Source organism: Cetorhinus maximus, chromosome 2 (assembly GCF_964194155.1).
Source record: "Cetorhinus maximus chromosome 2, sCetMax3.hap1.1, whole genome shotgun sequence".
Lineage (NCBI taxonomy): Eukaryota > Metazoa > Chordata > Chondrichthyes > Lamniformes > Cetorhinidae > Cetorhinus > Cetorhinus maximus.
Window position 1 is genome coordinate 83,531,091 of NC_135880.1, and position 236,937 is coordinate 83,768,027.

The window sequence follows — 236,937 nt, forward strand, 5'->3', positions numbered from 1 at the left end:
CTCCGCCCAAGTCTCCAACTGATCTATATCCCGTTGTATCCTTTGACAATCCTCTTCACTACCTGCAACTCCTCCAACCTTAGTGTCGTCTGCAAACTTACTAATTAGCCCAGTTACATTTTCCTCCAAATCATTTATATACACTACAAACAGCAAAGGTCCCAGCACTGATCCCTGCAGAACTCCACTAGTCACAGCTCTCCATTCAGAAAAGCACCTTTCCACTGCTACCCTCTGTCTTCTATGACCAAGCCAATTCTGTATCCATCTTGCCAGCTCACCTCTGATCCCATGTGACTTTACCTTCTGTACCAGTCTGCCATGGGGGACCTTGTCAAAGGCCTTACTTGAATCCATGTATATAACATCCACTACCCTTCCATCGTCGATCATATTTGTCACTTCCTCAAAAAACTCAATCAAGCTAGTGAGACATGACCTCCCCTTCACAAAACCATGCTGCCTCTCACTAATATGCCCATTTGCTTCCAAATAGTAGTAAATCCTGTCACGAAGAATCTTCTCCAATAATTTCCCTACCACTGACGTAAGGCTCCTGGCCTGTAATTTCCTGGATTATCCCTGCTACCCTTCTTAAACAATGGAACAACATTGGCCATTCTCCAGTCCTCTGGGACCTCACCCGAGGATATCAGTTACCTTCTGGATGCAGGTTCCTACATCCGCTTGATTAATCCTGCAGATGTTACTGATGATGCCTGGAAGAACGTGGACCTGTGGGAGTTGAGGGCCATGGTTACCTTCATCTCCAAGTTCTCATGGAGGAAGTAGCATAGTTGGCTGAAGGCTACCTTTTAGAGTGACGACATCGTACAGTCAGCTCCTCAACCATCTCACTGAATGTCAGTTAAGGCTAATAAGCTCTCTGGTTTGAGTACCTGCAACTGAGATGGAGCTGTGCCTCTGGGTCTCATGTTTCTGGTTCTCTTTCCCCTGTTCTGCCACCTCTATTAGAAGATAAGGCAAGCTTGAACCAGTGAGAGAGCCATATTTAACGTTTAAACTCTCCAAAATTGTTTTTGAGATATATGTCTGCAGTGACAATGATGAATATGGCTTCAATGCTGCTGAAGCAATGGTAAGAACAGCTGCCAGTTTGCCTGAAAATCAGGACACATTTTGAGAAAATCCTTTAAACCAGCCATTTTTCAGGTTTGGGATAGTTTTGTGGATGGAGATAAGTTCAGAACTGACATATGTAGAAGCAAGAAGATTTAGCGATAAGTGAGTTATACACAGAGCTCACTTATGCCCAGAAGTCCCTGACCTTTAGGTTGTGTTTTTCATTCATGCCCAGAATAAAATTGTTTTTGGATGCAAATACACAGGAAGTTCAAGCCACGTTACTAATTAGATTCGAAAGATTGCAAGATTTAACCTCCACTATATTTGTCCTGTCTGAAACCATGGAGGTTTCTAACCTCCTACATTACATTCATTTGCCATGCTCCTGCTGTATGGAAAGAATGCAGAATAAAGATGTGAATTTCCTACAGTTTTTGTATCTTTTTTATTCTTCGAATAATATACCACATTCTTAATACACCACATTCCTTCCTGAGTGCTTTGAAATGTTTTCTTTGTTTACAAATGGCAGTGTGCTATAATCCCAAATACTGTAGCAGAGGTTAAAATCAATTGCAACAATGAAGGAAACTTTGCAAGAAATATATTCTTTATATACACTCTTTTTCTATAGTTATGCTTGAATCCTGCCTATCAGTGTGACAGATGTTTAGAAAATAATCTGCTTCTTGAGTTATAGTTTAAATCAATATTTTCAGAAAGTTTTGCATGTTTTGTGTCTCTCTGAGCTCAGCTGTGGCTTTGGTCTTCCTGAGCTCAGCAGTGACATATTATGGCACCCACTACATATCAATTTGGTGTGTGTAATCAGCATTGGCAGGGAAAGCTTTTATTGTCAGGTTAATATCCCTATAATATATTTAATGGCGGAAGATGTAAATTTTTGATGGGATGTATTATTGCACAGTTGACAATGGCAACTTCTGGTATCTGAGGTGGTAAAGCCCTGGGTATTATTCCGAGAAGTCTGTGGAACTCTGTCTCTGGAAGCATTCACTTTCAGGGTATTTGTACAAGTGGAACTCTGAGTGGTTCTTTTTCAGTTATTATGTTTTAAACTGGGTGTGGTTAGATGCCTGGTTGAGTTGCAACTTGTTTCTGTATTGGTGCACTTATTTCCAAATCAGCCTCACCTAAAAGTCCAGCAGCTGTATTTTCTGTAGATTTGGAATAATACATTTGCATTGTGTCACTAAAAACATAGAAAAATATATCAAGATGCTTTGCAGAGGGAAAAAAGTATCTGACATTGAGCCATCGTGAATGTTTAGAAAAATGAAAGAAAATGGATTTTAAGAAGACTTTTAAAGATGAAGAAAGAAGTGAAAAGAGGGATTGGAGATGGGAATTCTAGACTGTGCCTGAGGCAGCTGAAGGTTTTGTCATATCAGAGTCCAGGAGGGCGAGGTTGCACAAGGTGCAAAACACCAGGGCCCGTGCTCGAGGAGGGTCAGGTCTCATTGGCCGAGTAGCCTGTCAAATGGAATGGTCTATGTGCCAAATTGGCAGCTTTGGACACTGCAGTCCCGATTGACAGGCTACTCAACCAATAATTCTGAAGAACAACAATCATTGTCTGAGCAGAAGGAGCCAGATTCCCCAGTCCCTACTTTCATGCTTATCTCATGGACTGTTCTGTTTGGGCATTTTCCATGTTGGCATTTGTTGGTGTGGCTAGTTTTGATTTAAAATGAGAAAATATCTATCAAGGCAAAGTGTAATTTTTCTGTTAACAAACCCACTTGTGTGGATAGAAATATCACATTATTGCAGCAAGTGAATTAGTTGGTGCTAATTTACTGGTAGGTTTTGCCATTTTTAATCTTGAAAGTAAAACCAGAAATCATGCGCCAATAGGATATGTCACTGTTGGTTCAAAATATTCTCACTTGTACATGGGATTGTTGTTTGTGGTTCTTGTGAGGTTCAAGTCTTTTGGGTGTTGCCGTCTAGATATTGCATAGGGCCAAAGAAGCAGAACTGGTTGCATAAGATGAAAGACTAAGTTGTGAGTAGCTGTCCAACAAACCCATGAGCAGAATTTTACGACAGCGGGATTTTACGTTCCTGCTGTCGTCAATGGCATTTATAATGGCCCACTGCATTTTACGGCCCTGTCCCCACTGAAACGGGGCCGTAAAATTCTGCCCATGATTGTAAAATGTATCATACTGAAACCTGAGTTTTTGATGGGCTTTATAAACAGAGGCATAACAGCACAAAAGCCAAGAAGTTTTGCTAAACCTCTATGAAATATTTTGACCCCACTGTGACTAAATTCTGGGCACCTGAAGGATGTAAGGGGGAAGGTTAAAGACCCGGAGGGGGTGGGGGGTGGTGGTGGGATAAGGGGCATAGAGACAGGAGAAGCACCAGGGCCCATGATTTCTCTCCCTGGCCCTGGTCATCATTGGTGGGATGAAAGAAGAGCTTCACCCTGGACTTGAATTGGAGTTCTGAGGAATGCATGACTAGAGCAGATAGCAAAGATATGGGATGAGGTCATGTCATGGAAAGATTTGAAGGTGAGGAAGATGATTTTAAATTTAAAGTTTTGGGGACAGCAAACTGGTGAACATTAGCAAGAATAGTATGATGAATGAGCAACATAGGATAAAAGTGCTTGAATTTTGGCTAATCTGGTGTTCATGGATAATGGAAGGCTGGCAAGAAGAATGCCAGAAAAATTTAGGATAGAATTTGTTTAGGATACAGTGCCACTGATTGTGTTACGAGACTTTCCTCAAATCAATTTTATAGCATGAAAGAAGACAATTTGATTTATTGTATGTGTTTTTACGGTCTTCGTCGAGACATTTTAAGAAGAAATTCAAACTTTTAGTGAACAGCTGAAAGAATTACACATCAAGATTTCACATTTTAAAACTTTTACTGTAACAAACGACTAAAAGCACTATTGACTAAATGCTACTTTCTTTATTGTGGGCAACTTGTACTTTAAACAGCAGAGAGGAATATTCCCTTTTTATACTTGTCACCCTCACACTATCCATGGAATTACAGTTCTTTTAATAAATAGTTTACAGTTGCTTCCAGCTCCCAATATCCTCTTTGCTAAATAGTAACTTGAAGTGACTGTCTTCAGGTACTTCCCTCAGTTTTTGGAGAGTTTCTTAAATCTATCACCAGCTGTAAAGTTTGTTCCGATGATTCTTCTACTCCCTGGTCATACCAGAACAAATCTCCTGGAATCAATAATAGGCTGCAGGATGCATCTCTTCAACTAGAGACTGTCCACCTCCTTCATCCAGCTGTGGTAGCTCGCAAAATTAAACAGCCTGAGCTCTCTGCTGACCACACATAACTGCTGTCTGTCTGTGATACTCATTGACTTAAGGGAAGCCTGTAACCTGGGGCAGAATCGTCTGTGCCCGCTAGCGTCGGGCATGTTTGGTAGCGTTAGCAGACAGTATGGCAAGAAGCCCAAAAATTGTTTTCACAACTTTGTGAAACCAGTTTGCGATCATCTGCTCAGCGCATCAGTGGTGGGCTGTGTTCCCTGCCATCGGGCATTGGGAACCTCATTATAATACATTAGCACATCATTTTCAGGCCAGCCCGCTGGACTCAGCCCCCACCCCCCGGCTGGATCGTCCGCCCACGTTGGTAGCAAAACACGCCAGTGCAGAACATGTCTTGACAGCTGTAACATGTAGAAGTCGGAACCTACCTCCAGGGCCTTGCTCACATCATGGACACCTGAGGAGCAGAAGAGGCTGAAACCCACAGCAACGGGATCCTGGAGGAACGTTCATGGCATGCTGGGTCAATTCTCATGGAAATGGCTCTGCTGCAAAGCAGCTCACAGAAGTTGGAAAGCCACCATTGATGCTCACAACGGATGATGGTCTAGGAGATGGGAGAGGAAGGTCTAGGATCAACTGGGAAAGGAAGGTGTCGGAGGGAATGAGGATGGGAGGGGGGAAATGAATGGTGTCGGGGGATGAGGTTGGGAGGGGTGGAATAAAGGTGTCGGAGGGTGAGGTTGGGATGGGGGAAATGAAGGTATTGGGGTGAGGTTGAGGGGGGTGAGGATATGGTGTCGGGGGGTGAGTTTGGGAGAGGAGGAATCCCAGTTTGGGTTCCACAAGCGTCACTCAGCTCCTGACCTCATTACAGCCTTGGTTCAAACATGGACAAAAGAGCCGAATTCCCAAGGTGAGGTGAGAGTGACTGCCCTTGACATCAAGGCCGCATATGACTGAGTGTGGCATCCAAGAGCCCTAGTAAAACTGGAGTGAATGGGAATCAGGGGGAAAATCCTCCGCTGATTGGAGTCATACCTAGCACAAAGGAAGATGGCTGTGGTTGTTGGGGGTCAGTCGTCTCAGCTCCAGGACATCACTGCAGGAGTTTCTCAGGGTAGTGTCCTCGGCTCAACCATCTTCAGCTGCTTCATCAATGACCTTCCTTCCATCATAAGGTCAGGAGTGAGGATGTTCACTGATTATTGCACAATGTTCAGCATCATTCACGACTGATCAGATACTGAGACAGTTCATGTCTAAATGCAGCAGGACCTGGACAATATCCAGGCTTGGGCTGACAAGTGGCAAGTAACATTCGTGCCACACAAGTGTCAGCCAATCTCCATCTCCAACAAGAGAGAATCCAACCATAACCTGTTGACATTCAATGGCATTTCCATCACTGAACCCCTCACTATGAATATCCTTGGGGTCATCATCCAAAAACTGAGCTGGACTAGCCATATAAATACTGTGGCTACAAGAGCATGTCAGAGGCTAGGAATCATGCGATGAGTAACTCACCTCTCGACTGCCCAAAACCTGTCCACCATCTACAAGGCACAAGTCAGGAGTATGATGGAATACTTTCCACTTGCCTAGATGAGTGTAGCTCCCACAACACTCAAGAAGCTTGACACTGTCCAGAACAAAGCAGTCCGCTTGATTGGCACCACACCAACAAACATTCACACCCTCCACCACCGATGCACAGTAGCAGCAGTGTGTATCACCTACAAGATGCACTGCAGAAATTCACCAAGGCTCCTTCGACAGCACCTACCAAACCCAGGACCACTACCATCTGGAAGGGCAAGGGCAGCAGATACATGAGAACACCACTACCTGGAAGTTCCCCTGCAAGTCACTCACATCCTGACTTGGAAATATATCGCCATTTCTTCCTAACAGCACTGTGGGTGTACCTACATCACATGGACTGCAGCAGTTCAAGAAGGCAGCTCACCACCACCTTCTTAAGGGCAACTAGGGATGGGCAATACATGCTGGCCCAGCCAGCGAAGCGCACGTCCTGTGAATGAAAAAAAAATCAAGGTGTCGGAGGGTCAGGTTGGGAGGGGGGCAATCACGGTGTCCGGGGGGAGTACAGGGGGAGGAGGGGGAAACGGGGGAGAAGATGGCAACTGGAAAGGTAGGTGTAAGGGGGGTGTAAGGTGTAAGGGAAGGGGTTCGGAGGGGGTAAGGAGTGCGGAGAGGAGAAGGAGTCCATGGGGAGGATGAAGTGCAGAGAGGGGAGGGAGTCAGGGGGCAGGAAGGTGTGTGGCGAGGGGATGGAGTCCAGAAGGAGTGAGGAGAGGGGACGGAGTCCAGGGGAGGAAGAAGTAAGGGTGAAGGATGGAGTTGTAAAGGGGAAAGGAATAAAGCTGGAGGAAGAAGTGAAGGTGCCTGTGGGAGTCAGGAAGGGGGAGGGACTAAGTTGGGGGGGGAGAGCCTGAGGGGTTTGGAGGCCTAACGGGGTGGGGGGGGGGGAATAGGGGAAGAGGTTCCGAGGAGGGGAAGGGGTTCCAAGGTGGGTAGGAGTCCAGAGGGGAGATGGGATTCTAAGGGGGGTGATGGGGGTCCAGAGAGGAGACGGGGTTCCGGTGGGGGATGGGGTCCGGAGGGGGGCATTTCCTGGTGAACGTGCAATGGAGGGGTCTGATGGGTCCATGATTGCCTCCTGGGGAGCGAACTGAGGGTGGGCGTGGTACGAGGGAGTGGTGAAAATGACCAAGGGCAGAGTAAAGTGGTAGGGTGAGAGGGTCAGGGTTTGATGGTAGCGATAGAAGGGACGGCAAGGGTGGTTGGAGGGAACTCGAAGGTAGACACGGACCCTGGGTGTGGAAAGGAGGAGGTTGGGGAGGTGGATGGGGGTGGAATTTTTGGGAAGGAAGGGAACATGCTCGTTAACCTGGACACTCTCAGAGGAAAAGGGTTGAGGCTGGTAGGTCATGGAGGGGAGGTGGAAGGTGATGCCGGGGGGTCAACAGTGATGGAGGAAAGGAAATGGGTGACTGAGGGAGTGGAAAAGATGGGGGAGCGAACGAAAAACCAAATCCAGACTATGCTGTCCAAATCGAAAGTGAAATGAGAGTCGTGGTGGGCGGGAACAGGTACTGCATGGGAGTGTGATCAATGGGTGGGCGGAGATGCAGGTCAGCTCAGATGGACAACTGATAGTGAACCCCAGCAGGCAGCACTGAAAATATTTAGGACATTGAGGTGAGTGTGGTACATGAAGGATCCGCATGCATGGGAGAGTGATGGCAAGAGGCTCTGAAAGGCCCGCCACACATACTTCTCCCTCCAGAATCACCCATTGACCAGCTGCTCCCTCTGCGGTGACAGAGGATGAGGTTGAGGGGCTCACAGGCAAAGGGGACTCAGAGGGAGAGGACAGCCTCTGAGATTCCTGAGTGGATGACCCAGGGGTTTCCAGCTGCTGCTCCTCCTCCCTTTGGATGCCTGGGGGCCTCGGCCTGACTCCTTGAGGGGAGGGAGCACCTGGAGGGGCATTGAGGTGTCCCATTTCCCTCTCATGCCACCATTACAGGAACTAACCCATGCTCCCGTAATGGAGTGCAGATCTGCACACATCTCCGCGTTCTGCTGGACCAGGTTATCCATGGCATCTGCCATCCTCCCCATGGATACCTCCATACATGCACATATAGGCACCATCTCATCAAAGAACAGGCGGATGCACTCCTCTGACTTGTGTGCCACTCTGTTAAGGGCTTCTAACAGCTCATGCCTTCTGCTAACTCTCCAGGATGATTTGAAAGGCCACATCCTGAGGCTCATCATCTGACTCGGACCTCACAGATGCCTCTCCCCCAGCAGTCCTCCGAGTGCTGGGGAGGTCGCATGAACCTGCCTCCTGCTGTGGACATGTGTCCGTGCGGTGACCACCAGACTGTGAACCCGAGCCTGCTCTAAATTTAAGTGCCACTGAGGTGTGTGTCACTGCGCTGGTGGAGGTTGTGGGTAAGCACTGTGACAGGTCTTCCAGGCTGCTTATTCCAGCTCTTCAATGGGGAGGAGGTGTCCTCTTGGCTGGAGGTGAGGACGTGGATGGAGATGAGGGACTGACTGGCTGAGGGTGTTAGTCACTTGGCAGAGCTCCCTGTGAACCAAAGCAGAGATAATTAGTGCATGGCAGCAGAGTCAAAAGCAGGAGAGAGAGCACTCACAGTTACTTTGAGAGAGGGATGATGTGGTGCAGGATCCTCATGAGGATGTTCGCCCCCGACCTCACCATCATTGCAGGCACGGTCAGCATCCTCACCGGTGAGTGCAATGGCACACTCCTCAAAGTGAATGAGAGGCCTAATGTGGGCCACTCCACCCCAGTCTGGGACCTCTCCCTGCTGTTATGAGCCAGCTTCTCCTGCATGAAAACAAATGGAGAGAGTGTGAGCAGGACACATGACACTGCATGGAATGTTTGTGTGGTGAGCGGAGATATGGACAGGATGATGACGCGAGCTCCAGATGATATGAGCCTGATGGAGATATGAGAGTGTGTGTGAGAGTTAGTGATGTTGTCCCTTGAGGTGTGAGATCCCTGTGGATGTGTGATGGGTTTGTGAGTGTGTGAGTTGAGAGTGATGAGAAGAGTGACTTACCCTGGTGGAACGGATGAGGTTATTCACCCTGTAGTGGCACAGGGTGTCTGTCCTCTTTTGCAGGGCATTAGCGCTGACCACCACTGCCACTGCCTCCCTTACAGCGTTGGTAATGCTGCTGCCCCTCCTTCGGCCAGAGCGGGGGTTAGAGAACATCATGGCAGGCCTCTACAGCATCCAAAAAGTGCTCAAAGGACATATCGCTAAATTTGGGGTCTCCAGTCTTTTTGCCTTTTGCGGCCATGTCTTCCGTGCAGCAGTCATGGGCTTGAAGTACTGAGAGTTGTGCACGTGGCTGTACTTTAAATATGGCACCCGGTGTGATGAAACGACAAGGTGATGGCGTGCTGGGTGAATGAGAGCCTGCTCGTCATGGAAACGGCATGTTTCCCAGGAATGCATAATTAACGTGGCAGGTTTGGGACAATATAATGTAAAAAGCTGCCATTGCTGCCAGCAACTAAAACATCATTTTACCCACCTGCTACCGCACTTAGTGAAAATCTGGGATGATTCTGCCCGATCTCAAAAATGGCTTCTTCTACCTGCTTCCCCATGCAACGGGAAACATGTTAAAGTTGTACCTAGGTATAAATGTACCTAGCTCTTTGATCCCAATTCCCTTTAATTTCACTCCTCATGCTCCATCCATGTCAACGCAATGCCACCTCATGCCCCTGTACCCACCCCCATAACCTCCATACTCTCTATTTCACCCTATTTCCCTGACCCACCCCATGCCCCCATACACTTCATGCCAACCTATGCCCATGTACACACCCCATGCCCCCATACCTTTTAAGCCAACCTATGCTCCTGTATCCATAGCAAGCAATTTTTCAACACTCAATTTTTTTTTCTCAAAAATTTAAAGGGGAGGTGTTTTAAATGCCTTGACAGCTGGACAGCTCCCTTTGACAGGTCCTGTTGACAGTTTTGACAGTTAATTTTGAGAGGAATGTTGACAGGTCCAATGAGCTTGACAGTATTGAATTTATGCATTTTTTTACACACTTTTCTGCCTTACTTTTAACAATTCCAAAGTGCACCTGACCTCCACCAAATGTGCCCCGTGAACCATATCCAAAGGGGTACCTTATCTCTCCAAAGGGGCACACTGGCCATCCAAATGAATCCACAAAGTTCAGACTTGCTTTTACCTAGTCTAATTTACACACTTCGATTTCACACCCCTGGCCTACCAAAATCTCACTTCATTGGAGGATTTAAATGGCCAGCTGTCTCCATAAACTACGCATTTGTGAACCCCGGCCCAACTCCATTCCCAACCCTGCAAAAATAGGAAGTGTCGTGTTCGGTGGCAGAACTTCCGATTTCCTTGCTTGTCTGCCATTTTCACCATGTTGGAGAGGTAATCCAGGCCTCAGAGTCTACTCATTGCAAAGTCAGGGACTGCTGCCATTGTCCGCAAGCGCAAATGTCTTCCACATTCTTCTCAGTAACACAAACTAAGCCTGCATTTGATCCCTAACAATCAAACCACCCAGGTTTACTGTCAGAATAGCTCACATGACCCCCTTCATTTACCCTAAATGTAAAGCTACAGCCTCCAAATATAATAATCTTATAAAGTTCACAATTGTGACAATGTGCCAGATAGCTTTGCCACAAACTATTTATTTTGTTCTCTTTTTGATTCAATATTCACTTGCCCTTTAAACACCATTATGGATTTAATGCCTGTCACTGTTTCTCACAGTGCATTTCATATCTTCAACTTTGAGTTAAATGATCTCCTAGCCTTTCCCTTCATATTTTGCTAAAATTCTTAAATGAATGTCTTTTAGTTACTGACTTACCAACCAGCAGAAATAATTTCTCTTCTTTATCTTATCAAATCCTTCAGAACTTGGAACACATTTAAAATTTGTCTTCACCTCTGTTCTGGTGAAAACAATCCCAGTTTGTAATGATTCCTCATCCTGTTATCATCTTAGTAGAGCTCTTCTATATCTCAGTGGTCTTGACATCCTTTTTAAATTACAGCGCTCAAAATTTGCTGAAGTATTCTAACAGTGGCTTAGGAACTAGATGTTTTTAAGTCGTTATTTATAAAACCTAGGATCTCAGTGTGTGTGTGTTTTAACGACTTGTGTGCCTAAAATGAGCCGTGAAGTCTTGCAAATCTCTTTAATAATGACATCATCTCATTAACACTCGAAATATCAGTATTCTGTGGGTATTTTAGTTATGGTAAATATGGAGTTTTGCACTAAGAGGGAAAGGGGTAACAGGAGAGCATAACATAAACAATCACTTCAGTCTACTATGCATTGTTAGTTTATTGGTTGTCCCAAATTATCTCTTCTTTTTTATTGATTTTGTGTTTCTATTGCCACGACTGTTTGGTTTTCCTCGATTTCAAACAGATATCTTCTCTGCAGATAAAAGTAAAAATACTGCGGATGCTGGAAATCTCTGCAGATCCGGCTATTTTTCCAAATAATTATTTGTTTGACCTAAATCAGTATGTGCAAAACTATTCACATTTTCCATGATTTAATACCTGTACCTTGTGCAAAGTAAGCAAAGAGCCCAAACCTTCAGAAAGGAGACAGTTCCAACTATTTAACTGTGGACTCAGTTCAGAGAGAGACGAAACGAGGAACGACTCCTATCCAATGCCGTCTGCTGATTGGCCAGAGGAATCCCCGCCTCTATAACATAATTGGTTCGTCGCTAGTTAAATTCCAAGTTACCAGCGCTGATTGGTTGGTTTAGTTATCACTGAGATCTCGCTGTTGAATTTCCGCTGTCAAAACTTCTCGAATGACAGGAGTTTTTGTGGTTTGCTGTAAATGGGTGTTTGCAGTAGAGGGGTTGGTGGTCGCTGAAGAGACGCCTGGTGCCTGAGCGGGGAGCGGGGGTAAGTTTACTCTTTCCTCGGCTCTGACACTGTGTGAGTCCAATGTAAATTTCTGAATTACAGGTTAACAAATACAGGACTTAAGTGTATCATTCCGTCTGTCTATCCCTGTGGTTAATATACTGTTAATGCAAGCTGCTGGTTGCTTTGAGTGGAGCGGCTGCTGGATGGTGAGCTCGGAGCCCGGACTCCGGGGCACGGGCGAGGAGTCACTGGGGCCTCGGCGAGTTAGCAGCGAATCCTGCATTTCAGTGTTAAAGGAACACAGATAACAGGTATTGGACCGCAAACTTTTGCTGCTTTTACAATCAGGATGTGGAACAATCTGCAATCTAATTATTGATTTCCAGCCCCTCCAAAGAAAACATTGACAACTTTGTAATGCAGTATCTGCTGCCAGAAGTGACATGTTTAAACTTATACATTTAAAGCCGTTCGATTTCGCCATAAACATCAAACCAGACACCTTTAGGAACTATCTGTGGCTAATTATGAGTTACATTGATCTCGTCTAACAGGCTATTCACAAATTTTGGACAAAAATGATTTGGAAGCCAATCTAGTTCCGAAATTCAAGCCGGGGAACAGTTCCTTGTAATCATCGGGTCTGGAAACCCCCAAAAGTCAATATTCCCCCTGTGCGATATTGAGTACCTGTATTTACACGGAGGAAATAGCCAATTAATGAGAAAAACGCCTTGTTACATAGTTAACCGCTGTTAGATTCTATAGTCAATCAACACAATTACCGAACCATGAAATGGCTACAGTACAGAAGGACGCTGCTCGGCCCATCGTGTCTCTGCCGGCTTTCTATAAGAGCTTCTCAGCTGGACCCATTCCTTTTTCCCAGCCCTGCAAATGTTTTTCTCTTCAGATAAGAATCCAATTCCCTTTTAAAAACTACAGCTGAATTTGCCTCCACCACATTCTCAGGCAGTGCATTCCAAGTCCTAACCGCTCGTTATGTAAAATAACTTATTCCTCAAGTCACCATTGATTCTTTTACCAATCACCCGCCACCCTGCCACCTCACCACCCTGCCACCTCACCACCCTGCCACCTCACCACCCTGCCACCCTATCGCCTCAAGGGCAATTGGAAATGGGAAATAAATACTGGCTTGGCCAGCAATGTTCACATACCCTGAAAGAATAAAAAGAAATGGCTCCCTCCGTAGCCACCTGCCACTCTACCATTTCACCCACTTGCCACCTTCTGCCTACCTGCTTACCTCACCCACCCTGCCCATTCACATTCATCCATTCACACGTTCATGACCATTCATCCATCACCCATTCACGAACATTGCACTATACATTTAAACTTATCGTATGGCAGCTAGTGCCATAAAAGGGCATTCTCATGCTCATTCTCTATGCTCATTCTCTTCCCTGCTCTCTACGAGGATTCCTGCGCTGAGGGAATTCTTTTGCATTGTCGATTGGAAGTTGCAACATATCCAGGTGAGTGTGAGGTTTTCTTTCTGATCAGTGTTGGACACAGGGGTCCTGACTCTGATCGGAGGTTTCGGGCCAATTATCTAAATCTCTGGCTAGACTTCCTGATTTTCTGTCATGTTTGTTTGAAACTCACATACCCTAGTCATGCCACATCATGTTGGCGTGAAACTTTGATAATCCTGGCATTTTGCTCTTACTTCCTGAAGAGGTTGTAATTGGAAACAAAGTAAAACTATTGATTGTTTGTATCAGTAGATTAGACCAGTTTTCCTAAATAAACTAAGTGCTTTGCATGAATGGGTAATATTTGTTGAACAAAGAAATGGTTTTAGACTATTAAGTGATATTTCTGATTCATGTCATCACAGTGCCTAGAAAGATGCGCAATACTAGTTTATTGTAGACAACAACTTTGAATTTTGCCTTAATTGGATGTTCAAAAATCTGTTCCTTCATATTTATTAGTTGTTGTCGATCCTAACTTTTGTTTTGGTATTGCTGAAACTTCTCCATAGTACTGATACTTCCTTGGACAGGACTTCATTGTCACTGACATTGTAGGTAATGCTCAAATTCATTGTCATTTTCTTGGCAGTTTTTGTCAGTGGTAGCTTGCCATTACCTTCAGGGCAGGGCGAGGAGTCAGGTCAAGTCTGCTTTAGCCAGAAAGGGAACCGAATGTGTGCTGTTGAAGTTATTCTGAACTACCAGCCATCTAGCCAACTGAGCTAACCAACCCCACAGTGCACAGATTACAGAGGCAGATAAAGAGATCTAGCTGATTGCTCCATATTTTATTCTAGACTGATGGAGAATTTAATGTGGGTTTTTAATCTGTGACGAGTGTGTTTTAAACCTAGGCATAGACTTTTTCATCCACCTGTAAAAATTTCCAGTGATAGAGGTAGATGTGATGATGCTTCCAATAATAAAGTAATAGAAGAAGTACAGATTCCAAGTAAGCGACAGTACCTAACTTTTGGGAGTACCTTTGTGTTGTCAGACTGCTTGCTGACTTCATCAGGAAGACTAAAGCTATCTGTTTAGGCTCCTGACAAAACTTCCACTATCTCAAACCCTGTCCTTCGGCCACTTTCTTAAATAGAGCATGCAAAACGTTGACATTCTGTTTGACCCCGAGTCATTCAAATCTCACATCCTACCCCTTAGCCAAGATTGCTTTCTTCTTCCTCTACAATATTGGCTGCCTCTAGTGTCCTCCTCAGTCTTCCTGCACCCCCCCCCCACTACAATATTGTAACCCTTATCTACAGTTTTGACATCTCTAGACTCAGTTTTCAACTGAGTCCAATGTTCTCCTTGCCAGCCTCTTTCTTCCATAATCTCCAACTTGTTTTAAACTGAGTTCTGCCTACCCTGACCCACAGTAAGATCCGATGACCTATCACTCTTGTTCTAGCTGACCTCCATTGGCCCCTAGTCCCACAACATACTTACTTTAAAATTCTCATCTTCTTCTTCAAATCTCTCCATGTTTTGCCCACTATATGTCTCTACAAGCTTCTCCTTTGTATTCCCAAATCCCCAACAACTCCAATCCTTTGTCCGGGCTTTTGTGCATTACTGTAACCCTTGATCTTTGCTTTATTGGTGATAGAGCCTTCAACCACTCTGCCTCTACTCCCTGAAATTTCCTCCATTAAATCCTCCACCTCTCCACTTCCCTTTCAATTTAACAAGATTTTAAAAGTTGCAATTTTTTCAATAAGTTTGGAGTCATCTCCGCTAATTATGCGCCATGGCATGTTGCTCATTCTTTTCTTGCTTTTATCCATTTTATTTATTTTATTCCTCTTGCTCTGTTAAGTGTCTTGTAAATTTTTCTATGTTAAAGGCAGGTCAACCAGAAAGGGGAGAAACTGTGGAGAGTGAAAATTTGAAATAGATATAGAAAATACTGGAAACACTCAGCACATCAGTCTGCATCTGTGGATAGGATAGGCAAGTTAACGTTTCAGATGAGGTCCTAATTTTTTTTTATACTCATGGGATGTGAGAATCACTGGTAAGGTCAGCATTTATTGCCATCCCTAATTGCCCAGTAGTAGTAATTGCAAGTAGTAGCTGTTGTTCTTGATGGCTTCTATTCCTGCATCTGCCTCCCTTTGGCTACCTGAAGTCATGCTGCGGTGTGTATGTCCCTCTTAGTTACATGGATTTTAATACCAATTTCAAGCATCTGGCCTGAAAATTTTATGGCTTGCACACAAATACAAAGTAGGTATATTTCTTTTCAAGTTGCTATTGACAGAAACATGTGCACAGCAAAATATAAAATTATCTTGAAGCCTTCACTCATTGATTTTCATTATATAACTAGTGCTTTCATAGTTTCATCATAGAAAACCCTTAATCCTATAATATAGAGATTTTCTATGCCTTTACTCTCATAGACGTTTACAGCACAGAAGGAGGCCATTTGGCCCATCATGTCCGCGCTGGTTAACAAAGATCTGATAACGCTAAACCCATTTTCCAGCGTTTGTCCCATATCCCTGGAGGCTATGGCAACGCAAGTGAATATCTAAATACTTCTTAAATGTTACGAGAGTTTCTGACTCAACCACCCTTTCAGGTAATGATTTCCAGACTCCCACCTCCACCTGGGTGAAAAAATTTCTCCTCAACTTCTCTCTTAGCCTTCTATCACTCACCTTAAATCTATGCCCCCTGGTTATTGACCCCTCTAATAATGTAAAAAAGTGCCTTCCTATGCACCCTATCTATGTCCCTCATAATCTTATACACCTCTATCAGGCCCCCTCTCAACCTTCGTTGCTCCAAGGAAAACAACCCCAGCCTATCCAATCTTTCCTCATAGCTCAGACCCTCCAGCCTGGGCAGCATCCTGGTAAATTTCCTCTGCACCCTCTCCAGTGCAATCACATCCTTCCTATAATGTGGTGACCAGAACTGCACGCAGTACTCCAGTTGTGGCCTAACCAGTGTTTTATACAGTTCCAGCATAACCTCCCTGCTCTTGTATTCTGTGGCTTGGCTAATAAAGGAAGCATTCCATATGCCTTCTTAACCACCTTATCTACCTGCCCTGCTACCCTCAGGGATCGGTGGATATGCTACCAAGGTCCCTCTGATCTTCAGTGCTTTCCAGGGTCCTACCATTCATAGCGTAATCCCTTACCTTGTTAGACCTCCCCAAGTGCATTACCCCACACTTTTCCAGGTTGAATTCCATTTGCCACTGCTCTGCTCACCTGACCAGTCCATTGATATCTCCTGCAGTTTACGGCTATCCTCCTCACTATTTACCATCGTACCAATTTTCATGTCATTCGTGAGCTTCTTGATCATACCCCCTACATTTAAGTCCAAATCATTTATCTACACCACAAACAGCAAGGACTCCAGCACCGAGCCCTGTGGAACCCCACTGGAAACAAACTTCCAGTCACAGAAACATCCCTCTACCATCACTCTCTGCCTCCTGCCTCTCAGCCAATCTTAGATCCAATGTGCCACTTTGCCTTGGATCCCATGGGTTCTTACTTTCTTGAACAGGTTGCCATGAGGGACCTTATCAAAAGCCTTGCTAAATTCCATGCAGAATACATCAAATGCATTACCCTGATCAACACTCCTGGTTACCTCCTTCAAAACTTTGATCAAATTTGTCAAACATGATCTTCCCTTAACAAATCCATGCTGACTATCCCTGATTAATCCGTGTCTCTCCAAGTGCAGATATATTCTGTTGCTCAAGAGTTCTTTCTAGTAACTTCCCCACCATTGAGATTAGGCTGACTGGCCTTTAATTTCCTGGTCTATCCCTCCTTTTTTAAATAATGGGACAACGTTAGCAGTCCTCCAGCCTTCTGGCACCTCACCTGTGGCCAGAGAAATTTGAACATTACTGCCAGGGCCCCTGATATCTCTTCCCTTGCCTTCCTCAACAGCCTGGGATACATCTCATCCGGGCCTGTAGATTTATCCACTTTTAAGGCCGCTAAACCCACCAGTACCTCTTCTCTCTCTACATTAATTTCCTCTAATATTTCACAGTCCTCCACCCTGATGTTGATACCTACATTGTCCTTTTACATTGTGAAGACCAATGCAAAATATTAATTGAGGACTGTACCCACGTCTTCCAGGTCCATACATAAATTACCTCTATGGTCCCTAATTGGCCCTACTCTTTCCCTAGTTATTCTCTTGCTCTTTATATATTTAGAAAACCCCTTTGGGTTTTCCTTTATTCTACCCATCAATGATTTCTCATGCACTCTCTTGGCTTTCCTAATTTCCTTCAAGTTACCCCCTGCGCTTTTTATACTCCTCTGAGGACACTGCCGTATTGGGCCCTCGGTATCTGCCATAAGCTTCTTTTTTTTTCTTAATCCTAACTTTATGCCCCTTGACACCCAGGGTTCTCCAGACTTGGTCCCACCCTTTGTCTTTACGGGAACATATTTGCCCTCTACTCTATTTCCTCCTTGAATGCCTCCCGCTGCTCTGACACAGTTTTATCTGCAAGTAGCTGCTCCCAGTCCACTTGGGCCAAATCATATCTCCTCTTAGTAAAATTAGCCTTTCCCCAGTTTAGAACTTTTATTCCCGGCCCAACCTTATCCTTTTCCATAACTATATCTTAAATATAACTGAGCTATGGTCACTGCCTCCAAAATGCTCCCCTACTGATATGCCTTCCACCTGCCCGGGCTCATTTCTGAATATTAGATCCAGAACAGCCACTTCCCTTGTTGGGCTTTCTACATACTGGCTAAAAAAGTTCTCCTGGATGCGACGTAAGGATTTTGTTCCCTCCCTACCTTGCACATTAAAACTATCCCAGTTAATATTTGGGTAGTTAAAATCCCCTACTATTACTGCCTTATTATTCTTACACTTCTCTGAAATTTGATTACTTACTTGATCCTCTAACTCTCCCTGACTGTTTAGAGGCCTATAGTACACACCCAACAGTGTGTTTGCTCCATTTCTGTTTTTAATTCTACCCATACGGCCTCATTTGATGATCCTTCCAGGATACCATCCCTCCTCACTGCTATAATTGATTCCTTGATCAATATTGTGAACCCTCGTCTTCTTGTATCCCCCTCTCTATCTTGTCTGAATATCCTATAACCAGGAATGTTGAGCTGCCAATCCTGCCCTTTTAGCCAAGTCTTGGTCATAGCTATGACATCATACTCCCACGTGCCTATCTGTGCCCTCAGCTCGTCTGTCTTATTCCTCAGGCTCCTTGCATTAAAATATATTCCATTTAGCCTTGCTGAACTCCCTTCTTTCTTATCTAGCCTATGTTTCCTCTGCCTTCCAGACTCACTTACTAGCGTTTTAACTTCTAATTCCATCTCAGCTTCTCTCCCCTCTGAACTACTTTTCAGGATCCCACCCCCTGCCAATTTAGTTTAAATCCACCCCAACTGCATTAGCAAACCTCCCTGCGAGGATGTTTGTCCTGTTCCTGTTCAGATGTAACCTGTCCAATTTGTACAGGCCCCACCTCCCCCAGAAATGGTCCCAATGCCCCAGGAATTTAAAGCCCTCCCTCCTGCACCATCTCTCCAGCCATGCATTCATCTGCTCTATCCTTCTATACTCATGACTGCGTGGCACCGCGACTAATCCAGAGATTACTAACTTTTGAAGTCCTGCATTTCAATTTCCTACCTAACTCCCTAAAGTCGGCTTGCAGGACCTCATTTCTCTTTCTTCCTATGTCATCGGCCCCAACATGGACCACGACCTCTAGCTGGTCTCCCTCCCCCTTCAGAATACCCTGCAGCCGTTCCATAACATCCTTGACCCTGGCAGCCGGGAGGCAACATACCATCCTAGAGTCATGTCTACGTCTGCAAAAGTGCCTGTCTACTCCCCTCACTAATGAATCCCCTACCACTATTGCCCTTCTGCACTTCTTCCTCTCCCGCTGAGCAGCTGGACCACCCGCCTTGGCTCTGGTTGGCTTCCACAGAGGAACCGTCACTCTCATTAATCATCAAAAATTAAGAAATAATTGTGGGGGAAACATTTTATCAACACCTACTAACAGATATATTAAAAGCCTAAAAGTACCACCGCACCGTTTTCCAAGGCCGAAAAATGGTTTGCGAGCGAGGTGCACTCGGGGGATTCCCTCACTACCTGCCTGGTCCTCTTCTTTGTTACAGACATAAACAACTACTGTCAGTGAAATTGATTTAATTTCTATTTGAACTGTTAATATATGTGACTAATTTTTAACAAATGTCAAAAGCAAAATGGGAAGCAAGAAAGGTGGATGATTACATAAAATAGCATGCTGTGCTTCATTTGGTACAGCTCTAATATCAAAGATCCTCTCCCGTTTCTCTGATAGAATATACCATGTACAACAAAATGCTAATTGTAGCAAACTATCACAACTATTATAGAATTAGTAGTTTCAAAATGATAGAATTGGATTTAATTAATAGGCGGGGGGCTGTAAAATTCCCCGGATGGCTTTTCCACCATCCTTCAGCCTGCCTGTGACCTGTCTGAAATTTTAAGGCGGTCCATCCAGCCTCACCTCAGCTGAGGCCCTGAAGTGGCCAGTGGACCGCTCCCTGCCTGGTCACAATTTTTTCACCAGTAGGAGGAATTCTGGGATGGGGAGAAGCCCAGCAGATCTCCCTTATCAGGCTCTGGGTGGGAAAGTGGGCAGGTGCGGGGTGGGGTGGGGAGAAGGGGTGGGGTGGGGAGTGCTTCCATCACTGGCCACTTTCCACATTGGGCATCCTCCCCCTCCCCACCATGGTCTGCCGCCAGGTTGCTCCCTTCCCACCGGGTCTTGCGATCATGATCCCCTCCACTGCTCTATGCCTTCAGTCCCTGGGCCACTTCTGCTGTCCCATCGCACCTACCTGGCCCTGTGGGGTCTGGCACCTAGAATCTGGGGAATGTCTACAGTCCCAGCAGTGACCAATGCTGCTAGTGGTGCCACTGAGTCTAGAGAGTTGCTGGACAACCAGATTCCTCCTGAGTGAGAGGCGGAAGCCTCCCCTCCAAAATGGCTGCGGGGCAGCTGACCTCCCTCCTGACTCTTCGGGTGACGGGGCAGGAAACCCCACCATCCTGTCTTTTATAAAATTCTTATCTTTTATATATGATACAAGTTTTACCAGGTCATTTTCAGATTCTGATATTTCAAATGTGATGCTATAGTACATTTGTCCTCTTGTGGTAATTTAAACCAGCAGCAGCCAAAATTAAACAAGTGTATTTAATATTTGCCAAATTTCCTGTAATTATTTTAAATTTCATCTTTGATCATATTTTTCGTTTAGTTTTTCAAAATGTTAGTGCCACTATCTGTTGTTAGTACAAGCAACTAGAGGGAGATTGATAGATTTGAGAGGTTTCAATCAAAAATAGGAATGGTGATTTCACAACCTGGGGTTCGGAGATGTGGAAAACAAGTACATAGAATTACATAAAATATAGCATGGAGAACGGTCATTAGGTCCCAGTAGGCTATGCTGGTGTTTATATGTCTTCCTGCTGTAACTATTTCTTCACATCCTGGGCCCATACCCCTCTACTCCATTCTCCCTCAATTATGTGTCCTACATCCCATGAATGAATAAAGAAAAATTCTCTTAACTGTTAGGGTTGAACCGAGATGAATAAATTCTGTAGAGCAGTTTATTAACTTAGACTGCAGATAAGAAAGCTGGAGAATCTGACAATAAAATTAACATATACTAAGCAAGATTTAAAGCAAAAGCACTCCCCCGCCACCACCCGAGGAAGTTTTGATAGGTGGTATTGACTCCCATTAAAACAGTTAAGACATGCATTGATTTACACCTTGTAAATATTTAGTTGATGTTTATGTATAGGATTGAGCATTATAAAGATAGATACAAATATGCCAGGATAATATGCTTTATGGAACATCTCCTGATCTATAGGGAGTGAGGAAAGGAAGGTACCCATGATTAAATAATCTTGGATATAAAGGATTTTGCTTCATTTAGCTTTGAGGAAGGTTGGAATGGTAGAAACTCTCCAAAACCTTTCCTCAGAAAATTAATAACATGAATAGCTTTTTTCCATTCCAAGCTTTTTTTAAAAAAATGTCCTATTTCTATTGAGCCAATCTCCTATGACTTTGCACAAAGAAAATCAAGAGCAAATATAGAACAGTGGAGGCAGGGTTGGAGGGCAGAGATAATGGGACCAAGATAGGCAGATGTAAATCAGTTCCCATTTTAAAGTAGTATATTTTATCTTTAATTTCCTTTACAAATTTCTATATTTACTTTATAATTATACCCTCTCACCAGTTCCCATTATAAGTATGCACGTAGGAATTTATAAAGGGGAACATTGGTAGGAAGTGAATGTAATGAATAATTTTTGAAAAATATATGAACACCCTATGACATTTTTTCGAAAAAGAAATTCTCAGTTTCAATTAACATAATTTTAATTTACTTATTGAATTGCATTTTATATCTTTTAATGCCTACTTTAAATTTTTACTTTAAAGATTTCAGCCTGTCTCAGAAACTCTTGGCATTTTTATGTCAGACAAACTGCTGAAGGTTATTATCACTTCTATGCTTTCTGGGCATGTGCATTTTACAAAATTTCCCCAAATACATATCAACATTAGCTAAAGCAACAGTACAAGCATTGAAGATGTTGTGGTTTTCCAAAAGACCATTAAAGAAAGTAGAGTTTGAGTCATCAAAGCTTTTAATTCAGCCAAGTTTAATATTTATTTAAATTAATTTAATGCGCCATGTATAAACAGCAGCACAGTGAACAGAAACACCTGTAATTGTGGTTTGTTTGATGATGAGAAAAGGAAAAAAATAGTATTTTTGGAGGATTTACTGCTGTTTATTGCCGTTGAAAATGCAGTTCAAAAAAACTCGTTTAAAATGTTGTTTGGAGCTTACGCAATTTATTAAAACCTAGAAAATGTAAAAATGAACATATGAGAATTAATGAGGTAATTTTTGTTTATTTATAGAAATGTTTGTTTATAAGAGACTGCATGGGCCAAAATTCCCAATTCCACAAACTCAGCTTGGGAGAAAGTACCCCGGACTGTCAGATTTTCGTTCTGGGGGATTAGGAATGGAGTTGGCTTGCTGCATCTGCAGTAGGATGTAGAGGTAGCCATAGGGGCTGTGGAGTGCTGAGGCAGGCTGTTTAAAAGGCCCACCCTGGTGCTCTGGGACACAGCTGTAAAGAAAACAATAAAACAGCCTCTAGTCTCACCCCTCATACCCCCTCATCCCCCACAACTCCCTATGCCCCATCTATGCCAACTCATGCTACCTCATGTCCTCCATCCATCCCATGGCCCCTCATATCCTCCATGCCAACCTATGCCCTTCTAATCACCCCATATAGCCCCTATGCCCACTTAGTGCCAATGATGCCCACTCATCCCTATGGCCCTTTACAGTTCCTATGCCAACTTAGTACCAACTTATTTATTTATGAATTAATATATGACCCTTGTTAGACCTCAGCTGTTCTATGTACCATATTTAGGAAGGATGTGAACACATTGGACAGAGTGCAGAAGAGGTTTACAAAAGTGGTCCCAGGGATGAAAAACTTCAGCTATGAGGATAGATTGGAGAAGCTGGGACTGTTTTCCTTGGAGAAGGGAAGGCTGAGAGGAGACTTAATAGAAGTTTTCAAAATCATGAGGGGGCTGGACAGAGTAGATAAGGAGAAGTTCTCACTCATAAAAGGATCAAGAACGATAGGGCACAGATTTAAAGTGATTTTCAAAAGGAGCAAATGTGACATGATAAAAAACTTTTTCACAAAACTAGTGGTTTGGATCTGGAATACACTGCTTGGAAGTGTGGTGGAGGCAGGTTCAATCGAGGCATTCAAGAGGGTATTAGATGTTTATTTGAATAGAAACAAGCTGCAGGGGTACGAGGAAAAGGCAGGACAATGGCACTAGGTCATAAAGCTCATTTGGAGAGCCATTGCAGACACGATGGGCCGATTGACCTTCTTCTGTGTCATTAAGATTGTGTGATTTTATGTCAATACTTACCCCCACCCCCCAACACCCACTGCTGTTTTCCCTTCATGCTAATTTATATAGTATCCACCATGGGCAGACTTCAGAACCCATGCAGAAATAAAATAAAGTTCAAAATGTCTAAATATGACTACACTTTTTAAAAAAAACTCTCATTGATAAAAACCCATTCAATACTTTTAAATTCCTTCAATTACTTAAATCCCTTATGAAAACAAACATTTCAATCAGTACTTAATCCTTTATAAAAACAAGCATTTGTATTCATAGCCCTAGATTAAAACTTTATAACTACTTAGAGCTGTCACTCAAACTGTGAACATACAGGCCTCCCACTGTGATAATGATAGGTTATGGAATCAGTCATGCAGCACTAATCCTATAATGATAACTCCCAGGCCTATGTCAACAGACTAAATAAAATTACAAGCAGCCACAGCAGGCTGAATTTTAAATAAGTATTAAAGGGCTTGTGGATTTAAATACCTGACAGTTCCAATGAGGCTTTTTATGCACATTTGTGCCTAATTTTAACAATCCTAAAGTGCACTTCACCTCTCCCAAAGGACACTTTACATCTCTCTCAAAGGGCACATTACCTCTCCGAAAGGAGTTCTGGGACCTATCTAAAAGGATCCCTTACTTCTCCAAAAGGGTACCCTATCTCTCCAAATGACTCCAGCAACTTTAGGCCTTTTGCTCAAATATCTCAAGCTTGGGAGCTGCGTTTTGCACATCCCACTAATGAAAATTGTATTTTTACATGTGCAGCTGCCTCCATGAACCATGGATGTGCAAACTACGACCCAGCCTCGTTTCCTCCCACCCCACCCCGGCGAAAATAGTGAGTGCCGGATATTGGGGAGGGACTTCCAGAGGTGGGGCTCTGGTGCTATTTTGACTAAGTTGAAGTCCACTTCCGTCCCCATGAATATATAAGTCAGCAACCTTGCTAATATTACTAACGGTTTTCACATCCGCACTTACATTTGTCTTCCACACCAGGAATGCGTATCAGGAAAATGACACACTTCCAAAGAATAGTTTTCAATCCATAGCTTTTACACAAGAATAGGCTGACAATAGGGAAATTGGTGGGGCAGCTATCATAAAAGAGACCTTTGATATATTGGGGCCTCCTGCTGAAGGATGGGAACATGGTAGGAGGTTTGATGGTTTGAAATGGGCAATTTGAATTCTTTTCTCTCATGACCTGTTTACCTACAAGGCTGTGATGTCTTATTACTCCAATACTACTAGATCTGACATCTGCAAAATGTCAAAACGATCTCACTTCAGGTTTGAAGAATGAATGGCCAGATCATGCATCATGTATGCTCTGTTCATTGGTACTTGGCATAGATCAGCTTAGCCAGCAATCCCTAAAGCAAATGGCTTCTAAAATTAATTTTGTAGTGTCAAGAGGATCAATAATATTGCTCCCAGCCACACAAAAGTTCATCCTCCAATGCATTATGACTCTTCATAGCCCCCCCTTAGTGATCACCTCCACACCCACCAACAATATCCCTCCCCAAAATGTACCTTGGACCATCTGTCAATGGAATTTAAATGAGGCCCGATCATAAGGGCAGGTGTAGGTCATTCAGTCCCTCAGACCTGTTTTGCTATTCAATTAAATCATGGCTGATCTGTATCTGAAGTCCAGATACCTTCCTTGGTCTGATAACTCTTTATACCTGCGCCACACAAAAAATCTATCAATCTCAGTTTTGAAATTTGCAACTCAGCAGTGTGTTGGGAAGACAGTTCCCAATTTCCACTACCCTTTGTGGAAAGAAATGTTTCCTGACATCATTTCTGAACTGCCTAGCCCTAGCTTTAAAGTTAGGTTTCTTTGTTCTGGACTCTCTGAGCAGAGGAAATAGTTTTGTTCTATCTTTTGTTTTTATTATTCATGGGATTTGGGTGTCATTGGCAAGGACAGCATTTGGTGCCCATCCCAAATTCCACTTGAACTGAGTTGGTTAGACCATAAGATGTAGGAGCAGAAGTAGGCCATTCGGCCCCTCGAGTCTGCTCTGCCATTCAATGAGATCATGGCTGATCTGATAATCCTCAACTCCACTTTCCTGCCTTTTCCCCATAACCCTTGATTCCCTTACTGATTAAATATCTGTCTATCTCAGTCTTGAATATACTTAATGACCCAGCTTCTACAGCCCCCTGCGGTAAAGAATTCCACAGATTAACTACCCCCTGAGAGAAGAAATTCCTCCTCATCTTTGTCATAATGGGTGCCCCCTTACTCTGAGATTATGCCCTCTGGTCCTAGACCCTCCCACAAAGGGAAACAATCTCTCAGTGTCTACCTTGTCGAGCACACTAAGAATCTTATGGGCAAAATTTTCCCCCCGTCAGGGGGAAGTGCGGGAGTGGGCGTGTGCAGGCAGCCCTCCTATCAGCGCCCCCAATTGGGGGCGCGCCATCATTTTTCGTGGGTGGGCTAATTAAAGCCCGCCCAGCGTGACGTCCACCCGGAAGCGCGAAGGAGCGCTCCGATCTCTCTGAGACTGAGTGCTGCCTCAGGGAGATCATTAACCATCCATGTCACTTCATGTGACAATGTCACATGAGTTGGGACATGCACATAACTTTAAGTAAAAGTTAATCTTAATTTTTTATTTCAGTCATGAAACCTCATCCCGCCCGTGGATGGGGTTTCATGCTTTTTCAGATGGCCGCCAGCGCTCCTGACCTGCCCACCAGCCTTAAGGTTGAACGGGCAGGTCCACTAATTGCTTTAATTGTTTTTTGAATGGCCTCAATAGGCCGTTGACAGGTTGGTGGGTGCACAGCTGATTCGGCTGCACCCCCGCCAACCTGAAAATGGAGATGATGCGGGGCGACGTCGGGAGTTCCGCCTGACGTCATCCCGCATCGGCGAGCAGGTCCTGCCCCCGCTCGCCGACGGGAAAATTCTTGCCTACATGTTTCAATAAGGTCGCCTCTCATTCTTCTAAACTCCAATGAGTACAGGCCCAACCGACTCAACCTCTCCTCACAAGAAAATCCCTCCATCCCCAGGATCAACCTAGTGAACCTTCTCTGGACTGCCTCCAATTCCAGTATATCTCCCCTTAGATAAAGGGACCAAAATTGTTCACAGTATTCTCGGTGTGGTCTAACTAGTGACTTCTATAGTTTTAGCAAGACTTCCCTATTTTTATAATCCATTCCCTTTGAAATAAAGGCCAACATTCCATTTGCCTTCCCTATTACCTACTGAACTTGTATGCTAGCTTTTTGGGATTCATGCACGAGGACCCCCAAATCCCTATGTGCTGCCTTTCTTCAGCCTTTCTCCATTTAAATAATATTCAGCTCCTCTATTCCTCCTGCCAAAGTGCATAACCTCACATTTTCCTACGTTATATTCTATCTGCCACATTTTTGCCTACTCACTTAACCTGTCTATATCCCTCTGTATACTCTTTGTGTCATCCTCACCACTTGTCTTCCCACCTATTTTTGTGTCGTCTGCAAATTTGTTGATAGTACATTCATTTCCCTCATCCAATCATTAATATATATTGTAAATAATTGTGGCCCCAGCACTGATCCCTGTGGCACTCCACTAGTTACAGGTTGCCATCCTGAAAATGCCCCCCGTATCCCAACTCCTTGTCATCTACTAGTTAGCCAATGCTCTATCCACGCTAATATACTACCCCCAACACCATGGGCTCTTATCTTATTAAGTAGCCTTATGTGGTACCTTATCAAGCACCTTTTGGAAATCCAAATATATTACATCTACTGGTTCCCCTTTATCTATCCTGCTTGTTACCTCCTCAAAGAATTCTAATAAATTTGCCGGGCATGATTTCCCCTTCATGAAGCCATGCTGACTCTGCTTGATTAGATTATGTATTTTTAAATGCTCTGCTATTACATCCTTTATAATCGACTCCAACATTTTCCCAATGACAGATGTTAAGCTAATTGGCTTATAGTTACCTGTTTTTTGTCTCCCTCCCTTTTTGAGTAAGGGCGTTACATTGTAGTTTTCCAATCCTCTGGTACTTCTCCAGAATCCAAGGAGTCTTGGAAGATTACTACCAGTGCATCCACTATCTCTGCAGCTATTTCCTTTAATATCCTCAGGTGCAACTCATCAGGTCCAGGTGACTTATCGGCCTTTAGCCCCATTAGCTTCCCTAGTACTTTTTCTCTAGTGATAGTTATTGTATTTATTTTCTCCCCCCCTTTTTGCCCTGTGAGTATTTAGTATTTTTGGAACACTATTAGTGTCTTCCACCGTGAAGACTCAAGCAAAGTATTTATTCAACTCATTTGCCATTTTCTGGTTCCCTATTATTTTCCCAGTCTCATTCTCTAAGAGGCCCATTTTGACTTTGGCCTCTCTCTTCCTTTTTCGATATCTAAAGATCTTACTGCCCGTTTTTATATTACTTGCTAGTTTACCCTCAAAAGTTTATTTTCTCCCTCTTCATTTTTAAGTTTCAAGTCCATATGACTCTTCTTCGGAGCTGAAGAAGAGTCATATAGAAACGTTAACTCTGTTTCTCTCCCCGCAGATGCTGCTAAACCTGCTGAGTGTTTCCAGCATTTTCTGTTTTTTGTTTCAGATTTCCAGCATCTGCAGTGTTTTGTTTTGACATAATTACTGAATTGTCTTGCGTTAAGTTTCTAATAAAAATGCAAAAAAAGCCCATGTGATTTTCTACAGTAGCAGAGTATGCTAACGTGGAGTTATAAAAACCTTTAGTTTCCAATGTTGGAAGTTACATTGTCTATGAATGAGGCTTTTGTAGTATGTGTTTGGATGAGCCTTTCCTCTGTTTTGATTCATCTTGAACACCCTTTGATCCTACATACTCCCTGTTAGTATTAATAGCATGGATACACAGTAGGATTATAGTGAGAGTTGTAATGTGACTTTTATGGTTGTGCAATCCACTTAAATTGTTGATCGTGATATGGCCATGTGCCACCATTACAAACCTCCTCAAGCTCTTGGTCTTTGAAATGAATGTCCAAATGGGGTTCTGTTCATTGTGTGATAGATATAAAACATGTAGATTCTCAATCAGTGCATTGAATTACAGTTTAGTGTTTCCTTTTGAGATGTGAAAATTTAGTTAAAAAAATTGGATGTAAAAGCGAATTTGTGTGCAAAAATCAAAATGTATGCCCCCAGAAATTTGAACTGAAATCTCTCTGCAATTTTGTCGTTGGCTGTATTGATTTGGTTTTCTACAATGTAGTCTGTTATTTATCATTCCGGATAAAGTGGTCCATAGGGCTTTTGTGTAAATTGGTAGGATATTAAATTAAACTGTGTTATTGGTACTTTATTTATTCAGGAGCGTTAATTATATATTGATTGATGAAAGTAACTGATATTTGATGTTCTGTTTTGTGGGGGGCGGGTGGTGAAGGGCAGGTGTTTTTACCTATCTGCTCAATGTTGATTGTCTCCAAGTAAAACTGCACAAGTCAGCAGTGTGACAAAAGAAAGTGTGGCTGGAATCTTGTGCTTTCGCTGATGGCGAGCTTGAAGGACGCAGTTACTTAAGCGAGATGGTGGCGTACTGGAACCCCGCTGCCTTCCTGCCTCTGCCAGAATTAAGGTCTGGGCGGGAATGCCCATGGTTGATTGTTCTGCCCACCGCCAATTGAGACACTTAAGTGGCTAATTTTTGACAGTTTAAGGGCCTCATCCTGCTGCTGCTGGTATTAAACCCAGCTACAGGTGGGCATGTCAATGTGCAGTGTGCATGACAGATAAAACTGCGCCAGCTTGTCACCTCCAGGGATGGTGATGAAGGGGCCCTTTATCAAAGGCACTTAGTGCCTGATCAAGTGGCTGGACATCGGGAACAGGGTGGCTCACTGAGAGCCATGACCCCCTGCCCTTGTCGTCAATCCTCCCCCTGCCCCTCCCTCCACCTGCGAACCTCCTCCATCCTCTATATTACTTACCTGTGGCCTGGGTCAGTCCATGATTGTGGGACTCTGGCGCCTGTCCTTCCAGCAGCAGCCAGTGCCTCTCCAAAGGCAGCAGCCATTGCCTGTGGTGTTGCTGAGCACAAGAGCTGCCAACCTCTGATTGGCTGGCAATTCTCTGTAGGTGAGACTGCTGTCCCTAGGGCCTTGATTCCAGGGTAAGGCCCACCACTGGCCTTACCACTGCCTGATTGGCGTGTGGTTTGGCAGGCCTTTCAGAAAAGAGGCAGTGTGGTTCTCTCACTGGTTGGCCAGGCAGAGATCAGACCTTCATTTCCTCAACAAGATTCCGCCCTGTACCTCTCATAGGGAGTATGCATATAGACGAGGTTTATGTGCTGCAAGAGTTGGTTGTGCCGTTCCTGTGCTTTTGGTGCTATCGGTGCTGTTTCAGTAATAAAATAAGTTTGTATCATACATGTGCATTTTCTGTGCAGGTCATGCTGGATTCCATTTTGGACAAGTCATTAGCATGGGCACTGGGATCATGCGGCTGAAGTATGCAGAGTAGGCAAATCGCGATGTCAGTCAGCATATAGCACTGATTTGACACCAGTGATGCCATTTTTCACTTGAACACACCAGCTAACAGACTCTTAAACCATGCACAGGCCTGATCAAGGGACCGGACATTGGGAACAGGGAGGCTTGCTGAGAGCCATCATCCCCTGCCCTTGTTGTCAATCCCCGCTGCCCCACCCCTGGGATTATCAACTATTTTAAGATTAGTTGCTGATTAATTATATTGGCTACTGCTGAGTTAGTAGAAGTGTTTGGCGGTTTGTACTGTTACTTAAAGTTACTGAGGTCTACAAAGTGGCATGTGGTGAAGGAGTTGATGCTGATTTCAAAAATTCTGCTCAAGCCATTTTCTCCCAGACATGGGTGCAGTAGGTTACCTCTCCGTTGACCTGCATCATGACAAGGAATCTGAGTAGAGATGAGGCAGAGGAGGACAAGCTTCTGGAAGAGAGAGGAGGAGGAGGACTGAGACAAAGGCTCTCAGTAGGAGACTATATCCACTCAGGGTTTCAGGGAGCATTTCTCCTACTCAATTTAAGTGATAAACAGTGTGTTTTTATTGAAATCTGCTACTTTAGCTTCAACAGCCTAATGGATGTCTGGGCTTACAGCCAAGAATGCATAATGAAACAGCTGAGCCCTGGGGGAAACATTGCTTGATTGACAGCTCTGGCTCTATGATCTCTTCTGTCAATCACACAATATTTATTTACACAAGGTAAAGGTGTTTCAGGTGCTTACAGTTTCTGCTGTTGATACTTTAAAGGGTCTGAACTGTTGATACTTTTACTGTCTTGTAGTAAAAGGAGTTTTTTTAAAGAAAGTGGAAAGTAATAAATGAATGACTTTTTTGAAAAATAGCTTTTTTATACATCCTATTGTCACTATGTTTCATTGGTTCTATACAGTGTATAGTGGGTCAATGGGCATGGAGGTGCCATAGCTTGTCATGGCGGATATAAGAGGAAATATGGGGTGGGTGGGAGCAAGTTTGGCATGGGAGTACGAACTTACCTTTCAAAAGGTTTCCTCATCCAGACTGTGACATCTCTGAGGTGCTATGAAACACAACTCTTTGAAAAGCTGGCCCGACTCCTTGAAAATTGCGGAGGACAAGGGCATGCCTATCTCTGCAATGGAGCTGCCAGGTCAGGAGTGCAGGGTGCGGGCTCACAACCTGAACCAGCCCGCATCCTTAAAAGGCACTCCTGAAAATTGGAAACCCTAGGAATGGGGTTGGGAATCCTGGAATTGGGTTCTGGCTGCCATTTTCACCCCTTCATGGAGTCTCCCCAACTCCATGAAAACCCAGGCCTTTATTACCACTCAGAGCAGTCAATCAAACTGTGAATTTACAGAACCCACACCACGATAATGATAGGTTTTGGAACTAGACATGCAGCGCTAATGCTATAATAACAACCCTCATGTTTATACCAACAAACATAGAGAAATTTCAAGCAACCATAGCAGGCTGCTTTTTTTAAATACTAAAGGGCTTGGGGATTTAAACTGTTTGACAGCTTGACAGTTCCAATGAGTTTATCCACTTTTCCTCACATTCATGTCTAATTTTAACAATTCCAAAGGTCACTTTACCTCTCCCAAAGGGTACATGACCTCCCCCAAAGGGCATCTGACCTATCCCAAAGGGGTACCTGGATCTATCCAAAAGGGTCCCTTACCTCTCCAAAAGGGTAGCCTACCTCTCCAAATGGCTCCAGCAGCTTAAGACCTTTTGCTCAAATGTCTAAAACACAGGAGTTGTGTTTTGCACATCCCACTAATGAAAACTGCACCTGTCTGAAGCCATTTGTACTTTACATGTGCAGCTGCCACCGTGAACCACGGATGTGCAAACTGCGAGCCTCCTCCTGTTCCTCACTCTCCCCAGAAAAAATAGTGGGTATCAAGTTCAGGGGTGTGGGACTTCCAGAGTCAGGGTTCTGGCACCATTTTGGCTAAGTCAGAGACCCCTTCTGTCCCTGTGAACATTTGGCCCTGGGAGTCAAATTGCCTCTGCCCTTTTTTGTTACACCATCAGACTCTATACCCACAACCTATCCACAGCCCCTTTGTAACTGATATTTTAAATGTGAAACCTGCTGAAAATAAAACTGGGAATTCAGTCTCCAAACTGTTTCAGTGTTTTTGGGAAAGAGGCAAAGGAGATCACAAATTTTCACAGGTTGATGGGAGACAAGTCACCTGCTGATGTAAGGTGGGAAATTTTACAAACAACAACAACTTGTATTTATATAGCACTTTTAGCATAATAAATGTTCCAAGGTGCTTTTCAGGGGCATTATGAAATAAAACATGACAGCAAGCCACACAAAGAGATATTAAGGCAAATGACCAAAAGCTTGGTCAAAGAGGTAGTTTGTTTTAAGGGGTGTCTTAAAGGAAGAAATCAAGGTGGAGAGGTTCAGGGAAGGAATTCCAGAGCTTACACCTTGGAATCTGAAGGCACGACCACCAATGTTGGAGCGATTAAAATCAGATATGTTCAAATTGCACATATTCAGAATTCATAGCTGATTGTAATATCTCTGCTGTTTTGGTAAATTTGGTTTAGTCTCAAATAGGTACTCTGGTCCAATTGGTGCTCGTGTAAATTGGCGATTTAAATAGCTACATTAATTGAATGTACCAAAAAAGCAGGGATATTGCAATAAACTGAGATTGCAAATGCTGATGCTAAAGCAAGAGATGAGAAGTCAAGGAATGCAACTTATTAACCTATTGTTTTAAGTGCTTATCAATGCTGAGCATTCTTTCAGGCATTAGTGGAGCCCAGCACAAATTGAACACTATAAGGGATGCCATAATTGGCACATTTTATACAAATTGATTTTGGAAACCATAGTTTGATTTTTTCATCCATGTGATCATTACAACCAGTAGTCAGGAGTAGATTTACTATAATGTCATGGTATTTTTCTCTACTTAAATAATATTTAATCCTACCATTATTTTGCAGCCATGCTACTATAGAAAGTTAGGACAACCAGCATTTTCTTAATTTTGGTTTGCTTTGAATGGATTGAATTTTTATTTTTAGGATTCTCTACCAGGAATTTAAAGTAGCTGCCCTAACAATCAAAAATTTAGCTTTTATTCATTCAGCTTTCCCCCCAGTTCTTTCACCCATGTGACCAATTTTCATTTATGGCACTAGAAATGGCATTTGACAGATTTTAATCACTCGATTACATCATAGCAAATCATGATCTAAAGTTTATACACACATATACTTGCTTGATAAGTGATAGTGATGAGCAGCAGGAATTCTGGCTGACTTTGTTTCACACATCCCCTCCCCTAGCTCAAGACGTAAGAGAAATTAATTAACTCATCCAACATGGGGACTGAATCCTGGGACCTTCTACATAGGATCAGGCATAGACCATTCAGCTCCTTGTGTCTATTCTACCATTTAATTAGATCATGCCTGATCTATACTGCAACTCTGTTTACCCACTTCAGATCCAGATCCCTTGGTACACTTGTCTAATATATAAAAAAAGTTCACTCTTAGTCTTGAAGATTTCAACTGACCCAGCTTTCTGCGGAAGCAAGTTCCAGGTTTCCACTTTTTTAGTGTAAATTAAATGCTTCCTGATTTCACTCTTAAATGGCCTAGCTCTCATTTTAAGATTACAACCCATTGATTTGGATCCTCCTAACAGAGGAAATTGTTCTCTGGTCCATAATGCAATTTTCCTCACTTGGCTATTTGTAACATACTTACATTTGTTAATGACCACAACAATTCAACAGTACAAAAGCTTAAAACCAAAATAGTGAGAGTCAATTTTTCCAAAAAGTATTTCCCCTCAAAATTCACATTGAGATTCTGCAATGTAAATCCTTCAATAAGTTAGTTGTTTCTTGTAACAAATTGACTTTTACACTAATACTGCATCTAAAATTTTTGAACAGAACCTTGTGCACTTTTAGTAACATTACTGACTGAACTAACCGTTTTTGTAATGTGGTCTGGTTTCTCAGTAAGAGTGCAGTTGTTGCGGGGGATTTTTTTTACATTTCCTGTACTGCCACTTACTTCCTTTTTATGTATCGGTTGGACTCTTAAAACAACTTTTAAAGCAGTGTTCAATGGAAATTCATTTTGTTTCCTGCCACTACCGGTTTGTTTCCTTAGTAGTGCAGGTTATGATGAACCATTTTAGGAATAAATTGAATTACTTTTTATACTGAACTGCCTCATTTTGAAAAAGGAATCAGTAAAATTGGGTGATACTTGTAAATTTAACTGTTTTTTTTGGCTTTCTCTCAAGCAGCCAATATTTGTTTGTCAATGTAGTGGTTTTGACATTCACTAAATCTAAAATGACTCCTCTGGGCAAATCACAGAGGTGTGCTGTATTTGGCCCCTTGTTGCAGCTGGCATCGGTATGTGTGGCAGAGCTGCCACAGCAGCTGTAAGTGTGAAACCAACAGGGACTGCTGCAGTTACACATGATTCTGCGCTAAACAGGCAGTCAAAAAGGAAGTGGGTTGCTGTGAAAAGTTTTTGAAAACTTTCAGTTCACATCGTAAATCAGAATTGTTCTTCAGCTGTATATATGTAATCCCTATCTATCTATTCCCCCTGTTCCTCTTCCTCTCTTTCTTTCTTATCACACACATACTTTCTTTGACTGATTTTAATACTACTCAATCATATACCCTAAGCTTTGGAGCTGTAAACTGACTTCAATTTTCTAAGTTATGTCTCATTTTGTGACCAGTGCTGCTATAGCACAATATCTCAAAGGAAACGGAAGGTTAAATTCTGCAGCCTTTATTACAAGCATTACGTGATGCAGCAGATGCAAAATTTATACAGTAAAGGGCTTAGCAGTACAACTAAAATGCTAAATACAGGCAGTTTTTTAAGGCTGCATTTACACGGCATATATATTTAGTTTTGGAAGGACTATCTTACAAGTAGCTGAGGGAGAGGGCACCCCATGTCTGGCTTGCAACCCTGAGTTATCCTGCCAGTTGCGCCTTGTATTGCATTTTGCATTAACAAGCTATTTGCAAACTGCCTACATGCATATGCAGAGCAACGCTTGCTAATTTTTCAATTTGAGGCAAAGCAGGCTGCAGTCTCAGCCCCTTGCTAATATATAAATGGACCATATGAGCACTTATAACATGCTGAGATTACTCTTCTTTGGAATTGGAACAGTCATATTGCACTCAAAATGTTAACTCTGTTTCTCTCTCCAAAGATACTGCCAGACCTGCTGAGTTTTTCCAGCAGTTTCTGTTTTTATTTCAGATCTCCAGCATTCGCAGTATTTTGTTTTCCTCACTGTTATATTTGATACAGTTTATAATAGAGAAATGAAGATATCTAGCTTCTGTTCCTTTACTTATAATTCAGATGTGACACTTATGAACATTTGAATTCCATAACTTAATTGCTAGTGGAGGATTAAGTCATAAGGGAATATTTTAAACTGAGTTGGCATGAACTATACTAGAAGAGGCAACTTGTAGTTCAATTCCAGTCAGGAAAAGAAGGAAAATATGGAGTATGCTTTTAAACAGTTACATGGTTATTACACACCCATAGGAGGCCTTGTGAAATCTGACCTCTGGTAGGAAAGGGAAGGTGTGTTGAAACACCATAGGGTTGCAAAATTCAGGATAAATTTCACAAATGCCTTGGGCAGGATTTTCCCTGTGGGCTTCAGTACCCCGCTGGCAGGATCACATGGGGGTCGGAAGCTTGCACTGTGTGCGGAACAGTCACTCACCTGTGGTTTTCCCCGAATTGGCCAATTAATGACCTGAAGGCTGGCATGCATCCTTGATAGGAGGCGCTCCAACTTGAAAGCACAGAAGAATGCCCTTACAGGTTAATGAGGGAGGGGGCACCCAAAAATAGAGGCACCTTCTCTCCAATTTTTTAAAATCAAATGGCCTTTGCAGCTGGGCCACCACTGTGCAGGTGGGAGAATCGCACCCCCCCACCCACCCCACACAGGGTGGGAGAACCCCCGTCCCTACAGAGGGCGGCCTTGCAGCTACGGCTGAACCCAGGCTGCGAAGGGCTGTAAGCCTTCCTGAAACACTGACCCCTGATCTGAGACCTGGAGGCCCCTGACAATAGGCTTTTAATTAGCTTAATAAGCTGCTTCTTGTGGTGGGTAGCCAGATGCACCCCCATCTCGGTGCCAGAAAAATGGCCTGGAGACAGGATGAGGCCAGAGAAAACATTAGCCGGCAGTGTGAAATTCTGCCTCCTCACGCTTCTGTATCTGCCCCTTTGGGGCCCTAAATACTTCAGTTCCTTATTGCTTCAGTTTATTTGGAACAAAACTGCTGGCCTCGAGCACCAAAAGCTTCCAGTTTTGTTTGAAGTCTAGGGCTCATATGCTACTTATGTTTACATATAATAGCTGGGGCACTGGAAAATATCAGATAAGTGTGGCAAAAAGTTACAATGATTTTCTTTTGTTTCTTGCGGAAGAATTGCAGGCTTTTGTGGCTATGTGTTGGTGCTCTTCAGTGCTAAATAAAATTACATACCAAACCATTCTCCCTCCCCAACTAATGGAGCTACTCATTTTCTATTTTCACTAGTTAGTTATGGCATTCTCTTCTTTTCTCCTAGTTTATGGGAGCCCCTGGCTCTAACTTTCCTTTTTTTCTTTGCCAGTGCTCATAGACCTGCAGTATTGACATCATTTGCTGTTTTTACTTCAGATTTTGAGCATTACAGTTTCCCCTGTCCCATCCCATATTATTCTTACCTCCTTCTAGAATTTCTCTCCACCTGTGAGTTATTTCATGGGTCTCTTGCATAGAACCATAACTGTTAGACTGCATTCAAAAATTTGAAACTTATTGGTAAAATTTAGCATTCAGGTTTCAGTGGAGCAAAGCATATCTGAACAACTACATGTCTGAAGTTAAAGATTACTTTTAAATAGAGTAGTGTGGAATGTGAAACAGTGACTGCAGTGAAGGTTTCTTCAGTGAGTGTCTTACACCAGAGCTCATATTTTAACTCCCAATGATAATGAGTGTACAGGGGCTAAAATTGAAGTGGTGTCATATGCACTGGATCCACACTGCAAATGTGCCATGTGCCATTTTAACTGACATGCTTCAGACAAGCATGGACCTATTTGACATTCAAACTTGTGTCACCAGAAGCAGGCTGATCATATGACTTGCCAGATGGCCTCATTATGAATGCTTGGCTGAGCTCCAAGCATGACTAATGGACTCAGCCCAGTGGGGGTCGTTTATATAGCTGCAAAAGGGGCTGCTACTTTGTTTGATTTACAGTTTTATGTGTTTATAATAACTTTATATTCTTTGTAGTGGGGTTTCAATGCCTATGTGTTTATTTGGACAAGATTCAGAGGTGTTAAGTGAATTAAAGGTTTCTTCAATGGGAGTTTCACTGGCTTTATTTGACAGTTTTATGAGAATGTGAGAGCGGCATCTTTTTTCAAAGAGCATGTTGAATGATTGTTTTTTTTAAAATTTCATGAATATTTTGAAGACCTGCCAGTGATGCCCACATCCCGTGAAAGAATAAAAAAAGTTTCCAACGCCAGAATTAGGTCCCTCCATGATTCACGACTCCTCTGAAATGCCCACCCCCCGCAATGGAATCAGCAAGGTCGGGAGTGCAGTGTGCTGGCTTGCTATCTGTACCTTTATCTTACACTGGCAAAAATTGCTGGAGATGGGAAAGAAAGAGAGGATCCTGAATTGGCTCCTGTGCACCATTTTTAAAGCTCTTCAGCCTCGGTTCTGACATGGACAGAGGCATGAAAATCTGTTTGAAGAACCTAATCATTTTTTATGTCACTTTTCCGTTTCTACATTCAGATTGTATGGTTAAAATGCTGAACTGTTGCTTTTCTAAAATTCACTACAGTGTAAAATTGCTGTTCACATGCATTATTTTTAGAAACCAGCAGGTGCAGCAAAGGAGGCTGCTAGACCACAATGAAATGATTAATTTCATTCATGGAAATGTCCCGAACACTTTTTCAGGTTCACCAGTTCAGCTCAAACAATGTAGAATAATTACAACATTTTTTATTAATAAAGTTGATTCTATGTTAGTTATGTCAAAGAACAAAAAACACAGAATTCCAAAATGATATTTAAAATGTCACATTCTTTCTGCTGAGGCATTGTCAATCCCCTGGGAGATAAAGTAACTGCTAGCATGTGGTGAGAGATTTTCTGTTAATTGTTGTCTGGTGCATAGGATTCAAATGGTTGGATAGCAAAGAATTCTGCAAATATTCAGTACAGGAACAGGACAAACCTATTCAATGTTTGACCCAGGTGGCCTACAGTCACTGTAAACTTCTGTATAAATAAAAATATAACAGATGACAACCTGCATGGCCATATTCCTTGAAAAGGAAATGTGATCAAAAATCAAAGATAAAGCAGTGAATTTTAAGGGTAGGTTTTCCTGTCACTTCTTCTATCACGCTGGTGGCAAATGTTGTGAGCACACCCACCCGCCTGATGAATGTGGTTCAAGGCATATTCAAATTTCTTGACTGGGCCACATTACCATACTGTCAGTGAGCATTTAGGTCGGAAATCTCCCTCCAATTTGGAGCACAGACAGTTCAAGTATTTTAAAAGGAGAGAGACAGATCTGGAGGAGAAGCACAGAGGGACAGAACGATAGATTCATAGGGCAGAATTATCCATACCTGCTGGCATCGTGCATGCTCAGTGGCGTCAGCAGCCTACATGACGAGAAAGCCAAAAATCAGTTTCACAACGTTGTAAAACCAGTTTGTGATTGTCCGCTCAGCCTGTAATTGGTGGGCTGCATTTCCTGCCATCAGACGTTGGGAACCTCATTGTAATACAGCAGCATATAATTATAAGGCCAGCCTGCCAGACTCATCCCCCCCACACTGGACCGTCCGCTCACACTGACATGTTTCACAACTGCACATAAGTGACATGCCCCTGGTGAGCTGCACTTTGCTCGGGACTTCAGGGTTTGTTTGCCTATCTTGCTTCGGGCAACACTCGCAGTCGTCAGCGCCAGGCTTCGCAGACAGCACTTTTAGGGGGGAATCACGGGCAGGTCTCTACCTACCTGATCAACCATATGTGGGTGGCCTTTCAATGGCTGCAGGACTAGGGTTTGCTTGGGGAAGGGGAAGAAGAGGCCTCAGGCAAGGGAAAAGGCTGCAGGATGAGGGCTGTACTGGGGAAGGAGGGTAATCCCAGGGTTTGTGTGGGAGCACATGTTGATCTGTGCAAGTGGCCTCAAGATGGTGAGGGCAGAGGAGGTAGTCTCCAGAGCAGATGAGGCCAGATGGAGATGTGAGCGTGTGTGTGAGAGAGAGAGTGATGATGCCCTTGAGCTGGTAGTGAGTGAGATGCCACTGAATGCATGATGGGCTTGAGTTTTTGAGTTTAGAGTGATGAGGTGATTGCCTGGCAGCACAGGTGAGATCATTCATCCTCCACCCGCATTGGATGACCAACCTCTTCTGTGCAGCATTGGCACTGATCATCACTGTCACTGATCACCGCTGTCATCGCCTACCAAGCCGGAGTGATAATGTTGCTAAAGGCAAAATACTGCAGATGCTGGAAATCTGAAACAAAAACAAAAAATGCTGGAAAAACTCAGCAGGTCTGACAGCATCTGGGGAAAGACAGAGTTAACGTTTCGAGTCCGTATGACTCCTCTTCAGCCGTGTGTATGGTAATGTTGCTATCCCTCCTGCAGCTAGAGCGGGGGTAGAGGACATTGTGGTGGGCCTCCATGCCATCCAAAAGGCGTTCGAGGGACGTGTCACTAAACTTGAGGACTGCAGTCTTCTTGCCTTTCAGGGCCATGTCTTATTTGCTGCAGTCCTAGGCTGGAAGCACAGAGGTGTGCATGCGGCTATACTTTAAACGTGGCACCTGGCATGATGAAGTGGCGAGGTGCCAGCATGGCGGGCAAATCGGAGCCCACCCTCCATGGAAACGGTATGTTTCCCAGGAATGCATAATTAATTCGGCGGCTTTGGGCCGATATGGCGTGAGAAGCCACCATTGCGGCTGACAGGTAAAACGTCGTTTTGCCTGCTCGCTACCGCACTTAGTGCAATTCTGGGACCATTCCGACCACAGAATGGCACAGAAGGAGGCCATTCAACCCATTGGGTCTCTGCCGGATCTATGTAAAAGCTAAATATCTAGTCTCACTCCCCTGACATTTTCCTCATAGTCTCGCAATTTTTTTCTCCAGATGCTTAGCAAACTACCTTTTGAAAGCCATAATTGAATCTGCCCCCACCACATTTTCAGGCAGTGCATTGCAGGTCATAACCACCCATTGTTTAATAAAGTTCTTCCTCATGTTGCCTCTGGTTCTTTTGCCAGTTACCTTAGCTCAGTGTCCTCTGGTTCGCAACCCTTCTACCAATGGGAAAAGTCCTAATCTACTTTGTCCAGACTCCTCATGATTTTGAATACCTCTATCAAATCTCCTCTCAATCTTTTCTTCTCTAAGAAAAACAGCTCTAGCTTTGCCAATCTATTCAGGTAACTGAAGTCTCTCAACCCTAGAACTATTCTCTAATCCTTTCTCAATTTTTTCAATGCCTTTGCACCCTTCCTAAAATGCGCTGCCCAGAATTGTATACAGTACTCCAACTGAGGCCGAAATAATGTTTTCTAGAGGTTCACCATAATTTCCTTGGTTTTGTACTCTATACTGCTCATTTTAAAGCCCACGGTCCCGTATGTCTCATGAACAACTTTCTTAACCTGCCCTGCCATCTTCAAGAATTTGTGTATGTATACCCTCAGGATCCTCTGCTCCTACACGCACTTTATCCTTTAGTTTATATTGTCTTTCCTTGTACTTCCTACCAAAATGTACCACTTCACACTTCTTTACATTAAATTTCATCTGCCACACACCTGCCTGTTCCACCAGTTTGTCCATGTCTTGTTGAAGTCTATCATGATTCTCTTCACAGTTCACAGTACTCTCAAATTTTGTGTTAATTGTAGAGTTGGAAATTAAGTCTAGGTTATTGATATAGTTCAAGGAAAGCAGAAGTCATAATACTGACCACTGGGAACCCTGCTACTTAACAGTTGTTTTTTGTACTGGAGGAAGTTGTCATCTTGCCAACTTCATATCCAAGTTGCTACTGTCCTTTTTATTTTTGGGCTTCAACTTTGCTGACAAGACTGTTATGTGGGAAAAGTGGATCCATTAATGCTCCTCCTGATCTTTTTTAATATGTTCATTTGTGGGATGTGGGTGTCGCTGGCTAGGCCAGCATTTATTGCCCAAACCTAATTGCTCTTGAGAAGGTGATGGTGAACTGCCTTCTTGAACTGCTGCAGTCCATGTGGGTAGGTACACCCACAGTGCAGTTAGGCAGGGAGTTCCAGGATTTTGACCCAGTGACAGTGAAGGAAGGGTGATAACAGTTCTAAGTTGGGATGGTGAACTTGGAGGTGAATTTCCAGGTGTTCCATGTGTCTGCTGCACATGGTAGTGGTCATGGGTTTGGAAGGTGCTGTCTAAGGAGGCTTGGTGAGTTCCTGCAGTGCATCTTGTAGATGGTGCACGTTGCTGCTACTGTGCGTCAGTGGTGGAGGGAGTAAATGGTTGTGGATGGGGTGCCAATCAAAAGGGCTGCTTTGTTCTGGGTAGTGTCAAGCTTCTTGAGTGTTGTGGGAGCTGCACTCATCCAGGCAAGTGGAGTGTATTCCATCACACTCCTGACTTGTGCCTTGTAGATGGTGGACAGGCTTTGGGGAGTCAGGAGCTGAGTTATTCACCACAGGATTCCAAGCCTCTGACCTGCTCTTGTAGCCGCAGTATTTATATGGCTAGTCCAGTTCAGTTTCTGGTCAATGGTTACACCCAGGATGTCGATAATGGGGGATTCGGCGATGATAATGCCATTGCACGTCAAGGGGCGATGGTTAGATTCTCTCTTGTTGGAGATGGTCATTGCCTGGCACTTGTGTGGCGCAAATGTTACTTGCCACTTATCAGCCCAAGCTTGTCCAGGTCTTGTTGCATTTGGACTGCTTCAGTATCCAAGGAGTCGTGAATGGTGCTGAATATTGTGCAATCATCAGCGAATATCCCGACTTCTGATCTTATGGGGAAGGAAGGTTATTGATGAAGCAGCTGAAGATGGCTGGGCTGAGGGCACTACCCTAAGGAACTCCTACAGTGATATCCTGGAACAGATATGATTGACCTCCAACAACCACAGCCATCTTCCCTTGTGTTCGGTATGACTCCAACCAGCAGAGAGTTTTCCAATGGTGTCTTGATGTCAAGGGCAGTCACTCTCACCTCACCTCAAATTTGAAAATTTGCTTTTAAACTTTTTCCAAGTGACATGCTCAAAATGTGATTTTTTTGTTGTATTTAAACATTCTTAATTTCTAAATATAATTGCACTAATACTTAGAAATTGAATCCTGCTGTACCCACTACGGGGTGCAAAATCGGATTAACAAGCCTCATTTTGATGGTGCTGTCTTTCACACCATTTTGGGTAGGACAATATTGAGGTGTCCCTGGCACCTACCTAAAAAAAAGCAGCTTATGAATGAATATTAACATGAATATGTTAATAGGAATTTAACCCATATTTCAGGCCCTATCCTGGAAATTGGTCAGCAATGAGTGGAGAATGTGGCAGACAGTTTTTGGAGTTCTTCAATGGCCTAGTTGGTGGCTCTTAAAGGGACCAATGGGGAACATCAGTAAAAGGGTGAGCTTAATTTGTAAACCTTCTGCATGTGGAGCCCAGATAAAGAGATGTGCACCTACTGGCTCCACAGCACTACAGTGGACTGCTGCTAGCCAATCTTTAGTTTCTTCTATATGAGTTTTAAGTTCTGTACTCCATACCTAAGATGGTTCTCTAGTGCAGGCAACCAATTTTGTCACTTTCATTTTACTCATTAATCAGAACTTTTTGAGGCCAAATATTTGAAGTTGCAGAAATTGGTAAAATTAAGAGTTTCATAGCCCAGTAATGCAATTTATAGCTTAGATAAATTATATTTAATCATTGAACTGAGAGGCTACAGTGAGGAGCCTTGGGGATATGAGGTACAACGGATCATTTAAATGCTTGAATAAAGTAATTGATGAAGTGCAGCCCAGATTTTCAGAGAGAGCCTCTCTATTGTGGCAAAAATAGGGGAAATGGCTGAAAATTCTAAGTCCCGCCCCCAAAAGTGACATTTTCTATTTTCATGGGGGCAGGAATGGAGTTGGGTCGGGGTTCACACATGCATGTTTTACGGAGGCATCTGGCCATTGCAATCATCAGCTGCCTGCATTGCGTGTGCAGATTAGACTAGGTAAAACCGGTCTGAACTTGGTGGATTTATTTGGATAGCCAGGGTACCTCTTTGGATATGGTTCCAGGACACCTTTGGGAGAAGTAAGGCGTCCTTTGGGATGGGGAAGGCACCTGTTGGGATGGGCAAGGCACCCTTTAGAATTGCTAAAAATAAACATGATTGTGCGTAAGATGTGCATAAAATCATTGGAACTGCCAAAGCTATTAAGGAACTGCCAAGCTGTCAAAAAACTGTAAAAACTCATTGGAACTGTCAAAGTGGTGAATGGATTAAACTCTGCTAGGCTTTAAATTTAAATAAAAAAGTCTGGTTCTGTCTGTTGACATAAGCCTGAGGGATATCAATATAGGATTTGTGATGCAATAACTGATTTTTACAAACTAATATTATTGCATTGGAGTGTCTATTAAGTGAGCAGTTTGATTGACAGCTCCAAGTGGTTATAAAATAGAAATGCTTGTTTTCATAAGAGATTAGTTGAAGGAATTTCTATGCATTGAATGGATTTTTATCAATGAGAGATTTTTTGTTTACAATAGTGACATCATCAATAGACACAACTTTATTTTATGTCAGCATGGCTCCTGACCTTTGCCCATGGTGTCTGCTAAGTGAGTTGGCATGTAAGGGGTGAAGGGCAAAGGGTGTTGGGTGGGAGGCATGAGTTGGCACTAAGTTGGCATCAGGACTATAAAGGGTCATGGGGATGGATCTATCGGGGGTATGAGGGCCATGGTGGTGGGTAGAGGGGCATGGTTGGTATAGGGGTATGAAGGGCCATGGGGGGTGGGTGGGGCTGGAGGCGGCATAGGTTGGCATAGATGGTGCATGGGAAATGTATGAAGGGGTGAGGTGGGTGAGGGCTGGAGGGCTTTTTTTTTGTTTTAATCATTTTAAAATTAAATTCAACAAAGTGCCAGAGCACAGAGGCAGGCCTTACGTGTGGCTCGCCTCTGCACCTGGCAGCTTCCGCACCTTTTCTAGGGATGGTGGGCCCAATTTCTAATCCAGCCTGCTCCTCTGAAATGGAAAAGTGGAACTGCGAGCCACCATCTTTAAAGGTCGGACTTGCGGAGCCGGGAATTCTCCCATCTCTGTGCACCTGATCCAAGAGTGAAAATCTGGGCCTGCATCTCATTCCCAGGACGAGTAAATGTATTGCAATAAATACCTCTCCGTTGAGTTGATTTTTTAATTCAATTCTGGATAGACAAGTGCTGTAGCTAGGACCGGGGATCCTCTTTTTGGCTCTATTTGAAACCTTGATTTTTATATTACAAATTACCAGGCTTATAGCTACCACTAGATGGGGATAGGAACTTATGCTGTTTCTCGTTCACACATCTAAAACGACTTTACAAAGCTAAAACAAAAATACCTGGAAAAACTCAGCAGGTCTGACAGCATCTGCGGAGAGGAACACAGTTAATATTTCGAGTCCGTATGACTCTTCAACAGAACTAAGGACAAATAGAAAAGAGGTGAAATATAAGCTGGTTTAAGGGGGGGGTGGGACAGGTAGAGCTGGATAGAGGGTCATTGATAGGTGGAGATTGCCAAAAAAATGTCATAGGACAAAGAGCTGTTGAAGGTGGTGATATTAGCTAAGAAATGTGCTAATGGTGACATTAAGGGTGAAAACAGGATGAGCAAGGAGACAGTTACTGAGGAAGGAAATATAGCTGTGAAAACGAGTTTTAGTAAACACCTTGTCAAACACCAGGAGAGAAATGGAAAGCAATGAAGGTGAACAGGGCAAAAGAGAGAGGTGGAAATCCTTTTGGATTGGCTATGTTTGAGTTTTGACCGGTTATAGCCATTCTGTTCAGTAAGTGCTTTACAAGTCTGATTACAATAATAGTGTGTTTGTCGCAAGGACCGTTTTCCCCCAACTTTCTTCCATTTTGACTCTTCATGGGGTGTGGTTTCATTGGATAGTGGGTCAGCAGGTTATTCAGTTGAGGTGGCATCACAGCTGAGGCTGATTCTGTCCTTGCCTGATTTTCACATGTACCCTGTTCAACAAGATTGTTTGGATAGAAATCCTGAATGAGAACCTAGCGTAGACATGTTCTAGCTCTCCAGCTGTTGTCCTAGCTGAAATCAACTAACTCAGCGCAGCACAGGGATTAAGCCTGGGAATTCAAGCGATGGATTTTCCCTGTGCTCCTGAACCCTGCCACCAGCCTCAAATATGGGTTGTCAGAAGCCTGCGCTGTGTCAGAAACAGTCGCACATTGTGATTTTCCCAGGGGCAGCCAATTAATGGCCAAAGGGTAGGTTCAGCATCCAATTAAAGATGACGGGCCGTCTCTTCAAGCTGGAGGCCCAATCATAGGCCTTCCAGCTTGAAAGGAGTAGCAGACTGCAATGGATGGTAAGAGAGAGGGCGCTATAAAATGGAGGCACCCTCTTAACAACTTTTTTAAATGAGGAAACGGCTCTTGCAGCCAGCCCACCACTGTCAGCAGATGTGTTTGTGTGTGAGCATGTGTGTTTGTGTGTGTGCATGTATGTTTGTGTGTGTGTGTGTGTTTGTGTGTATGCATGTGTTTGTGTGGCCCCTCTACAGTGGGGGCCTGTGTTGCTCATGCACCAAGGCAGGCAGGGAGGTCTTATAGGCCTGCCTCAAGTGCTGGCCGCCTGCTCTGCTGTTGGGATACCACCTTCAGACATTTAAACTGTACCCACCGCCAGTGGGGACCTGGAGGCCTTAAAGTGGCCGTTAATAAGCTGGACCGGCTACCCACCGCATGCGAACCCCTGCTACGTCCCCATCCTGCCTCTGTGAAAATGGCCCAGGGGAGGGATGGAGCTATTTTTAGTGCCCACTTCCCTCCGATCCCGGCCCTAGGGCAGCCTCAAAATCAAGCCCCTTGGGCTGGATTTTCCTGTCCCGATGTGGGGCCAACCCTACGGGGCTGCCAGAAGAGTGTGTTCACTAAGGGTGTCTAATTCTACACAGTATGGAGTGATTCATATATTTTGAAAAGGAACTAAAGTTTTACAGGATAACTGAGTAGCTTACAGCACTAGTGTCCTGGTAGGATCATAATGTATATTGCTGGGTGAGAAGAAGGTGATATTGAATTGGTAGTCCATTTTATACATCTCCCTACATCTTTTATTTTCCTGTTAACGTTGCAACCACACAATAGCTGAAAGAATTGCCCCTAAATGCAATTTTGTAATGCCTTTTCAAGCAACAGCCTGACATAGTCATACTCACCGAATCATAGCTTACGGCCAATGTCCCAGACACCACCATCATAATCCCTGGGTATGTCCTGTCCCACAAGTAGGACAGACCCAGCAGAGGTGATATACGGTTGGGAGGGAGTTCCCTGGGAGTGTTCAACATTGACTCTGGACCCCATGACGCCTCAAGGCATCAGGTCAAACATGGGCAATAAAACCACCTGCTGACCTCAGCTAATGGATCTGTACTCCTCCATGTCACAAACCACTTGGAAAAAGCACTGAGGGTGGCAAGGGCACACACCATTCTGTGTGGGTGACTTCAATGCCCATCACCAAGCGGGCTTGGCAGCACCAGTACTGACCGAGCTGGTTGAGTCCTGAAGGACATATCTGCCTGACTGGGCCTGAGGTAGATGAGAAAACCAAGAGGGAAAATCTTACTTGACATTGTCCTTACAAATCTAGCTATTTCAGAAGCATTTTTCTGCCAATGTAGTGGTAGGAACGATAGCCCTTATGGAGACAAAGTCCCATCTTCACATTAAGGATATCCTCCATCGTGTCGTGTGGCACTGCCACCATGCTAAATAGGATAGATTCAAAATAGATCTAGCAGATCCAGCAGCTCAAAACTGGACATCCATGAGGCGCTGTGGGCCATCAGCAGCAGCAAAATTGTGTTCAGCCACAAATTGTAACCTCATGGCCCAGCATATCCCTTACTCTACCATTACCATCAAGCTGGGATCAGCCCTGGATCAATGAAGAGTGCAAGAAAGCATGCCAGGAACAACAGGAGATGGTACATAAAAATGAGGTACAAATCTAGTGAAGCTACAGTTCAGGACTACACACGTGCCAAACCGTGTAAGCAGCATGTGAAAGACAGCCAGGCGATCCCACAGTTAATGGAGCAGATCAAAGCTCTTCAATCCTGCCACATTCAGTCATGATTGGTGATGAACATTTAAACAGCTAACCAGTGGACGAGGCTCCACAAATATTCCCATCCTCAATGATGGGGGAGCCCAGCACATCATTGCAAAAGATAAGACTGATGTACTTGCAACCATCTTCAACCAGAAGTGCCGAGCAGATGATACGTCTCGGTCTCGTCCTCACGTCAGCCCACTTGATCAACACTTCATTTGTCAGCTTGAACATTCACTGCCTCTACCACCGATGTACAGTGGCAGCGGTGTATACCACCTACAAGGTGCACTGCAGCAACTGGCCAAGCCTCTTTTGACAACACTTTTCGAACCTGCGAGCTCTACCACTGAAAAGGACCAGGGCAACGGACATGTGGGAACACCACCACCTACAAGTTTCCCATCAAGCCACACACCATCCTAACTTGAAACAATACTGCCATTCCTTCACTGTTGCTGGGTCAGAATCATAAAACTCCCTTCCTAACAGCACTGTGGGCGTACCTACACCACATGATCAACTATGATTCAAGAAGGCGGCTCACCACCACCTACTCAAGTGCAATTCAGGATGGGATACAAATGCTGGCCTAGCCAGCGAAACTCACATCTCATGAAGACTTAAAAGGAAAGCCAGACTCCAGGCTCCACCCTCCACCCTGCCTTTTGTTTTGTTTTACTGTACCATTTTAAAATTCACTTTATTTGACTCTGTTTATGAAAATTAATTTATACTTGACTAAATATAGGATGTTCAGAGGGGAAGTGTAAAAAGAAAAAAAAGGAAAACAAAAAGAGAGTAGGAGAAGAGACTGGCAGCTAACATAAAATGTAATCTATAAGTGTTCTTTGGCATAGAAATCATAGAAGGGTGATAAAAGGAGGAGTGGGGGCAATCATGGAGCAATAAGGCATTGAGGCAGGGACATTGCAGAGGCACTACATGGGTATTTTGTACCTGTCTTTATCAAAGAAGAAGATGCTGTCAAAGCCATAGTGAACAAGGAGATCATTGAGACACTAGCTGGGCTAAAAGTTGTTCAGGTGGATGTATTAGAAAGGCTGGATGTAAGGTCTTGGGTTTCCCCCAGAGGGCAGGTCGAGGTCTTATTAGGTGGAGATGCCACCACCTCTTCATCAGGGGAGGGGACACACCCAACCTCTTCAGGTTGGGAAAGACTGGATGTACTTTAATTTGTTAAATTACCAGGACCAGATTAGATGCAACCTGAGGATAATTGCTTGGACATGGGCTATAATCTTCCAATCCGCCTTAGATATAGGGGTGATATAAGTTGACTCGAGAATTGCAAATGTTACAACCTTGTTGAAAACTGTGTTTAAGGAAAAGCTCAGCAACTATCGGCCAGTCTGTTTAACCTCGGCGTTGGGAAATCTTTTAGAATTGATAATCCAGGACAAAATCAACAGTCACTTGGGCAAATTTGGATTAATTAAAGAAAGCCAGAACATATTTGTCAAAGTCAAGTCATGTTTAACTGATGTGTTCTAATTTTTTGATGAGGTAACAGAGAGGGTAGATGAGGGTAGGGCAGTTAATATGATGTACATGGACTTCTAAAAGACATTTGTTAAAGTGCTACGCAACAAGCTTGTGAATGAAGTGAAAGCTTATGGAATAAGAGGGACAGTGGTATCATGGATACAGAGTTGGCTGATTGACAGGGAACAGAGAATAGTCATGAACAGTTGTTTTTCTGACTGGAGAAAGGTATGTAGTGGGATTCCACAGGGACTGATATTAGAACCACCGCTTTTCTTTATCTATATTAATGACCTTGACTTTGTGGAGAAAAGGTGAGGAAGTGGGACTAACTGGATTGCCCTTGCAGAGAGCCAGCATAGACATGATAAGCTGAATGGCCTCCTTCTGTGCTGTAACCATTTTATGATTCTATAATATTTCCTCTTCATTTTGGATATTAGCTATGCTGTGATTCGCAGGATATGCAAAGTCCAAATATTCCCTGTTACAATATTTTCATCAACAAGCTATCAATTTCAGGTGCATCCCCCATAGCTGCTAGAGATTCAGAGTATCAAAACTGAAAATAGGGGAATTGTTATTTAATCAGTAATACCTTTTTGAAGATTTTTAAAAGATATAGATAACACGCCCACAATTAACACCTTTTTCAGATCAAGTACAGAGGTTTATTGAGATGAGTTATATTTGTTCAGTGTACATACTTGGTTTTCTATTAAATGTTTTATTTTTAGTTACCCATTTATTTGCGAAATTAACTTCTGTTTGGAAAGATATGATAGTGATGTAAAGTGATATCTTTAATATTAATATTAATATTAAGCCAATTTGAATTATAATTCAGACATTGGTCTGCATTCATTGACCTTTCCCTGGTATTCATTGTAAATCTGTCATACGATCCATCACAGCATCAAGGAAAGGAAGATAGTCATCTACTACTGCATGCCTTGCCTGAAAGTGATTTTTTGTTATAATATGCAAAAGCTAGGCAAATTCTTCAAAATGACTGATCACATTTTGATTTCTACATTTTATGGGCCGCACATGTTGCAATTCCTAAAACATGAAATAATTGAATGATTATTCTCTAAGGGCTCAATGAAGTACATATCTGAAGCAGCTATAACAGAGCTTAATTTCCCTCTCAAAAATTTGAGGGTTGAAATCAGAAAATTATCTGAAGGATGCTAAGAATAAAAATATTCAGAATGAATAAACATAATTTGCTTCTTCGATGTTCACTACTGTAATACAGTAAACCTCTCCTGCTTTCTAATTGTAATTTGAATAAGTCCTTTTATTCTCTCTTACTTTGCTTGGTAGATTCTAATTCTAAACATTTATCACATTGTTATGTTCATAGAAACAGACATGTAAGAGGTAACTTATATTTAAACATTTAAATTTGTAATTAAGAATTGTACATGAATCCGAACTGTACAATAATGAACAAAACATTTATAAATAATGTCAAACTTCCGCTTAGAGTAGGTAAGAATGTCAGGAAGAGTCTTGCCAATTACTAGAAGCAAGCTTGTTAAATGTAGAGAGATGGTAACTTTAAAATGGTGCCAATCTATTACATACACTATGCAGGTAACAGTTACACAGATTGTTTTGTCTTGTGAAGCTATGATGTTGATTAGTCTAAAAATTCTGAAAAAACAGCAGGTTCAAGGGGGAGAAATAGAACATTGTTGCACCCATTTTTTGGTTCAGGATGCAATTTCTAGTTTGCTATTTCCACTGCCTGATCTCCCCTGGAAGTGCACAAGCTGCCTAATTGGAAGCGAGCAATTTCCAACCCCGTAGGATGAAACAAGCATTTCATACCTGGTGTATGTGAATCAGGTTGGTAAGAGTGTAGAACCCCAATGCAAAGTTGGTCATCAAGTTGATGGAGCTTATGGTATGCATTTGGCAGCCTAACTAATGTTATTTGAGGGACTACCTGCAAATAGGTAAGGGAGCTTTTTTTAATAGCTTCCTTTCTTTGGAGCCAGGAAGAGAGAGAATTCCCCCTACCTGCCCCCCTTTTCAACTTTGCTTCCCCTCCCTTCCAGCACTTGCAAGCTGGCTTAGCATTGGAACCATCTGAACCCCTAAGGCCCCAACTGATGAGCTGGGCCATTCATGATGCCCAAATATATAAGATAAAAGCAAAATACTGCAGATGCTGGAAATCTGAAACAAAAACAAAAGTAGCTGGAAAAACTCAGCAGGTCTGACAGCATTTGCGGAGAGGAATACATGCTTAATTCAATGAGGCCCAAATTTGGTTTGGGTGTATATTTTAATTGCTTCACCAATTTTGTGATATCCAGATTTTCAAATTTCATGGTCATCAGTTTTTAGTAATCCAACAAAAACTTCTATTTATATCACACGTTTAACAACAATCTCATGAACAGGCCTAATGCCATCACTTTTAGCCCTGAAAAATGCCCAGTCTACCTCAGATTACCCTGGAAGGGCAAGGTATCTCAAAAATTTGATCATCAGGTGAAGCTAGCTGTTTCATGCTGCTACTATGTAGTAGCAACACGAGTGGTACTCACCACTAACAGGATGCTGCCATCAAGCCAAAAAGATGTTCTACCTATCACACAAATGAGTAATGTGGTAAATGAATTTCAGTGACAGTGTATGTAGGCCAAATGTCCCAGAGACTGGCGGATAGTATTAAACATCATGTCCCAGCTGTTGTTCACAATGGGCAAGGGACAGACCGTACCCAACCAGCCTGTGCTTGCAAAACTCAAAACACAGCGTTCAATATGAGATGTGATGGACAACATTTGCTAAATAATCCTCAGTGTCCTAAGAGTTACACTGACAACCAATTTAAGATTCAGTTGGGCTCGCAGTGTGGCGCATTTGCATGTACTGGAAGCTTCGTATATTAATACACAGGGCTCTGTTCTTTGCAGACAGAAAGAACATGTACACACATTGCACCTGTTTCAGCTAAACAAAATAAGCGACAGCCATTCGCTGATTCATTCTTCAGGGCAATGCCTTGACCAATCAGGGTCAAGCTGCCTGGTTTAAGTTTCAAACAATGCTTGGCAGTTAACTGTCAGTCACCATCATTGGTCCATTCTCCATGGCAACTCTTCTACCAATCAGAGTCCACTTGCCAGCCAATCAGCACTCTCTTCTTGTACAATATAAATTGTTGTTTTCCCCTTTTATATTGATATTCTTGCGAAGTGTCCTGATGAGTGCAAGATTGAAAAACTCTGCCGTAATTAAGTTATTACTGGGTAATATTGACATTGGTTTTGTGTTAAGTGGAGATTTTTCTCTCTCTACATATGCACCCTATCAATGATTTTATTTTGCATTTTTTGATCTTGTAGAATATAAATCTGGAAATTACTGATTATGCAAGTGCTTAACATATGAAGTATCAAATTCCCTTTTCCACTATTTTTAACAGAGGACATAAATTATTTAGTGGGTCACTCTTAGTCATTTATAGACTATTGTGTTTTATTTAAATTGGACCCAAGATATTGACTACAATTGTGTATTTATTCTGAGAAAATCAGTTATTATTGGACATAGTAACGAAGTATTTGATTTCATAGACAAAGTAAAAGCTACATGGTCAGTGGATTATTGACTGAATAAATTCAAGCGAAAGCATGAATTATAATTCAAATGCGCATGGTGTAAATGTACTGTCATTTAACATGCCCTTCACATTTGTGTAGATGGAATACTTATTTTTTGAAGGAGAACTGGACATTCATTGTTTTTTAAAGGATGTATATGAAATAGAGGTAAGCTATATTATTAATACCTTTTCTAAATCACCACATGTTAATCAGCTTAAAAGCAGAGGATGTAATTTTCTCTCCCTTAAACAGAATATTTCATTCCTTTTTAAACTTATGGTTAACATTCAAAAAAATTAGACAATAATGAACTGCAGTAATAAACTGGGTCAGAAATAGTTGTAAATAACTGCAGGACAAGTCCTACAGAATTGTCTGCAAAGAATACACAAAGAGAGACACTCAAAATCTCCCAGTGTTAAACTACAGAGTATGGTTTTCTATTTTTCAAGCAAAAACTACCACTTTCATTTTGGAGAATAATTGGGGATAAAGGTCTGATTGTGCTTCTGAAGTGGAAGGCAGCTCTGATGTTCAGAACAGGATATGCAGGCTGGCGTGCGTGGGGAGGGTGTTGGGGTGGTATCACAATATCATTTGAGTTTAGGCTGACCATGGTAAAGCAAAAGGAACAATCAAATGTGAAAATACTTAACTTGGGGAGGGATAAGTTGTCACTTGAAAGGAGAATTGGCCCAATGGGAGACCTTCAAGGAGGATATAGTTCAGGCAGACTAGAGATATTCCCACAAGGGGGGAAGGCAGAGCATTCAAAGCAAGAGCTCCCTAGATGAGGAGGGTGGAACTGTTGATCCAATAAACAATTATAACATTGCTAAGGGATGATGTAGCTGAGGAGTGAAAGACAGAATGTATTTGCTTAGAGTTAAGGAACAATGAAGGAATTATTATATCAGTTGGGGTATATGTCTTCAATTGGTTGGAAGAAGATAGAGGAGTAAATTTGCAAGGGGGAAAAATGTGGAAGGGCCACAGAGTAGTGATAATAAGGTGCTTCAATTATAATAATGCAGACCGGGGTAGTAACATTGTAAAGGGCAAAAGTGAAAAGGATAGCATGTACAGACTGATGAAATGAGCAGATGAAAGGCAAATGCAATTTATTACAGAGAAATCTGAAGTGGTGCATTTTGGCAAGCAGGTATGAGGAAACACGATGCAAACAAAATGGTACAATTTTAAACCAAGTGTAGGAATTTACATCACTGCTGGTGGTCTCTCACATTCTACCCACTATAAACATGCGGTCATCCACAACTGCTCCCCATGTCCTTACTTGCACCAAAGCCTGTTCACCTATCACCCCTGTGCTCACTGACTTACATTGACTCCTGGGCCAGAATTTTTCCCTTGTAGGGCGGGCTCGGCAGGAATGGGCAAGGGCTGATGGGAAGCCGACCGCCACCCGCGATCAGCTCTGCTCCGTGATCGGCTCCGCTCCGCGATTTCACGTGGGCAGGCCAATTAAGGCCCATCCTGCGTGGATTGCAAGCGGCAGCGCTGAGCACTACCTGTGCGGGCAGGGGGGGAGGATGGAGAAATGGGTCTGGCATGCAGTTCACGCATGCGCACGAATGATTGCTTCAATTCCCCCTGAATCACGGAGCTGCCTCAGGACGATTGAAGCACTTTCAAAAAAAATTAATAACGACAATAAAAATTTAATGAAACATGTCCCCTCATGTGGGTGTGTCACATGAGATGGGACATGTTTTTAAATACAAAATAAAATTTTTATGTAATTTGCATTAGCTTTAGGAAACCTCATCCCGCTTGTGGATGAGGTTTCTTAAAAAATGTAAAGGCTGCTTGGCCTTTTTGCTTGCCCGCCAACCATAATGTTGGACAGGCAGCGTAAATTTCAAGTTAATTTCCTTCTTAATGGTCTTAATAGGCCTTTCAATTATTGGCGGGTGCACAGCCAACTCCAGTGCACGCCTGCCGAATGAAATATTGCGCAAGCACGTGATCATTTTGGGACGCACGCCCGACGTCATCGCACGTCATATTACGTTCGGGCATGGCGGGCATGTACCCGCACTCCGAAGGTAAAATTCTGGCCCTGGTCAAGGAACGCCTTGATTTTAAAATTCTCATCCTTGTTTTAAAATTCTCTCATGGCCCTGCCATTCCCTAAGCTCCTCCAGTTCCACAATCCTTTGAGATATCAACGCTGATCTAGTTCTGGTTTCTTGCACATGCCCGATTTCAATTGCTCCACCTTTGGATGGCCATGTCTTCAGCTGCCTAGGTCCTAAGCTCTGGAATTCCCTCCCCAAACTGCTGTGACTCTCCCTTTCTTTTCTCCTTTAAGTTGCTGCTTAAAACCTACCTCTTTACGCTTTTGGCCATCTGTCCTAATATCGCCATATGTACTTCACTTGTCTAATTCTGCATTATTACACTCTTGTGAAGCACCTAGGGATATGTTTCTACATTAAACTCACCATATAACTATAAATTGTTGTTGTTGGGGTATAAGTACACAAATCTTTGAAGATGGCAGAGCAAATTGCAAAGGCACATTGGATCTTTGGCATAGTAAACAGAGGCATTGAATAAAACAGCAAGGAAGTTATACTAAACCTTTATAAGTTACTGATTAGGCCCCAGCTGAAGTATTGTATTCAATTCTTGGAACCACACTTTAGGTAGAACGTCAAGGCCTTTAAGATGGTGCAGAAGAGATTTACGAGAATCGTACCAGGGATGAGGAACTTCAGTTTTGTGGAGAGACTGGAGAAACTGGGGTTGTTCTTCCCAGAGCAGAGAAGGTTAAGGGAAGATTGAGTAGAAGTATTCAAATTGTGAAGGGTTTTGATAGAGTTAATAAGGGGAAACTGTTTCCAGTTCGTAGATTCAATAACCAGAGGACATTGATTTAGGATAATTGCCAAAAGAACCAGAGGAAAAATGAAGAGTTTTTTAAACATAGTGAGTTGTTATGATCTGGAGCACTCTGCCTGTAAGGCTGTTGGAAGTAGGTCTAATAATAACTTTCGAAAGCAAATTGGATAAATAATTGTAGGGGAAAATTTTTGTAGTCTATGGGGAAAGGGGAGGGAAATGGAATTCCTGTAATTGGATTGCTCTTTCCAAGAGCCAACTCAGGCACAATGTGCCAAATGGTGTTGTTCTGTATTGTATCATTCTATGATTTTCATCTGTGAACCCTGTGAGTTTTCTTGTGTGCTCACAGGCAATTACATCAATTTGAAGTGTTTGGACTCTTTTGCCACTATCATCTTGTACACTGTTACCCACTGGATAATTAGTTTGTTTATTCTTGTGGCTACAGCAACAGGCAGCAGATGACATCTGCCACTAGCCGTGATAAGAGAGAAACTTTACAATAGTAAACACAGAATGTCACATTTTATGCAGAAATCTTTGAAGGTGGATTTGAATTTGGCTTTCATTTTTAAAGGTTTCCCACAGGCATCATTGTTAAGGACAACTGCACAATTCTGAGAGAATGGCAATTGTAGAATGTGCCCAGTATTGCTGGTGGAAGTTTGCAACTATTTATTTATTTCTTCTTATTAAGTGTAATTTATAAATTATTTGCAGTATGACAACAAAAAATTATTAACAGCTCAATTGTAAGCGATTTTCCATGATCCGTCTAACCTTACGGTTGGCGGACGGACTGATTGGTCAAGTGGCCTTTACATTTTTGATGAAACCTCATCCAAAGGCAGGATGAAATCTCCGTTAGGAAATAAAATAGGAAAAAATATCTGGGGATAGCATTTTTGAGATGTGCTTTCAGGTGCTTGATTGGGCTGCATGGACATTTTTTTGCAGCTTTTTTGTGCTTGCTTTTATTATTTGGAGGTCTATAGCTCCCTGAGGCAGCTGACTGCCTTCAGGGAGCTCAACTGAAGCGCTCACCAGCACCCGCGGTGACGTCGTTGCCCGCTCTCTTCCTGCCCCCACCACGGCAGCGCTGAGCTTTTCAGTACGCATTTCACGCTGGCTGGCCATTAATTGGCCATTCCCTGACCGCTCCCGGGCCTGCTGATTGTGCGCGCCTGATGAGGGAAAAATTTAGGCCATAGGCTTGTGCCTTATCTGGTCAGTCTAGCTGTGTATGTATATTGCAAAAGTTAGCAGGAAGCACAAGCTTTTTCTAACAATGAATGTGTAAAATGCTTCACCACTACCACCAGCATAACCACAACGACAACAACTTATATTTTTATATAGCATCTTTTAATGTATTAAAACATCTTACGGCATTTTACATTGTCAAACAACATGTGACATTGAGCTACATAAAGAAATATTAGATCAGCTAATCAAAAGCCCTGGTAAAATTCCAAAAGTTTGATAAAAGAGATAGATTTTAAGGAGCATCTTATGGGGGAAAGAAAGGTAAAGAGTCAGAGAGATGTAGAGAAGTTATCTCAGAGCTTAGGGCCTAGGCGATGAAAGGCTTTGGCTACCGTAGGTGTAGCAATTAAAATCAGGGATGCACAGAAGGCTAGAATTAGAGGAGCGCAGGTATCTTTAAGGGCTGGGGGCTGGAGGAGATTACAGAGATAAGGAGGGGCAAAGCCTTGGAGGGACTTGAAAACAAGGATGAGAATTTTAAAATCAAGATATTGCTTGATTAGGAGCCAATGTAGGTCACCAAGCACCAGGGTGATAGGGAAATGGATGTTGGTGCGAGTTAAGGCAGTATTTTTGACGACCTCAGGTTTATGAAGGGTGGAAGGCAGTACAAGGTTACAACCTTGTCCTTTCAATAACACAGTGGGAAATTCCACCTCATTCAACAAGATATGTACATGAACCTCCAAATCAAACTGTGCCACCAGGACTTTGTGATATTTTGAAACTTCACTGAGAACCATCCCCTCCAGAGTTATTCATTCTCCACCCTCAGGTACCTGTAATAATATCTTAGTCTTGTATATTGTGCTCATCTTCACATTGATATAATCCACAGATAATGTGAAGGTAACATTGGAGAAAGATCCAGGTACACATGAGTGCTATCTATGTCACCACATAAAGGAGGTGGAATGGAAGATTATCTGTGATCAAAACCTTAATTGCAGTAAACATGGGGATCAACTCAAATACGCACACTGAATGCACCCCATTCTACATAAGCTTCACTGACTCTGCCCTCCATGTCAAATGAATACTGAAGTGAATGTGGCCAAAGTGGCATGCTTACACATCACCTAGCTGTACCCAAATTTAAACATTTTTGAAAAACCATCTGGGATTTCACAAAGGCCATCACTAACATTGATCATTCCCCAGTGTGTTAGGCCTGTCCCAAGGGTTGCAAGAGCCTTCAAAAGATGCACACTATAGTGCAAATATTGAAAATTGTATTTAATAAGGAAAGAGAATTGAAAGTAATCGTGAACAAAACATATTGGGCTGTGCCTTTTATTGGAAGGCATCTGAGGTAGGAGTTCACAGCTGCAAAAAAATCAATGAGTCATTCATTCACGTAGTAATTGCGGGCACATGGTGACATATGGATATTCTTCTCTGTGTTTTCTTTTGTTTCTAAATTGAATTAATTTGGAGGCAACAACCTGTTGAGATGTATTCTTTATGAATGTGCCCACTCAACCAATGGTGATTGCCTGAAATATTGGGAAAGCACCCAAAAAACAATTGGTGCTGCTGGCTAAGGTTTAACAAAATTTAGCTTGGAGCATTGAAGGTTTTGCTTTATTGATATTCAGTTTCCAATTAAAAGTCAGACTACATGCAGATCAGGTTATTTGAGAATGTGCTATATGGAGTTACAGTACTCTTTCTGAATTTTACTGCAAATTAGATTTGTGTCAAGGGGCATATTTAATGTAAACAACATTTGTTCTAACCTTTATATCTAGAATCAGAGTTCTGTCACTGTTAATTAACTCTTGGAGCCATTGCAATACTATGCTATGGAAGACATTTTACAATGTGCCATGCAGACTTATATTAGAGCTATTGGACATAATCCATTCTGAGCTTAATTGTGATCTATGTTTTATTAAACTATTTTTGCACAAAAGGCTAGTCTGATTGCAGATATATAATCATAGGGGCCATAAAATTCAACTCCATAGGCCCTCAGAATGGTGGGTGTAGTGCTTCTGGCCACTTCTGGCATGGTCCGCATGGCACCCCATGCTGGTAAGGGTGCTAGCATGGGCCTGGTGTGTATCCATCATAAACTTTGACAGTGGGAAGATCATAATATGAAACAGCCTCTCAGGCTGGGAAGACACATGTTTAGCACACTTTAGACCACTCAGTGGACACCGTGTCTAATTCATTTGCAATTGAACATGTATTCAGCTGCATGAGGAAGCCCCCATTAGTGATGTTTAAAGGACAACTGTCCAACTTGCAGGTGAAGTGCTTTTGACTTACTTTTACCTGTGTAAAGTTTGTGAAAGTACTGTGGTGTGTTCTTGGAGGAGGTTGATGACTTGTCTGGCTTTGGAATGGAATACTGCTACATCCTGACAGGGAGGTCAGAGGAGTTTTGTGACCTGTACACGAACAGGTTGCTACAGTTCTAGGTGCTGTAGTTGCTGTCCTTCTTGGTCTACAGTATGACAAGGGAATGGAGCTGAGGCTGCAAGGAGGGAAAGCTCTGTGTAGAGGGAGGAGGGATCTCCAAGGAAGGCCCTATCCCCCAAAGGTTTTCAGGGAATACTTCTGCTATTGCCACCTCAGCCAGTGGTAATGCCTGAGGCACCTTTGATTCACCAAGAAGGTCAGAGGGCTGTGCATTCTCCTTCAACACAACCTGTAGCTTCACAGCAGGTGTGAATAGCATTGCCGGTTGCTGTCAAGGTCAGCATCACTCAAAACTTCTACAACAGGAGAGGGGCCTCCTTCATCACCTTCTTTCTAATCAAAAGGAAGCAGGATGAGTGGGCACATGACTTTGACAGGTTAGCGGGATTCCCAAAAGTATAAGGAGTCATGACCTGCATGCACGTAGCTCTGCGGGCACCAAATGTAAGCAGGGAAAGGCTGCCATGGCATCAGTGCAGTTGTAATGCGACCATGCCCAGACTAACATGTCAGTAAATACCCGCTGAATGCTTGCTCCTTGGCAGTGACAAGAAGCTGTCTGGCAGGCCTGTGAATGCACCAAAAATCTTAGTTTGCATGGTCATCAGTGTTTTTCTGTAGGCTTCCCCATCAATTTCCTCACCATGACCCTAACAGCAGAACTTGTCTGCAACCTCACCCTCCCTAGGTGCTGGCAAGCAAATAGCCCTATCCCTTGGCTTGGCTGCTGCCCATTCATGCCCAGTGATATGCAGATCCAGACTCTATACTACGCACTCAAAGGTGTGCACTGTGCCAGTATCTGAGCTGGGGCTGAGAGTGTCAGATCAAATGACGGTGTCTCAGCAGTGCTGTGGTGATACTCTTGTCCTTTCTTCTGAGGCTGTTGCGGCTGGCCAGTTGGCAGTTCTTTGGTAACTGAAAAAAGAAATGCAGAAGAGGAGGGTTGTGTTTAGAGAAGGAGGAAGAGATGGAAAGCAAGAGGTCCATGGCCACACCATCAGCAGCTTATGATTCATGCCAGAAAGAAGGATAAGGCTGAGGTGGGATTTTACAAGGGCCATATGGCATCCTCAATGTTCTTGACGGTGCTGGATGTAATGACCTCTGCACAGCCAGTCCCATGATGCTGAGCACAAGCCCCTTCTAACAGGCGTAGTGTGCTTGTCCCCATCTGGTTCTGCTCTGCTCTCTTTGATTATTTGTATCCATTCATGGGATTTGAGCATTGCTGGTAGCTGGAGGTAATTGGAGCCTGTGAGATTTGTGTGAGGCTGGCATCGTGTGTGTGCGTGCGTGCGTGCGTGCGTAACTGAATGTTAGGCTTCACTCCTGATTGTAAGAAATTGTTGATGGATGAGTAATGGAGATGTGGTGCACTGAGCAGTGGAAAGAATGGTTGTGTGGTGGGTAGGAAATATCGTTTGAAGATGCATTCATGGAGTTTGATCACTTATGTGAGGTCATTGAACATCTTGTGGTACTGCTGCAAGATCCTCAGGGAGCTTCCATTGTTTCTAGTTTTTAATCATTTAGAGAGTACACTATTTTATCCTTTATAAGTTCAAACTGGATAACCTCACATTGAAATCCATTTGCCACAGTATTACCCCAATCATTTAATTTATCAATATCTCTTTGTAATGTTACACACCCATCTACACTGCTTACAATACTGCCTATCAGCAAATTTGGATATGTGACTTTCTATCCCAGCATCTTAGACATTAATAAATATGGTGGATTGTTGAGGCCCCAACGTAGATACTTGCAGGACACCACTAGTCAGATTCTGCTAGTTACAGTATCCACTCATTACCTTTTTATTTGCTCAGGCAATTTCCTACAAAGGTCCATAATTTGGCTTCAATTGCATGAGCTTCAACTTTAGCTAACAATCTCTTTTATGAGGGACTTTATTGAATGCCTTTTGAAAGTCCACATAAATAGCATTCATAGACACTCCCTATCCAGTACTTTAGTTACCTCTTCAAAAAATTTGATCAGGGTCGTCAGGCTTGACCTACCATCTACAAAATCATGCCAGTACCCTCTGATCATAAAATTATCATGGTGTTCAGTCACCCTCTCCTTGATTATAGACTCTCTTAATTTCCCAAAAACAGACGTTAGTCCAATTCCCTGCTTTCCCTCTCACTTTTTTGAAATGACGGAGCGGCATGCACAATTTTCCAATCTAAAGGAAAGGTTCCTGAATTGAGAGAACTTTGGAAGATTATCGTTAGGGTATCTGTAATGTCTTTTCGAATTCTCTTCCCCAGAGAGCAGTGGAGAATGCATAATGAGTCTTGGTTTGAAAGGAGATTGCTTTCAGCGGGCACCCCCATCCCCAATGTTGGGTACGTCTATCAGGCACCGAGTGCCTTCAAACCAGGGATGTCCCCAGAAGTTCGCAAGCAAACCTGACCGGGTTCCTTTTCAGTCTCCCACGTGGTGATGCCCCTAATTAAATGCCAGTGGCAGTGGGATGAGGCCATAAAGTGGGTAGGGCCTCAATTAGTGTCCGGGTGGTAAGGCCTCCATGAGCCTTTTTGACCCGACTTAATTGGGTGGAGGTGGGAAGGGGACAGTGTTCCCGCCCACCACCCTCTCTTGCTGCACGTCTAATGCTTTGTAATTTCCTCCCCACCTCTCCACCTCTTCACCTCCCTCTCTACCTCTATGTTTTATGCTTTGGAATTCCTCTCTAACCCTCTCCACCTCTTCGCCTCCTTCTCTTCCTTTAAGACCACCCTGCAGACGATCCTTCGGCAATCTTTTGTCACTTCTATTATCTCCTCGGATTTTTGTCGGATTGTACTTCTGTGTACTATCTTGAGTTATCGTCCTATGCTAGAAATTTTTAGGGAAAGCAGGGTAGCAATTCCTTTTAAATATCAATTAAATTTTTTAAAAATGTGGAAGTGGGATATTTTCCAGAAGATTCTCAGCTTACAGTGAACATGCTTTTATTGTTAAACTTGAAAAATGCGTTTTGAATGATTTCTACCATCTGGCTTTTAATTGTTTCTTGGTGATCTTTTATTACATTTTCACATTTTCTCCTTTTTTGGCTATGCACTTCTCCATAGCCACTGTTTATACCACTCTGACAAATGCAACAGAGACTTTTGCTCCAATGATAATTCCTGTATTTCCACATGAGAAGTGATTTAAATTTCTCTAACCAAGATGAGAGAGTTGAGGGACTTGGGGACTCTCGCTTCTAATTGGGAGTTCAGCAATTAGTTGCTTAAATTACCTCAGGGACATATTTTATCCATTGCCGTTCAGTTTTGTGTTTTTTATTTTGGGGGAGCTATATTTTAAGGAAAGATGCTTGACTGTGGTGACAAGACTGTACTGGGATAACGCAAGTGCTGTTTGCCATAATTATGCTCCAATTCCAGTTATTAAAATTGTATTCTTTATGCTATTTGTGTTTTTGATTTTCTGGTGGCAACTGTGAGTTGTGTGCATTATTATCACATAAATTATCCTTTTTTAATACAAGTGAGATCCACGGACATTTTATTTTAAAAGATTTTGGAACTAAGTAGATCTTAGCAGCTAAGAGTCTGATTGGGCTTGCTTGTGAATTCCTGTCAAGATTTTGAGGGGTCGAGGTCCTGGGGTTGACCAAGCTCACTTAAAACTACTCAATGTGTTTGTGTATTGTAAATTTTGAATGTAATGTTGTCCCTGTTGATCATGTGACTAATGTCATGTGGTTAGCATTGACTTATCATAAAGCAAGCTGAAGTGGTGCATTCATATCTTAATTCATATATTAATCTTACCAGGCTATTCAGTAACTTATAGGAATTAATAATTAAACCAGTCTGCAGTACCACTTTTAAATAAAAAATAATTACGTTAACAATGCTGGAACATCTGCCAACCCATATGCTATCCTATTTTTGCTGCTTGGATAGTGAATGTAGAGAGTGTTAATGTATTTAGAAGTTTCCAATAACTGATCGCCTTGGAAGTTTTCTTGGCAGGAGCATCAATTTATTATTTTCCAAATAATTATAAAACATGACATCACCACACTTTTCCATATTTGACAAGAGGCATAAAGTCAGGAAATTCAATTTTCCAATAGTTATTTCCACTGTTTGTGCAATTATAATTTACAGGATATAGTGCACATGATTGCTGGTAGCAGGATGCAGCTTTTGTGATACAAAGTTGATCTTATTTATTGAGAAAGCAAATATTAAGAGCTATAAATGTATTTATTAGACTATATATCATGGCAACAAGTAAAGAATTTTTGTTTTTGTGCTGTGAATAGGATGACTGGCCAAAGGTTTGAAACTGTAAGAGATCAAAATAGATACAGAATTTTTTTTGGAAATGTAAAACAGACGTCTGAGTTTTGAGAAGGAAAAGGCAATGGACAGGACTTTCCGTGCCCACTGGCATGTTCGGTGGCGTGAGCAGATAATATGGCGACAAAGCCAAAAATCAGTTTCACGATGTCATAAAACTAGTTTGCAATCGTCCGCTTTGCCCATCAATGGCGGGCCACATTTCCCACCGCCGGGCGTCAGGAACCTCATTGTAATACATCTGCATAACATTATAAAGACAGCCTGCCGGAATCGTCCCCCATGTCAAATTTACTGCACACACTGGCTAGAAAACACGCCGGTGCAGAACATGTCTTGACAAGTGTGACATGCAGAAGTCGGGACTTACTGCCAGGGCCTCGCTCACATCATGGATGTCTGATGGGCAGAAGATGCCGGGGCCTGACAGCAATGGGACCCTGGAGGAATGTCCATGGCATGCTGGATGGAAGCAGTTCACGGAAGGTGGAAAGCCTCCATTGAGGGTCTGCTCACAGTGGATGAAGGTCGAGGGGATGGAGAGGAAAGTCTAGCTGTGTTTGGGAGAGGAAGATGTACCGGGAGGTGGGAGAGGAAGGCCTAGGAAGAGGTTTGGGAGGGGGGGAACGAAGGTGTTGGGATTGAGGCGGGGGGGGGGGGGGGGGGGGGGCGGGGGGGTTGATGGGGGGGTGAGGTTGGGGAGAGGGGAACAAAGGTGTTGGGGGAGGAGGTTGGGAGGGGGGAAACAAAGGTGTTGGAGGGGAGGGGAGGAGGTTGGGAGGGGGGAAACAAAGGTGTTGGAGGGGAAGGAGAGGGTAACGGGGAGAAGATGGCAACTGGGGAGGTAGGTGTAAGGGGGGTGAACGTGTAAGAGAAGGAGTTCGGAGGGGGGAAGGAGAGCATAGAGGGGAAGGATTCCGGGAAATTAAGGAAGGAGTCTAGTGGGGAGGAAGTAGTTCCAAGGGGGGAAGGTGTCCGGAGAGGGGGATTTCTAGGTGAACGTGCAAGGGAGGGCTCTGATGAGTCGATGACTGCCTCCTGCGGAATGAACTGAGGATGGGTGTAGTACGAGGGAATGATGAGAATAACCAAGGACAGAGTGACGCGATGAGGTGGGAGGGTCAGAGTTCAACGGTGTCGGTAGAAGGGACAACGAGGGTGGTTGGTGGGGATTTGGAGGCAGGCACGGACCCTGGGGGTGGGAAGGAGGGCTTTGGGGAGGCTAATGTGGATGGGGGTGGGATTTTCAAGTGATGGGGGTAAGGAAATGGGTGACTGGGGGAGGGTAAATGATGGGGGAGCAAAAGAAAAACTGTAGCCCTACCATGCTGGCTAAATCAAAAGTGAAATGAGAGTCGTGGTGGGCGAGATCAGGTGCTCCATGGGAGGGTGATCAGTGGGTGGGCAGAGATGCAGCTCAGCTCAGATGGACAACTGAAAGCGAACCCCAGCAGGCAGCATTGAAAATGCTCAGGACATTGAGATGAGTGTGATGGAGGAAGGATCTGCGTCTGTGGGAGAGGCTTGCACAAGGCTCTGAAAGACGCTGAGAGAAACACACAGGCACAGACACAGAGACACCCACACCACACCACACACCCCTCCCGAATCACTCGTGGCCTGGCTGTGTGCAGCTGAACCTCTAGTGGGGGGAGGACCCACGCAGCCTGTCAATGAAGCTGAAAGACACCATTACACATTATTCAGTGAAAGTGAATATATTTCCAGATTGTAAAATAACAAAATGTGTTCACTGGTGCAATCAACTGTCATCAAAATTTCTTAACTTTTGAACGTCTTAAACTTCTAGGTGCTGCCCTGACATTCACAGCGGGGGTGGAGACAGCCTGTGCAATGTTTGGCCCTGTTGACTCTGATGGCTTTGGTGTGGGTCCTCTAGAGAGCCGAGGCCTTGGGGGCCCCGGTTTCCTTTGGCTGTCCTCCTGTGGGCCAGCTGTTCCCTCTGCGGTGATTGAGGGGGTCACAGGCAAAGGGGACTCTGAGGGAGAGGACAGCCTCTGAGATTCCTGGGTGGATGGCCCAGGGGTGTCCAGCTGACAGTCCTCCTCCGTTCGGGTGCCCGAGGGCTCTGGCCTGACTCTTTGAGGGGAAAGAGCACCTGGAGGGACATCGAGGTGCCCCCTTTCCCTCTCGTGTCAGCACTCACCCATGGCTACCTCAATGGAGTGCAGATCTGTGCACATCTCTGCATTCTGCTGGGCCAGGGTCTCCATGGCATCTGCTATCCTCTCCATGGAGACCTCCATACATGCACATATGGGCACCACTTCATCAGAGAGCAGGAGGACGCACTCCTCCAACTTGTGTGTCACTCTATTGAGGGCTCCCAACAGCTCTGCGTGATGTTCCCCCGCCTTCTGCTGATTCTCCAGGGAAAGTTGGAAGACCAAATGCAGAGGCTCATCCTCTGACTCGGTCCTGAAAGATGCCTCTTCCCCAGCAGTCCTGCGACTGCTGGGGAGCTTGGCCAAACCTGCCTCCTCTTGCAGCAGACATGTGTCCGTGCGGCAACCACCAGATTGTGAACCCGAGCCTGCTCTAGATCTAGGTCCCACTGAGATGTGTGTCTCTGCGTTGGTGAAGGGTGTGGGTAAGCGCTGTGACGGGTCTTACAGGCTGCAAATTTCTAGTTCTTCAATGGAGTAGGTGTCCTCTTGACTGGAGGTGAAGATGGATGGAATTGAGGAACTGGCTGGCTGAGGGTGTTGGCGCTTGGCAGAGCTCCCTGTGGACCAATGTAGAGATAATTAGTGCATGGCAGCAGAGTCAAAAGCAGGAGAGAGAGCACTCAGTTGCATTGAGAGGGATGATGTGGTGCAGGATCCTCAAGGGTGTTTGCCACTGGCCTCACTGTCACCGCGGGCACGGTCCACATCCACGATGGTACACACCTCAAAATGAGTGAGGGGCCTAACGTGGGCCACTCTACCCCTGGTCTGGGACCTCTCCCTGCTGCTGTGAGCCAGGTTCTCCTGCATAAAAACAGATGGAGAGAGTGTGAACAGGACACATGACACTGCGCGGAATGCTTGTGTGGTGAGCTGAGCCATGGATGGGATGAGGCCACGAGCTACAGAGGATATGAGCCTGCTTCTAATGCATTCACATCCTTCTTTAAATAAGGAGACCTGTATTGTACACAATACTCCAGATGTGGTCTCACCAATGCCCTGTATAACTGAAGCATAACCTCCCTACTTTTATAATTAATTCTCCTCACAATAAATTAGAACAGTCTATTAGCTTTCCTAATTACCTGCTGTACCTTTTGTGACTCATGCATTAGGATACCCATATCCCTCTGAATCTCAGAGCTCTGCAATCTCTCACCATTTAGATAATAAGGTTTTTTTTTATTCTTCCTGTCAAAATGAACAATTTCACATTTGCCCACATTATACTTCTTTTGCCAGGTCTTTGCCCATTCATTTAACCTATCTATGTCACTTTGTAGCCTCCTTACTTTCCTACCTATCTTTTGTGTCATCAGCAAATTTAGCCTTCATCCAACTCATTTATATAAATTGTAAAAAGTTGAGGCCCCAACACTGATCCCTGTGGCACACCACTCGTCACATCCTGCCAACCAGAAAATGAGCCATTTATGCCAACTCTCTGCTTCCTATTAGCTAGCCAATCTTCTATCCGTGCCAAAATATTACCCCTTATACTATGAACTTTTATTTTCTGCAATAACCTTTATATGGCACCTTAGCAAATGCCTTCTGGAAATCTAAGTACAGTACATCCACTGGTTCCCCTTTATCCACAGCACATGTGACTCCTTCAAAGAACTCCAATAAATTAATTAAACATGATTTCCCTTTTACAAAACAATGTTGATTCTGCCTGATTGCGTTGAATTTTTCTAAGTGCTCTGCTGTAACATCTTTAATAATAGCTTCTAACATTTTCGCTATGACAGATGTTAGGCTAACTGGACTGTAGTTTCCTGCTTTCTCTCTCCCTCTCTTTTTGAACAAAGGAGTTACATTTGCTATTTTCCAACCCAATGGAGCCTTCCCCGAATCTAGGGAATTCTGCAAAATTAAAACCAATGCATCAACGACCTCACTAGCCACTTCTTTCAAGACCTTGGGGTGAAGTCCATCTGGACCTGGGGATTTGTCGGCCCACAGCCCCAACAATTTGCTCAATACCACTTCCCTGGTGATTGTAAATTTTCCAACTTCCTCCCTCCCTTCCATTATTTCCGGGACATTACTTGTGCCCTCTGTAGTGAAGACCGAAGCAAAATACCTGTTTAATTCATCTGCCATCCCCCTATTTTCCATTATTAATTCCGCAGATGCACTTTCTATAGGACCAACGCTCACTTTGTTAACTCTTTTCTTATTTAAATATCATGGCGGGCTTCCACCGCGTCCAAAAGGCACTTGAGGGACACATCATTAAACCAGGGCGGGAGGGTGGGATTGCAGTCTACTTGTCTTTTGGGGCTATGTCTTCTATGCAGCAGCCCTGGGCTGGAAGCACTGAGAGGTGGGCACAAGGCTGCACTTTAAATATGGCGCCCCTGGGTGAGGAAGCGGCAAGGTGATGGTGTGGCGGGTGAATGAGCCTGTCCGCCATGGAAACGGCGTGTTTCCCAGGAATGCATAATTAATGCAGCGGGATTGGAATGATATAGCATGAGAAGCCGCCATTGCGGTTGGCGTGTAAAACGTTTTTCCCATCTGCTACCACACTTAGTGCAAATCTGGGACGATTCCACCCTGTGGCTGGAATTTTACAGCCCCGTTGCAGCTCCCTCCTTCTGCCTCTGCAACATCATCTACTTTCACCGCTAGCTTAGCACCTCAAACTCTTATATTTGCATTTGTTTACTTCTATATTTGACTGTTCCAATGCTTGCCTTGTTGTCCTCTATCATCCATAAACACCCAGAAATCCAAAACTCTTCTCACATTGTGACCTTTTGTTCATCACTTCTTTTTTCATTGACTTACACCAGCTCCTTGTTCTATAGGAACAGGAGAAGGCCATTCAGCCCATCGAGCCTGCTCTGCCATTCAATATGATCATGGCTGATCAAGCACTTCAATGCCTTTTACCCATAATATCCCCATAACACTTTACGTCATTGTTAATCAGAAATCTATCAATCTCTACCTTAAACATACTCAATGACTGAGATTCCATGGCCTTCTGGGGTAGAGAATTCTGAAGATTCAAAACTCTGAGTAAAGAAATTTCTCCTCATCTCGGTCCTAAGTGGCTTCCCCCTTATCTTGAAATTGTCTCCCCTGATCCTAGACTCCCCAACCAGGGGAAACATCATACCTGCATCTAATCTGTCTATTTCGTTGAGTATTTTGTAGGTTTCAATGAGATCACCTCTTATTCTTCGAAACTCTAGAAAATAGAAGCCCAGTTTCCCCAATCTCTTTTCCTAAGACAATCCCGCCATCCCCAGAACTAGTCTGGTGAACCTTCGTTGCACTCCCTCTATGGCAATAATATCCTTTCTGAGGTAAGGGGACCAAAACTGCACACAGTACTCCAGGTGCGGCCTAACCAAGCTTGAAGCAAGACTTCACCACTCCTGTACTCAAATCCACTTGTGATAAAGGCTAACATTCCATTAGCCTTCCTAATTGCTGGACCTGCGTGTTAGCTTTCAGTGACTTATGAATAAGGACACCCAGGTTCCTTTGTACATCTACACTTTCTAATCTCTTACCATTTAGAAAATACTCTGCACATCTGGTCTTTCTACCAAAGTGGATAAGCTCACATTTTTCCACATTATATTCCATCTGCCATGTTCTTGCCCACTCACTAAGTCTGTCCGAATCCTACTGTAGCCGCTTTACAACTTCCTCACAACACACATTCCCACCTAGCTTTGTATCATCTGTGAACTTGGAAATATTACATTTGGTCCCCACATCCAAATCATTGATATATATTGTGAACAGCTGGGGCCCAAGTATTGCAGTACCCTACTAGTCACAGCCTGCCAACGCGACAATGACCCGTTTATTCCTACTCTCTGTTTTATGCCTGTTAGCCAACCCTTAATCCATGCCAGTATATTACCTCCTATCCCATGTGCTTTTATTTTGCTAATAAACCTCCTGTGGGCACTTTATCAAAAGCCTTCTGAAAATCCAAGTATACTACATCCATTGACTCTCCTTTAACAATTTTGTTAGTAACATTCTCAAAAAAACTCAAGTTTGTCAAACATGATTTCCCATTCGCAAATCAATGCTGACTATGCTCAATCAGATCATGATTATCCAAATATCCATTTATCATATCCTTTATAATAGATTCTTGCATTTTTCCTACTGCTGATGTAAGGCTAACAGGTCTGTAGTTCCCTGTTTTCACTCTTCCTCCCTTCTTAAATAGTGGGGTGACATTTGCTACCTTCTAATCATCAGGAACCATTCCAGAATCTATAGATTTTCAAAATTGATCACTAATGCATCCACTATCCGTATAGCAACCTCTTTCAACAGATGCAGAATATTAGGTCCTGGGGACTTATCAACTTTCAGTCCCATTAATTTCCCCAATCCAACCTTCTTACTTATACTAATTTCCTTCAACTCTTCATTCTTCCTGATCCCTTGGATCTCTAAATCGGGGAGATTTCCTGTAATTCCAACACATCAGGTTTGAAATCCCCGTCCACATTTTTAAATCTCTCAGAACCCAAACCTTTGACCAAGCTTCTCATTGTCCCTCCTAACTTCTCCTTTGGTTTAGCATCTGTTTTACATCCACCTTCTGTGAAGCACCTTGAGGTGTATTTTATGTTGAAGGCAGGTCAATGTCCTTGCACCCAGGATGATCTTATAATGATGGTTGGAACCAGATCCGGGGATTTTATCTCTTATTCATTCATGGGATGTGGGCATCACTGGCAAGGCCAGCATTTCTTGTCCATCCCTTTGTACCCTTGAGAATTGATTTTGGGTATCCTTGAATGCCACTGAGTAGATTACTAAGCTATTTCAGAAGACAGTTAAGAGTCAGCTACATTGCTTTGCGTCTGGAGTCACATATAGGCCAGAATGGGTAAGGTCAGCAGATTTGCTTCCCTAAAGGACGTTTGTGAACCAGATGTGTTATAAACAACAATTCAGTAGTTTAAGGGACAAGATCACTGAAATAGCTTTTTATTCTAGGTTTATGTAATCTAATGAATTTAAGTTAAAGTCTTGCCTCTGGAGTATTATTCTGAGTCCCTGAATTCCTAGTCCAGTAACATAATCACTATGCTTTGAACCCTGTAACTATGCAAGTCATGCACCAAGTATGCTAAGTAAACCAGTGATATATTTACATAAACTCTAATATTTCAGTTAAGAATCTTGATTTTTTAACAATTCAATATCAACACATAATTCCCTTTGTAATTTTTTGAGTACATTTGAAAAATGCAAGGATCTGAATGACCAGTGTCCAGCCTTTGGCAGTATTTACAGTACCCCCTTTCTCCATAGAAGATATTGGAGCTCCTTACTTTCACTAGTCTAAAGTCTATCAGATCTTGACTAATTGCAGTAGTTGTTGTAGTTTTTATGAAACTAAGGTTTTAAAAATTTGTATTAGGAAATTTTTTTTAGCCTGCTCTTATGATGCATGTACTGACTTGCTTGTGGGTTTTGAAAACATGAGTTACAGCTGGGATCCTAGCCTGTGCAAATCCATGGAGATTCTTACATCTGTGTATGAAGCATTTATCTAATTAAAATACAATAAGATTATGGTTATATTTTGATGTAGCACAACTTGAACTGGTTTTGTGTTACTGGGTTTTACTTGTCCCTCTTTTTTTGTTCATAATTTTAAGATGATCCCAATGTAACAGTGTTTATTGTTTCAGATTCAGCTCTAATTTGGAACGAGGGTGTATTCAGAACGTGAAATCAGTGAGCTGTTGTTAGTATTATACAAAATCAATCAGTTTTAGAGGGATGGGTGGGTGTGTGGCACTGTATCCGGCTCCTTTTGGCTTTGGTAGTAGAGTGGGGGGAAAATTTTCCTGTTTGTGTTGGCGGGAAGTGGCCTTCTCAGTGAACATATATGATGTATAGTGACCTGTAAAGGTGGGCTTACAGTAGGATGAGTAGAGAACTCATTGGCAGATTTCTCAAACAGCATGTCAAGGCAAGGGAGCTCGTTTGATTGCTCAATTTCAAAGGTGAATTTGCTGACTATGTGTGTAGATGCATTGGGATTTCTAATGTTTCACGCGCTACAAGATTGGTCTTATCGGTAATCTTGTGAATAGGGCCTAAGCCATTTGCTCACTGGGCAAGTTTGATGCTGAAATAGGATGCAACAAACCCATCCTGCGTGATAATGGCTACCCTGATCCGATCTTTGCTCACTGTATATCATGCAAACTCGTGAATGGGCCTAAGGCTGCTACTTTCAGTCCTGAAAAGTGCCCAATCTACTTCAGACTACACAAGGGTAAGGTGCCTCAAAAACTTGAGCAACAGGTGAACCATTTCACGCTGTTCCTATGTAGTAGCAACACAAGAGGTATTCTCCGCTAACAGGATGCTACTGTCAAGCTAAATAGATGTTCTGCCTATCACACAAACAAATATTGTGGTAAGTGAATTTCAGTGCCAGCATGATGCCAGGTATGTAGGCCGTATGTTCCAATGACTGGTGGATCATATCGAACCGCATGTCCCTTCAGCTGTTTGCAACAGCCAAAGTACAAACCGTACCCAACCCTCGTGCTTGCAAAACTCAAAACATAGTGCCCAACATTAGGTGTGATTCTGCAATTTGACAACACTTGCTAAACAATCCTGATTGTGCTGAGAATTACATTGAAAACCAATTTAATGTTATCAGGCAGGCTCGCAGTGTGGCTCACTTACACATGCTTGAAGCTACAAATGTTCACACACAGGGCCCTGTCCTTTGTAGACAGAATAAGCATGTTCACACATTGCGCCTTTTTCAACTAAACAAAAGCTTGGGGGACAGCAATTCCCTGGTTCATTCCCCATGGCAGTGCCTTGACGAACCAGAGTCAATCTGCCTGGTTTGAATTTGAACATAAGTTTGGCAGTTAACTGTTCCCTGGTGCATTCACCATGGCAGCACCTCTACCAATCAGAGTCAACTGGCCAACCAATCAGCACCCTCGTCTCATGCAGTTTAAATTGTTTTTCCCTTTGCTATTGGTATTCTTGAGAACTGTCCTGATGAGTACAAGACAAAAAGCTTTAACAGTGTGTCTCTTTTTTCAGCAATACTCAAGTTCTCTACTACCAAACGACTACTTCCAAGTATTGTTGCTGATTGATTAATACAAAAAGGTGATAATGAGAATCTAGTTTAGGCTAACTGTGTGAGATTTCAGGATTTTCCAAACTACAGAATAAACTCAGGAGGAGGTCAAATGGGAAACAAATATGAGAATTTAAATTATTAATGGTAGCTGCAGGTGATTCTGGACAAAGCATAATTTGTTTTTAGAGGAACATTCTAGCTTCTATTAACAGCCATTAGCTTACGTCACTGGGCATTTAGCAGCCATGACACCCAGAGCCCTAGCAATGTGTTTAAACATCACTAAAGTCACAACTTGTTTTTTTCCTTTAAAAAATCTAATTAACTTTTAAACTTTCCTTTAAAAAGCATATAGGAGTTAAACTGGCTCATCCCGAAAATGGGCATGGGATCGTGGCATGTGATTAACCCACACTCATTCATTGGGTTGCAGGCAGAACATTGAATTAGTGCTAAGATAAAAGCAAAAAACTGCGGATGCTGGAAATCCAAAACAATAACAAAAATACCTGGAAAAAGCAGGTCTGGCAGCATCTGCAGAGAGGAGCACAGTTAATGTTTTGAGTCCGAATGACCCTTCAACAGAACTAAGTAAAAATAGAAGAGAGATGAAATATAAGCTGGTTTAAGGGGTGGGGGGGGGAGGGCGGGACAAGTAGAGCTGGATAGAGGGGCCAGTGATAGGTGGAGATAACCAAAAGTTGTCACAGACAAAAGGACAAAGAGGTGTTGAATTAGTGCTGCCTGCTGTTTTAATTGCTGTTGATTGGCTGCATGCATCAGCAGGGACCATTCCATTTTAAAAGTGATTCTAGGCTGTGATACTTTGTGGAGTGCCTGAACAGGTGTGAGAGACAGTACCAAAGTTTTCTGACAATGTACTGGCAGTCTTGGTGCAAGTGGCACAAAGAAGGGGTGGGTGGTGGCAGGAGGCCCTCAATACATATGCTCAGGAGGCAGTGGGAAGAAGCAGTTGAAGGCATTGGTTGGAGTGTGGAGTTTGAAAATAGCAGTGCTGGTATGAAATCAGCATTTCACACTGATTGAAGTCATGAGCTGCATGCTCTGTTCTGGCCATTAGGTGCACACATGCTAACCCCTTTACCAAGAGTGCGTCTGGTGCACTGCCCATCGTAGATGTGCACGCTCATCTTGGATGCCATTTTCAAATGTAGCACCTAGAAAATGGCACTACGCAGCCCAGTTTAGCCCCCGATGTGTTTAATGTTTACTTTTCACTCTGTTGTGGCAAAGTAAGTGAATTGAATGGAGCTGATTCCTTCAGCCAACTTGAAACTGTGAATAGTTGTCATGGGTTGATAGCCTTGGATGTACAGTGGAGCTCCCTATTGATTTTTCTCTCTGCCTATTAATTAGGTGTCCCCCCATAATCTTGGTGTTATATCCCATAACCTTGGTCTCATAGCTGATCTTCCATTTGGCAGATACCCAGTGATTCAGCCTCTGTTTGTATACACATGGGTTTAAAATATATTGAGAGAAATTTCTATTCAACCTGGATTTTCAAATGGTTGAACAAGTCAAGAGATGAATAAAGAAGGCTTAAGACACTTAAAATGGGATGAACTTCCTTATTTCTACTTCATTTACCTCAGCATGGGTACAAAACAAGGAAATTGTTAACTTCGCTAAAACTACAAAAAGGAGGAATTTTATTCTGTGTTATTGGTGTGTATTATAAAGGCTCAACAGTTACACAAAGAATTTCTTGTCACCAAGTTGCTTTCACATTATAAGCTGTTGAGCTGACAATCATAGGGCTGAATTTATGTGTCCTGGCACATAAAATGGGGTGGACTTCCATCACATCACCTGCCCACTCAACCCGAGCTCATCCCCATAATACAGGGCAGGCGCCAAAATCGGCAGCTCACCCGCCATATTAAAATGACCAATTAAGGGTCAATTAGACTTGTTATCAAGCCAATTGACCCTAATAATTTGCTACCCACGCCATAATATGTTTGGCGTGGGCAGCAGGGCAGGAGTGGGAAGCCCGTTTTTTAACCTGAAATGGTTGAAGGGTGGAGGAGGGGTGGGGTTGCTCTTCGGGGGCTGGCCTTTGGCGATCATGCAGCAGACATGCCTTAGACTGAACCTCCATTTTATCTCAACCTTCTCCCTCTCCTAAACCCATCCTCACCACCCCCCTCTCCACCACTGCCCCTGTCCCTAACAATCCCAAACCCTTCTGGCCCAAGACTCTGGACTTACCTTCTCCTGGGATCCTAGGCCTTGGGCTCCCATCCTCACCTGCAGTCCCGGCAGTAGCCACTGACACTTTCCTGGTACTGCTGGGACTGATGGAGCTACTGGTCATTTGGCTTGGCTGGCAGCTTCAGAGGGCGGAAGTCCCACTCAGCCCTGGTTAATGAACCCCACAGCCCTTTACAGCTGCAGGGCTGCTCAGCATGGAGGCAGCCACAGATGTGGTTTCCGGGGGTGGTGGAGTTCCATCTGCCACCCCACTCTCCCACCCCACCCCATTATTTAGCCAATTGGATCATAAAATGGTTACAGCACAGAAGGAGGCCATTCAATCTGTCTTGTCCGTGCCAGCTCTCTGCAAGAGCAATGCACTTAGTGCCACTCCCATGCTTTTTCCATTAGATGCACAACAATAAAGCTTCCCTTTGAAATCATGTTTTTAAATAAGCACAATAATGATGTAAAACCTCTGCTCTGAGCAGGTATCATAGAATTGCTCATGCCAGCTGATTTTAATGAACAGATTGCCATGGGCTTGAGGTGTGCATTTTCATGATATGTGCCCTTGATGTCTACTAGGAGCACAGGGTGGAGTTTCTTTTGATTTTTATATGTCTTGACTTGGTATATTTTAAAAGAAGGTCTAAAAGAATGGGTGGAATTTTAAGCTCCACCACTGGTGGGTTTAAGGTGGGGGCATGAAAAATCCAGCGGGTGGCCTTCCCACCACACGTTCACCTTCCGCAGCCTGTTAGAAATCTTATGGTGGGTGGGGGAGGTGTCAGGTGGCCCACCTGCTTTTGGGCCCATTGAGGCCTTTAAGTGGCCATTTAAGGGCCCTCACCCCACCCCCGCCATATTTTACCCTCGGCAGGGGCGGGGGTGGGGTGGGGGGGGTGGGGGGCGGGGGAGGTGCCCACGCCATGTGGGAGTTCTGGCAGTTTTAGCTGCTCAGCCTGATTTCGAGCAAGGAGGCACCTCCTTTGTGGGTACCCTGGGCCCATTGGAAGCCCCCCACACAAGATCACCACCCCCCCACCAACCCTTCCCCCTGGCCTCTTTGGACCCAACCTCCCTAATCACACCCACCCCTCGCCAAGACCTCCGACCCCAGACTTGCCTGTTAGTCTGGGCTGCTCAGCATCGGGGACTGCTTGTAGTCCCAGCAGTAGCCGCCAGTCCTGGCTGGCACTGCTGGGACTACAAAACTGCTGTGCAATCCGATTGGCTGGCAGTTTTCTAAGGTGGAACTCCACCTCGAGAAAGGGCAGAAGTCTTGCCTTAAAGCAATTTGCACTGCTGTCGGTGTTAAATTGCTGCCGGACACTGTCAGAATCATGTGTGGGACATTGGCGCCCTGTGAAATCCAGTTCAATATTCTAATATAGCCCAAAAAAGGTGGGGCAGAAATTTCCCCCCATTGGGGGGTATTGTGTGAGGGCGGGCACGAACCCGATTGGCGCCCCCGATCGGGGTCGCGCCGCCATTTTACGTGGGTGGGCCAATTAAAGCCCGCCCAGCGTGACGCGCGCTTGGAAGTGCATGCGCGCGAAAGAGCGCAAATGTCTCCCTGAGGCACGGAGATCAGTTTAAGGTTTTAAAATTTAAATAAAGAAAAAAAACTTTAAAACATGTCTCCTTATGTCACAGTGTCACATGAGCTGGGACATGTTGATGAATTTTTTCAAAATTTTTTATTTAATTAATAAATCCTTCATGAAACCTCATCCCGCCTGTGGATGAGATTTCATGAAAAATGCGATGGCTGCCTGGGCTCTTCGCCTGCCCGAGCTAACAAAAACACGGGCAGCACTTTCCTGTCAGCGGCCGGGGCCTGCTCGCCGACACGTAAAATGATGCGCGGTGACATTGGGCGTGCGTCCCCATGTCACCGTGCGTCATTCTGGTCCTCAGTTCAGCGGGTGCACAGCGGAGTCGGCTGTGCACCTGCCAAACTGTCAAAGGCCTATTAAAAACTAATTAAAGTACTTCACTGAGCTGCCCATTCGGCCCTTGTTTTGCTCCCCTGCAGCATGTTATAGCTGCAGGGTGGGCTGGCATGGAGCAGGTCAGATCCATGCTGACTTTGCTTCCAGGTGGCAAGCTGGCTGTCCCCTGTAATATTCAGTCGGTGAGCCCATTTATAATGCTTCTTTAAATTGCAGCAGTTTGACATCACCAAATTTCTTTGAAAATGTATTAAAGTGATTTAGCACAAGCCATTAAAAATAAATTTAAGATCAATATTCATGACTTGGATGAAGGTACCACATTTGCTGATGATATAAAAATAGGTTGGGAAGCAAGTTGTGAGGAGGATACAAAGAGTCTGCAAGGCGATATAGATAGGTTAAGTGAGTGGGCAACAATTTGGTAAATGGAGTATAATGTGGGAAAATATGTGATTGCTCACTTCGGCAGGAAGATGCTGAGAGGGTGTTTCCCCTCATGGGGGAATAACTAGATGGCACAGCTTAAAAATAAGGGTCTCCCATTTAAGATGGAGATGAGGGGAATTTTTTTCTCTCAGAGGGTTTTAGTCTTTGGATTTCTCTTCCACTTAGAGCAAGCAGTGGTGGCTGAGCCATTGAATATATTCAAGGCTGAGTTTGACAGATTTTCATCAGTAAGGGAGCCAAGGTTTCTCAGGGGCAGGAAAGTGGGGTTAAGGCCACAATCAGATCAGCTATGATCTTATTGAATGGTAGAGCTCAAGGAGCCTAATGGCCCACTCCTGGGCCTATTTCTTATGTTATTACCTTCCTATGAAACAATTGCTTAGACTCATTAAATGTAGTTACTAATTTAACTATTCTTTGTTCAGTCGCTCTAATGATTGTGTAGGCATGGTCTTCTGTTTAAATTTATAATGATGGCCTGATAATCGCTTGGAGATGTGTTCCATTAGTGATAGTTATACATACTGACAGCAGCATTCTTAGAAGACCCTGCGCTAAGGTTTTCTATTTACTGAGCTTTATGAAAAGCAGATGGCAAAACTCCTCAGGGGAAATCTAAGAAGTGAAACACAATATTGTGCAATTGCCTTTTGTGAATAGAAACCCAGTATGAAATGTAATTTGAATAGTTTAATGAGGCTGAGTGCTCTCAGACAGTCAAAACAGTTGTAAACCCTGGTACAAACAGACTAGGCAGTTTCTAGTGAAATCAGTTTGAAATTTTAACGCCATTACCTGTTTCGAGATCTTGGTTTGAGGAAATTGCTTGGTTACCCTCGGAGATTAGAGAGAATTTTCATCAATTAAGAGTAATTAAATGGGATACAATTCATCGTATGGTAAGTGGTATAGGGCGGAATCGTCCTGATTTGCACTGTGTGATGGCAGGCGGGTAAAACGACGTTGGCGATGGCGGGTTTTCACGCCGTATTGCCCCAAACCCGCCGCATTAATTATGCACTCCCGGGAAACAGCCGTTTACATGGCGGGTGGGCTCCCATTCTCCTGCCACGCCATCACCTCGCTGCTTCATCACGTTGGGTGCCACATTTAAAGCCCAGCCATGTGCACACTTCTCAGTGCTTACGGCTCATGACGACTGCAGGAAAGCTGCTGCCAAAAGGCAAAAGCACTGCAGCCCCCAGGTTTAATGATGTGTCACTGGAATGCCATTTGGATGCTGTGGAGGCCTGCCATGATGCCCTCTACTCCCACGCTGGTTACAGGACGGGCAGCGTCATCACCAATCCAGCATGGCAGGTGGTGGCAGCGGTCGTCAGTGCCAATGCTGCACAGAAGAGATTGGCCATCCAATGCAGATAGAGGACAAATGATCTCATCTGTTCAGCCAGGGTATTGCAGCCATCTCATCACTCTAAACTCACACACTCAAGCCCATCACACATTCACTGGCATCTCACTCACTGCCAGCTCAAGGAACATCACCACCCATTCTCACACAAATACCCTCATATGTCCACCTGGCCTCATATCCCCTAGCAACTGCCTCCTCAGCCCTCACCATCTTGAGGCCACTTGCATAGATCAACATGTGCCCTCACGCACACCCTGGGATACCCACCTTCCCCAGTACAGCCCTCGCCCTGCAGCCACTTCCTTTGCCTGAGGCCACTTCTCCCCCTTCCCCAAGCAAGACCCTGCCCCGCAGCCATTGAAAAACCACACACCTATGGCTGATCTGGTAGGTAGAGACCTACCTGTGAGCCCCCTTAAAAGCGATGTGATGCTGTCTGTGAAGCCTGGCGTTGATGACTGCGAGTGCTGACAAAAGCAAGGTAGGCAAACAAACTTTGAAGTCCTGAGTGAAGTGCAGCCCGCCTGGTGCACGTTGCTTATGTGCTGTTGTGAAACACTTCGGCGTGCTTTCCTGCCGGTGCGGGCGGATGAACCAGCGGCGGGGATGAGTCTGGTGGGCTGGCCTAATACTGATGTGCTGATGTATTACAATGTGGTTCCCAACGTCTGATGGCGGGAAACGCGGCCTGCCATAGGCGGGCTGAGCGGACAATCGCAAACTGGTTTCATACCATCGTGAGACCGATCGCGCCGCATTGTCCGTTCACGCCACTGAACATGCCCAACGCTGGTTGGCATGGAAAATCCCGACCATTGTCTGTGGAAAGAGTGGTTTGGTGGTCTGATGCTATTTCTTGTTCCATACTTTGGCTTAGAATTTGGGCATGTTGAATCCCTGGGCCTGAATGGCGAGGCCCAAGGAGAACACAGTAATGAATTTGGGCCTTATTACCACCGAGCCAGCAAGCTGTAGACACAAAGAGGCAGGTTGCCAATGAAATGGCATTGAAGATTGATCTGTTGCACCACCAATAGCTTTGTGAGGAGAGAGAAAGTGGTGACGGGGAAGTGACGCAATCAGGTTGGGAAGGAAGCGGTGGCCAGTGGGAAATTATCATTGGTTGAGGGGGCGGGGTGGGTAGCCATGGCAATCAGGCACGGTGGGCAAAGCAATCTTGCAGCGGGCATCTCAAACAGATGTTGCATATGCACATTGATTTTTCTGACTTTTACTAGTAGAGTGATGGCACACTTTCAAATACAAAACAAAAAAGGCTATTGTTGCTGATGCAAAATGCCAGTTGCATTTGCCAAATCGATCACATCACAAAAACATTTCATCCAGTGAATTTAAGTTCTGTATAAATTCAAACATTTCTTTCTTTGCTTTTGCCTGTCCCTTTTGATCTCACTTTCCTATTTTGATTTATGGCAGTGAGCTTTAAACAAGTAGGAGCTGAAAACCCATAGGGTCAATATCCCAGGATAAGTGATGGGATTTGTCATCTAGTGACCTCACCTGAGGATGTGGTGTCAGGTGGAGGTCAACTATTTATCATATTACAAACAAGTGCCCGTGCCACTGGGACTGAATCTTGGGTGCCCTGTATAGCAACAAGGTCAGGTTTGGTGCTAGGAGGCTACCCTTTGTGCGGCTGTGCACTGGCACAAATGTTCTTTCTTTCTACCCAGTATCTCAGTAAGTTGTTCAGTCCAATAGTGGATGTTCTTCAGAGGTCCGACCTAGGCCTGGAACCCCAAGTGGGATCCATTCTCTCCATGAACAAGGCTACACTGCCTTCTTGCTCTCTGTATACAAAGTGTTTGCAGTGTACTTTATTTTTGTTAAAAGCCACAAAAGGCTACAAAAATTATTTTCCCCAGAAAGCAGTGGAGGCTGGATTATTGAATTTATTCAAGGTTGAGTGAGACAGATTTTTGATAAGTGTTTTGATCCCAACCGATGTTAATACTGGGCAAGTCAGATCCCAGAGTGAAACCTGGTTAGGTAGATCCTAACTGTACTTTTTTTTAAGAAACCGTGGAGATTAGTTACTGAGTACATTCGCAAGAATCTGCCAGTATACTGTTAACACAACAAATAAAAGGTTCATTAAACAAGAAAAAAAAGAACTATATTACACTGGACAAAAAGATTGGAAAAATTTCAATACAAATATCAGAGAATTGTTCAAATGCTCTCTTCCTTTTATTCCAGCAATCCTTACAGACTCAAAACCTCAGTGAAGATCTGCCATTGTCTCAACACCAAGATTTCTTGATTGGGTGAGCTCAGTTTCAAACAGTTTTCTTCTGACGGAGTTCTGAGCATTAACTAGACGCTTTTCTTCAGCTGGTGCCTCTCCCTGAGGCACAGCAAAACGTTAATCTAAACTCACTGGGCAGGATTTTACACCCTGCGGGTGGGCGCGTGCCCAACCTGATTGGGCGTAAAATAGCGTGCAATGACATCAGGCGAGTGTCCCAATGTCATCGCGCACTCGTGCGATATTTCGGTCAGTGGGCGCACGCAAGAGTCGGTAGCGCGACCACTGACAATTAAGGGGCCTATTAAGGCTGTGAATCCATTAATTAAAAGTGATTTTTCACTGCCTGTCCAACCTTATGGTTGGCGGGCAGGCGAATTGGCAAGGTGGCCTTTTGATTTTTTAGGAGACCTCACCCACAGGCGGGATCAGGTTTTCACAATTAAATAAAAAATAAATATAAATTTTTGAGCAGAATTTTTATTCAGTTTATGTTATTGTGAGTGAGCCCCATGTCGGGACATTTTTTTTCAGATTTTATAAATCTTTATTTTTGATTTTAAAAGTGTTCAGCCCCCTGAGGCAGCTCCCTATCTTTAGGGAGCTTTCAGTGCGCGACCCCCCCACACATGCGCAGACTTTGGCACTTGCACTCCTCTCACCCCCACCCTGGCAGCACTGAGGTTCTCAGTGTGCCTTTCACGCTGGCTGCCTGTTAATTGGGCAACCAGCATGAAATTGTGGTTGGGGGCCAATTGCAGGTGGTGGATTGTTTCCCAGCCGTTCCTGGGCCCGCCTGCTGCGCCTGCCCGATGACTTGAAAATCCTGCGCACTATTACTTCAATTTAAGAACAAACACATGAGTTCCCTAAACTCAATTTCTCAGAAGGCTTGCAAGATTTCCTATTAGAGAGATTAGACCTTCTGCCTGCACTCTCTGGTATAGACACAGTAACTGACCACCTTTCTGTGTTTCCCTGTCTCTGTGTGTCTCTTACACTGTGAATTGGCATCAGCACTGTTTTTTCTACTTTGTTTTCTTTTAAACTTTATTAACCTACTAATCCCACCTCTTTACTTCAAGAGTTGTAAAACCTCATTAAAAATGCATATGTACAAACAGTGCCCCAGATTTCCCAGCACCCAGCTCACAAAAACTTCCAAATGAAACTAAAACCAGGCTTCACTTTTCTTAACATCCAAATATAAAATATAAATTAAACTTAAAGCTATACATTGTTCCTCACATTAGACAAGGGAGACAAGGGTTATAGGGGGCAGACAATAAAGTGGAGTTGAGACCACAACGAGATCAGCCATGATCTTATTGAATGGCTGAAGGGCGGAAAGGCCTGCTCTTGCTCCTAAGTCCTATTTCTTCTCTTGGCTGTTGGGCATCACAATGTGGGACCATGAAACTTCCAAGTCAGAATGTATCCTCCTTGGCACAACACCCTGACACAGTTTGTCAGCTAAAGAAGGCCCTGGAAAAACAGGAGGAACAGGGGAAGATCTGATATATTTGCCGCAAATCTTGGGCCTTTCACCACGCCCCATGCAGTCTTTTGTCGGGAGTCTGTTGGGAGGCCTGCAGAAATTTTGGGCTATAGTTTGTGGATATGTGCAAGAATATTTTTATTTGAACTCTTGGTGCAAAATTCAGATCTTTAATTGGATGCCATAAGTGACCTTAGAGGTTCCAACTAATATTCATGGCACATGTGCATACTTCTGGTGCAATTTGTGTCAGACACCACACTAGTGAAAGCATCTGCCGAAAGTGTGCAGGGCAGGTAGAATAAAGTACCTGAAAATGAGATGCCAACCTGGTGAAGGTAATACAAAGGAGACCATGCATGCTTAACAGTGAAAGCAACATGACACAGAACCAAACGATCCCACAACCAATGGATCTGTTCAAAGCCCTGCAGCCCTGCCACATCTACTTGTGAATGTTGGTGAACAACTGAACAACTAATGGGAGGATGTTCTATGAGCATTCCCAATCTTCATTGATGGCAGGGCCTAGCCTGTGAGAGGATGAGACAAAAGGTTTTCAACCATCTTCAGCCGGAGGCATCAAGTGGATGGTCCATCTCAGCCTCCTCCTGAGATGCCCACTATTACAGGTGTCAGTCTTCGGTCAACTTGACCATGTACTATCAAGAAATGGCTGAAGGCAGTGGATACAACAAAGTCTATAGGCACTGACAACATCCTGGCTATAGTGCTGAAGACTTGTGCTCAGAAACTAACTGTGCCTCTGGCCAAGCTGTTCCAGTGCAGCTCCAAAACCAGCATCTACTCAATAATATGGAACATTGTCCAGATGTTCCCAATTCACATATAGCAAAATAAACCCAATCCAGTCAATTACCACCTCATCAGTCTATTCCCAATCATCAGAAAAGTGACTGGCAGTGCTATCAAGCATCACTTTCTCACCAATAACCTGCTCATCAATGGTTAGTTTGGATTACACCAGGACCACTCGGCTCCAGACCTCATTGCAACTTTGGTTCAAACATAGAGAAAGGACCTGAATTCTCCTTTGTATGCTGAGAGTGGCTGGTCTTGACATTAAGGCAACATTTGACTGAGTGTGGCATCAAGGAACCTTTGTAAAATTGAAGTCAATGGGAATCGGAAGAAAACTCTCCCATTAGTTGGAGCCATACCTACCACAAATGAAAATGTTGTGGCTGTTAGAGGCCAATTGTCTCAGCCCCAGGATATCACTGCTGGAGTTCCTCAGGTCAGTTTCCTTGGACCAACCATCTTGAGCTGCTTTATCAATTACCTTCCCTCCACCATAAATCTAGAAGTGGGATGTTGGCTGATGATTGCACAATGCTTAATCCCATTAGCAACTACTCAAATAACAAACCAGTCTTTGCCTGCATGCTGCAAGACCTAGACAAGATTCAGGCTTGAGCTAATAAGTGGAAAATCACATGCATGCCACACAAGTGCTAGGTAATGACCATTGCCAACAAAGAAAGCTGAATGACCTTCCTTGACATTCAGTGGCATTACTGTCACTGAACCCTCCACCATTAGCATTCTGGAGGTCATCATTGACCAGAAATTTAACTGGACCAGCCACACAAATATTGTGATTACAAGAGCACTGGGTATTCAATGTGATGAAATATTATCGACTTGCCTGGATGAGTCCAGCTCCAATAACATCCAAGGGACACAACACTATCCAGGACGAAGCAGGCAGCTTGATTAGGATCCCATCCACCATGATAAACATTTATTCCCTCCACCAGCACACCATTTTACCATTTTTTTATTCATTCATGGGATTTGGGCATCGCTGGCTAGGCCAGCATTTATTGCCCATCCCTATCTGCCCTTGAGAAGGTGGTGGTGAGATGCCTCCTTGAACTGCTGCAGTCCATGTGGTGTAGGTACACCCACAGTGCTGTTAGGGAGGGAGTTCCAGGATTTTGTCCTAGAGATGGTGAAGGAACAGCGATATATTTCCAAGTCAAGGTGGGAACTTCCAGGTGGTAGTGCTCCCATGTATCTGCTGCCCTTTTCCTTCTGGATGGAAATGACTATGGGTTTGGAAGGTGCTGTAGAAGGAGCCTTGGTGAGTTCCTTGGTGTGCACCATTTACAAGATGCACTGCAACAACTTACAAAGCTTCTTCATCAAAAGCACCTTCCAAACCCACAACCTCTGCCATCTAGAAGGACAAGGGCAGGAGATCCATTGGTACACTATCGCTTTCAAGTTCCCCTCTAAGTCTCACACCATCCTGACTTGAAAATATATCCTCGTTCGTTCACTGTCGCAGAGTTAAAATCCTGGAACTCCCTACTTTCAGCACACAGACTGTAGTGGTTGAATATGATGGCTAAGTGCCAGCTTCTCCTAGGGGTGGGCAGTAATTGCCAGCAATGCCCACACCCCATGAATGCATAAGAAAAAAAGTTAATGCAATCTTGATTTGATGCCAGCACTGCTATTTTAGAGCTCAGTGCTCCAGCTAATACCCTTTCATAATCAAACAGAACTGAACATGCATTCAGCAGCAGGAAGAATGCCTACCTTTGCTATGTAAAGGGATCTTCAACTGCTTTCAGGTTGGTTGCTGATAGATGTTGCTGTGATTGTATATGTTCTTAAAATAGCTAAAATCTACACTCATAGATGTGGCAGGTGTTGAAGGATGTGGTCCTGACTTCAAGGCTTTTGTGCAAACTGGTTGCACTCAGACATTAGTAAGCATTCCCTTTGGAATGCAGAAGAGCAGAGGTGACACAGAGCATAACAAACTGCTGGAAGGGGAGGAGGAGGGGGTGAAAGGGCACTTAGTAGGCAAACATATCTGGCCAGTGTGTTCAAGGAGTAATTCTATCTGGACCTCGGTGAGGAAGTATGTCAGACTCACTAATGATGGCTTCACTGAAATCCACCACCTACAACAGCACCTCAGAGCAGAATGAGGATCACATTGCCTGTGAAAGTAACCATTGCTGAAATATTTGCAACATCTCACAGGTTGCTATCCATCATTGTGTTAGGGAGGTTGCTGATGCTCTCTTTTCAAAGTGAACTGGGCACATTTAATTCACTCTTGCAAGACAGCAGCAGGTGGAGTGACAGATGGGGTGCTCTTACACAGCCTTTTGCCCACTATTGGTGCAGACCACTCATATCCAGTGTCTTACCATGTGCATGTTCTGCCTCTACTCTATCCTCTAAATTACATGCAGTGCCAGTATCTGAGCTGGTGACTGTGAATGTGAAATTGAGTGAATGTGTTTCTTCGACAGTAGTATCTTGTTGCTTTTCCACTTGCTGTGCCATCATTGCTTGGTCAGGTTGCAGTTCTTAGGATATATCTGAAAGGAGAAAGACACAAAGATAGGGTTGCGTTGAGGGGGAAAGGTAAGTGGTGCATGCTTACGCCATCTGCAGCTTGTAAATCAGAAGAGATTGTGGTATAAGAGGGAAGTGGGATGTGAGAAGTGGATTTGGTATGAGTATACCATTAAGTTCTATTATTTCAGTCCTACTGTCCACGACTTCAGCAATGGCTGCTCCAATAATGGCCAGAACCATCTCCTCCGTAGGGTATAAAGACATTTAGCTGCACCTGTCCCCGCCGTTTAGTATCTGCTGCCTGTGGTTATTGCCATCTTGTCCTGGAAGAGAGAGGGAAGTGTTTCAGTGAGTCTGGCGCAATGTATTTGGGTGATGTGGCTGTCATGGTTGAATAGCTGGCAGTCTGTGTAAGCTGTGAGATTTGGGTGTGCAGCTTGTAACAGTGCTCAGTGTTTGAGGGTAAGTTGAAGTTATGATTGTGAGGTATGAGTCCAGATTGATAGAGTTTGTTGGTAAGTTGAGTGATCGGGGTGTGCTGCATTGAGCAGTGCCAGAGGCTAGTGGTGTAGTTGGTGAGACATGGCATTTGAAGTTGGTGGGATGTGGCATTCATTGATCTTGTCCACTTGTGTGAGACCATTGAACCTTGTGTGACATTGCATCCAGTACCTCGGACCTTGACTCCTATTATTGACCACAATGGCTACCTGATCCTTCTGAGGGTTTGGCTGGAGGGCTTCCTGGCCCCTGATGCATAAAACACATCTCTTGTCCTTTTTGCCTTCTCAAACCAAGCTCTTTAGTGCATTGTTGGAATATTTTGGAGCCCACTCTCTCCCATGTGGTGCCATTATTGAGTATTTTCTTGGTCAAATGAGTTCCACAATGACTTTCACCACCTGCTCAGCCACAATGCCACCTCCCCCTTATAAGGTACTAACTGACTTTAAGTATTGCAGTGAAGCTTTAAGTGGTGCTCACCTTACACAATTTTGGGCATTTTTCTGTGATGTATAGCCATTCAACAGCATGGTTAATGATGGCTGCATGTTGCAGTTGTGTTCATTAGCAAGCAATATGAATTTGACCTACTGCCTTCATCAAAAATATCAGGCGTAGGTTAATCCTGCATCACGATCTTTATGCCTGCTTTCAACACTATTAAATTTAGCCCACTTGAATCTCTTATCCTTCAGCGAGACGGAATGGGCCAGTTTAGTCTGCAGGCCTCTACAATTTCTGCAATGCTTTGTTTGAATGTACCAATATTTTTGAATCTTAATTTATTTATTATTAAGAGACCTCTGGTAGGGTCCTGGACAAAAACCAATTTAGAATTTGAGTAACATAAGGAACTACAACTTTTGCTCACATTTTCTGATTGGGATATGGAGGATTTCCTGTTAGAAACGCTACTTGATCTCCTCCCTAAAACTTATGGGATGTTAACTTCCTCTTGAAATTATTTACCATGAAGAAGTATAAAAATACACCACCCACTTTGTAGGATTCAAGTACTGAAGAAATAGTGAATTCACTCTGCTGTGTCCCTCCATAATCAAGATAACATGTTGTGTTGCACAGAACTCTAGAGTTATACTTTATCAGCAGCTCAACTTAAAGAAGCGTAAGTATGATTTAATTTAGTTATTTATTCTCACCACCATACCCGTTGTTAGGATTGATACCTTCACACTTTTATCTGATTAATTTTTTTAGGTACCATCAACCAGAATATAAGGGTGGACTCATCCCAGATTTGCACTGTGAGGTATTGGGCAGGAAAAAGGTTGTTTTACCCACTGTCCACAATGGCAGCTTTTCACGCTGTATTGTCCCATTCCTGGTGTGTCCCTCCTCATTAATTATGCATTCACAGGGAATGCGCCAGTTCGCTGGCAGATTGGCTCAGATTTTCCAGCCACACCATGACCTCAGCGCTTCTTCGCTCCATATTTAAAATGCGCACTAGAGCGCATGACTACTTCATGTCTTCAGACCAGGACTGCTCCAGACAGCCCCAAAAACCAGGAAGGTGGCAGCCCCCAAATTTAGTGACCCCTCTCTGGGGTGCCTGCTGAATGCAGCGGAAGGCTGCTATAATGCCGTCTACCCCCGCCTGGCCACAGGACATCACAGAGTCACCAATAAGGCCTGGGAGGAGATGGCAGCAGTGGTCAGTGCCACCAGAACACAGAGGAGGCCAACCATTCAGTGCAGGAAGAGGATGATTGCTGTCATCTGTTCCGCCAGGGTAAGTCAACCATCTCATCACTCTCAACTCACACACTCTCAAACCCATCACACTTCCACAGGGATCTCACACCTCAAGGGACAACACCACTAACTCTCACACACACCCTCACATCTCCATCAGGCTTATATCCTCTGCAGCTCACGTCCTCATCTTGTCCATGGCTCCACTCACCACACAAACATTCCACGCAATGCTAGGCATCCTGCTCGCACTCTCTCCATCTGTTTTCATGCAGGAGAAGCTGACTCACAACAGCAGGGAGAGGTCCCAGACTGGGGGCGGAGTGGCCCACCTTAGGCCCCTCACTCACTTTGAGGAGTGTGTCATCGCGCTGGCTGGTGAGGATGCTGACTGTGCCTGCGGCGATGAGGTCAGCAGCGAACACCCTGGTGAGGATCCTGCATCACATCATCCCTCTCTCAATGCAACTGTGAGCACTCTCTCTCTTGCTTTTGACTCTGCTGCCATGCACTAATTATCTCTACTTTGGTTCACAGGGAGCTCTGCCAAGTGACCGACACCCTCAGCCAGACAGTCCCTCAGCCCCATCCAGGACCTCACCTCCAGCCAAGAGGACACCTCCTCCATTGAAGAGCTGGAAGTAACCAGCCTGGAAGACCTATCACAGCGCTTACCCACACCCTGCACCAGCACAGAGACACACACCTTGGTGGGACTTAGATGTAGAGCAGGCTTGAATTCACAATCTGGTGGTTACAAGTGATTCTGGAAGGAGAAGTGTGTGTGTGGCAGGGCCTTTGGAGCCTCGTGCAAGCCTCTCCCACTCACGCGGAGCCTTCCTTCATCACACTCCTCTCACTGTTCCAAGCATTTTCAGTGCTGCCTGCTGGGGTTCTCTTTCAGTCGTCCATCTGAGCTGACCTGCGTCTCCACCCACCCAATGATCACACTCCCATGCAGCACCTGTGACCGTCCAACACGAGGCTCCTCTCACTTTCGATTTCGACAGTCATGGTAGTTGTTAAGTTTCTTCTCAGCTCCCCCGTACTTTACCCTTTCCCAGTCACTCATGTCCTTTCCCCCATCACCGTTGACCCCCCTGGCATCACCTTCCACCTCCCCACCGTCACCTACCAAGAAGAACCGTTTTCTTCCCAGGATGTCCAGGTGAACGTGTATGCCCCCTACCTTCCTGAGAATCCCATCCCCATCCACATTGACCTCCCTGATCTTCTCCTTCCCACTCCTAGGGTCTGTGTCTGCCTCCAAGTCCTCACCAACCACCCTCACCGTGCCTTCTATCGCTACCATTGCACCCTCACCCTCCCACCCTACCGCCTCACTCTGCCCCCTGTCATACTCACCATCCCGTCCTACCATGCCCACCCTCAGTTCACTCCCCAGGAAGCAGTCATTGACTCCACAAACCCCTCCCTTACACGTTCACCTCGACATCCTCAAACTCTTACACCCCCCTCCACCCTTACTCCCTCCTCCCCCCGGACTCCCTCCCACCCATGGACTCCTTCCCCCCCTCCAAACTCCCTCCTCCTGGACTCTTCCCCCTTTTGAACTCCTTCACTCCTCCAAAGTCTTTCCTCGCCCAGAAGCCCTTCCTCCCTCCTAACTCCTTTCTGCCTCCGAGCTCCTTCCCTCACACCTTCCTCCCACTCCTTACATCTACCTCCCCACTTGCTGCATTCGCCCCGTTGCACCCTCCTCCCCCCATACTCCCTCCCCTGCCCTCCCAACCTCAGCCCCCCAAATACCTTTGTTCCCCCCTCCCAACCTCACCCTCTGCACTCCTCTACCCTGTACACCTTCCTCTCCCACTCGCAGCTGGACCTTCCCCTCCCCCCACCCCCCACACTTCAATGATCATCCATAGCAGCCCATGTGATATCCTGAAGCAGACCCCAGACATCAACAGAGACCTCCCACCCTCTGTGAGCTGATTCACAGCAGAACCACGTACATGAGAATCCACGCAGTGTGAATCGCACGCTGCAGTGCTCAGCGCTGCCTGTGGGGGGGTGAGGAGGGGAGGGCGAGCATGGAACTTCGTGCATGTGCACGGGTGTGTGCAGTAAAAGCTCTCTGAGGCACAGAGCTGCCTCAGGGAGCTGAAGCTTTTTGAAAATAAAAAATAAAGAATTTAAAATTGTTAATAACATGACCAGGAACATGTTACAAATTAGCTTGTTTTTAAAAAAATCACTGATCGAAACCTCATCCTGCCCGTAGATAAGGTTTCGCAAAAAATCCAAGGGCCGCTTGGCCTTTTCACCTGCCCGTCAACTGTAAGGTTGAATGGGCAGTGAAAATTTTCATTTTATTAGATCTTTAATGGCCTATATGGGCCTGTTAATTGTCGGCAGGCGCTCTGCTGACTCCCGCGTGTGCCCGACTGAAATATCACGCCAGTGCGTGATGTCGTCAGGGTCATCACGCATCGTTTCACGCTCATTCAGGTCAGGCGGGCGCCTGGCCAACGAGCGCAATATTCTGCTCCTCATTTCACGACGGCGTAAAACCGATTTTTGGCCTTCTCGCCATGTTGTCCGTTCACGCCCGGCAAGACACCCAACGCCAACAGGGGTGGAAAATTCCAGCCTAAGCGTGATGCATAGAAAAGTTTATAATTATCTGGATAGGAATTTGTCATATTGTTGATCTGAGAGCTGTTGAGATTGGCAAGAACAAAGCCAATTACTCAAGGATATGAGTTCTGACATTTGTATTCTTTGAATTGAACAGGTTTGCCTTTTTCAATTTTAGAAACATAGATGCACTATTCACATGCTTAAGAAGGAATTTATTGCTCAACAGTTTTAGCTAATCCAATTTAAATTATAATTCCAATGAGTTTGGGTAAAAAATGCAAGTTATTGTTCTTTGTTTTGAAACTAAAACAATAAAAGAAAACATTTGATGAGATTGATGTTTAACAGGTACTGATTAGCATCAGAAAATGTATTTGTAAGATTTCCAAGTTTTAACTTTTTTTATTATTATTACTGAATCCTCAAATAAAGGACTGAATGTCTTCTGTATCACTGTTGGTGAGGCTGGCAAGTCTAGCCAATTGCTGTTGATACTGCCAGTTCAAGTACAAGGAGCACGATGCTGATAAGGTTTAATTCTGCTCCTGCAGCCCCAACCATCCAGTACCTTGCTGGAGTTAGTAATACGTGTGACTATCCAGCTGAGATCTCAAACTATCACACTTAATTGGAGCCCCCTGGCACTTGACACAACGAATAAATGTTCTGTAACATCAAGCTCCTCCAATACCATTATCATATTTGTTCAACGCTTCATTTTCAACTACAATTTTTCTTACAAATTCTTTCTTAAAACTGCATGTGCTTACATCAGTATTCTAAAATGTACTGTTTAGACACAATTATCAATGACAATTATCAGTGCTTGTACTTTAAAAAAGTATCATTGCTCATGATTACAGTTTGTTGTAGTAAGGAGATTATTTTGTACAGCATTCAGCATGTCTTTCTTCAGAGGAAGACACATTTTGCTTATATTTTATGCCCCATGACAAGGGATACATCTGTACTTGTCGATAAATCCAAACCTATCTGGTTCATGTTATTTTCAGTTCAGTTTTCTTTTCTTGATATTTTGCAAGCAAGAGCTTTTGATCCAAAGTGATTGGAATTCGCAAATTCTTAAATCCTTACTACAGACTGTATGTAAATTATCGAAGTTAAAAACAAAGAATTTTCGTCTTTTGTTATCTTTTAAGAAACACGCAGTCAACCTCACCAGAGCTTGCTCTATTGTAAGAATATGTTTGAGATGGGGGAGGGGCAGGAATGTGTCAGAAGGACCATGTGCACTAAAACATAATGACATAACTGAGTAATCCCCTCTCATATTCATATGTGACACCTTTGTTATTGTTTTTCTTACTGCCACTTCGCCTCCAAACAAGCATTATTTTGCCACCGAGAACCCTAGCTTAAGGCTTTACAGGTAAGTCATTCACTGAGTGCAGTTTGCCCCATTTGAACCATCCTTATATTTGCAAACAAATTATGTTTACTGATGTTCGAGCTTCTCCAGACTTTGGTAGTTTTCAGCACTAGCTGTGCTTATTATCATTACATAAATGTTCAGGAATTCTGGAATACAATTTTATTAAACTGCACTGATTTCTGACTTTCAGGATTAAATTTCTAATGACTGCATTTCTAACCAATTAGTACAGACAATAAAATAGCTGTTTTAAGTAAGTAATAAAAGGAAATGATGTGGTCAGATTTTGGTGGATTAAAAAAAACTGTAGTACTTCAAATAAACTGACTAACTGACTAGTTCTGGTAGCTATCATAGAAGAAGTATTTTGCTTTTCATTCTCTTTATTCATGTTTATATTGGCACAAAATAAAAACACTATTATTTGTGATCTACTTTGAGTTTAAGAGCAAAGCAAGATCTTTTCCTAACTAATTCCATGTAATAGTATAAAAAATGCCTGTGTAATGGATCTGCAATATACTTTGCTTATAACTTATAGCCACAGAAATGTACTTTATTTTTTGACATTTTATATTGCTTATTTAGTTCAGTAATTAGTATAGCAAATGTGTGTCATTGCCATCTAGTGGTAAAACATGTGGTAACCTGATTGTAGGTGACTGTTATGGTCTTCTAAAAATATTATCCAATATATCTATTCTGAAATGTAATTTTCAGATTTTTGTTCAATTTTTGCCTTTCAGCCTTTGTCTACCTTACCATCACACGTAGATCAACATTTATATGTGATCTTCAGTCACTCTGCAGCATTGTCTTCAACACACCTGTGTAATTCAGACAGTAAGAATTTTTTCTTAATTTACTGATTTTATATGTGTGTGGCTGTGTGTGCGCGTGTGCGTGCGTGTGTAAAAATCAGAACTAATGCCGAAGTCCTTGTCTATTTCTTAATTGTGATTGTTGGGGGCATTGATTACGTGATGGGAATGCTGAGTCTTGTGCACTGGCACCTCAGTACAATTTCTCAAATTTTTTGCACTCTCAGAAATTAAAGTACCAAATTAATAAAATACCTACCCTGTAGGTAATTAGCTTTGCTGTGTTTTGCTATGTCGCCTAATATGTACACGAAAAACAACTTTGAATCTACTGTCTGTTTTGAACTTCTGTCAGTATTCCCTGCTCTCTGGACGGAGTCACTTGTGTTGAGGTATGATTCTATGGATGCTGGTGACCCTCCAACACCTGGGACAAGTGAGTCTGGACAGTGAGTGTCAGCTGGGTATTTAACCATGTGGAAGGGATCCCATGTGAGCCTGATCCTGCTCTCACCACATGTGTATTTCCAGCTGCTATTGTTGGATACCAGGCCTAGATCTTCTGGTTATTTTCCCCTCCTTAAATTGGAGACCATGAGGCTAATTTAGCATCACCAATTGCTTGAGAGCTAAACCAACACAGACCATAGGTCAAATGTAGGACTTCCCTAGTAGGACTTCATCATATTTCTGATGTATTTGCCTACTGAGCCATTGATGGAGCTACTGGTGGAAATTTTGAGCAACTAAAAGGTGCATGCATTAATCTATTTAATCCTGAGAAGTAATGAAGTTAATTCTCTGCAGTTACATTCCACTATAAAGGCAACTTACTAAGATTGCCCTTGATGTTCTTTTAAATAATACCAGCTTGAGCTTAATATGGAATAAACATTGTATACTAACCTTAAAAAATTAATTAATACATAATGACTGAGCTCTAGTCAGCATGGGCAGGGACAAGTCACATCTTTTTCACTGGACTGTTTGCTAAATCCTTTTTCTGATTTTGAAGATACCTCATGTAAGCAACTGCTGTTGATTAGTTTCCTAGAAGCCATTTTGTTCACAACAATTTTCCTATACAAATCACAGAGAGGAAATCTCCTCAGCATGTGCCTCTGGTTCTCAAAATAATATCTGGCTTGCCTCAAGTACATGGGCCGGGATTTTTCGTGCCCACTGGGTTCAGTAGCGTGAGCAGACAATATGGCGAGAAGGCCAAAAATTGGTTTCACGACATTGTATTTTTCGCTATCGGACATCAGGAACCTCATTGTAATACATAAGCATATCATTATAAGGCCGGACTCATCACCTCCCCCCCCGACCCCCCGCTGGATTGTCCGCCCATGTTGGCGGGAAAATACGCCAACGTGTTTCACAACAGCATATATAAGGTGTGCGCTTGGCGAGCTGCACTTCACCCGGGACTTCAAGGTTAGTTTGCCCACCTTGCTTCGGTCAGCACTCAGTCATCAGCGCCAGGCTTCACAGACAGCACCACATTACTTTTAGGGGGGGCTATATCTGCATTGGATGGCCAGCCTCTTCTGTGCAGCATTAGCACTGCAATTGCTGCCATCGCCTATCAAGCCTGAGTGGTAATGTTACTGCCCCTCCTGCTGCCAGAACAGGGGTAGAAGACATCACAGTGGGCCTCCACGGCATCCGAAAGGCGTTTAAGGGCTGCAGCCTTCTTGCCTTTCGTGGCCATGTCTTTTTTGTTGCAGTCCTGGGCTGGAAGCACTGAGTGCGGCTGTACTTTAAACGTGGCGCCTGGCATGATAAAGTGGCAAGGTGATGGTGTGGCAGGTGAATTGGAGCCTGCCGTAGAAATGGCGTGTATCCTGGGAATGCATAATTAATGTGGCAGGTTTGGGATGATATGGCGTGAAAAGCCGCTATTGCGGTAGGCGAGTAAAACATTGTTTTTCCTGCCCGCTACCGCACTTAGTGCAAATCTGGGACGATTCCGCCCATAGTCTCACTTTTGGGTCTCACGTCTGCTCAATGTTCTTTCCATCCCCCACTGTCCCTGAATGAAACATGATGATTTTACCTCTACTCTCATAGCATAGAGACAAAGGGGATCGAGCCACAGTGTTACGCCAAACAGGCTGTATGGAAGGGGGACAAGCAAGAAACATCAGGCAGCCTTACAGCAAAAAATGCAGAATGTGACTTTCTAGAGTGAGGAAAGAGAACTGGAGGTGCAAATGTAACAAATAATATTGGGCATGGACTGAGAAAGAGGGGAGATTAGTGAAGGATCAATTGTCTTTTATTTCTTTCAGTTAATTACAACTCAAAGTTCAAATGCTGCACTCAGCTATTGTGTCAACTAATGATGTATTCTCCCTACAGGCCAGTTATATTGTACAGTTTGAATAAACATGAAGTATTTTGATTTCACAAAGAAGCAAACTGTGGTGTAACTCAAGTGTAAATTTATCTAAAGCTCATTAAGCAGGGTCCATGGAGGTAGTGTCATGTATGTGGAGCCTCACACCTGCTGCAATTTAACTTCACCTCTATAAAACCTAGTTTAACACTCCTCAGGTGACAGCTTTTTAAAATTAATTTGTAATGCTTTTCATCTTGTCAATGAACCAGTGGTCTTGTGAGGCATAGGAGTTGGCACTGGCCAGTGATTCTACCACTGGCGGGATTGGTGGCTCGTGACACCTGGGCAGACCTGCAGGCACACCCTGGCAGCCTCCCTGCAGGCTGGGGGTTCGGGTGGGGTGCTCTTGTGCTCAATGAAGGGCCCTGTCGGAGGCCAGGACTGCCCGCAGGTAGACCTACATGCCCTCCACACTGAAACCCCTTCTCCCCCTCAGAGGGGCTTGCCTGACTGGCCCCATTGAGGCCTCCCCACTTACCTCTCCTTAAGGCCTTCACGGATGCTCCTCATACTGGGCCTACTGCAGTCCCAAAAGTGGTTACCACTCCCTGTGGTGCTGCTGGCACTGAACAGCTTCCAGCCATCTGAATGTAGACCTTTGCCTCCAAAAGCCAGGTAACTCCGACAGCACATACAGGCAAGTGCCTACTTGGGATTTAACCCCATCGAGGCTCGCGGAAATGGCCGTGATGAGGTTGGCACTGACTCTGTCCGGTGGACGGGGCCACCACCGTGGTCATTAAACTTAGTACAATGATTAATATTTCAGGTATTGGAGCTTTTATTAGTTCTGGTGAAGGGTCTCTACCCAAAACATTCATCTGTCTTTTCTCTTTTCAGACATTGATGGACCTGTTACGCAATTAGTCATTCTATTAATACTAGCACACAATGCTGCTACATAGTAGAGCACATGAAACTTGCACTAGCTCAAATACTGAGTTAAAAGATTAAAAAGCTCACTGAGCTTCTGATTAAATTGAAGCGCTTTACAATCTGAAATCTAGGGCAGAATTTTCTTGTTGGCGTGTGGGGGCGGGCCCTGTATGTCCGCGCATGAAATGACGCACGGTGACTTCGGGTGAGCGTCCCGACGTCACCACGCGCCATCTCGATATTTCGCTGGGTGGACACGCGATGATGTCCGATGCACACCCACCATTAATTAACAGGCCACTCAAGGCCCTTGACTCACCAATTGACGCTGATTTTTTGGCACCCGTGCAATCTTCGGGTCGTCGCACGAGTGCAACAGGCAGGCGGATAGGACACGTTTGTATAAACCTCATCCACAGGCGGGATAAGAGGGCTCAGTGGGGTCGCGAGTGTGCAGTCAAGTATTTATTTTTGAAAGTTTTTGAAACTTGTCTGTGTGATCTGCAATATTTCAAAAGGCATACCAGCTGCTTGGTCTGGACTCTTAACCTTCAGGTCAGCACTCTGCTGCGAGGAATCTTTTCTGGGCCTGCAGGTTTCAGGAAGCCTTCCCTTAGCCTGGGAATGGGAGCTGATCTGTCCACTGGAGGCAGGCCCTCTGAGGAGGAAGGGAGGGCTAGAAGGAGGAGGAGGCCAGGAGTGCACATTCAGCCTCCAGGGGAGCCACCTTTGGGAGCACAGGTGCAGGCACAAGGGGCGCTGGGCCAGGAGGTAGTCCAAGGTGGAATGGGCTGCAGAAGACGCCACTATCCTGCTGCCAGGGTATACAGGCAGTGAAGCAGCTACCTCAATATGTCTGAGCTGCAGTGCCAAAGGAGGCTCCACCTCTCAAGGGAGACAGTCAACTATATCTGTCAGATGATAGGGCCTGAGATCTCCGCTAACTGTGTGGGTGGACACCCCATACCAGTGGCTCTGAAGGACACAGCTGCCCTCAACTTCTTTGCCTCTGGCTCCTTCCAGGGGTCAGTAGGTGATCTTTGCAGTGTCTCCCAATCAGCTGTCCACACTTGTGTCAAGCAGGTTACAGGTGCTCTGTTCAGGTGTGCATTGACCTTCATCCACTACCGTTGGGACTAGGCAAGCCAGACACAGCGAGCCAGAGGCTTCACGGCCATTGCTGGCTTCCCCCGCGTCCAGGGTGCTATAGACTGCACACATGTGGCCATCAAGGCGCCAGCAGGCGAGCCCGGTGCCTTCATCAACAGGAAGGGCTTCCACTCCATGGACGTACAGATATTGTTTGATCATAGGATGCCAATTCTACAAGTACCCAGGTACCCAGGCAACTCCCAAGACGCCTACATCCTCAGACACTTCCAGGTGCTGGGGCTCTTCAGGGCTCCGGTTCAGCTGGATGGATGGCTGCTGGGTGACAAGGGCTATCCCCTCAGAAGGTGGCTCATGACGCCTCTCCACCATTCAAGAACAGAAGCTGAGAGGCGATACAATAGGAGAGAACCATCGGTCTTCTCAAGATACGCATCTGATGTTTGGACTGCTCAGGGGGCACACTCCAGTATCCCCCAGATCGCGTCTTGGTGATAGTGGTTGCATGCTGCACTCTCCACATTCTTGCGCTGGAAAGGGGGGACGCTGTGGCTGATGAAGATGTTGATGCAGTGGCTGCAGCTGCACACGATAAGTCCAGCAGTGAGTCCGAGGATGAGCAGGCACAGGGAAATGCTGAGGGGGTAGACGCTGACCCAGGCAAACTGCAGGGAGGCAGGGGCACACGGGGGACTTTAATCCAATGAACCTTCAGCTAGCACACCACAGATGGACCACCAGGGCAAGCCTGGGCTGTAAGCTCGATACTCGACATCTAAGTGCCAAATCTGCCAGGTTAGGAACAGTAACTAAGAGCCTTGTTAATAAAGCTGAATGTCAACAAAGCACTCATTACAGTTTTGGAAACTATCCACACGCAGAAGAAAAGAGGCAGCCTTAGCCATGGTGACATATCTGAATTTAATATGTCAAGCAAACCAACTTATTCCAAAAAAAAATACAATGCTGTTACAAATCAAACAAATCATAAGGACCTCATCTCAGGCCAACACAAAAGCACCAGTGATAAACCCATGGTGTGCCTAAGGTGCCTTATGTTTACGTTTCCAGGTGCTACGTCTTGGTGCTGACCCCTCGCTGGGAGTGGCATCTGAGCCAGCCTGCTGACTCTGCTGTCCTGTTGGCCTCGATGACCTTGGCGGCCGTCCTCTGGTGCGTGGAACCTGTGCTGGTCCTCGGAGGGAGCTGCCTGTTCCACAGCTGGCATCTCCCCAGTCGTCACAGCCTCGCTGGATGGTACGGTCACTGGGAGAGGGGCGGGGGAGCTGCCGCCCTCATCCGGATCGTCCTGAGAGGTGCCCTCAGAGACGACAGGCAGCTGCTGTGCCGACGTGAGGTCGCTTTGGGCCTCCCTGCTCACCGTGGATGGATCGGCATTGAGCTGGGAAACTTGATGCCCAGACCATCTCCCACACTGGCAATGACCAGCTGAGGTCAATGCCGATGTGAGGGCTTGCTGGTCAAAGCGCAACCCCAGGAAGCCCTGATGGGTCTCCTGGAGGAGCATCTCCACGAGAGTCGCCACTCTCTCCATGGAGGACGCATGGCGCTCGGACATGTGGTTTATTGCTTCGGCGATCGTCCACGTAGACTCCTCCACCACGGAAACCAAGCCAAGCATAGCCTCATGTATCCCCTCAGATGCTCCCACACACCCGGCCGCATTTCCTGCGTCACAGACAACTCCAGAGGCACATCATCAGGCACCGACTGAGCATGTGCCTGGTCCCCTGCAGTCCTCTGACTGCTGGTGCCATGGGCACTCTCTGTCTCTGCCAGCTCCTCCAGTGACTGTGAAGTGCCCTCACTGCTGTGCTTCGGGACACTAGCTCTGCTGATGTTGAAAGGAAGAACAAGGACAGTGGATCAGTTAACGTGGAGACAATGACAAAATGCATCCTTGTGCCCCGGATCATTATGCGCTCATCCTTCCATAAGCAATGGTTAAGCCATGTCGCAAAATGAAATCAATTAACATTCAGCACTGCTGTGGCTGTTGGGAAAACAATGCTGACCTCACTGTTGGGCATAAATACCTGGCCGTGGCACCCCAGCCTCACCTGCACAAGTGGACCTGGGCGCATGGCGCCTCTCCAAATCCAGGGCTCCCTGCTCGAAGCGGCTAAGAATGGCTAACTGCGCCTGGCTGCTGCCAGTCCTCGCATGCTCTGCCATGTTATGAGCACTCTTCACCTGAAAATGAGAGAAGAGCATTAATTAGTGCAAATTGCACATGGACTCTCTTCACGCATGGCCCACCCCAACCAGAGTGGGACATATCAGGGCTCTAGTGCCTCCTCACCCCACTGCTGCCAAACACTCATACAAAGATGCTAGGCCTGCTCCCTAGCCCGCCTCGGACACATGCTGCCTACGTCACATTAGGCACCACACGGTATATCCTTCCATAGCAAGGAGGCGCAAGCACATGCAGCGTAGAGGGCAGCAGATGGTTCGTTGCCACGTCACCTTGAAGTTCCCCTCCCACCATCTCATCACCCTGACTTGGACATGTCCTGGAGTTCCAGCACTGCGCCTAGGTGCAGCTCCTCCAGGTTGCCCCCAAACCAGTCATGTGCGACTCAGTGTAACAGATGCTGCAGGGGCAAAACACATCTCTTCCTCATCCTCTCAGGCTGACTTCATCATGGACAATATCCGCTGGCCCAGCCAGCGAATGGCAAATGCCGTCAATGATTCAATGCAATCACTACACTCAGACTTGGGGAGGGGGGAGGTGTCAGCGGGGGGGTAAGCCGACTTGCTGGGTTAAGTGACCAATGCCAACATTGTCCTCACCCTTCCTGAGCACAACAAGTTGTTGAAGCGCTTGCGACACTGGATCCAGGTGCGCCGCACCACGTCGCGGGAACTCACCACCTCCGCCACCTCCTCCCAGGCACATTTCGTCATGTGGGGGGGGCCTCCTCCTCCCATCCTGGGGAACCAGCACCTCCCGCCGTGCTGCCACCTCCTCGAGGAGGGCAGCGAGGCAGTCATCGGAAAAACAAAGGGCACACTGGAACCCGCCCCCACCTTACCCTCCGGCCTGGCCTGTCCCACTGCCCTACCCTCCCACTGCTCGCCAGAAGCCCTCTTGGGAGCCCTTCCACTTGCCATTGTGAGCAGCCTTGCAAAGGCTGCCAGTGCTTCATATAAACAGGCCGCCGGGTTGCCATTGGACCCGGCGGACAGTGCACTCCCGCCGCCGCCCGCCCACTCCCGCTGTCCTCGGGAATCGCGCATTGCGCTAAGTGGGTCTTAATTGGCCTGCCCGCATAAAATGGCGGCGTGGACCTGATCGCGGGCGGCAGTTGGCTCTGCTCCCACCCCTTCAACCAGAAAATTCAGCCCCTAGAATAGCAGTAAAACTAGTTTTTGGTCCCATTTCAGAACTTGGGCACACAGTCTAGGTTGACACTCCAGCGTGGTACTGAGTTCGAGTTGCATCATCAGCTGAGATTTAAATCCACTCTTTATCTTCCTGGTTGTTTAGATGGGCATTAAAGATTTTACAGCACTATTTAAAGAAATGGAGTCCACCCCATGTTCTGTCCAAAACTTTCCCTCAGCCATCTTATTGAGCTTTATAGGATTGTGTTGTGCGTAAAATGACTTCTGCTTTCATTTAAATAAGTAATTACACATACAGTGAATTATGTTGAGATGCAGAGATGAGGTGAGAATTTAGATAATTTTGCTCCACTAATCTAGCTAGAGCACAAATACTGCATGGATTACAAAATGTGCTTTTGCTATTTTAGAATAACTGATCTTTCAGGGTAATCATGAAGGTTGCGCATAAATTATTTGGTAAAGCTTTTATAATGTAATGCAGTACTGATTCCTCCTCCTTCAGGTACCATGTCCTAAGAGGGTATTGGCATGCATGGACTTCCATTGGATTGATCCATGATGATGCTTGGCAAATAATGCAGTGGTTTGCTGTTGTCTTCTGCATTGTGGCTAATCAGGAAACTCTCCTGCTCTTACCGCCTGCCATCTTGGAGGGATTTACAAGCTGATAACTTGTTTGGTCATGTTGTAAATGCATCTTCCGTAGCCATCAAGTTTTGAAGTGGGACTTGAACTCAGAGCTTTAGGCCCAGCAACAGGGATGCTACCACTGAGCCACATGACCTGCAGTGCTGATTAAATAATCCAAATGTATTATCTCCTGTGAACCAAATTCATTCTGATTTGTTAGAGTATTTTTCCCCATCAAATAATGGCATTGTTTTGCTTGCAATTTAAATTAACTGTTAAAATGGCTGATGAGTGGTGTTTTGAGCTATTTGTTTAGCAGTTAGACTTTCTGAACAAGCAACATTCATCCACATTGCACTTAGCCTTTTGTTAACTGTCTTTTAAAGGTTAATGAGAGAAAAATGTGCATGATGGTATGAGTGGCTAGGTTGTGGCTATGCTTTTTCTAATGTATTTTGTTTTCTATGGTTCTGTGGCATATTGATGGTTCTGATCAACAGTGTATATTGTTACTAGTACTGCAAATGCTATCAGCCCCAATAGCATTCCAGCAACAGCACTGAAGACTTATTGTGCTCCAGAACTAGCCATGCCCCGAGCTAAGTTGCTTCACTGCAGCTACAACAATGACATCTACCCGACAATGTGGAAAATTTTCCAGGTATATGCTGTCCACAAAAAACAGGACAAATCTAACCCGACCAATTACCGTCTACTCTGGATCATGAGCAAAATGATTAAAGGGGCCATCAACAGTGCTATCAAGCGGCACTTAGACAGCAATAACCTTTACACTGAAGTTCAGTTTGGGCTCTGCCAGGGCCACTCAGTTCCTGACCTCGTTATAGCCTTGCGAATAAGAGAGCTGAATTCAAGAAGTGAGGTCAGAGTGATTGCCCTTGACATCAAGGCTGCATTTGACCAAGTGTGGCATCAAGGAGCACTAGCAAAACTGATGTCAATGGGAATCAAGGGAAAAATTTCCACTGGTTGGAGTCATACCTAGCACAAAGTAAGATGGTTGTAGTTGTTGGAGGGCAATCATTTCAACCCCAGGATATCGTTGCAGGAGTTCCCCAGAGTAATGTCCTAGGCCCAACCATCTTCAGCTGCTTCATCAATGACCACCCCTCCATCATAAAGTCAGAAGTGTGGATGTTCGCTGATGATTGTTCACTGATGTTTGCACAATGTTCAGCACCATTCATGGCTCCTCGGATACTGAAGCAATCCGTGTTCATATGTAGCAAGACCTGGACAACATTCAGCTTGGGATGATAATGGCAAGTAGCATTTGCGCCACACAAGTGCTAGCCAATGATCATCTCTAACAAGAGAGAATCTAACCATCTCCCCTTGACAGCCAATGGCAGTACCATAGCTGAATCACCGACTATCAACATCCTGGGGGTTACCATTTACCAGGAACTGAACTGGACCAGCCATACAAATACTGTGGCTGCAAGAATAGGTCAGAGGCTGTGAATTCTGTGCTGATTAACTCATCTGCTGATTCCCCAAAGTCTGTCCACAAGGCACAAGCCAGGAATGTGATGGAATGCTCTCCATTTGCCTGGATGAGTGCAGCCCCCACAACACTCAAGAAGCTCGACACCATCTGGGACAAAGCAGCCCGCTTGACTGACACTCCATGCACCACCTTAAATATTGACTCTCTCAACCCCCAACACACAGTGGCAGCAGTGTCTACCATATACAAGATGCACTGCAGCAACTCACCAAGCACCTTCCAAACCTGTGACCTCTACCACCTAGAAGGACGAGGGCAACAGATGCATGGGAACTCCACGACCTGCAAGTTCATCTCCAAGCCACATACCAATCTGAGTTGGAACTATATCACCGCTCCTTTTCTGTCGCTAAGTCAAAATCCTGTCACTCCCTCCCTATCAGCACTGTGGGTGTACCTAGACCACATGGACTGCAGCAGTTCAAGAAGGTGGCTCACCACCACCTTCTCAAGGGCAATTAGAGATGGGAAACAAATGCTGGCCTAGTCAACAATGCCCACATCCTGTGAAATAATAAATAAAAGTCATGTTGACAGTTATGGATGTTCTAGTCCACTATAATTCTCATTGTGGTTATTTCAGGTAGTGAAGTGACACACGAAAATAACCATTTATGGGGTGACTGTGACTGAGAACTGAACAATCCTTACCACAATATCGTGCACAACCTAATATGTTATGTTCGGCCCAATGGGGTAATCAAGAGGTGTGGAGGCTGTGGCTACTGTTGTTGTGAACTAACACTTCTGAGATAAGTTGAAAGTCTCTATTTCTTTAGAATGATATAATCACAATTACATTGCTCCATTTTGGGTCATTCAAAAGCTGTAATGCAATGAAGTAAAAAAATTGCAACCTATTGGTTATCACTTAGAAACATTTGGGGTAATTTTTCCCCAACTGGAGATAGTTTATTCTTTATTTAAAATAGCTGAATTTTGAATGATTCAAATTCATTTTTAATCAAGAATTTCTTCCCATGCTGTTTGATTTAAATCGCTCAACTCAAACTATTTGATAATTTATGATATTTTTCAAGCAAAATAGACTGGGACAGAAATTGGTAGGGTAGTAAATTCATGAGTTTAGAATAAATCAGTGGATAGAGTAGACAATGTGGGGGACTTCAATTTAAGCTGAGTAATAAGGCTCATAGAGGCATGTAAGAACATCTGGTCTGTTTGTAAAAGTAGCGAATAACCATAAGTTTTTGATCCTCTTGTTATGATGGTGAGTGCAGAGGACTATTTTGATAAATTTTGGTTTCACATTGGTAGAGTGTGGTTGCTAGAAAAATATATGTTTAGTGTGAGGCTTTTTTCTGTTGTACATGTCATGTGTGCTCTTCTGGAAGGTAGGTCCTTAGCTCATTGTCTGTTGATGCTTCATCCTCAGCTGTTTTCTTGGCAGTGGTAATTTGCCATTGCCTTCCCCTGTCAGGGGCAGGGCAAGGAACAGGTCCCAAGTCTACCTCAGCCAGGCTCCTCAGGAGTCAAACCTGCACGGTTGGTGTTACTCTGAACCACATGCTAACCATTCAGCTGACTGAGTTAACAAGCGACCACCCCCTCAACACCCACCCCCGCCACCTACATAGGAAAAGAGAAACAATTGTTACAATTTCTCAACATGTTCTTCTATGCTCAGGTAAAGAACTGAAATATTCTTTTAAAACCAATTAGTTTTGACAGAATGAAAAATGCTTTTAAAAAGAAAAGAAAGACTTGCATTTATTGTGCCTTTCACAACCTCGTGATACCCCAAAGCATCTAACAGCCAATAAAGAACTTTTTGAAGTGTAGTCACTGCTGCTATGCAGGGAATGTGGCATCCAATTTGTGCAGGGTTAGCTTCCACAAATAGCAATATGATAATGAAGATGATTTGTTTTTGTGATGTTCATTGAAGGAGCAAGATAATTCTCCCTCACCCATATTAATCCTATAACCAACATAACTAAAAGAGACTATCTGGTGACTATCTCCATGTTGTTTGTGAGATCTTGCTGTTTGCAGATTGGCTACCAGGTTTCCTTACATTACAGCAGTCCTTAGACATTAAAAGTGCTTCATTTTCTGTCATGCACTTGGGAAATCCTGAGGTTGTGAAAAGTGCCATATAAATGCAAATTATCTCTTTATTTATATAGTATTGGTATACTAGTCTAAGTCAGTGAAATCATAAAAATATAGAATGGTTGCAGCACAGAAGGAGGCCACTTGGCCCATTGACTCTGCAAGAGCAATTCAGCTAGTCCCACTCCCTGCCCTTTCACTGTAACCCTGCAGATTTTTTATCTTCTGATGTTTATTAATTTCCTTTTGAAAATTACAATTGAATCTGCCTCTACCACCCTTGGCTGTATCCAAACCATCTCCTTTTTCCAGTTTTACCTGCCAATCTTTCATTCCAATTTACCCATTGAAATTAGCCATCCTCTAATTAATATTTTTGCTCCAGAATGCTCATTGCCTTTTTCCATTGCTAGTCTATGATTAATTTTGATACAATGATCACTGTTCCCTAAAAATTCCCCTATTGATACTTGATCCCTCCTCGTTCCCAAGAATCAGATCCTGAAATGTCTCTTTCCTCCTTGGGTTAGAAATGCACTGATCAAAAAAATTCTCTTGAACACACTTTAGAAACTATTCTCTCTTTCTGCCCTGTACATTATTGGTATTCTAGTTTATATTAGGATAACAAAAGTCTCTTATTATAACTACTCTATAGTTCTTTCACCTCTCTGTAATTTCCCTGAAAATGTGCTCCTCTATAACATTCCCACTGGTTGGGAAACTATGGGAAAACACCCAGGAGTGTAATGGCATCTCAATTACTTCTTGACTCTAACCCAATAGATTCTGTCCTTGACTGTTAAAGGACTTCCTCACTCTCCAACAGTGTGATATTCTACTTAATCAGTATTGCCAACCTTTTCCCATTCTTTCCTTCCCTATCATTCCTGAATACCTTGTATCCAGGGACATTTAGTATTCATTTCTGCCTGTTTTTGAGCCAGGTGTCCATTATCACCACATCATACTCCCATGTAACTGCTGCTAAAGCATGGAGGTTGAGTCCATCAAAGCGGAGATCGAGCAAGAGTTTGAGGCCATCAGAGGCAGGAGAGAATGTGCGAGTTCGGGGCCATCAAAGTGGCAAGACAGAGCGGCGGTTCGTGGCCATCAGAACAGTGAGGGAGAGCGGGAGTGCAGGGCCATCAAAAAAGTGAGTGTGAGCCAGAATACAGGGCCATCAAAACAGTGAGAGAGCGCGGGAGTATGGGGCCATCAAAATAGTGAGGGAGAGCAGGAGTAGAGGGCCATCAAAACAGTGAGAGAGAGTGGGAGTATGGGGCCATCAAAATAGTGAGGGAGAGCAGGAGTAGAGGGCCATCAAAACAGTGAGAGAGAGCGGGAGTATGGGGCCATCAAAATAGTGAGGGAGAGCAGGAGTAGAGGGCCATCAAAACAGTGAGAGAGCGCGGAAGTACGGGGCCATCAAAATAGTGAGGGAGAGCAGGAGTAGAGGGCCATCAAAACAGTGAGAGAGCACGGGAGTACGGGGCCATCAAAATAGTGAGGGAGAGCGGGAGTAGAGGGCCATCAAAACAGTGAGAGAGAGCGGGAGTATGGGGCCATCAAAAAATGCGAGGGAGTACAGAGCCATCAAAACAGCAAGAGAGCATGGTAGTACAGGGCCATCAAAATAGTGAGGGAGAGCGGGAGTAGAGGGCCATCAAAACAGTGAGAGAGAGCGGGAGTATGGGGCCATCAAAAAATGCAAGGGAGTACAGAGCCATCAAAACAGCGAGAGAGCATGGTAGTACAGGGCCATCAAAACAGTGAGGGAGAGCGGGAATACAGGACCATCCAAACAGTGAGGGAGAGCGGGAGTACAGGGCCATCAAAGCGATGAGTGAGAGTGGGGGTTTGGGGCCATCAAAATGATGAGGGAGTTTTGCGCCATCAAAACAGTGAGGAAGAGTGAGAGTACAGGGCCATCTATTACAATCTGTGGTTTCAGAACCATGTACGGAAACAAAAATCGAGGTGTGACATCACACGGAAGTTGTATGTTGATTGGCAGGTGAATATTTCTGCTTACGGACTGAGTCCAAACAACTGGCAGCTTAAGAATGATAAAAAATATTAAGTTGTAATAATAAGTAACAAGTGAGTAGCTTGTGAGTCATCTTATGTTTTTAAGCATGGGTACTAGTAAAGTGTGTTAAGTAGTAGTAGGATTTACGAGTAATAGTATGGTTTAATATCAGTAGCAAACTTAACTAATAAATAGAGAAATGACAGTGATGATATGACCTTTAGAGTGCACATCCTGTGCTATGTGGTGACTCCAGGATGCTTCTTTTGTCCTAGATAACCATTTGTGCAGTTAGTGTCATCAGTTGCAGCAGCTTAGGCTTCGGGTTTCAGCAGCTGGCATCACTCTGGTGCACCTGCATGGTTAAGAGATTCTTGGATAGCACATTTATAGATGTTGTCAGGCCGCAGCTTAAGAGTATGTAGGGAGAGGAGGAATGGATGACCACCAGGCAGTCAAAAATGAACAGGCAGGTAGATCTGTTGTGTACATCCCACTCTCCCACTAGTATTCAGCTCTGAATACTGATGAGAGTGATGGTTCATCTGGGAGTGCAGCCAGAGCTAAGTGCATGGCACAATGGGTGACTTAGCTGTGCAGGAGGGCTACAAGAAAGACTGGAAGAGCAATAGTGATAGGTGGTTCAATAGTTTTGGAAATAGATAGGTGTTCCTGTGGCTGCAGATGTGAATCCAGGATGGTCTGTTGCCTCCCTGGTGCCGGGGTCAAGGATGTCACTGAGCGGCTGCAGAGCACTCTGAGGGGGATATTGGGGGGTTGGGGGAAGGCGAACAGCCAACTGGCTTGGTTCACATTGGTATGAACGATGTAGGCAGAAAGAGGAATGTGGTCCTTCAGTAAGCATTTAGGAAGCTAGGTAGGAAATTAGCAAACAGGATGTCAAAAGTATTAATCTCTGGATTATTCCCAATACCACGTGCAAGTGAGAATCGAAATAGGGGGGTGAAGCAGAAGAATACAGGAAGGAAGGCTTTAGACTTTTGGGACAATGAGATGGTCCCTGTACAGGCTGGATGGGTTGCATCTAATGAATGGACATTGTTCTAGTGCTATTGGGGAGGGTTTAAACTAACTTTGTAGGGGTGCGGGAACCAGGAGATAATACTAGAGAGGAATACCAAGGTGCACAGAATACTGGAAGAGATAGATAGCACAGGAATAAGGAATAGTAAGTTATTAAGTAGGACATTGGTAGTGAAAAGGGCAGAGAGGAGCAGGAATTCCTAGTGTGTTCAGGAAAATTTTCTTCAGCAACATGTTTCTAGATCAATGAGGAAGGAGCCACTGCTAGACCTGGTTTTGGGAATGAAGTTGGCCAAGTGGATAAAGTGTCAGTAGGAGAACATTTAGGGAACAGCGATCATTGTATCATAAGGTTTAGGCTGACTATAGAAAAGGACAAAGAACAATCCAGAGTAAGAATAATTAACTGGGGGAGAACCAACTTCAATGGGGCAAGAATGGATCCTGGCGGAATAAACTGGAGTCAAAAGTTGGGAGGAAAAATGGTAGCTGATTAATAGGCTACCTTCAAAGAAGGGGTAGTTCGGGCACAGTCAAGGTGTATTCCCTTGAAAGAGAAAGGTAGGGCAAACAATCCAGAGCACCCTGGATGACAATTGAGAACCAGGTTGAATACAGAAGACTCAGAGTGGAGGTGAAAAAGCAAATAAGAAAAGCAAAGAGGGAGCATGAAAAGAGACAGGCAGGCTACATGAGAGGGACTCCCAAAACCTTTGATAGGCATATAAATAGTAAAAGAGTCGGTAAAAGGAAGATTAGGGCTGATTTGGGATTAAAAAGTGGATTTACACATGGGGACAGGGGGCATAGCTAAGGTATTAAATGGATGCCTTGCATCCCTCTTTACCAAGGAAGAAGATGTTACCCAGGCCATGGTGAAAGAGGAGGTCACTCAGACACCAGAAGGGTTTAACACCACTAAAGAGGAGGTATTGGAAAGGCTGCCTGTATTTAAAAATGATAAGGCACAAAGACCAGATGAGGTGCATCCAAGGACAATGAAGGAATTGAAAGTAGGAATTGCGGAGGCATCGACCATAATTTTTCATGTTTCCTTAGGCTCAGGTGAGCCAGAGGACTGGAGATTTACAAAAAAGGATGTAAAGATAAGCTTAGCAACTACAGGCCAGTCAGTTTAACATCGCCGGTGGAGAAGAAGTTCAGAGAAGGTTTACCAGGCTAATACCTGGAATGGGTGGGTTGTCTTATGAGGAAAGGTTGGATAGGCTAGGCTTGTATCCACTGGAGTTTAGAAGAGTAAGAGGCGACTTTATTGAAGCATATAAGATCCTGAGGGGTCTTGACAGGGTGGATGTGAAGAGGATGTTTCCTAGAATCTAGAACTAAGGGTCACTTTTTAAAAACATGGGGTCACCCATTTAAAATGGAGATGAGGTGAAATTTTTTCTGAGTGTTGTGAGTCTTTGGAACTCCATCCTTGAAAAGGAGGTGGAAGCAGATTGTTTGAATATTTTTAAGCTGGAGGTGGATAGATTCTTGGTAAGCAAGGGGGTGATAGGTTATCGGGGGGTAGGTGGGATGTAGATTTGAGGTTGCTTCCAGATCAGCCATGATCTTGTTGAATGGTGGAGCAGACTCGAGGGGCCGAATGGCTCCATGTTTATATGCATTTTTGTATAAACTTCTAGAAACAATAATCCAAGGCAAAATTAATAGCCATATGGACAAAAGTAGGTTAATTAAGGAAAGTCAACATGGTTTCTTCAAGGAAAATTGTGTTTAATTAGCTTGCTGGAATTTTTTTGATGAGGTAACAAGACTAGTTAATGAGGGCAATGCTGTTGATGTGGTGTACATGGACTTGGAGGTATTCAAAATTATGAGGGGTCTGGACAAAGAAGATAGGGAGAAACTGTTCCCACTCGTGAAAGGATTGAGAACAGGAGGGCACAGAGTTAAAACAGTTGGCAAAAGGATCAAAAGCAATATGAGAAAAGACTTTTTCACGCAGTGAGTGGTTAAGGTCTGGAATGCACTGCCTGAGAGTCTGGTGGTCTGTGTCTAACTAAGGGAGTTAAGAGTAGTATCAAATTGAAAGAAAATGTATACATTGTTGCAAAGATTAGTGGTAGGCCTGAAGATAGTGAAAATTTTACAAACCAGTAAAGGCTGACTGAAGAAACAATAAGAGGGAGTAGAGAGATTGAGAGTAAACTAGCAAAAAATGTGAAAAAACAGTCAGTTTGGGTTCCGCCAGGGTCACTCAGCTCCTGACCTCATTACAGCCTTGGTTCAAGCATGGACAGAAGAGCTGACCTCCAGAGGTGAGGTGAGAGTGACTGCCCTTGACATCAAGGCAGCATTTGACCGAGTGTGGCACCAAGGAGCCCTAGCAATACTGGAGTCGATAGGAATCAGGGGGAAAACTCTCCGCTGGTTGGAGTCATACTTAGCATAAAGGAAGATGGGTGTGGTTGTTGGAGGTCAATCACCTCAGTTCCAGGACATCACTGCAGGAGTTCCTCCGGGTAGTGTCCTAGGCCCAACCATGTTCATCAATGACCTTCCTTCCATCATAAGGTCAGAAGTGGGGATGTTCACTGATGATTGCACAACGTTCAGCATCATTCATGACTCCTCAGATACCAAAGTGGTCCATGTCCAAATGCAACAAGACCTGGACAATATCCAGGCTAGGGCTGACAAGTGGCAAGTAACAGTCATGTCACACAAGTGCCAGGCAATGATCATCTCCAACAAGAGACAATCTAACCATCACCCTTTGACATTCAATGGCATTATCATTGCTGAGTCCCCCACTATCAACATGGGGGTTACCATTGACCAGAAACTGAACTGGACTAGCCATATAAATACTGTGGCTATAAGAGCAGGTCAGAGGCTAGGAATCCTGCAATGAGTAACTTAGCTCCTGACTCCCCAGAGCCTGTCCACCATCTACAAGGCACAAGTCAGGAGTGTGATAGAATACTCTCCACTTGCCTGGATGAGTGCAGCTTCAACACCACTCGAGAACTTGTCACCATCCAGGCCAAAGCAGCCCGCTTGATTGGCACCCCTTTCACAAACATTCTCTCCCTCCATCACTGATGCACAGTGGCAGCAGTGTGTACCATCTACAAGATTCACTTCAGGAACTCACCAAGGCTCCTCAGACAGCACCTTCCAAACCCAGGACCACTACCATCTAGAAGGACAAGGGCAGCAGATACATGGGAACACCACCACCTGGAAGTTCCCCTCTAAACCACTCACCATCCTGACTTGGAAATATATCAGCGTTCCTTCACTGTTGCTGGGTCAGAATCCTGGAACTCCCTTCCTAACAGCACTGTGGGTGTACCTACACCACATGGGCTGCAGCAGTTCAAGAAGGCAGCTCACCACCACCTTCTCATGGGCAATTAGGGATGGGCAATAAATGCTGGCCCAGCCTGCGATGCCCACATCCTATGAATGAATAAAAAAAGACAGTAAGAACCTCTAGAAGTGTATAAATAGAAAGTGCAGTAAATGTTAGACCGTTAGAGGATGAGGCTGGACAATTCATTGTGGGAAACAAGGAAATGCTAGAGACTTTGTACAAACATTGCATATTAGTCTCCATGATGGAGCACGCTAAAAACACCCCAATAATAAGTGATGGAAGGTGGCTTTGACAGTGCTACCAGACAGCACATGCTCAGCAACAACCTGCTCATCAGTGTTCAGTTTAAGTTCCGTCAGGTTCGCTCAGCTGCTGGCCTGATGACAGTCTTCATCCACACACGGACAAAAGTGCCGAATTCCAGAGGTGAGGTGAGAGTGACTGCCCCTGGCCTCCAGGCAACATTTGACCGAGTGTGGCATCAAGGAGCCCTAGCAAAGCTGGAGTCAATGGGAATTGGGGGAAAAACTCTACATTGTTTGGAGTCATACCTGGTAGAAAGGAAGTTGGCTGTAGGTTGTTGGAAGCCAATCATCTTAGCCCCAGGACATCACTGCAGGAGTTCCTCAGGGTAGTGTAGGTTCAACCATCTTCAGCTGCTTCATCAATGTCCTCTCTCCATCAAAGGTCAAAAGTAGGCTGCTTGCTGATGATTGCAGTTTTTAACACCATTCGCAACTCCTCAGATACTGGAGCGGTCCATACCCCTCCACATGCAACAAGACCTAGACAACATTCAGGTTTGGGCTTATAAGTGGAAAGTGACAGTTGCGTCACACAAGTGTCAGGCAATGACAATCTCTAACAAGAGAGAATCTAACCATTTTCCCCTGAACATTCAATGGCATTACTATTGCTGAATCCCCCACTATCAACATCCGGGGGATTTACCATTGACCAGAAACTCAGCTGGACCAGGCTTATAAATATTGTGGCTACAAGAGCAGGTCAGAAGCTGGGAGTCCTTTGGAAATTAACTTATTTCCTGATTCCCCAAATTCTGTCCACCATCTACAAGACACAAGTCAGGAGTGTGATGGAATACTCTGCACTTGGCTGGCTGAGTGCAACTCCAACAACACTCAAGCAGATCAACACCATCCAAGACAAAGCAGGCTGCCTGATTGGCACCCCATCCAATACCTTAAACATTCAATTCCTCCGCCACCGATGCACAGTGCCAGAAGTGTGTTACGTCTACAAGATTCAGTGCAACAATTGCCATGGCTCCTTCTCTACAGCATCTTCCAAAATTGCGACACTGTGTGTAAGTGTATAATAATTTTTAAGGCAATCTAAAATTTTACCAGTATATTTTTTCTGTGATACTTGTCTCATTAGCACTCTCCTGCTTTAATAAGTTTGTAATGAAGACCCACTTTTTGTCATCTAGAAAATAATCCGATTCCACCTTCTTACCCCCTCATTCAGAGAATGTTTTTCTTTTGACATTTTAAAGCATTCATAACATTTATTAGAAGGCTTGCTAACCATAAAGATGTATCTCAGGAAGCTGTCATGATTCACTGTACCAGTGTTTTTTAAAGTTTACCAGAATTAATACACTTTTCATTTTTAACAGAATCCAGAAACTAAATACTATAAAACAAAAGCTGGTATTTATGTTTCTGTATTGGTTTTAATAGGCCTCAAAATAACTGATATATTACACATACCTGTATACACTTTACAATATTCAGCTTGGAATTACTGACATTCTAGAAGTTAATGCACAATCGAGAATGTAGCGAGTCAAAATCTAAATGCTTAGTTTATGTCTTACAATATTTCTTGGAAAACATTCAGTAAAAGCTGCTAAGAGGTCACATTTCTGTATGTCACTTCAGATTTACTACTTTAATGGGGTAAAGGTATTAAAATACTCGTTGGGTAGGATGCTTGCCCTTCTAATCAACTAATAGAATTTCATTCAGGTTTGTTTTGACACCATGGTCTTAGCTCTTGAAAGGCTTACTAGTCGAGTTCAGCTGGGTAGAAACTTTTGCCGTGAGAAATGCATTTGTGGCAGCCAACGTTGGTAGAGATTTATGATGTTTAGGAACCTGTAGTTATTTACTTCAGAGCAGCCAAATCTATTGCCAAATAACTCTTCTAAAGCATTTTATGTTTCATAAACTGTACCCTACAGAAATGCTCTTTCAAAAGGCCAAACATTGATTAAAAAGAATTGTTTTGTAAGTTGCTTTTAAGAAGTGCTTTGATGTTAGTACATAAATTCTAGGCAGCAACTGACAAACAGGCAGTGTGGAGGATGCGTTGTTCATAAAGTATAATTTACTGTAAATTGAGGATTGGCGAATGCTTTCCCATAAGTTAGTCTACAGGGTTCTGTCTATGCCTGTTTACTTGAATATGAAAATAATTATACTAATGTTTTAATTAACAGTTTTTCCTGCTTTGAGATGCATGTCAGACGATTTGCAAGGGGGGAGATGAAAGTTCTTAGGCAACTTTCTAATCCTATTTAATTAAACTAAAGTTTCACCACTAATTTTCTTGGATCTATTTGGCAACATTCCCAAAGGTAGCTTTACATTTTTGAAATCTTTAAAACAACAAAATCTAACAATGTAATCTAACACTGTGGAACATTGTTGTTTTTGCTGTTGGAATCAGTAACCAATTTTAGTACAAAAGCAAAATAACTGCCAATGCTGGAGAGCTGAAAGAAAAACGGAAAATGCTTTAAATATTCAGCAGGCCTGGTAGCATTGTGAAGAGAGAAACAGATTTTCAAGGAGTCATGGTGACTGCAGGCACTTTCCAAAATGGTGAGTGGGAATAAAATCTAGAAGCCCTGGTCCCATTTCCGACAGATCTTATTTTTACCAGGGCAGGAGGGATGGTGGGGTGAGTGGGGGAATGGGGATGAGATATGACTCTCACATGTGGGAATCCCAAACTCAACAGAGATACTTGAACTCAGCGCTGAGTTCAAATAGACCCCATTTTTGCTGGAGCAAGGGCCTTATCCCAGAGTGTGGGAGTTATGAATCTTCAGAGAAGTTGTAAATGTTCTTTTAAGACAAATAAGGTCTGTAGAACAGTCAAGCTATCAAGTTATTTAAATTGCCAGCCATTTTAAAATTAAAAACGAAAACTACCTGCCTATGTCTGTGAGAGTTGAAAAAACTCAAGTAGTCAAGTTATTTAAATGTGAGAGTTGTAGCAATTTCAATAGCTGTTTGTTGACACAAACCTAAGTGCTATCATTATAGCATTAGGAATGCTTGGCTGATTTCCTCATTTCCTCAACCTATACTTATCACAAGGGGTGTTGTAAATTCAGTTAGATTGACAGCTCAGGGGTTATTCAAAAATTAGGTTTCTTTGAAGTGGGATTATCAAAACAAATGCTTGTTTTTATAAGGGATTAATTACTTGAGGGGATTTAAATGTATTGAAGGGCTTTCATGAATGGGGCCTTTTTTATATATTCAAGTTTGTAATAGATGTTTCAAACTTTATTTCATTTCACTGCAACATGGCTCCTGAGAACTGCTTCTGGTGAATACAGGGTGAGTTGACATGAAGGGTGTAAGGGCAAAGGGTGGTGGGTGGGAGGGACATGAGTTGGCATGAGTTGTCATGGATGAAATGGAAAGTGGGTGGGGGAGAGGGATGAGGGCTAGAGGGCCTAATGTTTAAGCAAACAACTGGGACAAAGTCCCAGGGAACTGAGGCAGGACTTTTAAACAGCACGGCTCGGCATTTGGCAGCCACAGTGCCCACCTCCAACCTGCATCTGAGGATGGCAGGCCTGCCTCCATCTTGCACCCTTTCTCCCAGAATGAAGATTCTGCCATTTGGAGCACTTTTTCCCCAGAAGGATGCAGAGAGCTGGGAAATTTCTAGACTCCCGCTACCTGACTCGGGAGCAAAAATCCAGGCCCATGTTTCAGGTTGGTGACCTTTCATCAGAATTGCTATTTTAGTATCCATTGTATTGAGAATTGAGACCAAAGGGAGTATAGGGATTATGAAAATGGATGGACATCAGACCTGCCAACCCACATGGGTTACTGGTAGGCTTTCAGGCAGACATCATAAGATTAAGAAATATTGCCATTTTGACATCTACATCATTTTCCAGCCTTGATTCTTGTACAAATGCCAGGTAGGAAGCATGTATCTAATGGGCATCTAGGAGTGCTAAGGAATCCGCTGCAGGCAGAAATTCATTTATAGGTCAATATTAAAGGAACAGGTTTAAAGCAATTTCTGCACTGATTTTCATAATTATTTTCTTGCCTCCATCGATATTTTCATGTGCTTTTGTGTTAATTGCTCTGTTGCTTTTTTTCTTCCAACTCCACTAATTGCTTCCCAAATGGAAATGCCAATCTCAGTTTTTTGAAGGACGAAAAGAAGGCTCAACAGGGTTCGTGCCTTCCTGTTGGCTCCTCCTATCCATATCTACAGACAGACCTGCACATATTTCATTTTGACAAATGATTAGTTAGTGTAGAGGCTCTTATTTCAAAAAGGAAGTGAAGGCAGCAGACCTAAAAGAAATGACACAACACCGGTGCTTCTCTGTCTGCTTTCAGCTGGACATAAAAGATCCTGTGGTACTAGTGAAGAAGAGATGAGGAATTATCCCACTATCTCGGCCAATATTCATTCCTCATCAGACATCACTAAGACAGGTTATCTGTTTATTTGCCTCGTTGCTGTTTGTGGGACCTTACAATACGTAAATTGCCGTGTTTCTCTATATTATAACAGTGACTACACTTCAATATCCATGGAGTGCATTGGAATATCCAAAGTTGTGAAAAGCCCCATATAAATGCAAGTGAGTAATGCTGTTAGTGGTGTTGTATGAAAGAAGATATGCCAACATGATCAAGAGCTGCATAACCTGATTGACCCTGGCTGCAAAGAAACCCACAATCGTATGTACATGCATTGTCACCATTACCTGACAATGACAATGGGAACTGTTTTCTGAGTCCACGGAGGGCCAAATACATGACTGTATCATCTGCTGTCAGGGCACTTGCATCTATTATTCTGTGAAAGCTGACATAGGTAGATAGACGGTACTGGTTAGTTTAGTCCTTCTTCCACCTGCTTCCAGGCATTCTGCAGCATTGATTGATGGAGATGGTGCTGTGGGTTGGCGGACAGAGTCACTTTCCTCACAGCAATACCTCCACTTTAGCAACCAAATTATAGAGGCATTTTTAACCCCACCACTCCCGCTCCCACCACCTACGCACCCCCCCACCCCACCAAATCATCCCCCTGAGGATCTGTTGGAAAGGGGAAGGGAATTAAATGTTTAAGCATCTAAAACCTCACTGCTACTTTCTGTGAAAATGCCTACTTCCGTTTTAACTGGGGAGGGTTGTAGGGTGGGCAAGTGACCTGCTGTTAAGAGGTGGATAATGTAATTTAAATATCTTAATGATGCTGCTTGCCTCTGATTTTAATAGTCTTATAGATTTAAGGCAGAATGGTTCCAGATTTGCACTAAGTGCAATTGCGGGCAGGAAAAAGGATGTTTTACCTGTCAGCCTCAATGGCAGCTTTTCACGCCATACCCTCCCAATCCCACCTCATTAATCATGCAACCCCATGAAACACACCATTTCTCATTTGCCAACCACACCGTCACCTCGCCGCTTCATCACGCTGGGCACCACATTTAAAGTATAGCCACGTGTACACCTTTTAGTGCTTCCAGCCCAGGACTGCTGCAAAGAAGAGATGGTCCCGAAAGGCAAGTTGACTACAGCCCCCTGGTTTAATGACGCGTCTCTTGAGCACCTTTTGGATGCCATGGAGGCTCACCATGATGTCCTCTACCTTGCTCTGGCCATAGTGGGGTCAGCAACATTCCCACTCTGGCTTGGTAGGCAATGGCAGTGGCGATCAGTGCCAATTCTACACAGAAGAGGTTGGCCATCCAATGAAGATAGGTTATGGTTGGCGGGCAGGCCAAAAGGCCAAGTGGCCTTTGTACTTTTTAGAAAACCTCATCCATGGGTGGGATGAGGTTTCCAACAGCTATTAAAAATTAAATAAAAATTAAAATATTTAATTATTAACATGTCCCTGCTCATGTGACAGAGTTAGAGTCACATGAGGGAACATGTTTTATAACATTTTAGAAATCTTTATTTTTAATGTTCTAAACTCTTCATCTCCCTGAGGCAGCTCTGTGCCTCAGGGAACTTTTCCAGCATGCACCCATGCACATGTGCAAACTTGTGCGCTCACTCTCCTCCCTCCCAACACAGGCAGCGCTGAGCGCTTTTGCACGTATTTCATGCTGGGCTGGCATTAACTGGAACAGCAGCATGAAATCGTGGCCTGGCTCCGATTGTGGGCGCCCCCAACAGCCCCCGCCCGCCCCATGAGGGAAAAAATCCTCTCCAGGTTTCCTGAAGCAATACCTTTGAGAAATATTACTGCAAAGAAAATAGCCTTGACAAGGTGGATGACGAAAGGATGCTTCCTCTTATGGGTGACTCCAGAACAAGGAGACCCTCTTTTTAAAATTAGGGGTTGCCCTTTTAGGACAGAGATGAGGAGAATTTTTTTCTCTGAGGGCTGTGCAACTTTGGAATTCTCTGCCTCAGAAGGTGATGGAGGTGGGGTCATTGAATATTTTTACGGCAGAGTTAGATAGATTCTTATTAGGCAAGGGAATCAAAGGTTATCGGGGTTAGATGGGAATGTGGAAATCGAAACGCAAGATCAGCCATGATCTTATTGAATGGTGGAGCAGGCTCGAGGGCCGAATGGCCTACTCCTCCTCTTCATATTTCTTATGTTCTTATGTTGTTTCACCGATACCTGGAGTTGATTACAGAAAGCATTTTAGAAATATGGCATCCACTTTTGTTGTCCTGGCAAGGCTACTGATCTGTGAGTGTCCTGTGCACACCTACAATGTAATGAGCTCACTTTGTGTCACTTTGAGGCTGACTCAACACATAATGCCTGGTGCGCTAGGATCCAACAAAGGGTCTGCTGGAAACTTGCACCATAGTAATGGTGCATCTACAAGCGCTAGACATAACCATTTTCATGAAATTCATGCATATGTTTCACAGGGCAGAATTTTCTGGGAGTGTTTGCAGAGCACCTTGCAGAAACAGTGAGAATTCAATTTTTCTTAGCTCTGTCCTTCCCTTTAAAATCCATGACGATGACCGATTTGCTGGGTCTCATTGCTTCGATCACTGCTGCCGGTTAGACTGAACTTGAATGGTGCTAGTGACCTGGTGTGCATTACTGTGCCAGGATTGATTTTTCTTAAACAGAGATGTGTTTTCATTGAGATTTGCTAATTTATTTAGTTGAAGTAAGAATAATGACCTTCCGTCCATACTACCTGGCTGGAATGGTTCCTAGAATTTAATGCTTGTATCAATTCACAATTCCAGACCCATAACAGTGTCAATCGCTAATTTAAACATAAATTACCAACCCAAACATGTGCTTCTTTCAAAATGTATATTTAAAACTCCATTCAGTTCCACATCAATGGGCTAATGCACCAGTAAATATTTTATTGAGGGAATAGTTTTAACTCATTCAATGGGAGTTGCCATGAATATAAACATAGATATATCCTTGAAATAAATAATGAAATTGTTACTTCTCACAGATCTTACACTGAGTATTTAATATATTTCCCCTCCAATAGACAGCATATGCTTTGAATTGAAGTAGTCTGCTAACATCTGAGAACACTTAAAACTTAGAAGCCTTTAATTATCTCAGGTGCCTGCAGTCACATTTACTGCTCATATTACATCCAGAAATAACATCAGAAAACAAAATAAATAGCCTGAGTGACATATTTGTCGTCCATTCTCAAACAGGATTCATCGGCTAAGTGTGCGCTTATATAAACCAGAATAAACAGATGAATAATGTGACATTATTCAAATGATCAAAATCAGAATTGACAGCTTCCAAATCCCCAGTATCCTTGCTCTGATGTATTTTAATGAGCCTGCCAGTAAATTTTGGTTTAAATTCGCCACTAGAGGATTGGGGCACAAAATGGTCGAACTTAATAGGGTTTGGGGTCCAATGTGCCATTCCAGTAGATTCCGGGCCATGGTTACAGAAGTGGTGTCGTAAATAAGAACAAAAATACCTGGAAAAACTCAGCAGGTCTGGCAGCATCTGCGGAGGGGAACACAGTTAACGTTTCGAGTCCGAATGACCCTTCAACAGAACTAAGTAAAAATAGAAGAGAGGTGAAATATAAGCTGGTTTGGGGGGGGAACAAGTGTAAATGTTCTTTCACAGAGGAAGGAAATAAACATTTCTCTGACATTAATGGATTGGCATGGCACTGTTTAATATGAATAACAAGTGAACTGGAAACACCTTTGTTAATATAGCAAACGTTCTGATTCATGACTGATATCAAACAGCACATTTTCAACCAAAAAAAGTGTTGAAATTTTATTGCACCAGCATTATGAAGCATTTTGAAGCTCATTGTTTTATTTGGTACAAACACTTGAGATATGCGGGATAATTTTAACATCATAACCTGCTTGGCAGGAAACTGAGTCCTCAATGGAAAGTAAAAGCCAGGCAGGGTACAACACGGGTGGCAAATCCAATTGTGCCGCTTTCCCACTGAGTTTGTTGGATTAAAATCACCCCATAGTTATAAAATGGGAGGAAGTAAACCTGTTTTAGTACCTAGACTGTTAGCCATTCTGTTAATTATCAACAAATAAAACAGATTGGAATTCAGTGTTAGATCCTACCGGCTGTGGGTAGGAATGCTGTTAAGCTTCCAAATAGCTTTGGAATGGTAATAATAGGTGTGGTGTAAATTAGCTTTAAAAGAATGCCATCTATTTGCCCTGCTCTTGCTGATTGTTAGTGCTTGGAATTTTGTACTGCAATAATGAAACTGCTAAAATAAGACAATGCTTGTTGTGTTCTCTGACTGGCCTCTTGTCTGTAGTTGTTGATCTTATCACGTGTTGAAGAGATGAGTGCTAACACGTTGATTTGGCTCCACCCTTATGAGTTAGAGAGGGAGGATCGCTTAAGAATTATGAAGTAAAAGTTGGCATAACTAACTGAAAGAGCATTGCTTTTTGAACACTTCTTGAAGAAGGCAGTTCAAAAAAGGGCAGGAAGTTCCTGATTTTAGTTTTCATGTGCTTTTTGTTCCTTTTGAATGTGCGCCACTTTATATAGAAGATCTAAAGGCTAATGGTTTAAAACACCTTGCGTGTGACAACTTTTCACTTAATCTGATTTTTACAATGGAGTCATCAGCTGATGAGTTAAAAGAAGGTATGTTTTCTCTTTTACATAGGCTCTGCAGCTGGTACTTAAGCCTTGAATTTAAAAAAAAAAGATTTTCTCTGTTGAAAAACTATATTTGTGGATAAAGCACCCTTCAACAGGAGTTGTTTCAGCATTTTTAATGTCTTTCGTCAGCTGGTAAATTGATATATACCCACTGGCAGAGCAAAGACTGCACTGGACTTAACCTTGGAAACATTTAGATGTGATGACAGTGTTCCAAGCAAAGCTTCTTTCTTTCAGTGAGATTTCCATAGTTATTGAAATATTCATGTCTAGAACTAGTGCTTAAAAAAATAGAAATAGTCAAAAACCATTGAAACAAGAAGTTCCTTAGAATCTGACTATACACTTAATGGAAGTGGTGCAAGCTTTTTAAAAAGCCAATCTGTCTTGCTTAGAAACAATTGTAATACAGCAAGATAATACATTTGTGTGGCAATGTTAAACATTTTTGTTAATAATCAGTCAGAAAGCACCTTTTGTTAGTCTTTGGTGTTCTTGTAGCTTATAAAGAAAGCAGCAGGATGTACAGTATTGCTGCATCTCTGCAAGGCTCTTGACTTTTGAGTTGAGAAGTGGCAGAATTGTGACTTAGGATTTCTAAGTGAAATGACATTGTTATAAATAAATATAGATTAATTTATTGCTCTTTGCTGGATAAGTAACTAACACTTTTTTCATGTATTGAAGTGAGTGGTGTTAGATAACATGTTACTGGGTGCTGTACTTTTATAATGTACCTCAGTGTCAGTGCCAAAGACTGATATGAAGCTACCAATCTGGTGGTGCAATAAACCAGCCTTCAATTCCTAGGGCTGAATCTTACTTATGTCGGGTGGTTGTTTTAAAGTTATAATTTTCCCTAAGTGTTGACATTTTTTATTAGCTAATGTTTTAGAAGTACAAATTCCATTTTTAAACAGTTAGCCTAAATACTAACTTTTTCATGTGTAAGGCTGAAGTATATGACTTGAGAATTACAGTCACACCATTTGCCCCACAACCATTAAACACTCTGAAAAGAATTAATTGGCTGGAAGCAAGATTTCTACCCCTCACCCAGGAGAAAATCCTGCTTCAGCGAGCTGCCAGCCATCCGACTGGTCAGCATCGCTACAGTCCCAGCAGTGTTACCGGGAGTGGTGGCCATTGCTGAGACTGGTAGGACTGCTTGTAGTCCAAGTGCCGGAGCCCACAAGATCAGGGAGGTGCAGGATCTTGCAGCGGGTGTGAGAGCGGAGATCGGAGTGTGTGAAGGGAGCTGTGGGTGGGGGGTCATGATGGCAAGGCCAGGGGAGTTGGGGGGAACCCAATCTGGAAAGGAGGCAAGTGATGGAGGCATCCCCTCTTTACCATCTGAGACCCGAGCAGGATAACCTGCTGGGCTTCCCCCCAGTCCCTGAACTCCTTTTGTTGGCTGAAAAATTGCAGTTGTGCGAGGAGCGGTCCTTTAGTGTCCAATAATTGGCCACTTAAGGGCCTCAACTGTGGAAAGGGCAGATGGGCCGCCCTAGTTTTCTCCCATCTCCCATAAATTGTGGACAATCAGGGGTGGGCAGGAGGGGTTTGGGAAGGCCACCTTGGGAATTTTATGGGAGCCCCCTGCCTGCAAACCTGTCGTTTGGGGACCGTAAAATTCTGCCCAGTGTGACATTCTCAGTGCATGATATTTCCTTTTCTTTAGCTTTCAACTAACTATAAATAGAGTTGCTGGCTGGCAAAGCTCTTTTTCGTCAGTGTAAATTTCTTGTGATTTTTAAGTTTCCCAAATTTAGTTATGTAACCATCTCCTGTCCTCCAACTAATCACAGATCATTCTTTGATCTCACTGCCTCCTTTTCCATGGCTCCTCCATATAAGCTGTTCATCTCTAACAGTCCCTGGTCTTGAAAAAAGAGCAATGACTGGAAATGTTAACCCTAGCTTCCTCTCTCCCCTGTTGCTGCCCAAACTGCCTTCATTGCTGCTTTGGACCTACCAATTGAAGTGGCAGGCCTAGCTCCATCCTGCCCTGCCTCCTTGGAACAAAAATATGATGGTGTTGTCAGGTAGCCGAGTTGTACTATTAGTAATAGAGTTGAACTGCAGACACTTCTAAAGTGGAAACATTACGTTTATTTACCATATACTCAGCAGCAAATACATATGTGCTTTCAACTCCAACTCTATCTCTACACTGTTTGCTGAGGTAGCCCACGCTACTCTCCTACTGGTTATTACGGATCATGTGATCTTTCCTAACAAGTATTATTCTTAAAGGTACATTACACACTAAATAAAACTATAATTACTACAGTGGGCAGGAGCTTTTTTTTTAAGGAGATAGGTCTGCCAGGTCAGGAAGTTTCCCGACTTAACCTCCCTGCCTCCTCCATGGAAACCTGAAGCCAACAGATGTGCTGAGAGCATTTATTTTTTCATTTTGTTCTTCCCCTTGGGTGTCCTGTCCTGTATTTGTTCCTTTAACACAATGAACAATGGGAAGAATTCTCCCCCCATTGTGGGGGGAAGTTCAGGAGCGGACGTGTGCAGGCGCGCCTCCAATGGGCACCCCCGATTGGGGGCACGCTGCCATTTTAAGTGGGCGGGCCAATTAAGGCCCACCCAGCGTGACGCCCGCCAGGAAGTGTATTTGCACTCCTTGTGCGGGCGGGGGGTGGGTTCCCTAAGTCAAGAGTGCGCTCTTTTGCATTCATCTCCCTGAGGCCAAGTGCTGCCTCAGGGAGATCGGCGCCAAATTCAAAAATGTGAAATATAGACAAATAAAAGTTCCCTGACATGTCCCCTCATGTGACATTGTCACATGAGTTGGGACATGTCCATCACTTTTAATCCAACCTTTATGAAATTTTTAAAAACCTGCATGAAACCTCATCCCGCCAGTGGATGAGGTTTCATACTTTTCTGAAGCCGGCCAGGGCTCCCGGCCTGCCCGCCAACCTTAAAGTTGGATGGGCAGGTTCTTTAACTACTTCAATTAGTTTTTAAATGGCCTCAATTGGCTGTTGACAGGTCAGTGGGCATACAGCTGATTCAGCTGTGCCCCCATCGACCTGAAAATTTAAATGACACGGGGTGACGTCAGGAGTTCTGCCCGACGTCATCCCGCGTCATTTTATGCGTTGGCGAGTGGGCCCTGCCCCCTGCTCGCCGAGCTCAATATTCTGCCCAGTGTATTTTTTTTTAAGTATAAGGCTCTGAAGATCATCGGAGTACAATCCCAGTGTTTATGCCCTACCAAAACAGTAACTTTAATGAAATTGCACCTTTCTTCAAGGGTGTAGGCTAATTCTTTTGCTGCATGTTCAGTTACAATTCATGGGCTGATTCTTACTCTGTACTCTCAATGGGCTGAGACAGCCAAAATAATTATTTGCAGTGAGAGAGAGAAAGAAGAATTTGATCCCAGCATTCTGGTCTGTAGTTAAAGTTGGTGTTCTGAAAGGATGAGATCAAATACTTATAAGTCTTGAATCCATCAAACTGCTGATGAACCCTGGTCCCAGGCGTGAAACAATGTGTGACCCATTGTGTTCAAAACAATAAAGAACCTCTATGATCATATAAAGCTGAATTAGCAATGGGTTAGCAGATAGAGATGCTGAACATGTACATCAAAATACGCAACAATGAACTTCAGAAATTAAACGCTAACACCAGCTTGATGTATCGATGGAAGGCTGTATGTGATTTTGAAAAAATTCATTCATGGGATGTGGGCATTGCTGGCTAGGCCAGCATTCATTGCCCACCCCAATTGCCCTTGAGAAGGACACTACACTAAGGAATTTAGCGAAAACAGATTTGGAATGGGAATTCTATTTAGCATCTTTACTCCAAACTTCAGATCTGGCCTTAAACAAGCTACTCCAAACATCTTTCAGCTGATATTTTTAACTGACCCACAGAACAGTAAGTCATAAGAATTTATGGCAAATCACATTTCTGCTTTCAGTGAAACTGGAAGGAAGAACCTTTTTTGTGAGAAGTAACAGCTGCATGTGCAAAGATGTGTTATGATCATTTCCTTTATTGCATTGGTTCAAATTTTTTTTTGAAAAATAAGTGGTTATGAAAACGTAGTTATTAAATGAACTGTATAACAATTTTTCTTTTTTGCCAATTGTATTAGTTAAATGTCACATTTTATTTGCTTATGCAAACTGCAGTATATTGTGATCATTTAAAAATTAAAAATATATCGTAAAAATATATTCATACGTTCGTAAAAGACCAATTTCTAAAACAACTTTGCTTTGTTAATTTTGTGTGTAAATAAAGATCATTTTTCTAAAGACATTTCTATTAAAATTTCAGTTCACTCATTCATCTCCCAGAGAATCTTTTCCTTTCCTGACACTCTTCTACAAAAATCCTGATAATACCAGACTAGTCAACATGGGCAGGGTTCAGACAGATGGGCCTTGATTTTCACTGAGTCGAGGTGACTCAGGAGTCCTTTAAAAGTAGTGGGTGGGTCTCAATTCCAGGATTCCTGACCCCATATCCTAGCTGTCTGATTTTGAGGAGTGCCTTTAAAGGATGCAGTCTGGTTTCCTATCGAAAACCTGCATCCGGCACTCCCGAGATGTGGTTCACAGCCCCTCACAGGAGCCATGAACACTAGTCTGGATGAGGGGACCGTTTAAAAGGTAAGTTCAATAGGTCTCCCTCATGCCCCTTATACCAAGCTCTGCACTTCCACCCACCTCCTGCCTAAAAAAGTCCCATGTAATACATAATGAAGCTTGGCTGAGAGCCCAGACATCCATTAAGCTTATTGAAACATCTGTGCCTCAGAGAAAACATTGTTTGATTGACAGCTCAGGCTCTCTGATCTTTGCTGTTCTGATGTTCAACCATTCTGATGAAAGTTCATCTCGACCTGAAACGTTAAATCTGTTTCTTTCCACAGATGCTACCTGACCTGCTGGGTATTTCCAACATTTTTAATTTTTCTTTCAGATTTCCAGCACCTGCAATATTTTGCTTTCATATTAGGGCTTGCCACATGCTTTAGGTCACAGCTGCATCATTGGTTTTCCACAAGTCAGCCAGAGAAAATGAACCCTAAACATCATGGCCCATATTTCCCTTTCTCAATAGTGGTGAACACTGAGAAGTTCACCACCATCGAAGAACATTCTGGTACCACAATCTCTGGGAACCTGACTTACCCTGAAATGTGGAACTTGTGGTGCACCTACATGGACTCCAGAAGAGTTCACAGTGATGGTCCCGCTGTTGTTAGTGTTAAAGTGACAGGGGCCATTAGTTTGAAAACTTTGCCTGTTGTGCTCAACTTGCATGGATTTTAAGTTAGGGCTGATAATCATAGGCACAAATCAAGGAATCAGCCCTCTCTTACCTGCATCTGGCTCCTGACCTCTCAGGGCTTCAGGACATATTGGTCTTCCTCCCTGGGGACCCCACCCACCGTCAGTTGGCAGGCAAGCGCACACTGATTTGCCTTTCGTTCAAAAATCACGCCTGGCCCCAGGCTCTACACAATGCAAGGCCAGGACTCATAAATGGTTCAAACCCCAAAACAAAAATTCAGTTCCATGAGTTCTTGAGTCCTTGTTGAGGAGTGCAACCTACTACATATCACGATATATCACTATTACCCATCTTTGGTGAGTTGGGGAGTCTGGGGATGGTTGTGATGAGTTTGGGGTTTTGTTTGCTGGATACAATTCTGTGATGTATGGCTATATCTTCTTTTGCTTGATTGGTTTTTGGGACAGCTCTTGCAACTTTAACACTTGTTTCTAGATTTAGTGAGGAGGACATTGCAGGATCAATATAGCTGGATGTGTCTTTGTCATCTCCTGATCCAATGCCTAGGTCAGAGCTGAGTGCTCCCTTGTATTTTACTCTTGCTCTTCTTTACACCAATTTGATACAACTGCTAGTCTTGCTAGGCCATTTCAGAGGGCAGTTAAAAGTCAACCACGTTGGACCCAGAGTCACACGTTGGGCAGACTGAAGTATCCTTCATTAATGAAAATTAGTGAACAAATTGGGTTTTTAAAACAACCCCGTAGCTTCATGGTCACTTTTTTTTTTATTGACACCAATTTGTTATTTAACTGAAATTAAATTCTCAAACTGTCATGCTGGGATTTGGCATTCAGTTAACTAGTCCAGCAGCAAAGCCATTGCACTACTGTACTTTCTCTGTGAGCTGAGTCATGTTTCAGTAGCTAAATGACCTCCAGGAGCATTTTCTTCATTAAGTACTTGCATAAAAACGATGCTGCACCATGTGCTGAGATGAGGCAGTTATGTGAAATGGGTTATAACCATATGAGATTTTATTTATTGAGAATTCTTGTATAAGACCAAGGCTCCTATTGGAGGAAACCAGGGAGGCAAAAAAACTGCACCACGTGTAATTGTTGAGTTTATAATTCTATTACCGAATTTAAGATTGACAAAGCAAAGCATTGTTATAGTCCAAGAAATAAATATCATACATTCTCAATTAAACTGTTTGATTAGTCATGTTTTATTCCTTTGGAAGTGTATGATACATTTCTTGCACCATTACCTATTTTTATATCATTTGATTAAAACTGCAGATAAACACAATTAGACTTAGTGTTCAGTTGTATTAGAAAGCAGGATTCAATACAAAACAAAAAACACCAATAAAGGAAGAAAACACACACAAATGACTTGACTTTAGTTTCAATTTTGTAAGGCTCCATCGGAGACTCAGAACCTCAGAGGGACAAGTACAAGTTAATTTAAAGAGTGCTGCATTTCCTGACAAAGACAAGAGGCAGGATTTTGGCTGCAGCATGAGTCTAAGTAAAGTTTAAACAAGTGAGCAAACAGGCCCCTCGTTGGATTTGGTGACTTTGCACCATTCACTCATCTGCAGTGCTATTTACTTTTGAAATACACATACATTGTGTGGATGGCCTGGTCATACGGAGCAGACATCTTAAGGGTGCATGCCAAAAACTTCTGGTAACACCATGACCTGTACTGTACACTGATGATTTACAAGGACTCTTAATTTCTTTATAATTTATTAGCTAAATCTGTTGCCATCCAAGTTTTGCGCCACTCTGAGCACTCATTTGGTGTTTTGCCACTAAATTGGTGGATTTTTTTTTTTCATTTGCTTTTGTTTTGAGTTTATTGAGCCTCTGGCAGCCTGATCCTGTGCTCACCTGCGGTCATCCTACCCCTGACCAACCGCTGCTTTGAACTATCATCTCCCCGCACTGCTACTCTCACCACCTGTCAAGTTCCCCAGGATGTTTAATAAAAACCACAGGCTATCCGTATTTGGAGGCTAAGGACTGGAGTTTGGCTACTGAAGCAGGAAACTTGATTCAGGAAATTTCCCTGCTTGGCAGACCTGCCTCAGTTTAAAGCGCTCAGTCATACACAAATTTCGCTCCAGGGGGGCAGATGTGGGACAGGGTCGGGGGCCTGTGGTCCCGGAAGCATATCCTAGGTGGTTACAGGGGTAGGTGAATGTTATGGCAGGCTGGTTAGATGGCCCACCTTGGTTTTCTAGGACTTTGTCCCAGTTGCAATAAAAGCATTTAGGCTCTCGATTCCTCACCCCTTACACCTTCCCATACTCTCCATGCCAAATCAATGCCAACTCATAACCCCCACCCACTCCAATGGCTCCTCATATATCCACAATGCCAATTCATGCCCTCCACCCATTGCTCCTCATACCCTCCATGCCAACTTAATGCCAGATCACCCAGTATCCTCTATGGGCAGACCTTAGGAACTATGTGGAGATGAAATAAAATAAACTTCTAAAAATCTGAGAGAGCTCTTACTTTTCACACTTGATAGTGAAAAATCCATTCATGAAGCCCATTCAGACCTTTCAAATCTCAAGTGATTAATGGGCAGGATTTTTCAGTTGGCGTGCAGGAGTGAGCCCGACATGCCGACGTGTAAGGTGACGCACGATGATGTCGGGCATGCGCCCCGAGGTCATCACACAGTTCCGCGATATTTCAGTTGGCGGACGCGTGCCAGAGTTGGCTGCATGCTCGCCGATATGTAGATGGCCTGTTAAGGCCATGAAGAAACTAATTCAAGTACTTGTTAACGCTGCCCATCCATCCTTAAGGTTGGCAGGCAGGCGAAAAGGCCAAGCGGCCTTTGCGTTTTTTAGGAAACCTCATCCACGAGTGGGATGAGGTTTCCTAAAGCTTTTGTTCAATAATTACATTTTTTTCATAAATATAAAAACATGGCACAACTCATGTGACACAGTTACATGGGGGGACATGTTTAAATAAATTTATAAACGTTTTATTTTATAATTTCAGAAGCCCTTCAATCTCCCTGAAGCAGCTCCGTGCCTCGGAGATTGAAACGCTCTTTCGCGTGCATGTGCACGAAAGAGCGCTGGCCCTGACTCTCCCTCCTCCCCCGCCCACACAGATCACGCTGAGCGCTACCGGTCGCGTCTTACACTGGGCGGGCCTTAATTGGCCAGCCCACGTAAAATGACAGCGTGGAGCCGATCGTGGGCAGCAATCGGCTCCGTGCCCGCCCCCACACACTCCTGCTGAGCCCACCTGCTACATGAAAAATTCTGCCCAATCTCTTATAAAAACAAACAAACTTCTATTCATATCCCACATTGCAAACTGTTAATCCCTTTAATACTTTTTTAGCTGTCAATCAAACTGTGAACTCAGAGCCCCCTGCTGAGATAATTGTAACTTTTCAAAGTGAGCCAAGCTTGCACAATGACAAAATAATAGCCTTTAGGGAAATGTCAACAAATACTGCACAAACAAATCCTACACCAGCTGGCCTGTCAATCAGTGCAATCCAGCAGAGGTTTTTTTTTTATCAATCACTGACCGCTGCAGCCAGTTTTTTCTACAATTTAAAGAGCAGTAGATTTCAAAACAAACTTAAGATCATGACAGTTGAACAGACCATATCCACCCTTCGAGAGCATTTACGTCTACTATATGGGCTGAATTTTTAGCTCATCGGGTGGGCGCATGCCCAACCTGACCGAACATAAAATGACGAGCAATGACGTTGGGCGAGCGTCCCGAAGTCATCGCGCACTCACGCAATATTTTAGTCAGTGGGCTCACGCCGGAGTTGGCAGTGTGCCCGCCGACAATTAAAAGGCCTATTAAGGCCATTAAAAAGGTAATTAAAAGAAACATTTCACTGCCCATCCAACTTTACGTCTGGTGGGCAGGTGAAAGGGCCAAGTGGCCTTTGCAATTTTTTGGAAACCTCATCCATGATGATGTTGCCAACAGCTAATAAAATAAGATTTAAAAAAATGTAATTAATAACATGAGTCACATGAGGGGACATGTTTTATAATGTTTTTAACGTCTTTATTTTTTATTTTGAAAAATGTTCAGAGCTGCCTCAGAGATTTTCAAGCGTGCACCTGTGCGCATGCGCTAAGTTGATGCACATCCCCCTCCCCCGCCACACAGGCAGCGCTGAGCGCTGCCACTCACGTTTCACGCTGGGCGGGCCTTAATTGTCCCACCAGCATGAATTCGTGGTGCAGCCCCGATCGCGGGTGGGGGTCAACGATCGGCTTCCTGACCGCCCCCGCTCACCCCTGCTGAGCCCGCCCAACAAGGGCAGAATTCTGCCCTTTGAATTCATGACTCCCACACTGTGGTTAAGGCCTTCACTGCAGTGAAAATGGGGTTTGTTTGAACTCAGCACTTGGGTGTGAATCATACCCCACCCTCTTTCCTAACCAGCAAAAATGGGATCTCTCAGAAATGGGTGCGGGACTTCCACATCCAGGCCCCGCCAATCATTTTAAAGACTCACGGACTCTTCCCAACTCCACAAAAATCTGGCTGTAAGGTTCTAAAAGCTCCAGTTGCCTATAGATTTGCTCTTGCTGCATGACTGCAGGTTGTTTCTCTTTCACCTGCCCCCCCACCTCACCCGCTTTCTCCCCAACCTCCGATGAGGCAGCACAATCACTTCAGGAAGAGGGAAGGGGAAAAATATTGTCAATAGACACCTGGGGGAGGACCTTCCTCTCATCGGGCGGTCATGGCAGGCAAGCCCGGGAGTGGCCCCGGCCGTGATTTCATGCCAATTAACGGTCAGGCAGCATGAACCGTGCACTGAAATGCTCAGTGCCGCGTGGGTGGTGGTGTGAGGAGGGTGAGCGAGGAAGTCAGTGCATGCATGGGGGTGCACTCTCAGAAATGTCCCTGAAGGCTCAGAGCTGCCTAAGGGAACTGAAGATTTTCCACATTAAAAATAAAGTTTGAAAATAATAAGAAAACCATGTCCCCTTATGTGACTCTGTCACATGGGCCAGAATTTTCGGGTCGGTGTGCGGGGACGGGGCCCGCTCGCCAACGTGTAAAATGACGCGTGGTAACGTCGGGCGTGTGTCCCGATGTCACTGCGTGTCATTCAGATTTTCAGTTCAGCAGGCACGCACCTGAATCGGCTGCACACCCACTGAACTGTCAAAGGCCTATTAAGGCCATTTAAATATCAATTAAAACACTTAACGGAGCTGCTTGTCCAACCTTAAGGTTGACGGGCAGGCGAAGAGCCCAGGCAGCCTTCGCATTTATCATGAAACCTCATCCACAGGCGGGATGAGGTTTCATGAAGTGTTTATAAATTGAATGAAAGTTTTAATTAAAGTTCATTGACATGTCCCAGCTCATGTGACACTGTCACATAGGGGACTTGTCTTAAATTTTTTTTTCTTTATTAAAATTTTTAAAAATCAAACTAATCTCCCTGCACAGGGAGTGCTTAGTGCTTCTGGGTGGGCGGGACTCCTGTCCAACTCCCCCGACAAGGAGAAAATTCTCTGCATGAGCAGGGACATGTTGCAAAGGGTTCAGAAAACTTTTGTTTTATTTTTAATTAACATCGGAAACCTCATCCCGCCCGTGGATGAGGTTTCCTCAAAAATCGAAAAGCCGCTTGGCCTCTTGACCCGGCCACCAACCATAAGGTTGGACGGACAGGGGAAAAATTTATTTAATTCATTAATTAAAGGGCTTAATAGCCACCTTAATTGTTGGCGGGCATGCTGCCGACTCATGGGCGTGCCCGCTGACCGAGATACCGTGCGAGTCCGCAATGACGTTGGGACGCTCGCCCGATGTCATCGTGCGCTGTTTCACGTTCGTGCGTGTCCGGCACGCACCCGCACCCGCACACAGAGGTGGAAATTCAGCCCCTGAATCAAAGGAAAAAGAGAGAAAAAGGCCAACAAAAGAAAAAAACTGAGGGAAAGAAAGCAGCAGCAGCAGTGGACAAAGAGATAATGGAGTAAAACATTTATTAGAAACAGAGAATTGCTGCAGCATAAGAAAGAGAAACTGCAACAGATCCAGATAGGAAAAGGAACAGCAGCAGGGAAAAAAAAGAGGAAGGAAGGGAAATAATAAAGAAACCAAGGAGAGAAAACTAGAAAAGTGGAACTGAAAGAACCAAGGAGTTGAGAAAGAGGCTGCGGTTGGTGACATGCCTTGGCTAGCAGTTTAAGTATAGAGTGTCAGACCCCAATGTTGTTCCCCACTAGATCACTCTACCATAGGACTTAATGACTGCATAAAAACCAAGCCAGTGCCCCTTATGTGAAATATATTGGAGAAGAATACAAAGAAATTGGCAAGCATCTCTCTGAAGTAAACATCTCAGCTAGAAAGTGACTGTTTCAACTCAAAAGTGACTCTTTTCCTATTACTCTGCATTGCTAAACAAGAGAAGTCTTGACTTGGAGAACAGAAGGAGGCCAGCTTGGAAGTTTAGGATCCGCCCAGCTCCTGTCCAGCCAGCACAACTGCAGCAACCTAAATAGTGTTAAACTGCTACGGGAGCACCCCACCCACACTCCCCCACTCCCACCCCAGCTTTGCTTCCTGCAAAGCAGCCAGTAAGATTTAAAAAGAAAATGTGTTTCCATTGCTGCTTTGAAAACAGTTGTAGAGTGAGTGCTGAAAAGTCCACCTGTTCCAATCATTGTGCCGTCAGCCTCTGCCATATGCACCACAGCGGGATTATTGGCTCAGATCTTCTGGTCCGCGATGGAGCAGGTGAGCCTGTTGCTGAGTGTAATTTAAACCGCCCACTTAACCATTTTACGCCGGAGCCTTTGCATCTTCCAGTCCCAGCTCCAGTTTGAATCCAGTGGTGGGTAGAGATGAGAGGCCTAGCGGCGAGCGTAATTCCAGCAAAATCACACCAGGATAAGTATAGGGCAAACAGCCCAAGTCTCCATTGTTCCGGCCAACTGATGCCATTGTTGTAAGGAATCATGCAGCAACCCGGGCAGAATATAATGGGCAATTGGCAGTTTAAATTTCCTGCGTAAGCCCTGTGCTTGTGCACCTCATGACTTCCTCAGGATTCGAGGTGCATCAGCAACTGAAGTTGAGTCATTCAGCGCTCCCCATATTGGAAGATTCAAGCCATTGCTTTTTCCCTCCCAATCCCAATTACTGGCAAGCTGGGACACTTGCCCCCCCCCGCCATAAGTGGAGAGAACAGACCTCAACTTCCAGCCAAAACCAGAGGTTACAGAAGGATTGGGGCTTCATAAAAAAGATTCCCGGCCAGAACCCAGATGTTCCCCCTAATACTCAGAACTCCCAGCACAGTGAGGGAGTAACACCTCCAAATCACACCATAGAAGGAAAAAACAGTTCACAATTTTCAAATCTCAGTATAAGTCAGTAATGCTGGAGTTCCATTTTAAGGTATACAAGACCAGTTCAAACAGGTTTTACTGGTATTGTTCATTTTCAAGTTTTACTGTTTTTTTTCTTTTGCCCTCTGTTCGAGAAGCATAGACATCTCGGGCCTGCCAACACATTCTGATCACACAAACAAATACACTGTGGCTGAGGGCTCGCCTGATTCCAAGAATAGTTTGGATCATACCTGACTACCTCAAATTAGTGGAAGCAATTAGAAATCTTCCTAGCAACAATGCAGAATAGTCATGCAAAGGTCAGAGAGCTCTGCAGTGTAAATGCAGCAGCAGCAGCTCATTGGCAGCAGGCTAATGAGTCACAGTGCTCAAAATGACACAAGCTTCATGGCAGTATCAACAGGCAGCCCATAGCATGCCAAAAGTGAAAATTGGTCCCATTCAGTTGAAAGGAGAGATATTTAGCAGTAAACTTAACGTGCCAGATTAAATTTTGTTTTGTGTGAAACACTTGTTAAAATTATGGTCCAACCACAGACTTGACAGAGAGGCTGAAAGAAATTCAGGTTGACATCTGGAAATAAAGAGAAGTGATGAGAAGATTGCATATTTATTTTAGTACAATGAACGTAAGTCCTTACACAAACTGCATCCTAATTTGCCTTTATTGATTTCTCTTGTTGCCTCTCTGAATTTTCCCCCCTCCTGTCATTCTCTTGGCCCTCATCACCTGGTCCCCAGCTCAGGCCAGAAAGAGGATGAGAACAACAATTATAAAATCTACCATATTGTGTGATGAATTTCATTAGATTTAACTTTCAGATGAATGCTATCAGGCAACTACTTCTCTTCTACAACTTTGCCTCTTGGGGGATGTTTAATGTCCTAGCGATACCACTTACAACCAAACTTGGTAAAACCTGTTAAAATAGTGGCATAACATCTTTTTTGAAACTTGCGGATATCATGCAAGTTTGAAAGTCAATGGGATAAACCTGCCTACTTATCATGTGTATATGTTAATTTTTAGAAACAAAATAAATGAATGATGGTAAGTTGCTGCTGATGTTCACATCATAGGTGGAACTTAGGATGCTGACAGATGCCCCCAAAGCTTAGTTCAGGAAATGCCCCAAAAATTTTGTTAGGGCAACACTGGAGCTTTATACCTTTGCAGAGAGGTGGGAAAGTAAATATGTTTAACATTCCCTATAGAAAAACAGCAATATATATAGCACCTTTATCCCATGGCACTTAACAGGAGCATTATAACACAAAATATGGCACCAAGCCATCTAAGGAGATATTAGATCAGATGACCAAAAGCTTGGTAAAAGAGGTAATTTTGAGGAGTGTCTTAAAAGCGTGGTAGAGAGAGGGAGAGGTGTAGGGAGAAAATTCCAGAACTTAGGCCCTAGGCAACTGAAGGCACAGCCACCAATGGTGAAGCAGTTAAAAGCAGGAATGCAGAAGAGGCCAAAATTAAATCAGCACAGATATCTTGAAGGGTCGTGGTATCGGAGGAGTTTAGAGATAGGGAGGGGCAAGGCCTTGGAGGGATCTGAAAACAAGAATGAGAATTTTAAGAGTCAAGACATTGATTGGGAGCCAAAATAGGTTAGCAAGCACAGGGCTTATAGGGGAATGGGGCTCACTGCGAGTTAAGACATGGGCAGGGCTTTGGATGACCTCAAGTTTATGGAGAGTAGAATGTGAGACCAGCCAGGAGTGCATTGAAATAGTCAAATTTAGAGGTAACAAAGGCGTGAATGAATGTTTCAGCAGTAGATGAGCTGAGATAGGAGGGAAGTCAGGCAATGTTAAGGAGGTGGAAATAGACGGTTTTAGTTATGACATGAATATGAGGCTGCAGACTCATTTTGGGGCCGAATGTGACACAATGTTGTGAACAGACAGGCTTAACCTCAGACTGTTGCCAATGGAGCCCGTAGTTGGGAAATGGAGATCAGAGCGGAGACCGAAAATTATTGCTCCCCAATATTTAGTTGGAGGAAACTTCGGCTAATCCAACACTGGATGTGGGATAAGCAGTCTGATAATTTAGCAACAGTGGAGGATTTGAGAGAGGTAATAAAAACAAAAATGCTCTTAATGCACAGCAGGTCAGGAAGCATCTGTGGAGAGGAAAGAGTCAATGGGCAGCATCTTCCGGTCGGTAAGCAGGGGCGGGGTCCGCTTGCTGACACGGGGATATGTCGGGCGTGCGTCCCAACGTCACCCTTCGCCATTTAGATTTGCAGTTCGCCTTGCGCCGGCCAAACTGTCAACGGCTTATTAAGGCCATTAAAAAACTAATTAAGATGATTAATGGACCCGCCCGTCCAGCCTTAAGGTTGGCGGGCAGGCCAGGAGCCCGGGCGGGCTTTGGGAAAAAAACATGAAACCTCATCCACGGATGGGATGAGGTTTCAAGAGGGTATTTAAATTTTTATGAAATGTTTCAATATAAGTTATGGACATGTCCCAACTCACGTGAGAGTGTCACATGAGGGGATATGTCAGGGAAAATTTTTTATCACCTTTTATTTGAAGTTTTCAATCAGAGCCGAACTCCCTGAGGCAGCACTTTGCGAAAAGTACTTTGTTTTACCCGCCCGCTACTGCAAATCTGGGACGATTCCGCCCTCCGGCTTGAGACCCCAGCAAATGATTTTTTTTTCTCTCATGCCTTTAGTTACACGGGAGGAATACACTACCATTGGCCAGTTTGGATCTGATATTAGGCATTCTTTGTTGAAATTGTAAATCCCTTTTGTTGCTGGACTGTTGCTGCGGAGAGCATTTTGAAGGGGGACACTCTTTGACTAAAGGCACATTTTTATTTTGCATTGGGCCAGCTTTGAGAGAACTTGGCCGGGGTGATCAGCTGTTATGAAATAAAATAAGGGAAACTTTGACTGGGTGGGGAGGAGCGGGGTGGTTGCTGGTGACTGTGACTTGATTGTACCTGTGGTCACATACGCTCTGCTTCCAGGGCTGATAGGCTCAACTCCATCCCACACCCAATCCCATCCCCTGACTCGAACTACCCGCATTGATAGTGAAGATCCGGCCCTCAGTCAGAAAAAGAGATATTAAATATTATGGGCTATTAAGTTTGCAACTGTACAAAGCAATTTCAAGCATGCATCAGTGCTAAAGTGGTAGTATAACACAAATATCAGGCCAGTGTCTAACTTATTGGCCTGGATTTTCATACAAGTGCAGAGGTAGGCTCAGAAGTGGACATGCCAGCAGTTTTGCGCTACCTGCCTACTTGCTGGCATGTTAGTCTTCTGGCATGTTCTTGCCTGCAATATATTTGAAGGCGATTGCTTTGCAGGGGTGAGGATAGTGGGAGAGGGGAGGAGGTGATGACAACTTGCCTTCCAGCAGTGGTTGTCCAATTAGGCCAATTACAGGACTTTTAAGGGCACTCAGCAACAACTCATCTGGGATTTTTCAGACAGCTGGCCCATCCCTGCTGAGACTGAATTCCAGCCAATGGATGGAGGTGACCTCCTGGTGGCAGCCTGGGGTGACAGCAATGCCTCTGTTAATTTCCCCACCTGCAGCCACAATTGCTAAAGGGCTACAGCTACGGCTAGAGGCCATTCAGTGGAGGGACGTCTCTCCAGAATGATAGCCTGACAGCTGTGTCTATTTCTTACTTTTGAATATTGAAGAGGATTCAGAGGGCATCTCCATCTTGAGGCATATTCTTGTTGTCCTACCTTCATTGGCAGTGTCCAGCTCTGACAACGGGGCTACTAATTTTCCAGTGCTGGACAGTCTTCTATTGGCCCTCCAGACTCTTGTGTCCACCCACTGTCTTTAATTGGACAGGGCTTCCGCAGGTGGTCACTTAATTGGCTGCCTCCTCGAAAATCTCCCTCTGGGTCCCATAACAGGCATTTGTGGGCTTCTGACCCACATCCCACCTCGACAGCAGGATCGGGATCCAGGAACAAAAATCCTGTACATAAAGTCATATGCCAACATGCTCCATGCCAATCCATCCCACAGCCATAAATCGGGGTGGACTAATGAGGGCTGAGTGGGATTTCCGTGCCTCATTGCAGCGGAAGTCTCGCCCTCTGGAGCTGCCAGCCAATCCGATTGGCTGGCAGCTCCATCAGTCTCGGCAGCACCAGGAAGGAACCAGTGGCTACTGCCGGGACAGCTGGAGAAGAAAGGACTCCAAAGCCATCAATCCCCAGGTATGTCCAGGGTCTTCGGCCAGGAGGGTCTGGGTGAGTTAGGGAAAGGGGCAGTGGAAGGGTTCGAGGGGGTGGGTTTAAGGCAGTGAGCAGGTGGGTGGGGGGGATTCAACCTAAGGGGGCCTCCCCGCGATTGGCAAAGGGCAGCCTCTGAAGAGCAAACCCCCCCCCACCTTGCTTCCTGCCCTTGTAAGAATTTGAGGTAAAAAATCGGGTCTCCTACTCCTGCCCTGCTGTCCATGCCAAATGTTTTATAGTGTGAGCAGTATATTAGGATCAACTGGCTTGATAACAAGCTTAATTCACCATTAATTGTTCATTTTAAATATGGCAGGCGGCTGCTGTTTTTGGCTTGGGGATGGGCAGGAAGGTAGTGGGATGGATGCCCACCCCATTTTACATGCCCCGTGCTGTTTTACATGCCCCCTCCCACGGGGAACATGCCCACTGGGGGCACGTACAATTCAATGCCTTATTTTTAGAATTACATAGGAGTATGTAGAATAAAAGGCATGGAAGAGGTCATTCAGCCCAACCAGCCCATGCCATATTTATGCTGCATTCAGACTGCCTCCCATCTTTCCTCATCTAAATCTATCATCATAACCCTCTATTTCCTTTGCTCTCTTATGCTTGTCTTAAATATAGCTATACTATTTGCTTCAACCACTCTATGTGGCAGTGACTTCCACATACTCTCTGGGTAAAGAAACTTCTTCTGAATTCCTTATTGGATTTCTTGGTGACTATCTTATATTGATGGCCGCTAGATATGCTCTTCCTCCAAGAGGAACCATTCTGTCTCCCTCCACTCTATTGAAACCTTTCCTAATTTTTCAAGACCTTTATTCAGTCACCCCTCAGCCATTTTTTTAAGAGAGAAGAGACCCAGCCTGTCAATGCTTTCCTGATCTGTAAACCCAACATTTCTGGTATCATCCTTGTAAGTCTTCTCTGCATCCCCTCTCGTTCCTCTGTATCCTTTTTACAGTAAGGTGACCAGAACTGCAGACAGTACTCCAAGGCCAGAAATTTCCCCCCTTCGGAGGGGTTGTGTGGGGGCAGGCGGGAGCCCGATCGGTGCCCCCGATCGGGTCCGTGCCGCCATTTTACGTGGGCGGGCCAATTAAGGCCCGCCCAGTGTGATGCACGTCCGGAAGCGCTGACCGCTCCCTGTGCGGGCGGGGGGGGATTCCCTGAGTGGTTCCCTGCACTCTTTTGTGCATGCACACGAAAGAGTGCAGAAATATCCCTGAGGCACCTCTGTGCTTCAGGGAGATTTGTTTAAGTTTTAAACATCTAAATAAAGGAGTCAAAAACTTTTAAAATATGTCCCCTCACGTGACAGTGTCACATGAGCTGGGGTATCACTGAATTTTTAAAATAATTTTTATTGAATTTATAAACACTTCAAGAAACCTCATTCCGCCCGTGGATGAGGCTTCATGAAAAATGCAAAGGCTGCCTGGCCTATTCACCCACCCACCAACCTTAAGGCTGGACGGGCAGCTCATTTACCTGTTTAAATTAGTTTTTAACAGGCCTTAATAGGCCTTTGACATTTCGGCGGGCACGCAGCAGAGTCAGCTGTGCGCCCGCTGAACTGAAAATCTAAATGACGCGCGGTGACGTTGGGATGCCCGCTCGATGTCACCACACGTCATTTTACACATCAGCGAGCGGGCCCCAGCCCTGCTCGCTGTCTGGAAAATTTTTCTCCAAGTATCCTCTAAGCAAGGTTCAATACTTCCCTACTTCTCAATTCTATCCCTCTAGAAATAAAGCCTGGTGCTTGGTTTGTATTTTTTATATGGCCTTGCTGACCTTTGGCACAACATTTTGAGATTCGGGTACTTCAAGATCCCTTTGTTCCTCTACTCTACCTAGACTTGCATCTTCCAAGTAATAAATGACCTCCCTATTCTTCCTACTAAAATGTACTACCTCACATTTATGTGTTGAACTGCATTTGCCAATTAATTCCTGTATTATTCTTCTCAGCATTGACTATCCTCCAAAGTCCCCTCAATCACCTCACACCTCCCTGTATTAAATACCACCTGCCACTTAACAGCACATTCCACTAGCTTATCAATGTCCTTTTGCAGTGGATTGGTATCACCCTTACTGCTACTTACAAGTTTGATATCATCAGCAATTCCTGAGAATAGTAATGCAAAATTACAGTCTCATATCATATGACATCACATTGATTGTCATACACCCTAACCCATACTAAACATTTGCTTAGAGGTTATTAGCTACCCTGGTAAGTTGGTAAATTTACTTTTGTCTGCATATCAGTATGCAACTGCACCTTAAAAATAATTCACTGGTTGTAAAGTGCTTTGTGATGTCCTGAGGATATGATGAGGTTTTTTATAAGTGCAAATTATTTCTTTTTTACTTCTTAACATTAAGAGAAGTGATACGCCAACCCCTCTCTCAGAATAATAACAATTAATCACGCAGGCAAGTATTCAAGTGTTTTGCCACACATTACTGAAATGAAACAGCACAGATTAATCCTTTTGAGTACCAAACATTTTTTGGAACTTGCACATTTGTTAATTGCTAAAAATGATTCTTTAGCAGCACAATTCTGCTTTATTCAGTGTAACCTATAGTACAACTGATGTCTCCTGGATGTGCAAACAGATTCACTAAGTTACAGAATGACATTAAAACTTTGGTTTAAAGGTGGCTTTAGTTTCCTGTGCAATTTTTTTTCTCTGTCAAATTGAGTCAGTGTCAGATGTATATTTTGATTAAATATTTATGATCGAGATGGGGGTAACATTGGCAAAGCAGCATTTATTGCCCATCCCAATTGGTGGGCCTTATCCCAGTACTGCTGTAGCTCCTGTGGTGATGATGCTATCACAATGGTGTTAAGTAGAGAATTCCAGGATTTTGACCAAGTGTCTTGGAAGAATTCCCAATGGGCAGTAGTAAGCAAACTGCTCCATCCCTGATCTTATGATGGAGGAAGGTTATTGGTGCATCAACTAAAGATGGTTGGGCCAAGAAACTGAGCTGAGAAGCTGCCTTAAAGCAATATCCCGAGGCAAGTGATGGTTAGGACTGGCCTCGAAAAATCACAATTGCCTCTCTTTGTATCAGGTATCATTCTAGTCACTGGACACCATTGTTCGGCTTCTTGGTGCCGTACTTGATTGAATATCTCCTTAATATTGAGCACAACCACTCCCACCTCCCCTCTGCCATTCAGCTCCTGTATGGAGCAAGACTATGATGTGGTGTGAAATTGGGTGGTTCTGGCACAGCCCAAACTGTGTCATTGCTCAGGTTATTGGTGAATAGATGCCACCTGATGACTTTGTTGATGGTTTGTTACATGTTGATTATTAGGACAAAGCTGATAGAAAGGACAGTAATTGGATTGATTAGATTTGTATTTTGTAGACAGGATATGCTGTTGCAGTTTTCCACCTTGTTGGGTAACTGGACAGTTTCATAGCTGCGAGGAATAGCTTAGCTAGAGAAATGGTTACTTCTGGGACACAGGCATGACAGCCAAACCATTTTCCAAGTCCATAGCCTTTGCTGTGTCTGAAGCAGTTTGTTGTGGGACCACTTAATTCTAAGATATTCCTGGTGCTGCTCTTGGCATTCCTTTCTACTCTACCCATTTGCCCAATGTTGGTACAATATCGGTGACCATGTGGCTATGAAGTGTGGTGTGATATTATATAATTCCACTTCTGCTGATGGACCACAATGCCTCGTTTATCAGTTTGAGGCTATTACATCTCTCCTTAGTCTGCACCACTTTACACAATAATAGCATTACATTCATCACTGAAAATGAAATTCTGTCTGTGCGGTGGTCACTCATATCAATGGGCATCTGTGACAGGTAGATTTTTGGGGATGAGGTCAAGTACATTACCATCCTTGTTAGTTGCTGTGTCACCTGATGCAACTATGTTCTTCAGGACTTAGTCTTGGTGATACTATAGAGCTGCTCTTTGTGATGGACAAGTGATGTGTTGCCCACTATTGGCAGAATTTTGCGCTGGGGGCAGGTGAGCCAGCCCGCTTGGTTGGCTCGCTCGTAGCCATTTAATGGCTGTTGAACCATTAATTTGCTTGAGACAAGTCTTCCACCTCCATTGGTGGCAGCTTTCTGGCCCCAGTGGCACCAGCAGAAGTGGGGGCCACTGCTGGGACCGCAGTGAGTCCCCAAAGGAAGCTTGCTGCAGTAGGGCTGAATTTGAAGGTGCATCAGGGGTCTTGCCAGGGCGAGGCTGGCATGCCCCAGCGAGTTGGGGGTGGGGTGGTGTCGGGGCTGGGGGAAGGGGGGGGTGGTGTCAGGGATGGGGTGGGAAGGGAAACACAGAAGATGGAATACCTTTGGGGAGCCTTCGATTGGCACAGGGGCACACAAAGGAGTCCACCAGGTTTAAGATGGCATCTGGACACTTGGTTCTGACCTACCTTGCTGCCAGTATTTGGCCACTTAGGGGTTTCAATTGGTGCACAGGCGATTGGGCTGCCTAATGCCTCCCCCGCTGCTGTTAAATTTGCGATGGGGGTGGGCAGGGGCAGATAAGTGCCCGGAATGGTGCCACTACATGGCACCTGATTTTACAGCCCTCCCTCGCCTCCTGTCATTCTCCCCACCTCCTCTGTGGTGTTGTGGGGGGTAGGGAGCAGTTGTAAAATTCGCTATTAGGAGAGTCAATATGATTTGCTATCTATGCTGCCAGGAGCTAGTTAGCTCAGCTCAGTTGGCTAGATGGTTAGCATATAATTCAGCATAATACCAACAACATGGGTTCAATTCCTACTCTGGCTGAGGCACACATGGGACCTGCCTCCTTACCTGCCCCAGGTTTGATATGGGGCAGTGACCCTCAAGCTGTATAACCAATTATCTCTCTCTAAAACACATTGATTAAGGAAGTAATTATTTACGTATACATGTTTGCCAGCTATCGAAACATTAAATGCTTGTTGATTTGATCGTGAAAATGATTCTACAAGCACAAAGGAATAATGTTGGGCTACATGCAGATATTCAGTTTCAAGTTCAGTGTAAATAATCTACCAGAATTCAATGGTAAGTTTTATCCTGATACGCAGAAATAGTGTGCAGTGATGCAGTTGATGCAAGTGTGTCAGGGGAGATGGTGGCATAGTGGTATTATCACTGGACTGGTAATCCAGAGACCTAGACTAATGCTCTGGGGAACCGGGTTTTAATCCCACCATGGCAGATGGTGGAATTTGAATTCAGTAAAAAACCTGAATAACAATGACCATAAATTGATTGTTGTAGAAACCCATCTGCTTCACTAATGTCCTTTAGGAAGGAAATCTGCCATCCTTACCTGGCCTGGCCTACATGTGACTCCAGATGTGCTGCAATGTGGATGACTCTGAATGGCCTAGCAAACCACTCAGTTGGATCAAACCGCTAAAAAGCCAATAAAATGGGAATGGAACTGGGTGGAAACAACACTGTGGGTGTACCCACACCATGTGGACTTCAGCTGTTCAAGAAGGCAGCTCACCAGCACCTTCTCGAGGGCAATTAGGGATGGGCAATAGATGCTGGCTTAGCCAGCATGCCTGCATCGCGTAAAATGAATTTAAAAAAGACATATGATGAAAAACCTTTTCACATGAGGAAATAGCAGCAGATTATACAATGTGCGTTCAAACAGAACAAAGCATTTTGAACCATTTCTGAGATTTGCACAATTTTGGACCATGTGCTTAATTGATCTTGTCTTTGTTTTCAGTGGCCACAGAGGTCTTCAATTCCAAAAGCCTAGCTGTCCAGGCCCAAAAGAAAATACTCGGTAAGATGGCATCAAAATCAATAGCAGCTGCATTGATAGATGATACAAGCAGTGATGTTTTGGATGAACTATACAAGACAACCAAGGAATATACACAGAACAAAAAAGAGGCAGAAAAGATTGTCAAAAATCTGATCAAGGTAGTTATAAAGCTCGGGGTCCTGTACAGGAATAATCAATTCAATCAAGATGAGATGATGATCGTGGAGAAGTTCAAAAAGAAGGTTCATCAGTTAGCAATGACCATTGTCAGTTTTCATCAGGTTGACTTTACTTTCGATCGGAATGTTTTGTCCAAACTTTTGAATGAGTGCAGAGACTTGCTTCATGAAATCGTTGATCGGCATCTAACTGCCAAGTCACATGGACGCATCAATCATGTCTTTAATCACTTTTCGGATTGTGAGTTCTTGGCTGTGCTGTACAATCCATTTGGATCTTACAAGGCTTCTCTGCAGAAAATATGTAATGGTGTGAACAAAATGCTAGATGATAAAAATATATAACCAGCAATTTGTAACATTTTCTGTCAAATTCTTATTAAAAATCTTGCTAAAATATGAAGGAACAATGCCATGTAAAATGCATTTTTGTTACAATGGAATATTTTGACAACAGTTTTCTTTTGAAGAATTATTTCCTATTTCTATAACAATGCAAAAAGTAGACAACATATTCCAACCTATTACTTGTCCATTAAGAGAAATACTCCTGTTGCCTGGTTCCCAGCAGATGATTGTTCTTACCCTGTGGAATGAATCTGAAGAGCTCAGATGAACAAGCAAAATCAAATGCATTTTCACCTTTTGAACAAGTACAGAAAACAATATGTATTGTTTCCTTTTTAAAATTTATAACTAAAAGTAAGAAAAAAAGCAACATTACAAATAAACTGGAAAGAATGATTGATATTCTAACATGAAGGTTACAGAATGCAATTGAAATGGGTACATGTGCACCAACAGTGTTACAGCAGAGTACAGCAAATAATGTTTTCATCCTTTTTTCCCTCACACCTGTGATTATACAGTTTTTATCAGCTCATTGGAATCACTTGGACTGATAAAACAATGGACATTTAAAGTACAGTGTGTAGAGATGTAATATATTAGACTAAGTCTCAGATGCTTATTTTATTGTACAATTTTTAGAATGCCCAAATGGCTAGTAATTTTTACAAATCAGTTGTACCATGTGACCGGCATAGTTCTTATGACTGTTATTGCAATTCTGGACTAACTTTTATTCTTGTGCAAATTATTTGTTTGTAGAAAGCCAAAGAATAAATTTGCACTGAATGTGGAATAACATAGCTAAAAATGGTCTTTAAGTCATTTTATTCTCTAATGGAACCAAAATCTACAGTAACATTGAACTCATTACTAGTGCTGCAAATTATCAACAATCATGTCCAACCCATCACAAACTCATCCTATGATAACTTTTTAGTTTGAAAAATACAGTAAAATTATAATTGTTTTTAAAAATTAAATCTTAAAGTTGAAACAATTGGGTGAAATGTATATTAGATTTAATAATTTGAATAGATGCTTAGTATATTTGTCATTTTAGAAAATGTCCCCCAATTACAGAGTCATAGAGCTATCTGGGCATGGAAGGAGGCCACTTGGCCTATCGCATCCATGCAAACTCTGTAGTTCAATCTAGTCAGTCCAAATCCCCTGACCTATCTCCATAGCGCTGCACGTTTATTTCCTTCAAGCGTCCATATAGTTTCATTTTGAAATCATTGTTCGTCTCTGCTTCCACCATTCTTAAGGGCAGTGAGCTGCTCCCTTTTCCCTCCCTCCATCTCTTCCACCTTTCTCTCCCCCTTCTCGCTGGCCCTCTCTCTCTTTCTTCCTGTCCCTACCCACCCCTCTTCTCTCTCTTTCCCCTTTTCTCATTGAGTCATAGAGTCATAGAGGCCTACGGCACAGAAAAAGGCCCTTCGGCCCATTGCATCTGCACCGGTCAAACAAATACCTAACTATTGTAATCCCATGTTCTAGCACTGGGCCCATAGCCTTGTATGCCATGGCATCAGAAGTGCACACCCAAATACTTCTTAAATGTTATGAGGGTTTCTGCCTCTGCCACCCTTTCAGGCAGTGAGTTCCAGATTCCCACCACCCTCTGGGTGAAAAAATTCTTAATATTAAATTCTTAATTCTTAAATTCTTAAATTCTTTTCTCTTAATCTTTCTTTCTAAGCCTCTACAGAGACAGTTTTAACCTTGTCCACCAAATGGCAAGTGGGCGGTTAAAATCATTCACAGAACAATAGCTTATATTTACATTGTGCCTTAGTGTCCTTTAATGTCCCAAGGTGCTTCACAGGAGCATTATAAAGCAAGACTTGACATTGGGCATCACAAGGAGACATTAAGGCAGATTGCCAGAAGCTTGGTCAAAGAGGTAGATTTTAAGGACTCTCTAACCAAAGAAAGAGAGGTAGAGAGTTGGAATGGTGGAGCAATTAAAATCTGGGATGTTCAAGAGGCCAAAAGATATCAGAGATCACAGATATCTCAGAGGGATGTAGGAGAATAAAGAGATAGGGTGAGGCAAGGCCATAGAGGGACATGAAGTCAAAGTTGAGAATTTTAAAATCAAGGCATGGCTTGACCAGGAGCCCCTGATATCCACTTTCCTCTTTCCACAATCTTCAGTTTTAACTTGTCCTAGTGATCAGGCAAGAAGGACACCTAGTGAAACCAACATGGGTGTTCTTCAAATATGCAGATCATCAGTGAGGCTTGACTGCTTTTTTAACCATGGGCCTGCGTGGAGAAGCTGTTACAGTTTTTCTGCCAGGTAAGCTGAGAGCAGCGGAGCCAGGTAAGACCCAAAATGTTAATTCTTTTAAACTTTTTTTTAACTTTCCTTGTGAAGCCAGGAGGAGAGCCAAGGACCATTCCCTCAGTCACATGATGGCATCCTGTCACCTACCATTCACCTACCGCTTCCTACTAGTTTCAGACAGGAAACTGGCTTGTAACGTGAGACATGTAGATGAGGCCTGACTGCCAAGGTCAGGATGATTTGTTGTCTGCCTCAGCCCATTCAATTTTTAAGTCCTTCCACCTTACTTTGACGATGTTGCACAACCTTAAGGCTGCAAAGTTCAGCTTCATAACACTGCTAGTTATGACGATAGGGGAGCTGGGTGACAAAGAAAATGGCTGAAGAATTCTTCTTGACAGCTTCTGGGGCCGCCTGCACTATTCATTATGTTTTGAAGGGCAATAGTGTTGGTGTCCCGTGCGTGCACCGAAAGCATGAAGAGTGGGCAGATCGTGATGCTGGTATTGTCTAATGCTGATTTGGCAGCCGATCTGCCATTTTGAACTTCAACTGTCCTGTTCATGCCCTCTCTCTTAAGCATTCACTTGTTAAGTTGCATGAGGGACCCTCCACCAGTATTATTGAAAGGCATCAGCATTCAACATTCAGGTGGGGTGCTTTTGATTTTCTCTTTGCTGCTGCAAGATTAGTGGAAGTATTGCGTTTTTGGAGGAGTTGACAGAAGCTCTTTCAGTCAGAAAGGAGCGGTGTGGATTTGAAAGGCCCCTGAGCACAAGACTTACTCCCACTTGTGAGGCTATAGTTGCAGTTACCCTTGGACTTGAACATAACATGGATGTCGAGCAGAGGCAGTAGAGAAGAGAAGCTGTTTGCAGAGGAAGAAGGAGGAGGGCTTTAAGTAGGAGGCTTTACCCATCTAGGGTCTTCAGAGAACACTTCTCATACCTGGGTTGGCTTGGGTGATGTGCTTGCCATTGCTGGAAGTGTGTGGAAGCTGCAACATGTGGGAATGAGGGTGAGGTGGTGAAAATTAATGTTAAACCTAAGTCGTGATTGCTAGAGGCTGCTCATGGGTGAATGATGGGTGTGTGATGCATTGAGTGGCGTGTGTAGTTGGTAGGAGATAGCATTTGAAGATGCATTCGCTGATTTTGATGATGTGTAAGATCATTGAATTTTTTTCCCTCACTATATTCAGACCCTTCCTGCCAGACTTCTGGCATTGATGTCCATGGATGACTGCTCCCACTGCTCCACAGTGCATATTTGGAGGGCCATCAAGCTTTCTATGGAAAGGCAACATCTCCTGGTTTCCACCTCCTGTATTAAGGTCTCCAGCACTGCATCTGAGAACCTAGGAGCCTGACCTATCTTTCAGTTGTGTGCCAGCTATTCAAACATGACTACTACATTACCCAAACAGATTACAGCACACCCACTGACACATTTCCCTCTCTTTTGCAAGACAATGTGGCACACAATTGGTGGGGAACAGACATGGCTGCAGGTCCGTCCCCTCATGGAGGGGATGGTGCTGGCCGTTGGAATGCTAATTGCTGAAGGCGTAGCCATAAGTGAGCTGAAATGATAGGAGATGATGGTAGCCTCACACCTAATCCTCCTCCTCATCCCAGAAGAAGCCACAAACGGTGTAAGTGTTTGCTTCTTTCTGCCTCTCCCCTCATCACAACCCTATCCTTGTCTCTCACTCCTTTCAGATACCCAAGAACAGTAACCTAGCCAGGCAATAATTGAGGAGCAACAGATGGAGAATACGCTGCTGATGAAGAAACATTGGGTGGAATCATCCCAGATTTGCATAAACTGCAGTAAACGCAGCAGCGTGCAAGAAAAAAAATTTGTTTTACCCGCCGGCCACAATGGCGGGTTTTCACGCCATATCGTCCCATTCCTGCCTAATTAATTATGTAGCCACAGGAAGCATGTTGTCTCGCTGGCGGACAGCCTCCAATTTGCCCGCCATGCCATGAACGTGCCGCTTCCTAACGCAGGACGCCATATTTAAACTGTATCTGCACGCACACTTTTCAATGCTTGCAGCCCAGGACTGCTCCGGTGAAGATATGGCCCTGAAATCCAGGAAGAGTGCAGCCCCCAATTCCGTGACACATCCCTGGGATGCCTTTCGGACGCACTGGAGGCCCGCCGCCATGCCCTCTACCCCCACTCTGGCCACAGGAGGCCCATCAGTCTCACCAGTCCGGCTTGGGAGGCGGTGACGGGGGGGGTCAGTGTCAATACTGCACACAAGAGGTCCGCCATCCAGTGCAGAAAACAGATGAATAATCTCATCCGTGATGCCAGGATAAGGCAACTATCTTATCACTCTAATCTCACACGCCCACAAACCCATCACACATTCACTGGCACCTCACTCGCTGCCAGCTCAAAGGATATCACCACTCACTCTCTTACACACACCCTCACAATTATATCTGGTTTCATTTCCTCTGGACACTGCCTCCTCAGCCCTCAACATCTTGAGGCCACTTACACAGATCACCATGTACCCACACACACCCTGGAATACCCTCCTTCCCCAGTACAGCCCTCACCCTGCAGCCTCTTCCCTTGCCTGAGGCCACTTCTCCCCCTTTCTTAAACAAGCCCTAGCCCTGCAGTGATTGAAAAGCCACCCCCGCTTTACAGCTGGCCTGGTAGGTAGAGACCTACCTGTGAGCCCCCTAAAAGTGATGTGGTGCTGCCTGCGAAGTCTGGTGCCGATGACCACGAGTGCTGCCTGAAGCAAGATAGGATGTGTGTGGGAGCACAAGTTGATCTGTGCAAGTGGCCTAAAGATGATGAGGGCTGAGGAGGGTAGGCCATTGGGGCAGTGTGCCCCACGGTTCTCGGATGAGTACTTAGCTGCCCTCCTGGAGGTGGTGGCAGTGTGGTGGGAGGTCCTGATTCCGAGGGATGGGAGGCGGAGGCCTCCCCACCTGACCAAACGTGCCTGGGAGGAGGTGGCTGAGAGTGTGAAATCCCATGATGTGATGTGATGCACATGGGTCCAGTGCCGTAAGAGATTCAACAACCTCCTGCGCTCGGGAAGGGTCAGTACCATGTTGGCTGAGGTCACTTAATGCAGCCGTCACCCTTTCCCCACACTCTGCCCCCCAAGCAACTCTGAGTACAGCAATGGCATTGAATCCTTCACAGCATGTATCCCTCGCTGGACCAGCAGATATTACCCATGCCTAGTTCACCCTGAGAGGGTTGAGCTAAGATGGGTTCTGCACCTGCAGCATGTGTGACACTGACACCCAGAGTATAGAATGTGGGTGAAACTCAAGGATCTGCACCTAGGCAGAGTGCTAGAACTGGGAAGCATGTCAAAGTCAGAGTGCTAACATGCTGGGAGGGGAGATTCCAGGTGGCTGGGCACCAATCCATCTGCTGGCCTTTGCGCTCCATGTGCTTGTGCCTCCTTGCTTAGCAAGGTTACACCTTGTGGTGCCACATGTGAAGGAGGCAACATTTGGGCAAGGGCGGGGGTCAGCCCTGGCTTCTTTGTGTGAGTGTGCGGCAGCTGCAGGGTAATGAAGGACTGGAGCCCTGCAATGTCCCACTCTGGTTGGGTTGGCAGGGATGCAATGGGAATCCAGGTACAGGCTGGACCAATCAATGCGCCTTTTCAGGAGAAGACTGCACACAATTCCACTGAGCGGATGGGGACTGGCGGAGACCAGGCCCAGTTGGCGATCCTGACACCTTTTGAGCAGCAGGCCATGGATCTGGAGAGGCGCCAAGCCTCAGGTCCACCAGTGGTGGTGAGGCTGAGGTGCCACGGGGAGGTATGTTTGCCAAGCACTCAGGTCACCATGTGTGTCCCAGCAGCCATGGCACTGCTGAATGTTCAGCGATTGAAGTTTGCAACATGGGTTGGCCATTGATTATAGAAGGATGAGCGCATAATCCTGGGGACCGGCATGCAAATTGACATTATCTGCACTGTAACTAATCAAATGTCCTTGTTCTTCCTTTCAGCATCACTGGAGCAGGGCCAGGAGGAGGAGGCAGAGGGGCCACCTCTCACACCTGAGGGCCCAGAGGAAATCGACTCACCAGTGTCACACCATCTCTGCCAGGTAGGCACCAGCGCAGATACTAGCACTTCAGTGGGAATTAGATCTTCAGCTAGTGTCCTGGGGCACGGCGGTGAGGGCACTACACACTCGCTTGAGGTGCGGGCAGAGACAGAGAGTGCCCAGGGTGCCGGCAGTTGGAGGACTGCTGGGGACCAGGCACATGCTCGGTTGGTGGCTGATGATGTGCCTCTGGAGTCGTCCTTGAGGCAGCAAACGCTGGAAATGCAGCAGGGTATGCGGGAGGATCTGGCGGAGATACATGAGGCTATGCGTGGCATGGTGCCCGTGCTGGAGGAGTCCATGTGGAGCATCACCAATGCAATGAGCCTCATGGGTGAGCGCCATTCTTCCTCCATGGAGACAGTGGCGACTCTCGTGGAGAGGCTCCTCCAGGAGAATAACCATGGCCTCCTGGGGTTGTGCTCGGATCTGCAAGCCCTCACAGCGGCATTGACCTCAGCTGGTCATTGCCCATGTGGGAGATGGGTTGGGAACCAAGTGTCCCAGCTCGGTGCCCATCCATCTACGGTGAGCAGGGAGGTCCGAAGCGACCTCATGTCGGCGCAACAGCTGCCTGTCGTCTCTACGGGATCCTCTCAGGGCGTTCCGGATGAGGACAGTAACTCCTCTGCCCCTCTGCTGGTGACCGTGGGATCCGATGAGGCTGCGGCGACTGGGGAGAAGCCAGCCATGGAACTGGCCGCTCCCTCCCAGGCGGGGCCATCAAAGGCTCCACGGGCCAGAGGACATTCGCCAAGGTCATCGAGGCCAACAGGACAGCACAGTGAGCAGGCTGTCTCAGATGCCAGTGCCAGTGAGGGGACAGCACCAAAACGAAGCACCCATAAGTGTAAATTTAAGGCACATTAGGCACACCACAGGTTTCTCACTGGTGCTTTTGTGTTGCCCCACATTAGTTCATTGAAAACTTGGTGTGATGTGCAACACCTTTTTTTTTGGTTTCTGAAGTTACGTTTGTAATCTCAATAAATTTTGATATGTTGCCATGCCTCAGGATGATTCCTTATTGCTGCAGGTGGACGGGAACCCATGATGTTATGAGTGAGTTGTTTGACATTGAGCTTTATTGACAAGGGCCTTAGTTAATGTTACTATCCAGGCAGATTTACCACTCAAATATTGAGTGTGGAACCTGCAGCCCTGGTGTGTGTTGAAGGTCCATCTGTGGTGTCCTAGCTGAAGGTTCTTTGGATTAAAGCCTCTTGGGTGTCCCTACCTCCCTGGAGTATGCCTGGATCAACGTCTACCCCCTCAGCGTTCTTCTATGTGTGCTCATCCTCGGACTCACTGCTAGACTCATTGAGTACATCTGGAGCAACTGCGTCTACGTCTTCATTGTCCACTGCCTCACCCCTTTCCAGCGCCAGATTGTGGAGAGCACAGCATGCAACCATTATCAGCAACACACGATCTGGAGGTTATTGGACTGTGCCTCCTGAGCAGTCCAGGCATCGGAAGCGCATCTTGAGAAGACCGATGGATTTCTCCACTACAGCCCTTGTGGAGGCGTGGCTCCTATTGTACCGCTGCTCAGCTTCTGTTTTTGGATGGCGGAGAGGGGTCATGAGCCACCTTCTGAGGGGATAGCCCTTGTCACCCAGCAGACATCCATCCAGCCGGGCTGGAGCACTGAAGAGCCTTGGCACCTGGGAGTGTCTGAGGATGTAGGAATCGTGGGAGCTGCCTGGGTACCTTGCACAGACTTGTAGAATCAGCATCCTGTGATCACACACTATCTGCACGTTCATGGAGTGGAAGCCCTTCCTGTTGACGAAGGCACCGGGCTCACCTGCTGGCACCTTGATGGCCACATGTGTACAGTCTATTGCACCCTGGACGTGGGGGAAGCCAGCAATGGCCGTGAAGCCTCTGGCTCACTGTGTCTGGTTTGCCTGGTCCCAACAGAAGTGGATGAAGGTCAATGTACGCCTGAACAGAGCGTCTGCGACCTGCTTGACACAAGTGTGGACAGCTGATTGGGAGACACTGCAAAGTTCACCCACCAAGCCCTGGAAGAAACCAGAGGCATAGAAGTTGAGGGCAACTGTGACCTTCAGAGCTGCTGGCATGGGGTGTCCGCCCACATAATTTGCGGAGATCTCAGGACCTATCATCTGACAGATGGAGGTGACTGTCTCCCTTGAGAGACTCCTTCGGCACTGCACCTCAGACATACTGAGGTAGCTGCTTCACCGCCTGTATACCCTGGCAGCAGGATAGTGGCGTCTTCTGCGGCCCCTTCCACCTTGGACTTCCTGTTGGCGCTGTGCCCCTTGTGCCTGCACCTCTCCTCCCAAAGGTGGCTCCCTGGAGGCTGCATGTGGACTCCTAGCCTCCTCCCCCCTTCTGGCCCTCCCTTCCTCCTCAGAGGAGGTGCCTCCAGTGGAGAGCACAGCTCCCATTCTCCAGGTTAAGGGAAGGCTTCCTGAAACCTGCAGGCCCCAAAAATGATATTCACTGTAAAGTCCTGACCTGAAGGCTGTTACTCCGGTCTAAGCAGCAGGTATGAGTTTTGAAGTATTCCTGCTCACACAGGCAACTATCAGGAACTTTCACAATTAATTATCTAATAGATACCATTTGCGACCCCACTCACACCTCTCATCCTGCCTGTGGATGAGGTTTATACACATGTCTCCTACCCGCCTGCCCGTTGCGCCCGTGCAACATCCTGAAAATCGCATGGGCCCCGAAAAATTGCAGTCACTTGCTACGAAGTACATGAATAATTAATGGCGGGCACACATCCGAGAACATAGCACGCCCGCCCACCTAAATTTCACGATGGAGCGTGGCGATGTCGGACCACTCGCCCAACGTCACCGTGCGTCATTTTACGCGTTGACGAGCGGGGTCTGCCCCCCACCCATGTCAACGGGAAAATTCTGGCCATTGACAATGGCGGGACTGTAAAATCCAGCGGCATAAAATTCCACCTGTAATATGATGGAGTATGTAAGACCATGTCCCATGAAGGATTAATTGTAACAGTCTGTGATGTCATGGAAGGAAGTATCATACACTCATGTGATCTGGGGCTTGAGGAGAGTAAGTGTGGTCGGAAGCTAGTGTAGGGTGTTCTTATAATAGCAAATATGTTACTATAAAATGAATGTTTTGCAACTCGCTGTCTTTGATAACTTATTGAAACTACTCCAACCCAACAATACAATAATATAAATAAGGTCATGGTTGATCTGATTATGGCCTTAACTCCACTTTCCATCCTGCCCCTGTTACCCTTGATTTCTTTGTAGATCAAAAATTTGTCTAACTCAGCCATGAATATATTCAGTGACCCAGAACCCACTGATCCCTAGGGTAGAGAATTCCAAAGGTTAATGATGCTCTGAGAGAAGAAATTCCTCTACAATCCTCTTATTTTGAAACTTTTGCCCCCTAATTCTAGATTCCTGTATGAGGGGAACCATATTCTTAGCTTCTACACTGTCAACCCCCCTCAGAATCTTATAAGTTCCAATGAGATCATCTTTCACTCTTCTAAACTCAAATAAGTATTGGTCCAAACTGCTCAACCTTTCCTCTTACAACAGCCCCTTCAGCCCATAAATCAAATTAGTGAACCTCTGAACTGCCACCATCACAAGTATACCCCTCCTTAAATAAGGAGGCAAAACCATATGCAGCGCTCTAGGGTGGTCTCACCAATGCCCTGTACAGTTGTAGCAAGAGTTCCCTAATATATGCTCCAGCCCCCCCTTACAATAAAGGCCAACATTCCATTTGCTTTCTTAATTACTTCTTTTATCTGTCTGCTAACCTTTTGTGATCCCCCTGTACCATAGCATATTGCAGACTCTTTCCATTTAAATAATATTCTGTTTCTTTGTTCTTTCCACTAAAGTGGAAAACCTCACACTGAAATTAACAGGAAATTGGGGGGAAATGGCTGGACTAGTTGAGTCATACCTAGCATAAAGGAAGATGGTTGTGATTGTTGGAGGCCAATAATCTCAGTCCGAGGACATCACTGCAGGAGATCCTCAGGGTAGTGTCCTAGGCCCAACCACCTTCTGCTGCCTCATCAATGACGTTCCCTCCATCATAAGGTCAGAGGTAGGGAAGTTCGCTGATGATTACACAATGTTTAACGCAATTCGCAACTCCTTGGATACTGAAGCATCCCTGCTCACATGCAGCAAGACCAAGGCCGGGATTTTCCGGTCCTGTCATGGCAGGACTCACCGTGGGAGATTTGGGGGCCCAGTCCTTTGACTTTTGGCAGGACTGGTCGATCCCAGCGGTGGGTGGGGCTGGAAAATCCCACCACTGGACAACGTTCATGTTTAGGTTGATAAGTGGCAAGTAACATTCACACCACACAAGTGACAGTCAATCACCATCTCCAACCAGAGAGAACCAAACCATCTCCAGATTCAATAGCATTTCCATTGTTTAATCCACCATCATCAACATCCTGGGAGTTACTATTGACCACAGATCTAATTGGACTAACTGTATACATACTGTGGACGGAATTGTCCCAGGTTTGCACTAAGTGCGGTAGCGAGCGGGAGAAGGACATTTTTCCCACTGGCCGCCAATGCTTTTCATGCCGTATCGTTCCTCTGCCCCCTCATGCATTAATCACGTATCCCTGGGAAACATGCCATTTCGCTGGTGGGCGGCTTCTGATTCGTCCACCTCGCCGTCACCTCGCTGCTTCCTCACGTTGGGCGCCATATTTAAGGTGCAGCCATGTGCACACCTCTCAGTGCTCCCAGACTGCAACTGCTGCACAGAAGACATGGTCCCGAAAGACAAGAAGACTGCAGCCCCCCGATTCATGCAAACACTCTCCCAAGCACGCGGATCCTTCCTCCTTCACATTCAGCTCAATGTTCCAAGCATTTTCAGTGCTGCCTGCTGGGGTTCGCTTTCAGTTGTCCATCTGAGCTGAGCTGCATCTCCACCCACCCACTGATCACACTCCCATGCAGCACCTGTGCCTGTCCAACACGAGGCTCCACTCACTTTCAATTTTGCAAAATGGTACTGGTGAAGTATGTATTTAGCTCGCCCATTCTTTCCCCTCTCCCAGTCACTCATGCCCTTTCATCACTTTCCACCCCCTCCTTTTCATCCCCAGAGTCTATGTCTGCCTCCAAGTCCGCACTAACCATTCTTGCCATCACTTCTACCACTGCCATCGCACCCTTACCCTCCCATCCTGCCCTCTCTCATTCTCACCATTCCCTCCTACTATACTAATCCTCATTTTGCTCCCTGGAGGTAGTCATTGACTACATACACCCCTCCCTTGCACATTCATCTGGACATTCCCCCACTATTCCTTCCTCCTCCTGGACTCTTCACCCTCTGCGAACTCCTTCCTCCCGCTGGATTCCTTCCTCCCTGTGAACTCTTTCCCCCCACCCCCCGCACCCGGATGCCTTTCTCCCACTGGATTCCTTCCTCCCCCCGAAGTCCTTCCCCCCTATGAACTCCTTCTCTCCTCTGAACTCCTTCCCTTACACCTACCTCCCCACTTGCCACACTCTTTCCCATTACAAACTCCTCCCCCCCGTACCCTCTCCCAACATCAAACCCTCTGACACCCTCGTTCCCCTCTTCCCAACCTCACCTCCCCCCCAACCCCGACACATTCCACCCCCTCTCCCAATCTCACCATCCCCCCAACCCTTCGCATTCCACCCCCTCTCCCAACCTCACCATCCTCCCGGGATTCCTTCCTCTCCCAGTCAAACCTAGACCTTCCTCTCCCACTCTCCTAGTACACCCTCCTCTCCCATTCACAGCTGCCTTTCCTCTCCACTCCCTCGATGATCATCTGGAGCAGACCATGGGCAAGACACTGATGTCCTGAAGCAGACTCTCAATGGTAACCTTCTACATTCCATGAGCTGCTTCGTGGCAGAGCCATGTCCATATAAATCCACCCAACTTGCGATGCAAGTGTTCCTCCAGAGTCTGGTTGCTGCAGGGCTCCAGCATCTTCTGCTCCTTGGATGTCCGCAATGTGAGCAAGGCCCTAACGGTAAGTCCTGACTTCTGTATGTCACACTTGCTTAGACGTGTTCTGCACTGGTGTGTTTTCTCACTGATATGGGCGTGATGATTCCATTGAGCAGGGCTTATAATGCAGATGTATTACAATTAAGTTCCCGACATCCGGTGATGGGAAAGGCGGCTCCCCCACTGACGGGCGGAGTAGACCATCGCAAACTGGTTTCATAATGTCGTGAAACCAATTTTTGGCCTTCTCGCTATATTGTCCGCTCATGCCCGCCATGTCGTCCGATGCCAACAGGCACGGAAAATTCCATCCTGTGGCTACAAATGCTGGCCTTGCCAGTGATGCTCAGATCCCATGAAAGAATATGTAAAAAAAACTGGCTTTCCTATCTATCTTTGTATTGTCAGCAAATTTGTCTACCATACACTCAGTCCTATCATCCAAGTCATTTATACAGATTGTAAATAGTTGAGGCTCCAGCAATGATCTACCTGGCACTACACTAGTTTACAGTTTACCACCCTGAAAATGAGCCATTTATCCTGATTCTCTATTTCCTGTTAGTTAGCCAATCCTCTATCCATGCTAATATATTGCCCCCACACCGTGAACTTATATCTTGTAAAGTAACCTCTTACGTGGTACCTTTAGTGAATGTTTTTGGGAAATCCAAATACACAACACCTACTTGTCCCCTTCAACCATCCTGCTTGTTATAACTTCAGAGAACTCTAATAAATTTGTCAAACATGACCTCCCTTTCATAAAACCATATTGACTCTACCTGATTGTATAATAATTTTCTACATATCCTGCCACTACTTGCTTAAAAATGGATTCCAGCATTTTCTGAATAATTGGTGTTAGGCTAACTGGCCTTTGGTTCCTGTTTTCTGTGTCTCTCCTTTCTTGAATAGAGGTGTCGCCTCTTGTGGCTTTCTAAACAGCTGAATTCCTTCCAAAACCTTGGGAATTTTGTGAGTTTACAGCCAATGCATCCACCCTCTCTGTAGCCACTTATTTTAAGACCCTATGATGCACGCCATCAAGTCCAAGGGTCTTGTCAGCCTTTCGTCCCATTCATTTTCCTAAATTTTTCCTTAGTGATCATGATTGTTTTAAGTTCCTCCCTCCATTTTGTCCCTTGATTTTGTACTATTCTTAGATGTTTTTGTGTCTTCTGCTGTGAGAATTGATGATAATCTCTGCCATTTCCTTGTTTTCCATTATTAATTCCCCAGTCTCAATGTTTACTTTAGCTGCTTTCTTCCTTTTTATCTACTTGTAGAAGCTCTTACTGTCTGTTTTTATATTTCTTGCTAGTTTAATCTCATATTCTAATTTCTCCCTCTTTACTGATTTTTAGTCATCCTTTACTGGTTTCTAACATGTTCCTATTCATTCTGCCTACTAATAATCTTCACAGCATTGTACATTTTTTCTTTCAATTTTTAAAAATCATCCTTTACTTCCTTAGTTAGTCATGGATGGTGCATCTTTCTTGTACAGACTTTCTTTTTTTTATTCATTCATGGGATGTGGGCTTCGCTGGCTGGACCAGCATTCATTGCCCATCCCTAGTTGCCCTTGAGAAGGTGGTGGTGAACTGCCTTCTTGAACCGCTGCCGTCCATGTGGTGTAGGTACATCCACAGTGCTGATAGGAAGGGAGTTCCAGGATTTTGACCCAGTGACAGTGAAGGAATGGCAATATATTTCCAAGTCAGGATGGTGAGTGACTTGGAGGGGAACCTCTAGGTTGTGGTGTTTCCATGTATCTGCTGCCTTCTGGATGGTAGTGGCCATGGGTTTGGAAGGTGCTATCTAAGGAACCTTCGTGAATTTCTGCAGTGTATCTTGTAGATAGTAGACATTGCTGCTACTGTGCGTCGGTGGTGGAGGGAGTGAATGTTTGTGGATGTGGTGCCAACCAAGTGGGCTGCTTTTTCCTGGACGGCATTAAGCTTCTTGAGTGTTGTTGGAACTGCTCTCATCCAGGCAAATGGGGAGTATTCCATCAGACTCCTGACTTGTGCTTTGTTAATGGTGGACAGGCTTTGGAGAGACAGAAGATAAGTTAGTCATCGTAGGATTCCAACCTCTGCAATTGAGTGTGTGTTTGTCTTATTCAGTGAAATACACAACAGAAAAATGATGAAGAGACTGGCATGGAATTCGTTTTTGCATTTCATTTGATAAATTAAGGAGAGAACAACACAGCAAGACAATTTTGGAACTCCTAACATTGGTTTTAAGGAAGTTTAAGCAAATTGTTAGATTGTTCCATGTCCACATCATATTCAGGTAGACAGTTAGCACGGATGTAATTGAAAAAAAATGACGCTCTAGATATATTTAGGGGGAATTCAATCCTAACATAGAGAACTGGTGTTATTACAAATTAAGACTACACATTTGACTGCAAATGAATAAAATAGGAGATAAAGATAAAGCCAATGTTTCCCTCACCATCCTGGGGTCCGATGCTTTTGAAGTGGTGTCTAACCAATGCTGCCCGCGAAACCCAATATTATGTACTATTCTGAAATTAATGAATTTCTAGGCTCATATTATGGCGCAGCTAAGACTGAGATTGCGCTGAGAGTTGCATGCCGTGAAAGGAAGCAGTTGCCAACTGAGACTGTTGCAGGTTACATTTTCGAATTAAACAAACTCTCTCACCAATGTGAGTATGGCGCAAACTTAGAAATCAACCTTTGTAGGAGTCCTAAACAATAATAAAATCCAGGTCAAACTTTTGAGCAAAGGCAACAAGCTTACGTGGAAGGAAATGTGCGATGTGGCCACAGCCATGGAAATGGCAGAAAGTGATAGTTGCAAATTGTAAGGGTATTCTTTTCCTGAGACAGTAGTGGAGGTCCACTGGATTTCAGTGAGATCCACCACACAGCAACCAAGTTCACTGTCCCAGAGTCAGAAATTTATATGCTCCCATTGCCAGTGTGGCTTTCAACCATTTAAATGCCCCAATTTCCAGTCAAATTGCTATGCCTTTAGTAAAGTTGGTCTTATCCATGTGGCATGCAAGAGTAGAGAAAACAGTAAAACTCCAGGTTGCAGCCATGCCCCAGCTTGAGGTGGTGGTAGATCTAAAGCTAGCTCAGAAATCTGAAAATCGCTGAATACTCATGTGATGGATATGGAAACAGAAGTTGATGTTTTCGAGCAGCAAATTCAAGTGCTGTACTTGGTCAGATGGAAGATCAGAGTCAAAAGACTCAGGATAACATTTCACAGCCGAATTGAAAGTCAGAGATTCACAACTTACTTTCATCATTAATACAGCTGCAGACATGTCTCTTATCTCAGAAGGAGAGTACAAGAAGTCCCTTTATCATATTCCTTAATGCAAAATTGGTGTGAAACTAAATAGTTACTCAAATAGCAGCATTCCAGTGTCAGGTGAAGTTAGTGTTCGAGTGGAATATGGCGATGAATCCTTTAACTGGCAAAAGTAGGAGAGAACAAAGTCTCATGATGGCAGCGAATTGGCTTAAAGAAATAGGCTTAAATGGGCAGAGTTATTTCTAGTAGGGATCAGTACAGCACGTCTGACATTGAGGAAGTGCTAAGGGAGCACAATGTGGTCTTTGAGCAAGGAGGACTAAATGATCAAATTAGCTTTCAGTACAAGATTAAATATCCTAAGTCAGCAGATCATGCAAATGTAGGTGCTCTTTCATGATTTCCCAATCATTTCTAGTCACTGAGTTACCTGTGAATTACTTTACATACACAAATGACATGCCAGTGTCTGCCAGAGAAATTAGTGAAAAAACTAGCAAGGATGTGGTGCTCATTAAAGTGCTCAATTACGTCATGAATGGCTAGCCTAAAGAATGTGATGATGAGAAATTGCAGGAGTATTTCTGCAATATTGAGTGCAGATCAAGGCTGTCTCCCTATGGGCTTTAAGAATCATTATTCCATCAAGGCTTTAGGGAAACTTCATTAAGGACACACAGGGATAGTCTGTATGAAAGCAATAGCAAGAAGCTATTTTTGATATTCAAGGGTAGATAGAGATGCTGAAGAGACACAGCAGTATAGAACTTGAATATTGCTGAAATGAGAGACATGTTGTTGAAGCTTTTTGTCTTGCACTCATCAGGACAAAAGCAAGAATTTGAAATTTCAAACAATCATGACAATTTATATGACAGGAAAAAGGTTGCTTATTGGTTGGCAAGTTGACACTGATTGGCTGGGGCATTTCCATGAAGAAAGCAATGGGAACTATAGGCTCCCCAAGCTCCAGGTAATTCAAAAAAGGCACAAGGCTTTTGTTTGTGGAGAATGGGACCCTGCGCATGTATGTAATGTCACTTCTAACAAGTGTAAATGAGCCACCGTACAACCTGAACTGCTAATCTTCAATTGGTTGTTAGTGTAGCTATTAGTGCACTTAGAATTGTTGAGCAAGTGCTGCCCAATCATGGAATCACATCTAACAGTAGACATTTTGTTTTGGGTTTGGCAAGCATGGGTTGGTTGATTGTGGACTGTGCTCTGCCTATGATGAACAACAGTTTTGATTTGATCAGCTAATTGCTGGGACATATTTCCTATGTACCTGGCATCACACAAACATATGTATATTGAGTCATTTCTTCGAGTTCAGCGTGTCCATTTTCTCAATGTACAGAAATAGCCTTTGAGATATGATGGTCTCTGCTAATGGTGCTGATATGTATAAACCTAAGGCTGTGGTTCTACGTGATCACCTTGATGAGGCAGATGATCAACATCACTGTTGCCCATCAGAAACGGAACTGTATCCCCATAATCACTGTCCTCAAAATATCCTGGCCTGCTCACCTAAGCGTTGGTACCAAACAACCACTTGATCTTCTTGGTCCTGTTGGAGATGATGCGCAGCTTGGCCATTTGATGTGAACCCAATTATTCAAAGAATTTCTCATCTGGCATAATAGCTCTCAGACTGTCCTTGGTCCCCTGTTGAATCTTTCAACACCACAATTCGATTGCGGCAAGTATCGCAATGTCAAATGGTGATGAATTCCACAGTTTGCTAGGAACTCCGTGAACTGACTGGAAACAAACTGCAGTCCATTTTTTGTAGTCATAGGGGAGAATTTTTCCTATGGCAGGCCGGAGCGGGCGTGGAGACAATCACTGCCCATGGTCAGCTGCATGCCGCCATTTTATGCGGGCGGGCCAATTAAGGCCCACCCAGCATAACACGTGGCCGGTAACTACCTGTGCGAGTGGTGGGAGGAAAGAGAGTCGCAGCCTACATTTTTTTGCGCATGCACGCTAAAGAGCGCAACAATCTCCCTGAGGCACGGAGCTGCCTTAGGGAGATTGAATAGATTATAAAACATTTAAATAAATGAAATAAAAATTTATTTAAACATGTCCCCTCATGTGACTGTGTCACATGAGCTGGGACATGTTTGTGAAATTTGGAAAATGTATTTATTGATTTTATAAAAGCTTCAGGAAACCCCATCCCGCCCGTGGATGAGGTTTCCTGAAAAACGCAAAGGCCGCTTGGGCTCTTCGCCTGCCTGCCAACCTTAAGGTTGGATGGGCAGTGTTCTTAACTAGTTCAATTACTTTCTTAATGGCCTTAATAGGCCGTTGACATTTTGGTGGGCGCACAGCCGCTTCTGGTGCGCACCCGCTGAACAAAATATCGAGATGATGTGTGTCATCGCGTGTCAATTTACGCGTTGGCATGTCAGGCCTGGCCCCGTACGCCGATCACAAGATTCAGAACATAGTCTCCAGAAAACTCAATCTTGTAAACAGCATGTCTAGAATGTCAATTACTGAAGTGGTGATTATGACATTTTTTCTGTGATTTTTGGTCATTTGCTATGCTGACCAAAACAAGAAGCAAAAATGTTGATTGGTAAGGGCTGCTTGCACTTCTCAAAAAATATCTACTTGGAGTTGTGGCCATGGTTTCATTGGCCATAGGATCAGTTGTGAAGTGTGAGGCATGGTTTAACAGATTTTTCACTGAGTGTACAAGCAACTCATTATGTAATGAACTCTTCTACACAGCGATCTATTGCTGGCCACCAGACTGTTTCACGAGATTGTTGTTTCTTCTTATTGATAAATGGTTGTCCTTCATGGGAAAGATACAATACACGTTGCTATAGCGGCATATTCGGAATAACCACTTGGCTTCCGTGTGAGAAACAGTTGCCATTAAAAAATGCAAGTTCATTGCTAACTGTGTAGTACGGGACTAGTTCTTCCTCTCTTTCTTAAAGCCACCCGGCTCTTATGTGCTGGCTTACTTTCGGCAGGATGCTGTCTATTGCCGATTCTGCCTTCAACTCTTCTCCTGCAACAAGATTTGCGATTGCATGTGAAATCACCATGATCACATAGTCTTCAAAGTCGCAAATTGCTTTGCTATCACTAACGCAGTCTTTGATTGTAATACGGCCAAGTATTCAGCTACTCAGTTGCGTGAACCTATGAGATACTCAGCCTCAAAGTTGTAATGAAGACAATTTGATCCTCTGTAGATGTGTAGAGGTCGATGACCAGATCCTGACTAACAATGTAGTCAATGCTTGGTTATTGGTACGGAAAGTGAAATACATGTGCCAATGTTCACAAGCATAGATAGTGCTTCCCGTTCTCCAATGGAGTTTGTGTTCAGTTTCTGACAATAAGCGTGATGACTAGGCAATTCACTGTTTGCTTCTTTCAATATACTGTGGGAATAAAGCTCCAACTGCATTCCCTGATGCATCTGCTTGACAGATGGTTCCGCATGGGGGTTGAAATGAGTGAGGACTGGTAGAGATGCTATCTTCACTTTTAATGATCTAAAAGTTGCTTGCTGTGCGATTGCCCATTCCAATGGTACAGCTTTGCACAGTAGCTTTCGAAGAGGCTCTGCAATCTCTGCGTACTTAGGAATGGACTTGTGATAAAAGTAGGTAGTGCCAACGAATGAAGTCAATTCTTTCATGTTGGACAGGGTCATAAATGCATGCATGGCTTTGATGTTATGTGTAAACATTACTCCAGCTACTGTCACTCTGTACCTTAAATAGTCAATCTCGAATATCGCATATGGGCATTTGTCCTTGTTGAGCATCAAATTGTGTTGTTCAAGTCGAGTGAGCACCATTGATAATCATTGATTGTGTTCTGCTTTGTCTTTTTCATGGACACTGATAATATTAAGTAGGCTGAGCGTGCCCTCATTGTCTGACAAGTCTGAAGAAATGATCCTCTGGAATGTTCTGGGTGCTGAACTTAGTCAATAGGACATTCTACTGTACTGAAACACAGAATTGTGTGTAAAGAAAATGTAGGATATTGGGTTTGCTCCACTAGTGGTATCTGAAGATAGCTTGTGATGACCCATGTGTTGACTAAAGCCTGTATTTTCTTTTCTGCAATGTCCCATTAAGAGCAAAATGTGCTATGAAGTATTTTGGAAGAGGGTTAATTGGCTTCCTGATGATGACATCATTACGTCCCAAGAAATATCCATGTGACTTGGGATGCCATGCAGATGAACAGATAAGAAGCAAAGGGTAAATTGAAAGCTAATTGCAGTGGCATTGGGTTTTAATCTATGTTTTCTATTTGGCAGTTCAGAACACTGAAAATTAATGCGAAGAGGAAAATTCATGCTATGGTCTCTTGGAATGGAATAGTTTTATGTTTGACAGTCTTCATACAGATCTTGGTGATGAAGCAAGTCTCTGAGAATAGAGCAAAGACTGTGTTAATATTTATGCTATGCAGTTGGAAAGGACAGAAAATGGAAGATTGGATGAGTAAGGGATTGTGGATTGGACAACACCCATTGTTGGTGTTGAAATGGTGCCAGAGCCCACCAGACCATTTAAACATGAACGTACAAACATACAGATTAGGAGCAGGAGTAGAACACTCGGTCCCTCGAGCCTACTCCATTATTCAATAAGGTCATGGCTGTGATATGATTGTAACCTCAACACACCTGCCCACCCCTGATAACCTTTCACCGCCTTGTTAATCAAGAATCTATCTAGCTCTGCCTTAAAAGTATACAAAGACTCTGCTTCCACCACCTTTTGAGGAAGAGAGTTCCAAAGACTCACAGCCCTCTAAGAGAAAAAATTCTCCTCACCTCTGACTTAAATGAGTGACCCCTTATTTTTAAACAGTGATGTCTAGTTTTAGATTCTCTCACAAGAGGAAACATCCTTTCCACATCCACCCTGTCAAGACCCCTCAGGATCTTAAAGATTTTGATCAAGTTGCCTCTTACTCTTCTAAACTCCAGTGGATACAAGCCTAACCTGTCCAACCTTTCCTCAAAAGACAATCCACCCATTCCTGGTATTAGTCTAGTAAACTTTCTCTGAAATGCTTCTAATGCATTTACATCTTTCCTTAAATAAGGAGACCAGTGCTGTACGCAGTACTCCAGATGTGGTCGCACCAGTGCCCTGTACAACTGAATCATAACCTCCCTATCTCCCATCAATTCCCCTCATAATAAACAATAACATTCTATTAGTTTTCCTAATTACTTGCTGTACCTGCATACTAGCCTTATGTGATTAATTCCCAGGACACCCAGATCCCTCTGAATCTCAGAGCTCTGCAATCTCTCACCCCTTATATAATAAGCTCCTTTCTTATTCTTCCTTCCAAAATGGACAATTTCACATTTGCCCACATTATACTCCATTTACCAGATCTTTGTCCATTCACTTAACCTATCTTTGTCCCTTTGTAGCCTCCTTATGTCCTCTTTACAATTTACTTTCCTACTTTTCTTTGTGTCATCAGCAAACTTAGCAACCATACCTTTGGTCCCTTCATCTAAGTCATTTATATAAATTGTAAAATGTTGAGGCCACAGCACTGAGGAATCAGAGAAGGGAGTCTCTGGGGATTCTGTACCATCAGAACTGTCTTCACCTGAGTGAGAGAGGGATTGTAGATGGGTGTGTTGCTTGTCGGTTATAACCATTCCCAGGGACTTCAGCTATGATATGGCTGCTGGTGAATGTGACTCAAGAATCAAAACAATTGGATGGGAAGTGAGAAATCCTACAAAATGGCAGCCGAGTTGGAAAGACTGTGAGATTACACGTGATGTCACATTTGTGCTGCGATCATTAAGTCACCTATTTTTCTTGTTGAATGAGTTTTCAATTCAGTTACTATTTTTGAATTTATAGATTTTTATATTATTGTGTTCCTGTTAACTTGATATGGTAACTGCTAGATTTAGTTTGCCACCTACCATCCTAATTGCATGGTGCAAGGATAATTGCTTTCCTTCCTACACCTGTGACACCACTTCTTGTAGTGTTTGTCCTTTTCTACCATTCAGTATACCATTCGTTTGATTAGAGATAGCATTTGTATGACCCTATAACTCTATCGCAGATTTAGCAACAGTTTCCAGTGCTACAAACACTATGGTAATCCAAGCTCAGTGCTGGGAGAGGGTGGTGAACAAGGTGCAAAACACCAGGGCCCATGCCCTGAGGGGCCCGGGCTCAGTGTCTGAAGCTGCCAATCTGGCAAGTGGACCATTCCAATTGACAGGCTCCTTGATCAATGATTGCTGTTGTTCAGAACAACAGCAATCGTTGGCTGAGTAGGATGTGCCAGATTCCCCAGTTACTCTTTTATTGCTTACCTCATGGACTGTTGTGTTTGGGCATTGTCAGGTGCTTGCTTCATCCTTCTTCACACCTGGCTGGAGGCTGAGTGCAAGGTAAGATAAAGTGCCTGGTGCCTCTATGTTTAGTTTACCCCCAGAAAATCCTTTGCTTCGCAACCTCTCCTCCTTTGATGATGGTGTCGCCCTGGCCCTTCTCCTCCTGACTTCTCTTCCCTCCCTCAAGTCAGCCCTGGCCTTTCCGCCCACTGCCCAACATCTCCTCCTTCCCTCGAATCAACCCTGGACCTCCCCACCTCTCCTCCTTTCACGATGGTTTCTTTGGCCCCCAGCCCTTCCCAACCTCTCATCCTTCGATAATGATGGGGCCCTGGGCCTTCCTTTCTTCTCCTTCGACGACGGTGTGGCCTTGGACCTTCTCCTCCTGACCCCTCTGCCCTTGAGTTGATGGTGTCTATGGCCCCGAGCCCCTCTTGGCCTCTCCTTCAATGGTTATGTGGCCCTGGCCTTTCCTGACAACAGTAGCTGACCCCTGCCAAGATTCAGCCTGATGAGTCTGCTTTGTGTTTTGATTGTTTTCAGACAAATGTAAAAAAAATCGCCATTTAGAACTCCAGCATTAAGACATATTATGGACATGATTCTAGTCCAACATTATCGTACTACATCTGTAGACAAGATGAGTTTTTAAATGTACTGACAAGAGTTAAAATGACCATTTAGAAGTATTAAACTTTCAAATCATTAATGATAAACTGTGAATCTATACAGTTCTCCAGATAAGTACATGATGACTCATGAGTTACAGCTGAGTAACACTTTATCCAAGATAGTTCTTCCAAGTCAAAGGACAAAGCACAATAATCTTTCACAGAAATATTACTAAGAACATAAGAAATAGGAACAGGAGTAGACCATTTGGCCCCTTGAGGCTGCTCCGCCATTCAATAAGATCATGGCTGATCATCTTGTGTTTCGATTTCCACATTCCCATCTAACCCCGATAACCTTTGATTCCCTTACGTAACAAGAATCTATCTACCTCTACCTTAAAAATATTCAATGACCTGCCTCCACCGCCTTCTGAGGCAGAGAGTTCCAAAGTTACACAGCCCTCTGAGAGAAAAAAATTCTTCTCATCTCTGTCCTAAAAGAACGACTCCTAATTTTAAAACCATGCCTGCTAGTGCTGGACTCACCCCAAGAGGAAACATCCTTTCGACATCCACCTTGTCAAGGCCGTTCAGGATCTTGAATACTTCAATTGAATCACCACTCACTAGTCTAAAATCCAGTGGAAAAAAGCCCAGTCTGTCCAACCTTTCCTCATAAGACAACCCATTCATTCCAGATATCAATCTAGTAAACCTCCTCTGAACTGCTTCCAATGCATTTACATCCTTCCTTAAATAAGGAGACCAAAACTGCACACACAGTATTTGAGGTGCAGTCTCACCAATGCCCTGTATAACTGAAGCATAACATCCTTACTTATATGTTCAATCCCTCTTGTTATAAAGTCCATTAGCCTTCTTAATTACTTGCTGTACCTGCAACCAAACTTTTTGTGACTCATGTACTAGAACAGCCAGATCCCTCTGCACCTCAGAATTATGCAGCTGTTCTCCATTTAAGTAATCCTCTGCTTTTTTGTTATTCCTGCCAAAGTGAACAACTTCACATGTTCCTACATTAAACTCTATTTGCCAGGTCTTTGCCCATTCACTCAACCTATATATATCCATCTGCAACCTCCTCATGTCCTCTTCACCACATACTTTCCTACCTAACTTATTATCATCTGCAAATTTAGCTACCATGTCTCCGCTCCCCTCATCGAAGTCCACTACTGGCCCCTATGGGATTCCAATCGTCACATCCTGCCAACCCAAAAAAGGCCCATTTATGCATACTCTCTGCTTTCTGCCAGCCAGCCAATCTTCTATCCATAATAATACGTTACCCTCTACACCATGTGCTTTTATTTTCTGTAATAATCCTTGATGTGGCACCTTATCAAATGCCTTTTGGAAATTCAAGTACAGTACGTCTACAAGCTCCCCTTTATCCACTGTGCGTGTTACTCCTTCAAAAAACTCCAATAAATTGGTTAAACATGATTTTCCTTTCACAAAACCATGCTGACTCTTCCCAATTGCCTTGAGCTCTTCTACGTGCCCACCTATAACCTCCTTAATGAGTGATTCTAACAACTTCCCCATGACAGACATCAAGCTAATTGGCATATCGTTTCCTGTTTTCTGCCTCCCTCCCTTCTTGAAAAGAGGGGTTATATTTGCTACTTTCTTGTGTGATGCAACCTTTCCAGAGTCAAATGAATTTTGGAAAATTAACACCAGTGCATTGACTACCTCATTAGCCACCTCTTTTAAGACCTTAGGATGTAATCCATCAGGACCCGGAGACCTGCCAGCCTGCAGCTTCATCAATTTGCTCAGTACTGTTTCCCTAGTGATTTCAATTTAATCAAGTTCCTCTCTCCCTTTCACCTCCTGATTTCAACTATTACTGGAATGTTTTTTGTATCCTCTATAGTGAACACAGAAGCAAAATATTTGTTCATTTCTTCCACCATTTCCTATTATCTACTATTAACTCCCCACCGTCACTCTCTAGAGGGCCAACACTCACTTTACTTACTCTTTTCATTTTCAAATACATGTTGCTATCCATTTTTACATTTCTAGCTGGCTTCCTCTCATACTCTAATTTCTTTCTCCTGGTTAACCTTTTAGACATTCTGTGCTGTTCTTCATATTCTGACCAATCACTGGTATTGCCACTCATTTTTGTGGAGTTGTATGCTTCTTTCTTAAGTTTGATGCTTTCCTTAACTTCTTTAGTTAACTGCAGATGGTAGGTCCTCCCCTTAGAATTTTTCTTTATAATAGGAATGTACTTATTCTAAATACTCGGAAATATCCCCTTTAATGTCTGCCACTGCTTTTCTATTGATCGATCCTCCAGCCTTGTTTCCCAGTTCGCTTCAGCTAGCTTAGCTTTCATCCCCACATAATTGCCCTTATTTAAATTTAAGATACTAGTCTTAGACTCACTCTTCTCCCTTTCAAACTGGACACAAAATTCAATCATATTGTGGTCGTTGCTACCTAGGTGTGCCTTTACACGGAGGTCATTAATTAATCCTGTCACATTACACAATACCAAGTTTTATATAGCCTGCTCCCTGGTTGGTTCCAGAAAATGCTGCTCTAAGAAACTATCTTGAAACATTCTAAGAACTATTCATCCAGGCTACTACTGCCAATCTGATTTTTCCAGCTTATATGTAGATTAAAATCACCCATAATTATTGTCGTCCCTTTATCACAAGCACACAATGTTTTCTCTTGAATACTTTGTCCTACACTGTGGCTACTTTTAGGGGGCCTGTAGACCACTCCGACTAATGACTTTTTTCCCTACTGTCCCTCATTTCCACAAAAAGCGATTTGGCATCCTGATCTCCTGAACCAAGGTCATTTCTAACTATTGCACCAATGCACTCTTTGATTAACAGTGCTACCCCTCCACTTTTACCTAGCTTCCTATTCTTCTTGAATGTTATGTATCCCTCTATATTAAGGACCCAATCTTTGTTGTTCTGCAGCCACATCTCCGTAATTGCTATCAGATCATATTTATTAACTTCAATATGGGCCATCAATTCATTTACTTTGTTGTGCTACGTGCATTCACATAGAGAGCCTTCAGTTTTGTCTTTTTGTTACCTTTGTAACATCTAGTCTTGACTGTTGATGTATTCTTAGGTTTTTTCTCTCTGTCCTTTCCTGCCATTCTCTGACCCTCATTTCTCATATTACTATTTTGCTCTCCTGTCTTGACTCTACACCTTGAATTGCTACCTCTAACCAAGCTTGACCCCTCAGTCCTCTTGTTTAGTTTAAAGCCCTCTCTACTTCCCTAGTTATGCGATTTGTGAGGACAATCGTCCCAGCATGGTTCCGGTGTAAACCATCCCAATGGTACAGCCCCCACTTTCCCCCGTACTGAAGCCAGTGCCCCACAAACCAGAACCCACTTCTCCCTCACCAGTCTTTGAGCCACGCATTCATCTCTCTAATCTTATTTGCCCTATGCCAATTTGCTCCAGTGTTGTTGTCAGTCATAAGCTTTACACAAGTTTGTTTATGTAACTTTGGCAGGATTGACTCAATGTATTGGAAGTTTTTGTCAGAGGAATATATATTATTTAATTAATTCATGAGCCTGTGGCAGTGGCTAGAAGAGACAAAGGAACTGTGTGACATTGGTCCCAGTCCCCTCACCCATTACTGATGACCAGGACTTGGGACCTAGTTTGTCTTTCTCTAGCTCTGCTTCTTAAGTGAAAAGGCAAAAAAAGTTTTATGATTTAGCTCTGCTGCTTGGCAATTCTTAATGGTCATTTTTATTAATTACTTTCTGCCTCTACCTGCACCTCAAGCGAGTGTGAAATGCCCTCATCAATGTGCTCTGAGATACTAGCCGCCGATCTTATGCACACTGAGGTGTTGGTATCTGCACTGGTGCCTGCTTGGCAGAGAGGGTGTGATGCAGGTGCATTTTGTTGGGTGCTGCCCTCTGAGGTCAGTGGTGGGCCTTCAGGCTCCTCACCCCGAAGGGCTGCTGGTGGGCCTGAAAGGAAGAACAAGGGCATGTCATTAGTTAAAGTCATTACACTGTTACTGCGCATGCCTGGCACTCGGATCAGGGTGCCCTTGTCTTTCCATTATCAATGGGGATTACAGGTTCAAGGCTCACATCAATATAGAGACTACAGTGCAATGGTTGCAATGACAGACATTCTGACCTCACTGCACTGCACTTTTACCTCCCTGTGGCACCCCAACCTCACCGTGGCCAATTGACCTAGGCGCATGGCGCCTCTCCAGCTCCATGGCCTCCTGCTCATACCGGGTCAAAATGAGTAGGTGGGGCGGTCTCCCACCAGTCCGCAACCTAACATTCTTATGGGATGTTTTCTCCTGAAAGGAGGGAGGAGCATTGATTAGTCCACTCTCTACCTACATTGCCATTGCAGCTTGGCCAACCCCACCTGAGGAGCACCTCGCAGGGCTCAGCTGATTTGTAACACTGGAGCCGCAAGAAACTCAGGCCAAGCAATCAGGGCTCACCCCATTGCCCAGATGCTTCTTCTTTGACATATGCCACTCACACTGTAAGAGCTGTGAGGTCCAAGGGGGGAAATGGGTAGCTCTTAACTGCTGTGCTAAGTGACCCATGCCAACAGGGTACACACTCTTCCCAATCGCAGGAGATCGTTGAAGCGCTTCTGGCACTGCACCAATGTATGTCTCACCACATCAGGGCTGCTGACCCAGGATGTCACCTCCTCCCAGGCCTTTTTGGTGAGGTGGGCCTCCTTCTCCCGTCCCTGGGGACAAGGATTTCTTGCCATGCTGCCACCTCCTCCAGGAGGGCTGCAAGGCACTCGTAAGAGAAACGCAGGGCCGACTGCTCTGCTGACCTGCCCTCCTGCCTGCATCCATCAGCAACGGGGTCCATCATGACCACTTTGTGTCCCTCCGTGGCAGCCTTGCAGGGGCTTTTGAATCGGCTGCCGGGTCGCCATTGGACCGGGCGGACATTGAGCTCCCGCCCCTACCCGCCCCTTCTCGCTGTTGATGCTCATACGCTGGGCCGGCCTTAATTGGCCTGACCGGGTAAAATCGCAGTGGGGAGCCGATCGCGGGTGGCGGTCGGGTTCTCGACCGCCCCCGCCCGTCCCCGCTGAGCCCACCTCACGAGCAAAAAATTCTGCATCTTGAAAGTGGTGTAGTTCAATCCGAAATTAGGATCTTTAATCTAAACAAAGGAAACTACAAAGGTATGAGGGGCACGTTGGTAGATTGGGGAACTATATTACAAGGATAAAAACAAAAAACTACTGCGGATGCTGGAAACCCAAAACGAGAACAGAATTACCTGGAAAAACTCAGCAGGCCTGGCAGCATCGGCGGAGAAGAAAAGAGTTGACATTTCGAGTCCTCATGACCCTTCAACAGAACTGAGTAAAATTAGGAGAGGCGTGAAATATAAGCTGGTTTAAGGTGGGGGGGGGGAAGTTGGGGGATTGGTGGGGGGTGGTTGTAGGGACAAGCAAGCAGTGATAGGAGCAGATAATCAAAAGATGTCACAAACAAAGGAACAAAGATGTGTAAAAGGTGGTGATATTATCTAAGAGAATGTGCTAATTAAGAATGGATGGCTGGACACGGTTGAGGGCCCTGTCAACGACCATGGGTGGAAAACCTCAGTTAAGGAAGAAGGAGGACATCCCATTCTCTCAGTTCCTTCGCCTCCGTCGCATCCGTTCTGTTGATGCTACCTTCAAAAACCGTTCCTATGACATGTCCTCCTTCTTCCTTAACCGAGGTTTTCCACCCACGGTCATTGACAGGGCCCTCAACTGTGTCCGGCCCATCTCCCGCGCATCCACCCTCATGCCTTCTCCTCCCTCCCAGAAACTTGATAGGGTCCCCCTTGTCCTCACTTATCACCCCACCAGCCTCCGCATTCAAAGGATCATCCCCCGCCATTTCCGCCAACTCCAGCATGATGCCACCACCAAACACATCTTCCCTTCACCCCCCCTGGCGGCATTCCGTAGGGATCGTTCCCTCCGGGACACCCTGGTCCACTCCTCCATCACCCCCTACCCCTCAACCCCCACCTATGGCACCTCCCCATGCCCACGCAAAAGATGCAACACCTGCCCCTTCACTTCCTCTCTCCTCACCGTCCAAGGGCCCAAACACTCCTTTCAAGTGAAGCAGCATTTCACTTGCATTTCCCCTAACTTAGTTTACTGCATTCGTTGCTCCCAATGCATTCTCCTCTACATTGGAGATACCAAACGTAAACTGGGCGACCGCTTTGCAGAACACCTAGGGTCTATCCGCAAGAAAGACCCAAACCTCCCTGTCGCTTGCCATTTTAACACTCCACCCTGCTCTCTTGCCCACATGTCTGTTCTTGGCTTGCTGCATTGTTCCAGTGAAGCCCAACGCAAACTGGAGGAACAGCACCTCATCTTCCGACTAGGCACTTTACAGCCTTCCAGACTGAATATTGAATTCAACAACTTTAGATCGTGAACTCTCTCCTCCATCCCCACCCCCTTTCCGTTTCTTCCCCCTCCCTTTTGTTTTTTCCAATAATTTATATAGATTTTTCTTTTCCCACCTATTTCCATTTTAAAAAATCTATACCTGTAATGCCCTGTCAGTCTTTCCACCCCACCCCCACTAGAGCTGTACCTTGAGTGTCCTGCCATCCATTCTTAATTAGCACATTCTCTTAGATAATATCACCAACTTTAACACCTCTTTGATCCTTTGTCTGTGACATCTTTTGATTATCTGCTCCTATCACTGCTTGCTTGTCCCTACAACCACCCCACCCCCCAATTTCTCTCCCCCCACACCCCCCCCCCACCTCCCCCCGCCCCCTCCCCCCCCGACCTTAAACCAGCTTATATTTCACCCCTCTCCTAATTTTACTCAGTTCTGCTGAAGGGTCGTGAGGACTCGAAACGTCAACTCTTTTCTTCTCCGCCGATGCTGCCAGGCCTGCTGAGTTTTTCCAGGTAATTCTGTTTTTGTTTTGAACTATATTACAAGGTTTGATAGTAGACAAGCAATGGCTTGCATTTAAAGAATTAATATATGGTTTACAACAAATTTAAATTCCTTTAAGGCACAAAAAAGCCAGCAGAAAAGTAATCCAACCATGGCTAACAGAGAAGTTAAGGATTCTATCTGATAAAAGGAAGGGACACTTTAAGTTGCCAAAAAAGTAGTAAGCCTGAGGATTTGGAGCATTTTAAAATTCAGCAAAAGAGAACCAAATTAAACTATTGGGGAATGTTAAAACAGACTATAAAAGACAAATGTGGACCCATTACAGGCAGAGAATGGAGAATTTATAATCAGTAATAAGGAAATGACAGAGAAACTACACAAATACTTTGGGCAGAATTTTGCCCTTGATGGGCGGGCGGGCCCCACCGGCTCGGCGGCGGGTGGGCAGCCGATCGCCGCCACCGAAACGGGCCCCGCTGCCATTTTAAGTGGGCGGGCCAATTAAGGCCCACCTAGCGGGCTGCCCGACGGGAAGTGCTATGCACTTCCTGTGCGGTAGGGTGAGGGATTCCCCAACTGTCAAAGTGTGCTCTTTCGCGCATGCGCGCAAAAGAGCTCACTGCTCCCTGAGACTAAGTGTTGCCTCAGGGAGAGCACTGACGGTTTGATAAACTTAAAAAATAGAAAAATAAAAAAATTATTAACATGTCCCCCTCATATGACAATGTCACACAAGATGGGACATGTTAATAAATGTCACATAAAGTTTATTAAAGTTTTTTAAAACAAACATGAAACCTCATCCCGCCAGTGGATGAGGTTTCATGTTTTTTCAGAAGCCCGTTGGGGCTCCTGGCCTGCCCACCAGCCTTAAGGTTGGACAGTCAGGGCCTTTAATTGGCTTAATTATCCTGTCAATGGCCTCAATTGGCCATTGACAGGTTGGCGGGCGGACAGCTGATTTCGCTCTCCGCCTGCCTTCCTGAAAATTTAAATGGGGCGGGATGATGTCGGGGGTTCCTCCTGACGTCATTTTCGCGTCAGCGAGCGGGCCCCACCCCCAAATCGCCGACAGAAAAATTCTGGCCTTTGTGTCTGTCTTTATGGAGGAAGATATACGGAACATCGTTGAAATATTGGGGAGCCAAGGGACTCGTGAGATTGAGGAGCTGAAAGAATTTAGTAGTAGTAAAAAAGTAGTGCTGGAGAAATTAATGGGCTAAAAGTTGATAAATTCATTGGACCTAAGGATCCACATCCCAGAATGTTGGAAGAGGTGGCTGTAGAGATATTGAAAACGTAGAAAATAGGAGCAGGAGTAGGTCATTCAGCCCTTTGAGCCTGCTCTGCCATTCAATATGATCATGGCTGATCCTCTATCTCAACATCATACTCCCGCTCTCTCCCCATACCCCTTAATGCCTTTAGAGTCCAGAAATCCACCTATTTCCTTCCTAAATATATTGAGTGACCCGGCCTCAGCAGCCTTCTGTGGTAGAGAATTCCATAGGTTCACCACCCTCTGGGTGAAGAAGTTTCTCCTCATCTCAGTCCTAAATGGCCTGCCCCAAATCCTGAGACTGTGACTCCTTATTCTAGACCCCCCAGCTAGAGGAAACACTGCAACTACCATTATTTGCCCACAGACTCAACTTGTCTAAATTGCCTTGAAGCCTCTTAACATCCTCCTCACCACTCATATTCCCACAAGTTTTGTGTCATCAGCAAACTTGGAGATATTACATTTGATTCCCTCATTCAAATCATTGATATATATGTTGTGAATAGCTGGGGCCCAAGCACTGATCCCTGCGGTACCTCACCAGTCACCGCCTGCCTCTCCGAAAAAGACCCATTTATTCCTACTCTCTGTTTCCTCTCTGCTAACTAATTCTCTGTCAATGCCAAGATATTACCCCCAATCCCATGTGCTTTAATTTTGCACACTAACCTCTTATGTGGGACCTTATGAAAAGCATTCTGAAAATCCAAATACACTACATCCACTGGTTCACCCTTATCTATTCTGGTAGACCTTAGCGAGGTCACTTACAGTGAAAAAAACTCCAGTAGGTTTGTTAAACATGATTTACCTTTCATAAATCCATGTTAACTTTGTCTAATCCCACTGACCTTTACTAAGTGTCCTGTTATCACAACCTTTATAATAGACTCTAGCATTTTCCCTACTACTGATGTTAAGCTAACCGGTCTGTAATTCCCTGGCCTGAATTTTTAGGTCAATGGGAAGGCGTAATCGGCAGGTCTGGGATCGGCTGAGGAATGGGCAGCCGACTGCGATTGTGGCCTCGACCGCGATTTCACGCTGGCTGGCCTATTAACGGCTAGCCAGCGTGAATTGCGCACTGAAATGCTCAGTACTGCTGGGGTTGGGTCGGGAAGAGGGCAGGCGCTGATGTACTCGTGGGTGAATTCGGATTTACAGCGAGAGAATGTGAGAGAAACAGCATGTCATTTACAGCACGAGAATGTGAGAGAAACAGTGTGGTCATTTACAGCACGAGAATGTGAGAGAAACAGTGTGGTCATTTACAGCACGAGAATGTGAGAGAAACAGTGTGGTCATTTACAGCGAGAGAGTGTGAGAGAAACAGCGTGGTCATTTACAGCACGAGAATGTGAGAGAAACAGTGTGGTCATTTACAGCAAGAGACTGTGAGAGAAATAATGTGGTCATTTACAGGGTGAAAGTGTGAGAGAAACAGCAGGGTCATTTACAGGGTGAGAGTGCAAGAGAAACAGTGGGGTCATTAACAGTGAGAGAGTTTGAGAGAAACAGCATTGTCATTTACAGCGAGAGAATGTGAGAGAAACAGTGTGGTCATTTACAGCGAGAGAGTGTGAGAGAAACAGTGTGGTCATTTGCAGTGAGAGAGTGTGAGAGAAACAGCTGGTCATTTACGGTGAGAGAGTGTGAGAGAAACAGCGTAGTCATTTACAGCGAGAGAGTGTGAGAGAAACAGCGTGGTCATTTACAGCGTGAGAGTGTGAGAGAAACAGTGTGGTCATTTACAGTGAGAGAGTGTGAGAGAAACAGCGTGGTCATTTACGGTGAGAGAGTGTGAGAGAAACAGCGTAGTCATTTACAGCGAGAGAGTGTGAGAGAAACAGCGTGGTCATTTACGGTGAGAGAGTGTGAGAGAAACAGCGTAGTCATTTACAGCGAGAGAGTGTGAGAGAAACAGCGTGGTCATTTACAGCGTGAGAGTGTGAGAGAAACAGTGTGGTCATTTACAGTAAGAGAGTGTGAGAGAAACAGCATGGTCATTTACAGCATGAGAATGTGAGGGAAACAGTGTGGTCATTTACAGCATGAGAGTGTGAGAGAAACAGTGTGGTCATTTACAGTGAGAGAGTGTGAGAGAAATAATGTGGTCATTTACAGGGTGAAAGTGTGAGAGAAGCAGCAGGGTCATTTACAGGGTGAGAGTGCAAGAGAAACAGTGGGGTCATTTACAGTGAGAGAGTTTGAGAGAAACAGCATGGTCATTTACGCCGAGAGAGTGTGAGAGAAACAGCGTGGTCATTTACAGCGAGAGACTGTGAGAGGAGCGGAGCCTTTAAGAGCGAGAGAAGAGTGTGAGACCATTAAGGAGCGTGAGAGGGAAAAGAGCATGGAGAGCAGCTGATTGGTAAGTAGGATTGGTGAGTATTTCTAATCTTTAAAGTAAAGTAAGGCCTTTAGTTTACGCTTAAACCCCTCTTTTTTTTCTCTTTTTCCTAAAGATAGCTTGTTAAGTATAAGATTGATACTGGTGTCCAGGCAATCCAGAGAAGGTTCATTAGGTTCATCCTGGGTATGGAAGGATTTTCTTATGAGGAGAGGTTGAGTAGGTTGGGCCTGTACTCATTGGAATTTAGGAGAATGAGAGGCAACCTTATTGAAACATGCAAGATTCTTAGGGGGCTTGACAGGGTAGATGCTGAGAGGTTGTTTCTCCTTGTGGGAGAGTCTAAGACCAGGGGGCATAATCTCCGAGTAAGGGGGTGGCCATTTAAAACAGAGATGAGGAGGAATTTCTTCTGTCAGAGGGTAGTGAATCTGTGGAATTCTTTACCACAGAGGGCTGTAAAGGCTGGGTTGTTAAGTATATTCAAGGCTGAGATAGACAGGTTTTATTCAGTAAGGGAATCAAGGGTTATGGGGAAAAGGCAGGAAAGTGAATTTGAAGATTATCAGATCAGCCATGATCTCATTGAATGGCGAAGCAGACTCAATAGGCCGAATGGCCTACTTCTGCTCCTACGTCTTATGGTCTTACGGTGTGTATAAAAATTAATTATAATGAAGTCTAAAGAGTGGGGATGCTAGAGTAATTAATTAATAAATTGAATAAAATATGATAGCAATGGCAGGATGGGAGTGTGTTGCTGCTGCAGCATATGGGAGCTGCTGGACACCAAGGTGATCCAGAGCAAACACATGTGTACCAAATGTTTGCAGCACGAGGAAGTTCAGATCCGAGTTAAGGAGCTGGAGTCCGAGCTGCAGACATTGCCCGGGAGGGGGAAAGTTACCTGGACACTTTGCTCCAGGAGGCAGTCACACCCCTCAGATAAGGTAATTCAAATTTGGTCTATGATCAGGGACAGGAGGGTGTGACTGCAGGTGTAACAGGTTTGGGGACCCAGGAGGTAGCGTTCGAGGAGCCTCGGCCTCTGTAACTGTCCAACAGTTACAAGGTTCTTGCAAGCTGTGTGGATGAGTCTGGGGTCTGCAGGGAGGATGAATGAACTGACTACAGCACCATGGCACAGGGAACCACTCAAGTGGAGGGAGGAAATGGGAACGTAGTAGTGATAAGGGAGAATATAATTAGGGGGAGAGATACTGTTGTCTGCAGCCGTGAGCATGAGTCCCGAAGGCTGTTTTGCCTGCCCAGTGCCAGGGTTAAGGACACCTCCTCAGGGCTGGAGAGGAGCTTGGAGTGGAGGGGAAGGATCCAGTTGTCATTGTCCATGCTGGTACCAATGGCATTGATAGGACTAGAAAGGAGATTCCGCTGAAAGAATTTGAACAGTTAGGAGCTAAATTAAAAAGCAGAACCTCCAAGGTAATGACATTGGGATTACTACCTGAGCCATGGGCAAACAGGGATAAGGTAAATAAAGTCAAAGAGTTAAATATGTGGCTCAGAGATTGGTGTGGGAGGAATGGGTTTCAGTTCATGGGGCACTGGCACCAGTTCTGGGGTAGAAGGGAGCTATTCCAGTGCAATGGGCTTCACTTGAACCGTGCTGGGACCAGTGTCCTGGTGAACTGATTAACTAGGGCTGTAGAGATGGCTTTAAACTAAATAGAAGGGGAGAGGGTTCTGGAGAGGGGATACATAGGCTTACAAAGTAAAAGGAAGTGGCAGCCTTGCAGGGCAGCTATTTAGGTAATGATACCCAGAGTGCGACAGGAAGGGACAGAGTGTACAAACGTTAAAAAAAACAGCAGCAAATAGGGTCAAAAGGGGAAAAAATGCTAAAAAGGCAAAATGAATGGCTCTTTACTTAAATGCACATAGTATTCAGAACAAAATAAATGAATTAATGGCACAAAGAGAAGTTAATGGGTGTGATCTATAGCCATTACGGAAACATGGTTACAAGAAGAGCAAAGTTGGGAGCTAAATATTCAGGAGTATGTGACTTTTCGAAAGGACAGGCAGGAAGGAAAGGGTGGTGGGGTGGCTTTGTTAGTACGAGATGGAATAAATACAATAGCAAGGAAGGATCTTGGATCAGAAGATATAGAATCCATATGGGTGGAGGTAAGAAATAACAAGGGGAAGAAGACACTGGTGGGAGTAGTCTATATGCCCCCTGACAGTAGCTGTATTGTAAGATAGAGAATAAATCAGGAGATACTGAGGGCATGTACAAAAAGGCAGTACATTAATCATGGGTGACTTTAATCTTCATGTAGATTGGGAAAATCAAATTGGCAGAGGTAGCCACGAGCAAGAATTCATAGAGTGTATTCGGGATAATTTATTAGAACAAATATGCTGTGAATCCAAGCAGGGGTCAGGTTATCTTGGATCTGGTAAATGAGTCAGGAAAGTGGAGTTGTGGATTATCAGATCATCCATGATCTCACTGAATGTCAGAGCAGACTTGATGGGCTGAATGGCCTACCTCTGCCCCTACATGTTATGGTTTATGGAATGAAAGCTCCCTGAAGGCAGAGAGCTGCCTCAGTGAACTGAAGACTTCAAAACAATTAAATAAAGATTTTAAAATCAAAACAAAAATGTCCAAGCATCACAAACAGTCACCTGAACATATACATGATTAAAATTCTGTCCATAGATTTTTATTTTTATATATTTAATAATGAAAACCTCAACTGCCCTCAGATGAGGTTTGATGGAAAATGCAAAGGCCCGATTTGCCTGTCCGCCAACTGTATGGTTGGATGGACCACAAAAAGCTTTAATGACCTTAATAGACCTCTTAATTGTTGGTGGGCATGCATCCAACTTTTGCGCGCACCCGCCGACCAAAATATCGCGCAAGCACGGGATGACGTTAGGATGCTTGCCCGACGTCATCTCGTGCAATTTCGCGTCCGATCGGGTCGGGCACATGCCCACACACCAACCTAAAAATTCTGACCCCTGTTTTCTCCCTCCCTCCTTTTTTAAATAGTGGGGTTACATTTGCATTGGTGATCAATTTTCAACATTCTATTGATTCTGGAACGGTGGCTGCAGATTGGAAAGTAGCAAATGTGACCCCACTATTTAAGAAAGGAAAGAGAGAGAAAACAGGAAACTACAAACCTTTTAGCCTGACATCAGTAGTAGCGAAAATGCCAGAATCTATTCTAAAGGGTGTGATAACTGGGCATTTAGAGAAAAATGGTGAGATTGGGCAGAGTCAACATGGATTTATGAAAAGGGAAATCATGGCTGGGATTTTCCATACCCACTGGCGTTGGGGGTGTTTGATGGCATGAGTGGACAATATGGTGTGATCGGTTTCACAACGGCGTGAAACCAGCTTACGATCGCCCGTTCAGCCAGCCGATGGCGGGCCATGTTTCCTGGCATCTGATGTCAGGAACCTCATTGTAATACATCAGCATATCATTATAAGGCCATCTCACTGGAATCATTCTCCCCCCCACACAACCCCGCTGGATCGTCCGTCCACTGAGGAGGCAGTCTCCAGAGGAAATGAGGTCAGGTGGAGATGTGAGGGTATGTGTTTGAGAATGGGTGGTGATGTCCCTTGAGCTGGCAGTGAGTGAGATGCCAGTCACGTGTGATGGGCTTGAGTGTGTGAGTTTAGAATGATGAGATGGTTGCCATACCCTGGCTGCATTGGATGGCCAACCACTTTAGTGCAGCATTGGCACTGACCACCGCTGTCATCACCTGCCATGCTGGATTGGTGATGCCGCTGCCCATCCTGCGCCTGAGCGGGGGTGGAGGGCACCACAGCGGGCCTCCACGGCATATAAATGGCATTCCAGTGACGTGCCATTAAATCTGGGGGCTGCAGTCTTTTTGCCTTTTGTGCACATATTCCCTGCAGTAGTCTTGGGCTGGAAGCACTGAGATGTGTGCGTGCGGCTGGACTTTAAATTTGGTGCCTGGTGTGATGAAGTGGTGAGGTGATGGCATGGTGGGCAAATGACAGCCTGCCCACCATGGAAACGGCGTGTTTCCTGGAATGCATAAGTAATGCGGCGGGTTTGGGACAATATGGCCTGAAAACCCGACATTACGGCCAACAGGTAAAATGTTGTTTTACCTGCCCGCTACTGCACTTAGTGCAGATCTGGGACAATTCCTCCCTATCTTTGACAAACCTGCTGGAATTTATGGATGATGTCACTAGCAGAATAGGTAAGCGGGAACCAGTGGATGTGGTGTATTTGGATTTTCAAAAGGCTTTCAATGAAGTCCCACACAGGAGGTTAGTAAGCAAAATTAGAGCTCATGGGTTAGGGGGAAATATACTGGCATGGATTAAGGATTGGTTAACAGACAGGAAACAGAGTAGGGATAAACGGATCATTCTCAGGTTGGCAGGGTGTGACTAGTGGTGCACCACGAGGAATCAGTGCTCGGGCCCTAGCTATTCACAATCTATATCAATCATTTGGATGTGGGGACCAAATGCAATATTTTCAAGTTTGCTGATGACACAAAACTTGGTAGGTGTAATAATTTGATGGAGCAGCAGGTTTGGTGAAGAAAAGGCTAAACTTTATTTAGGAGACATGTAGAATTACTTGCACACTGCACATGATCTACCGTTGGAAGCCCTGCCCACAGGATTACCCGCACAATAAGTTTATTGGTCGAAGCTCCTGTAATTGCATCACATGATGAGTGATTGACAGGAGTGAGGGACAATACACCTAGTTACTATACTTCCTCCCGCTTTAAGTTTCTTACATTTACAATAAAAAAAGTCAGAAAAACTAGCAAACATTTGTACAGTCTCTGGTGATTACAAGCCAAGTCTCTGAGGAGCTGAAACAGATAGCCTCTGGTGTTGCTGGCAAAGTGCATAGTGTTTACCCATGCTCTCGATGTCACTGTCTATTCCTGGCCACCAGATATAACTACGTGCCAGCATCTTCATCTTCGATATGCCTGGGTGTGCGCTGATTCTAGCAAGACTGACTCTCTACTCTGTGATGAGACCATGACTCTTGAACCCTACAGCAAAATTCTGTCTTGACAACTCAGTTCAGTGTTTCTGGAATAAAATGGTCGTAAGTCATCAGACTCACGTGTTCTTAGCCATCCTTGTAAAACAAAGTCTTTGACTTTTGACAGTACTGGTGATGAATTGAAGAAATTTAAAAATAACACTAACTCTTGCGGAATGGGTGTTTTGACAAGACTACCCAGTAATGGAAGACGTGTAAGTGCATCTGCAGTAGTTATATGCGAGCCAGGCCAGTACGTGAATTTGAATTTATAAGCTGAAAGCCCAATGTTGGATTCTCACCAAAGCTATAGGCAGAATAGCTTTGTCTTCGCTGAACAAAACTGCCAGCGGCTTATGATCAGACACAATTGTAAAATGTCGCCCGTGCAGGTATTGATGAAACTTCTTGACACCAAATACAACTGATAATCCTTCTTTTTCCAACTGAGAGTAGCCCTTTACAGCCTGGGAAAGGGTTATTGAAACATAGCCAATGGGCCTTTCTGATCTGTCCTCCATTTGATGTGATAGAACAGCTCCTACACCGTAAGGAGAAGCATTGTGCATCAACACTAGCTCTTCAGATGGGTCATAATGTACCAACAAGCGTAATGAATGAAGCAGTTTCTTCACTGTTACAAAGGTTCCATCTTGCTGTGAACCCCTTGACCAGTGGTTGTTCTTCCTCACCAACAAATGTAAAGATGCCAGTACAGTGGATAGATAAGGTAAAAAAGCGACAATAGTAACTAATCATACCTAAGAAAGATTTAAGCTCTGTCACATTAGAGGGTGATGGTGCATCTTTAATGGCTTGACCCTTGTCTTCAACAGGATACAACCCCATAGCGTCCACTCTGTGACCTAGGTAGGTTACCTCTGATGCTTGAAATGTGCATTTTTCTCTCTTGAAACACACACCTGCTTCCATAAATCTTCTCAGCACTCCCTCAAGGCTGGCTAAATGTTCAGCTTCGGTCAATCCAGTGATGAGAATGTCGTCTTAAGTACATGACAAGAAAGTTCCTGCAGGTGACTCTTCATGGTTCGCTGAAAGATAGCGCATGCTGATGAAACTCCAAAAGGTAATTGGGTGTACTGGTAGAGGCCTTTATGGGTATTAATTATCATGAATTCTCTTGATGTGTTATCAATTCCAATTGTTGATAGGCATGACTCATGCCTAGTTTTATATATGACTTGCCTGCTGCTAACTTGGCATACAAGTCATTGATCCTAGGAATGGGGTATTTGTCTAACTTTGCTGCTTTGCTGACTGTCAGTTTGTAGTCACCACATTGACGCATAGTCTGGTCTGGCTTGACAACTGAGACTATGTGGGTGCGGCCCACTTAGAAAACTGGGCAGGCTGAATTATTCCAAGGTTTTCCAACCTACACGACTCTGCTTCCACTTTTTTCTTTTAGAGAATAAGGCACTGGTCTGGCTTTGAAGAAACGTGGTGTTGCCTGGAGATTGACATGTATTTTAGCTTGCATGCTCTTTAATTTTCCCAATTCGTCTTGAAAAACAGTGTCATATTTCTTCAAGAGCTCTGTAATTCTATTGGACTTCAAATGGAATATTTCTGACCAGTCAAGTTTTATCTTCTGCAGCCAATCTTGACCCACAAGACTGGGCCCCTCTCCCTTTAAGATTATCAAAGGCAGTTGGGCTGTCTGTTTCTTGTAGCAGACTGGGACAGCTTGGATTCTCCAGTGTAAGTTCTTAGCTTGGCGGATGTCTGCTCCTTTTTGAATTTACAAACGTCTGCCCATGATTTCCTCTACATTTGTAGCAAATGCGTATCTTGTTAGCTGATGTATTACCATTTGGCTTCCTAAGTCTTTGTGTGGTGGGCATAGAATCGCATTTAAAATCTGCTGTTCTGTTTTTCGCGCCACGCTCAGCAGCAGGTTCCTGCCCAACATGGAGTACAGCGCCATTATCCATATGCTGCAAAGCGTGCAAGTCTTTCGCGGCACTTCCCATAGCGAGAGAAAGTTCCAGGGTGCACTTGAAATTGACATTGGGTTCAGCTAGCAAGCAGTGCTGCATGGTGTCATCCTTGACTCCGTGTACAAATCTGTCCCGCAGCAGATCATTCAAGACATCACCAAACTCACAGTATTTGGTTAACTGTTTTAGATTTGCCACAAAAGTAGCAATGGATACTCCCAGGGCACGAAAACTCTCGAATTAAACTTGAAGCGCTGCGTGATCACAGAAGGTTTGGGCTGAAAGTGCGATTTCAGGAGTTCCAATAAATCATTGTAGGACTTAGAACTGGGTGCATTCGGGGCAGTCAGGTTTTGAATCAGGTTATGCGTTTTGCTGCCACATGCATTCAGCAGCATAGCTTTACATTTTTCTTCAGCAGTAATCTCGTTCGCAACATAATAGAACTCGAGTCGCTCGACATATTGACTCCAATCTTCAATGTTAGCATCGTATGAACTGATTCTTCCAAACACCAGCATGACTGGTAAGCATTGTTCAATTTTGTTTTACTCACATCAACCTGGGCGAATTATGCAGGGAATTATCCTTGTCGCCAAATGTAATAACTTGATGGAGCAGCAGTTTTGGTGAAGAAAAGGCTAAACTTTATTTTGGAGATATGTAGAGGTGCTTACATGCTAGACACGATCTCTCCATTGGAAGCCCCATGCACAGGATTATCTGAGCAATAAGCTTATTTGTCGAAGCCCCCGTAAGCGCATCATATGGTGAGTGATTGACAGGAGGGAGGGACAATACATCTAGCTACTACTGTAGGGCTGTGAGGAAGATGCAAAGAATCTTCAAGGAGATTTAGACGAAGTGAATGGGCAAGAACATGGCAGATGGAATATAATGAGGAAACATGTGAAGTTATCCACGTGGGTAGGAAAAACCAAAATGCAGAGCATTTCATAAATGGAGAGAGACTGGGGAGTGTTGATGGCCAAAGAGACCTGGGTGTTATTGTTCATAAGTCACTGAAAGCTAACATGCAGGTGCAACAGCAATTAGGAAGGCAAATGGCATATGGCTTAATTGCAAGGGAATTTGAGTACAGGAATAAAGAAGTCTTGCTTCAGTTGTGAGACCACACCTGGAGTACTTTGTGCAGTCTTGGTTTCCTTACCTAAGGAACATAGAGGGAGTGCAATGAAGGTTCACCAGACTAATCCGGGGATAGCGGGATTGTCCTAGAGTTTAGAAGAATGAGAGATGATCTCATTGAAGTACTCAAAATTCTTACAGGGCTCGACAAGGTAGATGCAGGAAGGATGTTTCCCTGACTGAGGGGTCTAGAACCAAGGGACACAGTTTCAGAATAAGAGGTGGGCCATTTAGGACTGAGATGAGGACCTGAGAGAGGGCTGTGGACGCTCAGGCATTGAGTATGTTCAAAGCAGAGGTCAATAGATTTCTAGATATCAATGACAGTAATGGATACGGGGATAATGTGGGGAGATGGCATGGAGCTAGAAGATCAGCTATGATCAGCCTAATGGCTTACTCCTGCTCCTATGTTCCTATGTTTGTGTTTTCTACATACCTTAGCTATTTTTTTTGAAATTCATGTTTAATGTTGTGCCAAACCAGACCTCAGGCAGCTGTTGCTGGGTTTCTCGCTGAAGGGGAATGAGATAGAAGTCTGACTGCTTTTTGGAGGGCTGGCAAAAGGGGTTATTTCTGCTTCAATAGAAACAGGAAGTGCTGGAAATGCTCAGCACATCTGGTGGCATTTGCGCAGAGAGAAATAGAGATCAGTGACCCTTCATCAGAACTAGTGCAGATCATGGACTTAAAGCATTGACTCTGTTTCTCTATCCACAGAGGTTGTCTGATCTGTTGAATATTCCCAGTATATTCTGTTTATATTTCAAATTTCTAGCATCTGCAGTACTCCTATTATATGGTCCATTTTGGGCATTTGTAAGTGCGGTTAGTTTCAATTTAAAATAAAAATATAACTCAATGTAAAGTGTAATTTTTCTGTTAACAAAGCCCACTTATGTGGGTAGTAATAGCACATTATTGCAGCTAGTGAATTAGTTGGTGCTAATTTACTGGAAGGTTTTGCTATTTTTAAACTTGAAAGTGAAGGAGTCATACGCCAATGGAATATGTCATCGTTAGTACAAGATATTCTCATTTGTATATGGGATTTTTGTTTGTGGTGCTTGTGAGGTTCAAGTCTTTTGCATGTTGCTGTCTGGATATTGCATAGGGCCAGGTTCAAAGAAGCAAAGCTGGTTGCATGATATGACTGACCAAGTTGTGTGTAATTGTCTGACAAAGTCATGGTTGTAAAATGTATCATACTGAAACCTGAGCTTTCCCTGGACTATTTAAATAGAAGCATTGAGCACAAAAGCCAAGAAGTTTTACTCAACCTATATGAAACAGTTCGACCCCACTGTGATAATAAAGGCAAAATACTGCAGATGCTGAAGATCTGAAACAAAAACAAAAGGTGCTGGTAATATTCGGCAGGTCTGGCAGCATCTGTGGAGCGAGAAACAGTGTTAACATTTCAAGTCCAATATGACTTTTCTTCGGCAGGCCACTCTCACTACGATTCCCAATTCTGGGCACCTGAACGATGTAAGAGGGAGAGTTAGGGTGGGGGGTGCCAGTGGGGATAAGGGGCTTGAAAACAGGGGAAGCACCAGGCCCCATGATTTCTCTCCCTGGCCCTGTATATTATGTGGTTTGATTCAGGCAACAACCTCCTTTAAATAGTCTATTAACTGAGACCAAGCATATGCTGTGTATTGAGTCATTCTGATCATCTCCAAAGCTGTTGACAATTACAAACCCTAGCTATCACTTTCCAACAAATTACTGTTGATTTGAAAAAACAGGGCAGAAATTTCTGCCTATCGGGTGGGCGGGCCCGACCTAATCTCCGGCGGGCGGGGATCCGATCCCCGCCGGAGAAGCGGGCCGCACCGCCATTTAACGTGGGCGGGCCAATTAAGGCCCGCCCAACGTGACATCCGGCGGGAAGCGCTATGCGCTCCCTGTGCGGGCGGAGGGGTTTCCTCAAAAGCAAGAGTGCGATCTTTCGCGTATGCGCATGAAAGAGCGCACATCTTCCTGAGGCTAAGTGCAGCCTCAGAGAGATCGCTTCCACTTTGAAAAATATTAAAAATAGAAAAAAAAAATCCCTAACATGAGATGGAACAAGTTCATAATTTACAGTATAGCTTTATTAAAATTTTTAAAACCCTGCATGAAACCTCATCCCGCCGCTGGATGAGGTTTCATGTTTTCTGTATTTGCTGCCGGGGCTCCTGGCCTGTCCACCAACCTTGAGGTTGGATGGGCAGGTCCTTTAATTGTTTAAATGATCCTGTCAACGGCCTCAATTGGCCATTGACAGGTCGGCGGGCCCGCAGCTGATTTTGCTGCGCCCCTGCCTTCCTGAAAATTTAAATAGGACGGGGTGATGTCGGGGGTTCTGCCCAACGTCATCCAGCGTCGGCGAGCGGGCCCTGCCCCCTGCTTGCCAACGGCAAAATTCTGCCCACAGTTTTGCGATAAAATGATCCCCAAGAACAACACAACATTTTTGGGTATAAAGCAGTTACAATTAATATCAATTTAGCAATGAGATGGTTCGTGCCCAATTTGTGTAATCATTAGTATCACTTTTAATTGGTGAGGCCCAGTTTTTAAAGGAACAACAGAAATTGTATGTCTCTGGCACCCTCTAGGGATAAAACACGGTATAAATTAAAGCTTGATGCATTCACCATTATAAAGCTGTCCCCAGTACAAACAGAAAATGCTGCAAATACTCAGCAGGTCTGGCAATATCTGTGGAAAGAGAAACTGAGTTAATGTTTCAAGTCTGTGACCTTTTGTACCCTGATGTGAAAGTGCTACTGTTATAAATTAGAGAAATAATCAATGCAATTGTTGGAATACTAGGTCAGCGGTTCCACTATCTCTAACGCAGGCCCAGTTCTGCATAGACATCATCATCCTGCACCATTGGCAAGGAAAAACCTCATGTATGGAACTTGTGGCAGACTTTGCCTTTCCAGAATCGGATTGTTCAGCCTTCAAAACAAGTGCAGCAGATGATCTCATCTGACCTCACCAAAGTTCCCATCATCTCTCACAGATAGGCAATAAATGCTGGCCTAGCCAGTGAAGCCCACATCCCATGAATGAATAAAAAAAAATTGTAGGATCAGTATGTATTATGAAAAAAGAGATGCCAGGGACTGCGAGGGAGCCTTCCATAATCTCAAGGACCCCCTTGTAGAGTCTCATGAAGATTAATAACCTTAGTGGGGCAGAAAAAATAAGAGTGTTTCTGAATAACATGTCAGATAATTGAATCACAGAAAAGAGAATGATTAGTCCCTGGCATCATAGTCAAGCAATGCTTTTTGGTGTATTACATGGTACCATGGTTCTTGTCCCCCTCAAGTAGGTACCAAAACATCCAAATCATTAAAAACCAGTAGACTGGTACAAAAAATAATCAAACAGGCTAATAGAATGTTGGCCTTTACAGCAAGGGGTCTAAAATATAAAGGGAAGGAAGTTATGCTTCAATTATATAGAGTCTTAAGACTTCTGGTGGAATCGACCATGCCCAGCATAAGGCCAGCCCACCGGCTTCATCTCCCACCACGCTGGATTGTCTGCCCACGTCGGGAAAACAGCCGGTGCAGAACACGTCATGACAACTGTGATGTGCAGAAGTCGGAACTTACCGCCAGGGCCTTGCTCATATTGCGGACATCCGAGGAACAGAAGGTGCTGGTGCCCTAAAGCGATGGCACATTGGAGGAACATCCATGGCATGCTGAGTGGATTCTCATGGACATGGCCCTACTGCAAAGCAGCTCATAGAAGTTGGAAAGTCACAGTTAATGCTCACAACGGACGCTGGGGTTAGAATGAGGAGGTCGGGGACATTAATGTGGATGGGGATGGAATTTTCAGGAAGCAACACATTCAAAAGGACATCCCTGAAGGAAAAGGGTTGTACTGGTAGGTCACGGAGGGAAGGTGGATGGTGATGCCGGGGGGGTCAACAGTGATGGGGGAAAGGAAATGGTGACTGGGGGAAGGTAAAGGATGGGGGAGCGAAAGTAAAACCGAATTGGCACCATGCTATCCAAATCGAAAGTAAAAATAGAGTCGTGGTGGGCGCGATCAGGTGCTGCATGGGAGTGATCAGGTGATCAGTGGGTGGGCAGAGATGCAGGTCAGCTCAGATGGACAACTGAAAGCGAACCCCAGCAGGCAGCATTGAAAATGTTCAGGACATTGAGATGAGTGTGAAACGGGAAGGATTCGCTTGTGTGGGAGAAAGCTTGTTCGAGTCTTCGAAAGGCTCTGTCACATACACACCTCTCCTTCCAAAATCACTAGTGGGCCAGCTACTCCCTCTGCAGTGACAGAGGATGAGGTTGAGGGGCTCACAGGCAAAGGGGACCTGGAGGGAGTGGACAGACACTGAGATTCCTGAGTGGATGACCCAGGGGTGTCCAGCTGCCGCTCCTCCTCCCTTCGGGTGCCCGAGGCCCCCAGCCTGACTCGTTGAGGGGTAAGAGCACCTGGAGGGACGTCGAGGTGCCCCATTTCCCTCTCGGCTTGCTACTGGAGGAACTCACCCATGGCTCCCATGATGGAATGCAGGTCTGTGTGCACCTCTGTGTTCTGCTAGATTAGGGTCTCCATGGCGTCCGCCACCTTCCCCATGAGAACTCCATATGCGCACATTTGTGCACTATTTCATCAGAGAGCAGGCAGATGCACTCCTCTGACTCACATGCCACTCTGTTGAGGGCTTCCAACAGCTCTGAGTGATATTTCCCCTCCTGCTGACTCTCCAGGATGAGTTGGAAGGCCAAATCCAAAGGTTCGTCCTCTGACTTGGACCTCACAGATGCCTCTTTCCCAGCAGTCCTCCGAGTGCCAGGGAGCTCAGCTGAACCTCCCTCCTGCTGCTGTGGACACATTTCCGTGCGGTGACCACCTGATTATGAACCTGAGTCTGCTCTAGATCTAGGTTCCACTGAGGTGTGAGGGTGTGGGTAAGTGCTGTGATGGGACTTCCGGGTTGCTTATATCCAGCTTTCCAATGGTGGAGGTGGCCACTTCACTGGAAGTGAGGACATAGATGGAGCGGAGGGACTGGCTGGCTGAGGGTGTCGGTCACTTGGCAGAGCTCCCTGTGAACCAAAGTAGAGATAATTAGTGCATAGCAGCAGAGTCAAAAGCAGGAGAGGGAGCACTCACAGTTGCATTGAGAGAGGGAAGATGTGGTGCAGGATCCTCAGGTGGGTGTTCACCATTGACATCACCATTACCGCAGGCACGGTCCACATCCCCACCGGTCAGCACAATGGCACATTCCTCAAAGTGGCTGATGTGAGCAGGATTCTCTTGCATGGAAACAAATGGAGAGAGTGTGAGCAGGACACATGGCACTGCATGGAATGTTTGGTTGGTGAGCGGAGCCATGGACGGGATGAGGATGTGAGCTCTTGAGGATATGACCCTGATGGAGATGTGAGGGCGTGTGTGAGAGTTAGTGGTGTTGTCCCATGAGGTGTGAGATCCCTGTGGATGTCTGATGGGTTTGTGAGTGTGTGAGTTGACAGTGATGAGAGAATATCTTGGTGGAATGGATGAGACCATTCATCCTGTAGTGGCATTGGGTGGCTGTCCTCTTTTGCAGGGCATTGACGCTGACCAGCGCTGCCACCGCCTCTGGTGCTGGATTGGTGATGCCACGGCCCCTCCTGTGGCCAGAGTGAGGGTAGAGGACATCATGGAGGGCTTCCATTGTGTCCAAAAGGCACTCGAGGAACGTGTCACTAAACCTGGGGCCTGCAGTCTTTTGCCTTTCGGGGCCATCCTGTCTTCCGTGCAGCAGTTGAGAGGTGTGCGCGTGGGTGCACTATTTCCCGGGAAAGCATAATTAATGCAGCGGGTTTGGGACGATATGATGTGAAAAGCTGCCATTGCGGCTGGCGGGTAAAACAATGTTTTACCCACCCTCTACCGCACTTAGTGCAAATCTGGGACGATTCCGCCCTCCATCTCAAGTACTGCATTCAGTTTTAGGCATGGCACTTCAGGAAGGCTATATTGGGCCTTTGAGTTAAATTAGGCAGACAGGCTGCATTAACTTAGCTTAGATTCAGTGATGTTTAAAATGCTCAAAGGATTTGAGAGGGTAGTTTTATAAAAGTCACTAACCTCACTGAAGAGCAGGAGGTTGGAAACTCCAGGTCCCAAAAGACCTCGTAGTTTCTGCGCATGCGCAGACCGAGAGCAAGCTGCGCAAACGCAGTTCTCCATTTTTCAAGTTCTTTGGGCCATGGACTGGCCCAGCGCACCTGTACAAGAAAAAACATTGAATTTGTGCTTGTGAGTTGGTGCTTGAGTGCAGATTTCGGAATCGAGGAGAACAGAATCTCAGGTGATGAGAATGAAACCCTGCAAGCTGGTCGGTCATTGATGCTGCCCGAGTTAGATCAATTTTTGGAGAAAATTTCCAGGTTAGATCTTTGAAGGTGAAGATGGGAATCCCCCCTGAGAGAGACAGAGTTTTAGTGAGATTGGTTGATTCACAGGCAGAACGTTTTGCTGAGTGGGCGTGTGCATGCCCGGCCGCGGCTTGAGGCACTCTCTGCCTCCTCCTGCACCTCAATATAGCGTGAAGTGCCCTCACCAATGTGCACCGAGATACTAGCCACCAAGCTAATGCCCACTGAGGTGCTGGTATCTGTGCTGGTGCTTGGTTCATAGAGCGGGTGTGACGCAGGTGGAACAGAAGCTCGGTGGTCCTCCAGTGTCAGGGGTGGCCCTTTGGGGTCCGCAGAGCAACTGCCTGCTGGTGAACCTAAAAGGGAGAACATGGACATGTCATTAGTTAAAGTCAGCACACTGTCACTGTGCATGCCAGGGACCCTGATGAGACAATGGGGATCTGCATCACGATGCCATCGTTTTCCAATGATCAACGGGGACTCCAGTTTCGAGATTCACATCAATGAAGACAGTACACTAGAATGGTTGCACAATCCAAAACTCTCACCTCTGTGCACTGCACTCTTACCTTCATCTGGCAGCCCCGCCTCTCCACACCCGGTTACACGTGGGACAATTGGACGAGTGCTGGCTCTCAAGCTCCAGGGCGTCTTGCTCAAACCTGTTGAGCAGCAGAAGGTTGGGCTGCCCTCTGCCTGTATGTGCTCTCTCTGCCTGGTTATGGCTTGTCTTCTCCTGAAAGGACAGAGGAGCATTGATTAGTCCACTCTCTTTCTGCAGCGCCATTGCAGCCTGACCAGCCCCACCTGAGGAACACCTCCCAAGGCACATCCAAGTCGTAGCCTTTAAGCCACAAGGCACTCGGTCCAAGCAGCCAGGGCTTACCCCCTTGGCCAGCTCTGGTGTCATTGGCATTTGGCACTCAGACTCTAGCATCCCTGAAGGGTGAGGGGACAGCCACGCCTAAACACTTCTGTACACTGACCCGTGCCAACACGGTACTCACCCTACCTGAGCACAGCAGGTCATTGAAGTGCTTCCGGCACTGCACCCATGTGCGCCACACCATATCATGGCTGCTCACCATTGCTGCCACCTATTCCCATGCTCTCTTGGTGAGGTGCGGTGGCATCCACCTCTCACCCCTGGGGAGAAGGATTTCCTCCTCTAGGAGGACGGTGAGCCACTCATCGGAAAAGTGTGGGGCCGAGTTCCCACCCAACCTACCCTCCCACCTGCTGTACTTGACTCCATTGGGAACGCTGAACACACTTCCTTCCATGGCAGCCTTCCATAGCTGCCTGGGCCATTTGTAAACCGGCCGCCGGGCTAATGGTGACCCGGAGGCCGATTGGCTCCCGCCCTTGCCCACCCAATCCCAGCCAGTGCGGAGCCACGTTTCACACTGAGCGGGCCTTAATTGGCCCACCAGTGTGAAATCGCGGTCGGGGGCCAATCAGACCGTTTCCTGGCTGCTCCCGGGCCCACCTGCCGTACCCGCCCGACGATCTTAAAATCCTGCCCATTAACTCAGTTTCCCTATCCACAGGTATTGCCAGGCCTGCTAAGTAGTTGCAGCTTTTTCTGTTTTTATTGGGGAGAGCTTGATATTGGTCACAATATTCATGCATCAAACTTTGTTCTTATACAACAGTTGCTGCCAGGCCTTCTGAGTATTTCCAGCCGCTTCTGTTTTTGTTATAGTAGATATGGATCTTTCTTCCTCAAAGATTGTGGTTGCTAGGATTGTTTTGATATCACTTTAAGAGTTTTGTTCCTTTAAGAAGCTCAACATGCAGATGAGCCAGGTGCCTGGATGTCATCATGTGACCAGGGGCCACAGTATCTCTCTGCACTGTGGTACCCTAGACCAAAGGATGTGTCTAGAGATTTCTCTACTGTTTGAACTGATTTAGCTGTAAATAAGTCCCAGCAAAGATCCTGAAGCAAATGGAATCCACGTACCTCATTTGTGTTACATCTAGATAGCACTAAGAAATCACTACAAGGATAATTGGAGCTTTCATGATTGATTTGTGTTAGGGAAGAGGATCAAGGAATATGGAGCAAAGGTGGCAAAAATGGAGTTGAGATACAGTTCAGCGAACTAGTTGAATAGCAGTGTAGACTTGAGGGGCTGATTGATCTACTTGGCATCATTCACATGAATGATCTCGCCTCCTGTAAATTCATGCTTACACATTGAAACCTCTGCCCTAGCATTAATAGCGTCTATTCCGTGAATCCTGCATAATCTGAATAATTACCACTCTGCATTTCCTCTTGCAGGAAAAAAATAGCACAGAATGCCAAGGGGCACTGAAAAGGAAGCAAAGGTATGGCTTTGAAGATGGAGATATAGGAGTCATTGTGCCTTCAGTGCATTTGTGAGTACAAATATCTTTTCCTATGCCTGATAATGATGGATACCCTGAGGAAGACGCTGGTAAACCCAACAGAGTTTTCTGGGCAGCCTTTTGGAGGCACAGGAAAGCTGTGTGGCTACAATTTAATAACTGAACCACCACTAAATTACAGTGGGCTCAGGGGTAATCGATGTCAATTGGGTCATTAATGAGCTTAATAGGCATCCTGCCACTGGGAGCCAGGAAGCCCCCATCATCCCCTTCTGTCCTCCAACTTAATCAAGGGAGGTTTTGCCGCCACCAGGACTGACTGTTAGGGGTTTAAGGGTCTACCTGGTTGTATAAGTTACATTCTCTGGCTAATCACTGGTAATGAGAATCTTGCTCCCGGTACCACTGGGCAGGATTTTTGGGTCATCGGGCGAGTGGGCCCGGGAGCGGCCGGGAAACAGCCTGCCGCCAGTGATTGGCCCCCAAATGCGATTTCATGCCGGTGTGAAATGTGCACTGAAAGGCTTAGCGCTGCCAGGGTGGAGGTGGGAGGAGGGCGAGTGCTGAAGTCTGCGCAGGCTTGGGGGAGCGTGCACTGAAAGTTCCCTGAAGGCACAGAGCTGAAGAATTTTAAAATCAAAAATAAAGATGTGCAAAATCTGAAAAAAATGTCTCCACATAGGACTTGCTCACATGAACATAAACATAATAAAAATGTCAAAACATTTTTTAAAAAATTAATGGCAGAAACCTCATCCCGCCCATGGATGAGGTTTCCTCAAAAATGCAAAGGCCGCCTGGCTGATTTGCCTGCTTGCCAACCGTAAGGTTGGACGCCAGCGAACAATCTCTCTTAATAGCTACTTTAATGGTCTTAATCGGTCTCTTAATTGTCGGCGGGCACGCTGCCAACTCTTGCGTGCGCCTGCCGACCGAAATATCACGCGAGTGCGTGATGATGTCGGGATGCTTGCCGGACGTCATCGCATGCTATTTTAGGCCCGATCAGGTCGGGCGCGCGCCTGCCCGCCTGCAGGATGTAAAATTCTGCCCAATGTGTAGAATGTTTGGGTGTGCTCATTGAATGCAATAATATCCATATCATCCAAATCAAAGAATCCCCGAGTATGTAGTCAAGGCTACAAGAATCATAGTTGTTACATAGGCCATTGAAAATCTTGTAATTATAGCCAGGTTTAGTCACAGTAAAATTGATAAATATTTTATAAAATTATTACAAAACCACCACAGAAGCTATTACATAAAAATGTTGCTAAAGAAAATGGTGTCTTTCTACATTCTAAGAACACAAAATTAATCCTGCTAATTTAAAAACTATACATCTATCCCCTCATATGAAAGGTTAAGGATGAAATACATTAATGTCACAACCAAAGTCAACTTGAATCCTTATTCTGTCGTAGTACAGAATATGGAATGTTTTATCATTTTTTTAAACTTCAGACTCTCTTGTTCTTCATTGTTGGTGATGGCTTCTGATTTTCACACTGCTCAGAGGCACTAAAATGGGTGTTACTTTTAATTTTTTATCCAAGTGGTCTCACTATACAGTCTGCAAATTTAAAATCTCGCAAAAAATCACTAAAACTAGTTGATCTCTTGTGATATTGTTGAAAGCAAGTTCCAGGCTGTGCTATGCCTTTCCAGTTCATGAACTCTCTGTGTTGTTCTTGGTGTATCTGCATCATCTCCTTTTTAACTTGTTCCTTCATTTGTTTCTTTGTGTTGGTCACCTCTTCTATGTGTTATAAAATACAAAAGCAAGGAAGTTATGATAAACTGTATAAAATAATGGTTCACCCTCAACTGGAGTATCGGGTCCAGTTCTAGGCACTACATCCTAGGAGAGATGTGAAGGCATTAGAGAGGGTGCAGAAAAGATTCATGAGTATGGTTCCAGGGAGGAGGAACTTCAGTCATGTAGATAGATTGGAGAAGCTGGGACTGTTCTTCTTGGAGAAGAGAAGGTTGAGAGGCGATTTGATAGATGTATTCAAAATCATGAGGAAATGGGACAGAGCAGATAGAGAGAAACTGTTTCCATTGGTGGAAGAATTAAAAACAAGAGGGCACAGATTTAAGGTAATTGGCAAAAGAAGGAATGGCAATATGAGGAAAAACTTTTTTTTATGCAGCAAGTGGTTAGGATCTCAAATGCACTACCTGAGAGTGTGGTGGAGGCACATTCAATCATGGCAGTCATAAGGGAATTGGATCATTATCTAAAAAGGAAAATTTGAAGGGCAACGGAGAAAAGGTGGGGGAATGGCACTAGGTGAGTTGCTCTTGCTGATAGCTTTCGTAGGGACATGACTGGCCAAATGTCCTCCTTTTGTGCTCTAACCATTCTATGACTTTGTTCTATGATTCACCTATCCTGCATATTTCCCCTCGTCTCTTCCCTTCCCATTCCTCTTGAACTATCTTCACTTCCTTGCTCTTCCCCTCCCCACACTTAGGGCAGAATTTTCTGCCTGTTGGGTAGGCAGAGCAGGAGCGGCTGCAGGCGGGCACGGACCCGATTGGTGCCCGTGATCGGGACCGTGCCGCCATTTTGCGCGGGCGGCCTAATTAAGGCCCGCCCAGTGCATTTCTGACTCCCGTGGATAGTGGGAATGTGCGGGCTGCGGTGGGCGTGCACAGACCACCAGGTCCAATGGCGAACCGGCAGCCTGTTTAAAGGAAGGCCCGGCAAACATTTGTAGGCTGCTCACAATGGCCACTTCCAGGTCACACCGCAGGGGGTCGGCTGAGCAGGGCACGCTGGAGGGAAGGGCAGAGGAGCAGGGCAGGCTGCAGGATAGGCCAGTGGGGTGGCCCAATGCGCCCCTCGCTTTTCTGATGATTGCCTTGCTGCCCTCCTCGAGGAGGTGGCAGCACACCGGGAGGTGTTGGTCCCCCAGGATGGGAGGAGGAGGCCCCCCCCACATGACCAAACGTGCCTGGGAGGAGGTGGGGAAGGGGTGGTGAGCACCCGTGACGTGGTGCGGCACACCGTAAGCACTTCAAGGATTTGTTGCGCTCTGGAAGGGTGAGTACCATGTTGGCATTCGGCATTTAACACAGCGGGTAGCCTTAGCCTTTGAGAGCCCCCCCGCCACCCCAAGTCTTACTGTTGTGACACTGCATTGACTCATGTTGGGCATTTCTCGTACGCTGGGTGGGCAAGCAGATAGTGCCCATGCTTACATCAGCCTGAGTGGGTCATGAGGAGATGAGTTTACCCCACACCATGTGTTGGTCTTAGTTGCACATGACTAGTCTGGGGGCAACCTGCAGGAGATGCAGCTCAGCGCATACTCAGAACTCCAGCACATGTCCTATTCACGGTGATGAGATTGTGGAAAGGGACCCTCAAGGTCTCGTGGTCAAGAGCCATCTGCTGCCCTCGACGCTGCATGTAGTTGCACCTCCTTGCTATGGGAGCTAAGACCGTGTGTATCCTAAAGTGATGGACGCAGAATGTTTTCAAGGTGGCCTTTGGGGGGGAGTTGGAGCAGGCATACTATCTTTGTGTGACTGATCAACAGTAGCGGGGATAGGAGGCACTGCAGGCCTGATATGGCCCACTGTGGTTGGAGTGCGACGTGCGCGTGCAGAGCCCATGTGCAAATTGCCGCAATGAATGGTCTTCTCTGTTTTTCAGAAGAATGATCACAATGTGTGTGAGTGCTCGAGGACTGGAGGTGGCCAGGTCCAGCTCATGATGTTAAGCTGTTTCGAACTGGAGGCCCTGGAGCTTGAGTGGCACCATGTGTCCCGGTCATCTGGTGTCAGTGAGGCTGGGGTGGAACGGCCAGGTATTTGAGGCCAAGAGTGACATCTGCTATGTCCTCCCAACATCCATAGCATTGATGATTGTTTAACTTGTTATTGTTGCAACATTGCTCGGTCACAGACTGATAGAGTCAGAGGTGTGGATCAAAGACAAAGGTCCCACGGCCCTTCGAAGATGCGCGTATCAAGCACCTTCCAAAGTCGCCTTTCCCATTTCCCACCACCATCCCCATGGCCTTATATGCCAAGGCATCGCAATTGCACATCCAAATACTTATTACATGTTAGGAGGGTTTGTGCGTCCACCATCCTTTCAGGCAGTGCTTCCCACATTTCCAACAAACTCTGTGTGCAAAAGTTGTTCATCACACCACCTGTCAACCTCATGCCCCTCACCTTAAATCTATGCCACCTGGTAACTGATCCTTCTGCCAAGGGGAAAAGTTCATTTCTGTCGACCCTATCTATGCCCCTCATAATGTTATAAAGCTCAATAATGTCACCCCTCAATCTCCTCTGCTCCAGGTTAAATATCCCCAGTTTATGCAATGTCTCCTCATAAGTCAAACTCTCCAGCCCAGCCAGCATCCTGGTCAATGACCTCTGCACTTTCTCCACTCCAATCACATCTCTCCCATGAAGGGGATTTCACAACTGCATGCAGAACTATAGCTGTGGCCTAGGCAGCGTTTTCTGCACTTGGAACATGACCTCGTTGTTCCTATATTCTATTCCTCGGCTAATAAAGGCAAGCATGGCATTTACCTTCTTCAACACCTTATGTACCTGTCCCGCTACCTTAAGGGGCCTGTTGACATGCCCAGCAAGGTCCTTCTGATCCTCCTTACTTTCCATGGTCCTACCATTCGTCGTGTATTCCTGTGCCTTGCTTCCTCTGCCCAAGTGCAGCACCTCACACTTATCCACATAACATTCCATTTGGCATTCCTTAGGCCATGTGACCAGCTCGTCTGTATCCGTCTGTAATGTAAGGGTATCCTCTTGACTATTTGCCAACCTACCAATATTCGTGTCCATAGGTTCTGGAAGGTTGAGCGCATAATGAGCCAGGGGGAAGGGATGACGTGTGTCACTGTGTGCACGCTAACTGATCCACTGTCCTTGTTGTTCATTTCAGCATCATCAGAGCGTGTCCGCCAGGAGCAATTCCAGATGCTCCTCTCACACCTGAGGGCCCTCAATTGTCACCTGCGTCACACCATTTCTGCGATGCAGGCACCAGCGCAGATACTAGCACTTTGATGGGCATTGCAACATCAGCTAGTGTCCCAGGGCACAGTGGAGAGGACACTTCACAATCGCTGGAGGAGCTGGCAGAGACAGCGAGTGCCGATGGCGCCAGCAGTCAGAGGACTGCAGGAGACCAGGCACATGCTGAGTCGGGGCGTGATGATGCGCCTCTGGAGTCGTCCGCGACGCAGCAGCTACAGGAAATGCGGCCGGGTGTGCGGGAGCATCTGGGTGTGATACATGAGACTATGCTTTGCTTGGTGTCCATGGTGGAGGAGTCCACGCGGAGTATCACTGATACAATGAGCCTCATGTCAGAGCGTCATGCTCCCTCCATGGAGAGAGTGGCGACTCTTGTGGAGAGGGGCTTCCAGGAGAACAAGTAGGTACTCCTGGGGTTATGCTCAGGCCTGCAAGCCCTCACAGTGCCAGTTGCCACAGCTGGTCATTGCCAATGTGGGAGATGGTGTGGGCTTCAAGCTTCCCAGCTCGTTGCCCATCCATCGACGGTGAGCAGGGATGACCTCACGTCAGCGCAGCAGCTGCCTGTCGTATCTGCGGGCTCCTCTCATGGCGCTCCGGGAGAGGGCAACAGCTGCTCCGCCCCTCTGCCAGTGGCCATTTCGTTGGGTGAGGCTGCGACGACTGGGGAGGTGCCAGCTGTGGACCTGGCAGCTCCCTCCCAGGCGGGGCCAGCACAGGCTCCATGGGCCAGAGGACAGCCGCCAAGGTCATCGAGGCCAACAGGACAGCAGAGTCAGCAGCCTTTCTCAGAAGCCACTCTGAGCGATGGGGCGGCACCAAGACGTAGCACCCATAAACGTGAGTAGAGGGCACCTTAGGCACACCACGGGTTTCTCATTGGTGCTTTTGTGTTGGCCTGAGATTAGAGAATTATTATTTGTTTCTGCTTGAATAATGTTTTGCTTTGACTGTGAGAACTTCTGATGGTGAAAATTAAAACCAGATGTGTTACCAAGGCTGAGGGTGGCTCCTTTGTGCTGCATTTGTATGTTTTACATACATGTCATGAGTGTTTGAGTGGACATTGAAGTTTATGTCCAAAGCCCTTAGTTGCAGCTGCTGACCTGGCAGATTTAGCACTTAAGTGCTGAGTATGTAAGCGCCAGGCAAGGCTGGTCCTGCTGATCCATTTGTGTGGAGTTAGCTGAAGGTTCATTGGATTAAAGTCTCCTGGGTGTCCCTGCCTCCTTGGTGTAGCCCCGGGGTCAGCGTTTAGCCCCTCAGCATTCCCCTGTGCTTCTTCATCCTGAGAATCAGTGCTGGACTTATTGTGTGCAGCCGCATCCACTGCGTCAATGTCTTCATCGTCCACTGCAACCCCCTTTCCAGCGCAAGACTGTGGAGAGCGCAGCATGCTACCACTATCACCGACACACAATCTGGGGATTACTGGAGTGTGCCCCCTGAGCGGTCCAGGCATCGGAAGCGCATCTTGAGAAGACCGATGGCTCTCTCCACCACAGCCTTTGTGGAGGCATGGCTCCTATTGTAGCTCTGCTCAGCTATAGGGGAAGCCAGCAATGGCTGCGAAGCCTCTGACTCGCTGTGCCTAGCTTGCCAGGTCCCAGCGGAAGTGGATGAAGGTCAATGCACGCCTGAACAGAGTGTCTGTGACCTGCTTGACACAAGTGTGGACAGCTGATTGGGAGACACTGCAAAGATCACCCCCGACCCCTGGAAGGAACCAGAGGCATAGAAGTTGGGGGCAACTGTGACCTTCAGAGCCGCTGGCATGGGGTGTCCGCCCATACTGTTAGGAGAGATCTCACGGCCAATCATCTAACAGTCGCTTGACAGTCGGTGCCTCCTTCGGCACTGCACCTCAGTTATACTGAGGTAGCTGCTTCGCCGCCTGTATACCCTGGCAGCAGGATAGTGGCGTCTTCTGTGGCCCCTTCGAACTTGGACTACCTCTTGGCCCTGCGCCCCTTATGCCTGTGCCTGTACTCCCAAAGGTGGCTCCCCTGGAGGCTGATTGTGCACTCGTGGCCTCCTCCTTATTGTAGCCCTCCCATTCTTCTCAGAGCTGCCTCCAGTGGACATGTCAATACCCATACCCAGGCTAAAGGGAGGCCTCTTGATAGCTGCAGGCCCGATAAAGATTCCTGACTGCAGAGTGCTGACCAGAAGGTTAAAAGTACACAGAAAGTTGCTGGAATTCGTTCTGAACTGCTACAGATCACACAGGCAAGCTTAAAAAACTTTCTGCAATAAATACTCACAGACCAGATTGACAACCCCACTGAGCCCTCTTATCCTGCCTGTGGATGAGTTTGATTAAAAAGTCTCTTACCCGCCTGCCCATTGTGCCCGTGCACCGAGCCGAATATCACACGGGCGGCTGAAAATCTGCATCGATTAACGATTTAAGGGCCTTAACTAGCCCATTAATTAATGGTGGTCACGTGTTGAACTTCATCGCGCGCCTGCCCAGTGAAATATCACGATGGTGCACGGTGACGTAGGGACGCTCGCCCAATCGCCCAATGTCACCGTGCGTCATTCTACACGCTGACATGCAGAGCCTGCCCCCCGCACATCAAGCAGAAGATTCTGCCCTTAGCGTTCCCTTCATATTTTGTTCCTGTTGTTATTTCTATTCCCACTTAGCATGCCATTAAACTGCCTTCCCTATTTCTCTATCTTCACCTTTTTCATCTTACTAGATTTATCAATTCCCCTTTCCCCTCTTCTCTTCCCCGTTGTGTTTATGCTCCATTTAAAATTTTTGCAAAATCATTCCCAGGGCCAATTTTGCTCTGACGTTTGCCAAGAAAAAAATGGAGATTGCATGATGAGGTTGGGATTTGGCCCCTTTGTGTTGCTGGTGGATTTCCTGGGGATAATTTTTCGCATAATCATTGAAATGCTATATAAGTGAAGTGTGAAGGATGCAATGGCATTGATTGCTCATTTTCCTTTTTTAATGCCGGACAAGGGGAGGAATCATCTAAATTTGCACTAAGTGCAGTAGCAGATGGGGAAAAGGGCCTCTTACCCACCGGTCACGATGGTGGCTTTTCACGCCGTATCATCCCATTCCCACTTCATTAATTATGCATTCCCGGGAAACATGCTGGGTCACTGGCAGGGCGGCCTCCAATTCACCTGCCTTGACATCACCTCAGTCCTTCAGTAAACCGGGCGCCATATTTAAAGGGTGCCCCTGCAAAGAGCTAGCACTCTTCAAGGGATAGGAAGCTTCTGGGAACTGATGCCTGCCAAAGGGAAGAAACATGCTGCCCCAAATTTATTAATTATTCCCCATGCCATTTCTGACTTTTTTGCCAATCGCCTTAAATCCATGTCTTCTGGCTCTTGACCCTTTTCGCCAGTGAGGACAGTTTCTCTCTATTTACTCTGTCTAGATCCTTCATGATTTTGAACGCCTCTATCAAATCTCCTCTCAATCTTGTCTTCTCAAAGGAGAACAACCCCAGCTTCTCCAAGTTATCCGTGTAATTGAAGTCTATCATTCCTGGATACCAGTGTTCAAAGGGGCAACTGTTCTCCAACTGATTACTAGGACTGCTGAGGGGCTGCACTTGGAGAGTGGTAGTGTCTCCATGGAACATGAACCTGCTGTCCACTTTCCGAATTACAGCATCATGCTTGCATCCCTGCTACTCCACCAGTGCCTCTGCTGTTGCCGGTCAGCCAGCCAGCCCAGATTTCTGCCACCATGCTGAGGTGGTGTAATCTGAAGCCAGGCCTTCTAGGCCCAAGGCTGTGCAAGATCAGCCTCTTGGACCATCTGCAATCTCCTTCATTGCCTTCTACCAGCTATGCTGTAGCCACAGGGGTAGTGCCTTATAAGAGCACAAAGACAGGAAAAGGGACACAGAATACAGGCACTAAGGGAAGGCACAAGGGTGATTAGTTTACTCTTGTATACAATACGGCATGATTTAATTTATAAATATGCATTGGAATGTATATTTTCTGTTGGCTTTTATTTTTGCAATTTGGCTAAGTGGACAACAGGATGATCAGTGACAGAGGGTGGGTGAGGAGTGTGGAACTGTTAGTGAATGGGGAATTGAGGTTAAGGCTACTGGTATCACTGATGAATTAGTTATTCATGTACAGCCTGGGCAGAAATGGGCTATCCAGATACAGCCTCTCTTTCTCTATGTCCTCTTCCTCATGTTCCTTTCTACCATTTTCATCGGAGGAGGTTAGCAGCTCCTCCATACATGGCAATTCCTCTCCCCTTTGCATTGCAACATTGTGCAATGCACTGCAGACCACGACACCCTCTGCGGTGCGCATTGAAATGCTCCACTGGATGGGTCAAGGTATTGGAAGCACATTTTCAGCAATCCTACATTCTGTTCAATGATGGCCCTAGTCAATCTGTCTGCAGCATCATTACAATCCTCCTCAGGGTTGTAAGGATGATGCACTCCTGTCAGGAGCTACAGCCTCAGCCCTTGTTACCCAGGATCCAACCATGCACTTGGGCAGGGGCCTCAAAGAACTGTGGCAGCTAGGAGTTCCATAAAATGTAGGAGTCATGAGGACACCCTGGGAAATGAGCATAGACTTGCATGATTCTCTTCAGGTGGTCACAGACAACTTGAACATTAAGAGAGTGAAATCCCTTCCAGCTGGCTGTTTCTGGGAAGCTCTAATGGCAATGTGAGTGCAGTCAATTACACCCTTTTCTTGTGGGAACCACACGATGCCCCTGAAGACAACTGTTCTTAAGGCCTGGCTATCATCATCAATCGTGAATCTAACAGGGTATTCGACATGTATGCATTTATGAGTTGCAGCCTGGGAGATGCCACACATGACCTTCATGGAGCCCTGGAATGAGCTGTAGGTGTAGAAATTTAGGGCCGCTGTCACCTTGAGGACGACTGGGGTTCTTCCAAATCCACAGGGCTGCTGGTCTTATTGAAGGAGTGCATTCACGTAAGTGACTGTCTCCTGGAAAAACCTTATCCATCTCTGGCATTTCCCCTCAGACATCTGGAGGTAATTGGTGCAGGTTCTGAACATACGCTGGCATGCCAATGTTCTTCAGTGATGACAAAGGCCCTGATTGCCTTCCTCCTAATCTCCCTCCACATTGGCTGGCGCTGGCTGATGGCTTTGTAGCCTATGTTGCAGCGGGGGGAGGCCACTGAAGGATGGGCGGAATTCTGGGTATGGCCCATGGGAGGGTCATGCATTCTCATTAGTCAAGTGCAGCTGCTCTAGGAATGAAGGCCAAGTAAACAGAGGTGCTCATTTGCCTGCCTTCTTCACACATTCACTTTGTAGATTTGCATTGAGTCTCATACACCTAATATTTTTGAAATCACAGGCAGTGAAGGAGAGGATTCCCATCATAAAGTGGCCTCCAACCACAAGAACCCGATCTCCTGCAAAGTACAACTTTCTTGGTAGAAAGTTGATGGACACACACAATGTGACACAGCAGCTGGAACTCCACCTCTCTCTGTCACCCTCGATTTTCCTCCCATCTCCCTTGACCCTCACATCATCACCCAGCTCCTCCCCCAAATCACCCTGGAGCCTCCAACCATCACCCTTGATGCAGAGCCAGTGACCCTTGACCTTCCACCTCTCACCCTTGCCTCTTCTCCTCCTCCACAGCTGACCATCCTGCTGTTTACCTTGATCCTTCATCTGTGATTCTTGACCTGCCCTTGCTTTCCCCTGACCCTCCCTCAGAGACCATTGATCTGCCCTCCAGCTGGACCTGCCCTGCTTCAAACATGATATCCCTTCCCTAACTGTTGACCTTCCATATATGGTACAGCTGCTTCCCTTGAACAGATAGGACCAAACCACTGCAAAGGTGGATTCTGACCTATAGGCCCCAGCTTGGCGCCCTTCAGGCATTTCCTCCCTTCTGCCCCCAAACATGCCAGTGCCTTGCTTTACTGATGCTTGAGGACCCGACCACCATGTCCTTCTTGCCAACCCAGCTGCTGCACTGTTTGAGGCCCAGAACACCATCACCACTCTCCGTCCTCCTCTTCCTTGCTGCTACCAGACTGTCCAGCTTCTCCTGCTCCCCCCACTGTGCTGCTGAGTTAGACAAAGGCACTGTGGGTGTACCTACACCACATGGACTGCAGCAGTTCAAGAAGGCAGCTCACCACCATCTTCTCAAGGGCAAATAGGGACGGGCAATAAATGTTGGTCCAGCCATCGAAGAGCACATCCCGTGAATGAATAATAAAAAAACCTTACCTCAGATGCAAAGATTGAACAGCCTTGCCTGGTACACGCCACCGTTAAGCTGTTAGGAAACAGGAGACATGAGATTCCCATGCGCCACTAATTTAATTTTGAAGGTATGACTTAATTTGGTGAAATTCCCATTTAATGAGTATTCATGTCGGGCAGCATCAGGGCCACTCTGCTGCTGATTGAATTTCTCTCACGCAACCTGGTGTTGGAAAACCGAGATTGTGGCTGCCATCTAAGCCCCCTCGCCTACCTCATTTCCTGCTCTTACAAGCTCCATTGAATACCACCCCAGGCCTGGACAGAAAAATCACGACCGACACTCCAATGCAGTGCTGAGTGGGTATTGCACTGTCAGAAATGCCATCTCTCAGAAGAGATGTTAAACCGAGGTCCCATTTGCCTGCTCCAGTCGATGTGTAAGATCCCTTTGAAATTATGTTAAAGAAGAGCAGGGGAGATATCCCCAGTGTCCTGGCCAATATTTATTTCTTAATCAACATTGCAAAAAAACAGATTATCTGGTCATTATCACATTGCTGTTTGTGGGAGTTTGCTCTGTGCAACTTGCAGCTGTGTTTCTTATGCTACAATGGTGACTAAACTTCAAAGTACTTCATTGGCTGTAAAGCACTTTGAGACATCCGGTGGTCATGAAAAGTGCTATATAAATGCAAATATTTCTTTCTTTCTATTCCTGGAGACTCCAGGTTGATACTGGAAGGTTGGGAACTGCTAGATCCATCTTCTCTGTGGAATGCCATCTTGGCATGGTGGATGGGCTTGTGTGTTCCAACATCCGTTGAGTGATGTTGGTTGAGAGCCCCTTGCCCTTGGTAGGGCCACCCATTGAGGCAAGGTCAGACATTACGACACCCCCCCCAACTACCTTCCCAACCCCCTCAACTAGACCCCCATCCCTCCAGCTACCTACCCCTTAACCCCCTTGAATGACCCCTCCACCTCCACCCGACTACTACCCACCCCACAACTGACCACCCGGCCCCCTCAACTCATCCTACCCCCTGCGCCCCAACCCATCCTACCCTCGATCCACCTACCCCACAACTCATCCCAAAGCCCTGTCCCATCTTATCCTCGCTCCAAGAGTAAAAAGAGGTTATCGCTTCGCTTCCCCAAATGCTGCTGCCCTGCACTGAAGTGTCCTAGGAGCTGGTAGGCTGCACATTTCTTAGCAGGCCCGAGTTGGAAGGTTGGGCGAGAAATGGTGCAGCTACCAACCTGGGTAAGTAAAAAGGAGTGGAGTGGCAATCCGACGGTGACTGCTACTCCACGGAAGTTCTGTCCCACTCCCTCTGATTCTCTCTACACAGATGCTGCCTGACCTGAAACACTCTCTGATTCTCACTACACAGATGCTGCCTGACCTGAAACACTCTCTGATTCTCTCTACACAAATGCTGCCTGACCTGAAACACTCTCTGATTCTCTCTATACATATGCTGCCTGACCTGAAACACTCTGATTCTCTCTATACAGATGCTGTCTGACCTGAAACACTCTGATTCTCTCTATACAGATGCTGTCTGACCTGAAACACTCTGATTCTCTCTATACAGATGCTGTCTGACCTGAAACACTCTCTGATTCTCTCTATACAGATGCTGTCTGACCTGAAACACTCTGATTCTCTCTATACAGATGCTGTCTGACCTGTTGAATGTTGAAGGGTCATGAGGACTCGAAACGTCAACTCTTTTCTTCTCCGCCGATGCTGCCAGACCTGCTGAGTTTTTCCAGGTAATTCTGTTTTTGTTTCTGTTGAATGTTTCACTCATTCTCAGTTTGTCTTGGGGACTACATTTTCCAGGGTGCAGTGCGGTCAGTGCCGCGCCTGCGCACTCGGTTTCCCCTGACGGCGGAAACATGTCGGCCTCAGGAGCTGCTCTTCCTCTGCGCTTCGATGGCAAAGTGGCCCTGGTGACCGGAGCCGGAGGAGGTCAGTGACTGGCGCTGTGTTTCCCCACTGTTTGTGTTCATTGAGCATCAGTTCAGCGCCTGGACCGATTCGCGGGTTAATGTAATCGCCGGAGGCCGGGGATGAGTTCTTGCTGCGGGTTCGGGCTTTGCATTATTTCGCCTCGTTTAAATTAGTTCATTTTTACCCTTTGGACGATAACATTACAGGAATAGTATTTTTAATCGTGTGGATCTATGTCATATCTGCCGTTGCTGTGGTTTAAATTGTGACTTTTAATTACTTCGAAACGTCATGTCGACGGCTCACTAAGAGTCAGAAATGAAATTTGAACTTTAATATTTACTCTGGCTACATGCACCATACAAAAGCTAATGCATCAGAATGACCCTCGAGTGTTTCACTTAAATCCGCACTACATTTACAAATAGTGCAGTCATTTGGGTTTCAAAGTATACAGCGAGGGAGGGGAAGATGTTAAAGAGACTCAGCAACTTTATAACACTTTATCTCAGATCTGAAACATAGTCTGCTGACAGTGCAATCTTTTTTCCATTGAATTTTGTTTTCAGCACCTTTGGATTAACAGGTTTTTTCCCAAATGTATAAATTGGACAACACAAAAGACTAATGAGGAAATTTTGAGGAAAGCATACACACAAGAAGAACTTTTGCAAATGATCAACAGACAGCCACAATTATTTGGGCACATACTTAGGAGAGAGAAACTAGAACATCTGGTAGTGTAAAATTGAGGGTAGCACAGCAAGAGGGAGACAAAGGAGGAAATATACACTTTAAGAAGCAGAAGGGTTGTAAGATTTGAGAACAGTGCAAGGATGTTGACAGCTATTAAGGACCATGAAAGTTGGAGTGCCATGATCGCCTATGTTGTAAAACATGGCAAGAAGATTCCATGTATTAGTGCTTCGCAGAACATACAGGTTTTGTTTTACGGAAAAAAAGGAACAGGATTAGGCCATTCAGCCCCTCAAGCCTATTCTGTCATCCAGTTAGATGTTGATCTGTACTTTAACTCTTTTTACATGCCTAGGTTCTATACCCCTTAATACCCTTACCTATCAAAAATCTATTGATCTCTATTTTGAAATTTTCAGTTAACCTAGTCATAACAGCTGAGAGAGAGTATTCCAGGTTTGCACCACCACTTGAGGAAGTGTGACCTGACATCACCCCAGAAATTATCTGGGCTCTAATTTTATGCCTCCTTGTTTCAAACTTCCTTACCAGAGAAAAAACTTTTGATCTATTGTATTAACTTCTTTAATCATCTTAAATATCTCAATTGTATTGCCCGTTAATCTTCTATACCAAAGTGAATACAGGCCTAATCTATGCAATTTGCCTTATAATTATTCCATTATTCCAGTGAATCTGTGCATCACGCCCTCTAAGGCCAACATATGTCCTTCATAAGCTCTGGTGCCCAGAACTGAACTCCAGCTGCAGATGAACCAAAACTTCATTGAACTGTACCAAAACTGCCACCCTTAATTCCTACCCCCTTGAGCTAAAGGCTAACAGTCCAATTGTCCTTTGCATATTTTTTTCTGCCTGACCACTAGTTTTCAGTGCTTTCTATAAATGGACAGAAATCCTCCACAGTTTCTGTATTTTGATCTATCTTTCTTAGATCCAGAGTGGATGACCAGACTTTTATGCCTGTGGGTGGCCTGGCAGGTGGTAGTGGGGATGTAAAACTGGGTGGCATGGCAGCAGGCACATGCATGTCACTTACCTGCGTCCACTGGTATTTTACTAATGGTGGGAAGTGTTGGACGGCCTGCCCTTGGGTCAATTGAGGCTCTTAAGTGGCCAATTAATGGCTCCTTCCGCTGCTGCTGGTAGTTCACTAGTGATGGTGAGTGTCCATTTCATTTGGCAAGGTCACGAGATGAGCTCTGGCAGCTTGACAACGGGCTGTGGGGATCCCTCCCTGTGCTCAGTGGAGGCCCCTCTACCAGTGGCTGCCAGTGCCCCACCATCGCTTGTTCCCTTGCTCTCCCAATGGCATCCCCCTATTCCTCTCACCAGGGTCTGTCAGACTGGCATTCACCTTGTTATCTGGATCCAGCGATGTTCTTTGTTGGGTACTGCCTGCAGTTCCAGCAGTGGTCAGTGCACTTGATGGTGCTGCTTGGAGTGCAGAACTGTTGGCTTTTTTTGGCCAGCAGCTCTTGGAGTATGGGACTTCCTTTCAGATGGTAGTGGAAGTCTCCCTCTGAGCCAGTTAATGGCTGTAAAATCAGCTCTGTGCTTCCCAGCCATGCAGTGGAGGGCTTCTCCCCTACTTTTCAGCTGGGAGCAGGGCCACTGCCTCCATGTCAAATTCTAGCTAATGACCCGACATTGAATTCCATCTGCCACTTTTGCCCACTCAGTTAATCTGTTAATATTTCTTTGTGACTTTGTGCTTCCACCTGCACTATTTACTGTGCTAGCGAACAGTACCATTAGCAAAGATTGATATTTGGCTCTCTATTCCTTTATTTAAGCCATTGACTGCTCAGATACGATGAGCTGTGACAACTATAAACTGCCCCTTCACCTAATGCCAGGTTTTTGTTAATGGGTATTTAGTTTTTCTCCTTTTAATTTTGCTTAAAATTGACAGTATTTCGATATAAAATGCAATCATGTTGTACAAGAAATGCTGTCCTTAGTTTTGCTGTAAGTTATGCAACATGACAAATGATTTGTTGAAGAAAAGGCAAATACATTTCCCTTTTAGTATTGATTATGCGCTGGAGCTATTTTCTACATCAGAATAAATTATTACAGTGTATATCTGTGTTGCTTACTTTTTTTTCCTTTTACCATCAATTTTGTTTCCCCACTGCTCTTCTCAAATCATTGACTCTTGGCGGGGTACAGTTTGACAGGTGGTGGGAGCAGTCCTCTTGCTCCTTTCCCAAGGTGTTGATAGATATTAGATGGACATCATTAAAGCTGATCACGCCTTGCCCAACATGCACTCAGGCTCTTACAGCAGACCGTATAATAACGATCATCACTGGAGACCTGTCCTATTCCCCCCATCAATTGTGCAATTCTACTGTTGTCCTGGCTGAAATCAGCACAGTCAGTTTATATTTAGATTGAATTGGGGTCCATTCTGGTTTGAGCCATTAGAAGGATTTTGCTGCTTGCTTTCAACAAATTCTCTTAATATTTTCTTAACTTGAGAATTTCCAAAATGTATGACTTCATCAGCGTTCTACACAGTGGTTATGTACAATGCTTCCCAAACTAATTTATTTTTACTAAACAGTTTATGTAAACTGGCCCATGGTTAAATTTTGTACACATCAAGTATATTATGGCACTTTGATGTTGATGAATCGAAGGTGCAACTAAATTGCAGACCAGCAGTGACATGAATGACAAATTAATCTATTTTGCTCATTGTTGCCTGAGATTGTGATGTTGGGGAACACTGCTCATTTTTAAATAATATTGAGAGATCTTTCACTTAGCTGAAATTACTGGAACAGGCATACTTCAGTTTTAACATTTCATCTGAAGGACTGTACTCTTTTGTACTGCCTCGTTAACACATCATTGTGCTTGTGTAACTGCTTATTAGCCAGTTACTTTTTTTATTCTAAAAATATTAAACTACATATTGTGAAAATACTGCAATATAGCCAAAATTTGGAAAAATACTGCCCAGAAACATACAACATGCTGTTTGTACTGCATCATATTTATATTCAATTTTGCACAAGTGTATAATGGAGGAAAATAAGTGCATGGTTTTTAAGTTATAAAGCTGTGCATTTTTTTGCTTCTGGATTTATCAAAGTACTTTTTTTTAAACAGGTTTGGGAAGAACGTATGCCTTGTTGTTTGCAGAAAGAGGAGCTTCTGTGGTTGGTAAGTGCTGTTTGAATGCCAAACCCCTATTAAGTCACTATGTATGTTTTCTTAAGTATAGTTTTTGAATTTTTCCCCTAATTTCACCCTATGTCTTTTGAAAGTCAGACTTGCAATACTGTGTTCAATGGGCACTGGCAGCCACTGGTATCTTAAGTGACCACTCTTCATGTGTAATCCTTGATAGCGAGTGACGGTTGACCATTTGACGATGGAGGACATCAAAACTGCCTAATCCTGTTGTGATTCCTACATCCACCCACATGTACTTTTCATAGTCATTAGATTGTGATCTGGAATGGAAACCGTGGCTGACTTTCTCCCCTGTGGCCTAAGGCACTGAAGCCAACTGTAGAATCCAAGCCAATTGCTTGGCTGAGATCTTTTAACTTGGCCCATGCCAAGAATTGAACCTTGGACCTCTTGGTCTCAATGCCTTAAGCCATACTCTCGAGGATGTACAGTTCAGATTTCTGTTTAACTGTAACCTTTTTGCAGGTAAGTAGAGTACTGGTGAATTAGTTGATTACTTTGCATTGAGTTTAGGGAATTCTCCTAAGGGTTGTATTTACTTCCATTTACTAATTTTAGTACAGACGTGTGAAATAGGAGCAACTTTAACATTACATTAAAAATTAGCAGATAATGTGGTAACGTAACTTTATTTTTACAAGTAATAGTTGAATTATTTATGACACCCCATCTGAAATGCATTTGTTTGCTGCGTGTCCATCGTCTTTCCTAGATGGAAGGTTGCTGGAACCATTTTTGCAATGTTGACTGTCTAACAAAAGGGACTTGCACATCAATAGATGGTATGTTTGCAGTTATGTCACAAATTTCGCATTGCAGTTTCCAATTGTTAACCATTTTGAGGTGTTGTTTAATACAAAGGCTCTAATCAGAAACAATAATATCCTTTATCTCAAGGGGTTGTAAGCAAGGAAGTGATGCTTAGTTTTAAAGAACCTGGGTCAGGCTGTATTCGATTTTGGACTACATCCTCAGGAAGGATAAATTGAGCTCAATGGGAGAACATTGCAGATTCACCCGAATGATGTCAAAGCAATAACAGGCTAAATTATAAGAGCAAATTACATAAACTTGATATGCACTCCCTTGATTTTAGAAGATTGAGTGATGATCAAATCAAGGTGCTTAAAATGATAAAGGGATTTGACAGCATAGGTACAGGGGGCTATATAAAAGTGGGTGGTGGGTGGCCCAACTTCTGCAACAAAAACTGGTGGCATGCCTTCCGACCTGACCTCTGATGGAATAAAGTGCCTAATTGGCAGCGGGAACTCTGCCACTGCAGCACCCGGTTCCGCTGGGGACATTAAATCATGGAATCTTCTAGTGCGGAGAGGATATCCTGCCTCTAAAAGCTGCTGGCCAGTCAGAGGCTGGTAGCTTTCTGGTACCAGCAGTGGCCACTGTTGGCAGTGCCACCAGGAGTGGTTGCCATTGCTGGTATTGAAACGGGTCCTATGCTGAGGATCTCTGATGCACCTCCACCCCGCACGCTCTTGCCTGAATGTATGGCTATTTAAGATGGAAATTGGAAAGAGTTTCTTCATGCCAAAGGTAGTAGAAATCTGGAATTAAATCCTCCAAAAGGCGACGGTGCTAGGTAAATTTAAACTTTCAATGCCGAATTGGAACTTTTTTGGTTGAGGGTATCATGGGATATGGAGCAAAGATGGGTGAATGGAGTTGAGTTAGAAATCAGCCATGACAACATTGAACTGCGGAGGGTCAAAAGGCTGTGTTGGCTACTTCTGTTTCTATGTCCTAACCCAGAATTTCATGTGTCATGAAAATAAAATATTGCTTGACTACAACATTACATCTCTAATTTCTTGTCACAGTAAATGACCTTGGAGGTAGCATCAAAGGAGAAGGCAAAAGTTCGTCTGCTGCAGATAGAGTGGTGGAAGAGATAAGGGCAAAAGGAGGCAAAGCTGTGCCTAACTATGGTATTGTACTTAACTTTATATTCACCTTTCCTCTACTCATTTCAATTTAGAAATGTGTCATGTTATCTGTTGTGTTTCCAGGCTTGGTTGTCCTCCCTTTTTGGTTTCCTTTTAAAACTCTCATGACCTTCTAGTTTCTAAAAGACCTTAATAGTAGCTTCTTTAGTTTAATTGAGCAGTTTTTTTGGCTCACCAAAATGTTTTTATCACCACACGACAAATTATAGAACTTGTAAGTGCTCTGCAGTAGTCACAGCATTTATGAAACTAGACTTGGAACCTTGACTGAAAGATCATTTCATGCTCTTTTTAACAATAGATTATTGAGAGCTGCACTGTCACAGTTACAATTTTATGGTGATTAATCTTTATTCTATATCTTTTGGCAGATTTAAAAAAAAGCTCCATTCTATTTGTTGCAGTTTGCTGGCAGCGAAAAGTAAATCTCAGTTTTAGCAATTAATAAGTAAATTCAGGTAATCTCGAATACAAAAATAGTGAAGCTGTCATATATAGCTCAATTGTACCTATTTGCATAAGAGGATGAAGGATAGTTTTTGCCTTTTTAAAAAAAGAGAAAAAAGTTCAACTTTTGAAAAAACTCTAAACAATTTCTTTCTACCACAAGCCCTCTGTCAAGTATTGTAAAACTGTGTCTTATGACATTGCTTTTGGATGGGGGAACTGTGGCCTCTCAAAGCAGGGTAAATGCCAGTTGCTGGGATGACACCTGATCCTTCTGTCAGGGCTAATTACCATTGAATAATAGTGCACTGGCTAAATGACAGTGCACACTATTAGAGAAGGGAAGAGGAAGTATGGCTACTGCTTGGGCCTTAAAGGCTACAGCAACATTGATAGGCAGGTAAAATGGAGGACACCTGGAAGAATCAGGTTTTTACCATGTTAGCTTCTATCGAATAGTGGCAAGTTTTTACATTAAGCCTGCCAGATACTATTTTGCATGTTCAGAGTCATAGAGTTATACAGTACAGAAACAGGCCCTTCGGGTCCATACCAGCCATCAAGCACCTATCTATTCTAATCCCATTTTCCAGCACTTGGCCCATAGCCCTGTGTGCTATGGCGTTTCAAATGCTCATCTAAATACTTAAATGCTGTGAGGGTTCCTGCTTCTACCAGTGCCTCAGGCAGTGTGTTCCAGATTCCAACCACCCTCTGGGTGAAAAAACTTTTCCTCAAATCCCCTCTCAACCTCCTATCCCTTACCTTAAATCTATGCCCCCTGGGTATTGACACCTCCGCTAAGGGGAAAAGTTTCTTCCTACCTACCCTATGTATGCCCCTCATAGTTTTGTATCTCTTTATCAGGTCTCCCCTCAGCCTTCTCTGCTCTAAGGAAAACAACCCTAGCCCATCCAGTCTCTCTTCATTGCTGAAACACTCCAGCCCAGGCAACATCGCGGTGAATTTTCCTTGCACCCTCTCCAGTGCAATCACATCCTCCCTATAGTGTGGCGACCAGAACTGCACACAGTACTCCAGCTGTGGCCCAGCTAGCGTTTTATACAGCTCCAGCATAACCTCCCTGCTCTTATATTCTATGCCTCGGCTAATAAAGGCAAGTATCCCATATGCCGCCTTAACTACCTTATCTATCTGTGCTGCTGCCTTCAGGGATCTATGGACATGTACACCAAGCTCCCTCTAATCCACTGTACTCCCTAGTGTCCTACCATTCATTTTGTATTCCCTTGCTGTGTTAGTCCTCCCAAAATGCCTCACATTTCTCAGGATTAAATTCCATTTGCCACTGCTCTGCCCAACTTACCAGCCAATCTATATCATCCTGTATCTCTCCATCAATTTTATTTGAAGTTTCTGTCCCCTGTTTTTGTCCTCCCTATCATGGTTCAGATGGAAAATGCACCTAGGCAATCTGCCAAGGAGGGAGTAGGTGTCAGTTGGTCCCAGTGGTGCCATCAAGCAGGAGAGAAACTGCTTGTGATTGGAGGAGCAGTGAGCTGTGGGAAGGTAATAGCAGCGTAACAGCCTGAGCACTGGAGTGATGATGGTGAGAGAGGCTGCTGAGTATGGGGGAGAGAGGCTGCAAGGGTGAGGGAAAGGATGTGGGGACTGGAGAGAATGTGCAAGCTGGAGAGGCCATGAGGCAGCAGAGATTCCGAAGGTGAGGTGGGCTGCAGAGGTGTCGGGGGGGGGGAAGGCGGGGCTGCAAAGGGTGGGAACAGAGGCTTCATGAAGTGGGGGCAGCACAGGGACCCCAAAAGGGGTGGGGGCATCACAGGGGCCCTCTGGAGGGGTGGTGGAGGGTGTGAGGGACAGGGGCCCCATGAATGGGGGTGCGGGAAGAGACAGGGGCCCTGTGATGGGGGCGGGGGTATTGGGGCTCTGCGAAGGGAGGGGTGGGGGGGGAAAAGTCAGGGGCCCTGCGAAGTGGGTGGGGGGTACTGGGGCCCTGAGAAGGAGGGTGCAGAGTGGGGGAGTGCAACTGCAAGGGACAGAGATGGGAAGAGGGCCCCTGCGAGGGGGAAGGAACAGTTATAACACTGCCAACAAAGGAATACCCAGCTAACTGGGAGCCAGGAAATTTTGAAGTTATTGAGGCAATAAATTCCTTGCATATGAATGTGTGGACTCTCCAGCTTAAGGCAGCATGAGTACAAGAGCTACAGTATGGAGGAAAAATGTCACAGATGCTATTGTAATAAGCACTGTTAATCAGATAATTTAATACTGAACAGTAGTGGAAAGATTTGCATTCATGTATAATCACATCTCAAAGCGTTTCATATTGTGAATTGCTTGAGCTGCAGTGACTGTGTTAGAGTCTAACATGCAGCCATTTTGCATATATTAAGATCCGAAACAGTAGTGAACGACTTGCATTTTTTAGTGCTTTTCATGACCTTAGGACATCCCAAAATGCTTTACAGTCAATGAAATACTTCAGAAGTGTCATCACTGCCTGTAATGAGGTAAATGATCAATTAGTTTAGGGGAACCGAGGGAGCGTAATCTAAAAGTTAGAATCAGGTCTTTCATGAGTGACAATTAGGAAAATCCTCTGCTCACACAGGGTGGTGAACGTTTGGAACTCTCTTCTGCAAACAGAAAATGATGCTAAAAGCAAAATACTGCGGATGCTGGAAATCTGAAACAAAAACAAAAATTGCTGGAAAATGATGCTAGATCAATATCAACTTTTTAAAATTTTTTCATGGGATTTGGGCTTCACTGGCTGGGCATTTATTGCTCATCCCTAATTGCCCTTGAGAAGGTGGTGGTGAGCTGCTCTCTTGAACTGCTGCAGTCCATGTGGTGTAGGTACACCCACAGCACTGTTAGGAAGGGAGTTCCAGGATTTTGACAAGCCACAGTAAAGGAACAGCGATATATTTCCAAGTCAGGATGGTGAGTCACTTAGAGGGAAACTTCCAGGTGGTGGTGTTCCCATGTATCTGCTGCCCTTGTCCTTCTAGATAGTACTGGTCTTGGGTTTGGAAGGTGGTTGCTGCTACTGTGCGTCGATAGTGAAGGGAATGAATGTTTGTGGATGGGTTGCCAATCAAGCAGGCTGCTTTGTCCTGGATGGTGTCGAGCTTCTCGAGTGTTGTGGGAGCTGCACTCATCCAGGCAAGCAGGGAGTATTCCATCACACTCCTGACTTGTGCTTTGTGGATGGTGGACAGGCTTTGTGGAGTCAGAAGGTGGATTACTCGTTGCAAGATTCCTAGCCTCTGACCTGCTCTTGTAGCCACAGTATTTATATGGCTAGTCCAGTTCAGTTTCTGGTCAATGGTAACCCCCAGGATGTTGATAGTGGGGGATTCAGTGATGGTAATGCCATTGAACGTGAAGGGACGATGGTTAGATTCTCTCTTGTTGGAGATGGTCATTGCCTGGCACTTGTGTGGTGAACATGTTACTTGCCACTTGTCAGCCCAAGCCTGAATATTGTCCAGGTCTTGCTGCATTTTGACATGAACTGCTTCAGTATCTGTGGAGTCGCGAATGGTGCTGAATATTGTGCAATCATCTACGAACATCCCCACTTCTAACCTTATGATGGAAGGAAGGTCATTGATGAAGCAGCTGAAGATGGTTGGGCTGAGGATAATGCTAGATCAACTGTTTAATTTAAATCAGAGATTGAGATCTAAGATGCAGTAAAAAGGGTAGTAACTGCTTAGTTAAAATCTTTGAGCTTTGTGCATATGCGATGAAAACACATTAGCTGTGACCTTACCAGTCCACGGAAAGCGTGTTTCGGGCGATGGCTTTTTGTATGTGTCAGTTATTTTAAAAAGAACTTGTTGCTAGTTTACGCCTGTTGTTTTCTTGTGCCAATTTAAATTCTGAGGTATCTAGAAAATTAATGTTTTCCTTGTGTGTTGTGGTTTTAAGTTTAATGGAGGGGTGATTGATTACTCAAGACATTGATGAATTCTTGTAAATTTGCTTCTGTGTGAGTCCAAATACCCAAATGTCAACACAAATACAGAAGATAATGTTGCTACATGATTACATCACCTAACAAAGGAGTTAATGAGAATGGAAAAGGAACCCTGAAAACCAAAAAAAAATTCTCAAAAATCAAAAAGTAGCCCTTGAAAAGATCTCAAGAGCTCTTGAAAATGTTATGATGCTCGACCTGACTTCCAAGTTTTTTGGTACAATTCCATTAGGCACCAGTAACTTTTTTTGTGTAAAATAGACAAAGTTTGAGATCCCAGGTACTTAGAGAATAAAGCCACAAGATTCCACAGTTTTTGAACAAACAAAATAAACTTTACTATACAAGGTCAGAAAAATAAAACAATTTACAATATCTAATACAATAAGGTTCAGGATTCACACGAGGTAATTGGGAATTAACAGGCAAACTATGGTCTAACACCCACACTACACATTAAATAGCAGATGCGACCAAGACAGATCCCACAGACTTTTCAGCAACACATCCAGATGTCAATGTTCACTGAGTTACACAATCTCCTCAAAACTCTGCCTCCCTTGTGAGGGATTGCATGTCTTCACTCTTTTTTGAAGATCTAACTTTGGAGTTCTCTCCAAAGGTTGCTCCAACTCGGATTTCCTCAATGATTGCTCATTTCCTAGGATTTCAATCTCACCTCCTGAGACTATGTTCCCCTGGATTGCTGAGTCTACACTCCAGCACCAACTCTGAGGCACAACTTCAGCTCTTCAGGTACGCCGAGCAGAACTGCTCCAACAGCCTGCAGCACAGAGTCACCAAAATTCCACTATCTTTTCCAGGGATGCTTCTGAGCCGTCATTACTTGGAGCCTGTCAGTCGCACACCGTTATTGCTTGGAACCTACTTTTTGCTCCTCTCCTCAGTAGTTTCTCTCCCCAGTGGTTCTTACCGGTGGTCTCCTTCCTGTGGCTCCTCCTCTCTCCCTGTGACCTCAACATATCCCCTGCCCCGGGACTCCTCTCATAATGGCAGCCAAAACTTTGGGTTCCATGATCAGGTTTTTGTGCTTTTTTTCCCCATGCGGGCACTTGTCCCTGACCCAAAGCTCCCTCAACTCTGAACTGTGCGTGCACAGTCTGCTCCCGATTCACACGTGCAGAAAAGTGATACGGGTGACAGGCTCCAAGTAGTGAGGGTTCAGGAGAAGCCCTGGAGAGCTGAAAAGGCAGCAGAATTTTGGTGACTGTGCTGCAGGCCATTGGGGCAAAGATAACCCTTTAGAGCAGTTTTCTTTGTTGTAGCTGAAGAGCTCCCGATTCACGAATGCACCGAAACTCCAGGGGCATATTTGGACTTGTAGTTCCCGATCTCTGCTTGGAAATCAGGTGAGTCTGGATTCTTAACAAAAAAAGTAAAATTTTGACCCCTGCCCTAAACGGAGCATACACCCAGTGATGTTGTGGAAAACCTGTGCACTGAGATATCTGAAATTCATTTACATCTGAACTAGCACTGCTGTATTCTTTTGAAGTGCAGTCACCATACAGAATATTCAGGAGCAATATTATACAGGGACAGATAGTGGGGCAACCCAAATTAGAACACGGTACTCTAACCAAGATTGGCACTCAATTTTCTTTCTATTGCCTGCTTGTCACTTACTATTCAGGTGCTAAATCATAGCATCTTGCTCATCCTATGACCAAGGAACACCTCTCCCTTCCCAACTCAGCATCATTGCGAATCATCTATCCCTTCTGCATTTCAGACTTGGTCTGTCCTTTTTATGAGCAGCTTAATTGGACCACCTTTTAAATAATGTGAGATATGAATTTATAATAGAAAGCTGGCAGGAATTTCAGACTAAATACACAAAAAGTAAGTTTGGTAGATGGTAAAAACTAAAATAGTTTCATGGAAAATGCATTTTTTGTGGGTTAGTGTGAGGTAATGTTTTTTGAGATGAAGCATACTTTTAATGGAAGGTTGCTGAAGGGTACAGATGAATTATCTAGAGGTTTGAAAATATAATTTCCTAAAAAGTGAGTTCAGATAGATAAAGCTAATAGAATTTTCAGTTTTTGGATAGGGGCATAAGGTATAAGAACAAGGAAATAATGATGAATTTATGTAAACAGTTAGGATATTGGTTAGAGTACTGTGTGCAGTTTTGAGTGCCCCATTATAGCAAGAGTATTAAAGCCATAGGCAATGCACAGGGTATATTCACCAAGATACCATGGATGGGAAAATATAGTTGAGAGATTTGGGATATTGGAACTTTCTCCACTCAACAGAGAAAACTGAGGAGATTTAGGACATTTCATAAAATCATGAAAAATTTTTGATAGATGTTTGGGAATGTTTCCTCTGGTTGGGCTGTCTGTAACAATGAGTAATTGATTTGAATCTATTACCAAGAGTGAGAGATATTTTTAGAAATTCTCAGTCCATGAGTTGTTGGTGAATGGGATGCTTTGCCACATGAAGTTGTTAGACAGAGGCCATTGCATCTTGTAAGGAAAAGTGGAATAATGTTTGAGACAGGCAGGTGCAGTGATGTGGGGTAAGAGCAGGTGGTGGGATTAGCTTAGGGTTGTTTTAGCAAAGAAACAACTCAGCCAGGGGAGGCGGTGGCATAGTGGTAATGCCACTGGACTAGTAAACCAGTGGCCCAGGTTATACTCTGAAGAAGAGTTAAATGGACTCGAAACGTTAACTCTGTTTCTTTTTTCGCAGATGCTACCAGACCTACTGAGTTTTTCCTGCATTTTCTGTTTTTATTATTAATGCCCTGAGGACAATGATTCAAATCCCAGCACAGTGGAATTTAAATTTAGTTAATTAATAAAAATCTTGAAGTAAAAATTACTCTCCATAATGGTGCTATGAAACTACCATTGATTGTCGTAAAAACTGATCTGGTTCACTAATATCCTTTAGGGAAGGAAATACCATCCTTACATGGTCTGGCCTATGTGTGACTCTAGACCCACAGCAAGATGGATAACTCCTAACTGCTCTCAAGTAGGGATTGGAAACAAACGCTGTCCTTGCCAGTGATGTCTATATCCCATGAACGAATAAACCAGACTTGCTGACTGTCCAATGGCTCCTTTTGAGTTGGAAACTGCTGCTGTAATGGATAAACTTGTCCTGCAATTTTTACTGTGCTTCACTCACCACCAGATGTCAGTGCAGTACTGTAAATGCTGCTCCCTTCTGAGCTTTTGTGTATTAATAATTTAACATAAATAAGGTTTCAGTTCCTAATGTCTCTTGTGGCTTACATGCATATAGAGATTCAGAAAGTGCACTGAATGGGACCTGTAGAAACACCCTGGAATTGGTTAAAATGATTTTGTGTAGTTTATTGCAGAGGAGTTCATAAGTTAAAAATTCTACTGGCTCGATCAAATATTTCAGTTAGCAATTGGAAAAGTTAAAACTCAAATCCGTTTTTGGCATTATGTAATTAACTACAATAAAATATTGAAATGGGAATTTGGAAATGAGAATTTTTTTAATTAAGCAATTGACATTGGATGAAGACGGTAACCTAAATGAACAGAGATTTATTCAGTGTTGCTTTAGCATGACTTTGATTAAGCTTTTAATCAATAATTGGTCAATAATGAAATCATTTGAGAGCTCTTGTTTGTTCAAGAGCTAATACTTTAGGAATTTTTTGTGTGTCTTATGCGTGTCTTATGTTTAGTAGCTCTTGATATTTAAAATTGTGATTTTTCTGTGATTTGCAGATTCTGTTGAAGAAGGTGAAAAAATTGTTCAAACTGCTTTGGATGCCTATGGAAGGATAGGTAAGTGGTGATCCATTTGACAGATATGTTAAAAGACCTGTACAGGATGGACGGGCCATGTCTCAATAAGTCTGGCACAAATGCCCTTGTAGAGATGTTAACTACTGTTCTGGGTTGGGTTTAAACTAATTTGGCAGGTAAGCTGCACCAGGGTGAAGCACTCCAGAGGCGATAAAAAGGTCCACAAGAACGGGAGAGAAAAATAACATACAAATAAAGCAGTTCAGAAATGGGAGGGATCCGAAGGGGGAAATACAAGGCAGACTAAGACGGGGCATTAGAGTACAAGTACAAAAATGCCAGAGTGTATTAAATGAGGTTAGTGAGTTGCAGGCACAGGTAGCCATGTGGGATTATGATACAGTGCCAATAGCAGAGATTTGACTGAAATAAGGGGAGGAATGGCACTTAATATTCCTGAATACAATGTATGCAAAGATGCAGGAACTTGAGTAGTAATAATGGGGGACTTTAGTTATTTTCCTAGTCTGAATTAGGATAACTTAAAAAGTGCAAAGAAGGAGAGTAATTTCTGAAATATGTGCAAGAGAACTTTCTTGTTCAGTATGTTTCTAGCCCAATGAGCAAGGAAGCAGTGCTGTATCTAGTTCAGGGGAATGAGATGGGGCAAATGGAGTATGTTTCCATGGGAGAGCATTTGGAAAATGGTTATCGTAAGGCTTAAGAGTAGTTTTGGAAAAGGACCAGAAGAAAACGAATGTGAAAATATTCAACTGGATGAGGGATAATATTAGCGAGTTGAAAAGGGATCTGGCCGAAGAGCAATTGTAATCAGAGTTTGGCAGATAAAATAGGAAATGAGCAATTGGAGACTATCAGAGAGGAGATAGTTCAGGTGCAGACTGATCACATTCCCATGAGAGGGAAATGAAGGGCATGCAAAGCTAGAGCTCCCTGGATGGTTGAAGTTTAAGAAATTAAAATGAAACAGGAAGCTGATGTTAAATGTCAGATTCATAACTCTGTGGAAAGCCTAGCTGATTACGCAAGTATGGAGGAGAATTGAAAAAGGGAATTAGAGAGGAAAGACAATGTATAATGATAGATTAGTAGATTACAAATGATCGCCTCTCATTCTCCTAAACTCGAGGGAATATAAACCTAGGCTACTCAATTTTTCCTCATAGGACAATCCCATCATTAGAGGAATCAGTCTAGTGAATCTTTGTTGCAGTCTCATTGGGCAAGAAGGCTAAGACTGCATACATTTCTTGAGCTACGATCTTACTAAGGCCCAATGTGATTGTAGTGAGACTTCTTTACTATTATACTCCAGTACCTTTGTAAGAAAGGCTAGCATGCCATTTGCTTTCCTAATTGCTTGCTGTACCTGCCTGCGGATCTTCTGTGATTTGTGTACATCCTGGCCCTTGAGAATACCAGCATTTCCCAATCTCTCTCCATTTTTTAAACAGACAAGGATTTAAGGCTCCGTCCTTACTATTAAAAACTAGTACTCTGTATAGTGTTTCATTTTGAAATCATTTGATTAAAAACAATTCACTAGTATTAACATAAAATTCAGGTATTGATTATTAGTTATTTTTACAAATTGTTTCCCACATTATTGTGGTCAGCCATTTTAAACCAGACTTTTTTTTCTTTCAGATATTGTTATTAACAATGCTGGGTGAGTACAATATTTAATCTATTTTAAAAGATATTTAATATGCCCTCATTCTTTAAGAGACCAGAGGGGCTCTTTTGGTGAAAGGGTGAAAATAGGAATTAAGTTTGATTCGCAACTCATCCACAAACATTCACTCCCTCCACCACTGATGCACAGTAGCAGCAATGTGTACCATCTACAAGATGCACTGTAGGAACTCACCAAGGCTCCTTAGACAGCAGCTTCCAAACCCACGAGCATTACCACCTAGAAGGACAAGGGCAGCAGATAGATAGGAACACCACCACCTGAAAGTTCCCCTCCAAGTCATTCACCATCCTGATTTGGAAATATATCGCCATTCCTTCACTGTTACTGGGTCAAAATCCTGGTACTCCTTTCCTAACAGCACTGTGGGTGTACCTACACCACATGGACTGCAGCGGTTCAAGAAGGCAGCTCACCACCACCTTCTCAAGGGCAACTAGGGATGGCCCAGCCAGCGAAGTCCACATCCCATAAATAAATAAAAAAAACTAGCCACCAAAATGCTTAATGAGCACTAGCTAAAGTTTAAGTGGCAATCTGTTAGTTAATGTTCTTCGTATGACCGTTTTGAGTGCAAGTTTGAACTCCTTTGCCAAGATTGCCTCTTGTGTTAAATCCAGGTGTATCTTGACCACCTTGGAGGTGCTTTCGTGCCTAAAGTATTGTGGGGGTGGTGGCGTTGGGGTGCTGGGTAGGGCCTGGGTTTGGTTTCCTTGTTCTATACTATTCTAGTAAATCTTATCAAGTTAATTACTTTCATAGATAGTCGGTGACCTCTTCACAATATTATACAGCCTCCATTCCCATATGATTGTGTATCACTGTTTTTATTGTAAATATCTTAATCTTTTCAGGATTTTAAGAGATCGTTCCTTTGCAAGAACAAGTGACTTGGATTGGGGTGAGCATCTGCACAGCTGAGAGCTTCATTTTGAGTTAAATGTGTAATTATATATGCTCTGCATCAGCAAAATGACCATTTAATTAGCCCAACTGAGAACTGATTTTGTTACACAGTCATGCTATTGTTATATGGATCATTTGGGGTTATTGTGGGATCTGCATATAAAATATTCACTTCTCTCTAGATATTAAGTAGATCATACTTAATCAGATAGTTTTATGAACTTAAAATTATTATTGTAACTGGTTAAGCATATGTGACAAATGTATTGTCATATGAATGTAAGGCCAGTTAACTATATATAATTGCTTAGAAATAAAGACCCTTGTGTATTGTCTCAGAATTTTAGGTTCAATTTTTAATTTTGGCCAAGATGTACTCTTAATAAGACACAAATAGAGGCCATTTAACATATGCTAATTAATCTATCCAGGGAGGTCGTACAGCCACTCCCCTGCCCCTTCATTGCTTCAACTTATTATTTCTTACATAGTTTGAGCTTTCACACCCAGTGATCTGTTTTAAAGTTCATTCGAAGGGTTAATCACTCTGCATGAAGAACTTTGTGTTATTAATCACAAAATTAACTTTTACTAATTTGAACCCATGTTTCCTTCACCACCTCCCACAATTCAATGTAAAGCAATATTCTAGATTTGTTTAACTATGTTGTATACCTCTACCCTTTCATCTATTGGCTGCCTCCTTTCTAGACTGAAAAGACCAACAATTTCAGTCTTAGTCTTCTGATACAGGAAATCAAATTTATAACTTTTCTCTGATCGTAACCTTACATAACTTGATTATGAATTAGCTCCACTATTTTGGCTATGTATATCATTTATTCCATGTTTATTACTGAGCTGGCCATTTAAAAAAAATATTTTTCTTAAGATTTAATTCAGAGAGTTCATTTGAGGGGCTCATTCAAAGTCACAAGAGCTGCATGGAACCACATGAGGAATCAAAAGTATGGCAGGTAAAATAATAAAATCTTGGTCCTTCCTAGACTTGTTGGTTGCTCTTATTTTGATGCACTATAGACATGGTTCATTCCTTGCTACAAAACCTCACCATTTGATGTGATAAAATAAACTTGTCATTTTTTTCTCAGAATTATTATGACTGCATCATCTTCTGGAATATATGGTAATTTTGGACAAGCAAATTATAGTGCTGCAAAACTTGGACTACTGGGTCTTTCGAATACACTAGCAATTGAAGGTCAAAAATATAACATCCAGTGTAACACTATTGCACCAACAGCTGGTTCCAGATTGACCCAGACTGTTCTGCCCCAAGGTAGGTAACATAAGGATACAGTAATGCCCTTATAATTCATCCTTTGTAAGGACTATGTTTCATTAATAACTTCCTTTAGAATATTATTCTAGTGGCTTGTAAAGCTTCCTTCTTTCACTAATCACTTTTACAGGAATGTTTTCTGGCATTGAAAAAAACATGCTATTTGAAAAGAATAAGGATTCCTTACTCTGCATCCAGCTTGCACTCTGCAACCTGGGAATGCTTGAAACTAAGAAAAATAAGCTAAAGTATTAAAGTTCTTCCATTCCTTAGCACTGCTGAACACAAAATTTCATCTAAGAAAGAAACAATAGAAGTTTTTTTTAGATTCTAATGTATACATGTTTATGTAAATATATATATCTCCTCTATTACATCTCTATATTGCTCTAAATCTTTTGCTTGTTTTGTTGTTTATTTGCACCAGTCTGTGCCACCGTATCTGATATCCATATATCTATTTGTAGTTCCGTTTAAATACCTAAATTACTGAGAATTTAAACAAAATGCAAAACAAATGTAATAGGAGCAGGGGTCAACCATTTGGCCTTTTGAGCCATTCAGTATGATCATAACCGAACTACCTAAACTCCATCTTCCCGCACTTTCACCAAAACCTTTGATTCTCTTAGTATCCAAAAATCTACTGACCTTTGTCTTGAATGTACTTAATGTCTATTCATCCATGGCTTTCTTGGCTTGTGAATTCCAAAGATTCACATTCTTTGGGTGAAGAAATTGCTTTTCATCCGAGTCCTAAGTGACCTACCCTTTATTCTGAGATTGCAGTGGAGGTTGTCCCCTTGTCCTCACACTTCACCCCACCAGCCTCCACATTCAAAGGATCACCCTCCGCCATTTCCACCAACCCTAGCATGATACCACCACCAAACACATCTTCCCCTCACTCTCCACCACCGAGACACCGCCCCCCCCCCCGACCCCTGTAAGTTCAGCATTCCATAGGGACCGTTCCTTCCTTGGTCCATTCCTCCATCACCCCCAACTCCTCATCCCCTTCCCACAGCACCTTGCAATGCAATCACAGAAGGTGCAATGCCTGCCCCTTTATCTCCTCCCTCCTCACCGTCCAAAGTCCCAAACACTCCTTTCAAGTGAAGCAACATTTCACGCGCACCTCCTTCAATTGGGTCGACTGTATTCACTGCTCCCATTGCGGCCTCTACATTGGGGAAACTAAACACAGACTGGGTGACTGCCTTGCAGAACACTTTTTCTCAGTCCACAAGCATGACCCAGACTTCCCTGTTGCTTGCCATTTCAACTCACCATCTTGTTCTCATACCCACATGTCTGCTCTTGGCCTGCTGCAATGTTCCAGTGAAGCCCAATGTAAACTGGAGGAACAGCACCTCATCTTCGGATTAGGCACTTGGCCTTCTGGACTTAACGTTGAGTTCAACAACTTCAGACCATGAACTCTCTCCCACATCTTGACCCCCTTTTTATTCAATTTCTTTTCCCCCACCACCACCCCTCCCCTTGTAACTACAGGGCCATCTGTCACTTGTTCTTATGTTTTGCTTTCACCGAGCACTGACCCTTATTCTGCTATTAACATATTCTGTTACCTTAACTTTATGCCACTATAAGCACCTTCTTTAGTCTTTAGCACTACCATTGACACCCCCTTACATTGTGTCCATGACACCTTAGTCAAATCTCTCCTCAGCTCCCACCTATCCCTGACCGTCTATTTTGCTCCACCTTCTCCACTCCCTCTTAAACAGTATAAAATCCATCACATTTCTATCTCTCTCTAGCTCTGAAGAAGAGTCATACAGATTCAAAGCGTTAACTCTGTTCCTTTCTCCACAGATGCTGCCAGACCTGAGTTTTTCCAGCATTTTCTGTTTTTATTTAAATGATAAAGTTTCTTTCATTTGGGTTTGGTCAACTGCAAGGAACAGTTGTGGCCAAAAGCCACACCCTATTTGCGCTTCTTGCCAGTGGAGTGGGGCTCTGGGAACCATGGGGCCATTGAATGACATTTTTTTATGTTGAAGATATTTCAAATTATTGTTATTGTTCTGGTATCCTGATGTTTAACAAAACAGCTTTTGCAGTTGCATGTGTAGGTCGATTTGATATGTAGTCTCTTTTCTTCAACCTAGAATTATTGGATGCTTTGAAACCTGAGTTTGTGGCTCCCTTGGTGGTTTGGTTATGTCATGAAAGTTGCCAAGAGAATGGCAGTTTATTTGAGGTAGGCTATTCACCTCAATTTACATATTTTGATTTATCTTTGTTTTCTTTTTTGCACTGGAATGCATAGGGGGATTGCTGAATTTTGTATTTCTGTTTCTTCCTTTCATTCAGGTCGGGGCTGGCTGGATTGGCAAATGTAAGTGCTGATTTGTACTAAAAGGTTATATGTAATATCCTTCCTGCTGTAGCTAGGTTATATGCAGTTCATTTATTTATGCATTGCGCAAAACTAGTTTCTAATATGAATTGAGAATGAAAGATGATTTACAAACTAAAGACCAAAGAACAAAAAAGGAATTCTTAAAGTTGTGATATATTTCATGCTTTCAGTTTAAACTGCGCATTTCTTATAGCTATAGCAGCAGATTTTTAAAATATCTTTTAAATATGGAGTTCCCTTTTTAGCGAGTTTTAATTTAGAAAGATTACTTTTATTATGTTGTACCATTCTCTTGTTAGGCTATTTATGCACATATTGGAACTTTGCTTTATATTAAAGGTTTATTATCTGTTATTATTAACATTGTTTGGTAAGTGTTAAGTTGACTTGGTGACAAACTTTATTGCATGTTAATTCTTCCAGTGCTATATTCCACAGGAGTCCTTTACGCAATGTTTTGTGTGAACCTTTTTAATAAACAAAGGTCAGCTGAGTATAGGTTGGAATGTCCCCTCCCACCATCGGCAGAATTTGTGGTGGGTGGGGGCAGACAATACAGCGGGAAGTGAAAAATTGGTTTTCCGATGGTGGGAAATGGCAGCGATAACGTGCGGTCCCAACTGTCATGGCGGGCCACCATTCCTGCCAAAGGTCGTCAGGAAGCCATTTTGCATTTAGTTGTCACGATTCAAATTAACACCTGACCGAACTGATTTCCCACCCTCCTCGTCACTCACTCCACCACTTTGTGCTTCTCCTCCACTTTGCATGCTCCATAGCCCCACCCCCTCCAAACTCAGTTGCTGCACACTGTCCACCTGCTGCTCCATACATCCAAGCCGCTCCAGCTGAACATCCTGGTAGGTCCCAGCATGTGGAAGCCACTTTGGTCTGGTCACACCTTGGACCGGCATGAAATTCAACACAAAGTGATAGAGTGGGTGAGGAGGCCAGAAGTGGGGGTGGGGGGAGCAGAAGTATGAAGCCTTGTGGGGTTCTTGGGTGCAGTAGGGGAATGGACTGGGGAGAGTTGCAAGGGCTGTGGAGACAGCAGGTAACCGAGAGTAGGGGTTGGGTGGGGAAGGAGACTGTGAGGCGGGGGCGGGGAGGTGGGGGGAGGACTGCTGGAAGCCAGAAATCTCCTAGTCAGATGAGGAGCCTCTGGACTCGGTCATACCTCAGTTGCTGGAGCTGCAAAGGCAAGCACGGGAATATCAGGAAAGGATGTTCGCTGCATGCCTCAGATTGCAAGGCATGATGTAGGAGTCCATCTGCCTTCAGTCTGAGGTGATAGCACTGGCATGCCAACGAACCGAGGTCAACACTGGTAAGGTGGTGGCCCACATGGAGACCTTGGTCCAAGACATCGGTCCTCCACTGCTGTGTGGGCTGAACTCCATTGCTGACACCGTAGTTGGCTTCCAACAGTGTCAATGCGAGAGGTGTGCCGGGCAACTCGATTTTACTCTTCTCCTCAAGGAGTCAGCCAGGGGCCATCGGGCAGTCATAGGGAGGAGAGGCAGCAGTTCGACCCCCCCGGAGTCATCCACCCAGGTGACTGCAAGAATGTCTGGCCGATCCACATCTCTTTCTGTGACCCCAGAAGCTCTAGCTCAACAGGCCGAGGAGGGCGCAGCTGGCCCATAGCAGGACACCCAAAAGCAGGCCCAGCCTTCAGGTCTCGGTCCTCCAGAGGATGCCTGCTAGGGTCATCACAGACAGGGTGTAGCAGTCAGCAGGCTGCCTCAATCTCCGCTGTGGATGTCAGGGAAGCACCAAGACCTAGCGGCAGGGTTAAGAAGGTTAAGATGATGTAATTGCGCAGCCTGAGCACTGGTGTTAATCATTGCACATAATGTTCACTATTGTAAATAAACTCTCAAGATGGCTATCCTATGGCTTTTTATTATGATGAGCAGTGTTCGTGTCACTCAAACGTGAAACCTTGGTTCCTGCACAAGATATAGACAGGTGTCTCACTCCAGGGCACCTCTCCTGTGCAGTGTGTAACCTTCAGACCAATGTGATGGTCTATCTTCACACTCACTGGACACATTACTGATGCCTGCACCTCGATGGTGCTTGTCATTGCTCCCAGAATGTCGTGGGCAGACGTCACAGAGATCCGTCCTTCTCTCTGTGTGCTCTTAGCACCTTTAAGGTGGGGCTGGCCCCCATTTCTTCAACACCTGTGACCGATGGCACTGTTTCTAAAGGATACATGTGCTGAAGACTGACAAAGGATCAGGTGCATTTAAAGTTTCACGGCTGCCTCTCCATGTTATGACCCTGATCACAGAGCACAAACAAGCTGCCTTCGGCCAGACAGGAGCCAGATATTCACAGAGGCTATGTGAAGATCTATGGAGTGTCTACACTGCATGTCATAATCATCCTCTAGGGATCTGACGACTATTATGGCCTTTGCTACACCTCCATGACATGAGCCAGAGCACCAAGTGTATGTGCGCTGCCATCAGCACACAGGAGTCAAATGTTCACAGATGCAAGGTGAGGATGTGAAGACTGTCCTCACTGCATCTTGTCATTATCCTCCACGAATCTTGTGGCTATGAGGGCCTCCCGAGCGCGCCTGCCTCATTTGGCCAGTATGTTGGCCTCGTTGCCGGCATCCTCGCCTTCGAGGACCTCGTCATTATCATCGCCTTCGACGTCCTCCTTATGGAGGGGACGTACAGCTCTCACATCTCCTCGTCAGCTAGATCCTCCCTCATTGCAGTGCCAGGTTGTGGAGTGTGCAGCAAGCTACGATGTTGCGCGACACCCTCATTGGACACCCTCCTCTGGACCTGTCGAGGCACTGGAACCTCATTTTCAAAATGCCTATCGTTTGTTCCATCAAAGACCAGGTCGCGCGGCATGAGCCTCAATAGACTGTCATTCTGCTGCAGTCTGAGGCCAGCACACGGGCATCATCAGCCATGTCCTCTGTGGGTAGCCCTTGTCCCCGAGGAACCAACCCTGCAGTCTCTGTGGACCCTGGGAGATGTCAGGGATCTGAGACCTGCTAACGATGTAGTAGTCATGGACGCTCCCTGGGAATCATGCACAGCCTGTAGAATGTGTTTGTGGTGGTTGCACACCAGCTGAACATTCAGCGAGTGGAAGCCCTTGCAGTTGATGTAGTTGACTGCTTGTTGCCATGGTGATCTAAGTGCCAGGTGAGTGCAGATGATGGCACCCTGCACCTGTGGAAAACCAGGGATCGGTGCAAATCCAGCGCTCTTGCTTCCTGGCTTTCATGATCCTGGGCGAAATGCACCAAGTTCTGTGCTTTCGCGCACATGGTATTCATGACCTCTTGTGCATGGAGGCTTGAGAGATCCCACACAGGGCATCTGTGGAGACCTGGAAGGAACCACAAGCATAAAAATTGAGCGCAGTGATCATTTTCACGGCCACTGGCAGTGGATGCCCTCCATGTCCCTGTGGCGCCAAATTCTGCAGCAGGTGGCATATGTGACCGACCAGTTCCTCAGATACGCGCTGTTTTCGGTGACACTGGTTCTCAGTCATCTGCAGGAAGGACAAGCGCCGTCTATAGACCCTGGGTCTAGTGAGGAGCCGATGAGCAATGGCCCTCTGTGGATCTTCAGATGTGTGTGCAGCAGGCCCTGCCGCACCATCATCTTGAGGGGGATGCTCCCCGTTTTGCTGCACCAGATGCCTCTGCTGTCCTCCTCCTTCTCCTCCTCCTCTTCCTCCTATAAGCCATGAGGCATACCACTAAATCACCAGGCTCCATGATCCTGATGTTCTCCTCCTGCAGGATCAAAGAGAGAGACGCGTGGATTTGCAAAGGTGACCTAAAAACCTCTTGGGTAAGCCTGAAGCTTCATGTATGCAGGAGTGCTGGCCACCACTTGGGTGGCCAGTGTGTAGTGCACTTCGTGGTTGTCCAAAACTCCACCCACCTCCATCCCACTCCACTTGACTGGTTGACAGCAGCTTCTGCCATTGGACTGCATTCTGTGCTCTCAGCTCAGGCGTGGGCATTCTCCTAACCTGTACTGCAAGCCTGTGCTGTTAGCTTGAACAATGATGTATACTGGTCCACACTTTAATAAAGACATTGCAAGGGGCTATGAGCACTTCCACCAGTGACCGCGCCATGGCCACCTTTCGCAAGGGTATTCAACTTGCCCAGTCAGCCAATTGCTCTGCTGTCCCCCTAAAATATTGATTTGCGGTCTTCATATGAGGGGTGAAAAGTTCTGGAGCATTTGGTGGCATTTTTATGCTTTTGTGTTGCTTAAATAGGCAGAAAAGCTTCAGAGGCCCAACTCCAAGCATGTCAATTGAGCTACAGCTGAACACACTCAGCTGCGGAAAAATGCTCACTTTTCACAAGTTTTTCCAAGTGCATGGCCTCATCCTTCACTCCCCTCTCCCCCCAACACCCCAGCCTGGACTTGAGTACTTCCTTTAGTCTGTGCTGCCTCAACTTTCCCACTCACTTGCCCTTCCCACTATATCTCTCTCTCTCTCTCTCTCCTTTCTCACTCTCTCTCCTTTCCCACTAGCTCGCTCTCTCCCACTCGCGCTCTCCTTTCCCACTCGCACTCTCTCTCTCTCCTTCCCCATACTCTCTCTTCCACCTTTCCAACTCTCCTTTCCCACTCGCGCTCTCACTCTCTCCTTTCCCCTGCGCTCCCTCCGTCCCGGCGCTCCCTCCGTCCCGGCGCTCCCTCCGTCCCGGCGCTCCCTCGGTCCCGCGCTCCCTCTCCTACCACCGTTCCCGCTCAGCCTCTCTCTCTCCTCCCACCGTTCCCGCTCTCCCTCTCCTCCCACCGTTCCCGCTCTCCCTCTCCTCCCACCGTTCCCGCTCTCCCTCTCCTACCACCGTTCCCGCTCTCCCTCTCCTCCCACCGTTCCCGCTCTCCCTCTCCTCCCACCGTTCCCGCTCTCCCTCTCCTCCCACCGTTCCCGCTCTCCCTCTCCTCCCACCGTTCCCGCTCTCCCTCTCCTCCCACCGTTCCCGCTCTCCCTCTCCTCCCACCGTTCCCGCTCTCCCTCTCCTCCCACCGTTCCCGCTCTCCCTCTCCTCCCACCGTTCCCGCTCTCCCTCTCCTCCCACCGTTCCCGCTCTCCCTCTCCTCCCACCGTTCCCGCTCTCCCTCTCTCTCCTCCCATCGTTCCCGCTCTCCCTCCCTCTCCTCCCACCGTTCCCGCTCTCCCTCCCTCTCCTCCCACCGTTCCCGCTCTCCCTCCCTCTCCTCCCACCGTTCCCGCTCTCCCTCTCTCTCCTCCCACCGTTCCCGCTCTCCCTCTCTCTCCTCCCACCGTTGCCGCTATCTCTCCCTCCCTCTCCTCCCACCGTTCCCGATCTCTCCCTCTCTCTCTCCTCCCACCGTTCCCGCTCTCCCTCTCTCTCCTCCCACCGTTCCCGCTCTCCCTCTCTCTCCTCCCACCGTTCCCACTCTCTCTCTCTGTCCTCCCACCATTCCCGCTCTCTCCCTCTCTCTCCTCCCACCGTTCCCGCTCTCTCCTCCCACCGTTCCCGCTCTCTCTCTCCCTCTCTCCCTCTCCCCCCGCTCTCCCTCCCTCCCTCCCTCCCCCTGCTCTCCCTCCCTCCCCCTGCTCTCCCTCCCTCCCCCTGCTCTCCCTCCCTCCCCCTGCTCTCCCTCCCTCCCCCTGCTCTCCCTCCCTCCCCCTGCTCTCCCTCCCTCCCCCTGCTCTCCCTCCCTCCCCCTGCTCTCCCTCCCTCCCCCTGCTCTCCCTCCCTCCCCCTGCTCTCCCTCCCTCCCCCTGCTCTCCCTCCCTCCCCCTGCTCTCCCTCCCTCCCCCTGCTCTCCCTCCCTCCCCCTGCTCTCCCTCCCTCCCCCTGCTCTCCCTCCCTCCCCCCCGCTCTCCCTCCCTCCCCCCCCGCTCTCCCTCCCCCCCCGCTCTCCCTCCCCCCCCCGCTCTCCCTCCCTCCCTCCCCCTGCTCTCCCTCCCTCCCTCCCCCTGCTCTCCCTTCTTCCCTCCCCCTGCTCTCACTCCCTCCCTCCCCCTGCTCTCCCTCCCTCCCTCCCCTGCTCTCCCTCCCTCCCTCCCCTGCTCTCCCTCCCTCCCTCCCCCTGCTCTCCCTCCCTCCCTCCCCTGCTCTCCCTCCCTCCCCTGCTCTCCCTCCCTCCCCTGCTCTCCCTCGCTCCCCCTGCTCTCCCTCCCTCCCCCTGCTCTCCCTCCCTCCCCCTGCTCTCCCTCCCTCCCTCCCCCTGCTCTCCCTCCCTCCCTCCCCCTGCTCTCCCTCCATCCCCCTGCTCTCCCTCCCTCCCTCCCCCTGCTCTCCCTCCCTCCCTCCCTCCCCCTGCTCTCCCTCCCTCCCTCCCTCCCTCCCCCTGCTCTCCCTCCCTCCCTCCCTCCCCCTGCTCTCCCTCCCTCCCTCCCTCCCCCTGCTCTCCCTCCCTCCCCCTGCTCTCCCTCCCTCCCTCCCTCCCCCTGCTCTCCCTCCCTCTCTCCCTCCCCCTGCTCTCCCTCCCTCCCTCCCCCTGCTCTCCCTCCCTCCCTCCCTCCCCCTGCTCTCCCTCCCTCCCTCCCTCCCTCCCCCTGCTCTCCCTCCCTCCCTCCCTCCCTCCCCCTGCTCTCCCTCCCTCCCTCCCTCCCCCTGCTCTCCCTCCCTCCCTCCCTCCCCCTGCTCTCCCTCCCTCCCTCCCTCCCCCTGCTCTCCCTCCCTCCCTCCCTCCCCCTGCTCTCCCTCCCTCCCTCCCTCCCCCTGCTCTCCCTCCCTCCCTCCCTCCCCCTGCTCTCCCTCCCTCCCTCCCTCCCCCTGCTCTCCCTCCCTCCCTCCCTCCCCCTGCTCTCCCTCCCTCCCTCCCTCCCCCTGCTCTCCCTCCCTCCCTCCCTCCCCCTGCTCTCCCTCCCTCCCTCCCCCTGCCCTCCCGCCCTCCCTCCCTCCCCCTGCTCTCCCTCCCTCCCTCCCTCCCTCCCCCTGCTCTCCCTCCCTCCCTCCCCCTGCTCTCCCTCCCTCCCTCCCCCTGCTCTCCCTCCCTCCCTCCCCCTGCCCTCCCGCCCTCCCTCCCTCCCCCTGCTCTCCCTCCCTCCCTCCCTCCCTCCCCCTGCTCTCCCTCCCTCCCTCCCCCTGCTCTCCCTCCCTCCCTCCCCCTGCCCTCCCGCCCTCCCTCCCTCCCCCTGCTCTCCCTCCCTCTCTCCCTCCCTCCCTCTGCTCTCCCTCCCTCCCTCCCTCCCTCCCCCTGCTCTCCCTCACTCCCTCCCTCCCTCCCCCTGCTCTCCCTTACTCCCTCCCCCTGCTCTCCCTCACTCCCTCCCCCTGCCCTCCCTCCCTCCCTCCCCCTGCCCTCCCTCCCTCCCTCCCTCCCCCTGCTCTCCCTCCCTCCCTCCCTCCCCCTGCTCTCCCTCCCTCCCTCCCTCCCCCTGCTCTCCCTCCCTCCCTCCCTCCCTCTGCTCTCCCTCCCTCCCTCCCTCTGCTCTCCATCCCTCCCTCTGCTCTCCCTCCCTCCCTCTGCTCTCCCTCCCTCCCTCTGCTCTCCCTCCCTCCCTCTGCTCTCCCTCCCTCCCTCTCCCTCCCTCTCCCTCCCTCCCTCCCCCGCTCTCTCTCCCTCCCTCTCTCCCCCTGCTCTCCCTCCCTCCCTCCCCCTGCTCGCTCTCCCTCCCTCCCCCTGCTCGCTCTCCCTCCCTCCCCCTGCTCGCTCTCCCTCCCTCCCCCTGCTCGCTCTCCCTCCCTCACCCTGCTCGCTCTCCCTCCCTCCCCCTGCTCGCTCTCCCTCCCTCCCCCTGCTCGCTCTCCCTCCCTCCCCCTGCTCGCTCTCCCTCCCTCCCCCTGCTCGCTCTCCCTCCCTCCCCCTGCTCGCTCTCCCTCCCTCCCCCTGCTCGCTCTCCCTCCCTCCCCCTGCTCGCTCTCCCTCCCTCCCCCTGCTCGCTCTCCCTCCCTCCCCCTGCTCGCTCTCCCTCCCTCCCCCTGCCCTCCCTCCCTCCCTCCCTCTGCTCTCCCTCACTCCCTACCACTGCCCTCCCTCCCTCCCTCCCCCTGCCCTCCCTCCCTCCCTCCCTCTGCTCTCCCTCCCTCCCTCCCCCTGCTCTCCCTCCGTCCCCCTGCTCTCCCTCCCTCCCTCCCCCTGCTGTCCCTCCCTCCCTCCCTCCCCCTGCTGTCCCTCCCTCCCTCCCTCCCCCTGCTGTCCCTCCCTCCCTCCCTCCCCCTGCTCTCCCTCCCTCCCTCCCCCTGCTCTCCCTCCCTCCCTCCCTCCCCCTGCTCTCCCTCCCTCCCTCCCTCCCCCTGCTCTCCCTCCCTCCCTCCCTCCCCCTGCTCTCCCTCCCTCCCTCCCTCCCCTGCTCTCCCTCCCTCCCTCCCTCCCCCTGCTCTCCCTCCCTCCCTCCCTCCCCCTGCTCTCCCTCCCTCCCTCCCTCCCCCTGCTCTCCCTCCCTCCCTCCCTCCCTCCCCCTGCTCTCCCTCCCTCCCTCCCCCTGCTCTCCCTCCCTCCCTCCCTCCCTCCCCCTGCTCTCCCTCCCTCCCCCTGCTCTCCCTCCCTCCCTCCCTCCCCCTGCTCTCCCTCCCTCCCTCCCCCTGCTCTCCCTCCCTCCCTCCCCCTGCTCTCCCTCCCTCCCTCCCCCTGCTCTCCCTCCCTCCCTCCCCCTGCTCTCCCTCCCTCCCTCCCCCTGATCTCCCTCCCTCCCTCCCCCTGATCTCCCTCCCTCCCTCCCCCGATCTCCCTCCCTCCCTCCCCCTGATCTCCCTCCCTCCCTCCCCCTGATCTCCCTCCCTCCCTCCCTCCCCCTGCTCGCTCTCCCTCCCTCCCCCTGCTCGCTCTCCCTCCCTCCCCCTGCTCGCTCTCCCTCCCTCCCCCTGCTCTCCCTCCCTCCCTCCCCCTGATCTCCCTCCCCCTGATCTCCCTCCCTCCCTCCCCCTGATCTCCCTCCCTCCCTCCCCCTGATCTCCCTCCCTCCCTCCCTCCCCCTGATCTCCCTCCCTCCCTCCCCCTGATCTCCCTCCCCCCTGATCTCCCTCCCTCCCTCCCCCTGATCTCCCTCCCTCCCTCCCCCTGCTCTCCTTCCCCCCCCCCTCTCCGTCCCTCCCTCCCCCTGCTCTCCCTCCGTCCCTCCATC

At 45.1% G+C, this 236,937-nt stretch overlaps 2 protein-coding genes across 5 annotated transcripts in view; both read left to right on the forward strand.

The window, feature by feature from the left end:
* Positions 1-12,022: 12,022 nt before the first annotated feature.
* Positions 12,023-144,812, forward strand: LOC144695688 (tumor necrosis factor alpha-induced protein 8). 4 transcript variants are annotated; one of them, XM_078566652.1, is made up of 4 exons: positions 12,023-12,166; positions 81,007-81,074; positions 92,862-92,958; positions 143,433-144,812. In XM_078566652.1, coding segments are annotated over exons 3-4 (567 nt in total). In that variant the 5' UTR covers positions 12,023-12,166; positions 81,007-81,074; positions 92,862-92,957; the 3' UTR covers positions 143,999-144,812. The 4 variants fall into 4 exon arrangements, with proteins under 4 accessions (XP_078422778.1, XP_078422785.1, XP_078422768.1 ...); XM_078566659.1 differs by lacking the exons at positions 12,023-12,166; positions 81,007-81,074; positions 92,862-92,958 and adding an exon at positions 101,950-101,998; XM_078566642.1 differs by lacking the exons at positions 12,023-12,166; positions 81,007-81,074; positions 92,862-92,958 and adding an exon at positions 114,126-114,221.
* Positions 144,813-207,419: 62,607 nt separating this feature from the next.
* The window catches only part of hsd17b4 (hydroxysteroid (17-beta) dehydrogenase 4), a 155,188-nt gene continuing 125,670 nt past the window's right edge, over positions 207,420-236,937 (forward strand). The window contains exons 1-10 of the mRNA XM_078566668.1: positions 207,420-207,505; positions 211,328-211,381; positions 213,253-213,360; positions 221,542-221,601; positions 223,231-223,252; positions 224,134-224,180; positions 225,078-225,162; positions 225,298-225,485; positions 227,624-227,715; positions 227,829-227,853. Of these exons, the coding sequence (XP_078422794.1) occupies positions 207,433-207,505; positions 211,328-211,381; positions 213,253-213,360; positions 221,542-221,601; positions 223,231-223,252; positions 224,134-224,180; positions 225,078-225,162; positions 225,298-225,485; positions 227,624-227,715; positions 227,829-227,853 (754 nt within the window). The 5' untranslated portion in view covers positions 207,420-207,432. The remainder of the gene's footprint in view (positions 207,506-211,327; positions 211,382-213,252; positions 213,361-221,541; positions 221,602-223,230; positions 223,253-224,133; positions 224,181-225,077; positions 225,163-225,297; positions 225,486-227,623; positions 227,716-227,828; positions 227,854-236,937) is intronic.

What these genes read in the sequence shown, in the direction of transcription:
- LOC144695688 (XM_078566633.1), top strand. Translation starts at nt 120,711, where the DNA reads ATGGAGTCATCAGCTGATGAGTTAAAAGAAG. An exon ending in AGCTGATGAGTTAAAAGAAG is followed by an intron (nt 120,742 to 143,432) that starts GTATGTTTTCTC and finishes CTTTGTTTTCAG; the next exon opens with TGGCCACAGAGGTCTTCAAT.